Raw genomic sequence first — 288,358 nt, 5'->3', positions numbered from 1 at the left:
AGGTTTTGTGTTGCACTCCTGCTTACAGCCTTTACTTTGCCATCGCGCATCACGCAAAGGTTTTGCGTTGCACTTCTGCTTACAGTCCTTTACTTTGCCGTCGCGCTTTGCACCTATGCTTTTGCTTTTGCATATGTGTTACTGCCTTGCTATTGCAGATGACGCTCAGGTTTTCGCTTATTGCATACGTGTTTGAGGCATCCTCGTGGAGGATGCAAGAGGCATCTACCACTCTCCCTCTTGCGACAAGAGTTGATTCAGGAGCTAGTGATACATCCTCGTCTAAGGAGAGGGATACCTCGCAAGGATCCTGGCTCTTTGTGTACGTAGTCCTGCAGAGTCGACTTGAGATTTTAGGAAGCTGCGCAAAAGCATTAAAGACTTCCCAAACCAAAGCATTTGGAAGGAGGTGATTGGCTGGTTCTGTTGAAAAACCTGTATCCCGTCTATCAAGGTTGGTATCGAGTCATGCGAGGCATGTAGATACCCCGATAGCGGATGAGATTCGAGATAATCATATGCCAAATGTTGGCACAAGCTACTGACTATTTCAAAAGATAAAGAATGTCAAAAGTAAAGCTTGAGAAACATTACATCTTTGTAAAACATTTATGTTGAGGTTCTTATTGAGGAACTATACCCCTTTCATCCGAGAGTACTTGTAGTCGTGCACTACATGCTAGTACTGCGATGATCGGATGAGATGGTCGTGCGACCTTGAATAGTGCTAAATGCACAATGTTGTAATCACATAAAATGACCTCACATTCGCCTTCACAGGCAAGATGCTCGAGTGATTTAAAGACCATAGCATAGAATGGGTCGTTAGTTAAGCAACCCCTAATGCACTCATTTGCTTCTTGTTGTCTGTCAAGAGAGAGAACTGCGCGGTACAAAACTCCAATGGACAGGTTGTTAACAACCACCCTACGAACAGATGATCCAGCCTCCCCAGTCATTGGAGTTAGGGGAAAGGGGCTACAATAGTTAGCTCAATACTTCTGCAGAAGTTGGATGCATCCGTGGCACTACTTATCAGCCTCTGGAGAATCCTCTCTCGGCTAAAGTTGTCCCCTTTGGAGCGGACTCAACTAGCTATTCGGGTTATTGAAAATACATAGAATAATAGACGCCCGAACTAGTCTCAGTTGTTTCTACGTTTTGCTTGTGCATACCTGCAGGCCAGTAATATCAAAACATAAAGTCTGTTCACGCTGGTTGATTGCTCGCTTGCTCGATAGTTCAGTATGCTACTCGTTGAGCTATGCACGCCTGTCAAGGCGTTACTCTATTTGGTTAAACTGCTTACGCAGTTATTTGCTGAGTAATAACTAGCTTCTCATACTAGTTAAGTGCTTATAATAATAGCATTATACCAGTTGCTACATATTAGCATGTGACTTTCTTTACCCTTTGGTCGAACTGCTTGGTGTTTGTTATAACGTAGCACTTATTGGCTTGTATCTCTTATAATTGATGTGATTGCAAACAACTCGTAATCTACGAACTGGTGGCAACTAGGATTGATATGGTCGCTTGTCTTATAAGCTGCTTACATATTGTGATATAACTATTGTCGTATGATTGCTTATCGTGTTTAGCTTATGAATGGCTTGCGATGCAATGGTTTATGCCTTACGATTAATTTAATTACTTGTTGATGGACTGAGCCATATGATGGTAATTGTATGTATTACAAGCATTGCTATGAGTGCTTGTCTTATTTAGTCATTTTGTTTGGTTGTCAGATAGAGTTAGTTACTCTTCGCCTATAGAATCAACTAGATTGCCATATTTGTGTGTTCTCATATGTCGTTTACGCATGCTTTGAGGTCCTATTTGAGGATTGTAATATTTCTTGTGGCAATAATACGATGCGTAGGATTATATGCTTCTGTGTGATGTGATTGTTATGCCACTTGATAAGAAATGTTGGAAGTAAGCTATAATATGTTCATGGTTCATGGAACCTTATTAGAGGAATGGGTGATCGTGTGTTTTGTTTTACTATGTGAAGTGATACGTTGCATATTGCTGATATACATGCTTGTGCCCATATTGGTGGCTACTGACCCCAAGAGCGGTCAATTGTTCAGAGCAGTCGATTGTATTGATGCATATATCACTGAGTAGGGTGTCTGTTGAGGACCTGATCTCCAAAGGATTATCTGCGAGGGAGTTGATCTTGTTGATTATTATAGTGGCTATCGACCCTGAGAGCGATCATTTGTGTTGATGCGTGTATTACAATGATTTTTATTGTATATGACATTTGTTGGGGACCAGCTTCCCAAAGGTTTCACTGTGAGGGTATGTATGATCAAGACCAGGTAATCCGGCTAGAGCGGTAGATTCTTTGTGAGGATGTACACTGTCCACGAACAACTACCCGCAAAGACGGTGAACTCCTGTGAGGAAGTGTATGGTCCAAGACCAGGTATACCCTCTAGGGCGGTAATTCCTTGTCAGGTCGTATATCTCCCGGACTGAGCAATCTGACGTGTACCTTGTGTTTTTGCTTACCATAAAAAGTTATAGTGAGCTATGATGATCTTCTGAGATTGATTGGGATAGCCATTTATGAATCCACAGTTTTGGCTTTCTGCTTTAGCATGATTACATGCTGATCCCTGATGTGAGAATCAGATCTTTTGCGATTTTAGATCATGATCATGTTTTGGACCTTCTACGGAAGGGTGAGCTTTTCTGAGAAAGTATGACGCCTTAGTGAGTCATAACCAGTGACAGTTGGCCGCGTAAGGCCTTGAGAGATGGGAATAGTTTAAGGTTGTTCAGGACAAAGCGTTTGTTCGAAGTTATGAGAGCGATAAATGATGACCTAGATTAGATGCAGAGACCCGTTTAAGGAACGAGAACAAGCTTGTTGTGTGGTAGTTCATAGCTTACGATCAAATGAATCGTCTTGTTACGCTTTGCCATTTGCACTGCTTACTTACTCGCTTGCACTACTTACGCGTTTGCACTACTTACGCATTTGCACTGCTTACTTGCTTTGAACTGCTTACTGTTTGCACTACTTACTTGCTTTGAACTACTTACACCGCTCATCTGCTTGCACTACTTACACATTTGCACTACTTATACTGTTTGCACTGCTTACTTGCTTGCACTACTTGCCCATTTGCAGTGCTTACCTGTTTAACTGCATATCTGCTTTAAACTGCTTAGCAAACTGAATTAAATGTACTTAATTTAGTTTCTCTCTTGCCTGTTTTCTGAAAAGTTTGCAAGTTTGAAATTTTGGGGCGTTACAATAAGTCTCCACAAATAGATTGTTTGCAGACCTAGTGAAACCTTGCACCAATTAAACTTGTTCCTAAACAAATTCAAGATACTAGGGCGTGACTGGACAATCCATGACTTGGTGTCTCAGGCTAGCACACAAAGCACACACCTGTTGTGTTGGGTTAGTGCATGAAAGTAACTGATCCAATTTTTGCGTCTGTGTATCCACTTTCTGGTGCAACTCTGGGGAGGCCCCTACCTCATATATCCCCCTTTCTTGGGTCCCACAGATGTTCTATCAATCTGCAAGGCTATGGCATGATGCATTGAGTTTTCATTCAATGTTTCAAATAAAGCCCATGCTTCATCCTCACTCTTTAACATAAACGTGACCCCCACAAGATGAATCAATCATTTGCCTATCTTTGTCAGATAGGCTATCATAAAAATACTACACCAACTACCACTTAGGGACTTGGTGGTGAGGGCATTTCTTGAGTAGGTCTTTTAACCTATCTAATGTCTCATGGAACTGTTCTCTCTCTCTATTTGCAAAAAGTTGGTTAAGGCTTTTCGATACTGATTCGTCTTGCCAATGGGAAAGTGTGATCATCGCAAAATTTTTCCTCTTGGTTTCTCTCTCTTCCTTTTCTTTTCCTTTCTAGCCTCTATTTCCCTTTTTGAAGGGGAAATAATAGATAGAAAAGAAGAGAGAAGAGAAAAGAGAAAAGAAAGAAGAGAGAGAGAAACTCTTCTACGAATGTCTCACTTGACCCTAATTTTAAAAAGATTTTGAAAGATTACTCGCCTCCGTTTTGAAATATTTGCGAAAAAAAGGGAGAGACGAGATTCGCTCGTCGGTACGAGGTTCGACCATTCCTGGCGCCTTTACCAGGGGTAATCGAACCAAGGATTGAATTTATGCCTTTTGCTTTGCTAAAATATTATCTAAGAATTTATTCTAAGTCTAAGGATGCACAAAGAATCATGCTTGTACTAATGCAAATGCAGAAATGTATGCTTTCGAGAAGAATGATTTAGAAATTTTGGGGTTTTCTAAATGATCTTGAGATAATTTTGAGAATTTGATGAAGAAATGGTTTTTGAAAATTGAAAAATGGACTTGGAAAAATTAGATTTTCTAACTTAAAATTTAGAATAGATCTTGAGTTTTGAAATAATCAAAGATTGAGATGAACTTGAATTTGAAGAAGGAATTGAAAGTTGAATATGGATTTTTAGAATTTGAAAGTCAAGATGAAATTTAAAAATAGAGTGGAATTCTAGATTTCAAGTTTGAAATCAGAATGAGAGGTGGATGATATTTAAGAAATCTAGATAGGATTTGGAATTGGAATTGGGTGTGAAATCTAGAATCCAAGATGAAATTGGATCCGAAATCCAGAATCTGAGATGGAATTGGATCTAGAATCCAAGATGGAATTGGATTTGAAAAACCCAGAATTTAAGGTGAAACTTTGAAAATGGGAATTGAATTCAAGAAATCCAGATAAATCTTTGAAGATGGATTTGGGATTTGAGAATCCAGATTGAATTTTGATTTTTAATTTTTGAATTTAAGAGAAAATCAATTTTTAGAGCCAACCTCAAAAGCTTTGATTCTTGATTTCCAAAATGAATTGAATTTTTGAAGATCTAAACTCAGACAATTACAAAAAGAATTTGAGGATTTGAAGAGCGGATAAACTTAATTTAAAATTTAAAATTTTGGAATCAGATGATGAGTCTGGGATTTCAAAGTTGCATTGAACTTTGAAATTTGATCTGGAATATTGAGTTGAATTTGAATTTGAACTCTGAAAAATGAATTTGGAAATTCAAAGTTTGAAATGAACTTTGGAATTTGATTTGAATTGGGAATTGAATTCTGAACCTAGAAATGAATTTAAAATTTCAAAGTCGAATTGGACTTTTAAATTGAAGTTTGAATTTTGAAATAAAATAGGATTTGAAAGGAGAATTTTGAATTTATAAATAAGAATTGAAGATTGATCTGAAAAGTGGAGAAGCTATTTGAAGAATTATTTCAAAATCACTTGATTTTTGAAGAAAATTTGAAATAATTTAAAAGAATGATATAATTTTATCCTAAATGATGAAATGAATTAAAAAGAATGTTTGAAAATTGAATTTGAAAAATCATATTTCATTCTTTAAATGAATTGAAATAAGATTGAAGATATAATACATTTCTGACTATGGTCATAAAATGTATTATATAGTAATCGTATTTAAATTCAAGTGAAGAATAAAATACATTTTGGTGCCTTTATAGAGTTTAAAATGAAATTAACTCTCAATATATCCTGACTATGGCCATTGATATATATTTTGAGTTAATTTCAAGTTAAATTCTGATAAAGGAAGAAAATATTTAGAAAAAAAATATGATGATTTTTGAAAAAGATCCAGTGTGGATCCAATGTTTTTCCATAAAAGATGAAAACCACAAGTTTTGTTTACACCTTGACTATGGTTATTGATGCAAATCGTCAACTTAGGATTTAATCACCTTTTAATAGAATGGTCCACGTGCCATTCGTGTTCCCATTCATGAATTTTTAAAAGGAAAATCATATGAAACGGATAATTCATGATATTTGCATGCTCATGCTTTCTAATCTAAGTTAGGCATATAAAATCCTCATTGATGTCTAACTATTTTAACATTGACTTGAATTAAGATCAAAAGTCCCTAAACTAAGAAAGAAAAGCAATATTTTCCATGGATTCCAGCAAAACAGGTTTAGTTTAACGCAAAACACAAAGTATGAAGAGAAGTTCAAAGGCTACATTACAACTAGAATGTATATGACGATGTTTGAATGCTAATGAGAAATCGTTCATGAAAATGCATATGTAATGTCTTATGATAATGAGAAAGCATACGTAGGAATGCATATGTAATATATCAAACTACTGAGAAATAAATACCAACATATGTACATAATACCCTAAGCTAATGATGAGAAGGGATATTAAGTGGCATTTAATGAAAAGAACGAATGTGTGATGCAGATATCACAGTGAGAGGAAGATGGTAAGATATATCCCTAACCTGCAAAACATGAAGTATCCAGTAACTAACAAATATGAATGCATTGCTTAATATATGAGCTGGGAGATATTCAGGGATTTAGCACATGTAAATGCATTACAAATGGTGAAGGATTCAGTGTTTAGATGCTATAGATATATTGTTAATATACGAGCTGGAGGTATTTGGTGATTTTAGCAAAAACACCTAAAACAGGAAGATATTCAATCAGCAAAATATACTAAATGACCAAAAAAATGTGCAGCAGTGGGTATGTGCTGAAGAGTTGCTACAGTGTTGTGAATAATGCCTATTTGCAGGTGGGTGTTGTGACTATGGCAGATAAGTGGTGAAGATGCACACTTATAAAGGTGCAGGTGCCATGGGTAGTGTACAACAGTGGCATGTATATGGTGGAAGTGGTGAAGGTAAAGTACATGCATGCAAAAGGTAAGAGAGATATGCTGCAAGAGTCTCAGAGCATTGTTGGCATTACTATTTTGAGCATGACCGCCAATCATGGTGGTCCATATAACCACATTCCTGTCCAATGAAGAGTTAGAAATCCCTATTGAGGCGAACAAAATTTCTGCAGGCTTTATATGTTCACACTTGGCATACATGTCGATAAGCACATTGTTCAACATGGCATTTTCTTGTTGGCTGCCATTAGTTGGATAACATTTGACAATGTGACCGTACACTTCCTTCCCTTGAATCAAAGCTCCAACATAAACACATGCTGAGAGAAGTGATATGAGTGTGATAGCATTGGCCTTCAATTCTGAAAGTTGCATGTTCCAGAAAACCACCAAGGCCTCATTCCTTTATCCTCTTTGTGCATAACCAGCAATTACTGCACTCCAAGTTACAACGTTGAGTTTATCTGCCTGTATTTCATTGAATAGCTCAAGTGCACTCTCACAATCTCCATTTTGGAAATAACCAGTGACTATCGCATTCCAAGAAACCACGTCCCCTGTTGGAATCCTATTGAAAACCTTGACAGCTTCTTGGATCCACTCATGCTTGTGATACATATCAATAATTGCATTGTTCACAAAAGATCAGAAGAGAGCCCCCTAACTACAGCATAGCCATACATCTGTTTCCCACCTAGAGCAAACACATGCAGGAAGAACATTGACAAAACTTACCTTACCTGGCATAATTTTGTTACTGCCCATACCTTTTTTATCACTCTCTTGCATCCTCGAGAATATCAACATACCATCTTGAACATAAGCTGCTACAATCGTGTTTGATTAGACAACATCCCTCTGATCAGCCGGTATTTCACTGAACACATCATAAGCATCCTTGATGCATCCACACCTTGCGTACATGGCAATCAAAGCATTATAGACAAATACATTTGCCACAAAGCCATCACTAGAAATGCCACGGTGAATGTCTTTTCTATCATCTAAGGGGGATAATTCACCACATGCTTTATCCCAACCTTTAGCATAAGTTCGTAAAGGTTGTGAGCTAGGCAAGGGAATGAGGGACATATGAGTGCAGCTAATGTGCGGGTGCAGCAGATGCTCTGGAGCGTCAATACAGGAAACAATGCGAAAGTGTACAGGAGACAACGCGATGTTGGATGCTAATTTACAAAGGCTACAACAATGATGCAAGATAAGCAGAGTAAATGAATGAAAAACTCTTGAAAGTGTTTATAGGGTGGAAAGATCTAAAATATGATAAGCTCAGATAAAATAAAATAAAAATGTGTTATAGAATGTAAATGACCTACACAGTTCAAAACATAACTTAGATGATATGATGTAGAATCTTAAAAACGTAAATGATATGTGATGCTAAAAGAAATTAGATATAATACAGGGTGTAGAGGAGCAAGTTGCTGTGAGAGAGAGCTTCACGGTGGTGACTAGCTGTATCTTACCCATATCGCAGCAGCGGTCTTGTGGAGAACCCCGGTAGAAATTCAGATTTTCCTTTCACTACAGATCATGCGAAGCACATACTAGATTTGTGCCCGTGAGGAACTTTGGAAATCTTACCATTACTATACTGAAAAGAGGCAGAATCCACAGATGATATGAAATGTAGTGATGACTTTCAACTTACAACAAACTTAAAGATGAAGGGATGTCATTATAGAGAAATATAACAGGGGAAATATAGATTCTAACCATGAAATCAAAGAAATTGCTGAGAAAAGTAAATAAAATAAATAAAAAAATACAAGAAACGAGTCATTCAGAATCACAGAGGCAACCCCTGATGTTTATGGGTAGAGAATATATGTAGGCAGCATCCTCTGATCAATGAAACTGAGTTGCGAAATCTTTCCAACGGTACCATGACAAGGTTGAATGCGCCTAGGTGGATAGATCTGTATCAACACATAACATCTCTAACTATGCATAATATAAAGACAGAAACACAGGAAGTGTTGGCATCTGAAATGCTTTGACACGATGGGGATATAAACTCACAAATCTAAGCACTTTGGGCGATAATTATGATGATCTGAACAGATGTGATGATTTGAATGATCAAATGTTCAAAAGAGCTACATATAACAAAAAAAAATCAAAGGGGAACGAGGAATCCAAAGTTATTTGGAAAACAAAATTAGAAAACCAAAATGCAGATAAGAATACATATAAACGTATAATAGAAATGGAAGCAAGATTGAAAAAAAAATGAATCGATGGTGATGCTATACACAAGATGAAACGAGGAATCAAAATGTGCATTATAAACAGAATGAGCCTAAGAAATTAGAAACGCTATTAATCGATATTAGGAAAAAGAGATGCTGAAGACTTAAGCAAACTGAAGAAAAACAAAATCGCAACGAGAAGAAGAGGATGTTGGAATCTGGAGATTCCTATCAATGTTGCACAGGGGTGGGTTGATGTTGCACAGGCAACTCAACACCACCGGCAGTGCATTAGCAGGGGTCTAAACAGGGAAAACAAGAACAAATTAGAAATGACCGAAGGGAGAGAGAACTACTTACTGGATTGCTTCACGCAAAGGGGATCGGAGGAAGCGAGGCTTTTGGTTCGCTTGTGTTCCTGGAGCTGAAAACCCTTCGATTGAAAAGAGAAAATGCTAAGAGGAAAAGGGGAAGAAGGAGATCGAGAAGAAGAAGAAGAACGTGGCAAAGCAGAATCAGAAAGGTGGTGGGGTGAAAAGCGAGGAAGGGGAAGGACCCCTGCAGTTGTTTTTTTATAAGCCGAGAAGAAGGATCGAGAGGGTGGAGGGCCGTTAGAAAAATTTTAAAACGGGTCCCTCTCTCTTTTAAAGATTTTCAAAAGGAGGGCTCTTGAAGTTTTGGGAAATTCAAAAAGAGGTTTTTCCTTTATAAGGCTCTTTCAAGAAAAGGTTTAAACTAATATTTTATTTTTATTGTTTATTTTTCTTGAAATATATTTTTGAGAGAGATTTTCAAAATTAATAGGAAAATATAAGGAATTTTTAGGAAATGCGGTCCAGAAACGGGGTTTTGAAGTATTTTTACCAAAATTTTGCTTTAAACTTTAAGATTTTTCTAAAACAAGGTTTTTATGAAAAATGTGGGGTTTATTTTAGAAAATGAACCTCATAATGGATCTGAATCCAAGATTTTTGAGAAAATATGAATTTTGGATCTTGAATTGAGATTGGATTCAAATAAAATATCTGAGAAAACACCACGAATTGATTTTTTTTGAGTTTTTGAAGAATAGCAGATTCGGGATCAGAATTGGATCCGGATATCCAATTTGGATCCAAGATTAGATTAGATAAGGAAATTGAATCTGGATTCCAGCGAATCCGAGAAATGAATAGAAATTTTGATTAAAAATTGACCCGATTATTCAGAAGATGGGCCCAAGGGCAAAAGGAGAATTTTTTAGATTTTTCAAAAAATTTGGGGTGTTCACAAGAAGTATTTAGAAATTCCTTTTATAATTGTTTCCATATAAAAATATGAACTGTGTTTAAAGACTTAAGCCAGTAATTTGCTTTGCCTTTTAGGGAGAAGGGAAACAGAGTTAACCTCAAAGCGTCATCCCCAAAGTTGTGGATCCACACAGTGAAGCATATTTCTAAAAATTTATCAAGGTGATGATATGGGTCCTCGTTATTAAGGCCATAGAACGAAGGTAGCATATGTATCACACTGGCCTTAATCTCAAATTGGTTTGCTCCCACATCCGGTCTCGTGATGCAGGAAGTAGGGGTATAGACATTGGGATTAAGATATTTTTGAAGTTGATAGGTAAGTGTAAACACCCCAAATTTTCCTCATTCATTCTCAAACACACCCCTCGTGCAGTGCCAACCCTGGTAGGGCAGTGTAGGAGTCAAACCTCAAGTCTGTTTCAGAGAATCACCACTTTACCCATTTTCATTAGAAAAATTACCAATTTACCCTTATCCCAGACCCAGTCAGTCGGAGTCAACCAAGTTCATTGGTCAGTTCAGAACAGTTAGAATATCAGTCATTTCAAGCTCATCTGAGCTCAAATGAATAGATCATTTTCATTTCTGACCATTCCTGCCAAAATGGGATCATTTCTTCAGAAATGAGCTCATTTCTCACTCAAATCCAAGCCAGTTGTCTCTGAGTCAGTCATTCCCAGTCAATCCTATTCCCCAGAGTCTAGCTTAAGCTCACCAGTTGTTCAAGCGCTCCAGTTTCAGTTCAAAACCACTTCCAAGTGTCTAGTAGCACAATTTAGCCCATTTCAGCTCATTTAACTAAAACTGAGCTAAGTCCACTCGATTAAGCTAGTGTTCGAGCTTCAATTTTAGTTCATGTCAGTATTACTGATCTTTTTTTTAGCTCAAACCCAGCTCAGATTTGTAATTCACTTCACTTCAATGACCGTTCCGTACCATTTCTCTAAAAATGGCAGTTTTTCTTGAAAATTTAGTCGGAAATGTCATTTGAGCCAGTGTCTTGTCAGTCCAGCCGAGTTCTGAAACTCTAAAACCCAGTTTAATCCAATTCATTTTAGTTCAATCCAGCTCAAACCCCAATTTTCAATGTCACTCTGACCCGGTAGAGCCCGAAAACCATTTCTTGAACCATTTTGCAATTTTTATCAATTTTGACACTTTTTGAACTGGTACAAGTGCCAATCGGGGCCCAATATCCAAAATTCTTCATTCAGGGTCGGCATTTCGCATAGCATTTCATGTCATTTCTCATCATTTCATATCATTTCATAACATTTCATCACATTCCATTTCATTTTCAAAATCCAGAACTCCAATTTTGAAAATTCCAATCCAGATTGAGTTTTAAAACTTTTCATAAATCAATTTAAAACCCTGGGTTTCCAAAATTGACATTTTTACCCCCAGGATTCTAAATTTGGAAATATTTTCTCGAGAAAAATAATTTGGATTTATTTCAAACTCAAATTTTCAAATTCTAAACTGGATTTGCTTCGCAACGGGGTATTGAACTTCAAATTCCGAGCTTATTTCAAAAACTGCCAAAAATAGCTCGGTTCGTTTAAAAATTTTCTAAAAAAGACTATTCTACCCCTATGATCCTCAAAATGAATTTCAAATTTGGAAAGTGAGCCCACTCTGAGATGGTTCCTCCATGTACATCTGCATTTTTTTTAAAAACAAAAAATATATATATATAATAATGTATCTTTTAATTCTTTATTTTCTTTTGTTTTCTTTTCTTTATTTTCTATTTTTTATTTTATTTTATTTTGAGAAGAGGTGGGACCCACAAGAGGGGTCGACCAGCCCCCTCTCCCTTCCTATTCTTTCCTTTTTTTCTTCCTCTCCTTTCCTTCTCCTCTTTCTTTTCTTTCCTTTCTTTTTTTTTCTTTCTTTTCTTTCTTTTCTTCCTTTTCTTCTTCTTCTTTCTTCCCTTTCTTTCCCTCTTTCTCATTCACATACAACCTTTCCTCTTCTTTTCTTCTTTACTTCCTCCTCTTTCTTCTTCTTCCTTCTTTCCTTTCCATTCTTCCCCTTTTCCTTCCCTTCCTTCTTTTCCTTTTCTTCTTTTTTTTTCCCTCTTACTATTCCCCATAAGGACATACGGCTGGACAGATTCACGCTGGCTGGTTTTCTCCTTTTCATTATCCTTTAAAAAACCTAAGTTCTCATTATTGAGCCCTAACTTTCCAATTCTCTCATCTCTCAATACACGGCTGAGGCATTGGCCTCTCTCCCAATATCATTCACTTTCATTCATTCACTCTCTATTCATTATTCTCTCTCAACCCTAATTCTCATTTTTTTGATACATCATACAACAACTACTTTCATTGCACCCTCACTCCTTCAGCAAGATCTCCATCTCATCAACTCTTGGGTCCAGCCCATCAACAAGGTACAAATCTTCTTCACATTGGCATCCTTTGTAACGACCCCAACTCATCCCATTTGAAAATGCAAATTTTTTTTTCAGTGCGGAAAACTTCCCAGAGACCCGGTGTCCTCACAGTTTCAACTCCAGACGGATAGCTAAACACTACAAACGAACTTGCAATCATTATCCATAAAACCAAACCAAATTTCTTTATTCAAGAGTTAAGGATTAATCTCAAAGACAATGTTATACTCGATAGAAAGTAACATAACCACTGATGGAAATAAATAAATAAAAAAGACACTAGACTGAAGGACAAAACAAAGAAAGAGCAACTCTGTCCACCAATAAAGCTGTCAAAAACTCTGTGTGACTCTCACGCCCTTCCAGTAGCTGTCGATTTCGTTGATCACCTGTTCCTGCAAAAAACCAATAAAATAGGGTGTCAGAATCGAAATCCTGAGCACAACCACTTCTTAATGAAACAAGTGAGATAAAGGGTTAAGATAAGATATCATGCAACAATTAAGGAAAATACATACAAGACAGTTTATACCATTTAGGAATTTATTCAGGCAATAATCATAATTGCTAAGCATACGAAGACCATAAAGCAGTAGCAAGTAATAAAACTTCAACATACAACAAGAATTAAACATTCCACACTCACCATCATGTATTGATTGAGGGAACCATTAAAGTATGCATGATCTAATGTATAACAGGAAAATGCTTGACTTTTGTGCAATGCATGAATTCTTTTATTATCTTTCATTTAAGCATTTTTGTTTCCATATACATGCCCTATTAAACGCACACACTTTAAGTTTCTCTTTTTTTTTAATTACCGTGGCCCGCGGATACACCCAACGGGTACAATCCCCGAGGTCAAGTAGGTTCACAGGGTAGCTTAACATACAATTTGTATTTTATTACTGGGTTCCAACTTAGCCCTCGACCGAATCACCTTCGGAACATTAGACCTCCACATCTAATGTCGGGGACACAAGGGACACCCCACACACACAAGTGTCACTTCCTTGGTACCAAAACAACAATTGTGTCAAAACACACCACCCCCAGGTAAAGTGGCAGACTCTCCCTAAAACTGTGGCCAGAAGAAGGAACCTCAATATCGGGTTCAAGGGACAAAGGTAAAGCCACAGAGTTTTTGTATCCTCACAGTCTCCAAAAGACTGGATCTCTAAGAATCCCCATTCTCTAGATGGGTGATCCCAGAAGGTATATTACACTATTTTTTAGTTATTGTCTGTTATTAAAAGCCGTTATTTGAAGTTTGCAATCCAGCATGCAAAAGCAAGGGCAAAAGCTCGCATCCACCCCTGCGAGAACCATCACGGGATTTCCGCCCGTGAGGACAACCAAAACAGTGCAGTAGTGTGCAGTACCAACAAGTGTGATTTAAGCAATGCAATTAAATATTTAAGAAAAGCAACCAAACCCACGGCTCTCTAGGCCGATGATGGTTCATTTAGGCCATCGATGCATCGCATGCCAAAACCAAGCATTGTGTCATTTATCATACAAGACTCATGTTCCAAATGTGCCCTCAAAGCAAAATTGTTCGTAAGCATGAAAGTGCTTAATTAATAGGCATCTTTGCCCTGTGAAATCTTGCATCAACCTACATATATCCATGCCAATGCATACGGCCTTGAGTGTGTGTGTGCACATGCAAGTACGTATTTCCATCAAGTGCGCATCCTCGTATTAAATATACAACATCAATGACCTTGCAATGCATGACAGCACAACATCCACACGTTTTAAGTGCACCACTACAATAATGTACGTAGAATAAAATTTTGCATGTATCAGATTCATATTTCCTTCTGTCAAAACATACAATCCAGCACATGTTGGAGTTGCTGGTTGGGTATGTCAGCCCCAGACCGGACAGCCTACTGGCCGGCTAGTCAAACCAGTCCAGCCGACCCTGTCGGCTGGCCCTATCAGCACATACACAGGTCAGCCACGGTGGTTGTATCTGTGTATGACTGATAACAGATGAAAAACCCAGTCATTAAGTCATAAAACCCAAATTCAAAACCCTTGGGAGTATTATACAATCATATATATATATATATATATATATATATATATATATATATATATATATATATATTCTCAATAAAGGATAACAGCATGATATCCTTATACTTCAATGAAATTTTCAGAATTACAGAGGATATTTACATCTGACAACAGGGTATGATGGTACAATGCATGCACATTCCCATGACTGTTAATACTTTAACAAAATCAGAGGTGAATGTATATATAGAAAACATAACCGTCCAAGTTCAGGCATATTCATGGATATATAAACAGAAAAAAAAAACAAATGTTTGTGGGCCAGTATTATACTTTTTTTCTTTTACCTGTATCACAGGCCAGCACCCAGCCGACTGGGTCGGCTGGGCCTGCCTCGGTCCTGCCCAAACCAGCACCATAGCCAGCCAATCACTTGGCTGGGCCTGTCGACTCGGCCAGCAGCTGGCAGTCAGCCGAGTGCCACTCGACTGGCTGCCAGCCAGCCAACAGCCGAACCTAGAAAAAAGAAAACATATTTTTTTCTTAAAGCCATGCCCAGTCCATCCGACCCTGTCGGCTGGGTTCAACAGCATATACACAAGCCCAGTTTGGGCTTGCGTATGCTATAAAAAACCACAGCATAAGTGTTTACGCAAAAACAATTTAATATTTATTATTATATACCCCTTTTTTTTGTTAAGAAACAATAAAAATATAGAATATACGAGTGGGTAACGGTGGAAAGCGTGGGTCCACTGTTCCTCCATGGATTTCCATCAAAAGATGCATGGAAATCCAATCTCCACCCGATGCCTCATCCGAATCCAGAAGAAGTACCCGTACCTCTTTTCGCAATATTTCTGGTGATCGGAGACAGCCTTTACAAGAGAGAGAGATCGGCTGAGGTCGAACTCCTCACTGTCGAACTCAGGTTGAAGGGAAACAACGAGGAGGAAGAAGAAGAAACGCCGCTTGACAAGGGTGGCGTGTATGCCTGCCGCAGTTGGGAAGCTGCCGGCGATGGAGGCTCCAGCAATGCACGAAAACGAGAGGGAGCGAGATGAGGTTTAAGGCAAAATAGAGAGGTAAGGGGAAGGATATACCAGCCTGCCATTTTGAAGGAGGAAGCCCTCTGAATCTGGCGGAGACCGTTACCCTCTCGCCGGAGGCTGCGGCCCACCTTTCCCCCTCTTTTCCCTCACACGATAGGGGTTAGGGTTTTCTCTCAGCACCCTAACCCCCCCCCCCCCCCTTCTTTCTTTCCCCCTTTTTAGAAATATCGGGCAACCCTTATCGGGTTGCCCCCCCCCCCTTATTTGCTCGTTACACAAGGGGCGACCCGGGTCCGAACCCGGGACCCGGTAACCGACCCCAAGTTGGGTCCACGCCTTACCCCCATCAATATGGATCCAGAAGTTGGATCCAAGTGGATCCAACTGTGGATCCTCGAGTTCGCTCTCTCTCTCTCTCTCTATATATATATATATATATATATAGCGTTTTATTACAAATATCAATATTATTTTAGTATAATGCAATTATTTATGCATAAATACCCATTTGTGGGTCCTAGATCCGAAATATGGATCTTAGGTCCAAATTGCATATTTCCAACCATTTTAAAAAAACAAATTAATGGCAAAAACTTACGGTTTTTACATCCTTACCCTCTTAAAAGAATTTCGTCCTCGAAATTAGCATGTACCAAATAAATGAGGGTAATGATGACTCATGTCTGCCTCAGGCTCCCAAGTGCATTCATCTAGCCCATGATGCTGCCAACGCACCTTCACGAACGGAATCGTCCTACTGCGTAGCACCCTTTCCTGGCATTCCACAATCTCTATCGGCTTCTCGTTCGTAGTTAAGTCAGGTTGTACCTCGATCGCCTCATAGTGAATCACGTGTGAGGGGTCAGGTACGTACTTTCTCAACATCGAGACATGAAAAACATCGTGAATCTGCGAAAAGTGAGGATGAAGTGCTACCCGATATGCAGTCTCTCTGACACGTCCAAGGACTTCGAAGGGTCCAACATACCTTGGACTCAACTTTCCTTTCTTTCCAAACCGAAAGATACTTTTCGTAGGCGAGATTCGAACAAACACGTGATTGCCTACCTCAAAACTGAGCTCTCTACGCCGCTGATCGGCATAATTCTTTTGCCTACTTTGAGCTGCAATCAACCTTTGCCGGATTAAACGCACCTAATCCGCATAGTGCTGGATGATTCCCGGAGACTCCACTGCTCTCACTCCAACCTCATCCCAACAAACCGGAGATCTACATGGTCGGCCATACAGTGCTTCATACGGGGCCATACCAATACTAACATGAAAGCTATTGTTATAAGAAAACTCTGCAAGCTTCACATGTTTGTCCCAATCACCTGCCCAATCCAAAGCACACGCTCTCAACATATCCTCGAGCGTTTGAATCGTTCGTTCTGACTGCCCATCTGCCTGAGGATGAAAAGCAGTACTAAACTTCAAGGTGGTGTCAAGGGCTTTCTGAAGCTGGCGCCAAAATCAAGATGTGAACCTCGGACCCGATCTGACACTATCGAACGAGGCACTCCGTGAAGCCTAACAATCTCCTCTACGTAGAGATCGACCAAGCTTTCCAAGCTTTGACTAATCCTGATCGGAAGAAAATGAGCACTCTTTGTCAAACAATCCACAATCACCCATATGGCATCTCACTGTCATCGGGTCTTAGGCAGCCCTACGATGAAGTCCATTGAGATATCATCCCACTTCCATTCTGGAATCTCAAGAGGCTGCAAGAGTCCACCAGGTCTCTGGTGCTCAATCTTCACTTGCTGGCAGGTAAGACAGTGAGATACGAACTCCGCGATGTCCCGTTTCATCCCATTCCACAAGTAAGTCCTTTGAAGATCTTTGAACATCTTGGTGGAACCAGGGTGAACGGAATATCTCGACCTGTGAGCTTCACTCATCAACTCTTCCCGTAACGCTTTTGGAACCCACCATCGGTCTCTGAACATGATGGTTTTGTCCTCCTCTCGGCTAAACTGTGCTTCTGGCTTCTGGGCACTTTCGCACAACTTTTCAAATTCCGGATCTTCTGATTGGAGTTCCTCAATTTGATCTATGATCTTTGGTCGTGCCTGCATCCCAGCACAAAGGATGTGTTCGGAGCCATCAACAAAAGGCTACCATCGTACAATTCCTCGACCAGATTCCAACTGCGTCCAATCAAGCTAGCTGTTGTGACTGACGCCTTTCTACTAAGTGCATCTGCCACCACATTCACCTTACCCAGATGGTAAGCGATAGAGAAGTCGTAATCTTTTAGGAACTCCAACTACTTACATTGTCTCAAATTCAAGTCCCTCTGGGTGAAGATATATTTGAGGCTCTTGTGGTCGGACATGACCTCAAATGTTTCCCCATAAAGGTAGTGGCACCAAATCTTCAATGCGAAGACCACTGTCGCCAACTCCAAGTCATGTGTGGGGTAAATCTTCTCATGCACCTTTAGCTGTCGGGAAGCGTATGCTATGACCTTTCCATGCTGCATAAGAACACAACCCAGTCCAGTCCCCGACGCATCACTATATACCATAAAACCACCTGTACCGGATGGCAATGTCAAAACTGGCGCCGTGGTCAACCTCTTCTTTAACTCTTGAAAACTGCCTTCGCAGCAAGAGGACCACTCGAACTTCATTCCTTTTTGCAACAACCGAGTCATCGGGGCAGCTATACGTGAGAAATCTTGAATGAATCGACGGTAGTAACCTGCCAATCCCAAGAAACTTCTAATGTCTGTCACCGTCTTTGGTTGCTCCCATGACAAAACAGCCTCCACCTTGGCAGGATCAACCTCAACTCCCCTCTCGGATATTACGTGACCGAGAAACATCACTCTATCAATCCAAAACTCGCACTTTGAGAACTTAGCGTAAAGTTGATGTTCTCTTAGTGTCTGCAGCACAACTCGTAGATGCTCTTGGTGATCTTCCACACTCTCCGAATATATCAAGATGTCATCTATGAACACGATGACAAAAGAATCCAACCACAACTTGAAAACCTGATTCATCAGATCCATAAATGCCGCAGGGGCATTTGTAAGTCCAAAGGACATCACTAGAAATTCATAATGCCCGTATATGGACCTGAACGTTGTCTTAGGAATATCCTCAGTTTTAATCCTCAACTGATGATATCCTAAACGAAGATCGATTTTCGAGAACACCTTTGCCTTTCTCAGCTGATCGAACAAATCATCGATCCTAGCCAAAGGGTACTTGTTCTTCACCGTCACTTGATTCAACATGCGGTAGTCAATACAAAGTTGCATTGAACCATCCTTCTTCTTAACAAAGAGGACTGAGGCACCCCAAGGGGACACACTCAGTCTAATAAATCCTTTGTCAAGAAGCTCCTGCAACTACTTCTTCAATTTCCCTAACTCTGCAGGTGTCATGCGATACGGAGCGCGAGAGACTGATGTCGTACCAGGCACTAGCTCGATCGAGAACTCAATCTCTCGATGCGGCGGCAAACCCGGCAAATCCTCGGGAAAAGCATCCAGGAATTTGTGGACAACATCTAACTGGTCCAAGGGTGTCGCTTGATTGTCTTGAGCAGAAACACTGGCCAAGAATACCATGCAACCCTTCTTGTGGTATTTGGAGACCTTCAAAGCTGACACGATCCTCACCCCATCGGTCGGTCTCCTCGAATGACATAACAATGCAGACAGTTTGGGATGCTCCAAGATTACCTTCTTGCCCCGACACTGGAGGGTTGCATTATGCTTGGACAACCAGTCCATACCCAAAATGACATCATAAAATGTCATATCCAGAATGACCAAATCAACGAACAACTCATGGCCTTCTATCACCACGCATACTGCTGGGAAATACTTCCCGCAGGAAAAGGATGCACCCATAGGTGACATCACATCAAGAGCCCTCTCGAGGCTAGATGGAACCAAATCAAGCAACTTTGCAAACGAAGAAGAAATAAAGTTGTGTGTTGCACCTGAATCAAACATTACACGTGCAAAGTGTTCAGCAACTAAGAATATACCTTCGATCAGATCAAACTGATGGCCCTGAGTAGCTGTTGTAGCCGCATAGACTCGGCCATTAGTCATGCGCTGACCTTGTTGTTGCTGAGGCCTCTGTTGTTGTTGTGGTGGTGGTTGATGTCCTCCCGGAACCGCAGGCTTGTTCGGACAGTAAGGAGCGATATGCTCAGGTTGTTGACACTGAAAACAGATCCCCTTAAACATAGGGCAAAAGCCAGGTTGATGGCTCTTGCCGCACTTGCGACACACTGGCAGGGTCCTTCCCTGCTGACTTTGCTGCTGAAATCGATTGTGTTGTCGCCCATCATGGGTTCGTTGTTTTTTGCCACCTTGAACCCTTCCGCCTGCTAGTGGATTCTTCCTCGTCGTGCCCGAAGAACCATCTCCATTGACACCCCCTTTCTTAATTGTAGCCTTGAACTTCTCCCAATCTTTAGTCAGAACAGTAGCCGACTCAATCGCATCGGCCAAAGTAGTAGGCTGACTCGTCAGGATGCAAGTCTGCAACCCATCCTTCAATTCGTGCACATACTTCCCCACCCTTGCCTTCTCACTCTTGAAGAGGTTCGGACAGTACCTCTCGAGGTTCCGAAACCTTGTAGTGTAGTCCACTAGACTCATGGTCCCCTGAGTCAAATCGAGGAACTCTCGTTGCATATGTTCCTCGGCATAGGAGGGAAAGTATGTATCCAGAAACTCCTCTCTGAACGTCTCCCAGGGAATCTTGTCCCAGTCAGCAAACTTCACCCTTCGCAGGGTGTCCCACCATATCTTGGCATCGCCCTTCAAACGGTACATGCCAAAAGATGTCTTTCTGTCCTCAGAGACAGATAGGATGGCGAACGCCTGCTCCATCTCCTCAACCCAGTTCTTCGCTGCCTTTGGGTCTGCCTTTTTTGAAAAAGTTGGCGGATCCAACTTCAGAAACCTTTCGAAGGAAGCACTGCCTGCGTTTGGAACAACATTGACAGGTGGGTCACGAGCTGCTGCATGTGCGGCTGCCTGCGCAGCTGCCTGGGCAGCCTGTGTCGCTTGCGCAGCCTGTGCCGCTTGCGCAGCCTGTGCCACCTGTATAGCCTGAGCCGCTTGCACCGCCTGTGTTGTCTGAGCCGTCATGGTTTCGGTCAGGGTGTGGATGGCTTCCATCATAAAATCCCTTTGCTCCTGCCAGTTTGTAGGGGCAGCAGTAGAAGATGAAGCACCTCTGCGTGAGTACGACATCTACAACACACATATTTTTCACAAATTTAGACCCTCTCTGATCCTACCCCTCTTGGGTTGCTCCCGTACAACTACCTTTTTAAAGATCACATATGATTTCTAGTGTATTCTATAATGAAGTTTACTCCTACATACAATCAAGCATACTAAATGTCAATGCTTAGATAAAAGTATTTAAATAACCTTACCAGTGAAGAGGACTGCTCTAGAGGACGAGTCACACTTGTCGACACTTCAGAACAGGGCTCCCATACCAAAATAAAAATTTAATACCCAAAAGATGATAAAATTGCAAGTCTTTGTGGTGGGCTCTGATACCAAACCTGTAATGACCCCAACTCATCCCCTTTGAAAATGCAATTTTTTTTTCAGTGCGGAAAACTTCTCAGAGACCCGGGGTCCTCACAGTTCCAACTCCAGATGGATAGCTAAACACCACAAACAAACTTGCAATCATTATCCATAAAACCAAACCAAATTTCTTTATTCAAGAGTTAAGGATTAATCTCAAAGACAATGTTCTACTCGATAGAAAGTAACATAACCACTGACAGAAATAAATAAATGAAAAGGACACTAGACTGAAGGACAAAACAAAGAAAGAGTCACTCTGTCCACCAATGAAGCTGTCAAAAACTCAGTGTGACTCTCGCGCCCTTCCAGTAGCTATTGACTTCACTGATCACTTGTTCCTGCGAAAAACCAATAAAGTAGGGTATCAGAATCGAAATCCTGAGCACGGTTACTTCTTAATGAAACAAGAGAGATAAAGGGTTAAGATAAGATATCATGCAACAATTGAGGAAAATACATACAAGACAGTTTATAGCATTTAGGAATTTATTCAGGCAATAATCATAATTGCTAAGCATACGAAGACCGTAAAGCAGTAGCAAGTAATAAAACTTCAGCATACAACAAGCATTAAACATTACACACTCACCATCATGTATTGATTGAGGGAACCATTAAAGTATGCATGATCTAATGTATAACAGGAAAATGCTTGACTTTTGTGCAATGCATGAATTCTTTTATTATCTTTCATTTAAGTCTTTTTGTTTCCATTTGCATGCCCTATTAAATGCACACACTTTAAGTTTCTCTATTTTTTTAATTACTGTGGCCCGCGGATACACCCAACGGGTACAATCCCCGAGGTCAAGTAGGTTCACAGGGTAGCTTAACATACAATTTGTATTTTATTACTGGGTTCCAACTTAGCCCTCGACCGAATCACCTTCGGAACATTAGACCTCCACATCTAATGTCGGGGACACAAGGGACACCCCACACACACATGTGTCACTTCCTTGGTACCAAAACAACAACTATGTCAAAACACACCACCCCCAGGTAAAGTGGTGGACTCTTCCTAAAACCGTGGCTAGGAGAAGGAACCTCAATATCGGGTTCAGGGGACAAAGGTAAAGCCACGAAGTTTTTGTATCCTCACAGTCTTCCCAAGACTGGATCTCTAAGAATCCCCATTCTCCAGATGGGTGATCCCAAAAGGTATATTACACTGTTTTTTAGTTATTGTCTATTATTAAAAGCCGTTATTTGAAGTTTGCAATCCAGCATGCAAAAGCAAGGGCAAAAGCTTACATCCACCCCTGCGAGAACCATTACGGGATTTTCGCCCGTGAGGACAACCAAAACAGTGCAGTAGTGTGCAGTACCAACAAGTGTGATTTAAGCAATGCAATTAAATATTTAAGAAAAGCAACCAAGCCCACGGCTCTCCAGGCCGGTGATGGTTCATTTAGGCCATCGATGCATCGCATGCCAAAACCAAGCATTGTGTCATTTATCATACAAGACTCATGTTCCAAATGTGCCCTCAAAGCAAAATTGTTCATAAGCATGAAAGTGCTTAATTAATAGGCATCTTTGCCCTGTGAAATCTTGTATCAACCTACATATATCCATGCCAATGCATACTGCCTTGAGTGTGTGTGTGCACATGCAAGTACGTATTCCCATCAAGTGTGCATCCTCGTATTAAATATACAACATCAATGACCTTGCAATGCATGACAGCACAACATCCACATGTTTTAAGTGCACCACTACAATAATGTACGTAGAATAAAATTCTGCATGTATCAGATTCATATTTCCTTCTGTCAAAACATATAATCCAGCACATGTTGGAGTTGCTGGTTGGGTATGTTAGCCCCGGACCGGACAGCCTACTGGCCGGCTAGTCAAACCAATCCAGCCGACCCTGTCGGCTGGCCCTATGAGCACATACACAGGTCAGCCACTATGGTTGTATCTGTGTATGACTGATAACAGATGAAAAACCCAGTCATTAAGTGATAAAACCCAAATTCAAAACCCTTGGGAGTATTATACAATCATATATATATATATATATATATATATATATATATATATATATATCAATAAAGGATAAGAGCATGATATCCTTATACTTTAATGAAATTTTCATAATTACAGAGGATATTTACATCTAACAACAGGGTATGATGGTACGATGCATGTACATTCCCATGACTGTTAATACTTCAACGAAATTAGAGGTGAATGTATATATAGGAAACATAACCGTCCAAGTTCAGGCATATTCATGGATATATAAACAGAAAAAAAACAAATGTTTGTGGGCCAGTATTATACTTTTTTTCTTTTACCTGTATCACAGGCCAGCACGCAGCCGACTGGGTCGGCTGGGCCTGCCTCGGTCCTGCCAAAACCAGCACCGTAACCAGCCAATCACTTGGCTGGGCCTATCGGCTTGGCCAGCATCTGGCAGTCAGCCGAGTGCCACTCGGCTGGCTGCCAGCCAACCAACAGCCGAACCTAGAAAAAAGAAAACTGATTTTTTTCTTAAAGCCATGCCCAGTCCAGCCGACCCTGTCGGCTGGGTTCAACAGCATATACACAGGCCCAGTTTGGGCCTGCGTATGCTGTCAAAAAACGACAACATAAGTGTTTACGCAAAAATTGTTTAATATTTATTATTATATACCACTTTTTTTTGTTAAGAAACAATAAAAATACAGAATATACGAGTGGGTAACGGTGGAAATCGTGGGTCCCCTGTTCCTCCATGGATTTCCATCAAAAGATGCATGAAAATCAAATCTCCACCAGATGCCTCATCCGAATCAAGAAGAAGTACTCGTACCTCTTTTCGCAATATTTCTGGTGATCAGAGACAGCCTTTACGAGAGAGAGAGATCGGCTGAGGTCGAACTCCCCACTGTCGAACTCAGGTTGAAGGGAAACAACGAGGAGGAAGAAGAAGAAACGTCGTTGTTATCAGCGCAAAATTTTCCCCCTCCCTTGCGAGAGAGAAACAAATTTTGCGAGTCAAACTCGACCAAAGTTTTGAAAATTAACTCGCCTCCATTTTGAAAATTTGCGAGAAAATTTCGTGGATTGGGATCTGCCTGTCGGTACAAGGTTCAACCGTTTCTGGCGCCTTTACCAGGGGTAATTGAACCAAGGATCAATTACGTGCTTTAACTTGACTCAAATATCTAAATTATGCTCTATTTTTCCTAGAATGCACAAAGAATCAGGCTTGTGCTATGAAATTTTGAAAATAATGCAAGTTTGAGAAACATGATGTTTGCTTTGGAAAATTGGAATATGCTGGAAAAATGATTGGAAAAGTGCTTGAAATTGGAATTCCTGGGAAAATCATTGAATTTCATTGGAAATCAGAAATTTGCATTGGAAAGTGATTTCTCAGGAAAATTTGAACTTTAGAAAATCGATTTTGAAATTTGGAATTGCTTTTCTGAGAAAAATGGATTTGAGAATTCTGAGAAAATCTAAGAAATTCATTGGAAAATGACTTTTGAATTGAAAAATGGATTCTCAGGAAGCTGGGTTTTCAGGAAAATGGGAAATCTGAGAAAATCGATTTTTTTGAAAACTTGAAACTTTGAAATTTGAGAATTCTAAAACATTGGAAAAGCTTGATTTAAACTTGGGAAATGCTTTGAAATCTCATTTGAAAGTTTAGAGTTATGAGAAAATCAAATCTTGAGAAAACTTGGTTTATCCTTGAGAAAATTGATTTTTCTGAAATTAAAGTTGGAAAATGAATTTGAAAACAATGCAATTTGAATAATATGAATGAATGAATGTGAATTTGAAAGAGAATTTCAATTAAGGAATTAGGAAATTCTTTTAAAACTTTGAGAAATGCAGTGCATTTTTGAAGTTAGCCTAAGTGTGTAGGTTGAATGTGGCTAATATGAAGATCATAAATCTAGGTTTCATTCGTATTCTGACTATGGCCAAAAATACAAATTTCACCAAGTTTATAAACTCCATAAGAGCTTGTGCACGTGCCATTCGTGTCAACCATAGTGAATTTGAAATAAATATGCATGAATCATACATCAAATATTGAAATTTGTATAAATTAAACTATATGCAATGCAGCCCTATTCTAAGCAGAAATGTAACTCTTATTCCAAATATTACATTGTTTTTTACATTGAATTGAATAAAATAAAGAAATAAAATAACTAAGTCTTCTTCTTGAATGTTCTTGCAAAACTGAAAAACAAGGTTAGCACAAAAATATAGGTTTTTTTGAATTTATCCGAAAATATGGGAAATTATCAGATATTATTCAGATATAAACCCAAATTCATACCCTCTTTGATATAAACATGATAAATAATAAAAAAATTTCAAAAATAAACTTGAAGATTCGAAATTGGGGTCAAAATGACCGAAATGCCCCTGATGACCTTGAAATCAGGGTTTTCTGAAAGAAATTTTATAAATTTTGGAATTTTGAAAATCAAATGAAATAAATCAAACACAATATGATGAAATATGATGATATGCATGAAATTTTATAGAATTAGGAATTGAAATTTCGAAATTATGGTCAAAATGACCAAAATACCCCTGATAACAAGACTATGGCCTTGAAACCAGGGTTTTCTGAAATAAATTTTGTAAAAATTGAAAATGTAAAATGCAAATGAGATTGAAATTAACCCTAATATAATATGACATGCTTATTTAAATGAATGAAACCCTAAAATGGCAAAAATATCCTAAAATATCAATTTTAACTTGATTTTCGCCTGATTTTCGCTTCTGATATTAAAGATAAACCAACATATAAAGCAAATGAACTTGGAATTGATCCAAATTTGGCATGGACACTTAAACTAACCCTAGAAACAGAATGGAGCTCGAAAATCTATTTTTTTTGTATTTTTAAATATAGAAATTCAAATAAAAACCCTAAATTTTGGGATTTTTGCCTAAAATGTTGATTCTAAAGGGGATTTCAGATATCAAACTTCCATAAAAATTTCTCAAATTTTATGGGGTGATAGAGGACCGTAAGTCAAGGATTTGTGCATTTTATACTTTCTGGTTTTGACCTATGGTCGGAGCTGTACCACTCTGGCAAGTCAGATCGGAATCCGGCGACTCTAGGATTTGGGGGAAACAGATAGGTTTTGGTAGAAAATGTGGGGAAAATAGTAAACAGATGGGAAAATAGTTGAAATTGTGGGAAAAGTTTTCTGACAAATAGATAAAAAATTTATATTTTTAAATCATTGGGATTTGGGTCACAATTTGGAAAAGAGAACACTATTATCAGAGACCCAAATCTCTGAAATTTTGGGATAGTGGAATCTGTCAGACAGAAAATAAATTTTCGAGAAAAATGCTGGAACAGTTCCAAAAATCTCCAAATTTTGAGAAACGATAGGAAAATATGTTGAGAAGAACTTTTGTGTTAAAAGTTTTTGCAGACAGGCTACAGATTGAACGGACTTGATGCATTAGGTTTTGTCTATACCCTGACGAAAGAAAATCAAGATTTTCCCAGAGGTCTGAGAAATCTGATTTTTGAAAGAGGACAAAATGGCTTGGAAAAACCTCAAAATTTTTAGATCATTAGTAGATTCAATTATGAATCCACTGTAATTTTTGGAAGATGATTTGAATCCCCCGCAAGGGTGAATCCGAAGGTTTTTGTCTGCTAAAACTGGACTTGAAATTTCGGGAAATATGAAATCTTAGTTTGGGATTTGATTTGTTTGAGGGGGTTCCAAAACCCAAATTGATTCGAGTTTTTGTAGAGAAATGAATATTAAACCCATACATCTATCATAAAAATTTCAAAATTTATAAATGAACAATTAAACACGAAACGAAGGCTGGACTGACGCTTAAAATCAAAACCTATAAACTAATAAGCAAATGTTAAAGAAACTAATCAAAAAACCTATAAAGCATTAAAATAATCTAAATATAAGGTCTATAATACGAAATTTACATGAATTTAATGATAAAATCAAAATGATCAGGGGGGTACAATCTAAACTTAATTTTGGCTATGGTGATAGGGGATCCGATCCATCCATCGGAGGGATCCCATACTCCATGTAGCCTTAAGCATGAAAATAAGGGAAATAAAAGAGTAAAAAGATGAAGCTCTTACCTTAGGTTTGCTGGGATTGTCTGAAGCTGTGTTGAAGGTGGAGATGCTGGCTACCCAAGAAGGTTGCAGCAACTTGGAGGCGACTCTTTGCTGCAAAGGAGGCACCAACCGAAGGTGCTGCTGAAGGCTTGTATGGGCTGGAGTGGTGCTGCTGGGGGTGGATGTGAGATGTTAGAGCTGGAACTGTGGTGTGGCTGTAGCCACAAAAGGAAAGCAAGGAGGAGAGAGAGAGGCTAAGGGAGAGGGAAGATATGAGAGAGAGAGATGGAGAGTTGGAGAGAAAAGGCTGAAAAAGGGGCAGCTGTGAGAGACCCACCTTCACTTTTTTTTTTTGGTTTTTTCAACTTAGGAAAGAATTCATCTTTTCCTAAGTTTTTAGGTTAAATTAAAAAGGAAGGAGAGGGAGAGCCCAGTTTTTACGTGAATGGCTGGGCAAGAGGGAAAGGAAGGGAGGAAGGAAGGGAAGAAGGAAAGAAAGGGAAGAAAAGAAAGGAAAGAAAGAAGAAAAAGAAAAGGAAAGAAAGGAAGAAGAAAGAGAAAGAGAAAGGGAAAAAGAAAAAGAAAAGAAAGGAAAGGAGAGGGGGCTGGAGGTTTGGGTGACCACTTTGTGGGTCCCACCTCCTCTCTAAAATAAAATAAATAAATAAAAATCAATAAAAACAAAAACAAACAAATAATAAGAAACATTTTTTTTAAGTAGAAATGTAAATGAATGGGCCATCTCAGAGAGTGTCCTAATTCTACTTTTGAAATTCACTTTGACGATTAGAGGGGTAAAATAGTCTTTTTAGAAAATTTCCAGACGAAACGAGCTATTTTTGGCAGTTTTTGAAACTAGCTCGGATTTTGAAGTTCAATACCTCGTTGCGAAGCAAATCCAGTGTAGAATTTGAAAATTTAATTTTGAAAGAAATCCAGATTCTTTTTCTTGAGAAAATATTTCCAAATTTAGACTCTCAGGGGTAAAAATGTCAATTTTGAAAACCTAGGGTTTGAAATTGATTTCTGAAAACTTTTAAAACTCAATCTGGATTGGAATTTATAAAATTGGAGTTCTGGACTTCGAAAATGAAATGAAATATGGTGAAATGTTATGAAATGCTGAGAAGTGATATGAAATGATATGCGAAATGCTAACCCTGAATGAAGAAATTTGGATATTTGACCCCGACTGGCACTTGTATTAGTTCAAAAAGTGTTAAAATTGATAAAATTTGCAAAATAGTTCAAGAAATGATTTTCGGGCTCTACCGGGTTAGAATGACACTGAAAATTAGGGTTCGAGCTGGATTGAACTGAGATAAGCTGGGTTCTAGAGTTTCAGAACTCAAATGAATTGACCAGGCACTGACTCAACTGACCTTTTCGACTGAATTTTCAAGAAAAGTTGTCATTTTTAGAGAAATGGTACGGAATGATCACTGGAATGAAGTGAATTACGAACCTGAATTGGGTTTGAGCTAAAACAAAGGTCAATAATACTGAGATGAACTAAAATCGAGGCTCAAACACTAGCTCAACTGATTGAACTCAGCTCAATTTCAGCTGAAAGAGCTGAAATGAACTAAAATGGGCTCCTAGACACTTAGAAATGGTTTTGAACTGAAATGGGAGCACCCAAACTTCTGGTGAGCTCAAGTTAGACTCTGGGGAATATGACTGACTATGAATGACTGACTTGGAGACAATTGACTTGGATTTGAGTGAGAAATGAGCTTATTTCTGAAGAAATGATCCTATTTTGGCAGGAATGGTCAGAAATAAAAATGGTCTTGTTCATTATGAGCTCAGATGAGCTTGAAATGACTGATATTCTAACTGTTCTAAACTGACCAATGAGCTTGGTTGACTTCGACTGACTGGGGTCTGAGATGTGCTAGGGGTAAAATGGTAATTTTTCTAATGAAAATGGGTAAATTGGTGATTTTCTGCAACTAACTCGGGGTCTGACTCCTATACTGACCTAACAGGGTTGGTACTGCACGAGGAGGGTTATTTGAGAATGGATGAGGAAAATTTGGGGTGTTTACAGATGCCTCTCTTTGCTACTAAGCTGGCTTGAAGACGAGCTTAGTAGCAAAGAAAAACACCCCAAATTTGGGGTATAAAAATGCCCCAGTTAGAAGGATCTGACTGGATATGAAGAAATTAGCCCTGATGAAAATGGTAGATATGAAGTGAAAAATGAAGAAGAAAATTTTACTTGAAAAAGAAGTGAGATTCAGGTTTTGCCTTTAACCTGGATGGGACGGGAAATACCTCGTGTAGAAACGAAGCTCAGGTTTGACCCTTAACCTGACCGGGGAATGAAATACCTCATCAAAATGAGGCTCAGGTTTAACCCTTAACCTGACCGGGAATGAAAATGATGAGATTCTCGAAAGAAGAACTCATGATGTAACCTTCGGACTTCCACACAATGAATCCGATAGAGGTTTTGCAAAAGGATGAAATTGGGGTCCCTAAAGCTTGAAAAGGGGTTTGATTTTGGGCGCCTCATTGCTGAGACTAAATAACTTTTGAAATTGATGACCTTTTGCAAGAAAATGATTGGTGGCTTAACCTCAAGCCGAAATTGGACTGTCTATGGTGGGACAGTGGGGACACAAAGAAGTGTGTGAATTTGAGAGCTCATGCGCTCAGATTATACCAACAGAAGGGAAGGAACCTTGAAAACTCTCGTTATCAAGTCTTTAAAAGGGATAACAACTGATGTCAAGATGCACCAAAGATGAACCTCAAGCTCTTGCTTCACGCCAGGATGACTAGAAAATATTGTCAAAATGTTGAAAATTATTGTTGATTCAAAATAATTGAAAATGATGCACATTGTTTTAAAAATATTCCCTTTTTTCTACCTGAAGTATTACCTTCGACTGGGCTTAACTCCGTAGAATCAAGATTCAAATTCAAATTGCTTGCGATTGACTTTCTTTCAAGGAAGCTATCAATTTCCTTGATATGAGCAGAAAAGAAAGAATTCTTGATATTGTGAAAGCAATTCGTGAAAGAATATTGATAATAGAATTTCACAAAATTTAAAGAGGATTCTTGACAGATTTGTCAGTCTGATATCCTGGGATTCTTTTCTCATGATGATCTTTCTGCCCACTCTTTTTTCTTTTCTTTTCTTTGTAGAATTGAAGCTCTCTTGGATTTTTGAGGATTACATCATCCTTCATTTTGGAGATGTCCTGACTTTTCTCTCTCTTTTTTTTTGGAAGGGTACATCACAAACTCCTTCATCTCAGAGATGTTCCGATCCTTTCTTTTCTTTTCTTTTTTCCAGGGATTATATTGACGGTTATTGACTTTTCGGTTGAAACTCTCTTGATGATAGCAGAAATGAAATATCCTTTAGGGTTTGTCGGGAGGCTCATCGCAGTCGCCTTCATCTTGACGGTGCTCTGAACTTTCCCTAGAAGGATTCGTCACAAACTCCTTCATCTTGGAGATGATCCAAATTTTCTTTGGCCCCAGGGATCTAACTCGCATAATTCGTCTTCATCTTGACGACAATTGAGAGATCCCTTTTGCAGATATTTAATTGCAGCTTAGGTGATTGAGGAGATATAGGGATTGAATGGATTTTTCTGTATCACCCAGGATATTTCGACTGCTTTATTTTCCAAGAATGATCTTTAAAAAATGTGCCATTGACTGCGATCAATATCGATCACTTATGGCTTTGCGACAACATTGAATTTCCTTTGTTGGTCATATTGAGGATTTATTCTTCATCCTTTTGGTTGGCCAATAGAAAGAATTTGAATTTTGAATCCTTTTCGCGAAAGCTTTGTCCTTTCAGAAGTAATACTGAAGGTATTCTGAGGTAATGTTTTTGTGCAATAAAAGTTTTGAAATCAACAAATATTTAATGACAAATTGGCAAGATTTTCTTGAAATCCTTTGTGAAAGTGAGCATTTGAAGCACAACGCATCCATGACAAAAATTTTCTTCTCCTTTCCCCAAAGGAGAAGATTCAAAAATTGGAAATAGGAATTACTCCTCTCTTCCCTGAAGAGGAGGTGTTTGCAAAATGAACTTTCGAAGAGAAATTAAGCTTTCGTCAAAACTTCCTAATCTTAGGCTTCTCTTATGGAAAGGGGGGCGGTAATGGTGAGGTCGATGAATTGGTCATGAAGGAGCGAGTCCATCACACTCTCCCTGAAAAGAGGGTCCTTCATGATGAAATGGCCTAGTATGAAATTATGATTACAAGGAAAGCGAACTTCCGTCGAAGCTCTCCTTGAACTAAGGGTTCCTTGTATGAAATTGGAATTTTGTTTTGCAAACGTTTCACAAAGACACGAGTCCCTTCAAACTCTCCCTGAAAAGGGGCTAGGTGAACAAAGGATAGCATGCAAAAAGAACGAGCTCCCTTGAACTCTCTCTGTACAAAGGGTCTCTCGCAAGAGGAAATAATTGAAATTGGTATTGGGTGACCAAAAGGGTCGAAATTGGAAGTTGAAATTTTGAAATCTGATATTTGAAATTGTAAATTGGAAGTTTGGAATTTGGAAATTGATATTTGGAAATTGGAAATTGATTGACCCGAAGGTTGAAATTGGAATTGATTGACCCAAAGGTCGAAATTAGAATTGATTAACCCAAAGGTCAAAGTTGGAAATTGGAAATTGAATGACCCGAAGGTCGAAATTGGAATTAGTTTAATGGGAACAACATGGGTTCAATAGGAATTCAGCCTGGGAATGACATGGGTTCAATAGGGATTCAACCTAAGAACGTGGATCAGGAGGACTTCCATAAAAAATTCCCAAATTTTATGGGGTGACAGAGGACCGTAAGGCAAGGATTTTTTCATTTTACACTTTCTGGTTTTGACCTATGGTCAGAGCTGTATCACTCTGGCAAGTCGGATCGGAATTCGGCGACTCTAGGATTTGGGGAAAACAGACAAGTTTCGGTAGAAAATGTGGGAAAAATAATAAACAGATGGTAAAATGGCTGAAATTGTGGAAAAATGTCTATGACAAATAGATAAAAAATTTATCTTTTTGAATCATTGGGATTCAGGTCACAATTTGGAAAAAGGCACACTGTTATCAGAGACCCGAATCTCTGAAATTTTGGGATAGTGGAATCTGTCATACAGAAAATAAATTTTCGGGAAAAATGTTGAAACAGTTCCAAAAATCCCTAAATTTTAAAAAATGATAGGAAAACATGTTGGAAACAACTTTTGTGTTGAAAGTTTTTGCAGACGGGCTACGGATTGAACGGACTTGATGCATTAGGTTCTGTCTATACCCTGACGAAAGAAAATCAAGATTTTCCTAGGGGTCTGAGAAATCCGATTTTTGACAGAGGACAAAACTGCTTAGAAAAATCTCAAAATTTTCAGATCATTAGTAGATTCAATTATGAATCCACTGTGATTTTTGAAAGATGATTTGAATCCCCCTCAAGGGTTAATCCGAAGGGTTTTGTCTGCTAAAACTGGACTTGAAATTTCGGGAAATATGAAATCTCAGTTTGGGATTTGATTTGTTTGAGGGGGTTCCAAAACCCAAATTGATCCGGGTTTTTGTAGAGAAATGAATATTAAACTCATACATCTATCATAAAAATTTCGAAATTTATAGATGAACAATTAAACACGAAACGAAGGCTGGACTGACGCTTAAAATCAAAACCTATAAACTAATAAGCAAATGTTAAAGAAACTAATCAAAAAACCTATAAATCATTAAAATAATCTAAATATAAGATCTATAATACGAAATTTACATGAATTTAATGATAAAATCAAAATGATCAGGGGGGTATAATCTAAACTTAATTTTGGCTATGGTGATAGGGGATCCGATCCATTCATCGGAGGGATCCGATCCATCCATCGGAGGGATCCCATACTCCACGTAGCCTTAAGCATGAAAATAAGGGAAATAAAAGAGTAAAAAGATGAAGCTCTTACCTTGGGTTTGCTGGGATTGGCTGAAGCTGTGTTGAAGGTGGAGATGTTGGCTACCCAATAAGGTTGCAGTGACTTGGAGGCAACTCTTTGCTGCAAAGGAGGCAGCAACCGAAGGTGCTGCTGATGGCTTGTATGGGCTAGAGTGGTGCTGCGGCTGGGGGTGGATGTGAGATGTTGGTGTTGGAACTGTGGTGTGGCTGTAGCCACAAAGGGGAAGCAAGGAGGGGAGAGAGAAGCTAAGGGAGAGGGAAGATATGAGAGAGAGAGATGGAGAGTTGGAGAGAAAAGGCTGAAAAAGGGGCAGCCGTGAGAGACCCACCTTCTCTTTCTTTTTTTTTTGGTTTTTTCAACTTAGGGAAGAATTCCTCTTTTCCTAAGTTTTTAGGTTAAATTAGAGAGGAAGGAGAGGGAGATCCTAGTTTTTACGTGAATGGCTGGGCAAGAGGGAAAGGAAGGGAGGAAGGAAGGGAAAAAGGAAAGAAAGGGAAGAAAAGAAAGGAAAGAAAGAAGAAAAAGAAAAGGAAAGAAAGGAAGAAGAAAGGGAAAAAGAAAGGGAAAAAGAAAAAGGAAAGAAAGGAAAGGAGAGGGGGCTGGAGGTTTGGGTGATCACCTTGTGGGTCCCACCTCCTCTCTAAAATAAAATAAATAAATAAAAATCAATAAAAACAAAAACAAACAAATAATAAGAAACATTTTTTTTTTAAGTAGAAATGTAAATGAATGGGCCATCTCAGAGCGGGTCCTAATTCCACTTTGAAATTCATTTCGATGATTAGAGGGGTAAAATAGTCTTTTTAGAAAATTTCCAGATGAAACGAGCTATTTTTGGCAGTTTTTGAAATGAGCTCGAATTTTGAAGTTCAATATCTCGTTGCGAAGCAAATCCAGTGTAGAATTTGAAAATTTAATTTTGAAAGAAATCCAGATTGTTTTTCTCCAGAAAATATTTCCAAATTTAGACTCTCAGGGGTAAAAATGTCAATTTTGAAAACCCAGGGTTTGAAATTGATTTCTGAAAAATTTTAAAACTCAAACTGGATTGGAATTTATAAAACTGGAGTTCTGGACTTCGAAAATGAAATGAAATATGGTGAAATGTTATGAAATGCTATGCGAAATGCTAACCCTGAATGAAGAAATTTGGATATTTGACCCCAATTGGCACTTGTACCAGTTCAAAAAGTGTTAAAATTGATAAAATTTGCAAAATAGTTCAAGAAATGGTTTTCGGGCTCTACCGGTTAGAATGACACTGAAAATTAGGGTTCGAGCTGGATTGAACTGAGATAAGCTGGATTGAGCTGGGTTCTAGAGTTTCAGAACTCAAATGAACTGACCAGGCACTGACTCAACTAACCTTTTCGACTGAATTTTCAAGAAAAGCTGCCATTTTTAGAGAAATGGTAAAGAATGATCATTGGAATGAAGTGAATTACGAACCTGAACTGGGTTTGAGCTGAAACAAAGGTCAGTAATACTGAGATGAACTAAAATCAAGGCTCAAATACTAGCTCAACTGACTGAACTCAGCTCAATTTCAGCTGAAAGAGCTGAAATGGACTAAAATGGGCTCCTGGACACTTAGAAATGGTTTTGAACTGAAACAGGAGCACTCGAACTCCTGGTGAGCTCAAGTTAGACTCTAGGGAATATGATTGACTATGAATGACTGACTCGGAGACAATTGGCTTGGATTTGAGTGAGAAATGAGCTTATTTCTGAAAAAATGATTCTATTTTGGCAGGAATAGTCAGAAATGAAAATGGTCTTGTTCATTATGAGCTAAGATGAGCTTGAAATGACTGATATTCTAACTATTCTGAACTAACCAATGAGCTTGGTTGACTCCGACTGACTAGGGTTCGAGATGTCCTAGGGGTAAAATGGTAATTTTCCTAATAAAAATGGGTAAATTGGTGATTTTCTGAAACTGACTCGGAGTCTGACTCCTATACTTACCTAACAGGGTTGGTACTGCACGAGGAGGGTTATTTGAGAATGGATGAGGAAAATTTGGGGTGTTTACAACCACTTGAGAAAGGTGGCGCGTATGCCTGCCGCGGTTGGGAAGCTGCCAGCGATGGAGGCTCCAGCAATGCACGAAAATGAGAGGGAGAGAGATGAGGTTTGGGGCAAAACAGAGAGGTAAGGGGAAGGAGATACCAGCCTGCCATTTTGAAGGAGGAAGCCTTCTGAATCTGGCGGAGACCGTTACTCTCTCGCCGGAGGCTGCGGCCCACATTTCCCCCTCTTTTCTCTCACACGATAGGGGTTAGGGTTTTCTCTCAGCACCCTAACCCCCCCCCTTCTTTCTTTCCCCCTTTTCAGAAATATCGGGCAACCCTTATCGGGTTCCCCCCCCCCCCCTTATTTGCTCGTTACACAGGGGGCGACCCGGGTCTGAACCCGGTAACCGACCCCGAGTTGGGTCCACGCTTTGCTCCCATCAATATGGATCCGCAAGTTGGATCCAAGTGGATCCAACTGTGGATCCTCGAGTTCGCTCTCTCTCTCTCTCTCTCTCTCTCTCTCTATATATATATATATATATATATATATATATATATATATATATATATTTCTCATTTTATTACAAATATCATTATTATTTTAGTATAATGCAATTATTTATGCATAAATACCCATTTATGGGTCCTAGATCCGAAATATGGATCTTAGGTCCAAATTGCATGTTTCCAACCATTTTAAAAGAACAAATTAATGGAAAAAACTTACATTTTTTACATCCTTCCTCCCTTTGCTACCTCCATTTCTAACAAAAGCTTCAAACTCCATCCAGTTACTGGTACAAGCTCCTGCAACGTGGCCTCACTGCAGCAACCCCTTTCCAATCGGCGCTTCAGCAGTAATAAGGGAGCAGACCTCCAGCAAAGCGCTGTCGTCTCCAACAAAAGTTGCACCCTCCTTTAGCAGCATGATAGCTCCTCTCCTTTAACATTGAAGCAGCTACCACATCAAGGTCTAGACTCTCCAGCATTCCATCAGCTTCAGCCCCATCGTCTTCAACACCTCCTTCAGCCATTGGTGACCACCATCTCCAGCTGCAGCATAACCGGTCCCTACTTGACGCCATCTTCCAAAGGTTCCACCAGCCGACATCACCCCTTTCAAGTTTCCTTCAACTGGTCCAGCCATCTTATACCAACCCTCTTTACCTTCAACCCATTTGTCGTCATCCCTTTCAACTATTACAACCCACCTACTTTTGAATCCCCTCCATCAGCTGTGGTAGATCCATTTGTTGCAAAAGAGAACCTAAGGTCCATCTTAGTTGTAAAACCCTTCCATCGATCCCAGCCTTCTTTTCCAAGGTGCACTTTTTTCTTTCCCTTTGTTTGATAAAATGTTATCTTTGCTTCTTTGATTATATATATGTTTTTTTTTTCTTTTTTCTTTATTTATTTATTTATTTGTTATACATTGATATGATATTTTCAAATCTTATGATGTGTATCCATTTCAAAACCAAATACATAAGGATTTGAAAAGTCTCTTTCCATGGTTTTGAATGGTGAAAACAATGAAACACATACGTATTACGTGTGTGGGCTAAAAGAATGAAAGACCCATTCACTCGGTGGATTGGATCTTTCATTTCATAAGCCAAAATAAAAATGAATCATACCGTCATTGAATTTTATTTTGATTTTGTGTTTCATGTAGTTTCATGTTTAAAATATGCATCTAGATTAGTTTGTGGTTCATTTCATTCATTTTATGTAGGTTTCATTATTATTCACTTTAGAACTTGTAAATTATCGTTTAGGTGCAAGGTCTATACGTTATTTCATGTGAGTTATTTCATCAATAAATTCTGTAAATTTTATGGTGATTAGGTATGTATGCCTTTAAATTCCTTCAAAAAAAATGGATTAATTTGAAATTTAGAACTCCATTAAAAAAATAAAAACCTAAATCGGGTTTTGGACCCTCTAGAAACTCTAATTTCAGTTTTAGCAGACAAACACCTCCGAGATCTCCTAGATTGACGATTCACTTTTTTCTCAAAAAAATATAATGAGTCTTTATTAGAGTCTACTATTTCCCAGTAAATTTTTAGATTTTTCCAGTGAGATTTAGGTTCTGCTAAAAATCTATTTTCCTAGACTCTTGGGAAAATCTCACTTTTTTCTTGTTAGGGTCTAGTCTGACCCTAACTTTCTGTGATGCCTCAACCTGTAGTTCTAATGCTAAAACTTCCAACATATAAGTTGTTCCCAACTCTTCCCTCTGTCGTTTTCCAAAATTTGGGAATTTTTAGAATAATCTAAGTATTTTTCTTGAAATTAATCTTCCCATCTGTGAGATTCCCATATCTGAGAATTTCAGAGATTTAGGTCTCTCATAATCCTCTTTTCTCTCACAAACCGTAACCTAAATTCCAATACTATAAAAAGAGGAAATCCTCCTTTGTTTGTCAGGGACATTTTCCCAGAGTTTCAGCTATTTTATCATCTATCTGCTATTTTCCCCATAATTTTTCCCGAAACTTGTCAGTCTACCCTAAATCCTAGAGTCGCCAGATTTCGATCCGACTTGCCGGAGCTGTCAAGCTTCAAACATAGGTAAAAACCAGAATCTATAAAAGTCACAAATCTTTGTCTTACTGTCCTATGTCACCCCAAAAAATTTGGGAAATTTTTATGGAAGTTTAGTATCTGAAATCCAATTTAGAATCAACATTTTAGGCAAAATCTTGATTTTTTAGGATTTTTAGTTATTTTCTACATTAAAAAATAGTAAAAAAATAGATTTTTGAGCTTTGTTATGTTTTAAGGGTTGATCTAGGTGTTCATGTCAAATTTGGCTCAATTCCAAGTTCATTTGCTTTGCATGTTAGTTTACTTTGAAATTTAGAAGCGAAAATCAAGTCAAATTTGATATTTTGTGATATTTTTGTCATTTTAGGGTTTTTATCATGTAAATAAGCATGTCATGTCATATTAAGGTTAATTTCAATGTCATTTGCATTTCAATTTCTCATTTTTGCAAAATTTATTTCAGAAAATCCTGGTTTCAAGGCCATGATCTTGTTATTAGGGGCATTTTGGTTATTTTGATCTCAATTTTGAAATTCAAAACTTCAATTTTCCAAATTTTCATGCATATCATCATATTTCATCATATTATGTTTGATTTTATTTCATTTGATCTTCAAATCTCTAAATTTTACAAAAATTCTTTTAAAAAATCCTGATTTCAAGGTCATCAGGGGTATTTTGGTTATTTTGACCCCAATTTCGAATTTCCAAGTTTATTTTTAAAATTTATTACTTATTTCTCATGTTTATATCAAAGGGGGTATAATTTTGGGTTTATATCTAAATAATATCTGATAAATTTCTAATATTTTTAGATAAATTCAGAAAAACCTACATTTTTGTGCTAACATATTTTCTAGTTTTGCAGGAATATCCAGGAAGAAGACTTTTATTTTCTTTTATTTCAATTCAATGTAATATCAGATGTAATAATTTGGAATAAGAGTTACTTTTCAGCTTCGAATAGGACTGCATTGCATATAGTTTAATTTCTATAATTTTCAATATCTGATGTATGATGCATATGCACATTTTCTAAAATCACTATGGTTGACACGAATGGCACGTGCACAAGCTCTTAGGGAGTTCACGAATTTGGTGAGATTCATATTTATGGCCATAGTCAGAATACGAAGAAAACCAAGATTTGTGATCTTCATATTAGCCACATTCAGCCTATACTCTTAGGCTAACTTCAAAAATGCACTGCATTTCTCAAAATTTTAGAAGGATTTCTCAATTCCTCAATGAATTCTCTTTCAAATTCATATTCATTCTTTCAATTTGAATTATTTTCAAACTCATTTCCCAATTCCATTTCAGAAAAACCGATTTTCCCAAAAATTTCCAAGTCTTTCTTAGGATTTGATTTTCTCAGGATTCTGGATTTTCAAATGAGATTTCAAAGTATTTCCCAAGTTCAAATTATGATTTCCCCAGATTTCCACAATCTCAATTTCATTTCCAAATCCCAAAATCAATTTTTCCAAAGTTCCTTGAATTATTTCAGAAGTTGTTTTCTCTGAATTTTCAAATCCTATTCAGAAATCGATTTTCTTAGAAAAATCTATTCCAATATCAAAAATCGATTTTCTCAGATTTTCCAATTTTTTCTGAGAATCCATTTTCTATTTCAAAAACCATTTTCCAATGAACTTTCTGATTTTCTCAGAATTCTCAAATCGATTTCCTCAGAAAAGCAATCCACATCTCAAAATCGATTTTCCCAAAGTTCAAGTTTTCCTGAGAATTTATTTTCTAATACAAATTTCTGATTTCCAATGAAATTCAATGATTTTCCCAAGAATTCCATTTTCAAGCACTTTTCCAGTCTTTTTCAAGTATATCTCAATTTTCCAAGGCAAACATCATATTTCTCAAACTTGCATCTTTTAAAAATTCCATAGCACATGCCTGATTCTCTGTGCATTCTAGGAAAATATAACATGATTTAGATATTTGAGTTAAGTTAAAGCGCACATTTGATCCTTGGTTCGATTACCTCTGGTAAAGGCACCAGGAACTGTCAAACCTCGTACCGACAGACAGATCCCATTCCACAGAATTTTCCTACAAATTTTCAAAACGGAGGCGAGTAATTTTTAAAACCATTTTCAAAACTTTGGTCGAGTTTGACTCGCAGAATCGTTTCTCTCTCTCGCAAAGGGAGCTGAAAAAAATTTTGCGATGATAACAGGTTTGGCGACCGTGATGGGACCTGTCTTCGTCCGATCAATTGTGTGCTTTGACTTAGCTCAATTATCAAAATTGTGTTCTATGGAATGTCAGCTTTTAATTTCTGATATCATGTGAACTTAAGAGCCTAGGCTTGAACCCAGCTGACATGAATTGCATGTAGACTAGGCATGGTTTGATAGGACCAATTAAGGAGAATTATGCATGCTTACGTAGACTTAGGTCTGAAATACAACACTCCTCAATCTAGGATTTGTATGAAAACAATGTTTGCGTCTTCTAAATTTTCAAAATTCTATCTCTTTAGGTTTTAGAGCCATCTGTTTGTCTGCATGTGATCATTTTCAAAAACCACCCCACCTATGTCTACCCGGTCTTCACATTGCTGGGCTCTCTTCTAGAACCATAGTTCGGGATAGAGCCTCACAACTGGGCTACTTATTTGAGCTAACGCCCCCTGCCACGTACCAAGAGCCATAGTCCAACGTATATCGACAGGTGCTCAAGAATGTTGGGAAAACACAAGCCTAGAACCAGAGATGAATTTTTATGCCACGTACATCGAGACTCGGCTTGAGTATATTAGCATAGCATGATTGAACACAATTGATCTGAGCCTAGAGTCAGGATTAGGATCCTAAAGCTCTTTCAAAATTGATGCATTTAGAGTCAGCTTCTTAGGGAATGTTGTATGTGCATAATTGTTTGTTCAGAATGTGATTGAGTGTATTATATTCATTTTTCCCTTTATTTGCTCATATTTTTCCAAAATATTGGATAATTTTCCAAATTATCTCATTTTCCATCTCTTGTGAAATATTTTCTTTTTCTCAAAAACCTTGGACGATTTTTTTTCAAATTATCCACTTTTTCTTCAAAACTCCAGGTGATTTTTCATTCTTTCGTTCCTCTGGACTTCAAATTTCCAGCTTTTCCACTTTATCATGCCTGCAATTTTCAAAATTATTGTATTTTTCCTAAGTCTAATTCCAATCTTCCTGTCTCTCAGTCCAATGGCATCCAGTCAGCTCGACTCTGTCTTTCATGAGGGTCACATCTCCTACGAGGTGCAACAAAGTCTTCTCAAGCATCGAGCTCTCAGCACGAGACCTTTCTTTCCCCGGTGGTACTATACTTGGTTCAAGAACTTATCTCGTATGTTTCTGGACCACTTGAGGGATTGAGGGTTGGAACTGGCATCCGCAGTGGGAAAGTTGACAGTCAACGACAATCTGATCCATGCACTGGCAGAGAGGTGGAATCCGCGCACTCACGCATTCTGGTTCCCATGGGGCGAGATGACCCTACTGATGGATGAGTTTTCAGAGATCATGGGATTGCCCGAGCCAGCCAGTCAGCCTGGAGATCCATTGGAGCAGCAATTTTTTATCAATGTCAAGGGTCTGGACCCCAAAGATGTTGTAGCTTGCATGACAGGGCGTAAGTCTTGGCCACTGATTGAAGAAAACATGAATGAATATGTGAGCCTGATCGAGATCTACAGACAGTATGGGGCATTCGCAGAAGTCAGCTCATTATCCAGAACAACTCGAGAGAGAATTCAACATGCAATGGTTCTGTGTTCTGTGGGACTCGCTTTCTTTCCAGACGGACAGAATTATGTGGATGTCAGAATAGTACAACTTCTGAGAATATGAGAAAGTCGACAGACCAGCCGTCTCTCAATAGCCATGGTCGCACTTGCTTCTTTATACAGAGGGTTGACTCGCTTCACGCTTGAAAAATCCATTTTAGTCGAGGGATGTATCTATGCACTTCAGTCTTAGTTCCTTCAGCATGTGCCGATCAGAGCTAGTTCGTTCAGATACAACGACAAGGAGTTCCTTCCAGTTGCACGATACTGATTCCTGATTGATCATCTGCAAGAAGAAGAAGTGGTATGGGACTATTTTGATTGAGAGCTATCACCTCCCAAATACACCTATTCATACGACAAGAGATTCAAGCTACTTGGTCCTTTCTTCTACGCTTACTATCATCCAGAGCGGTGTGTCCGACAGTTTTTCCAGAGACAGAAGTGCGTGGAGATGCGATTGTTATCAGGAGTTGTGCCAGAATTCGACCTTACATCGGCACAGTGGTCCGAAACATACCATTCTACCAGATATGGCTGGGACTCTTTTGTTACTCTTCCACTTTTTCCCGGTCCTCATGTCTCTACTAATTATAAAGAGTGGTGGCAAACTGTCTGTTCGCCCCCTCTTTCTTAAGTTTATTATTAATGCAATCATGTTTTCCTTCAATAAATAAAAAAATCTTTCAAATTTTTTTATTCTTAGTTTGACGACCTCGCCTAGGTAACAAGGCATAATTTTCAGTTGTTTATTTTCTTTGCAAAAGAATGGCAACGTAATTGTCGTAATCCTAGCGATGACTCAATCCCTAGTAATGGGATATTCTTTCAATTGTCTACCAAAAATTTTCAATAAATATTTTTCTTCCAATCAAAATCTCTCTCAAAAGCCTAACTATCGACTTTGCCCTGCAAAGAGCGTTCACGATATTTAATGGTTCAGACAAGGTCAGGAAAAAAAATTGCACCAGTAGAAGGCATCATGTATTCAGCGACCTCAGAAGAAGAAATGGACTCCCCTCGATCAGGCAGAAATCAAGGGCAGCAGGTTGAGGATGACATTGATCCCCAAATGTATGCCATGTTCAAAAAGATTATGAGCAAGATGTTGGCAGAGCAAGCTGAAGCCAGTACAGAGCAGACCCAGATCAAGAAAAAGGCAAAAGGTTGGGCAATCAAGATGGTTTTGAAGGTATCTAAGAAGCCTACTCAGAATGCTGACACAACTGATGAAGAAGAATCAATAGGAAGATACAGATGAGGAATTTGAGACTCAGCAGGCATGCCGCAAATCTACTCAAGGCAAGGGTCGGCCCACAAGTTCAAAGAACAGTCCATCAATGATTCTGACCAACCGCAATTTAGAGATGTGGTCAGGATGGTTCGAGATCTGCAAGCCCGCGATAAGGGCAAGAAAGTCTTCACCAGCGAGGACTTCTACGATGGTTTGGATGGGGACTACAATCAGGACAATCTCCTCAGAAAGTTTATCAAATTTAATGGTTATGGCGACCCTAAGGCACATCTTGCCATGTTCTTCGCTGAATGTGCCAAATTCAAGCAAGATAATCGGGCCCTTTTCCTTTGTTTCCCTCGCAGTCTGGAGGGAACCACAACTAAGTGGTATTCAGAACATGTGAATCCGATTGAGTTGAAAGAATTTGACAAAGTGGTAAATATGTTCATTGAAAGATTTTTGTTTAATGCTGAGGCACTTTCCACCCTCAGTCATCTCTGCGGCCTCAAACAGAAGGAAAATAAGAAGACAAGAGATTTTATTCACCGCTGGAAGTCAGTCTGCAATAAGATGAGAGACCCCATATCAGAGGGGCATGCTTTGTCGCTAATTTTAAGTAACTTCTCACAGCCTCTAAGAGGCCTCATCTCTACTGCACCATCAAGAACATTTATTGAACTAACAGAGCGAGCCGAATGGCTCGAGTTAAGCATGGAAAATGGAGTCTATGAAGGATTCACCTTCACTAGAAGCAGTAGCCAGAATGAGCAGAAAAAGAAGGCTCACTTCACCCACTCTGTCAGAAATGACAAATGGAACCATCACAAGGGACATCATAGAGATTTATGTTATGGTGCAGGGGGTTCAAATCCCCACAAGAATGATCAGAAAAGAAAATTGATCCCTCAATTCAACAAGCCACTACAATTAGAGCAGGGACCGAAATCCCAAGAAAAAGTGAAGCACGAAGGGTGGAGCTATGACAGAAAATTCACCCCGCTTGATCAATCACTCAAAACCGTGCTCGAGTATATGTTGACCAAGGAGATGGTCAAATTGCCGAGGTTGGTCGATCCCCCTATTCCCATGGGGAAGTTCAAAGATCAATTCTGCAAATTTCATAGAATAGTGGGGCACAATACTGAGAACTGCTTTGTTCTCAAGAATATTGTTCAGGATCTTATTGACAAAAATCTTCTAGTAGAGGGTGCCGAAGATGAGAATATGGAAATTCTGAAGAAACCATTTCCCCAACATTCCACAGTGGTCATCTCTGAGCAGCCTTTTCAGCCGCAGGAGCATATCAGGTCGTGCTCTGAAAAGATATGCAAGTCCAACATCAGGTCCTAGTGCTACAACAGGCTCAGTCCAAAACTCAGAAGATGGACCTTATCTCGGCCTTCGGCAAGATGAAGGTATCTGTCAAACCTGCCAAGGCATCCTCTGAGGCTACCAAAGGAATTCCTGAATTCCTCAAACACTTCATCAAGCCCGCTCCAGAGAAAAGTGAAACATTTGCGCCAAAGCCGATAACTGCATTGTCCAATGTTTCAATTTTGGATCTAACTCAAGCTTCCGCCAAACATCAGCAAGTGTTGGATGATCTGTTGTGAAATATCAAGGTGAAGCCAAGCATAACTCCCGAAGACATGGCCCAGATAGTCAATCAGACAATGACAAATGCTCCAATTACTTTTTCAGATGAGGATCTTCCGAAACCTTATGTATTTCACAACAATGCTTTGTACGTTGTGATTCGAACCAGAGGAATGATTGTTCCTTATGTGCTGATAGATGGAGGCAGCAACCTCAACATATGCCCAGAAATAATAGCCAAAGCTTTAGGCATCAAAGAAGATGAATACATCCTGGACCCAATCACCATTTATGGGTTCGATAATCATGGCCAGACTGCAAAAGGAAAAATCTTCTTGGAAATTTTCATTGACTACTCAGTCCATTCAGTTTTCTTCCATGTGGTCAATGTGTCGCCAACGTATAATCTATTGTTGGGACGACCATGGATCCATAACATGAACGCAGTGCCATCTACTTTGCATCAGTGTGTCAAATGGTCAAAAGGTGGGATGATCACAACAGTCCTGGGCGAGGATCCAGAGCAGAGGTTAGCACAACCCATGGTTCCCAGACCCACTTTCACTACTGATATCCCTAGTATTAGGGGCATTGAAGAGGTCAGTTTCGAAGAGAATTTGGAAATACTGCAGATGGCAGAACAACCAAAGCATACAATGGCCATGACTTGATGGAGAGGCCCACAGTTCTTCAAGATTGGAGGACGGATTGATTACAGCACATTCAAGGATCATCCCCTAAGGAGATGATCCCCTTTTCTCTCAAGCTGGATTTTCAGTGCACTCACAATATGGCCAAGTATGAAGCTTTGATACAAGGTCTGAGAATTCCGCAGGACTTCAATGTCAAAAGAGTGCATGCTTATGGCGACTCTTTGCTCGTCGTCAATCAAGTCCTAGCCAAATGGCAAGTGAAGGATAAAAAATTACTTCCCTATCAAAAGATCATCTCAGCTCTTGCTGGCAATTTCGAAGAATTCCAACTCTTTTATATCAAGAGAGACTTCAATCAAGTTGCAGATAGTTTGGCCAATCTGGGATCCATCATGTCTTTCAAGAACAAAGAATCTTGTCGCTCCTTTAAAATTGGCAGACTTGATCAACCTGCTTTCGTTCCAATAGAGCAGATAAACCAGGGCTGAACAAAAGAAGAAGCCCTGATATCATGACATCAAAAATTTCATTGAAACTGGCAAATTTCCTCCAGAACTCTCAAAGAAAGAGCAGCGAGCAATTCAACGCATGTCGGCTCGATATTTTATTCTTGTTGATGTTCTCTATCGTCGTGGATTCAGTTCTGAGTATTCCAGATGTTTGGACAAAGAAGAAGCCGAAGAAGTTGTGCGAGAGGCACACGAAGGCATTTGCGATGGTCATGTTGGCTACCAAACTCTTGTCAAACAAATCATCCGGGCAAGGTATTACTGGAATACTATGCAGCAAGACTGCTATCATTTTGTGAAGAAGTGTGTTCAATGCCAGATGCATGCACCTTCCATCCATGCACCATCGACATATCTGCAATTTGTCGTCTCTCCTTGATCGTTTTCTATGTGGGCCTTTGATGTCGTGGGCCCCATCACTCCTTCTGCTTTAAATGACCATAAATATTTTCTTGCCGCAACAAAATATTTCACTAAATGGGTAGAAGCTTTCACTCTACGCACAGTAGAAGGCCGACATGTGGTCTCATTCATCCACAAGAATATTCTTTGTCGTTTCAGCATACCACACGATATTGTGTCGGACAATGGCAGTCATTTCAAGAACAAGAAAATGAGGACTTTCTGCTCAAAATTTGGAATCCATCATCATTTCTCCGCTCCTTATTATCCTCAAGAGAATGGTCAGGCAGAGGCCACCAATAAAATTTTGATTCAAATCCTGGAGCGAACTTTGGAAACAGGCTGTGACTGACATGAAAAGATCCATGATGCATTATGGGCATACAGAACCACCATTCGAACTCCAACTAATGCTACTTCGTCAGAACTTGTCTACAGAACTGAAGTAGTATTGCCTTTACATGTTCAGAAACCTGCTCTGAAATTTGCATCACTTCTAGAATTACCTCTTGATCAGTATCAGCAATAACGGCTAGTACAACTTTATTTGGTCGATGAAAGAAGACTGAGAGCAGCAGAACACGCTCAATCATATCGTTAGAGGATAGCCAGACAATATGCAAAATCTGTCATTGAAAAAAAAAATTGAGTCAACGATCTAGTGCTCAGATCAACAGTTTATCTCAAGCACCGCCCGGGTGGCAAGTGGTCACCAAATTGGGAAGGTCCCTATGTTGTCAAAGAGGCATTACCTTGCAATTCATATTGGCTCATCAATGCCGACGGAGTGCAATTACCAGATCCCATCAATGCTTGACATTTAAAAAAATTCTATACTTAAATCATGTATTATTCTTTGTAATTCCTTAAATTTTCTTCAATAATGATCAAATTCTCTTTTCCCAGTTACACTGGGGCATTTTTTTTTTTAAAAAAAAAATCATTTTATCTATAAATGTTTTGTATGCATGCAGGATAAACAAATCTCTCTTTTTGCATGCATGAGCATCCATTTACATCATTTTGCATTCATATTTGCATACATCTGCATTCATTTGCATTGACATCCATTTGCATCAAATTCACTACCCATTTAGGATAAGGGATAATCTTGAGACCCCGACAATCATTCTCGTCACAATTCCCAAATATTTTGAGAGTGTCGGTCTCTTTCAAAAAATTCAAAGACTCAATTTAAGAACAAGGTATATTTTTCAAAATCTAGTGCTTGAACTGGTACATTTTAAAAATCCAGTGCTCGAACTGGTACATTTTCAAAATCCAATGCTTGAACTGGTATGTTTCCAAAACCCAGTGCTCAAACTGGTACATTATCAAAATCCAATGTCTATGTTGACATATTTTCAAAACCCGGTATTCATGCCGATGTTCCTTTCAAAATTGAGCACTCGTGTTAGTGTCTCACCGGTTGGTCGTGTCAGTCGACCTCTTGGGTTCAGTCATCGTGCTGATCATCCATCAGAATTCAAGTTCTGTACCAATTTCAGCTCCCAGGCCACCCAATTTTCAATTCCGACCTTCGAGTCACCCAATTTCCAAATTCTCAATTTTGACCTTCAGGTCATCCAATTTCTAATTTCCAATTTCCAATTTCCAATTTCCAATTTCCAATTTTCAATTCCAATTTCGACCTTCAGGTCAATCAATTTCCAATTTCGACCTTTGGGTCAATCAACTTCCAAATTCAATCTTTGGGTCATTCAAATTCCAAATTCTAATTTCGACCTTCGGGTCAATCAATTTCCAATTTCGACCTTCAGGTCAATCAATTTCCAATTTCTAATTTCTAATTTCTAATTTCTAAATTCCAATTTCCAAATTTCCAATCTTCAATTTCTAATTTCGACCTTTTTGGTCACTCAATACCAATTTCAATCATTTTTTCTTACGAGAGACCCTTTTTACAGGGAGAGTTCGAGGGAGCTTGTTTTTTTTGCATGCTATCCTTTGTTCACTTAGTCCCTTTTCAGGGAGAGTTTAAAGGGACTCGTGGCTTTGTGAACCTTTTGCAAAACAAATTTGCAAATTCATACAAGGAACATTTAGTTCAGGGAGAGCTTCGACAGAAGCTCGCTTTCCTTGTTACCCCAATTTCATACTAGGTCATTTCATCATGAAGGACCCTCTTTTCAGGGAGAGTGTGATGGACTCGTTCCTTCATGACCAATTCACCGACCTCACCATTACCGGCCCCCTTTACATAAGAGAAGCCTAACGTTAGGAAGTTTTGACGAAAACTTAATTTCTCTTCGAAAGTTCATTTTGCAAACACCTCCTCTTCAGGGAAAAGAGGAGTAATTTCTATTTCCCATTTCTGAATCTTCTCCTTTGGGGAAAGGATAAGAGCATTTTTGTCATGGATGCGTTGAGTCGTGCGGCAAATGCTCACCTTTACAAAGGATTTCAAGAACATTTTGTCAATTTGTCATTAAATATTTGTTGATTTCTAAATCTTTATTGTACAAAACTCTACCTCAGAGTACCTTCAGTATTACTTCCGAAAGGACAAAGATTTCGTGAAGAAGGATTCAAAATTCAAAATCTTAATATTTGCCAACCAAAAGGATGAAGAATAAATCCTCGATATGGCCAGCAAAAGAAATTCAATGTTGCTGCAAAGCCATAAGTGATCGATATTGATCGTAGTCAATGGCACATTTTTACAGATCATTCTTGAAAAATAAGGCAGTCGAAATATCCTGGGTGATATAGAAAAAAATCATTCAATTTTCATATCTCTTTAATCATTTAAGCTGTAATTAAATATCTGCAAAAGGGATCTCTCAATTGTCGTCAAGTTGAAGACGAATTATGTGAGTTAGACCCCCGGGGCCAAAGAAGATTTGGATCATCTCCAAGATGAAGGAGTTTGTGACGGATCCTTCCAGTAAAAGTTCAGATCACTGTCAAGATGAAGGCGACTGTGATGAGCCTCTCGACAAACCCTAAAAGATATTTAATTTTTGCTATCATCAAGAGATTTTCAACCAAAGAGTCAATACCGTCAAGATAATCCCTGAGGCAAAGAAGGATCAGAACATCTCTGAGTTGAAGGAGTTTGTAACGTACCCTTCCAAAAAAAAAGAGAGAAAAGTCAGGACATCTCCAAAATGAAGGATGATGTAATCCCCAAAAACCCAAGAGAGCTCCAATTGTGCCAAAAAAAAAAGAGTGCAGAAAGATCATCAGAGAAAAGAACCCCAGGATATCAGACTGCCAAATATGCCAAGAATCTTCTTTAAATTTTGTGAAATTCTGTTATCAATATTCTTTCACCAATTGCTTTCACAAAATCAAGTATACTCTCTTTTTTGTTCATATCAAGGAAATTGATAGCTTCCTTGAAAGAAAGTCAATTGCAAGCAATTTGAATTCGAATCTTGATTCTACGGAGTCAAGCCCAATCATAGGTAATACCTCAGATAGAAAAGAGGGAATATTTTCAAAACAATGTGCATCACTTTCAACCATTTTGAATCAACAACAATTTTCAACATTTTGACAATATTTTCTGGTTATCCTGGCGTGAAGCGAGAGCTTGAAGTTCATCTTTAGCGTATTCTGACACCATTTGTTATCCCTTTTAGGACTTGATAACGAGAGTTTTCAAGATTCCTTCCCTTCCTTTGGTATAATCTGAGCGCCTAGGCTCTCAGATTTGCACACTTCCTTGTGTCCCCACTGTCCCACCATAGACAGTCCAATTTCGGCTTAAGGTTAAGCCACCAATCATTTTCTCGCAAAAGGTCATCAATTTCAAAAGTTATTTAGTCTCAGCAATGAGGCGCCTAAAATCAAACCTCTTTTCAAGTTTTAGGGATCCCCAATTTCATCCTTTTGCAAAACCCCTATCGGATTTATTGTGCGGAAGTCCGAAGGTTCTATCATGGGTTCTTCTTTCGAGAATTCCATCATTTTCATCCTGGTCAGGTTAAGGGTTAAACTTGAGCCTCATTCTGATGAGGTATTTCATTTTTCGGTCAGGTTAAGGGTTAAACCTGAGCCTCATTTTGATGAGGTATTTCATTTTCCGGTCAGGTTAAGGGTCAAACCTGAGCCTCATTTTGATGAAGTATTTCATTTTCCGATCAGGTTAAGGGTCAAACCTGAGCCTCATTTTTACACGAGGTATTTCTGTGAACACCCCAAAATTTTCAAAATGTAGCAAATATCTTTTTTTTTTCCCTAATTCCATTTTTTGAGTAATTGAGTCACTTTTTCCAGTTCATTTCTCAAGTTTTACTGAAATTAAATTCATTTTATATATCTGACTCGATTTCGGATCCAAATCCAGCTAAAAGGTCCAAATCTGAGCATTGTTGTTTAATTTTTGAAACAAATTCTCAAAATTTCTTTTTGAAAAGCTTAGACCAGTTCATCCGGTGCCCGTTTGGATCCATCGCGTTATATTCCTCGGTTCGAGGTTTAAAACTCGAATATTTTCTAAAAACTTGGGTCTAAACCCATTTTTTTCAAATAGCTCAGAAAACCCTTCATGTGTAAATATTTTTAAGAAATTTTGCAAAATTATTTTAAACTCCTTAGTTTTTAGAACTTTATTCCAAAAAAATACAAAAAAATATAAAAAATGAAGAAAAAAACAAAAAAATAAAAGTATAGATATAGTTTTTGAAAGCCTCTTTCTGAAGAACCACTTTTTAGAAAATCGGGTAAGGACACCCCCCCCCCCCCCCGCTTTGTTAAAATCTTGAAACTAAGGGCCCCTTTTGCGAAAAGATTCTTTTAGGGTTTCTCAAAGAAACCCTTTGCAAGAAGAGGTCGGAGGTCCAAAGCGGCACCGCTCTCTCTCCATCAGCCGCAGGCTACCCTCCAGAGGCTTCATTCGAGCCGTCCATCGCTAACCTCTGCATCCTCTATGGGCTCCCCCCATGTGCGACCTCTCCATCTCCCTCCAGAACGATCTTCTCCAACGGCCTCGCAGGCCTTACCCCATCACCAGCCCTTCGATCATGCTCATTCGCCCCAGTCCGTCGATGCCAAACCACCATTCCTCTTCTAGACCTTTCCTACCTTTTCATAAAAGGGGCATGGGGTGAGCAATGGAGGCATCCCTTGCTTTTTCATCAAGTCTTCTAATCACCCTGGAATTCTCTTCCCTTCTCGGTTAGCAGAAAGGCCCCGCAGTAAAAAAAAAGGGGGGAAGAAAACTCGATCCCTCCATCCAGAATTTCTGCGGTATCAAGATCCCGATAGAGCCAGGAAACCCGGTAGCAGAAGTTTTCAATCACATTGTCCTCCCCATTTGGAAGAATAGGGTTGATTTGCTTGGACCTTCTGCGATAAAAGACTGAAGATCGCCCTCTCTTAAAGGGGCTTCTTCAATAATTGTTGGAAGAAGATCAACTCCATTATAGCCAGAGGTAGATAATCCTTCCCCTCCCCATCAGAACCCTTGCAAACTACGTTAAGTGATCTCCATCTTACCTATTACCTTTTGCACTTCTATTTTCCTTTTTATTTTCAGGGCATCCCCGACAGCATCGAGTTGCATATAGCAACATCGATCTGCCGATATGCAATACTAATGGAGAGATTTAACTCCGACATTTGCCTCGTTTTCCTTTCAATCTAATTTCCGTATGTCAAATATTAACTGTTTCGATATTCTCATGCACTTTGATTTAATCTCGTTTCATGATTAATTCCTTTTTTTATTTACTTATTTTGATTTCCCCATGGATTTTCGATTTCTCGTCTATATCATCATGGCTTCCTTTACGTTTGATGTTTTGCTGTTATCGGCCATTGTGTTTCAACTTTCGTTGGCATTAGGATTTCAGGTATTTGATTGTCTGAGTTACTGCCTCATATTTACTTAATCACCATCATCAGTTGAGCAAATTGCTGATCTCTAAGTCTCTCAACTTCATATTTACATTAAAATCACAGATGTAGGTCATTGTTTAATTCAGTGTTCCTTAGGCGTTTGCATTGGATCTCTAATTTCCTAGTTTTTCCCTTCTTCTTTTTTCCTTCTTGCTGTTTCGTGATCCTTTGCCATGTGTGGAGCCTTTGTTAATTCCCTCTTTAGCATATAGACCTCTTGTGATAATAATATCGAACTGCATTTTGCTAGTTGTTGCTCACTGCATTACATTCACTAGTAATCACGTTGCCATTCCATTATTGTTATATTGTGCCTATGATTTTCAGATTTTCCATTTTCATTTCTTTTTTTTTATCATTTATTTTCTTGTCTCATTGTGAAATTATCCCTAGGACTGTTAGGGAGGTTCTTGAATCATCACCCGTTGGCAATTTGGAACCCTTTTCACCATCGAACTGCCCCATTCAAATCACCATCACAATAACTCGGCTTTATTTAACTTCCAGCACTCTGCTGTGAAGCAGTCCCATTGTGAAATAGGTAGTTGGTAGGTCTGGCTTGGGAATCTCCAGTGATTCCACTTTGAAGATAGTATCAATTATCTATTTACAGAAAGATTATTAAGGCTATGTGAACAGATTCCTCGCTGGCCTTCCAAGGCAATACCAATTTTTTTTTTAGCTAGTTTTGTCCCTCAGAGCATTGCCTGCTAATAACATTCCCTTTCTTTTTCTGGCTCATGCCCATTTTTTTTTTTACCAGCATTAAATCTCTCAACTCACCTATAGATGTGATAGTATACCTTGCGTAGCTTTTACATGCATTCCAACATATATGATCTTAGATGTTTAAACAGTTATACCACCTATTCAGTCCATAACCTCAAGAACTCCATTCTAGGTAGCCCTCATCAAGCTTGAAATACATAGAATTCTCAATAAAAAAAAAGGACCCTGTACAGGAAGACCTTCTATGAATATTTCCCATGATAATCTCTATTTTTGCCCCTGTTTTATATAACCTTTTGCTTATGGCTTGGCTATAACATCATTGTATATTACCTACATCACATTGAACTGTTTTGAGCCGACACAAGTTCACAGTAAAATCGGCTAGGATAATTTCTGTGGTTATGGAATTTCATATGTTAACAACCCACCATTCCCTTATTGAGACCTCTCACGCTACGAGACATCACCTGAAGGAAACTTGAACAATTATTGTCTGAAGATTGGAGATGCTCTCGTGGTGCAGTGATATCCTCTAACAAGGTCGCATCAATATACCTTGTGAAGGCCTTTTTCTTGTGTTCGATAGCCCTTTTTCCTCTTCACTCGGGAAATTGCTTTGTGTTGGCTCAGCCATATGCCATCTGGGCCTGTGTGCACTCTGTGGCACCACATTAAGAAGTGTGCACATTGATGTTCTTCCTGGACTTTTGTCGGATGGCAATAACATGTTTTGTCATGGTAATGATGGGAGTTAAATTGTTTGAATATGATTTGTTTGGCTCATTTTCATGTGCTAGGTCAAATTAGCAAGCTTCTGCTATTTCAAGTCAAATCCTCGCAAAGTGAAGTTGGAGCTGATGTACATTATCATGATGTGATTGTTCGTTGTAATTATTACCTATTGCCTTATTATACAGTAGTTCATCTCCTGTGTTACCACTTTTATATTATCTGCACATTTCACGGTAATTGACCCCTTGTTCATAGGGCAGCATCTATATATTTTCAAAGTTCATTAGGTAATAAGCATCTGAATATCCACAATTTTCTTTACAGCAACGCATATATGTATATTCCAGTTTTTTTTTTCCATGTTTTGAAAGTATTTGCTCTAGGTACATATTTAAGAGTCTGTACACTACTTGTGTTTTTTTTTTCTCTCTCCAGTTGTTAAATTCTCACGTGTCAGGTGATGTTGTTGTACATCATGCTGGTGGGTTACATTAGAACTAAACTCTCCAGATTAGTTTATAATGGATAGTTAGAGTAGTTCATTCCCTAATTTATTCATCAGCATTTCAGATCTTATTGTTTATGTTAACACTGGGTCCTTGGATGGTAACAAGTCGATTGGCACATTTCTTGTAGAGGCAGGCCCCTTTCTTTTTTTTCTTTCCTTGCTTTGCAGATCACTACAATCCCCTGGATTACTGTTTTTCATATGGCAGTCCAGTGGACTGTTGTAAAAACCGCTCCCCTCCACCTGTCACATCTGCTACACAGTAGTATGACAGGTTCCATATCCTGTCACCTTATCTTGACCTTCCTATTATATGCATTCGGTCCCTGCATATACAGGCAACATAGTTTCTGTACCTAGTAGCATGCTGATAGTGTCGTGTCTACCCTTCATCACTACGCTCTGGCTGTAGGTTACAGCAACATCCAACTTTCTTCGCAACAGCGTCCCTCACCCACTACAACAACAATAGGATAGATCCAGGACTATCATTTTGACAAGGTACACAGTTTTGGGATCGATATATCTGTATTATGGTAGATATGTCAAATGGCCACAACTCATTATACTTGGTTAGTGACTTAGTCTGTATGAGAAATCAATAAACTCTACCGGTGTCAGCATTATGTTCATGTGCATGAGGTGTCCAAGAATCCACTTCAGCCCTAGGTTGGGTCGACTGGATTCTTGTGTATCGGTTTAGCAGAAAACATGTTTTGGGATCATGTTATTATAACATGTAAGTGGGGGTTTTCTTTTTCTTTTTTTCTTTTTTTCCTTTTTTTTCAAAAGTCTGAAAAGCATTGATGTGAGAAGATATTGTTTTGAACATTTTTACATAATGATACCCAGCCCCTTTTCTCTAGGTTGTATATATCTGTCTTGTCTCATTCTCCATTGCTGCCTTCCCTTCATTGCCCATCACTTTTAAGTCAAAATCCAAAATATTACTACAACTTTTTCCTTGTTCTTCTGTCAACACCACTGCAACATAAACCTCATCACAACCCTCACAGCATCTTCTTATTTCAACTTCCACTCTCACTTCATATCCAGCCATTCCATATATATGTTGCCACCTCTCATAGCAACATAACCACATTTATATAATATTTTCAGCTTCAATACAGAACCACCATTCGAACGCCAACTAATGCTACTTCGTCAGAACTTGTCTACAGAACTGAAGTAGTATTGCCTTTACATGTTCAGAAACCTGCTCTGAAATTTGCATCACTTCTAGAATTACCTCTTGATCAGTATCAGCAATAACGGCTAGTACAACTTTATTTGCTCGATGAAAGAAGACTGAAAGCAGCAGAGCACGCTCAATCATATCGTCAGAGGATAGCCAGACAATATGCAAAATCTGTCATTGAAAAAAAAATTGAGTCAACGATCTAGTGCTCAGATCAACAGCTTATCTCAAGCACCGCCCGGGTGGCAAGTGGTCACCAAATTGGGAAGGTCCCTATGTTGTCAAAGAGGCATTACCTTGCAATTCATATTGGCTCATCAATGCCGACGGAGTACAATTACCAGATCCCATCAATGCTTGACATTTGAAAAAATTCTATACTTAAATCATGTATTATTCTTTGTAATTCCTTAAATTTTCTTCAATAATGATCAAATTCTCTTTTCCCAGTTACACTGCGGCATTTTTTTTTTTAAAAAAAAATCATTTTATCTATAAATGTTCTGTATGCATGCAGGATAAACAAATCTCTTTTTTTGCATGCATGTGCATCCATTTACATCATTTTGCATTCATATTTGCATACATCTGCATTCATTTGCATTGGCATCCATTTGCATCAAATTCACTACCCATTTAGGATAAGGGATAATCTTGAGACCCCGACAATCATTCTCATCACAATTCCCAAATATTTTGAGAGTGTCGGTCTCTTTCAAAAAATTCAAAGACTCAATTTAAGAACAAGGTATATTTTTCAAAATCTAGTGCTTGAACTGGTACATTTTAAAAATTCAGTGCTCGAACTGGTACATTTTCAAAATCCAATGCTCGAACTGGTATGTTTCCAAAACCCAGTGCTCAAACTGGTACATTATCAAAATCCAATGTCTATGTTGACATATTTTCAAAACCCGGTATTCATGCCGATGTTCCTTTCAAAATTGAGCACTCGTGTTAGTGTCTCACCGGTTGGCCGTGTCAGTCGACCTCTTGGGTTCAGTCATCGTGCTGATCATCCATCAGAATTTAAGTTTTGTACCAATTTCAGCCCCCAGGCCACCCAATTTTCAATTCCGACCTTCGAGTCACCCAATTTCCAAATTCTCAATTTTGACCTTCAGGTCTTCCAATTTCCAATTTCCAATTTCCAATTTCCAATTTCCAATTTCCAATTTCCAATTTCCAATTTCCAATTTCCAATTTCCAATTTCCAATTTCCAATTTTCAATTCCAATTTCGACCTTCAGGTCAATCAATTTCCAATTTTGACCTTTGGGTCAATCAACTTCCAAATTCAATCTTTGGGTCATTTAAATTCCAAATTCTAATTTCGACCTTCGGGTCAATCAATTTCCAATTTTGACCTTCAGGTCAATCAATTTCCAATTTCTAATTTCTAATTTCTAATTTCTAAATTCTAAATTCCAATTTCCAAATTTCCAATCTTCAATTTCTAATTTCGACCTTTTTGGTCACTCAATACCAATTTCAATCATTTTCTCTTGCGAGAGACCCTTTTTACAGGGAGAGTTCGAGGGAGCTTGTTTTTTTTGCATGCTATCCTTTGTTCACTTAGTCCCTTTTCAGGGAGAGTTTAAAGGGACTCGTGGCTTTGTGAACCTTTTGCAAAACAAATTTGAAAATTCATACAAGGAACCTTTAGTTCAGGGAGAGCTTCGACAGAAGCTCGCTTTCCTTGTTACCCCAATTTCATACTAGGTCATTTCATCATGAAGGACCCTCTTTTCAGGGAGAGTGTGATGGACTCGTTCCTTCATGACCAATTCACCGACCTCACCATTACCGGCCCCCTTTCCATAAGAGAAGCCTAACGTTAGGAAGTTTTGATGAAAACTTAATTTCTCTTCGAAAGTTCGTTTTGCAAACACCTTCTCTTCAGGGAAAAGAGGAGTAATTTCTATTTCCCATTTCTGAATCTTCTCCTTTGGGGAAAGGATAAGAGCATTTTTGTCATGGATGCGTTGAGTCGTGTGGCAAATGCTCACCTTTACAAAGGATTTCAAGAACATTTTGTCAATTTGTCATTAAATATTTGTTGATTTCTAAATCTTTATTGTACAAAACTCTACCTCAGAGTACCTTCAGTATTACTTCCGAAAGGACAAAGATTTCGTGAAGAAGGATTCAAAATTCAAAATCTTAATATTTGCCAACCAAAAGGATGAAGAATAAATCCTCGATATGGCCAGCAAAAGAAATTCAATGTTGCTGCAAAGCCATAAGTGATCGATATTCATCGTAGTCAATGGCACATTTTTACAGATCATTCTTGAAAAATAAGGCAGTCGAAATATCCTGGGTGATATAGAAAAAAATCATTCAATTTTCATATCTCTTTAATCATTTAAGCTGTAATTAAATATCTGCAAAAGGGATCTCTCAATTGTCGTCAAGTTGAAGACGAATTATGTGAGTTAGACCCCCGGGGCCAAAGAAGATTTGGATCATCTCCAAGATGAAGGAGTTTGTGACGGATCCTTCCAGTAAAAGTTCAGATCACTATCAAGATGAAGGCGACTGTGATGAGCCTCCCGACAAACCCTAAAAGATATTTAATTTTTGCTATCATCAAGAGATTTTCAACCAAAGAGTCAATACCGTCAAGATAATCCCTGACGCAAAGAAGGATCAGAACATCTCTGAGTTGAAGGAGTTTGTGACGTACCCTTCCAAAAAAAAAAGAGAGAAAAGTCAGGACATCTCCAAAATGAAGGATGATGTAATCCCCAAAAACCCAAGAGAGCTCCAATTCTGCCAAAAAAAAAAAGAGTGCAGAAAGATCATCAGAGAAAAGAACCCCAGGATATCAGACTGCCAAATATGCCAAGAATCTTCTTTAAATTTTGTGAAATTCTGTTATCAATATTCTTTCACCAATTGCTTTCACAAAATCAAGAATACTCTCTTTTTTGTTCATATCAAGGAAATTGATAGCTTCCTTGAAAGAAAGTCAATTGCAAGCAATTTGAATTCGAATCTTGATTCTACGGAGTCAAGCCCAATCAGAGGTAATACCTCAGATAGAAAGGAGGGAATATTTTCAAAACAATGTGCATCACTTTCAACCATTTTGAATCAACAACAATTTTCAACATTTTGACAATATTTTCTGGTTATCCTGGCGTGAAGCGAGAGCTTGAAGTTCATCTTTAGCGTATTCTGACACCATTTGTTATCCCTTTTAGGACTTGATAACGAGAGTTTTCAAGATTCCTTCCCTTCCTTTGGTATAATCTGAGCGCCTAGGCTCTCAGATTTGCACACTTCCTTGTGTCCCCACTGTCCCACCATAGACAGTCCAATTTCGGCTTAAGGTTAAGCCACCAATCATTTTCTCGCAAAAGGTCATCAATTTCAAAAGTTATTTAGTCTCAGCAATGAGGCGCCTAAAATCAAACCTCTTTTCAAGTTTTAGGGATCCCCAATTTCATCCTTTTGCAAAACCCCTATCGGATTTATTGTGCGGAAGTCCGAAGGTTCTATTATGGGTTCTTCTTTCGAGAATTCCATCATTTTCATCCTGGTCAGGTTAAGGGTTAAACCTGAGCCTCATTCTGATGAGGTATTTCATTTTTCGGTCAGGTTAAGGGTTAAACCTGAGCCTCATTTTGATGAGGTATTTCATTTCCCGGTCAGGTTAAGGGTCAAACCTGAGCCTCATTTTGATGAAGTATTTCATTTTCCGATCAGGTTAAGGGTCAAACCTGAGCCTCATTTTTATACGAGGTATTTCTGTGAACACCCCAAAATTTTCAAAATGTAGCAAATATCCCCTTTTTGCCTCTGATTCCATTTTTTGAGTAATTGAGTCACTTTTTCCAGTTTATTTCTCAAGTTTTACTGAAATTAAATTCATTTTATATATCTGACTCGATTTCGGATCTAGATCCAGATAAAAGGTCCAAATCTGAGCATTGTTGTTTAATTTTTGAAACAAATTCTCAAAATTTCCTTTTGAAAAGCTTAGACCAGCTCATCTGGTGCCCGTTTGGATCCATCGCGTTATATTACTCGGTTCGAGGTTTAAAACTCGAATATTTTCTAAAAACTTGGGTCCAAACCGATTTTTTTCAAATAGCTCAGAAAACCCTTCATGTGTAAATATTTTTAAGAAATTTTGCAAAATTATTTTAAACTCCTTAGTTTTTAGAACTTTATTCCAAAAAAATACAAAAAAATATAAAAAATAAAGAAAAAAACAAAAAAATAAAAGTATAGATATAGTTTTTGAAAGCCTCTTTCTGAAGAACCACTTTTTAGAAAATCGGGTAAGGACACCCCCCCCCCCCCGCTTTGTTAAAATCTTGAAACTAAGGGCCCCATTTGCGAAAAGATTCTTTTAGGGTTTCTCAAAGAAACCCTTTGCAAGAAGAGGTCGGAGGTCCAAAGCGGCACCGCTCTCTCTCCATCAGCCGCAGGCTACCCTCCAGAGGCTTCATTCGAGCCGTCCATCGCTAACCTCCGCATCCTCTATGGGCTCCCCCCATGTGCGACCTCTCCATCTCCCTCCAGAACGATCTTCTCCAACGGCCTCGCAGGCCTTACCCCATCACCAGCCCTTCGATCATGCTCATTCGCCCCAGTCCGTCGATGCCAAACCACCATTCCTCTTCTAGACCTTTCCTACCTTTTCATAAAAGGGGCATGGGGTGAGCAATGGAGGCATCCCTTGCTTTTTCATCAAGTCTTCTAATCACCCTGGAATTCTCTTCCCTTCTCGGTTAGAAGAAAGGCCCCGCAGTAAAAAAAAAGGGGGGAAGAAAACTCGATCCCTCCATCCAGAATTTCTGCGGTATCAAGATCCCGATAGAGCCAGGAAACCCGGTAGCAGAAGTTTTCAATCACATTGTCCTCCCCATTTGGAAGAATAGGGTTGATTTCCTTGGACCTCCTGCGATAAAAGACTGAAGATCGCCCTCTCTTAAAGGGGCTTCTTCAATAATTGTTGGAAGAAGATCAACTCCATTATAGCCAGAGGTAGATAATCCTTCCCCTCCCCATCAGAACCCTTGCAAACTACGTTAAGTGATCTCCATCTTACCTATTACCTTTTGCACTTCTATTTTCCTTTTTATTTTCAGGGCATCCCCGACAGCATCGAGTTGCATATAGCAACATCGATCTGCCGATATGCAATACTAATGGAGAGATTTAACTCCTACATTTGCCTCGTTTTCCTTTCAATCTAATTTCCGTATGTCAAATATTAACTGTTTTGATATTCTCCTGCACTTTGATTTAATCTCGTTTCATGATTAATTCCTTTTTTTATTTACTTATTTTGATTTCCCCATGGATTTTCGATTTCTCGTCTATATCATCATGGCTTCCTTTACGTTTGATGTTTTGCTGTTATCGGCCATTGTGTTTCAACTTTCGTTGGCATTAGGATTTCAGGTATTTGATTGTCTGAGTTACTGCCTCATATTTACTTAATCAGCATCATCAGTTGAGCAAATTGCAGATATCTAAGTCTCTCAACTTCATATTTACATTAAAATCACAGATGTAGGTCATTGTTTAATTCAGTGTTCCTTAGGCGTTTGCATTGGATCTCTAATTTCCTAGTTTTTCCCTTCTTTTTTTTTCCTTCTTGCTGTTTCGTGATCCTTTGCCATGTGTGGAGCCTTTGTTAATTCCCTCTTTAGCATATAGACCTCTTGTGATAATAATATCGAACTGCATTTTGCTAGTCTTTGCTCACTGCATTACATTCACTAGTAATCACGTTGTCATTCCATTATTGTTATATTGTGCCTATGATTTTCAGATTTTCCATTTTCATTTCTTTTTTTTTATCATTTATTTTCTTGTCTCATTGTGAAATTATCCCTAGGACTGTTAGGGAGGTTCTTGAATCATCACCCGTTGGCAATTTGGAAACCTTTTCACCATCGAACTGCCCCATTCAAATCACCATCACAATAACTCGGCTTTATTTAACTTCCAGCACTCTGCTGTGAAGCAGTCCCATTGTGAAATAGGTAGTTGGTAGGTCTGGCTTGGGAATCTCCAGTGATTCCACTTTGAAGATAGTATCAATTATCTATTTACAGAAAGATTATTAAGGCTATGTGAACAGATTCCTCGCTGGCCTTCCAAGGCAATACCAATTTTTTTTTAGCTAGTTTTGTCCCTCAGAGCATTGCCTGCTAATAACATTCCCTTTCTTTTTCTGGCTCATGCCCATTTTTTTTTTACCAACATTAAATCTCTCAACTCACCTATAGATGTGATAGTATACCTTGCGTAGCTTTTACATGCATTCCAACATATATGATCTTAGATGTTTAAACAATTATACCACCTATTAAGTCCATAACCACAAGAACTCCATTCTAGGTAGCCCTCATCAAGCTTGAAATACATAGAATTCTCAATAAAAAAAAAGGACCCTGTACAGGAAGACCTTCTATGAATATTTCCCATGATAATCTCTATTTTTGCCCCTGTTTTATATAACCTTTTGCTTATGGCTTGGCTACAACAGCATTGTATATTACCTACATCACATTGAACTGTTTTGAGCCGACACAAGTTCACAGTAAAATCGGCTAGGATAATTTCTGTGGTTATGGAATTTCATATGTTAACAACCCACCATTCCCTTATTGAGACCTCTCACGCTACAAGATATCACCTAAAGGAAACTTGAACAATTATTGTCTGAAGATTGGAGATGCTCTCGTGGTGCAGTGATATCCTCTAACAAGGTCGCATCAATATACCTTGTGAAGGCCTTTTTCTTGTGTTCGATAGCCCTTTTTCCTCTTCACTCGGGAAATTGCTTTGTGTTGGCTCAGCCATATGCCATCTGGGCCTGTGTGCACTCTGTGGCACCACATTAAGAAGTGTGCACATTGATGTTCTTCCTGGACTTTTGTCGGATGGCAATAACATGTTTTGTCATGGTAATGATGGGAGTTAAATTGTTTGAATATCATTTGCTTGGCTCATTTTCATGTGCTGGGTCAAATTAGCAAGCTTCTGCTATTTCAAGTTAAATCCTCGCAAAGTGAAGTTGGAGCTGATGTACATTATCATGATGTGATTGTTCATTGTAATTATTACCTATTGCCTTATTATACAGTAGTTCATCTCCTGTGTTACCACTTTTATATTATTTGCACATTTCATGGTAATTGACCCCTTGTTCATAGGGCAGCATCTATATATTTTCAAAGTTCATTAGGTAATAAGCATCTGAATATCCACAATTTTCTTTACAGCAACGCATATATGTATATTCCAGTTTTTTTTTTCATGTTTTGAAAGTATTTGCTCTAGGTACATATTTAAGAGTCTGTACACTACTTGTGTTTTTTTTTTCTCTCTCCAGTTGTTAAATTCTCACGTGTCAGGTGATGTTGTTGTACATCATGCTGGTGGGTTACATTAGAACTAAACTCTCCAGATTAGTTTATAATGGATAGTTAGAGTAGTTCATTCCCTAATTTATTCATCAGCATTTTAGATCTTATTGTTTATGTTAACACTGGGTCCTTGGATGGTAACAAGTTGATTGGCACATTTCCTGTAGAGGCAGCCCCTTTCTTTTTTTTCTTTCCTTGCTTTGCAGATCACTACAATCCCCTGAATTACTGTTTTTCATATGGCAGTCCAGTGGACTGTGTTAAAAACCGCTCCCCTCCACCTGTCACATCTGCTACACAGCAGTATGACAGGTTCCATATCCTGTCACCTTATCTTGACCTTCCTATTATATGCATTCGGTCCCTGCATATACAGGCAACATAGTTTCTGTACCTAGTAGCATGCTAATAGTGTCGTGTCTACCCTTCATCACTACCCTCTGGCTGTAGGTTACAGCAACATCCAACCTTCTTCGCAACAGCGTCCCTCACCCACTACAACAACAATAGGATAGATCCAGGACTATCATTTTGACAAGGTACACAGTTTTGGGATCGATATATCTGTATTATGGTAGATATGGTCAAATGGCCACAACTCAATATACTTGGTTAGTGACTTAGTCTGTATGAGAAATCAATAAACTCTACCGGTGTCAGCATTATGTTCATGTGCATGAGGTGTCCAAGAATCCACTTCAGCCCTAGGTTGGGTCGACTGGATCCTTGTGTATCGGTTTAGCAGAAAACATGTTTTGGGATCATGTTATTATAATATGTAAGTGGGGGTTTTCTTTTTCTTTTTTTCTTTTTTTTTTTTTTTGCTTTTTTTTCAAAAGTCTGAAAAGCATTGATGTGAGAAGATATTGTTTTGAACATTTTTACATAATGATACCCAGCCCCTTTTCTCTAGGTTGTATATATCTGTCTTGTCTCATTCTCCATTGCTGCCTTCCCTTCATTGCCCATCACTTTTAAGTCAAAATCCACAATATTACTACAACTTTTTCCTTGTTCTTCTGTCAACACCACTGCAACATAAACCTCATCACAACCCTCACAGCATCTTCTTATTTCAACTTCCACTCTCACTTTCATATCCAACCATTCCATATATATGTTGCCACCTCTCATAGCAACATAACCACATTTATATAATATTTTCAGCTTCAATACAGCCACCACATAACATCCGCACTTCCACTTCACTGTGGCACACTATCACCCAACGCATATCAATGCATTGTCATTGCACATCATATATCACAAGTATACCCTAAGTTGTCACCATGCATTACCCAATCCCCTAGCATCTACCTCCATTACTGTACCATAGTTTCTTAAAACATTTTCAGCATGAGTAATAAATGGTTGCAGCTCCATAAGCATGCAGTGCATCCCATTTGTCATATCACATTGCATTTTCATATCATCCTATCCTCTTTCCTTTTATCAGGTAGCATACTCTCTTTTTTTTTTAGATATATGAATGAATATTCCATCAAGTATATTCTAGGTTCAAAATAATATCCTATAAATGGCTTCCTATATATATCTTGTGCTAACATGAATCTTGAAGGAAACAGGTGGAAAATGTTATTCTCTTAACTTAAGAATGTTAATTTCAATTTCAAGTTCTATTCAAAGATTGTAATAGCTAGATGCTAAATAAGAATCTTTATATTTCCAGTTCTAGATAGAATGAATGAGCACATAAATATCATAAATCACTTGTTCTCGTCATTTTCATTTTACTTCTTAAAATTTTCACAAATGAGACCACGAATGGCACGTGCACCATTTCGTAAGAGGTAATTAATCCTAAGTTGATGATTTACATCAATGGCCATAGAACGGATGTAAACAAAACTTAGGTTTTTTACCTTTTATAAAATAACCCTGGGTCCACACTGGATCCTTTTCAAAATTCATCATATTTTCCTAAATATTTTCCTCTTTTATCAGAGCTTAGTCTAAAATTGATTCAACACATATATCAATGGCCATAGTCAGAATATATTGAGAATTAATTTCCTTCTCCACTCTATAAAAGCACCAAAATGTATTTTATTCTTCATTTGAATTTAGATATAATTATTGTATAATACATTCAATGACCATAGTCATGGATGTATTATATCTTCAATCTCATTTTAATTCATTTAAAGAATGAAATAGCTTTTCAAAATCCAATTTCAAATTCTTTGAATTCATTCATCATTAAGGATAGAATTGCATCATATTCTTTTCAAAAACCCAAGTGATTTTGAGCATCTTTTCTTCAAATTTCTATTTCAAATTTCCAATTCTCAAAGTCCAATTCGACTTTGGAATTTCAAAATCATTTTATATTCAAACTCCAAAAATTTCAATTCAATTCAAATCAAATTTCAAAGTTCAATTTAACTTTGAAATTTCGGATTCATCTTCTGATTCCCAATTCAAACTTTGAATTCAAAGTCCAATTTGACTTTGAAATTCATTTGTATACTCAAAATTCAATTTTCAAATCAAATTCCAAATTCATTGTCAAGATTCAAATTCAAATTCAAATTCAATTTAATATCTCAAAATTCTATTTTCAAAGTTCGATTTAACTTTGAAACCTCTGATTCATTTTCTGATTTCAAACTCAAAATCAAGTTTATTTTCTTATCTTCAAAATCCAAGTTTTGAGATTGATTCCAAATTCAAGTCTTTTTCTAAGTTTTAAATTTGATCTGGGTTTTTAAAACCCAAATCCATCTTCAAAGGTCCCATTCAGACTTTCAAAGTCCAAATCCAAAGTTAGATCAACTTGGATCAAGATTTATAACTACAATCTCCACTTTTTTTTTGGATCTCCGATTTCAAATTCAAATTCCATTTTAGGATCCAGGGTTCAACTTCCACTTTGGATCTCAGATTTCAGATCCAATTCCATTTTAGGATCCAGAATCCAAATTCCATTTTTTGGGTCTCAGATTTCATATCCAAATTCCATTTTAGGATCCAGAACCCAGTTCCACTTTGGATCTCAGACTTCAGATCCAAAATCCATCTTAGGGTCCAGAATCCAACTCTATCTTGGATCTCAGATTTCATATCCTAAATCCATTTTTAGATCCAAAATCCATTCTAGGATTCAGAATCCAAATTCCATCTTGGATTCCAGATCTTGGATTCTAGATCTTGGATCCAATTCTATTTAGGACCCAGAATCTAATTCCATTCCCAATTCTAGATTTCAAATCCAATTCCATTTTCAAAACTCATCTGAACTCCCTAAATCTATTTCTATTTCTAAATACCATTTGGATTTCTCAAATCCATCCTGATTTCAAACTTCAAATCTAGAATTCAATATCACTTCAAATTTCATCTCTTTCTCTTAAAACCAGGTTCGAAATTCAAATTCAAAGTCAATTTTTGACTTTGAAAATTCATTCCTTTTGCTTTTACCTCAGCTTTAAATCATTCTTTTTAAATTCAAAGATTTATTCTTCCAAAAATCTGATTATTTCAAAAGACTTAGAACTTCTCTGATCTATCTCAAGTTCTAAATTAGATTCAAATCATTTCTTTACTTCATTATCAAGTTCATCTTAGAAATACTTGGAAATTTTTTCAAAATATGTTTCTCAAAAGAGCATACATTTTGCATTTACACAAGCATGATTCTTTGTGCATTCTTATAGACTTAGAATAAATTCTTAGGTAATATTAAGACAAACAAAAGGCATAAATTTGATCCTTGGTTTGATTACCCCTGGTAAAGACGTCAGGAACGGTCGAACCTCGTACCGACGAGAGAATCCCGTCTCTCCATTTTTCCCGCAATATATTTCAAAATGGAGGCGAGTAATTTTTCTAAATACTTTCAAATCAAGGTCAAGTGAGACCCCGCAAAAGAGTTCCTCTTCTCTCTACTTTTCTTTTTTCTTCTCTCTTCTTTTCTTTCTTTTATTTTCTCCCTTCAAAAAGGAGGAAATAGAGGTCAGAAAGGAAAAAGAGAAGGAAGAAAGAGAAAAACACAAGAGAGGAAAAATTTTGCGATGACCACAATTTTCCGTCCCATCCAGGTTAAGGGCAAAAACCTGAGTCTCACTTCTTTAAAGTAAATCTCTTCTTCTTTATTCTTCATTTCATATCTATCATTTTCATCAAGGCTAATTTCTTTGTATCCAGTCAGATCCTTCTAACTGGGCCATTTTTATAGCCCAAATTTGGTGTGTTTTCTTTGCCACTAAGCTCGTCTTCAAGTCGGCTTAGTAGCAAAGAGGGGCATCTCTGTAAACACCCCAAATTCTTTTTATCCATTCTCGAACACATACCTCGTGCAATGTCAACCTTGGTAGGTCAGTGTAGGAGTCAAACCTCGAGTCTGTTTCAGAGAATCACCACTTTACCCATTTTCATTAGAAAAATTACATTTTTACCTCTAGGTCATCCCAGACACAGTCAATCGGAGTCAACCAAGTTCGTTGGTCAGTTCAGAACAGTTAGAATATCAGTCATTTCAAGCTCATCTGAGCTCATAATGAACATGTCATTTTCATTTCTGACCATTCCTGCCAAAATGAAATCATTTCTTAAGAAATGAACTCATTTCTCACTCAAATCTAAGCCAATTGTCTCTGAGTCAGTCATTCCCAGTCAATCTTATTCCCCAGAGTCTAGCTTAAGCTCACCAGGAGTTCAAGCGCTCCAGTTTCAGTTCAAAACCACTTCCAAGTGTCCAGTAGCCCATTTCAGCTCATTTAACTGAAACTGAGCTAAGTCCAGTCGATTGAGCTAGTGTTCGAGCTTCGATTTTAGTTCATGTCAGTATTACTGATCTTTTTTTTAGCTCAGATTTGTAATTTACTTCAGTGACCATTCTGTACCATTTCTCTAAAAATTACAGTTTTCTTGAAAATTTAGTCAGAAAGATCAGACGAGTCAGTGTCTTGTCAGTCCAGTCGAGTTCTGAAACTCTAAAACCCAGCTCAATCCAGTTCATTTTAGTTCAATCCAGCTCAAACCCCAATTTTCAATGTCACTCTAGCCCGATAGAGCCCGAAAACCATTTCTTGAACCATTTTGTGATTTTTATCAATTTTGACACTTTTTGAACTGGTATAAGTGCCAATCGGGGCCCAATATCTAAAATTCTTCATTTAGAGTTGGCATTTTGCGTAGCATTTCATGTCATTTCATAACATTTCATAATATTTTATCACATTCCATTTCATTTTCGAAATCTAGAACTCTAGTTTTGAATATTCCAATCCAGATTAAGTTTTAAAAGTTTTCATAAATCAATTTCAAACCTTGGGTCTCCAAAATTAACATTTTTACCCCCAAGATTCTAAATTTGGAAATATTTTTCTGAGAAAAACAAAATGGATTTATTTCAAACTCAAATTTTCAAATTCTAAACTGGATTTGCTTCGCAACGGGGTATTGAACTTCAAATTTCGAGCTCATTTCAAAAACTGCCAAAAATAGCTCGTTTCATTCATAAATTTTCTAAAAAAGACTATTCTACCCCTATGATACTCAAAATGAATTTCAAATTTAGAAAGTGAGCCCACTTTGAGATGGTTCCTCCATGTACATCTGCATTTTTTAAAAAAACAAAAAAATTAATATATAATAATGTATCTTTTTCTTCTTTATTTTCTTTTGTTTTCTTTTCTTTATTTTCTATTTTTTATTTTTTATTTTGAGAAGAGGTGGGACCCACAAGAGGGGTCGACCAGCCCCCTCTTCCTTCCTCTTCTTTCCTTCTTCTCTTTCTTTTCTTTCCTTTCTTTTTTTTTCCTTCCTTTTTTCCTTTTCTTCTTCTTCTTTCTTCCCTTTCTTTCCCTCTTTCTCATTCACGTACAGCCTTTCCTCTTCTTTTCTTCTTTCCTTCCTCCTCTTTCTTCTTATTCCTTCTTTCCTTTCCCTTCTTCCCCTTTTCTTTCCTTTTCCTTCCCTTTCTTCTTTCCATTTTCTTCTTTTTTTTTCCCTCTTACTATTCCCCATAAGTCCATACGACTGGACAGATTCACGCTGGCTGGTTTTCTCCTTTTCATTATCCCCTAAAAAACCTAAGTTCTTCTCATTATTTAGCCCTAACTTTCCAATTCTCTCATCTCCCAATACACAGCTGAGGCATTTGCCTCTCTCCCAATATCATTCACGCTCATTCATTCACTCTCTATTCATTATTCTCTCTCAACCCTAACTCTCATTTTTCTGGATACATCATACAACAACTCCTTTCATTGCACCCTCCCTTCTTCAGCTAGATCTCTATCTCATCAACTCTTGGCTCCAGCCCATCAACAAGGTACAGATCTTCTTCACCTTGGCATCCTTCCTCCCTTTGCTACCTCCATTTCCATCACAAGCTTCAAACTCCATCCAGTCACTGGTACAAGATCCTCCAAGGTGGCCTCACTGCAGCAACCCCTTTCCAATCGGCGCTTCAGCTCTAATAAGGGAGCAGACCTCCAGCAAAGCACCGTCGTCAACAACAAAAGTTGCAGCCTCCTGCAGCAGCATGATAGCTCCTCTCCTTCAACGTTGAAGCAGCTACCGCATCAAGGTCTAGACTCTCCAGCATTCCATCCGCTTCAGCCCCATCGTCTTCAACACCTCCTTCACCAGTCTCTACTTGATGCCATCTTCCAAAGGTTCCACCAGCCGACATCACCCCTTTCAAGTTTCCTTCAACTGGTCCAGCCATCTTATAGCAACCCTCTTTACCTTCAACCCATTTGTCGTCATCCCTTTCAACTAGTACAACCCACCTACTTGCGAATCCCCTCCATCAGTTGCGGTAGATCCATTTGTTGCAAAAGAGAACCTAAGGTCCATCTTAGTTGTAAAACCCTTCCATCAATCCAAGGCCTTCTTTTCCAAGGTGCACTTTTTTCTTTCCCTTTGTTTGATAAAATGTTATCTTTGCTTCTTTGGTTATATATATGATTTTTTCTTCTTTTTTCTTTTTTTATTTATTTATTTGTTATACATTGATATGATATTTTCAAATCTTATAATGTGTATCCATTTCAAAATCAAATACATAAGGATTTGAAAAGGCTTTTTTCATGGTTTTGAATGGTGAAAACAATAAAACACATACGTATTACGTGTGTGGGCTAAAAGAACGAAAGACCCATCCACTCGGTGGATTGGATCTTTCATTTCATAAGCCAAAATAAAAATGAATCATACCCTCATTGACTTTTATTTTGATTTTGTGTTTCATGTAGTTTCATGTTTAAAATATGCATCTAGATTAGTTTGTGGTTTATTTCATTCATTTTATGTAGGTTTCATTATTATTCACTTTAGAACTTGTAAATTATCATTTAGGTGCAAGGTCTATACGTTATTTCATGTGAGTTATTTCATCAATAAACTCTGTAAATTTTACGGTGATTAGGTCTATATGCCTTTAAATTCCTTCAAAAAAATTGGATTCATTTGAAAATCGAAACTTCATTAAAAAAATAAAAACCTAAATCGGGTTTTGGACCCTCCAGAAACTCCAATTTCTGTTTTAGCTGACAAACACCTCCGAGATCTCCTAGATGAATGATCCGAATTTCCCTCAAGAAAATACAGTGAGTCATTATTAGAGTCTACTATTTCTCAGTAAATTTTTAAAATTTTCTAGTGAGATTAGGTTCTGCTAAAAATCAATTTTCTCAGACTCTTGAGAAAATCTCACTTTTTCCTTGTCAGGGTTTAGACCGACCTTAACTTGCTGTGATGCCTCAACCTGTAGTATTAATGCTAAAACTTCCAACATAAAAGTTGTTTTTAACCCTTCCCTCTATCGTTATTCAAAATTTGGGAATTTTTAGAATAACCTAAGTATTTTTCTCAAAATTAATTTTCCCGTCTGTCAGATTCCCATGTCTGAGAATTTTAGAGATCTAGGTCTCTGATAATCCTCTTCTCTCTCAAAATGTAACCCGAATCTTAATACTGTAAAAAAAGGAAATCCTCCTCTATTTGTCAGAGACATTTTCCCAGAATTTCAGCCATTTTTTCATCTGTCTTCTATTTTTCTCATAATTTTTCCCAAAACTTGTCAGTCTACCCTAAATCCTAGAGTCGTCGGATTCCGATCCGACTTGTCAGAGCTGTCAAGCTCTGACCATAGGTCAAAAAAAGAAATTGTAAAAAGAAAAAATCTTTGCCTTACTGTCCTATGTCACCCCATAAAATTTGGGATTTTTTTATGGAACTTTAGTATCCGAAATCTATATTAGAATCAGCATTTTAGGCAAAATCTTGATTTTTTAGGATTTTTAGTTATTTTCTACAGTAAAAAATAACAAAAAAATAGATTTTTGAGATTCATTCTGTTTTTAGGGTTGGTCTAGGTGTCCATGCCAAATTTGGATCAATTTCAAGTTCATTTGCTTTGCATGTTAGTTTACTTTTAAATTCAGAAGCGAAAATCAAGTCAAATTTGATATTTTGTGATATTTTTGCCATTTTAGGATTTTTAGCATGTAAATAAGCATGTCATGTCATATTAGGGTTAATTTCAATGTCATTTGCATTTTAATTTCTCATTTTTGCAAAATTTATTTCAGAAAACCCTGCTTTCAAGGCCATAGTCTTGTTATTAGGGGTATTTTGGTCATTTTGACCTCAATTTCGAAATTCCAAGCTTCAATTTTCCAAATTCTCATGCATATCATAATATTTAATCATATTGTGTTTGATTTTATTTCATTTGATCTTCAAATCTTCAAATTTTATAAAAATTCTTTTAGAAAACCCTGATTTCAAGGTCATCAGGGGTATTTTGGTTATTTTGACCCCAATTTCGAATTTCCAAGTTTATTTTAGAAATTTTATTACTTATTTCTCATATTTATATCAAAGGAGATATGGATTTGGGTTTATATCTGAATAATATCAGATAAATTTCCAATATTTTAGGATAAATTCAGAAAAACGTACATTTTTGTGCTAACATATTTTCTAGTTTTGTAGGAATATCCAGGAAGAATACTTTTATTTTCTTTTATTTAAATTTAATGTAATATCATATATAATAATTTGGAATAAGAGTTACTTTTCAGCTTAGAATAGGACTGCATTGCATATAGTTTAATTTCTGCAATTTTCAATATCTGACGTATGATGCATATGCACATTTTTCAAAATCACTATGGTTGACACGAATGGCACGTGCACAATCTCTTAGGGAATTTACGAATTTGGTGGGATTCATATTTATGGCCATAGTCAGAATACAAAGAAAACCAAGATTTGTGATCTTCGTATTAGCCACATTCAGCCTATACTCTTAGGCTAACTTCAAAAATACACTATATTTCTCAAAATTTTAGAAGGATTTCCCAATTCCTCAATGAATTCTCTTTCAAATTCATATTCATTCTTTCAATTTGCATTATTTTCAAACTCATTTCCCAATTCCATCTTAGAAAAACCGATTTTCCCAAAAAATTTCAAGTCTTTCTCAAGATTTGATTTTCTCAGGATTCTGGATTTTCAAATGAGATTTCAAAGTATTTCCCAAGTTCAAATTATGATTTCCCAAGATTTCCACATTCTCAATTTCATTTCCAATCCCAAAATTGATTTTTTCAAAGTTCTTGTAATTATTTCAGAAGTTGTTTTCTCAGAATTTTCAAATCCTATTTAGAAATTGATTTTCTTAGAAAAAGCTATTCCAATATCAGAAATCGATTTTCTCAGATTTCCCAGTTTTTCCTGAGAATCCATTTTCCATTTCAAAAACCATTTTCCAATGAACTTCCCGATTTTCTCAGAATTCTCAAATCCATTTTCTCAGAAAAGCAATCCACATCTCAAAATCGATTTTCCCAAAGTTCAAGTTTTCCTGAGAATTTATTTTTCAATGCAAATTTTTAATTTCCAATGAAATTCAATGATTTTCCCAGAAATTCCATTTTCAAGCACTTTTCTAGTCATTTTCCAAGTACATCTCAATTTTCCAAGGCAAACATGATATTTCTCAAACTTGCATCTTTTCAAAATTCCATAGCACATGTCTGATTCTCTATGCATTCTAGGAAAATAAAACATGATTTAGATATTTGAGTCAAGTTAAAGCGCATATTTGATCCTTGGTTCAATTACTCCTGGTAAAGGCGTCTGGAACGGTCGAACCTCGTACCGACAGGCGGATCCCATTCCACGGAAATTTCCCACAAATTTTCAAAACGAAGGCGAGTAATTTTTAAAACTTTGGTCGAGTTTGACTTGCAGAATCGTTTCTCTCTCTTTCGTAGAGGGAGCGGGGAAAAATTTTGCGATGATAACAGTAAGCCTTTGATTTTCCTTCATGGAGATAGATCGTTTAGATTTTCTAACTCAGGACTCGGGGGCCTCGAATGGCAATACAAGCTCGGGCTCTTTTGACCTACGCCCTTGCATACACCTAACGCAAGACTGGTGTAAGCAAACGTCCTAGATTTGGGTTTTCTACCTAACTAAAGTGCACTCGCGATCAAACCACGTAAACCATGAAGCAACAGTTATTTTGAAAACTAAATAAAGCAAGTAAACAATCAAACAAACAACACACACTTGGAATTGATGCAATTAATTTTTCAAAAAATAAACTAAGTACAAAGTACCAATCAAGCACAAGTCGTCACCTATGATAGGGTTTTCCTATTTGGGTGAGTCGTGCAAAAAAAGTAAACTTGACACTGTGGCTTTGCAAGCAACGTGGATCAAATCCTAATTTGCAAAACAAACTATCAATCCTAATTTAAGTGCAAGAATTTAAACTAACAATCCTAATTATTTTGCAAAAATCAAATCTAACAGTCCTATTTATACTTAAACAAGCAAGAAGGCAATAAATGAATACTTGTTTTTTAATCGTCGTTCCCCGGCAACGGCGCCAAAATTTAGCATACCTTTTGGAAGTATATTGTTAAAGGTTGTTTTTATGAAAAGAGTTTATGAAAGTTGGTGAGCAAATTTAAAATTCCAACTCTCACAAGTAGTGAGAACCGGGATCGAACACGGGAAACGGGTTGATATAACTTCGTATTTCATAAATGCTAATTATTTATTGCCTCAAAAAAAGAAAACTAACTAATTAAGAGTACTTACAAAATGATAGTTAAAGGATTATTACAAACCCCAAATGGTGCTGGAATTGAAATTAATTACAAAATTCAAGTGTGGCCAAGAAGGCCCTAATTAACTAAGAATTGAAAATGCTAAACAAAAGTAAAAATGCAACTCTTTCACCTTTGCTTTTTTGCTTTAACTTCAAATCCACTTCAATTGTATAATGTGGAATCAGCAAATAACAATACCTCTTGCAAAAAAACAAGAACAAGAACACATGAAATGCAAAATCTACTATAATTTGAACTTCTACTTGAAATTATAATTCTGCCATTAGCTATTGCAAAAATTCTTATTAGAACAGGTTTCTGTAATTTGACAGAATTAGATAACAATTAGATTCTAATCCTTGTCAATTTTTGGAGATATGTTCTTAAAACATGAATAAAGAGAATCCAATTTACAGAATTGAAAAATTCAAAGTAGAACTTGATTTATTAACGAATGAACAACAATTTGAAAACTCTAGAAATTAATATCAAAACTTCTGACAGCTTCTAGAATTTAGCAGATTTAGTCTAGCAAAACAGATTGAAAATGAATGAAAAATTCACAACAGAAATTAGATTCATTCATGAATCCAATTCAATTTAAATAATTGGATTTGGATTTTGGAAGCTCCAGATAACCTAAAAACAAAAACTAGAAAAAAATGCAAGAAATGAAAGTTGTAGAAAATAGAGATGCCAAAATATGTGGCCGAAAAAGCTCATAACTGCCCATCAATCTGACTCCGATCGTGCTGAATTTTTTTAGAGAGCAACTAGACTCAAGAACAAATCATATCCATTTTACGGATCATAATTTGGATTATGAAATCTCCAGATAACCTAAAAACAAAGTCTGACACAAATTGAATTTAAAACAGAAACTAAGAATTATGGATTTTTCCTCTTTGATTCATTAGATTGAATCAAACCATGAATTAATCCAAACTCTAACAACTAATCTAATAACTAACTAATCTAATTATGTAATTGAATAAAAAAATAACAACTAACTTGTTGGAATTTAAATCTATACTATGAGAATGATTGATATAAAGCTATAATTGAACGAAAGTCAATTAAGCATAGATCACTTCTCTTTTTTTTATGTTTTTCACAAGAACAAAAAGAAAACTCAAATTAGATTTAGATCCATTGCTTGGATATAATCTAATCTAATCTAATCTAATTGCAATTAAGAAACAGAAATAAAATCGAAATTCAAAAGAACAACCACTAAGCTATTTCAATGAAGCCAATCGATCTCTTGAATTGCGCAAGAGACTATTCAAGCAGATCGGTTGGTCTTTTTTGAATGGAAAATGCTCTAAATGAAAAATTATAGCAGACAAAGGAATTTCAGATATAAAAAAATTGCAGAATGATCAATTGAGACAAAGAAAGCAAATAACTAAAGATGCAATACTTCACAAAGAAAGAAGGTAAGGAAAACTCACTAGATCGTTACGTCTAATGAGTTTGAGGAATGGGGTGAGTTTGAGGAATGGGGATAAAGAAGAATGGCCTTCAATGATTTTGATGTGTCCAACACTCTTCCGAATTGACTCCCAAAGAGATCGCCATTGCTGGAATATAAATAAGAAAAGAAGAAGAGGAAAAGAGGAGGCAAAGGAAAAAAAATGGAATGAAAAGATGAGAAGAAGAAGAGGAGAAGAGGCTGGCGTGAAATGAGCTGAAGACCATTTCACGCCAACCCTAAAGTGGATATTTATAGTGGTTTTGACCAAATTACAATTAAGCCCTATTTTTTACAAGATTCCAAAACAATGCTTAAAATAAAAATAATTGCTATGCGCCATTTTCAAAAAGAGTTTTGCTAAATCTTTGAAATGGATTTGGTTTAAAATGTTTTCTAAACACTTTAGAATTGGATTCAAGATCAAATTAAGGTGTTTTGGATTGGATCATGGTCCAAATTAGCTTGGGATCCGATCCAGAACCGTAAAACGGTTGTAACTTCTTCGTTTTAACTCCAAATTCTACAAGATTCGAACCATGATTTCTTTAACCCTAAAACATCATAAGAATGAAATGAAAACAAAAAAAATACACTTAAATGCATGATTTATGTAATAAAATGAATGCATATTCATGCATTATCACTAGCCATAGTTAAATACGTTTCAACTTGACTTTTATGAAACTCAAAAATATAACTAAATAAGAAATACAACTTACTATATCTTGTATGACCAAAACATCTTATTTAGTAATCATGATGGCTGATAGCCATGTTATATACTACATGATCAAAGATCCCAACATGTTGCATGTATGCCACTCATTAAAAAGAAAGATTGCATATGCAAACCAAAACAAACAAGGAATAATACAAGCATAGTTGGCATTCTTAATTTTTGGAAAGAAGGTGGACTACATGGGTCGACCAGCCCATGTAGACCATACTATATAGAATACATAATATACATAACAAAATATACAACATAGGTTATTAACTAAGCTAAGTGAATTAAATGAAATACAAAAAAAAAATATGAAATAAAAGGAAAGAAAGAAGGTAAGTGAATTTTGAAAATAGAAAGGGAGGTCAACCACGGGGGTCGACCGCCCTTCCTCACTTTCCCTTATTATATCTATATAATATATTATACTATATAATGTAGGTAATATATACTATGTAGTATGCATAGATTTAAAAAAAGGAAAAGAAAAAGAGAGTTTAGAATAAAAAGGGGAAAGTTTGGGTTTAAGATTTAAAAATAAAACCCATGAACTAGATCAAGGGGTAGAATTTAATCCAGCCCTTTACCACCCCTAAAAAAACTATAAAAATATAGAGGGGCTTACACACACACCCATTTGGACCCCCTTTGATTTTTTTTAAGAGCCTTCCCTTCTCTCCCAAATCTCGTTCTCTTTTCCCCCTTTTTTCTCTCTTTTTCACACCCTCAACCTAGTGCTTTCTCTTTTGGGTTTCAAGACAGGCTTCCACCTGGTTTAAGGAGGCTTGAAAGGCCATTACCAAGCTTGTAGTGTACATGGAATGGCCAAAGCGTGCGAAAAGACCCACCGGATTTCGTAGGAATGAATTGTTCAACAAAACGTAGGTGGATTTATACTTCTCTTGCGAAAGAGAATTCGTAGCATGAATTCTATTGATTTTTCATAAGAATAGATCTTAAACAAACCCTCCCATATGTGGGTTTGGCTTAGGGCTATCAAAAGATGAAAAAAAAAGCTTTTTTGAGAGAAAACCCCTTTTTAAAACATGTTTTACACAAAAATCGGTTTCTTAGAAAAGAAATCTGTAAATTTTAAAAATATGCAAATTATGCTATGATTTTCTTGAAAGTATTGATTTGTATTAGTAGAGTAGGTTGTTATAGACATTCTATAAAAATTTGGTAAATTTTTATGATCAAAATTTTGAGATATCGCAATTTTAGTCAAATTGGGTTTTTCAGAAAAGATTTTGGTAATTTAGGGAAATCATGAATTTAGTGACATAGATCATGTAATTTTTTATTGTATTTGGTAAAATATTTGCGTGAAGATATTATGTGATTTTTGTATATTTTTTTTAATTTTATTTGTATGTAAATTCCATGATTTATTGTATTTATGTATTTTCCTGAATTAATTTTTGAGAAATACGATTTGTCTCATTTAGAGTAGATCAAATTTAATTGTATAGTTTTATTTTAGTTTTTAATTAAAATTATGTCAAAAATTATAGGCGTACGGATTCGGATAACCCGCTTTTTGCCTACCCGAATGCATAGACCTGAAATCACAGTTTTTCAGTCAAACATTCGACTAGTAAACCGCTCATAACTTTTTCGTTCAAAGGAGTTTTGATGAGAAATTTGTTGTGTTGGAAAGCTAACAAAATTTTCTAGATTTTGTAAATTTTTTAGCTCTATTCATGGTTTAAGTATGGTTCTGCAATAGTTGAAACACAGTCTAACATATCTATAGTAAAACATTTGTAACTCCCTCATACAACAAAATTTTTATGAACAATTTACGCTTACTGAAAGGCAACGGAATTCCTCATGATCTGTGAAAATTTTAGCTTTGTTCACTGACTATAAAATTTTCTGTGAACTCTATAACAGTTCGACAATGTTGAGAGTTTTGTAATTTGGAGTTGGTCTAAGGGTCCAACCCCGATTTATGTGAAGTTATCTATGTTTTATAAAATATGATTTGCATGCATAATGTGTTTGTATATACATGTCTAATTTATACATTGTAGGATGTGTCTACCTTATGTCATGAATAAAAATTTCAATAACTCAACATGTTGCGTAAAAGGGAGCTAAGCGTTAATTAATGGACCAAAGGGTCTAATATGCAAAGTGTGATGTTAAATCCCAAATGTTAGTTGTGGCTGCATATTTGAACATGTTATGATGACGATGATGATATTGATAAGGATAATGTTGATGTTACAATTATGTGGATGCATACACGACATGTTTATTTATCATATTATTCATGTACATGCATACGTGTTAACCAAAGCATGAAATGTATGAAATTTTCATTTATGCATATGTACGTGTTTATGTTTAAAAGCATAAATGAATTAATTTTTCACTGCTTTGAAAGTGCATCTATTGCCCTATACGAGGTCAAATCCTTTTGATGGATTCAAGTATGATTTTATGTAAAACATCAAGTAATTAACTAAAATAATGCAACATCGCAAGTAAAAGATACTTGCTGGAAGAGTGACAAATAGTACAAAACTTTGTGGGTCAAGTAAGTTTCGTGCACGGAAGATTGATCCTCCCCTTCTATGATTTTATGGGAAAACCTCTGCATTAGACTGCGGTGTAGAGGGCTCAGTTACTCATGAGAAAATTTGATGCATCGGGATAATATGTGTTAGAAATCTATCTCGAATTATCGTCCCTTACCCTGTCACTGGTGAAAGGTGTTTGGCCAAGTCAAAGTCACCCTACAATAATCCGATGATAAGATTATCGTCAGATTCTAATCAGATGATCCAGATTATCATCGGAACAGATTATAATCGATCGGCTATATTTACTTGATTCTTCACACAAACTGGCTTTGTTGCTAGAAAATACATAATCGATTACCGAAAAGAGACAATACTCGATCAGATGATCGATTAACCTTCACACAAACTGCTATTGATTGTCGGAAAAAATAGTAAATGCTGATGCTAATTAATCAATCGATCGATCACGATGATTTATCCTCTGATGATGCTAATGAATTCCGATCAAATGTAACTGATGCAATGAAACATGGTGGATGCTGATGCTGAAACAGAACCAAAGATGATGAATGCGGTAAATGATAGATGATGCAACAAAAACGTAAAAACAAAAACCAGAACATACAGGATTGATACCAGATTATGTTGAGAAGAGAAAGATTGATAAGAAGAAGAAGCAAGAAAGAGAAGAGAAGACATTACCGTGGATGAGGTTGAGAAGAGAGGTGGACTCCACTCTTTGCGCTGCCTCCGGTGTGTAGATTCTCTACCGAAAAGAAAGAAGAGGGAAAGGAGAAGAAGCAAGAAAGAGAAAAGAGAGGGAAGAAGAAGGGGAAGAATTTCCATCAAGGGAGGAAAGGAGAGAGGAGAAGGAGGCATGCCTAGAAGAAAGACCCCTCTTGCTTCCTCACATGGGGTTTTTAAAGATATAAAATTTCAAACTTGCTTCCCCTTTTTTCACCTAAATTCCATAAAAAGACCTCCTACTACTTCCCTTTTCTAAAAAAAACTATTTTCTACGCTATTTAACCTAAATTGCTTTTACCAAACTTTCTAGACGCTTTTTCCTCTTTATATATTTTTTCTCTTTTTTAATACATTCTAAAAATTATTAAATCACCAAATAAAACTTGTAATTCATGTTTTTTTTATTTTAAACTTTTTCGTGCGATTTCTCGAAACTAACGATAAATGTGGAAATTTAATACAATTTTTCATCGAATCATGCATGAATTAATATGATAAAATGCTAAAATAACTGCATGATCAAATACCCCCATGCTTATCATTTGCTAGTCCTTGAGCAAAATGAAGCAAAACTGCAAGAAACACGAACTAAACTCACTTTTGTAGGAATCACGGTTGCATTTAGCACATGCAGCAAGGCCTTTCAATCCCTGGGTTACCTCAATGGACAAGTGAGGTCTCGTGAGGGTTTGCAGCGATGCTACCCACAAACATCTCTGTCAAGTATGCATAATATTACACATCTTCATAAGTGGTAGGTAATTAAAGATTTTGTTTTCACAAATATTTCATGTTATTGCAAAATCAAAACATAATTAGAGTCTTTTATATACCACCACAGAATAAAAAGATTTCTTTCACTTTTCTAAATATCACAATTATTTATGTTTTAGTCTTGGAAAATCAAATAAAAACAGGTTATTATTTACTTATCCTCACTCATATGTTTAATGCACAAGTTTTCTCGATCACACTTCTAAGCAGTGAACTTTTTCTTTTGAAGCTCTTTTCTTTTCTTGATTTTCAATTTTTCATGCTTTTTCTTTTTATGCACTTATTTTTTTATTTTATGGCTTGCGTATGGTCTACTTTTATGCCCTGTGCAATATCAACATCTTTTATACTTTTTTTTAATGTATACCAAAAGATATCGATTAAGACAAAAAAGGTGACTTCCTTCATTTACCTTTTCGACATGAGATTCAAATACTTCAACTTGTGTCTGTTCTCAGCTACTAAGGATTGTGAAGTTTTTCACTCTTCTTTTCAAAATAGAACTCAAACTCTTCTACTTGTGTCTAAGGCCCATCTACTAGGGATTGTGAAATTATCCAAACAACCTAACGCATGCTCTTTTTACTTTTGAGCTCATTTTTGTGCTTTTGCTCATTTGCTTAGTTTTTCGAAAATAAAATTATGCATATTCATATTTGTGATTCAAAATAAACTCTAACATGTATCTATTGTCATTTCTTTGAAATCCGCATAAACAACCATAATTTCTAGATCCATGTCAGAAAAAAATTTTGTGGAGCTTAAAAATCCTCTAAAAACATTAGATTTTTAATAACATTCATATAAGTTCAAACTCTTTCTTTAAAAACCTATTTTTTGTGAAAAAAATATATAAACATGTGCAAGAACATAGACATAAATATCAGGGTGTGCAAATTACACCCTCCCTCATGCTTGAATGACATTGTCCCAGTGGCACTCTCCCATGTTTATATGAAACTAAGTGAATACACATGAGACACAATAAATGAGGGAAAAGAGTAGAAACAACCTAACATGTAATATAATTGCATGTTCTATGACTGCAATGAATGTAATGTATACATGACATAACATGAAAACTCATGAATGATACGAAAAAGGAAAAATAAAACCTAATAAAATCTACAAATCCTAAAGGCAAATCTACTAATATACAAACATATGGGCTGCCTCCCATAAAGCGCTAAGTTTCACATCCCCAGCCAAACGGATCCCTAGAAAAACTCTTCATCATCCATGAGATCAATGGACATAAAGTCATGCTCAATCGGGCTCTCTGAGAAAAATAGTGTCATCTGTGACACTGCGCATAATGTTTCTGCCAACTCTACCCCTATAGGTGATACCATGACTCTTGACACTAGATGGCAGGAGGTTAGTCTCTTCGTGGAGACTATGCTCGAAAGGAGAGTCATAACCCGAGCGACTTGCAAGACACACATTCAACTGCGGATCAGACTGCTTCCCTATGATATCTGCCACCTGGAAGCAATCGTCATGTCTTGTCACTCTATTGGCAACATCAAAGATATGCAACTGCACACGCTTGTTGCCAAACAAAATCTCCATCTCCCCAGCAAAACAATCTATACGAGCATGGGCAGTGGCCAAGAATGGTCTGCCCAAAATAATGGAGATCTGGTGAGTGACATCTGTGTCTTCCATGTCTAGAACAAGAAAATCAACAGGGAAGTAGAAGTCCTCGACCTTGACTAACACATCTTCCAAGATTTCTCACGGACGCTTGGTCGATCTATCAGCCAACTGCAACACAATGGTTGTGGGCTTTCAATCCCCGATCCCAAAAGTGTCATATAGGGAACCCGGTAAAATATTCACACTTGCTCTAAGATCGAGCAGTGCACGCTTGATAGTTGTGTTCCCGATAACATAACAGATAATTGGTTCCCCAAGGTCCTTGAGCTTAGGTGGTGCTTGGTGCCGAAACACGGAGCTCACCTGTGCAGTCAATAAGATTGTCTTGGGCAACGACCTCACTTTTTTCTTCTGCATACAAAGTTCTTTGAGGAACTTTGCATATGCAGGCACTTGCTGGATGGCCTCGAGCAGGAGGATATTTATATGAACTTGCTTGAACAGGTCAAGCATCTCACACATACGTGTCCCCTGCTTGCTAAGATCGTGGGGGTTGGTGAAGGCCTAAGGAAAAGGGGCTCTAGGGATATACGATAGAGTGGTCACAGGTCGTGGACCCTGCCTAATTTCCTTGGGACTGGTGGAAGGGGTTGATTGGTCAATAGGTATAGAAGTGAGCTTAGAAGTCAACTTTTGTGTGAGGTGGTATGCCTTCTCATTCCAAAGGGATATAACAGAGTTGGCCTACTCTTGGTGGGAATCTGTGAGGTGCAGGCCAAAAGACATGGATTCCTTACTCTTCGGGTTGACTACAGACTGACTAGGGAGGCTCCCCTCACTGCGCCTGCTCAAGGTATCCACCAATTGTCCCATTTGAGTCTCTAGCTTTGCTATTGACTGTGTGTGGGAATAAAGAGTGACTTTAATGTCAAAAAAAACCTCTAACATCTTCTCCTGAAATGATGTGCTCGAAGAGGGCTCCTCAAGAGAAGGCAAGCTAAACTGAGGGTGGACCTGTGGAATTGTGGGACGTGAGTAACCTTGTGGAAAGTTACTCTGTCTGTGTTGTGTCTAGGAGGGCTAATGGGGTGGATCTTGTGGATTTCTCTATGCAAAGTTGGGGTGATTTTGCCAGCCCAGGTTATATGTGTTGGCATATGGATTGGGTGCGGGCCTAGCGAAATTTTGCACCATATGAGCTTGTTGTTGGATAAACTCAGGGTAATGCGGCTCGACTGGGCATTTGACCACATGGTGTGCAGGGCTAGCATACAACGCACACACCTGCATGGCGAGAGAGGGACTCAATAGAAACTGATCCAATTTCTGGGACAACTGATCAACCTTATTACTCAACTCAAAGTGCATCCCTATCTCAAAAATGCTTGCCTTCTTTGCGACATCTTGCACAGGTATGGTCCTATCAAATCGTGAAGCATGGTGTATAGAATTTTTGCTCAAGGTCTCAAAGAGAGTCCATGCTTCATCTTCACTTTTCAACATAAAAGTGCCCATATAGGTAGCATCAACCATTTGGCAGTTATTCTCAGTAAGACTGTCATAAAAATATTGCACCAGTTGCCAGCGAGGCACCTGGTGGTGGGGACACTTGCGAAGAAGATCTTTTATCCTCTCCCAAGTCTCGTAGAATTGTTCTCCCTCAATCTGCAAAAAACTGGTTATGACTTTACGAAACTGATTCGTCTTACCAATTGGGAAGTACTTTTTGAGGAACTCGTGTTACATTCCTTCCCAAGTGATAATCTGAATTGTATCTAGAGCCTTTAGCCAGTGCTTAGCTTTATCTTTGAGGGAGAACGGAAATAGCGTCATCTCCAAAGTTATTGATCCGCACTATCGAGCAGATCTCTAGAAAATCATCGAGATGACTATATGGGTCTTCATTGCTAAGGCCATGAAAGGATAGTAACATTTGAATGACACTGGCCTTTATTTTAAATTGATTTGCTCCTACATTAGGTCTCGTGATGCAAGAGGCGGGAGTGTATATGTTGGGCATGAAGTACTCCCTAAGGGTATGGAACAATGACTGATTTTCAATCATGATGATGGGATGAGAGGCTCTCCTAACGAGAGACTTGGGATCCTTAATAGACTCAACTAGCTCGGGGTCGAGTGATCGTCGCCCGTGCATGCACCAATGGAGTAGACTGGTGCGGCAAATGTCCTAACTTTGGGTTTTCTACCTAACTAACGCACTAAGCGGCCAAACCACGCAAACCACAAAGCGAGTAAACAAAAGCAAATACTGAAAAATGGAAATAAACAAAACACCATGCAGTTCACACAGCAGGGATTAAAAAAATGAAATATATGTGCACGGTACCAATTCATACACAGTCACCTCTAAAGGAATCCTATAGGTGGGTTGTGCAGAAAAAGTAAATTGTTCTCTATGTTGTGCAAACATGTGGTTCTAATCCTAAGTACAAAAAGCAAACTAAACAAGCTTAATTAATCAACTAAACAATCTTAATTAAAGAACTGAATTAAAACAACAACCTAAAATACGAGAACAAACATAAGGCAATAAAGTGAATACTCGTATTTCGCCATTCGCTGGCAACGACGCCAAAAATTTGGTCTCGTTTTGATAAAATGATTTTTGAAAAGATTTTTTTAAATGAAAAGTAATGTGAAAACCAGACACCAAATATAAAAACCGATTTTCACTAGTGGTAGAGACCGGGTCGAACTCAAGGAATGGGGAATACTTTGTATTCAAACAAGCAATTAACTATTCTTTATTTCCAAAATGAGAAAGTATGAGGAAAGTACAGCTAATTAACTATTACAACAAATGAATACCCTACGCAGAGGGTTTAAAATGGTTTTATTACAACCCAAGAATTAAATAGAAATTAAAAATCCTAATCTAAAAAAAACAAAAGTCTTTTATGCTTGTGCTTCCATGTCACGTGTCGAATGCGTTCGCAACAAGTATCACTCTGTAAACACCCCAAATTTTCATTCACCTCTCCAACATTTCCACTAAGCATCAGCATCCAGCCTCTGAAAGCGCCAAAAGGCAAAATGGTCATTTTCTGAGCCCGGACCTTGCAAAAGTCTAAATTTCATCTGCAACTCTCAAAATTTCTCTATTTTTAGCTCAGATGTTCAAAATTTTATTCCTGACAGAAGACAGAAATCTCCAAGTCTTGGTTCAAGATTATATTGCATAAGACATGGCATTGCATATCATTGCATGAGCATCTCATATCACTGCACTGCACAGCATGTCATTTCGAGGTCCAGAACTCTTGATTTCAAAATTTTCAATCCAGATTAGAATTTCAACTCTTTTCAAAATTGATTTTAAACCCTGGGTCTTCAAAATTATCAATTTTTCCCATTCTACCCCCAGGACTCTGAATTTCAAAATATTTCCTCAGGAAAATGATCTGGATAGTTTTCAATATGGATTTCAATCACTTCACCTCAGATTTTGCTCTTTTGTCAAACTATTTCAACTATCATTCTTTTACAAAATCGCCCTACAGGGGCCAACTCTTTTCAAAAATTTCTGTTTTACCAATTAGTCCAATTTTTGTGAAAATTTCAAAAAGAGGTTTTGTTGTTTTGTCCGTATTTCAATAAAGAAGCAATGTGGGACCCACACTGAGGTGGTGTCACATAGGCTTTTCTTTTGAAAAACCTGAACTTTGAAAAACCCAAAAATATAGGAGCCTTGTCCCCTGGATTGGCGCCACTTGTCTTTTCTCTCTCCTCCTATTTACCTGCCATGTGTCAGCATAGGGTTCACCTAGAGGTGGTGCCACATGTCACCTTCTCTCTTCTGCCATCCTTTGACACGTGTCAGTGTGGGGCTACCTTAAGAAGCCGCCACATGTCATTAGACATCCTTTTCATTTCATGCCACGTGTCAATGCCCACCATCTTCACTTTGTGTCATGTGTCATTCCAAAGTCACCATGAGATGCCAAGTGTCATATGTTGTCCTGTTCAGAAAAAGTAAAGTTTGTCTCCCCTGAGGTGGCGCCATTTGAAGTGTGTCTTTTGCAGAGGACACATGTCAATCTCTCATTTCCTCAGAAAAAGCAAATGACACATGTCATTTCCTGCTCTCCTCAGAAAAGCTAGAATTCAAACATTCAAATCCTTCCTCAGGTGGTGCAAATCCTGAACTTCACCTTTTTTACTTTGTCTGAGATGGCGCCACATGTACTTGGCCCTCCTTCTCTTCCCTCTGCCACGTGTCAATCTCTGCTCCTTTCAGAAAAAGTAGAATGACACATGTCTCCCTCTACTTTTCTCAGAAAAGTAGGTGACACATGTCATTTCCAGCTTCCTTCAGAAAAAGTAGAGGACACATGTCACTCTTGGCCTTCTCCAGAAAAAGCTACAATTTAAACAAGGTCTAGGTGGCGCAAATCCTGAATTCTGCCTTTTCCATCTGGTCTATGAAGGCGCCACGTGTCCCTTTCCCTCCTCCCTCTTGCCACATGGCACTGTAGGAGCCACCTTGAGGTGGCGCCACATGTCCACCCTCCATTCCTCCAAAGCCAACCCCATTTGAATTTCAAATCTCTCTTTGAGGTGGCGCCATTTGAGAAGACTCCTTCAGCCAGTTGACACTTGTCAAAAGCAGAATCATCTTGAACTGCCACATGTCCAGACCTCCCTACATCAGAAAAAGTAGAAACAACTCCCCTCTGATGTGGCGCATTCTACTTCTTCCATTCCTGTTCTCTTGCCACATGGCAGTGTGGAGCCACTCTGAGGTGGCGCCACATGGCATGCTCCTACTGATTCCAACTTTAAACCTCAAACTCCCTTTTGAGGTGGCGCCATTCCAGAACCCCACTTGGCTTCATTTTGTATTTATTTTATTTCTTTTATAAAAGTAGCCCTCTGAGGTGGCGCCATAGGAGAATCTTCAGAAAAGTAGAAGTTTGAATTTCAAACTCCAAGAGAACACCCCCTGAGGTGGCGCAATTTGGGAGACTCCTGCAGAGAAAATCAAGCTACATTTTGAAAATTTCCAAAAAAAAACCCTGTTGAGGTGTCTCACCCACAAAATTCTCATTTTTATTTTCTCAAAAAATCCAAGTGGCATGCCTTGAGATGGCGCCACATGGAGGGCTCAGATTAAGCCTCTTTGAATTTCAAAATTTTCCAAAAATTTCTATAAATACAAGGCCCCACGCCCAGCCTAGGGGAGATCCCTTTGGATTTAGCATTTTCACTCTGAGTGCCCTACTACACGGTTTTGATTTATGGAATTCACGCCCCCTTTGGGCTCAGTTGAGATGGTGCATTGAAGCCCTAACCTTGTTCGTATCAATTCCAACTCAACCTAGGCGTGTGGATCGAATTTCGTGAACCCTCGGAGGCTCGGATCGAAGAACGAGAGAAGCCATTCATACTCACTCATTTCGGGAGTTCCAAAGCTGCAGGAAAACACAAGGGACATTCAAAAGAAGGGGCCGAAGTCTGCAATTTCCCTTTCTTTCATTTATTTAGTGATGTAATAATATAAATTTTGGAATAAGAGATTTAATTTTCTGCTTAGACTAGGATGCATATCATATAGTTTGAATTCATGCAATATCCTGTTTAAATGATTCATGCATTTTATTTCAAAAGCACTATGGATGTACACAAATGGCACATGCACCAACTCTTAGGGAGTTGATGAACTCGGTGGAGTCCATATTTATGGCCCTAGTCGGAATATGGACGAGACCCAAATCCATCATCTCTCTACCAGTCACATTGAGCCTACACTCTTAGGCTATCTTAAAATGCACATCATATTTCTAATATTTTCAAAGTATTGTGCATTAAATCAATTAAGCTCTGAACATATTCATGGCCACAGTCAGAATATGTGAAGGATTTATTTTGACTTAATACACATTTTTCCAACAAATTTCTTAGAAAATCTTTCAAAGTGCATTCATTCACTCATATCATTTGCATCATGAAATCATTGGTTTTCTCATGATTTTCTCAAGAAAACTTCATTCTCAAGAAATCGATTTCTCAAGAAACTCTGAAAATTTTTCAAAATCGGTTTTCCCAAGTCAAGTTTTTCCACAGTTTTCCATGGAAAAAGGTTATTTTCTCAAGATTTTAAAAGAAGTCTCTCACCTTTCTCAAAGATCAAAATCAATTTCCAAGGGTTTCGAGGCTAAGATTTCCAGAATTTCAATTTCCCAAGTTTCGATTTTCCTTCCCCAAAGAATTTTCCAATGAATCTCAACCATTTTCTAAAGAAAGCTTTCAAAACTTGAAGCTTTTTCTTACAAGCATTTTCCCTTCCAGTGTTCACCTTTTCTCAAGAATTCTTTCCATTTTCCCAGGATTTTCATCCATTCATGATTTTCCCACACCTTTATGAACTTTCTCGTGATTTCAAAACCCCTTTCATCTGAGTTTCTTGAGAAATTGACTTTCACCTTTTCCCTGAGAAATATCTTTCAACTCCAAATATTTTCCAAGCATACATCATGTTTTTCCTACTTCCATTTCCAAAATCTCATAGCACATGCATGAATTCTCTGTGCATTTAGGATAGAACATGATTTCAATGATGTAACTAAGTCAAGCACAATTTTGGTCCTTGGTTCAATTACCCCTGTTAAAGGCGGCAGGAACGGTCGAACCTCGTACCGACAGGTCGAGCCCCATCCCATGGATTTTCCCGCAATTTTCAAAATGGAGGCGAGTATTTCAAAACAATTTCCAAAATCCGGTCAAGTTTGAATCACGAAAGCATTTCCCTCTCTCTTCCGCAGGGAAGGGAAGACGGGAAAAATTTTGCGACGATAACACACTCGCCTGCTTGCGCCTGCTCTATGCCTTCCTGCACACTTCAAAAGCACACGAGCAGCACAAGAAAAGAACAAAAACTATACTATGCAAAATATATCAAATAAATGTTAAAATCTAAATTGAAACAAGGAAAGATAATGTGAAAGAAATGCACTGACAAGTTTGAATGAAATTTATTACATGAGTGCTAAATTCTAAATGACAAGTAAAGAAATATGCTAAACATATAATGCTAATGTATGCAAGCTAACTACTAACTACTAATGTAAATGATTTCGCAGTAATACTACTAAAAACCTAAGTACATACTATTAACTATTTTGGACCACTAATAATTAACATCAACACTACTAAGTAATACTACTAACTATTTTAAACCTAATGGCAAATCACTAAGTAAACCTAAGCACTAAGTGTAATATCAAAGCAATTAATAGCATTTTTTTAACTAAGTAAATCTAATGATAAAGCACTAAGTAAATGTGATATTAAAGCAGCTAACAACAAATTTTTTTATGAAATATCAATCAATAACAACACTTCACTGGAAAATTGATTAATCAATAAACTAAGTAACCTAAACACTAGGTAATATCAAAGAAATCAGCAAATCAGTGCCATCCGATCCAGACATCAGTAAATCAGTGATTTGATTCAAGAACTCTGTAAACAACACTTCACCTAACCGATCTAGTAAACAGTAAACAATCCAGACATTAGTAACTCCAACCGGATCTAGTAGACAATCAGTATTTCAGCACTCCAAACAGATCCAGTCATTCGATCAAACCGATCCAAAAATCCTAAGATCAGTAATAGCACACTCATTGGAGAACAGTAAAAAAACACGACAATCAGAACTTCTGAATTTTGATCGATATTCAGATAGTCAATATTCAGATACTCAATTTCAGTCGATCAAAACTCGTGTATTCGATTGCTGGACCGCAATCGATCAAAATTCCAAACCGAATATCAGCTTTGGAAATCGATATTCGGAAATCACTTATCATCTTTGGAAACAATAATCGTCGAGAATCAGAATTAGCAACAGTGATTAATAAGATTCTGATAGAACTCAAAAACAACAACAACACTAATTACTACAGAATAGAATTAATCCAGACGTCCGATCAAACCGAAGATCAGTAGATCACGATGCTCCTTCACACAAACAAACAATAATCTGATGATCAGATTATCGTCGGATTCTAATAAGATGATCCAAATTATCGTCGGAATAGATTATAATCGATCAACTACATTTACTTGATCCTTCACATAAACTGGCTTTCGTTGCTGGAAAATACATAATCGATTACCGAAAAGACACAATACTCAATCAGATGATCGATTAACCTTCACACAAACAACTATTGATTGTCGAAAAAATTAGTAAATGCTAATGCTAATAAATCAATCGATCGATCATGATGATTTATCCTCTGATGATGCTAATGAATTCCAATTAGATGCAACTGATGTAATGAAACATGGTGGATGTTGATGCTGAAACAGAAGCAAAGATGATGAATGTGGTGAATGACAAATGATGCAAAAAAAAATGCAAAAACGAAAACCGGAACATACAGGATTGATACCAGATTATGCTGAGAAGAGAAAGATTGATAAGAAGAAGAAGAAGAAAGAAAGAGGAGAGAAGACATTACCGTGGATGAGGTTGAGAAGAGAGGTGAACTCCACCCTTTGCGCCGCCTCCGGTGTGTAGATTCTCCGCCGAAAAGAAAGAAGAGAGAAAGGAGAAGAAGAGAGGAAGAGAAAAGAGTGGGAAGAAGAAGGGGAAGAATTTCCAGCAAGGGAGGAGTGGAGGAGGCATGCATAGGAGAAATACCCCTCTTGCTTCTTCACATGGGGTTTTTAAAGATATAAAATTTCAAACTTGCTTCCCCTTTTTTCACCTAAATTCCATAAAAAGACCTCCTACTACTTCCCTTTTCTAAAAAAACTATTTTCTACCTTATTTAACCTAAATTGCTTTTACCAAACTTTCTAGACGCTTTTTCCTCTTTATATATTTTTTTCTCTTTTTAAATACATTCTAAAAATTATTAAATCGCCAAATAAAACTTGCAATTCATGCTTTTTTTTATTTTAACCTTTTTTGCGTGATTTCTTGAAACTAACGATAAATGTGGGAATTTAATACAATTATTCATCGGATCATGCATGAATTAATATGCTAAAATGCTAAAATAATTGCATGATCAATGTGCAAAGAAGTCATGGTTCAAATTTCACTTGAATCTAAGCTAAAACGAAGGAATTGGAGCATTTTTAGAGTAATTGGAGTGAACTGCATGGTAAATTGGATCCAATCTGATCCAAAGGTGAAATATTGGATCATGAACTAGATCCAAACCCAAAATATCTATAAACCCACGTGATCCAAGATGCACTCCATGATCTTTTACCAAAACCCCCCTCTTTATCAAGCATTTAGGTAGTTAGTTGTAAATAGTAAATAGTATTGATTTTTAGTTAGAATTAAATTTTGTTAAGGTAGGTTTTAGAATTAGGAATGATTTTTAGTGACTTAAATAGATTAGAAACCCTAGAGTTTGACATTTTTATCTTGGAGAAGCTGCCACTCTCTCTCTCTCCCACTCTCTCCCCCTTTCTACTACTCTTCTTCTTCCCTCTTTTCTAAAAATCGTGTTTTCAATCTTCCTCCTTTTATTTTATTTTGTTTGTTTCTTCTTGTGTGTGTGCTGCCATTTATTTTGCAGGTGCTGCAGATTTTTTCAGAGAGCTTCCAACTCGGATACGGCGTGCCGTTTACCACCACCGAGGATCAACCTTGTTCTCTCTTCAACTGATCCTCTTGCTTCTCTTCTACCATCAACCTTCCCCTTCGTCACTCGGCTTTCGGATGTTTGCAGCAATGGAAGATATTTTGCAGACCGCCAAGACCTTAAAATGTGCTTCTCCATATACATTAACCTCTCTTTCTCCCCCAACTCATCGGATGAGCCGATAGGTAAGTCTCTGTAACCTTTTCTTCTAGTTAGTAGTGTGTCAAGAGTCGTGTTTTGGTCCGGGCATGGGTCTGTCTTTCGGTTGTCTGCGTGAGTTCAAAATTTAAACTTTATTTACAATATTGAATTAAATTAGTTCGTGTTTTTTCTGGAGCAAGAGCCGATTTCTTTTGTTTAGCCGGTTGTATCAAACAATATCGATTTCAATCTTAAAAGATGCAGCCGGTTGAATCATGCACATAGAATTATTTTTTCAAAAAATTATTTTGTTTTCAGATTAATCAAATCAAGATTTTTTTAAAAATTTTGAGGTCTGGTCAGGATCTAGCTGCAGCTAGATCCGACTATTAACCATTGGTTTCATAGAATTAGTCTATTAGGTTAATTGGTCAGACTTAGGTTAGATTAGGGTTAGTCATCAGGTTAGTATTAATTCAGTAGGTTTCAACCTTAATTTCATTAACTTTAATTTTAATTCTTAAAAATATTTTAACAGTAAGTAACCATAGTTTCATTAGGTCTTACTTTATTATTCATTTAAGTTAATGGTAGATAGTTGATGTAATATCTCATATTAGGTTAGATTAGGGTTAGTCGAGTAGAGTAATTTTCTTTACATTGCTTTTTGTCATTAATTTTTATTCAATCAAATTAGAGTAGATTAAGTTAAGTTAATTAGATTTAGGATAGTTTATTTTAATCAAGTAATTAACATATAGGTTTTGCATTTTGTTTTAGTAAGATTTGACTTTTAATTAAGGTTTCTAGAAAATCACCAATTAGGGTAATTTAGGCAAGTAAGTTGGTTGATTTTTTTTAGCATTAGGGAGTTTCTTATTTTGAATTCGTTAGTATAGTTGCTATATTTTATTTGATTTGTTTTGATTAGGGTAAGTGCTCCTTTTGGTAACTCATTTAGAAATCCTTACTATAAGTAAACATTTTTATCCTTGCCTTTCAAATCTTGCCTTTCATGTTCATTGAATTAATTTTAGTAATTTATTTAATTTCTTTCTTTAATTAATAGTCCAAGTTAATCTTTTACTTTTAGTAATTTGAATTAAGTCCTAGTGGGGTCCACTAAGGGGTGTGAGCATCCAATTCTAATGCAATTCAATAATCGCCCCCTATGCCCTAATTTGGTTTAGTTAACTTAATTTTGTTTTAAATTGCCTTAAGTAAGTTAGCTTAGTTTTATATTCAATTTTTAATTTCAAGTTAATTTAAGATAGTTTACATTAAATGAATTAGGTTAGTTTACTTTTATTTGCTTAAGTTACATTAGTTGTTTGCTTAGTATACATGTTAGTTAGTCTATGCTTGGCTTAGTTAGTTAGTCGTGTAACCATTGTATATTTACTTAAGTTAATTTAGCTCCACATATTGTAGTTAGGCTTTGTTTTTATGCCTTTTATATTCCTTTCATGGTTAGTTTAGTCGTGTTTAATTTTTTTCAGTTAATTTGTTTAGTTTAATTAAGTAAATTAGTTTATTTAGAATTTATTGATTAAGGATTAGATTTGTTAGTGTAATGGTAGCATAGTTAGGAAGTAATTGTTGTTGCTTTATTTCTTAATTATTTTATTTAATTCTTTTTTTAGATTAGGTTTAAATTCATGAATTTTTTGTTCTTTGTAGCAGTAATTAAGTTTTAATTAATTAGTTCTTTGGTTTTTATATTTCTAGTTAGTTAATTAGTCAAGCAAAGTCAAAATAGTAAACTCTGTAAAATTCAAATTTTTAGCCAATTTAAGGTCATTATTTCATGTATGTTTTCAACGTGTTTTAACCTAAAAATTTTACACTGATTTCATCAGCATGTCTATTGTATCTCTGCAAAATTTCATAATTTTTCATGTTGATTTGGTTAGGTAATTAATCTGATTTCAAAAACTGGTTCTGCAGAAATTACTGTTTTGATTCATTGCTCTCAAACGGGCAATTCTGTAAATTGAAAAAAAAAATCTTAGGATTTTAGAAGAATTTTTAAAATCTGTAAATTGGGTGTCTCCATAAAAATTCATTCCCATCTGACCCCGTTTACCTTTTCAAAATCCCAATTTCCCAAAACCTATCCTGAATTTTCTTGTTTGACTAGTAGTTCAGGTAGTTCAGTAATTTCATTTAGAATTAGGTTTTAATTTTAATTCTGCTATTTTTTTATTATTTTCAATAAGAGTAGGTCTTGTTATTTTATCAGAAGTTAATAAATTAGTTTAGAATAATTTTGTTAATTATTTAGTCAATTGCTTGATTGTTTGATTCATTCTCTTTTATAGAGTAGTTGTCCTTAGTATTACCATTAGTTTAATTGTGTTCTATTAATTGCTTTCTTTTTTTTCTATTTTCTTAGTTAGATAATTAGTTGTTGATTATTTGATTAAGTTGTTTATTGCTTACTTAATCTTGTTTAGTGTTAAGTAGATTAGGTACTAACCTTGTTATTTTAGTCTACATAGCTTAGGTTATTTTGCATATTCGAATGTATAAGGAGGAGGGCGGGTAGTGAAGGTTGATTCTGTGGCTTCTTCAGCTTACATCGGAGTCCCAGAGTTTAGATTAGGATTTTATTATCTATTATTTGTGAACTTGTAGTCATTGTAATTCTTTTATTTTTTAGACATTAATAAAGTGAATAATTCAAGTGAATTGTGCTTTGCCTTATTCAGTTCCTTGAGTTCGATCTGGTCTTACCACTAGTGTAAGCTGGTTTATTTTTATTATTTGGTGTACAGTTTACATGAGAGTTTTATTAAAAATTATTGTTTTGAAAATTATTTTTTATAAAAGATACACCAAATTTTTAGCGTTGTTGCTGGGGAACGGCGGTTGATATCTATCATTTCTAATATTTCATTTTATTAATATTTATATTTCTTTTAATTAGTAGGATTAGTAAGTAAATATAGGATTTAACCTAGTTAGTACATATAGGATTCACTTATTGTTTTTCTAGAATTCACGTATTTGCATGAACAAAGGAGCGAATAGACTGGTATGTTTTAGAGAACTTAGTTTGTGATTTCTTGTATTTATGCTAATTGTGTGAATTACATTAAAATTTTATTATTTGAATTTCATAGAATAGTTTAAATTAGTCTGAAGTTGTTTGGATTATTGTTATTTGCATTTTAGTGTGTATTTTGTGAATTTTGTTATGCGTTTAGATTAGATAGTATAGAGTAATTAGGTATAGTCAGTGTATACAAGGGCGGAGAGCTTTGAGAGCTCCTCTTCAACTGTTTGATCCTAAACCAGAGCATATTTTGAGAAGATCTAGAAGTCCAGATTGAATGGCAGAGCAGATAGAGGAGCAACGTAATGAATATCGTCCGTTGAGGGATTTCTTTATCTCCAATCAGTACACCTAGGTGTTTGCCATTAGGATACCTGAGATAGGAGTGCCTCAATATGAGATCAAGACCAACATTATTCAAATGCTACCGTCATTCTATGGCCTTGCTCATGAGGACCCATATCGGCATCTTGATGAGTTTCTCGAGATATGTTCAATGGTCAGGATCAATAACTTCAAAGACGATCTATGAAGCTGATACTTTTTTCATTCTCTTTGAAGGACAGGGCGAAGCATTGGTTCAAGACCTTGAACCCAGGACAAATTGAGACATGGATTCAATTGCAACAGAAGTTCCTGAGAAAGTATTTTCTCATTAGTTGCACAAACCAATTTCGGTGAGCCAGCACCAGCTTTTTGGAGATGGATGGTGAGCAATTTCATGAGACATAGGAACGTATGAAGGACCTGCTTAGGAAATACCCACATCATCAGGTACCTAGGTGGCAAGTAGTGCGGAGTTTTTATGATGGTCTGTCCAAAAGAAACAGATAAATGATAGATTCATCCTGTGGTGGTACATTCATGTTGAAGACCAAAGATGAAGCATGGGGATTATTTGAGACATTAGCTGAGAACTCCCTTCACCATATGACTTCATCTTCAGCATCTAGGTTCGAGAAGATTGCATCAAGTGGTCCCAAGAAGGGTGGGCTACTAGAGGCAGGGCCTACTGATGTGATTCGGAGTAAGGTTGACATGCTTGTGCATAAGTTGGACTAACTTCTAGTTGGACCATCCTATCAGCAAATAGTGTGTACCCTATGCTCTAGTCCAACACATCATGTCATTCAGTGCCCTTCGACAACTCAGTATCCTAAATTTATCCAGGAACAAGTTTAGGTCACTCAAGGATTTGCCAGACCCATGCATAATCCATTTTCATCTACATATAATCCAGGGTGGCAAAATCATCCTAATTTTTCATGGAAGAATGCACAAATTTCAGTCTCTCCTACTCAGCAGGTTAGGCCTAGCATTCCCATGCAGACATATCAGAGGCCTAGTTACCCTCAGTCATCCCCTATTGAGCCATCAGTTATTTCTCAGAAATTCCCACAGCTGTCATCTTTTGAGGAGAGACTTCTCCAAGCATTTCAGGAGGTGAAAATCTTCAATCAAAATGCCTTCAAGAAGTGCAATCAAGTGTTAAATACCCATACACAATCTATTTCCAAACTCGAGACACAAATGGGTAAGTTAGCAGAGGCTTTGAGTAGGAGAATCGATGGTAGCTTGCCTGACCAACCTGTCATGAATTATAAACATCCCAAATTTTTCACATTTGTTTTCGGAAACCCCCCCTTTCACAGATGTCAACCCTGTATTATAGTGTAGGAGTCTAACCCTTGGTCCATTCCAGTTTAGATGTCATTTCACCTTTTTTTTTAAATTACTATTTTACCCCTAGGTCACCTTAGACCCTTGTCAGTTAGACCCAACCAAGCTCATTTTAAGTTCAGAAGAGTTAGGATGTCAGTCATTTCTAGCTCCCTTGAGCTCACAATGAGTAGTGTCATTTCATTTCAACTAAATTTGGTTCATTTCACGTGAAATGAGCTCATTTCTAGCTCAGATTCCATCCAATTGTCTTTGAGTCAGTCAATTCCAGTTGGTCTTATTCCTCTGAGTTTAACTTGAGCTCATCAGAAGTTCAAGTGGTCCAGTTCTAGTTCAAAGTTGCTTCCCACATTCTTGAAATCCATTTTAGCTCAATTCAGCTTATTTCAACTAGAATTGGGCTAACCCCAGTCAGCATAGCTAGGATTTAGCTTTGAATTTAGTTCATCTTAGTTTAGGTGACCTTCACTTTAGCTCACACTCATCACATTCTTGTCACTCACTTCACTCTATAGTGAAATTCTCATCATTTCACTAAGAATTGTTTCTGTTTTCGATCACCTGGTGTAGGAGTCCAGTTAAGTCAGTGTCTTTTTAGTTTACCTGAGTTCAGAAACCTTAGAACCCAGTTCAACCTTATTCAAACTAGTCTTCCAAGTGTCACTCTTTGCCCTACAGGGCAAAATCATTTCTGATCTTGGTCATTTCTACTCAGAGTGGCCATTCAATCAATTTCTAGTCCAAACTCAGATCAATCCTTTTTCTGAAATTATATCTATATCCGAGATCCAACCCATATTTCAATTTGGACATTAGATCCAATATTGGATCTGATATCCAATATCCATTCTCTATTTCAGACCTAGATTCTATTATCCAATTCTGCTTTATTATCAATATCTAGAGTACAATTTGTTTTCTGAACCTAGATTTTCTCACCAGATATCCATGATCCAATCATTTATTATCCGAGATCCGTTCTTCAATTCTTATTCAATATCCTGAATCCACTTTCTATCTTTGATTCAGGATCTGTTCTTCAACTCTTATTCAATATCCAGGATTCACCTGTTAATTCTATCTTTAATCCGGGATTCATTTTCCAATCTTATCTTTGATCCAGGATCTTTCATCATTTTCAAACATGGATCAAACTCATGGTCCGAGACCCAGATCCATTTGTCATTTTAAAACTTTGGATCTAGATCCAAATTCAAACCTTCTTCTAATTTCAAACCTGGGTTCAAAATTGATCTCTATATTTTAAATCTAAAACCCAGTGCTTTACATTTGATATTTTGAAATGCCCTTTTCAGAAAAATGTCTTTTTCAATGGGTCAGATCTGGATCTGGATCGGAATTTGATTTCTATCAAACTCAAATTTCAAAATAGATCCTAGATCCAATCCATTTCACCTTAGATGGGACCCACCTAGGTGGCGTCACCCCTTGATTACTCCTTTTCATTTGGTTTTCTATCTTTGTCATTTCAGAAGTTTAGTTGACTTAGGACTTTGTTCTTCGCTTTTTATCTTTTGATTTTATCTTTTTGTTTTTAACCTTTATTTTTAAATTAAATGTGAGGACCACCTAGGTGGCACCATATTTGGGTTTATTTGTTTAGAATTCCAATTAGGTTAGAGTCAATTAAGAAAAGTCAAAACCAAAATTTGAATTAGAACTCTAGAGAAAATCGCCCCTCCCTTAAGATTTCCTAATTAATTCCTAATTCGGTTAATTAGAATCCCTATCTTTAGCTCTAAAAACATATTATAAATAGAGTACAAGGAGGGGACATCCAGCCATCTAACTCCTCTCCCTCTTTTGATGCTTTCTCTCTTCCTTGGCTCCTCCTCCAGCCCAAGGTAAAATCCTTCTCTCTCTTGTTTATTTTTCTTTCTTTCTTTTTCCATGGTGCCGCCCTCCCTCTCTTTTCTTTCTTTCTTCCTCTTTGATTTGCTTTTTATGTGGTATCATCAATGATCCATCCATCTGATCCCATCAAGCCTCTCTCCCCCTTCTTTCTCTTTTCCTTTTCCCTTTCTCCTTCTTCCCCTAGTTGTCACGCTTCCCTTTTCTCTTTTCTTCTTCATTTTCTTTCTTCCTTTTGCAGTTGCAGCCAAGGAGAATCTCAAGTATACTCTTCCCTTTCTTTTATGCTCTTTACTGATTATTAACATAGCTTCTGCATTTTATTTTTCTTTTATAGCCACCATGAAAAAGGGATTTGACCTCTCATAGGTCGAACCTCTCTTCCAATCGGCTATATCAAAGTGAATCCCATGCAGTTTTTATTTTCTTTATTTTATTTTATTTATGAGAATATTAGATTTAGATTTATACTATTTTATATATACAAAAATAAAAAACATTGCATTTGTATTTCTTTTTTTCCATTTTATGCATGTTAGATCAAGTTCTTTAATCTTGTTTGACAGTCCTGCATAAATCTTGATTCTGGCCTCGCATTAGCAGTGTTATTTTATGTGATTATTTTTGTTGTTTTGATCTGATTTTTTTATGAGGATTATGTCCATGTGTTTTCATGAATCTGGAAAAATTTCATGATTTTTTGGGATCTGATAACCCATTTTTAAAATAAAAAACCGAAACCTATTTTCTGCACCATCAAAACGATGTGCAAAATTTGAGTCAACTTGCTGGAGTCATATCTCTCTAACCGGAGATCGTTTTTCAAATCTGTAATAAATGGATTCTTTGTCTATGTATCTAGTTTTTGCCGTGTGATTTTGGTGATATTTGACGATCATTTACTATTTTATTTTAGCCTAAAATCAGAGCCTACTTTTCTTGAATCGTCAGGCGTTGCTAAGATCCATGATCATCTTGTCGGAGTGATATCTCCCTAACCAAAGATGATCTCTCTGATCTGTAAAAAGTGAACGATCCGTATGCATGTCTAGTTTTTGTGGTGTGATTTTAAAAATTTTTGCTAACCATGTGCTATTTTATTTTAGCCAAAAACCAGAATTTACTTTTCTTGAATTGTCAGGCGTTGGTCAGAATCAAGTGCATCTTGCCAGAATCATATCTCCCTAACCAGAGATGATTTTTTCAATCCGTAAAAAGGGATCTCTATGTCATCATGTCTAGTTTATTTATGAAAAAAATCATGAATTTTTATTTCTATTTGATATTTTATTCTGATCTGAAACCATGATAGGTACAAAATAGCTTGTTCAACAACCTCTTTTCATTTTTTAATTTAATATTTATTTCTAGCATATTTATTAAATTTATTTTTTTATTATATGGTGTTTTTAGGGTTGTCAACAGTGTCCATGTCGATTTTCATGATTTTTAGAGGTTATTTGATATGTTATCTTACTGTTTTGCAAAAATTGGTTCCCATAAGAGCCCTGTTCTACAAAAATACAGGCAAAATAGATCTTTTTCTCATTTATTTTATCTTTTTCATAAAAAGTTTTTATATTTTTATATTCTGATTATTTTCTTGATCATGTCAGGGTGCTCTCCACCCAATTTGAACTCATTTGGTCTTCAGATTAGGCATATTTCAAAACCATTTTATGAAAAACCCTGATTTTTAATATTGTTTTGCAATTAATATCAATTTTTTAGGTATTTTGGTATTTTTGCCTTCAATTCTGAATTTTTTATTTTATAATCAGTTTAGTTTTATATTTTATTAAATCATGCAGCATTCTTTATTTTTTTTAGAATTTTTATTTTATGAATGCAGGAGAAAAGGGTTATTTCAGGATAAATATCCATCAATTTCCAGATATTATTGGATAAATCTTGAAAAGCTGACATATTTCTACTAACATGTTTGCTAATTTTGCAGAAAAGCTCAAGATCTTATTTTCTTTATTTTCTCTTTTCTTTCTTTATTTTATTTTAATTGTTCAATATAAATTATAATCAAATACCAAAAATAATAAAAATTTACTTTTCTGCATAGATAGATTGCATAAGCATATAGTTTATTTCTTAATATTAATTGTTATGGTTTGATATTCATATGCACTTTTCAAATTCTACAATGGTGAAACACGAATGGCACATGCACCTTCTTTTAAGAAGTTTATAAACTTAGTGGAATTCATATTTGTGGCCACAAATAGAATACGAATGAAATTTAGATTTATTAATTTCTTTTAAGTTACAAAAGGCCTACACTCTTAGGCTATTTTCTAAAATTATTTTATATTTTTAAAAGATTTTCAAGTATTTTTCTAAAACCCTCCCTTTTAAGAATTAAATGAGATATATTCAAAATATATTTGTGGTCATAGTCATGGATATATGGCAGATTTATTTCATCTGAATTCTATAAGGCACAAAAACCCCTTTTCATCAAAAGAATTTCATAAAACAAAAGGGATTTATCAATGATTTTTCTCAAAGCCTTTTAAAAGATTTTTTTTTTAAAACTACATCCATGCATCATTTAGACTTAGGTTGCATCATAGGGCCACACGCCCAAACATTTGGTCCTTTCTTTTAGAAATTCGATTTCTTAAAATATCTCATTTTCAAAGCATTTTCAAAGTAATTTCAGGCATGTATCATGTTTTCCATGAACTTTTTTTTCAAATCATGTCATGTGTTTTTTATTTCTTCTGCATTCTAGGACTTAGAATAATCTCTTAGACATTTAAATAAAACAAGGCATATTGTTCAATCTTTGGTTTGATTGTCCCTGGTTAAGGCGCTAGGAATGGTTGAACCTCGTACCGACAGGCGGATCTCAATTTCTCAACTTTTTCCATATTTTTTAAAATGAATGCGAGTTTTCTAAAAATCTTTTCAAAAGGTCAGTTGACTTGCAAAAGTAAAATTTTGCATGATAACAAGTTTGGCAACCGTGAAGGGACATGTCTTCAAATTGATTGAATTTATGCCTTGCCTCGTTTAACTGTCTAAATTATTATTCTACAATGTCAGCCTTTATTTGTGAACCTAGGAGCCTAGAATCTGACCTAGCTGACATGATGCATGTAGGCTTAGGCATGGTTTGGTAAGACTGATTGAGGAGGTCTATTCATGTTCACTTAGACCTAGGTCAAATACAATCCTCCTCAATCTAGGTATTGAATGAAAACCTTGTACAGAAGTGTATGCTCTCATGCTTTTCAAAACTCTATCTTCTTAGGCCTTAGAGCCTCTGATTTCTGGCATGCTTGACTTATATTTCTAAAAGATCTCCTACCTATGTTGTCCTAGCCACCACGTTGCTGGACTTTCTTCCTGAATCGTAGTTTGAGACAAAGCCTCACAACTGGGCCACTTATCTGAGTTAATACCCCCATGTCACGTACTGAGGGCCATAGTCCAAAGTATATTGGCCGACGCTCAAGGATGTTGAAGAGCCATACCCTTAGAACCCTGAAGATATTTTATGCCACGTACATTGAGTCTCGGCTCGAGTATATAGGTATATCATGATTGGACTGAGATGATCTGAACCCTTAGAATTAGTAAATACTTGGAGTGTGACAATCTGCATCACAATGGTATGTACCTCGGGTGCAAAAACCTTTAAAATTGAGTTTGGGTGGGTGAAACCACCGAAACTAAAAAAAGAACACAAACACGATCAATATATGAACATTAGGATAAAACTAATCTTATAGAATGTATACAAAATAAGCAAAAACTAACAAAGTAAAGCATTGATTCCTATCTCAGGCTACGGGTAGCCCTCCTAGTTGATGAGTGTGGGAACAAACGGCATGCGGGAGTGGGTTCCAAGGTAGGTTGTAAAAGATGGGGGAATTCAAATACCTAAGCTAAGTTTGGTGTAGCCTTGCACTAGGCTCAACCAGCTAGTCCAAATGGTCTAGGGGTCAGCTAGAGTGGGCTTGATCTGTTAGAATTTCGTTAGGGTGACGATGCTTAGGAATGGGGTCCAAATCTCCTCTTCCAGTCCCAACTCCGATTCGACTAACACAAACCCCAACAATCCGGAGGGTACAACAGTTTCACATATTAAGGGCAAGGGATGACTCACAACGAAGGTTCAAGAGGTAAGGAATCCCCTTTAATTTGATTGTTCGTAAAGGGTGGTGAAAACATTAGAAAGACCCTTATGCACATGTTGAGAAGTGTCAAATACGCTGAGAATTGAACCACATTTGTCAATATTTCTGGTGAGTGCTTGCCAGTATCAAATCAATACTATGAACATTGATAACTTCTGAGGTTGTGAGTCAAACTTTGGGGCCAGAGCAGTTCTCCATCTTTAAGGCTTAGAAATGTGAACATATGCATCAATATCGTAATATCTCAAGCGGCCACATTTAATGTCCAATCATTACTGTAAAAAATGGTTTAAATTGGCAAAATTTCTTCATATTTCACAGGTGGAAATTTGTGTTCATTGAAATGAAAAAAAATAGAATTAGTTCTTAATGTTTTTTAAAGTCGCAAACCTACTCAAATATTTGGACCTCTTAGACCGTAAGTAATTTATTTTGTAAATCATATCTTTCTGATTTTGACGCCAAAATTGAGATATTTGCAAGACGTATTGGACTGTAAGATTTCCAGTGTCAGTTTACATGACCCGCTTGAACTTTCAATGGATGGGATTCCTGGGCAAAATTAAATTGAGGCGTTTGAATCTTTTGGACTTCAAACTCAGACCAGAGATCCATGGAGCTGGGATCCAAGCTTATCTAATCCGAACCTCGCGCCAATCAGGCGGCAGGATTCACACCTTGACCCACAGAAGGATCAACTAGAAAATCCCCAGCACTCGAACAGTAAATTTGACCTACCCCTTAAGGTGAAGTTTTAGGGGCGTGCTGGCCCAAAAAATAGACACGGGAAACCGTAAATTTGTCAGGCAACTATGAATTGAAAAAAAAATGAAAAAGGAGGCTTAATGTAAGAGTGTCAATGGATCAGGAATGACCCGATTCTGACACACAACAGATCCTATAGGGTCAGGGTTTGGTTACAAAGAAGGGGGTCCAATTAACTATCCGTGTTGAATAGAAATTTTATAGCAAACCTGAGTCCACCCCGAGTTCCAATTAGGATTCACAATTTTTCAATATAAAAAACTTAAAAAATATCATTTTACTGGGTATAGACAACGTCTGGTTTATGTAATTCTTATCCGATCCGAGCAAGTTTTTTCTTATGAAAATCTGTTCAGACCCGAATCCACCCACATGACTTAGCTGGATCCAGGTTTGGACCCACCCATTTTAGCGGGTGTCCGCCCCGTTGACATCCGTACTTGAATGCTTTTGCTCTGAGATAAAGGTAAATAATGATTTGAAATGAACATCACGTATCGAATCACATTGGTGGGTTTTGGGACTTCCCAAAAAATCATCTAAATAAAACAAGATGAAAACGTGCGATCTGCATCAGAGTTCTGAAGTCGGTGCTAGTCAACACTTTCATCCTTACCATAAGCAAAAGATCAACTAAGGAAATCCATGGGCAAAATGCATTACCTTCTATCCTATATGAGGGGAAATTAAGAGGTCTAAATCCCAGGACTTCATCCGAAGCATGAAAAAGATGCGTCAAGGTGCCAAGGACTTCATCCTAAGCTCATGTATATATAATATACCACGCTTTTTTTTCCGTCACAACATAACCATATAATCAATGAAAATCAACGTGCATATGTACTTACACAATCAAGCACACCAATCAAGAAGATGCCGCCGATCAGTTCCTTCTACTTGATCTTGGCGTCCGTTTTGTGCTGTTTTGAGAAGATGACTCTGAAGGTACCGTTAGAATAGTCCCTTCCTGGATACTACCAGAATTCGGAGGTTGCTCCAACGTTTTCTGTGCTTCAATGTACATCATCAAATCTCTAAGCTGCCAAGATAAAACATTAATTTGTACTTGGTGCTACACATGAACAGAAAGAATAATTAGAAAATACATAAATAAAAAATAGACTACTACAAGGGTGACTAGTGAACAGAATTTGTGCCAGCAGAAGAAAGAAGCATATATTTTTACATCAGTCAAGTTTTTTGGTTGACTGATTCATATGATAGCATGGTATTACCTGTTCTTCCAAGTCCCGTACCTTATCATCTCTCGACCACAATGCCATCCTCTCCCTACAGGGAGTTTACAAGCACAAGTTATACATGCCAAGATTCGACGGATTTGGAATCCAAAAATTATAACACAATTTTACAAACTACAGAAGATTGTTCAATGCCAAGATCTACAAACTGCAGAAACAAATCTCTTGCTTGGATGTCGTTCCACTAGTCAGTGGTATTTGCTTCATTCAAATGGTTTCACACAATTGAACTCTCATTTCTAGACTTCAACATTGCTTGTAGTGTTATCACTATTCAGAATTGTGGCAGTAGTTGGGAACAACTTAAACAAGTTCCAAAATACTTGTCAACAGCTAGCAAAAAAATTGAGCTTAAAACAAGTGAGACTGTTGATTATCAAACAAGCAACCTTTCTTCTTTATTTTATTTATTTCTTTTATTTATATTTTTTTGACAACATTGAGCAAAAAAATTGGTTTTTATTGATTTGGAGAAGGCTTACGATAGAGTACCTAGGGACGTTCTCTGGTGGACAATGATGAAGAAAGGTGTTTCTCTCAAGTACATTAGTATAATTAAAGATATGTATGAAGGAGTAGTAACCAATGTCTGCACTTGTGGAGGGTTGACAACCAATTTTCCTATAACGGTTGGGTTACATCAAGGATCTGCTTTAAGCCCTTTCTTATTTGCTATAGTGATGGATGAGCTTACGAGATCAATTCAAGAAAATGTGTCGTGGTGTATGTTGTTTGCTGATGATATTGTTTTGATTGATGAGTCTAGAGCTGGGGTTAATGCTAAGTTAGAATTGTGGAGACAGACATTGGAAGCAAGAGGTTTTAAGTTGAGTAAGAGTAAGACAGAATACATGGAATGTCGATTTAGTAAGCAACGAAGTAGTGATGGGAGTGTAGTGAAGCTTGGTGAGCAAGAAATACCGGTGGATGATTCTTTCAAATATTTGGGATCTATCATTCAAAAGTATGGAGAAATTGATGGAGATGTAAATCATAGGATAAAGGTTGGGTGGATGAAATGGAAGAGTGCAACTGGAGTGTTGTGCGATCGTAGAATGCCATTGCGGTTGAAGGGAAAGTTTTATAAGACGACTATTAGGCCCACTTCACTATATAGTATGGAATGTTGGGCTGCCAAGAGACATCATATTAAAAAAATGAGTGTAGCTGAGATGCGTATGCTGAGATGGATGTGTGGAAATACAATAAAAGATAAGATTCGGAACAAGAAGATACGTAAGAAGGTAGGCGTTGCACCCATTGAAAATAAGATGAGAGAGAATCGTTTACGGTGGTTTGGACATATTCGACGAAGGCCTAATGATGCTCCAGTTAGAAGGATGGAGAAATGGGAAAATATATTAGTTAAAAGAGGTCGGGGTAGGCCTAAGAAGACATGGATGGAGGTGATAGGAAAGGATATGAATGCTTTGAACCTCACCGAGGACATGGCATTAGATAGAAATGAATGGAGGAGAAGGATTCATGTGGAAGACCTAGAATGATTTTATTTGTTGGTTCATATCGCCGACCCCAATTGTTTTGGGATGAAGGCGTAGTTGTTGTTGGTGTATATATATTTTTTTGACAGGCAAGCTGGGGGAACCCTGTGGGATTCCAAGCCGAGACTACTCGGTTAAATTAATGCAACCTAAACATCCAGCCATCTCATTCCACCCCTACCCAGCAACCAATATAAAGTAGATAAATACTGCAACACCCACTTTAATCAAGTAAATTTTACATCCACAAACAAAAAAATATTGAGAGACATGTTCACATGGAATTAACACAAAAAAGATTAAACATAAGAGGAAAGGCTGGACTCCAACTTAGATATTCAAGAAAAATAAAGCTGAAGCATACCGTTCTTCAATGTCCATGAGCTTTTTTCTCCATATTTCTTGGTTTTTAAGAAGGTTCTCATTGATCTAGAAGGAAACAATACACAAAAATCATGCATCAAAATAGTGACATTCACCAGATATAGACATCTATTCCAATTAAACCAACTGGAAAGCTTTCTGCTATCAGGAAGATTACTTGATCAAGAAATCTTTTTTCCTCGGAATATTTCTGAAGCTTCCCTTGCATCTTCTGCACCTTTAAGCTCACAGCCTTCTCAACCACTTCCAAAATTGCTCTGTCAGTTTCCTCCTTAGCTTCAAGTAGAAGTGATGCATAATGCTGCAGAATTGCAAAAATTAAGTGGTTTACTAAGAGCAACTCAAAGTGGATTTAAATGAAAACTCAACCTTTCTTTGGTTCTCCAGTTGAGATGTAAGGAGGTCATTGTATTCATCAACTATCTGCCATAATTACACATATTAGATGGACACAAAGACACAAGCCCCATAAATAAGATGTCGAATTAACACAAGGAAAATTATCATTAATCAACCATTTGAGAACAATATAATTACCGCTTCAACTTTACTATTGAAGAGAGCTTCACTCATTCCTGAATCTCCACTACATTCACAGCTTCCACAACTATCATAATTTCTGCAATGGAAATTTAACTCGACCAATTTTCCATCAGTTTTAGACTGAATTAGCCTGTGAACATAGTTGTCTCCAACATAATCCCACACTCGCTGAGTTTCCAGTTCAAGAGAATAGCAATGTTGTGTTTCTTTCCAGTGTCTGATAGAATGGCCCTCTTTATACCTAAAAAAGATGTTTTATCAGTAAGCAACAAAATGAACATAAAGAAAGAGACATACCAGTGTGACAGTGTTAAAGTATGCATGTATATAATGTTTGTATGTATAGTTAAGTAGGGTCAAAATTAGCTTTGGCTATGATGGGCAAAACTGTCCAGATCTGTATGTTCTAAGTATTGTTGTAACTATTTACGTAATCAGGGGTAATTTGGTCAGAGAAAAAACTGCAATGAAGGTGTTGACCCATATATGTTGTATCTTTACCCTAATGCAATAACACAAATCTTCTCTCATCTCTTCTTGCTTCTCCTTTGTGCTAATATGGTATCAGAGCCATATTTGCATCAGGGAGAAGATTGTTTTCTGCATCAAGAGAGGGAAAATCGTCGATCAGCAGAAATCTGGGTCTGCAATTGTGTCACTAGTTGTGCAAGGAGGTACTGACATCGGCTAGAGTTCCAACGACTCCAGCATCTGCTAGATATTGATTTTAGAAGAGTTTAGAATAAGATTCTGCATTATTTGGGTGTGTTTGAATTTCTGGGATTTTCCCAAGAATTTCTGGATTTGGGCGAGTTTCAAGAGCAGAACTAAGAAATCTGTCAACTGTGACCAGATTCCTGGTTTTTGATGGGTGAAATAACTTCCATTCAGGTTGTTTTTCATTTTGGGAGTGAATGAATCTTATTTTATGTAAAAATTTGGGATATTTTGAGAGATCTGTCATCATTTTAGGTGTGTAGCAGCAGACGGTAAAGCTATTTTTAGAAGTTTTTGTCAGTTTTGATCTCAGTTTCCATCTGACTTTGTTGAGTGCTTGGAATTTTGGTTGTGGCTATGAAATTACTCTATTGCTACTGTTATTGTGGTTCTGTTTAGCATGTTGGTGGTAAAATTTTAGGGTTCTTGAATATCGGCAGTCTAGTTTTGACTGATTTCTGTTAGAATTTGTTTGAGATACTTGTGCTGAGCTGTAGTTTGGTGTGTCTACCTGGATTCAGCCTCTTATTGCAGTGCTTTGCTGTGTTTTGGTCTATTGTGCAGTGCTTTAGTGTGTTTTGCAGCCTTGAGTTTTTGAAGTTGAGGGTTGAAGCATGGAGAAGGGTGAGCCCAAACAGCTGATTCCTGTCAAGCTTGATGGGTCTAACCATGCATACTGGGCTGAGTTTATGGTGGCAGTTATAGAAGGGGGCTCATAGGGTATCTTGATGCGACTGGTGAAAAACCCAAGATGGGGTTAATAGATTATGACAAACTATTTAAGGAATGGAGGATGAACAACGAAGGAGAAATCGTGGAATTTTTGTTCTGTGGAGCAAAATATTTCTAAAAATTTGGCCAAATTTCAAGAAGCTAAAGATACATGGGCATACCTAGAGCAAATTTATAAACAAGAAAACTGGGCAAGAGAATATTAATTGATGCAAGAGTTGAGAGCACTGAGGCAAGAAAACAAAACAATCCAGGGATTCTTTTATGAAATTCAGCAGTTATGGGATTCTTTGACACTAATTGAATCCAATGAAGGTGTGTACTAAATGCAAGGATTGGAAGACTTGTATAGAACTAGACAACAAAGCAAAGGAAATGACACAGGTAATTGAGTTGCTTATGAACTTGACGCTGGAGTATGATAACGTTAGAAGTGCAATTCTACACTAGGCCACTCTTCCTACACTTAGGATTTTTCTAAGCTCATAACTGAAGAGACAAAGATGAAGTCTCTTGGGACTCGTGTAATGACTCCAACTGATCTTCAAGAGACCAAATGGGTAGGTGAGAAAGCAAAAGTGATAGAACCTTGGGGATATAAGATTTGGTATTCAGGAATAAATAGGAATAGGAATGGAGTAGGGATTGTTATTAGTCGTGAGTTTATAGATAATGTAGTTGACATCCGTAGGAAGGGATATAGGATTTTACTTATTAAATTAGTATTAAGTACGGATATTATTAATATTATTAGTGTTTATGCACCTCAAGTAGGTTTAGATGATTCCATTAAGCGTCAGTTTTGAGAAGATTTAGATGGAGTAGTACAAGGAATATCTTATGGAGAAAAGTTTTTCATCGGCGGTGACCTTAATGGACATGTAGGCATTAGTAGGGATGAATTTGAGAGTATCCATGGAGGCTATGTTATAGGAGAAAGAAACGAAAGTGGAGAAAGGATTTTAGATTTTGGTTTGTCCTATGATATGATCTTAGCAAACACTTGGTTTAGGAAGAGGGAGTCTCACCTAGTAACATTTAAAAGTGGGGTTAATACGAGTCAGATAGATTTTTTATTACTTGAAAGAGAGATAAGGATTGTTGCATCGATTGTAAGGTTATACCGGGAGAAAGTGTAGTTACACAACATAGAGTCTTAATTTTAGATCTTAGAATTAGAAAATGCCGCAAAAGGGATAGACATAGGACAGATCCTAGAATTAAGTGGTGGGCACTGAAAGAAGCTAAACAAGGAATGTTTGTAGAGCAGGTAGTTAAGGAAGTTGATTGGCGTCTCGAGGAGGATTCATAATCAATGTGGAATAAGATAGCGGGTGGCATGAGAACGATGGCTAAGGAGGTATTGGATGAGTCTAAAGGCGGCGCACCGCTAGGTAAAGATACATCACGGTGGAACGAGGATGTCAAATTAGTTATTAAGGTTAAAATAGAGTGTTATAAAAATATAAGTAAGAGTCGTGATAATGAGAATTTGGAGAAGTATATGATAGCAAAGAAAGAAGCTAAAAAAGTAGTTTAAAACGCGAGGGATAAGGTATATAAGGAGATTTATGACAAGTTGGATACCAAAGAGAGCGAGAAGGATATTTATAGGCTTGAAAGATGAGAGAGGAAATTGAGGGATCTGGGTATGGTTAGATGTATCAAAGATGAAACGCAAAGGATTTTAGTCAAAGATGAGGAGATTAAGGAGAGATAGAAAGATTATTTTGATAAGCTATTTAATGGAAGTCATGCTCAGGATCTTGGAGACTTTTCCATTCCTTTTTATGAGATGAATCGTAATTTCATGCGCAAGATTTAAAAGAAAGAAATTGCAGAGGCTTTGAAGAAAATGAAATCAAGAAGGGCAGTTGGCCCAGATGGTATACCTATCGAGGCTTGGAAATGCTTGGGTGAGAAAAGTTTAGAATGGTTACCGGTGAATGATTATTTCAAATATTTGGGATCCATCATTCAAAAGTATGGAGAAATTGATGGAGATGTAAATCATAGGATAAAGGTTGGGTGGATGAAATGGAAAAGTGCAACTTGAGTGTTGTGCGATCGTAGAATGCCATTGCGGTTGAAGGGAAAGTTTTATAGGATGACTATTAGACCCGCTTTACTATATGGTACGGAATGTTGGGCTGCCAAGAGACATCATATTCAAAAAATGAGTGTAGCTGAGATGCGGATGCTTAGATGGATGTGTGGAAATACAATAAAAGATAAGATTCGGAACGAGGAGATACGTAAGAAGGTAGGTGTTGCACCCATTAAAAATAAGATGCGAGAGAATCGTTTACGGTGGTTTGGACATATTCGGCGAAGGCCTAATGATGCTCCAGTTAGAAGGTTGGAGAAATGGGAAAATATATTAGTTAAAAGAGGTCGGGGTAGGCCTAGGAAGACTTGGATGGAGATGATAGGAAAGGATATGAATGCTTTGAACCTCACCGAGGACATGACATTGGATATAAATGATTGGAGGAAAAGGATTCATGTGGAAGACCCAAAATGAATTTCTTTTTTGGTTCATATCGCTGACCCCAATTGTTTTGGGATGAAGGCGTAGTTGTTGTTGTTGTTGTTGTTGTTGTTGATGGATGAGCTTACGAGATCAATTCAAGAAAATGGTGGTGTATGTTGTTTGTTGATGATATTGTTTTGATTGATGAGTCTAGAGTTGGGGTTAATGCTAAGTTAAAATTATGGAGACAGACATTGGAAGCAAGAGGTTTTAAGTTGAGTAAGAGTAAGACAAAATATATGGAATGTCGGTTTAGTAAACAACGAAGTAGTGATGGAAGTGTAGTGAAGCTTGGTGAGCAAGAAATACCGGTGGATGACTGTTTCAAATATTTGGGATCTATCATTCAAAAGTATGGAGAAATTGATGAAGATGTAAATCATAGGATAAAGGTTGGGTGAATGAAATGAAAAAGTGCAACTGGAGTGTTGTGCGATCGTGGAATGCCATTGCAATTGAAGGGAAAGTTTTATAGGACAACAATTAGGCCCGCTTTACTATATGGTACGAAATGTTGGGCTGCCAAGAGACATCATATTCAAAAAAATGTGTAGCTGAGATGTGTATGCTTAGATGGATGTGTGAAAATACAATAAAAGATAAGATTTGAAACGAGGAAATACGTAAGAAGGTAGGTGTTGCATCCATTGAAAATAAGATGAGAGAGAATCGTTTACGGTGGTTTGGACATATATTCGGCGAAGGCCTAATGAGGTTTCAGTTAGAAGGATGGAGAAATGGGAAAATATATTTGTTAAAAGAGGTCGGGGTAGGCCTAAGAAGACTTGGATGGAGATGATAGGAAAGGATATGAATGCTTTGAACCTCACCGAGGACATGACATTGGATAGAAATGATTGGAGGAGAAGGATTCATGTGGAAGACCCAAAATGATTTTCTTTTTTGGTTCATATCGCCGACCCCAATTGTTTTGGGATGAAGGCGTAGTTGTTGTTGTATTTGCGAAAACTCTCACAAAGATCTAGGGAACACAGATTTAATATATCAAACCACAAACCATTTCATGCATTGAATCAACTTAAAGTAATAAAATTATCCTCATTAATTCATCAAAAAGTCGAAAAGTCTAAGAATATCAAAATCATCTATATCAAATGCATGTCATCCTTTCAAAACTCAAACACCAATCACAAGTCTCGCAGTCTCCAACTAGCCAGTCCAAGACATCATTGAGCATATGTGCCTATAAAACAGTTTTAAGAAAACAGATAAGAACCGAAGCCCTCATACGAATTCCTCTAAAAATCCAAACAGTAAAAGAAATAGCATAAACAATTTCATGCATAAATTTCAAAGGAATATCACAAGTAATAACTTACCACAAATATCTTACTATTCAAGCATTCAACCAAATATCATGGAGAATCAAAGATCATGCAAAGCCAAATATGCATAAATGCATGAACTAATGTTGAACAATAAAATATGCATGATTCATTGCACATACATGAATAACTTATTAAGTTATTTATCAGAGTTGTTTTTGCATGCATGTCCTTATTTAATGCACACAAATTTAATTTTCACTTTTCCTTAAATCTGCGAATACCAAAAATGTAACGCCCCAAAATTTCAAACTTGTGAATCTTTCAGAAAACAGGCAAGAGACTAGAAGAAAATCTCTTTCCTTTCAGAGTTTATTTATGTAATCAGCGGAAGATAATTCTTTTGTTGAATTTAGAAAGGCAAACTGACAACTTTGGGCACGTTAGCTAAAAGAACCAAAACTCACTACACATGTTACTTGCAAAACACTTGGAAAAGCCACTTCCATTTAAATAAGTTTTCAAATAGTACAAAATTCGGATATCCAAAGGAAAATCTGTGACAAAACCCACAAACATCCAGGACGCGAGCTAAAAGCGGGAAAAAAAATCTTTAAGGCATCTTCCCATCGCGCCATCGCCCGTGGTGTACATAATCATCACTTGTACCCATAGAATGGGTTAGTTTTGCGAAAAACTAGTAGGTGCACAAGAAAGACTACAGAAAACTGAATTAAGTACATTTAATTCAGCATGCTTAGCAGTTTAAAGCAGATATGCAATTAAACATGTAACTCATTCAAAACAGGTAAGCAGTGCAACTGTCAAAACGCAGCATGACAATTCATTTGATCGTAAGCTGTGAACTACCACGCAGCAAGCAAGTCTCATGACCCATCAACCAGTGTAAACAGACTTTATGTTTCGATATTACTGGCCTGCAGGTACGTGAAGACAAATAGTAGAAAAAACTGAAACTAGTTTGGGCGTTTGTTATTCTATGTATTTTCAATAACCCGAATAGCTAGTTGAGTACGCTCTTAAGGAGACGACTTTAACCGATAAAGGATTCCTCAAAGACAGGTACTTAGCAACGGATGCATCCAACTTCTGCAGAAGTCCATGGGATCTACCACCTAGGATAATGTTTGGTAGTCTCTTCCCCTAACTTCAATGTCTGGGGAGGCCAGATCTTTGCCCGTGGGGTGGTTATTAACTTGTCCATTGGAGTGTGTACTGATCTGTCATCTCCCTTGACAGACTACAAGTGAATGTGTGTGTCAGGGGTAAATTAACTAACGACTCATTCTACAAGCTCTGGTCTTTTGACCAAATGAGCATCTTATCTGTGAAGGCGATCTCATTTTTATGTGTTTACAACATTGTGCATTTAGCACTGTTCGAGGTCGCACAACTATCTCATCTGATCATCGCAGTACTAGCGTGTAGTGCATGACTACAAGTACCTGCTGAACGCGAAAGAAACAGGGGTAGGGGCCGCAAGCCCCTGCTGACAGCAAACAACGGGGAGGCAGGGGACTGCACCTCTGCCTGTCGGCGGTTCAGGCAGAGGCAGGGGTTGCGCCCCTACCTTCCGAAAAATCGGACAGAAGCAGGAGTTGTGCCCCTGCCTGAAATGAAATGGGGATCTTCGAAACACGAGCTTAGATTAACAAGAGCAAGTGTCAAGAATGACACTAAAGCATAACCCTTAAAAAGGGTATAATTGGAAACAAAATAAAAATAAAAATGTATTCTTTATTGATATGAAAAACCAATTGCTTAAGAAGCATTGGAGTAAAATACAAGAGGGGCTGCACCCCTTTATATACACAGCTGAAAGAGGACTCAATAGAGCTGTTGGGCACAGTCCAACAGCTCTATTTAGAGCTGTTGGAATGTGTCAGTCCAACAGCTCTATTAAGAGTTGTTGGACTGTGTCAGTCCAACAGCTCTATTGCTAGTCAAGTCTGGACAGGACTTGACTAGCAACAGTCATTCTAGTTCAAACTGAACTAGATGACATAAAGACAAAAAATAAAAATAAAGGAAAAAAATTACAGAAAAAAAAGAAATGAAAAATGTATTTATATATATATAATAATATAATATTATTATATATACATATATGTACAGTTTTACATTTTAACACTCCCCCTCAAACTTACGGTACAATGAGCGAAAGTTTGTCTAAGAGAAAGTGAAATCGGGGAGCAGCGAGAGGCTTTGTAAAGAAGTCTGCTAACTGATATTCTGAAGTGACATATGGCAGATCAATTATCCCGTGTAGATATTCCTCTCTGACGTAGTGACAATCCATTTCGATGTGTTTGGTGCGTTCGTGGAATGTTCTGTTACTGGCAATGTAGATCGCACTTTTGTTGTCACAACACATTTGTGAAGCTTTTGTTGCTTCAACTCCCATGTCAGCAAGCAGTCGTCGGAGCCAAACTACTTCCATGGTCGTGGTTGCCATGGCTCTGTATTCAGCTTCGGTGGATGAGAGAGATACCTTCTGCTGCTTTTTACACCTCCACGAGATTAATGATTCTCCTAAAAAGACACAAAAGCCAGTGGTTGAGTGTCTGTTATTGGGATCACCTCCCCAATCAGCATCAGTATATGCAATTAAATCAAGAGAAGAGGAGGAAGATAAGAAAAGTCCTCGTGAAAGAGAGGACTTGATGTATCTGATAATACGCATGACTGCTCCCATATGAACAGAAGTAGGAGCATGTTGAAATTGACTTGTTGTATGAACAGCATGTGCTATATCTGGTCTGGTAATGGATAGATAGGAAAGTGCCCCGACAAGCTGTCTGTAAGGAGTAGGATCTGCAAGAAGTTCTCCATCATCAATCTGTTAAATATGTATATGTAAATGAATATATTTCTGTACTGTATTGTACCACTTGTACAACATACTGTACTGTATTGTACTACTGTACTGTATTGTACAGCATACTGTACTGTATTGTACTATTGTACTGTATTGTACTGTATTGTATAGCATACTGTACTGTATTGTTCTATTGTACTGTATTGTACCACTCGTACAACATATAAATATCAATGGAAAGGGGAGAAGACATGATTGCCGCCCAACATTTTTTTTTCTCTCTTCCCTCTTACCTCTCTCTCTATCTCTTGCTACGATAGTAAGGTGACTCCCACATCTGATTTCTCACATGGTATCAGAGCCAAGGGCGTGGTAATCACAATCATCTGGAAGGCCCCTAAGGACCTTGACGTGCGTTTTTGGGCGTTCTCAAGGAAAGATTTTTTTTTTTCATCTTTTCTCTGTTGTTTCTCCGTTGAATCACTATATTTCGACGTCGTTTCTTCATTTCCTCATATCGTGCATCTTTTCCTTCTTACATATTCTGTTTTCCCCAAATTTGGGAACCCTCATTTCTCAAAAGTGTCTCTTTTCTCAAACTTCTTGTGATTTCTTATCTATTTCTTGCAATATAGTTGATAAATCGTACATTCTGCACGATTAACTAAAAAATCGTGATTTCCAAAACTCAAAAATTTCTGTCCGTACGGTTCTGTCCGTACAACCTACGAATTTCTGTCGTGCTGTTTGATTCATCTTTGATCTTCTTCCTTATGGATTCTAAAATCAGCCCCGGATTTCTTTCTCAACTTGTTTCTCACAAATTAACTCATGATAACTACTTACTTTGGAAACGCCAAATTCTGCCGTTTATCCAAAGTCATGGTCTTTCCGGGCATCTGGATGGGGGATCACCCGCCCCACCTATGACTATTACGCAAGAGGTAACTGGTAATGATGGGAAGGTGAGTTGCATTGCTATTCCAAATCCTGCGTATGATGTTTGGTTTCAGAAGGACCAATCTGTGGTTGCCTATTTGACTGCCACGTTATCTGATCGTATATTACAAACTATCTCTGACCATTTTACTGTTGCAGAACTATGGAGACATCTTGCTCACTCTTATTCACAGGTTTCTGAATCACGTGCACTTCAACTGAAATGGCAGTTCCAATCTATGCGAAAGGGAACTAAGACCATTACTGAATTTCTAGGGGATATCAAAATTATCATTGATCAGTTGGCCGCTATTGGATATCCTGTTTCTGACAGAGATGTTGTTCAGCAGGTATTGGGAAGCCTTGGGCCCCAATATCGTATGTTTTGCACTGCATTACAGGTTGCCTCTACACTTCCATGCTTTGAGGATTTACAGGCCAAACTCCTACAGTATGAAGTTAGTTTGACTCAAGATCATCTTATTGATGATCCTCATCCTGTCATGTTTACATCTGGGTCTACCTCATTTCGTCCACCTGCTGCTCATATGGGCCGTGGAGGACTCCTTCCTACTCCTACTGCTCTACCTGCCACTAGAGGTACCCGTGTCCCTACTTGCTTCCATTGCAACAAGCGTGGCCATGTGAAAGCAGATTGTTGGCACAACCCACAGAATCGCAACAAGGCAGGGAGGCCAGGACCAAGAACTGGACAGATGAATGTTAGACAGTTTCAGGGGCAGCCGCAGGGAAATTTTCGAGCACATCAGGGTACTGATCAGGGACAGAGTGCAGGGTTGCCACATGATGTGCAACAAATTCTGATGACTGCATTTAACAACATGAATTTGCGTCAGAATGATGATGGAGTTTGGTATATTGATTCTGGAGCAGCCGCACATGTTACTTCTGATGCAGGTAAACTTTCCAACATGGTTCCTTATATTGGCACTGGCACTATTGTCACGGGAGATGGTTCCCACCACCCTATTTCTCATACTGGAAATGCATCTCTCTCTTTGTCACAATCTACACTACCATTGAAAAATGTCTTACTCACTCCTGCCATTGAGAAAAACATTTTATCTGTTTCTAAATTGGTTGATGAAACAAATTCATCCATGGAATTTACTCCGTCTTCTGTTTGTCTTAAGGACCTTCGAACCAAGAAGATGCTCGCTAAGGGTGAACGACGCGGAAACATGTACGTCTTCGAAGCAGCCCCCGGGACTTTGAAGACGTCATCTACCGTGTCTCCATCTTTTCCTGCTTATTTGAGTCAGTCTTCTTCTGTTATGCAATGTAATAAGCCAGTTTCTTGGCATCGTCGGTTAGGTCATTGTAGTCAAGGGTTCCTTGACAAATTGTCTTCTCAGGGTTTTATTCCCAAAGTCAAATTAGATCATAAGTGTCCTAGTTGTAATGTCTGCAAGAGTCATGTACTTCCCTTTCAAAGTATCAATAAAAGAGCTTCCAAGCCATTTGAAATTATTCACTCTGATGTTTGGGGCCCAGCTCCTGTTTCATCTCTATCTGGCTCTCGTTATTATGTGTTATTTCTTGACTCTTTCACTCGTTACACTTGGATTTACTTTATGAAATCTAAATCTGAAGTGTTCAAACTTTTCAAACAATTCCATGCTCTTGTTCAGAACCTTTTCAATTCAAATATCACTTATTTCCAGTGTGATGGTGGTGGAGAATACATATCTCATGATTTTAGTGAATATTTAAAGGACCATGGCATCACACGTAACTCCTCTTGTCCTTACACTCCACAACAGAATGGAGTAGCAGAACGTAAGCATCGACATATTGTTGAAACCGCGTTAAGTATGATGCACAATATTGATATTTCTTTCTCTCTTTGGACTGAGGCCTTTCACACTGCAGTGCATATCATTAACAGGTTGCCTATGGAATTATTAGGAGATCAGTCTCCTTATTATTTGCTTCACGGTTCTCACCCTTCTTATGATGATTTGCATGCTTTCGGATGCATTTGTTATGTCCATGTGGATCATTCTTTACGTAACAAGTTTCAGGACAGAGCAGTTCAGTGCAGATTTCTGGGATATGCCGATGGGTATAAAGGATATAGATGTTATGATCCTATTTTGGGTAAGATTAAGGTGTCTAGAAATGTTGTTTTTGATGATGACCATTTCAGCACTTGTGATACTTCTCAGGTATATGAGCAAACTACTTATGATCCATGGCTTTGTGATACTTTGCTATATGACTCTATCAGAGATCCTGTTGTTGATGAACCAATTCAGTTTGAAGCAGACAACTCCATCATCCAGGATGCACCTTCACGGTTTTCAAGTTTGGTTTATGCCCGTCGAGGAGCCCCTTCAACTCCATCTCACGAGGCTCCCCCTCTTCGACGATCCACACGTGAAAGGCATCCTATCCATCGTTGGGTTAGTTACAACAATTTTTCTCTTGACTTTCAGTTGTTTCTAACCAATGTGGCCAAAGAGAAAGAGCCGTCTACTTTCCATCAGGCAGCCCATTCTCGAGCTTGGGTTGAAGCTATGAACGAAGAAATGGCAGCACTTCATGAATGTCATACATGGGATATTGTTCCTCGACCTGTTGATAGAAATGTTGTTGGTTCCAAATGGGTTTACAAGATCAAGCGTAAACCAGATGGTAGCATTGAAAGATATAAAGCTCGCCTTGTTGCACGCGGATTCACACAACAATATGGGCAAGATTATGAGGAAACTTTTAGCCCTGTTGTCAAAATTGGCACCATTCGTGTGATCCTCACTTTGGCACTTCAGCATGGTTGGTCTCTTAGCCAGTTGGATGTCAAGAATGCGTTCCTACATGGGGACTTGAAGGAAGAGGTGTATATGGAGCAACCTCCTGGATATAGTGAACATGATGCGGCTACATGGGTTTGTAAATTGAGAAGGTCTCTTTATGGTTTAAAACAGGCATCTCGGTCTTGGTTTGAGAGTTTCTCCATGGAAATTCAGCAGCATGGCTTTTCTAAGAGTATACTTGATCATTCTTTATTTATGTATAAGAATGATCATGTTACTACTTGGGTTCTTATATATGTTGATGACATCATTATCACTGGGAGTGATGATGCACATATTGCCTTGGTCAAGTCTTTACTCATGGCCAAATTCAAGATGAAGGACTTAGGCCCATTGCGATACTTCTTGGGAGTTGAAGTCGATAGACAAGATGATCGACTCACTCTAAGTCAACACAAGTATACTCTTGACATTCTTCACACCACTGGTATGATTAATTGTAAACCTCTCAGCACCCCATCTGTCTTAAATCATAAGTTTAGTGCAAAAGAAGGCCAATTATATCATGATTCCACTTTATATCGCCGCATTGTTGGTATGTTGCAATATCTTACATTTACAAGACCTGACATTGCTTATGCTGTAAATCAAGCATCTCAGTTTATGCATGCTCCCACTGATTGTCATATGGAATGTATTAAGTGTATTCTCAGATATCTGAAAGGGACTATTGGAGATGGATTGCTCTATCACAAAGATGAAAGCTTCACTACAGGACACCGTTTACTTACATATTGTGATGCAGATTGGGGTGGGGACCCTGATGAGCGTAGGTCGGTTTCAGGATATTGTGTTTTTATTGGCCCAAATATTGTCACTTGGAGTAGTAAGAAACAAAAGGCCATTGCTAAATCCAGCACTGAGGCAGAGTACAGGGCAATGGCAGCAGGGACAGCTGATGTCACTTGGGTACGGCATCTTCTTCAAGAGTTGAATGAACCTATCTCTTCCTCTCTGCTTTTATGTGATAATCAAAGTGCCATTAATATTTCTTTTAACCCTATTCATCATTGTCGCACGAAAAACATTGAGATTGATCAGCATTTTGTTAGACAAAAGATTGAAACAGAAGAAATTGAGGCTTCGTATGTCAGATCAGAAGACCAAGTAGCAGACATCTTCACCCAAGGATTGGTTAGTCATCAATTTTGGTTACTTAAGGGCAAGTTGAGCATGATTGAAGATCATCCTCAACTTGAGGGAGGCTGTTAAATATGTATATGTAAATGAATATATTTCTGTACTGTATTGTACCACTTGTACAGCATACTGTACTGTATTGTACTACTGTACTGTATTGTACTGTATTGTACAACATACTGTACTGTATTGTACTATTGTACTGTATTGTACTGTATTGTACAGCATACTGTACTGTATTGTACTATTGTACTGTATTGTACCACTCGTACAACATATAAATATCAATGGAAAGGGGAGAAGACATGATTGCCGCCCAACATTTTTTTTTCTCTCTTCCCTCTTACCTCTCTCTCTATCTCTTGCTACGATAGTAAGGTGACTCCCACATCTGATTTCTCACACAATCTTCATTTTAACATTAACAACTTCTGGAGTGTCGACTTTCTTATCATCAGTAATACCAGACCTGAAAACAATATCAAAAGCAAATTTAGTCCGAGATAATAAATATCCTCTAGGAGAATAAGCAACTTCAATGCCTAAAAAATATCTCAACAAGCCCAAATCAGTCATTTCAAAATGAGATTTAAGAAGTGTTTTGATTGTTTCAACTCCCTGTTTATCGCTTCCGGTGATGATCATATCATCCACATAGAGAAGAAGCACAATGATCCCTGCATCAGAATTCTTAATAAACAAAGCAGTGTCAGTTAAACAGAATTGAAAACCAATATCAATCATAACACGACTAAACCTATCATACCAAGCTTTTGGTGCTTGTTTAAGTCCATAAAGAGCTTTTTCTAAGCGAAGGACTTTACCCTTAGGAATACTTAGACCAGGAGGGGGTTCCATATATACTTCTTCAACTAGCTTTCCATTTAAAAAAGCATTTTTGACATCCATTTGAAAAATAGACCATTTTTTGATAGAAGCTAAGGCAATTAAGGTTCGGACAGTAGTCATACGAGCCACCGGAGCAAAGGTTTCTTCATAATCAATCCCATATTCTTGGGCATAACCTTTGGCTACTAAACGGGCTTTATATCTTTCAAGAGTACCATCACTCTTGGTTTTAATTTTATAAACCCATCGACATCCTATAGTTTTCTTCCCTGGAGGAAGATCTTGAATATTCCATGTAGAAGCCTTTTCAAGTGCATCTAATTCAGCTTTCATGGCTTCTATCCATTTGATATCATTTTTTGCTTGAAAATATGTGGATGGTTCTTCATATGAGTGAATTAATGCAATAACTGCCCAATATGTGGGTGAGAAAGACTCGTATGATACAAACTTTCCTGGAGGCCTCGAGATTCGGGTTGATTGTCTAGTTGGAATGTTAGAATATTTCTCAAGTGCACATGGAGGATTAGACTCTTGTCGCCTGGAATATTGAATACTAGTATCTCTATGAACTTCTTCATTTTCAACATTAAGATCAATAATTCTTTGATCATCATCAAAGTTACAGTCAAGGTTATATTCATCAGATGTTGATGTTAGATCTAGCAAAAAGGAGTACTCAGTGACGTCTTTTAATTTTCTAAAATCAAAGAAGCTCTCCTTTTCAAGAAAGGAAACATTTCTAGACACATATAGTTTATTATTTTTGAAGTCAAAACATCTATAACCTTTCTGGTTTTCAGCATATCCTAAAAAGGCACAGGGAATCGCACGAGGGGAAAGTTTATCATTTTTGTCAGTAAATATGAAACATTTGCACCCAAATATTCTTAGTCTAGAGTAGTCTGGAGAAATGTTCATAAGTTTTTCAATGGGAGTGATATTTTGTAACAAAGAAGATGGCATCCTATTAATGAGATAGGTGGCAGTTAAGGCAACTTCTGCCCAAAAGTCTTTCGGGACTTGATTTGCTATTAATAAAGTCCTAGTGGTTTCTATAATATGGCGATGTTTTCGTTCTGCCAGTCCATTTTGTTGAGGTGTATAAGGACAAGATCTTTGATGTGTGATGCCATGCAATTTAAGATAATTTTGAAAATCTGTGGATAAAAACTCTCCCCCTGAATCTGTGCGAAAAATAGTAATATCATTTTGAAACTTGTTTTTAACCATATTATGAAAAGTTTGAAAGTATGAAAATACTTCAGACTTATGTTTGAGAAAGTAAATCCACGTATGTCGGGAGAAATCATCGACAAAAATAACATAGTAAACAAATCCTCCTTTAGAAATTACTGGTGCAGGACCCCAAACATCCGAGTGTATTAATTCAAGTGGTCTTGAAGAGAAAAAGGTTCTGTTCTGAAATGGTAATCTTTTCATTTTGCCGAGAATACAATCTTTACAATCAAATGATTCAGAGTTACAAAATTTCCCTAGATTTGGAAAATGTTGGATTTTGGCTATATGTGGGTGACCAAGTCTCTTATGCCACAGTTCCAACTCTATTTTTTGAATATTATAACAAAAAGCTTTCTTCGGCATTTCCAAAAAATCCATGTAATAAAGTCCTCCTTCTCTATGGCCTTCCCCAATCAGCTTGACTGACTAGCGATCCTGTACCCAACAACCATGAGAAGAAAAAGAAATATTACACCCATAATCAGAAATTTGAGATACAGATAAAAGATTTAAATTTAATTTGGGAACATGTCTAATTTCTGGAATAAAAAAAAAATTGTTTTATAAATTTTTTCAAAATTTCCTATTCCTTCTATTTCAAGAGAAGTCCCATCAGCAGTAAAGACCTTTGACACACTTGTTTTATTTTTAACACATTTGGATAGACTTTGATTATTTGGGGTCATATGAAAAGATGCACCAGAGTCAAGAAGCCAAGAAATTTTACCTAGATCAGAAAAAGATGAGGCTGCTGCGCCGGTTGAAGCTTCAGATGAGGAAGAGGCACCTTTGATGAGAGGCTGAAGAATCTCCATTAGTTGGGCCAGGGAAACTGGTGCATCCTGATCTTTAGGCTCCGATCCAACAATTGCAGCTCTTTTTTCTCTCAGCTCCTTAAGTTTGGGACATTGTGGCCTGTAGTGTCCCGAATCATGACAGTGATGACAAATAACTTTCTTCTTATCATAGTCACCATTTTGTCGGTTAAAGTGAGGAGGCCTATATGATCGAACATGATTCCCTGGTGTAGACACGGCTAAAACGGAATCATCTTCAATTTTTAAAGAACCTTTCCGGAGACGATTTTCTTCCATTGTTAACTCTTCAATAGTTTCAACAATAGAAGGAATTTTTCCCCGGTGAAGTAGGGCCGATTTAGTGGTTTCAAATTCCAGCCTTAATCCAGTGATAAACTGGTAAAAATGTTCAGCATCGAGTTGTTTCTGACGAAGCTCGATGTCTTCGGCACAATGCCACTTTGGTTCTAAAAGGGAAAGTTCTTCCCAAAGTTCGGACAACCCATTGTAATATTCACGAATAGTTTTGTCTCCTTGTGTCATCATTCGAACTTTTTCTTGGAGGTTGCACACGTGTGCAATATCTTTAAGGGAATACATATTCTTAAGGTATTCCCATGCCTTATCGGCATGATCAAATTTGGCAAGACTTGAGCATTTTTTAATGTCAACGCTATTGATAAGCCATGACATTATCTTCGCATGAGATATTCTCCATTCTTTCCATTTCTTCTCGTATGAGGCAATAGCCTTGATTTTCTCTTCTTCCGATAGAGGGACCTCTTTATCTCCCTCCTTTTTAGTAAGAGATAGCTTAGGTTCCGAATCGGAACCATCCACAATCCCCCATAAGCCTTTTCCCCATATATGGTGCTTCATGATTGAAGCCCATGTTACATAGTTCGTATCGCTTAGTTTCATAGGCATGATGGTGACTTTATCATTGTCATCCATCGATTACAAGGAGAGAAAGAATAGGGATAGAAGAGAAACAAGAAGGAAAATTAAAAAGAAAAAAAAAAACAATACAACAAGATGTGAAATCTTCTCCAATGAAGTGATAAAACACTTCTCTTCAAGTGGCTAACACTTTTGCAAACGGGCACGGAAACCGATGCAGCTTTTCCTCAAGATTTAGTACTTCCGCGGCTCTGATACCATGAAATGAAATGGGGATCTTCGAAACACGAGCTTAGATTAACAAGAGCAAGTGTCAAGAATGACACTAAAGCATAACCCTTAAAAAGGGTATAATTGGAAACAAAATAAAAATAAAAATGTATTCTTTATTGATATGAAAAACCAATTGCTTAAGAAGCATTGGAGTAAAATACAAGAGGGGCTGCACCCCTTTATATACACAGCTGAAAGAGGACTCAATAGAGCTGTTGGGCACAGTCCAACAGCTCTATTTAGAGCTGTTGGAATGTGTCAGTCCAACAGCTCTATTAAGAGTTGTTGGACTGTGTCAGTCCAACAGCTCTATTGCTAGTCAAGTCTGGACAGGACTTGACTAGCAACAGTCATTCTAGTTCAAACTGAACTAGATGACATAAAGACAAAAAATAAAAATAAAGGAAAAAAATTACAGAAAAAAAAAGAAATGAAAAATGTATTTATATATATATATATAATAATATAATATTATTATATATACATATATGTACAATTTTACATTTTAACACTGCCTTCCAAAAATGAGAGTAGGCAGGGGTTGTGCCCCTGCCTGACAAGGTGGAAGAGAGGCAGGAGTAAAGCCCCTGCCTAACAAAAACAAGAGAGGCAGAGGGCCTGCCTGCCGAAGGAGCAAGGAGGTAGGGGCGAGGCCCCTACCCGTTGATCAAAAAGGGGGAGGCAAGGGGCTTCACCCCCTGCCTGCCGAAATTAGCGGAAGCAGGGGCGATGCCCCTGCCTACTAGAAGGAGAAGGCGCAGGAAGGGGGATTGGCCCCTCCCCTGCCAAACTGAGGGTGCAGGGAGGGACTTGACCCCTCCTCTACAAAACGAGTGTACAGGGAGGGGCTTGGCCCCATCCCTGCCAAAGGGTACGCAAGGAAGGGGCTCAGCCCCTCCTTTGTGAAAAGAAGTCATCATTCACGAACTGGGTTTGGATCTTATCCAAACCCAATTCATGTTTATCTAATTACAGATTTCAGCACATGTTCCTATAACGGTTGGGTTACATCAAGGATCTTCTTTAAGCCCTTTCCTATTTGCTATAGTGATGGATAAGCTTACGAGATCAATTCAAGAAAATGTGTCGTGGTGTATGTTGTTTGCTGATGATATTATTTTGATTGATGAGTCTAGAGTTGGTGTTAATGCTAAGTTAGAATTATGGAGACAGACATTGGAAGCAAGAAGTTATAAGTTGAGTAAGAGTAAGACAGAATATATGGAATGTCGGTTTAGTAAGCAACAAAGTAGTGATGGGAGTGTAGTGAAGCTTAGTGAGCAAGAAATACCGGTGGATGATTGTTTCAAATATTTGGGATCTATCATTCAAAAGTATGGAGAAATTGATAGAGATGTAAATCTTAGGATAAAGGTTGGGTGGATGAAATGGAAAAGTGCAACTGGAGTGTTGTGCGATCGTAGAATGCCATTGCGGTTGAAGGAAAAGTTTTATAGGATGACTATTAGGCCCGCTTTAGTATATGGTACGGAATGTTGGGCTGCCAAGAGACATCATATTCAAAAAATGAGTGTAGCTGAGATGCGTATGCTTAGATGGATGTGTGGAAATACAATAAAAGATAAGATTCGGAACGAGGAGATACATAAGAAGGTATGCGTTGCACCCATTGAAAATAAGATGAGAGAGAATCATTTACGGTGGTTTGGACATATTCGGCAAAGGCCTAATGATGCTCCAGTTAGAAGGATGGAGAAATGGGAAAATATATTAGTTAAAAGAGATCGGGTAGGCCTAGGAAGACATGGATGGAGATGATAGGAAAGGATATGAATGCTTTGAACCTCACCGAGGACATGGCATTGGATAGAAATGATTGGAGGAGAAGGATTCATGTGGAAGACCCAGAATGATTTTCTTTTTTGGTTCATATCGCCGACCCCAATTGTTTTGGGATAAAGACGTAGTTGTTGTTGTTGTTGTAGCGAATGTTCATTAATAGCATTAATGGCATATTGTAATTTACCTTTGTTGTATGATGGGTATTTTTGTACCCTAGTAATTATAACAGTGTGTATTTAATGGGAAGCCTAATACCACAGCCTCTGAATAAGGATTCTATAGCCCTTACGTGTTTTCCCTTCAACCTGTGCTGAGTCTTTGTTAAAATATGTGTACTCGTACATATATTTTTTGAAATATAATCCTTAAATGTACATATATATATTTATATATATATATAAAGATACGTATACATATATATATGTATACGTATCTCTATTTTTATATATATATATATAAATATATATATATATATTTTATCTTCCTCAAATACCCTCAAGGGTATTCTTGTAATTTGACATTTTACGCATATTCCAATTGGAATATGCATTGTAATTTTTCCCTTAATTTTCTATTTTTTTATTTTCTTAAATTTCATTTTTTGTACCACATTGGGGGCCTCCCAATAGAGATGTTGGGGGCTCTCCAACGTCTCCCTTGGGAGCCCCCAAGGTGGTCCCTTTTATGCTTATAAATAGGGGCTTGCCCCTTTGTATTCTTTAAGATTTGGAGGAGCTCTTGCTCCATTGTAAGGGGTTTTTACCCTCTTCTTCCTCTTCTTCAATAATATTCAACTTATGACTTTATGTCATATTTTTGCCCCTTGTGTGGGTTAATGTGTTAGCACATTATGTGCTTGTGTTGTTCCGTTTAATGGGTTTATTCGCACTTCATGTGCATGTGTATGGGTTCATTATTGAACCTAATATATTCAAAGTCACTTTCTAACATGGTATCAGAGCCCGGTTACGATGGGGTTGTCTCTTGGCACAACGGAAAGCGTGGTGCTCAAGAAATGGTGAAGTATTCGTTGTTCCTCTCTTTTTTTAGAAGTTTTCAGTATGTATCTCTTTTCTTAACATATTATGCATTATGAAACTTTTTTATTGCACATTTAGTGCTTTTGATAGTTGAATCATTTTCTTTCACATTTCGCGTGCTCGTATATTTTAAAATATCTACTTTTAAATTTGGTAAATTTGTTTATTGTTCAAATATATAATTCTTGGTTATATAGTTATCGATTTCTCATCACATATAATAGTAATTTATGTTTTGCAAAATTGTTTTTCAATTATGTAAGATTTATGATTTTTCATAAGAATTTCGTGATTAACCTATAAGTTAACTTTTTAAATACGATTTCGTGCTAGATTAATGATCTTTGTTTAAAAACTCTTTAATCGCATATAAAGTCTAATTTGTTTTGAGTTCCTCTCTTGTTTATGGATTTTAGTGCATTTTTTGGAAAAATCTTGATATAATTCTTGTATAAGAATCTCTCACATCTAAATCCTTGTTATGAATCATAAGTAGTTCTCGTTAATGATAACTATTTATGAGAACTCCTAAAGATGTTTCAATGATTTTGGTTTATTTAAATGTTTTTTAAAAAAAAAAAATGTTTGTGATAAATAGGTTGTTCGAACCGTTGTAAAAGATTTTTTAAAAGAATTTCTCACACTATATAGAATGCATAGTGTATCTATTACATCTTTTTGGTATAAAAGATTGCATTAAATTTATTGAAGCAACTTTACAAACTTGTTAGTTTGTATTTTTCACATAAGATTTCAAAACCTCTTGATTGTATGCCTAAATTGGCCATAATATGGTCTTCTTTTAAATTGCATTTATCAAACATAAAATTGCATAATTGAAACTTGAGAGTCTCAAGCATTTGCATCTTTTATGAAATACATGCATGTTTGATTTTATTACGCTTTTTGCGTATTCTTTGTTCAAGTGTTGTGAGAGTGCCTTCGTGCACATCTTTTTTAAAAGTATTTGTACTCATATACGTATTGTCTCTTCGTAGACATTTTTACATTGTGGAGCTTTTGTGCACATTTCTTTTGGTGAAAGTGTAATGCATTTAGATATTGATTCTTTTGTTGATTCATTATAAAACATTGTAAGTGCTTATAGCACTTTGTACGTTTCCGCATATCTCAATCAAAGAATATTAAAACTTGTTGTATGGGATTTAATCCCAATTCTATAAATTTTCAAGTATTTTTGAATATCTTTTCTTGGGTATTGTGTTAAAGCTCTCCTTGAGAATCATTACGGTTCTTGTGATTTCTTTGTTAAAAGCTTGATTTTCTTCTCTTGATTATCCCAAGATGATTTCTTTATGTCATTATGTTCTTTGAAAAAGTTTTTTTATGGTACTTATCTTATCCATCACAAGTTATATGATGCATCAATTCTTTTATGGCCCTATTGTTATATTAGAGATATTTGAGGTGAGTTATGGGCACCTTGTGTTATATCATTTTAGATTGTCCACTTGTCATATTATAGATGGTGGTTGAGGTGAGTTATGGGCACCTTGGGACTCTAGAATGATTTGGTATATGATCTCTAATTATGAGTGTGTCACTCGTTATGTCATTTTAGATTGCCCACTTACCATATTATAGATGGTGGTTGAGGTGAGTTATGGGCACCTTGGGACTCTAGAATGATTTGGTATATGAGTGTGTCACTAGTTTGATGTTGGTCATTGATCTTATGGATGCTCTTTTTTATATATAAATGTGATGGATATATGATGTTTTAAACCTTAAAATGTTTTAAGGTATATTAATATCAAGGGTTTTGGGATTATAGCCCAACCTTTTAGTGGTTTATGAATCTTATGAGTGCATTTGCACATTTGTGATTCCGTGTGTTATGCTTGTTATGCACAAGTGCACAAGTGTTCTTGGTGTGTGTATATTCACATATTTATTCCAAATTATTGTTGTTATGGGTATTCTTTTTGAAGAATATTGTTCTATTGATTCAAGGTTTTATATATATGTTTGTCATTACAAAGTTTCATTACCTTAAAAGTCTTCTCCTTTTATAACTTTTATCTAAGTGTCATCATATGTAGACAAGAATTTTATTACACCTTTGTTGGCTTTGTATTCTCTTGTTCTAGTAGCTAAACACACTTGTCTTGAGTGTTATCATATGTAGACAAGGCACGTTGATTCACACCATGGTGTGTGATCTTTAATCCATGTTGGCATTTGTGTCCTTGTTCTAGTCGCTGAATTATATGCCCATGGTTAGCTTCTTTCACTCAATTCAAGTGTCATTTTATGTAGACAAGAGATGTATTGTGTTTTTAGCCCATGGTTGACTTAATACTCTTGTTCTAGTAGCTGAACATACTTGATCTTGAGTTATTTTTACGTAGATAAGAGATGCTTTTTGTACATGTTGGCGTGTAATCTCTTGTTCTTGTCGTTGATGCACTCATTTCAAGTATTATTATATGTAGACAAGAGGTATTTTTACACACATTTGTGTGTGTCACTTGGTCTTTAATGGCATTATATTTATATTCTTGATCTAGTAGCTTATACACTTGATTTACGGGTTTTGGAGGACTAATGAGGTAGTTGCTTGTAGTGGATAAACTAGTTTTGAAAATTACAAAATTTATTGTGTTTTTTGATACAAGTGAATCATATCTATGATATGTTTTTAAAATTGATATTTTAACATTTAATCTATATATTAAGTGCTTACAGTTCTTCGACGACTTTTGTATTTGATATGCAAAATAAGTCTTTTGTCTCAAATGATATTCTTTTTTGAATCTTGGGTGGATGTTGTAACATATTTAGTTAAATCATGCTTCATATTTATGACATTTGTTTGACATAGATTTTCTTCCTAAAGATGTGAAAAACTCTATTGTTGATTTATGCATGTTAAATATACCTTTATAAAGCCTCTCTTATTGAAGAAATTATTCGACATACCTTTGGACATTAGTATTCATGTTCATTTAAAACTTTTTGGACTCTTGTGTTCATTTTGACTAAAGTATGTTTGGAGCATGTTCATTGATGTTTTCTTAAGCGTTAATTCATTTTGATAGTATATGCATATGCTCATTATGGCCTTTTGGGCCCTCATTCAATAAAGCATATGTAGCTTATGCCTCTTCGTAGGCTTATTGTGGTGTCCCTTAGTGGACCATTTTGTTATTACTCATTATGGGGTTGTGTTTGTCCAATATTGGACCTTATGAATGCATTATGCATTTTTACAATTCGTTTTCGCTCACTATTTAACATGATATATGATTTTAAAACCATTGCTTTTCTAAATTTTCTTTTCTAGAGTAATTATCCTATTATGCATAAATTTTGCACCTTGTTAGGAATGTTCCATTTCAGTAAAGTGCAAAGATATTTTTTACTTGTTCTTTGTTGTTATTCTACAGAATCTTGGAGATAGGACAAAGAGAAGTACCCTGGATGGTTCGGGAAATGTGTTCCCTTTAGAAGACAATTAGAGGAAGACATTTTCAAGTTTCAATTGCATCATTGCCGAAGCCTCTTGGAGTCTTCCCCTTTTTTCAATCTTTTCGTTTCCCCGCAAAGATTGAGGGGGGGGGTGTTAAAATATGTGTACTCGTACACATATTTTTTGAAATATAATCCTTAAATATACATATATATATTTATATATATATATATAAAGATACGTATACATATATATATATATATACGTATCTCTATTTATATATATATAAATATATATATTTTATCTTCCTAAAATACCCTCAAGGGTATTCTTGTAATTTGACATTTTACGCATATTCCAATTGGAATATGCATTGTAATTTTTCCCTTAATTTTCTGCTTTTTTATTTTCTTAAATTTTGTTTTTTGTACCACATTGGGGGCCTCCCAATAGAGACGTTGGGAGCCCCCAACGGTCACAAATGTGACCGTTAGGGGCTCTCCAACGTCTCCCTTGGGAGCCCCCAAGGTGGTCCCTTTTATGCTTATAAATAGGGGTTTGCCCCTTTGTATTCTTTAAGATTTGGAGGAGCTCTTGCTCCATTGTAAGGGGTTTTTACCCTCTTCTTCCTCTTCTTCAATAATATTCAACTTATGACTTTATGTCATATTTTTGCCCCTTGTGTGGGTTCATGTGTTAGCACATTATGTGCTTGTATTGTTCCCTTTAATGGGTTTATTCGCACTTCATGTGCATGTGTATGGGTTCATTATTGAAACTAATGTATTCAAAGCCACTTTCTAACAGTCTTGTGTATGGCAGGGAGGAATCCATGAGTTCTAACATGGTATCAGAGCCTCAGATCCAACCTTAAGGATCGTGATCTTCTTAAGAACGGTAAAACTTCCTCATCTCCTAGATCTTCTTCTTTCTTCTACAGATCTCTTTCTTTCTTCTACCTTCTCTCTTACTGATTTCCGCTTTACGGTTCCTCCTTCATACCAAGCCCAACATATTTCTCCTATACAAAACCCAGATTCTCTGTTTGTTGTGAAAGTGCACTAGGATCTAGGCAACGAGAACTAGAGGGGGGGTGAATAGTGCTTTTAAAAATTGTCTGAGGAATATTTAATGATTTTGCAAATCTCAAAGCAAACACACAAAGAACACAAGATTTTATCCTAGTTCGGTCTAACCCGACCTACATTCAGTCCCCAAGCAAAACCCACTTGAAATTTCCACTATCAACCTTGTAAACTATAATATCACACAGACCAAAACCGGTCCCACTTTCAGTAACAACCCTACTGAAAGCAAACAACTCCTTTACACCAAGGAGTCCTTTTTACAGAAAATAAGTAACAACTTACAAAACAACCTATGAGCCTTCTTTTTGAATGCAAATGAGATGCAATTGGATTTTGAGGTTGTTGAAATACTCTTACTCACGAATTCACTATCTCTCAAAGTGATTTGAGTGAAAAACTGAAGTGAAAATATCACGTGAGTGAGAAAACAAATACTTGAATGAATAGGAGTGAAAAGCAATAAGTAAATGATTCAAATCGATTGAATTCTTGTTGTTTTTTTAGTGTACAATGCACTCATATTTATAGTTAAAGTTTTCCATACGTTGAGGGTATGAAAGGGTATCAAAACTGTTCATTTCGAACGATCAAAACGTTTGAAAAATGAAAAGATACGCCTTTTTGAAGTTTCAGGAAAACGACAAAATTAGTCGACTGAAACATCAGTTAGTCGACTAATAGTTAGTTATTAGTATACTGACAGTTATCATCAGTCGACTGATCTGTTAATCGAGCCGTTTGAAAATCTGAACGTTTGAAACTTAGTCGACTTGAAAAAAGTTAGTCGACTGATAATATCATCAGTAGACTGAAAAACCTTTTAGTCGACTGCTGCTAAAATCTTCTGAAAAACAAACATTTTGTTCGGTCGACTGATAAAAAGCATTAGTCGACTGCTGCTAAATTTTCAGAAAACACAGGTTCTGTTCAGTCGACTGATAAAACCATTAGTCGACTGCTGCTAATTTTTCAGAAAACAGACATTTTGTCCAGTCGACTGATAAAACCTTCGGTCGACTAATTTGACAAAAATGACTTTTTAGAAAATATGGCGTGAAAGGATTAGTCGACTGGTAAGTCTATTGGTCGACTAATAAACATGAAAAATTAAGAAAAGAGTTTTCTAAAAAGATTTTCATGAGGGTTCTTTTTAGAAAAGTTTTCTAAAGACTTTTAAGGTGAAATGCAACCTAAATATGCACTCTAAGTAAGGCTCTTACAAGAATCTAAGACTTTTAATGAATTAAACATTTGCACACTAGTCTTCAAAGATTCTTCACTGAATTCTTCAATTTCTTCATAGCCTTAGCTGAAATGCAGTTGATTCCACTTGCTCATCATCAAAACCTTGTACTTGAAGTATCATGTATGGCTTCATTGTCGTAACAATCTCCCTCTTTTTGATGATGACAAACTTAATCAAAGATGAAGCATTTGGATGCATAGATGGAGATTTTACTCCCCCTATTAATATGCTGCAAAACATTAAAAGTTAGCACATTTAAAGCACATATATCACATATTGATTGGTTTGCATTTTCATTCATCATTTCTTCATGCATTTAGAAATACATTCATTCAAAGCTTTCTTTTTCTCTTAATTTTGCATTTCTCATACAAGATCTCCTGCAATGTAATTGCTATCATCTTTTTCTCCCCCTTTGTCAGAATCAAAAAGAGTAAGGGCAGAAATAGCATAAGCAAAATAGAGATACAAGTTAATAAGAAACGGATAGTGAAGGGTATCTGCACAAGCATAAAAAAGATGTGAAATTCCAGGAAATAATTCTCTTATATTGTAACGAGAAAATAAGTGAAATAGAACATTTCGGCCTGGTAAAATAGGTAGTGCAGAAATTGATCCAAAAGTATCATAGAGAAGAGGATTGCGAAGTAATCTTAGTGAAAAACCATGTCTTGAAGAAGGTGTAGGAGGAGGAGAACCTAAACCTTTTGCAGATGCAGACTTCGTACGAGGCATGGTTAAAAAAAATAGAGTTACCAAAAACAATAACGGCTTCCAAATGATTTCCGGCAGAAGTAGAACGCTGTCTTGCGATGTGAAACAGAACCAGAGGAGGATACAATGGCTGACGGTGAGTGAGAAGTCGGCCACAAGGGGATTCCGGCAATGCACTGTCACACAAGAGGGTTCCGGCGTGTTTTGAAGATGCGCCAGTTACTGCAGGAGGATTCCGGCGTTTCAAGATCACAACCAGAAGACTCCGGCGTCTCCTTGTCACGGCAAGAAAATCCCTGCGAAAATGGGATCGAACGACACTCCGAGGGTTTTTCGGAAGAGAGAGAGGAAAGAGACCAAAAGGGGTTTTCGTTTTTAAGGGTTTCGTTTTTAAGAAAAACGAAAAAATACGAAAACGAAGTGAAACGATGCTTATTTTAAAAAGAACGGGTGTTTTAAAAATCCAAGGGGTATCGGGTCCCTTCATTTACAAATTTAAAAAAAATTTAGTTGACTAAATCTTTATCGGTCGACTAAGAATGTGCGACTCATTCTAAAAATATCATCAGTCGACTAGAAATATATCGGTCGACTAATATGGTGCGATACATTCCAAAATTTAAAACACCAGTCGACTAGAATTTTATCGGTCGACTAATATAGTGTGATTCTGAGATTTTGTTCAAAAATCAGCATTTTTATAAATCCAAAAACGAGCAAATACCTAGTTCTCTCCTAATTCTCAGAAAATCTTCATTTTTAAGAGGTTTAGTGAAGATATCGGCATGTTGTTCTTTAGTGGAAATAAAATTTAACGAAATATCTCCTTTTAACACATGATCTCTTAAAAAATGATGTCTAACTTCAATATGCTTAGTTCTTGAGTGATGAATAGGATTTTTCGAAAGATTTATAACACTAGTGTTATCACAATAAATAGTTGTTGTGGAGTAATTCAAACCAAAATCTTTTAAGGTTTGTTTCATCCAAAGTACTTGTGAACATGCTAAACTAGCCGTTATATATTCTGCTTCAGTTGTTGAGAGTGATACTGAATTTTGCTTTTTACTAAACCAAGAGACTAAGAAATTTCCTAAGAAATGACAAGTTCCACTAGTACTCTTGCGATCAGATTTACTTTCTGCAAAATCTACATCACTATATGAAACCAAATCAAAGGAAGATGATTTTGGGTAAAACAAACTGAAATCTGAAGTATCTTTCAAATAACGAAGAATTTGTTTTACTGTAGTTAAATGAGATTCCTTTGGATTAACTTGAAATCTTGCACACATACAAACACTAAACATAATATCAGGTCGACTAGCAGTTAAGTATAATAGAGATCCGATCATACCTCTGTAGAGCTTAGTATCTACACTTTTACCATTTTCATCTTTATCAAGAGAAGTAGTTGTACTCATAGGATTCCTTCTTGATTTCGATGAGTCCATCCCAAATCTCTTGAGAAGTTCTTTTGTATACTTAGCCTGATTGATGAAGATTCCTTCTTGATTTCGATGAGTCCATCCCAAATCTCTTGAGAAGTTCTTTTGTATACTTAGCCTGATTGATGAAGATTCCTTCTTCAGTTTGCTTTATTTGAAGTCCAAGGAAGTAGTTTAATTCGCCCATCAAACTCATTTCAAACTCTTCCTACATAGCTTTAGCAAATTCTTTACAGAGAGAATCATTAGTAGAACCAAATATTATGTCATCAACATAAATTTGCATAATAAGAATATCTGAATTAAGATTTTTAATAAATAAAGTGGAGTCTACCCGACCAATGGAAAAACCAGATTGTTCTAGAAAATTTCGTAGTCTTTCATACCACGCTTTAGGTGCTTGTTTGAGTCCATACAAAGCTCTTTTCAATTTGTAGACTTTTTCTGGATATTTCTCATTTTCAAAGCCTGGAGGTTGCTCTACATAAACTTCTTCATTGATGTGTCCATTTAAGAATGCACTCTTAACATCAATTTGATATAACTTGAAGTTAATGTAAATAGCAAAAGCAAGCATCATTCGAATTGACTCTAATCGAGCCACTGGTGCATAGGTTTCATCAAAATCTATGCCTTCTTCTTGATTATAGCCTTGTGCCACTAGCCTTGCTTTGTTACGAATGACTTCACCATTTTCATCCAGCTTATTTCGGAAGACCCATCTTGTTCCAATTACCAGATGATCCTTTGGTCTATCAACTAGATCCCAAACCTCATTCCTAGTAAATTGGTTAAGTTCTTCAGTCATGGCCAAAAGCCAAAATTCATCAACACAAGCCTTATTCATATTCTTTGGTTCTAATTTAGATATGAAAGCAACATTTGCAATATATTTTTCTAATTGCCTTCTAGTTTGGACACCACTCTTTATTTCACCAATAACTTGTTCATGTGGATGATTAGGAACTTCTTTCCAAACCGGTTGAAGAGGAATATTTTCTTGAGAAGTACTCTCTATCAAGGGTTCTTCTTGAAGTATTACTTCTTCTCCTTCGCTTAAAGGTATAACCTGCTCATAATTCTCATCAAATGCAACATGTAAAGATTCTTCAATACAAGATGTTCTTTTATTGAAAATACGATATGCTTTACTTCTAGAAGAATATCCAAGAAATATTGATTCATCTGATTTTGAATCAAACTTATCAAGATTATCTTTGGTATTTAACAAGAAACATTTACTACCAAAAATTTTGAAATATGAGATCTTTGGTATACGATCATAATACAATTCAAAACATGTTTTATGTAAAATTGGTCGAATAAGAACACGATTTAAGACATAACATGCTGTATTAATTGCTTCAGCGCAAAAGTATTTTGGTAAATTTTTATCTTGAAGCATGGTTCTAGCACATTCTTGCAAAGTTCTATTCTTTCTTTCAACAACTCCATTTTGTGGAGCCACTCTAGGAAAAGCAAAGTTGTGAGATATACCATGTAAATCACAAAACTTTAGAAAAGATTCATTTTCAAATTCACCACCATGATCACTACGAATTTTAATAATAGATGTAGATTTTTCATTTGTAATTCTTCTACAAAGTTTAGAAAATTCTGAAAAAGCATCATTTTTGCTTTTTAGAAAAATCACCCATGTAAACCGAGAATAATCATCTACTATAACAAAAGCATACTTGCTACCATTCAAACTTTGAATTCTAGATGGTCCAAATAGATCTAAATGTAAAAGTTCAAGAGGACGTTTTGTTGAAACTATATCTTTTGCTTTAAAAGAACTCTTGATTTGTTTACCCCTTTGACAATCATCACATAAGTGATCCTTTTTATATGGTATTCTAGGTAGGCCTCTTACAAGATCATTCTTGGATAACTTTGAAATAATTTTAAAGTTAACATGTCCAAGTCTCTTGTGCCATAACCATTGAATTTCATTTGAAACAATAAGACATTTTTCATTAAAAAAGGGTAATTTATCTAGATATAGTTCATACACATTGTTTCTTCTTTTACCTTTAAAAATGATCTTTTTAGATTGAAAATCAGAAATTAAGCATAAATCATTTTCAAAAGAAACATGAAAACCTTTATCACATAATTGACTGATAGATATTAAATTATGCATTAAACCATCTACTAAAAGAACATTTTCTATCAAGGGAAATTTTGGATTACCAATATTACCAATACCTATCACTTTTCCCTTGTTATTGTCACCAAAAGTGACGGTTCCTCCATCCTTATTTTGGAGGGTGGAAAATAACTCCGGCCTTCCAGTCATATGTTTGGAACAGCCGTTGTCCAATATCCATTTGCTCCTTATGTTGTGTACCTACAACAAAATCAGAAAACAGAGCATTTGACCCCTTTCTATTTTCGGGTCCATGAGAGTTAGTCTTAGGAACCCATATCCATTTGGATTTTGGTTTCCTTTGATAATAAATATTCTTTTTATAAAAGGATTTAGAATAAACATGTCTAGAATAATCATATCTAGATGCATTTCTATTAGAACTAGAAAGTTTAGTTTTATGAACAAAAGGTTGAGAATAAGGTCTTTGATTTTTCACCACATAGTTTGGTCTATTTTGAGTATCAAAGAAGCTATATCCCAATCCGGTTTTATTAACCGAGCATCTTTGAGAACCAAGAAGTTTTTGTAGATTCTCTTGACCATTTGTGAATTTGGTCACTATAGAAAGAAGATCATTTGACTTTTCTTTAAGACTAGATATTTCTTTTTGTAAGAGATTGGTTCTAACTCCAATTTCTTTTATCTCAAGTGCTTGGCAAGAATTTTCCTTCTTGAGATCTTCTATTTCTTGAAGTAACACTTTATTTTGAGAGTCAAGAGTTAAATTTTCAGTTTTTAACTCTTTATTTTTAGAACTAAGACTCTTAAATTTAGCATATAAATCATTAAATGCTTCAAATAACTCATCATAGTCAAATTGACTTACCGAATCTTCTTGTGCTATAAAACACATGTTGGCAACTTTTTCATTTGATTCTTCATCAGAAGAGGAGTCACTATCATCCCAACATGCTTGAAATGCCTTTTTCTTCTTGAATTGGTCCTTGGGCTTGATTTTGAGAAGAGGACAATCTTTCTTGATATGTCCTGCCTTTTTGCAGTTAAAGCACTTGACTTCATTGAGAATGGAAGAATCTGCTTTCTTTACCTTTCTTTGAAATCTTCCTTTTTTTATTAATCTTCTGAATTGCCTTGTGATGAGGGCAATATCTTCATCTTCTTCTGAATTTTCTGAGTCAGAAGTAGCCTTAAAAGCAAGAGATTTCTTCTTAGGCTCTTCTTCTTGTCTGTCTTGAAGTTGGACCTCATATGCCATTAGGTTACCAACTAAGTCTTCAAGAGTGAGAGTATTGAGATCATTTGCTTCTTCAATAGCAGTGGTTTTTCTCTCTCATTCAGGAGTTAAACACCTTAGAATCTTTCTGACTAAATCCACTTGTGAATATTCTTTTCCAAGGGATTTCAAAGTGTTAGTTATATCGGTCATTCTAGTTGCCATGTCCGATATAGATTCATTTTGCTTCATTTTGAACAATTCAAATTTATGAAATAAAGAAGCAATTTTAGATTCATTTACCTTTGACGTACCTTCGTGAGTTACTAGAAGAGTATGCCAAATTTCATTTGCTGTAGAGCATTGAGAGATGCGATTGAATTCTACCTTGTCAACGCCACAATATAATGCATTCATGGCTTTGGCATTCAGTGAAGCAGACTTCTTTTCATCATCGGTCCATCGGCTGAAATCAGTTGATGGAGTTTGGTACTTTTCTGAAACAACTCTCCAGATATCGAGATCCATGGATTGCAAGAATATTGTCATTCTTACTTTCCAGTATCCATAGTTTGTTCCGTCGAAGAGAGAAGGACGAACAGAGTGTTAAATATGTATATGTAAATGAATATATTTCTGTACTGTATTGTACCACTTGTACAGCATACTGTACTGTATTGTACTACTGTACTGTATTGTACTGTATTGTACAGCATACTGTACTGTATTATATTATTGTACTGTATTGTACAGCATACTGTACTGTATTGTACTATTGTACTGTATTGTACCACTCGTACAACATATAAATATCAATAGAAAGGGGAGAAGACATCATTGCCGCCCAACATTTTTTTTTCTCTCTTCCCTCTTACCTCTCTCTCTATCTCTTGCTACGATAGTAAGGTGACTCCCACATCTGATTTCTCACATGGTATCAAAGCCAAGGGCGTGGTAATCACGATCATCTGGAAGGCCCCTAAGGACCTTGACGTGCGTTTTTGGGCGTTCTCAAGGAAAGTGTTTTTTTTTTCATCTTTTCTCTGTTGTTTCTCCGTTGAATCACTATATTTCGAAGTCGTTTCTTCATTTCCTCATATCGTGCATCTTTTCCTTCTTACATATTCTGTTATCCCCAATTTTATCAACCCTAATTTCTGTTTTCCCCAAATTTGGGAACCCTCATTTCTCAAAAGTGCCTCTTTTCTCAAACTTCTTGTGATTTCTTATCTATTTCTTGCAATATAGTTGATAAATCGTACATTCTGCACGATTAACTAAAAAATCGTGATTTCCAAAACTCAAAAATTTCTGTCCGTACGGTTCTGTCCGTACAACCTACGAATTTCTGTCGTGCTGTTTGATTCATCTTTGATCTTCTTCCTTATGGATTCTAAAATCAGCCCCGGATTTCTTTCTCAACTTGTTTCTCACAAATTAACTCATGATAACTACTTACTTTGGAAACGCCAAATTCTGCCGTTTATCCAAAATCATGGTCTTTCCGGGCATCTGGATGGGGGATCACCCGCCCCACCTATGACTATTACGCAAGAGGTAACTGGTAATGATGGGAAGGTGAGTTGCATTGCTATTCCAAATCCTGCGTATGATGTTTGGTTTCAGAAGGACCAATCTGTGGTTGCCTATTTGACTGCCACGTTATCTGATCGTATATTACAAACTATCTCTGACCATTTTACTGCTGCAGAACTATGGAGACATCTTGCTCACTCTTATTCACAGGTTTCTGAATCACGTGCACTTCAACTGAAATGGCAGTTTCAATCTATGCGAAAGGGAACTAAGACCATTACTGAATTTCTAGGGGATATCAAAATTATCATTGATCAGTTGGCCGCTATTGGATATCCTGTTTCTGACAGAGATGTTGTTCAGCAGGTATTGGGAAGCCTTGGGCCCCAATATCGTATGTTTTGCACTGCATTACAGGTTGCCTCTACACTTCCATGCTTTGAGGATTTACAGGCCAAACTCCTACAGTATGAAGTTAGTTTGACTCAAGATCATCTTATTGATGATCCTCATCCTGTCATGTTTACATCTGGGTCTACCTCATTTCGTCCACCTGCTGCTCATATGGGCCGTGGAGGACTCCTTCCTACTCCTACTGCTCTACCTGCCACTAGAGGTACCCGTGTCCCTACTTGCTTCCATTGCAACAAGCGTGGCCATGTGAAAGCAGATTGTTGGCACAACCCACAGAATCGCAACAAGGCAGGGAGGCCAGGACCAAGAACTGGACAGATGAATGTTAGACAGTTTCAGGGGCAGCCGCAGGGAAATTTTCGAGCACATCAGGGTACTGATCAGGGACAGAGTGCAGGGTTGCCACATGATGTGCAACAAATTCTGATGACTGCATTTAACAACATGAATTTGCGTCAGAATGATGATGGAGTTTGGTATATTGATTCTGGAGCAGCCGCACATGTTACTTCTGATGCAGGTAAACTTTCCAACATGGTTCCTTATATTGGCACTGGCACTATTGTCACGGGAGATGGTTCCCACCACCCTATTTCTCATACTGGAAATGCATCTCTCTCTTTGTCACAATCTACACTACCATTGAAAAATGTCTTACTCACTCCTGCCATTGAGAAAAACATTTTATCTGTTTCTAAATTGGTTGATGAAACAAATTCATCCATGGAATTTACTCCGTCTTCTGTTTGTCTTAAGGACCTTCGAACCAAGAAGATGCTCGCTAAGGGTGAACGACGCGGAAACATGTACGTCTTCGAAGCAGCCCCCGGGACTTTGAAGACGTCATCTACCGTGTCTCCATCTTTTCCTGCTTATTTGAGTCAGTCTTCTTCTGTTATGCAATGTAATAAGCCAGTTTCTTGGCATCGTCGGTTAGGTCATTGTAGTCAAGGGTTCCTTGACAAATTGTCTTCTCAGGGTTTTATTCCCAAAGTCAAATTAGATCATAAGTGTCCTAGTTGTAATGTCTGCAAGAGTCATGTACTTCCCTTTCAAAGTATCAATAAAAGAGCTTCCAAGCCATTTGAAATTATTCACTCTGATGTTTGGGGCCCAGCTCCTGTTTCATCTCTATCTGGCTCTCGTTATTATGTGTTATTTCTTGACTCTTTCACTCGTTACACTTGGATTTACTTTATGAAATCTAAATCTGAAGTGTTCAAACTTTTCAAACAATTCCATGCTCTTGTTCAGAACCTTTTCAATTCAAATATCACTTATTTCCAGTGTGATGGTGGTGGAGAATACATATCTCATGATTTTAGTGAATATTTAAAGGACCATGGCATCACACGTAACTCCTCTTGTCCTTACACTCCACAACAGAATGGAGTAGCAGAACGTAAGCATCGACATATTGTTGAAACCGCGTTAAGTATGATGCACAATATTGATATTTCTTTCTCTCTTTGGACTGAGGCCTTTCACACTGCAGTGCATATCATTAACAGGTTGCCTATGGAATTATTAGGAGATCAGTCTCCTTATTATTTGCTTCACGGTTCTCACCCTTCTTATGATGATTTGCATGCTTTCGGATGCATTTGTTATGTCCATGTGGATCATTCTTTACGTAACAAGTTTCAGGACAGAGCAGTTCAGTGCAGATTTCTGGGATATGCCGATGGGTATAAAGGATATAGATGTTATGATCCTATTTTGGGTAAGATTAAGGTGTCTAGAAATGTTGTTTTTGATGATGACCATTTCAGCACTTGTGATACTTCTCAGGTATATGAGCAAACTACTTATGATCCATGGCTTTGTGATACTTTGCTATATGACTCTATCAGAGATCCTGTTGTTGATGAACCAATTCAGTTTGAAGCAGACAACTCCATCATCCAGGATGCACCTTCACGGTTTTCAAGTTTGGTTTATGCCCGTCGAGGAGCCCCTTCAACTCCATCTCACGAGGCTCCCCCTCTTCGACGATCCACACGTGAAAGGCATCCTATCCATCGTTGGGTTAGTTACAACAATTTTTCTCTTGACTTTCAGTTGTTTCTAACCAATGTGGCCAAAGAGAAAGAGCCGTCTACTTTCCATCAGGCAGCCCATTCTCGAGCTTGGGTTGAAGCTATGAACGAAGAAATGGCAGCACTTCATGAATGTCATACATGGGATATTGTTCCTCGACCTGTTGATAGAAATGTTGTTGGTTCCAAATGGGTTTACAAGATCAAGCGTAAACCAGATGGTAGCATTGAAAGATATAAAGCTCGCCTTGTTGCACGCGGATTCACACAACAATATGGGCAAGATTATGAGGAAACTTTTAGCCCTGTTGTCAAAATTGGCACCATTCGTGTGATCCTCACTTTGGCACTTCAGCATGGTTGGTCTCTTAGCCAGTTGGATGTCAAGAATGCGTTCCTACATGGGGACTTGAAGGAAGAGGTGTATATGGAGCAACCTCCTGGATATAGTGAACATGATGCGGCTACATGGGTTTGTAAATTGAGAAGGTCTCTTTATGGTTTAAAACAGGCATCTCGGTCTTGGTTTGAGAGTTTCTCCATGGAAATTCAGCAGCATGGCTTTTCTAAGAGTATACTTGATCATTCTTTATTTATGTATAAGAATGATCATGTTACTACTTGGGTTCTTATATATGTTGATGACATCATTATCACTGGGAGTGATGATGCACATATTGCCTTGGTCAAGTCTTTACTCATGGCCAAATTCAAGATGAAGGACTTAGGCCCATTGCGATACTTCTTGGGAGTTGAAGTCGATAGACAAGATGATCGACTCACTCTAAGTCAACACAAGTATACTCTTGACATTCTTCACACCACTGGTATGATTAATTGTAAACCTCTCAGCACCCCATCTGTCTTAAATCATAAGTTTAGTGCAAAAGAAGGCCAATTATATCATGATTCCACTTTATATCGCCGCATTGTTGGTATGTTGCAATATCTTACATTTACAAGACCTGACATTGCTTATGCTGTAAATCAAGCATCTCAGTTTATGCATGCTCCCACTGATTGTCATATGGAATGTATTAAGTGTATTCTCAGATATCTGAAAGGGACTATTGGAGATGGATTGCTCTATCACAAAGATGAAAGCTTCACTACAGGACACCGTTTACTTACATATTGTGATGCAGATTGGGGTGGGGACCCTGATGAGCGTAGGTCGGTTTCAGGATATTGTGTTTTTATTGGCCCAAATATTGTCACTTGGAGTAGTAAGAAACAAAAGGCCATTGCTAAATCCAGCACTGAGGCAGAGTACAGGGCAATGGCAGCAGGGACAGCTGATGTCACTTGGGTACGGCATCTTCTTCAAGAGTTGAATGAACCTATCTCTTCCTCTCTGCTTTTATGTGATAATCAAAGTGCCATTAATATTTCTTTTAACCCTATTCATCATTGTCGCACGAAAAACATTGAGATTGATCAGCATTTTGTTAGACAAAAGATTGAAACAGAAGAAATTGAGGCTTCGTATGTCAGATCAGAAGACCAAGTAGCAGACATCTTCACCCAAGGATTGGTTAGTCATCAATTTTGGTTACTTAAGGGCAAGTTGAGCATGATTGAAGATCATCCTCAACTTGAGGGAGGCTGTTAAATATGTATATGTAAATGAATATATTTCTGTACTGTATTGTACCACTTGTACAGCATACTGTACTGTATTGTACTACTGTACTGTATTGTACTGTATTGTACAGCATACTGTACTGTATTGTACTATTGTACTGTATTGTACTGTATTGTACAGCATACTGTACTGTATTGTACTATTGTACTGTATTGTACCACTCGTACAACATATAAATATCAATGGAAAGGGGAGAAGACATCATTGCCGCCCAACATTTTTTTTTCTCTCTTCCCTCTTACCTCTCTCTCTATCTCTTGCTACGATAGTAAGGTGACTCCCACATCTGATTTCTCACACAGAGGAGCTTCCTTCTTTGTGCTGAGATGTTGTAGTTGTCATGCTAGATGATGGTCAAATCAAAGTAATAGCAAACCTGTGCTGTGATACCAAATGAAAGTGCACTAGGATCTAGGCAACGAGCACTAGAAGGGGGGTGAATAGTGCTTTTAAAAATTGTCTGCGGAATATTTAATGATTTTGCAAATCTCAAAGCAAACACACAAAGAACACAAGATTTTATCCTGGTTCGGTCTAACCCGACCTACATCCAGTCCCCAAGCAAAACCCGCTTGAGATTTCCACTATCAACCTTGTAAACTACAAGATCACACAGACCAAAACCGGTCTCACTTTCAGTAACAACCCTTCTGAAAGCAAACAACTCTTTTACACCAAGGAGTCCTTTTTTTTACAGAAAATAAGTAACAACTTACAAAACAACCTATGAGCCTTCCTTTTGAATGCAATTGGATTTTGAGGTTGTTGAAATACTCTTACTCACGAATTCACTATCTCTCAAAGTGATTTGAGTGAAAAACTGAAGTGAAAATATCACGTGAGTGAGAAAACAAATACTTGAATGAATAGGAGTGAAAAGCAATAAGTAAATGATTCAAATCGATTGAATTCTTGTTGTTTTTTTAGTGTACAATGCACTCATATTTATAGTTAAAGTTTTCCATACGTTGAGGGTACGAAAGGGTATCAAAACTGTTCATTTCGAACGATCAAAACGTTTGAAAAATGAAAAGATACGCCTTTTTGAAGTTTCAGGAAAACGACAAAATTAGTCGACTGAAACATCAGTTAGTCGACTAATAGTTAGTTATTAGTATACTGACAGTTATCGTCGGTCGACTGATCTGTTAATCGAGCCGTTTGAAAATCTGAACGTTTGAAACTTAGTCGACTTGAGAAAAGTTAGTCGACTGATAATATCATCAGTAGACTGAAAAACCTTTTAGTCGACTGCTGCTAAAATCTTCTGAAAAACAAACATTCTGTTCGGTCGACTGATAAAAAGCATTAGTCGACTGCTGCTAAATTTTCAGAAAACACAGGTTCTGTTCAGTCGACTCATAAAACCATTAGTCGACTGTTGCTAATTTTCCAGAAAACAGACATTCTGTCCAGTCGACTGATAAAACCTCTGGTCGACTAATTTGACAAAAATGACTTTTTAGAAAATATGGCGTGAAAGGATTAGTCGACTGGTAAGTCTATTGGTCGACTAATAAACATGAAAATTTAAGAAAAGAGTTTTCTAAAAAGATTTTCATGAGGGTTCTTTTTAGAAAAGTTTTTCTAAAGACTTTTAAGGTGAAATGCAACCTAAATATGCACTCTAAGTAAGGCTCTTACAAGAATCTAAGACTTTTAATGAATTAAACATTTGTACACTAGTCTTCAAAGATTCTTCACTGAATTCTTCAATTTCTTCATAGCCTTAGCTGAAATGCAGTTGATTCCGCTTGCTCATCATCAAAACTTGTACTTGAAGTATCATGTATGGCTTCATTGTCGTAACATATTTTGTTGATTTCCCTCTCCTATACAAAGCCCAGATTTTCTGTTTGCTAACATATTCTCTATTTGTTGTTTTGTTGATTTCCTTCTCCTATACAAAACCCAGATTTTCTGTTTGTTGTTTTGCTGATTTCTTGCTCACGTGCATTTCCTGCTCATATCTCCATACTCTCTCATTGTCGCACGTGTTCTTATATATCAGCAGTTTCAGAAAATCACACAAGATCAGATTTGAATCATTTGGTCTTTGCGTGATTGCAAAGCTTCAATTAGATCACGTCATATTCTTTTGCACCTTGAGGGCACATCCCATTCAGATCCGGAAGTGATCCCAGATCTGACTTGTTTTCTATTTGTGCAATTTGTTTTTGCACTAGATTTGTCTCCTTTTCTACCTGCACAATCTGTTTTTGCACTGTCTATCTATATTTTCTCATTTTCTCAAAGAAAATACGTTATTTTCAAGGTAACATGCCCCTCTGATTGAGTTTTAATTCAGAATAGATTCTCACTGCATAGTTCTGGCTTCCTGTCTCGGGTAAAAACAAAAAGGACGGAGGGTGCAAAATTTTCTGATATCAAGTTTCTGTTCTGAATTTTATTACAATTCAATCATCTTCTTATTCCCTATTCTTTCTTATTTCTTTTGGTTTTGATAGAATATGGATTCCTTTCCTCACTCTCAGCCTGGTCTTTCCTCAAACTTTCTTAGTCAACTGGTGTCTGAGAAACTAACCAATTCCAATTTCCTAACCTGAAAGCGACAAATCATACTATTCATAAGAAGTCAGGATCTTTATGGACATTTGGATGGTTTTGTTCCTGTTCCTCCAGAGTTCATACCGCAAGAAAAGAATGGTGAGGGAGACCTTTCTATTACTTATGTTAGAAATCCAGAGTATGTGTCCTGGATGAAGCGAGATCAGGCGTTGGTCGCCTATATTACTTCTACATTGTCACAGAAAGTGCTTGTGGCAATTCCAGATGACTGCTCCGCAGTGCAATTATGGCACCGATTGGTTCAAACATACTCTCAAGTTTCTCAGGCCAGGAACAAAAAAGAGTTAGCGACTATCATGGAAGGACTCCATGAGTATTATTTTTAAAAAAAGAGTTTCAAATGCTGAGGAAGGACTCCATGACTATCATGGAGTACTTGAACAAAATGAAGACCATTACAGATCAGTTGGTCATCGTAGGATGCACAGTTAGCGACAAAGATATGGTTCAGCAAACTTTGAGTGGACTGGGATCAGATTATCATATGATGGTTACTTCTTTATTGTGTCTGTCAGATTTACCTATATTTGAAGATCTGCGTGCCAAGCTTTTACAGTATAAGATGACCTTGAAGGGATTTTCTAAAGATACTCATGCCCAAGTTGGAGCACATGATGTTCTTGCCACAGGAGTTGTCTATGGACGAGGTCGTGGTAGGTTTGATTTTCGAGAAAGAGAGGGTCAAGAAAGAAATGGACAAGGAAGTCGTGGCATCCTACCTACACCCAATATTCCACCCAATGGACAGAGGCAAAGATCAATACCAACATGTTTTCTATGCAATAAAAGGGGGCATATCAAAGCTAATTGTTGGTTTAACCCTCAAAATAAAGGCAAACAACCAGGAACCAGCAAAGTGCCAAACAAATTGAAAAATAGTAGCGAAGTCAAGGAGTTATTACTATCTGCTCTAGCTGAATTGAATTTGAAACAAAATGATCAGGGCACCTGGTATGTTGATTCTGGTGCAGCTACTCGTCACTGGTGATGCTGGTAAGCTCCTAACTCTTATTCCTTATGCTGGTAGAAATAGTATAGTCACTGGAGATGAGTCTCACCATCGTATTTCTCACATTGGAAACTCTGTCATCCCTATGTCTACCTCTTATCTTGCTCTTTCAAATGTCATTTATGCTTCAAATATCAAGAAAAATATTGTTTCTGTCTCTAAGCTTGTACATGACATCAATGCTTCAGTTGAGTTTACTCTTTTTTCTGTTCGTGTCAAGGACTTTCATACCAAGGAAACGTTCGCTGAAGGAAAACGACAAGGAAATATGTACGTGTTTCAAGAGAATCCTTCTACCTTGAAGCTCACATCATCTTCTTCTTCAGTTCCTCCTAAGAATGTTTTTAGTCTTTCTGAGTGTAATAAGCCAGATCTTTGACATGGTCGTCTAGGTCATTGTAGCAATGGTTTCATTGAAAAGTTTGATTCAAGCAGCCTTATTCCCAAGTCAAGTTTAAGTTTCAATGTCAATGATAATAAGTGTTCTAGTTGTCTTCAATGTAAGAGTCATGTTCTTCAATTTCATTCTAATAATAAAAGAGCTTCAAGACCTTTTGAAATTATTTGTTCTGATGTTTGGGGTCCAGCCCCAGTTTCTTCCATGTCTGGCATTAGATATTATCTCATTTTTGTTGATAGTTATTCTCGGTATACATGGATTTTCTTTATGAAATGCAAATCTAAAACATTCAAGTTATTTCAAAATTTTCATTCTTTTGTTCAAAATCAATTCTCTGATAATATCCTTTGTTTCCAATGTGATTGAGGGGGTGAATTCTCCTCAAATGACTTTATTAATTTTCTCCAGACAAATGGAATACGTAGACAGGTGTCTTGCCCTCATATACCTCAACAAAATGGAATTGTTGAACGAAAGCATCGTCATATTGTTAAGAGTGCAATGAGCATGATGCATGACAGTAACCTTCCGGTTACCTTCTGGGCAGAGGCTTTTCATTCAGCCGTTTATATCATCAACCGGTTGCCCATGAATATCCTGGAAAGCAAATCACCCTACTTTTCTTTGCATGGTGTTCATCCAAATTGTCATGATTTGCGAGTATTTGGATGTGTATGTTATGTTCATGTTGACAGTTCAATGCGACACAAGTTTCAGGATAAGGCCTTGAAGTGCAAATTTGTTGGGTATACTGATGATCATAAAGGGTACAGATGCTATGATCCCGTGAGCAAGCGTATCAAAATATCCAGGAATGTTGTATTTGATGAATTGAATTTTGACCACAATGTTAACACTCTCCCTGAAATTGAAGTTTATCACGCCTGGTTGAACTCTGATCTCTTTTCTAGTGTTGGTGATGTTTGCCCTTCAAAATGTAATCAAAGAGTTGAGGGTCACATGTCCGATGTGGTACAAAGGACTCAGGAAAGTGTCATTTTGGATCCAGTCTTGCCTCCCGAAAGGTATAAAGGCATTGTTTACTCTCGACGTGAGAAGGGAACTCTCCCCAATTCTGATCAGGAGATGCATTCTTCTTTCGATTTTACTCTATCATCTGTTCCCAGAAGATCCACTCGACCGCGACATCCTATTGATCGATGGGTAAGTTATGAGAATTTCACTATGGATTTTCAACTCTTCTTAACTTCTTTAGGTAAGGAAGATCAGCCCACTACATTTTATCAAGCAGCAAATTCTAAATGATGGATTGAAGCTATGAATGAAGAAATGGAGGCTCTTCATGAATGTAGCACTTGAGAGATTGTTCCCAGACCACATGATCGAAATGTGGTTGGGTCCAAATGGGTGTATAAAGTAAAGTATAAGCTGAATGGTACTATTGAGCACTATAAGGCTAGACTAGTCGCCAAGGGATTCACTCGGGAGCAAGAACAAGATTATGATGAAACCTTCAGTCGGGTTGTGAAAATGGACACTATTCGAATCATACTATCATTAGTAGATTATCAGTCAATTCGATGTAAAAAATGCATTCTTACATGGAACTCTAAAGGAGAAAGTGTACATGGAGCAACCCACCGGGTATGCAGAAGGAAACTCCAAAGAATATGTGTAGATTAAAGAGAGCTATATATGGTCTGAAGCAAGCCTCTCGATCTTGGTTTGACAGTTTTTCTCTTAAAATAGAGAAATATGGTTTTAGTGGATCTCTTCTTGATCATTCTCTTTTCATATTCAAATGTAAAGACACAATTACCTTGTTACTGATATATGTAGACGACATTATCATTACAGGTAACTCTAATGAACATATTGAACAGGTCAAAAAACTCCTGAATCACAGGTTCAAGATGAAGGACCTTGGTAAGCTGCGATATTTTCTTGGAATAGAAGTTGACAGAACTATTGAAGGCATGACACTTACCCAACATAAATATACTATTGATGTTCTAAGCAAGGCAGGTATGAAAGATTGCAAGCCTCTAAGCACGCCCAGTGTACTTCATCAAAAACTCAGTTCCCAAGATGGAGATTTGTATGAGGATCCTACAGGATAGTAGGGGTGCTTCAATATCTCACACTTACTCGTCCTGATATTGTCTATTCAGTCAATCAAGTATCACAGTTCATGCATGAACCACGTATTGGACATATGGAAGTTGTTAAACGTATTCTCTGATATTTGAAGGGAACTATTGGGGATGGTCTTTTATACAGAAAGAGTGAATGAACGTCCCAGGCATGAACTTCTTGTTTACACAAATGCAGACTGGGCAGGAGATCTAGATGAGCGTAGGTCAGTCTTAGGATATTGTGTTTTCGTCGGCCTAAATCTTGTCTCGTGGAGCAGTAGGAAACAAAGAGCTATTGTCAGGTCAAGCACAGAAGTTGAATATAGATCAATGGCAGCTGCTACAGCTGAAGTAACATGGATCAGACATCTATTGACAGAAGTAGGAGAATCAATATCTAAATGTATTCTCTTATGTGACAATCAAAGTGCCATCAACATGTCATTCAATCCTATCTACCACAGTCGTGCCAAGCATATTGAAATTGATCAACATTTTGTAAGCCAGAAAGTCGAAGAGAAGGAAATTAAACCAGAATTTGTTCGGACTATTGATCAAGTTGCTAACTTGTTTACCAAAGGGCTTATCAAAGACAGATTCTAGATGTTGAAAGGCAAGTTGTTCATGGTTCAAAACCATGTACAACTTGAGGGAGGATGAAAAGAAGTCATCATTCACGAACTAGGGTTGGATCTTATCCAAACCCAATTCGTGTTTATCTAATTACAGATTTCAGCACATGTTCATTAATAGCATTAATGGCATATTGTAATATACCTTTGTTGTATGATGGGTATTTTTGTACCCTAGTAATTGTAACAGTGTGTATTTAATAAGAAGCCTAATACCACAGCCTTTGAATGAGGATTCTGCAGTCCTTATGTGTTTTCCATTCAACCTGTGTTGAGTCTTGTGTATGGCAGGGAGGAATCCATGATTTCTAACACCTTGCATACAGGGGGTACAAAGAGGGGGCTCCGCCCCTTCCCTGTCGCCGGAAGGTGCAGGGAGGGTCGCAGCCCCTCCCCTGAATGAGGGTGCAGGGAGGGGGCTCGACCCCCTCCCCTGACCAATAGAGGGAGCAGGGAGGGGCTCGACCCCTCCCCTGCTATCAAAGGGAGCAGGGAGGAGGTTGGGGCCCTCCCCTGCTAAAGGTTGTAGGGGGCTCAGCCCCTCCCTCGCTAAAAGGGGTCGCAGGGAGGTGGTTCTGCCCCTTCTGGAAATCCTAGCTATTCTTAGCATGATATTGGGGAATCTCATTGCTATTACTCAAACGAGCATGAAACATATGCTTGCATATTCGTCTATAGGTCAAATTGGATATGTAATTATTGGAATAATTGTTGGAGACTTAAATGATGGATATGCAAGCATGATAACTTATATGTTGTTCTATATCTCCATGAATCTAGAAACTTTTGCTTGTATTGTATTATTTGGTCTACGTACTGGAACTGATAACATTCGAGATTATGCAGGATTATACACGAAAGATCCTTTTTCGGCTCTCTTCAGCCCTATGTCTCCTATCCCTACGGGGTATTCCTCCATTAGCAGGCTTTTTCGGAAAACTCTATCTATTCTGGTGTGGATGGTAAGCAGGCCTATATTTCTTGGTTTCAATAGGACCCCCTACGATTTAGGGTAGCAGGGAGGCGGCTCAGCCCCCCTCCCTGCGCAACAGAGAGGTGAGGGAGAGAAAACAGGAGGAGGAGGAGCGTAACTGGAGGTCATCGGCGTCGCCGTCGGCGTTGGCAGACGAGCAAGAGAAAAACAGATAGGGGAAAGAGGCGGTGGTGAGGTTGTCACCGCGAGGTCTCCGGCGAGCAGACACGAGAGGGGGTCGGAAGCAGAGAGAGAACTGAAAAGCAGAGGGGAAGGAGATTTCGAGAAACCTCCCCCCTTTGCCTCGCTGCCTTTAATAGGCAGAGAGAGAGGCGGTGGCCTCGGGTCAGGTCCGGATCCGAACCTTATCCGAGTTTTTTTTCTTTTTCTTTTTTTTTTTTTTTTGGGGGGGGGGGGTTACATCCTACCCTCCTTAAAATAATTTCGCCCGCGAAATTTCTATTACATTTATTGATCAAAATACAAGTCAAAGTACTTTTCCCTGATATCTGACTCAGGCTCCCATGGACATTCAGTTATTCCATGGTGTTGCCAACGTACTTTTACAAGAGAAATCATTTTTTATCTGAGCACTTGGTCTCGACGATCAACGATTGCCACAGATCTTTCCACGAACATAAAGTCTTTTTAGATGTCCACATCATCGTAATGAATGATGTGCGGTGGGTCATGAATGTATCTTTTCAACATAGATACGTGGAAGACGTTGTGGATCTGAGCGTACTGAGGAGGCAGCGCAACACGGTAAGCCGCCTCACCGATCCAAGATCTCAAATGGTCTGACGAATCGGGGACTCAGTTTTCCCTTCTTCCCGAACTGGAAAACGCTCTTTGTAGGAGATACCTTAACAAAAACCATATCTCCCATTGAGAAAACGAGCTCTCGACGTCGACGATCGGCGTAACACTTCTGCCGACTTTGCGCGGAACGCAGACGTTCTCTGATCATTTGCACTTGATGAGTATAGTGTTGTAGCACTATTGGTGAATCCTGCATCTATTCGCCGACCTCGTCCTAGTAAACAGGTGATCGACAAGGCTTCTCATACAAGGCTTCGTACGGAGTCATTCTGATGTTAGCATGATAACTATTATTGTACGTGAATTCTACCAATCCGATATGAGAGTCTCATTCTCCCTTCCAGTCCATCATGCAAGCTCGCAGCATTTCCTCCAAAGTCTAAATCATATGCTCAGATTGTTCGTCTGTCTGAGAGTGGAAGGCAGTGCTAAAATTCAGTTTCGTGCCTAAGGCCAACTGCAGCTGCCCCCAAAACATGGAGGTGAATCTCGGGTCACGATTGGAGATGATTGACACAGGAACACCATGCAATCTCACAATCTCCCGGACATAAAGGTCTACCAAGCTAGCCAGAGACTGACTGAGGTGGATAGAGAGGAAATATGCCGATTTAGTGAGTCGATCTATGATCACCCAAATCGCATTGTGTTTCATCCACGTCCTCGGCAAACCGACGATGAAGTCCATTGTGATGTCCTCCCACTTCCATTGTGGAATCTCCATCTGTTGCATCACTCTGCCTGATCACTGGTGCTCGATCTTAATCTGTTGGCAAGTCAAACACTTTGAGACATACTCGGCTACGTCTCGCTTCATTCCTCTCCACCAATATATGCGCTGCAAATCCTTGAACATCTTCGTGCCACCAGGGTGAATCGTGTGTTTGGACTTGTGGGCTTCTGCGAGAATCTCATCTCTCAAAATAGGATCTTCTGGCACCCAGAGACGATCCTTATGCCATACACTTCCTTCCTCACTCAAACGGAAGGGGGTATCGGCCTGCTGCGCTAGAACCTTCAGCTTTTCGTACTACTCATCAATCTTCTGTCGGACAAAGATCTTAGCCAATAGCTCAGGTTGAGCTACCATGCTGGATAGACTGATCGAATTTTGAGTGACCACAAACGGTTTCCACGATACCAAATCCTCGATCAGTTTCCACCCAGTGAATAACAAGCTAATGGAAACACTGGGAGGCTTGCGGCTCAGGGCATCGGCCACGACGTTCACCTTTCCTGGGTGGTAGGACAGGGTAAAGTCGTAATCCTTGAGGAATTCCATCCAACGCCGCTGCCTCATATTTAGCTCCTTCTGCGAGAACAAGTATTTTAGGCTCTTGTGATCTGTAAAAGCCTCGAACCATTCTCCGTAAAAATAGTATTGTCATATCTTCAATGCGAAGACCACCGCTGCTAACTCCAAAACATGAGTCGGATAATTCTTCTCATGAATTTTAAGTTGGCGCGATGTATAGGCGAGCACTCTATCATTTTGCATTAGGACACAACCCAAGCCTGTCCCGAAAGCGTCGGTGTAGATCACGAAGCCACTTTGACCCGAAGGTAAGGCCAAAATAGGAGCAGTCGTAAGACGTTTCTTCAACATCTGAAAACTGCTTTCGCACTTGTCGTCCCACACGAACTTAGCTTCTTTCTTTAGGAGCTTCATCATGGGTAGAGAGATCTTAGAAAAGTCCTGAATAAATCTTCGGTAATACCCAGCTAATCCAAGCAAACTCCTGATGTCACGAACATTCATCGACTGCTACCAACTCAGTACAGCCTCCACCTTCGCTGGATCCACTGACACTCCTTCCTTGTAGATGACATGCCCCAAAAACATGATCTCCTCAAACCAAAACTCGCACTTGGAGTACTTAGCAAACAAACGCTCCTTTCGCAAGGTTTCGAGAATTACTCTCAAGTGCTCCCGATGTTGCTCCCAGCTGTCTGAATACACCACGATGTCGTCGATGAACATGATCACGAAGGTGTCCAAGAAGGGTTTGAACACCCTGTTCATGAAGTCCATGAAGGTTGCAGGAGCGTTAGTAAGTCCGAAAGGCATGATCGTAAATTCGTAATGCCCGTATCTGGTCTGAAAGGTCGTCTTGGAGATATCATCTCCCTTAATTCTGAGTTGATGGTACTCAGATTTAAGGTCGATCTTTGAAAAGATCTTGGCCCTTTGCAACTGGTCGAACAGATCCTCGATGTGTGGCAACGGGTACTTAATCTTTATTGTTGCCTGGTTGAGCATCTGATATTCGATGCACAACAGCAATGATCCGTCCTTTTTCACGAACAAGACAGGAGCTACCCAAAGCGAGATGCTGGGGCGAATGAATCCCTGATCCATCAACTCCTGCAACTGCTTCTTGAGCTCTTCGAGCTCTGCTGGCACCATCCGATATGGAGCCTTTGAAATTGGCGCAGTACCCGGCAGCAACTCGATGCTGAACTGCACCTCACGAGGCGGAGGAAGTCTTGGCAGCTCCTCTGGGAAGACGTCTGAAAAATCTCGAACCACTTCCAAGTCTCTGATTGAGACTCGCATCGGCTCAGACTGGATGACACTGACAAAGAAGGCAATGCATCCCTTCCTTAGGTGGTTTTGCGCCCTTAACAACGAAATCAACTTGCTCGCCCGAACGGGTTTCACAATCTTGAATTCCACCTTGGCCATTCCTAGTGAAAATAAGACAATCCTGCTATTTTGGCATGATACTTGTGCAGCCAATCCATGCCTAGGATGACGTCAAATTCCGTCATATCTAGCAGGATAGCACAAGCTGGTAAATACTGATCTGCCAAGACTACGTCCAACTCTGGTACGTAGGCCGCACAAAGTGTGTTTTTCCCAATCGAGTTATATACTTAAAGGGTACTATGCAAGGGTTTTATAGGTATGTGTAAAAACTCGGCAAAATTTACCAAAATAAAAGAATGTGTGGCACCATAATCAAAAAGCACAAAGGTCGCTTGGTTAGTGACAAAAATGGTACCTTGCACTAGGTCGCCCTTGGTCAACTGCTCAACCTTGGCGGTATAGACGCGTCCTGGCGCCTTCTTCTGACCGCTCGACTGCGGTTGCGGCGACTGATGCTGCTGCTGCGGTGGCCAAGGGAGCAGAGGTGTTCCGCTGTTCTGCCTGAGGTCATCAACCACCTTTTTGCGATATTCGCGAAGGTAGTGGCCCACCTTGCCACAATACAGGCATCCGCCTGTCTCGAGCGAGCACGCCTGCCCAAGGTGAGATCGTCGGCATCTGGGACATACATTGCTAGCCTGCTGCCTGGCTTGAGGGTTGCCCTGAGGCCGCTGACGCTTCGAAGGAGGAAATCTTTATGAGAAAGAACATTGTTTGCCTAGGCCACTGGATGGTGTCTTCGGCTCACCACCCGCAGCGGGTGGCTTCTTGCTTTGAGTACTCTTAGAGTGCTCCCAGGCTTCACTAAGGAGGGTGGCAGCAGCAACTGTCGCAGAGAAGGTCGAGGGCATACTAATTAGGACCCGATACATGAGCCCCTCCTTCAGCCCCCGAATAAACTTTTCTGCCCACTCACGATCATCCGCGAACAAGTTGGGGCAGTAGGGTTCTGAACTCTGGAATTTGGCGATGTAATCCGTCAAACTCGAATTGCCTTGGCTGAGCTCCAAGAACTCCACCTTCTTCTTCTCCCTCGCATGAGGAGGGAAGTAGTTCTCCAAGAAAGCTTTTCTGAATGCTTCCCAAGGAATTGGTGAAATTCCCAGAAACTGCACACCCCGTGTAAGAAGATATGCGAAAATACAAAGAGTGATATAAGCACTTACAATGTCCACCAATGGACAAACAAAAGAGATAATAGCCAAGTCCACAAAGGGACAATATAACTCAAAAAATAAATGTCTCTTTATTGAAAGAGAGGGAGCTCTCAAGAATGAAAATATACAAAGGAGTTCACCCCTATTTATACAAATAAAATGAGAGAAGGGGGAGGCCACATGGCCTCAAAAGGAGAGCCATAAAGGGGGCTCCCATGGAGTCGTTGGGAGCCCCCAACGATCACAATTGTGACCGTTGGGGGCCTCCAACGGTCACAGGGCCCCTTAAGTGGGTAAAAAAAGAAAGAAATAAAAAAATAAAGACAAAAATAAAAAGAGGAGAAAAACAAGTACCACTATTGGGTACATGTGAAATGACTAAAATACCCCTATCAGGTATGATTGAATATATATATTTATATGTATATATATATATATTGATTACATGTATTTTAACACCCTCCTTCAAGCTTTGCGGGGATATAACCAAAAGCTTGCTGAGAAGGAACATAAAACGAGGAGTTGCAAGGAATTTAGTGAAGAAGTCTGCCAACTGGTACTCGGATGTAACGTAAGGCAATGCTATGGTTCCTCTTAGGTATTCATCACGAACATAGTGGCAGTCTATCTCGATGCGTTTAGTATGCTCATGGAATATGATTGCTTGCGATATAAATTGCGCTTTTGTTGTCACAACATATCTTCGAAGGAGTAGAGATGATTATGCCCATATCACTGAGGAGACGTGTTAGCCACACAAGTTTCATGGTTGTAGTAGCCATGGCACGATAAGTTGCTTCTGTTGAGGACAATGATAATTTGTGCTGCTTCTTGCATCTCCAGGAAATCATAGTCACCTAAGAAAACACAAAACCAGTAATTGAGACTCTATCATTGGGATTTCCTCCCCAATCAGGATCAGTATAAGCAATTAAATCAAGTGACGACAAAGAGGAAAGAAAAACTTCTTTAGTTATGTTGTTTTTTATGTATCTGACTATCCTTAAGACTGCACTCATGTGCACGGTTGTAGGTGCATGTTGAAATTGACTGACTGAGTGAACTGCATGAGCTATGTCTGGACGAGTGATGGATAAGTAGGTCAGAGACCCAACAAGTTGGCGATAGAGAGCAGGATCCTCGATGAGTGTTCCATCTTCCAACCTTAACTTTGCATTGATAATTGTTTAAGAAGAGAAGAGATGCCCCGAACCCTAGGTAGAGAGAGAGAGAAAGGGAGAGAGAGAGAGATGGCTGCAAAGAATAGAACACGTTAACTTGGTATTAGGGATTCTCTCTATATTAAATAGAGAGAGGATAAAAAGAATAATTACATTTAAGCCTACTATAAAATCAAAAATTCAAATAGCCTCTAATATAAAAAGACTTAACTTAAAACCACCTATTCTCAACACTCCCCCTCAAGCTGGAGCATAGATATCAATCATGCTCAGCTTGTCACAACATTTTGAGAAATTTGGTCTAGCAAGAGGTTTTGTAAACATATCTGTAACTTGGTCTTCAGACTTTAGGTATTTGGTAGTGATATGACCAGCTTGAACCATATCTCTTATATAGTGGCAATCAACCTCAATGTGCTTTGTTCTCTCATGAAATACAGGATTGTTCGCTATATATGTTGCCGCTTTATTATCGCACATCATGGTCATGGGAGAGGAAACTTTCACCTGAAGATCATTAAGAATAGTACAAACCCATATCAATTCAGCAGCTGTTTGGGCCATAGCCCGATATTCTGATTCTGCACTCGACCTAGAAACAACATTTTGTTTCTTACTTCTCCAAGAAATCAAGTTGTCTCCCAGAAACACACAGAATCTTGTGGTAGATTTTCTATCCACTACAGATCCTGCATAGTCAGCATCAGAATAGGCCACTATCTCCAGAGTTCCACCTTTTTTTAACAATAACCCCTTTCCAGGAGAAGATTTTAGGTATCTAAGAATCATAATAGTTGCATTCCAGTGTACCTCAGTTGGTTTATCCATAAACTGACTACCTTTGCTTACTGCTAAAGCAATATCTAGCCTGGTCACAGTTACATACAGTAGCTTTCCTACTAGGGAGCGATAGCTTTTGCTATCAACCGGTTTTGACCCTTCTTCAAACAACTGAACTTTATGGTCCATGGGAATATTTGTTGGTTTAGCTCCAAACATTCCCGTTTCTTTTAATAAGTCAAGAACATACTTCTGTTGAGATAAAACCATCCCTTCACGGCTCCTGGCAACTTCTATACCCAGAAAATACCTGAGTGAACCAAGGTCTTTTGTAACAAAGTGTTTTTGAAGATGAGCCTTTGTGGCTTCAATAGCTTTCACATCATCTCCTGTAAGAATTATGTCATCCACATATACCACCATAACAACTATGTCAGAGCTAGTTTTCTTGATAAATAGTGTATGATATGTTGCTGACCTGTTAAAGCCAAAGCATGACATTACTTCAAACAACTTGTGAAACCATGCTCGAGGACTCTGTTTCAAGCCCTAAATCGCCTTTCTCAATCTACACACCTTCTGACACTCCCCCTCAACCTCGAAACCAGGAGGTTGGTGCATGTAAACGGTCTCAGATAGATCCCCATATAGAAAGGCATTTTTCACATCTAACTGACACAAGTTCCAACCATGTTGAACAGCTATTGAGAGAACAAGACGAATGGTACCCATCCGTGCAACAGGAGAAAAAGTTTCAAAGAAATCAATACCATATGTCTGAGTATACCCTTTCGCGACTAATCTGACCTTGTACCTTTCAATAGAACCATCAGATTTGTACTTTATTGTATATACCCATTTACATCCAACAATGTCGGCATCTGCTGGGGAATCAACTAGATCCCATATATGCTGAGATACTAAAGCATCAATTTCTTCTTGCATAGCCAACTTCCAGCAATTATCAAGCGTTGCTTGTTGATAGTTCAGAGGAATGGTTTCAGCAGATAAGGCTGAAATAAAAGACTTCATCTGATTTCCAATTCTGGCATCGGAGACAAAATGAGATATGGGATATAAGGTACATTGTCTTGTCCCCTTTCGTAGAGCAATAGGCCTGTTATCATCATCTTGAAGATCACGAGTGTCAGTAGAACTTACCTCAGGAGAAGAAGAAGATGAAGGCTCTTGCGACGGTGGAGCTCTACGCACATATATCAAAGGAGGATTATTAAATCTGGAAGCGGATGAAGTTTGGTTCGGTAATGAGGGCATAGATTCCAAAGGAAAAGGAGGTATAGGTAATGGAAAAGACTCAGCTGGATCAATCTGCAGCGGGGAACCGGTACTAGAGTAATATGGAGTGGATTCCAAGAAAGATAAATCCGCACTGACATACTCTCGGCAAGAAATAGGATCATAACATCGATATCCTTTTTTATTTTTGGGATAACCTATAAATATGCATTTTGTAGCTTGAGCAGCTAATTTATCACGGTCAGGGCCAAGTTTGTGTACAAAACAAACACATCCAAATATTTTTGGTGAGACAGAAAAGAGCGGGGCATTAGGGTTTAGGATATGTAATGGAATTTGATCACCCACAGAAGACGAAGGCATACGTTTGATCAAATAGCAAGCAGTGGTAATCGCATCTCCCCAATATAACGCAGGAACGTTGGATTGAATCATAAGAGTCCTGGCAATATCAAGCAGGTGCCGATGTTTTCGCTCAGCCACCCCATTTTGTTGAGATGAATAGGAACAGGAAGTTTGGGATTGGATGTCATTATCTTGGTAAAATTGTAACAGACCTTTTGATTTAAACTCGAGAGCATTATCAGTGCGAACAATCTTGACAATAGATTCAAACTGAGTTTTTATTTCAAGAATTAAGGATTTGATAATACTTGGAAGTTCAGATTGTTCCTTTTTTAAAAACACCCATGACAATTTAGAGAAATCATCAACAATAACAAGATAGTAACGACACTGAATCCTAGTAGGAATCTTACTAGGACCTCATACATCTGCATGAAGAAGTTCAAAAACTTTATTACTAGACTGACTCTGACTCGAAGGGAACGAACTTCGATGATGCTTTCCCAACTGACAGACTTCACACTGATATGATGTGGTGGAAGGAATTTGAGGAAAAACCGAACGAAGCTTTGACAATGAAGGATGACCAAAACGACGATGCCACTGAACAGGACTGAATGAGTGTTCTACTGCAGCATGAACATTACCCATTGGATAATGTAAGTAGTAAACTCCATTTTCTTCATAGCCTCCACCAATCTTCTTCCCCGTCAGCAAATCCTGAAAATGACAACCCATCGGATCAAATATTACTCTACAGTTTTGTTCTCTTATAAGGCAACTAACAGAGAGTAAACTTTGAGGAAAGTTTGGAGCATGAAGAACATTTTTTAACTGTAATGAGGAGGATATAGAAATATTTCCCTGACCAACAACCGAGGAGGAACTCCCATCGGCTAATGAGACTCCTCGATGAGCATTAATATCCTTTATATCTGAAAAAACAAGTGAATTTTCACACAAATGTCTGGATGCACCAGAGTCAATAATCCACTTACTGGCAGTCGGATGAAGTTGATTTCCAGTAGAATAGGCAACACCAGCTACAGGAGGAGTGGAACTCAAAGGACGAAGAGCTATCAACTCATCATATTCAGCACGACTGAGGGTGATACTACTGTTACTTGCAGAGATATTATCGTGTACACTGGTGGCCTCGATAGTAGTAACATTTGCTTTAGGAGCATATGACTTTGATGAAGAAGAGGTTGGCCGACCATGCTTATCCCAGCAACGATCTTCTAAGTGTCCAGATTTTCCACAGAATGTACATTGAAGCTTTCCTCTGCCTCCCATACCACGTCCACGACCTCGTCCTCTGATATTCTGAGTATTTCCACGCCCATAACCAGATGAGACAACAAGGGCAGATGACTGAGTCACAGGCTGAGATTGTGGAAGAGAGATCGCTAGTCTACTCAGACGATTGTATGCATCAGCAAGAGTAGGAACATTTGATCCAGTCAACATTTGAACTTTTGCAACAGAAAGATCTGAAGAGAGACCTGTAAGAAAACGAGCAACCATGGTTTGTTCTTGATGATCCTTCTGCTTCGAGCAACACAGAGGCCTCTGAGCATTAAGTCGTTCAAACGCAACTTTGACAGAGGCATAGTACTGGGCTAAGGTCTGTTCTCCCTGTTGCAAATTATATATCTCTTGTTCGACTTGCAGGACACGACTCACATTCGTTTCTTGTGAGTATGTATCACGAAGATTGTCCCACATCAGTTTGGCTGTATTATAGTAGATCAATTCATCTGTAATATGGGGTTCGACACTATTCATGATCCATGACATAACTATGTCATTATCTTCATCCCAAGTAACATATTTTCCCAATTTTTCAGTGGGTCCATCTTCCAACAAAATATGTTTTCGACGATGTCCATATACCGACATCATAAACGTTCTGGACCATCTGGCATAGTTGGTTTCATTCAACCTTACAGAAGAGCCGTACGAAAAAGGATTGGCAAATGCTTTATATTCTTCAATATGTTCCAATTTGGAATCACATTTTGAAGTTTCATCCATACTAAATATATATTTCTGTTTCAGCAGAGATAAAAAGTCTGGACAAATTTCAAGCAACCCAGCAGCTGTTCACAAAAAGAAACCACGACAGTAAGGAACAGCAGGCCACAAAAAGAGTATTTTCCCAACACCGCAGGTAATCAAGCCTGCAATTTCCACGACAGTAGTGGACAGCAGCCCACACACATGAATCTTGAACAGCAGCCCACACACATGACAATCACGCATCAGCCAGAACCAACGACCAACATCTATACTCAACACAGACTCCCTCGACAAAAAAACTTTCACATAAACATGATAATTTTCAACACAGCAGAGAAAACAAGCTTGTTGTTTCCACTACAGAACTTTTGATGCTGAAACTAATCACGACAGCATGAAAAACCAATAACGACAGCATGAAGAATCACAGCAGATACTAGTTCGAGTACTTATGTTTGGTGTAGATCACGCTCCTGAGATCGTTGCAGATCGATCACGCTCCTGAGATCGTTGCAGATCGATCACGCTCCTGAGATCGCTGGCTCTGATACCATGTTCAAGAAGAGAAGAGATGCCCCGAACCCTAGGTAGAGAGAGAGAAAGGGAGAGAGAGAGAGAGAAAAAGAGAGAGAGAGAGAGCTGCAAAGAATAGAACACGTTAACTTGGTATTAGGGCTTCTCTCTATATTAAATAGAGAGAGGCTAAAAAGAATATTACATTTAAGCCTACTATAAAATCAAAAATTCAAATAGCCTCTAATATAAAAAGACTTAACTTAAAACCACATATTCTCAACAATAACTTCAGGGGTTTCTGTCTTCTTATCATCGAAGATACCAGACTTTGAACAAATGTCAGCAGCAAGTTTCATATGAGAGAGAATGTACCCTCAAGGAGAGTACGCTACTTCAATTTCTTAAAAATATCTTAAGAAACAAAGGTCAGACATATCAAAATTTTCTTTTAAAACTTTCTTAATATCATTGATTCCTTCCTCATCACTTCCAGTGATGATCATATCATCAACATAAAGTAGTAGAGTAACTACTGGAGACCCCTGCACTTTTCACAAACAAAGCAGTGTCAGTATAGCATGAACGAAAATTCAAACTTGTCATTACATTGCTAAATCTATCATGCTAAGCCTTTGGAGCTTATTTTAAACCATATAATGCCTTTTTAAGTTTGAGAATTTTATTTTCACCAATACATACTCCTGGTGGAGGATCCATGTAAACCTCTTCATTTAATTCACCATTTATGAATGCATTCTTAACATCTAATTGATAAATAAGTTATTTTTTAACTGACGCAACCGCAATAAGAGTCCTAACACTAGTCATCCTAGCTACGGGCACGAAGGTTTCTTCATAATCTATATTGTATTCTTGAGTGTATCCTTTTGCTACCAACCGGGCTTTATAGCGTTCTAATGATCCATCACTTTTTGTTTTAATTTTGAAGACCCATCCACATTCAATCGATCTCTTTCCAGTGGGTAATGAAGTTATTTCCCAAGTTTTTGACTTTTCAAGGGCACTAAGTTCTAAGTTCATGGCTTCAACCCATTGGAGAATGTTTTTGGCTTCATTATAATGTGAAAGTTCATGAAAAGAGTGTAACGCAATTAGACACGCTCTATACCTTGGGGTTAGAGACTCATAGGAAACAAACCTATTAGAAGGATTGGAGATTCAGACGGATCTCCTTAAAGAGGTTTCTTCTATGTTGGAACCTTTAAAGTATTTTTCTAAGGCACTCACGGGAACTTGTTGACCATGCCTAACATAGGTTTGGATGGGTCTATCACTTTCATTTTCAACATTGTTAAGAGGAATATCCTCCAGATCATTCAACAAATCATTCGAGATTTCCTCTTCTTGAGGAGTCCCATCTTCTTGAGAGAGAAGATCAAATAAAAAAGCATATTCGCTTTCGTCAATATCTTTAGTTTTCTCAAAACCATTTTCATTTTCTAAAAAGGTTACATCTTTGGATACATATAGTTTGTTATTTTTAAGGTCGAAGCATCTAAAACCCTTTTGATTTTCACCATATCCTAAGAAAACACATTCAATAATTTTAGGAGATAATTTCTCTTTTATGTGTAAGGACAAAACATTTACACCCAAAAATTCTTAATCTATTGAAATCGGGTGTTCTTTCAAATAGTTTTTCATATGAAGATGTATAAGGATGAAGATATCATTCTATTTATCAAGTAAGTTGAAGTTAAAGCGGCTTCGGCCCAAAAACTTTTTGGAATTTCTTTGGATATAAGAAGTGTCCTACTGGTTTCCAAAATGTAGCTATGCTTTCTTTTGGCTAGACCATTTTGTTGAGAAGTCCTAGGACAAGATCTTTAATGACAAATGCCATGTGCTTCCAAATAATCTTGAAATTCATTTGATAGATACTCTCCACCCGAATCAGATCTAAGAGTAGAGATATTACAAGAAAATTTATTTTTGACAATCATATGAAATTTCTTGAAGAAGTCAAAGGCTTCGGATTTTAAATTGAGAAAATAGATCCACACATATCTAGTGTAGTCATCAATGAAAGTAACATAATAGGAGTATCCTCCTTTCGATATGACCGGAGAAGGGCCCCAAACATCTGAATGGATTAATTAACTCAAAAGGTCTTTTGGACACAAAAGTTCGTTTTGAAAAAGAAGTGGATTTCATTTTTCCAAAAATATAATTCCTGCAAACAAAATGTTTCTAATTACAAAATTTCTTTCTAAAAGAAAAGCAGTATAGTTTTGAGAAACTTGGATGTCCAAGTCTTTGATGCCAAGTTTCAATATTTTTATCTTGGACATGATTACAAAAAGAGTTAGTAGAAAGTTTCAAGTTGCTCATGTAATAGATATCTTCCCTCCTATGGCCTTGCCCAATCTGCTTCCCGGACCAGAGATCCTATATAGAGCAATCCTTAGTTGAGAATGAGATTTCACATCCATGATCACATATTTGAGAAACAGAGAGGAGATTTAAATTAAGTTGAGGTACCACTCTTACGTTTGGCACAAAGAAATCTTAAAGTTCCAAAACTTTGTACTTGTAAAGATGTACCATCGGCGGTTGAAACATAAGAGTTTTTAGAGTTATTACACAAATCGGAAAGCCCATTTTCAAGAGGGGTCATATGAAAGGAAGCTCCATAATCAAGAATCCAAGAAGACGTACCTAGAGGAGAAGGATAAGCTATGGCGGCACCCAATGTTGATGGCGATTTGAGTAGAATTTGAAGTGCTTCCGATAGTTGAGCAAGAGAGAAGAACTCCTTCCCTTTGATAGTTTCCTCCTTTTGAGTAATTTCTTCAATGGAGGCAACCTTATTCTTTGGTGCTTCATTTAGCTTAGGGCAATTAGGTCTTATATGACCCCGTTCTTGGCAATGATGGCAAATGGATTTTCTATAGTTGCCATTATAGTTATTTTGCCTCCCAAAGTTTGGAGGCTTATAGGCTTTCACATGATTGTCAGGTTTAGACACGGCCAAAACTCTATCTCCTCCCTTAATCATGCCAAGACGAGTTTCTTCTTGGCATATTTCAGCTATGGCATCTTCCAAAAGAAGAGACTTAGATCTATGAAGTAGGGAAGATCTAACTTGTTCATATTCGGGCCTAAGCCCATGTAGAAATTGGAAAAAGTGTTCTTTTTCCATTTGTTCTCTTCTTAGTTCCACATCTTCACTAGAAACCCACTTTGGTTCTAGTAAAGATAGCTCATCCCATAAGGGTCCAAGAGTGCTAAAGTAATCTCTTACACTCATTTCCTCTTGCTTAGTAGGCCAGATTTTTTCTTGGAGGAAGAATTGACGAGCAAGATCTTTTTGAATATACATACCTTTCAAAAAGAACCACGCTTCATTTTCCATCCAAAATTTAGCAATGTTGGCGCAAATTTTGAGCTCCACATTGTTCATGAACCAAGCAAGAATCTTTGCATGCTTGCTTTCCCAATCTTCTACTTTAGATTAGTGATCTTCAATGGCCTTCATGCGGGCATTTCCTTCAAGAGCTTTTTCTTGATCACCATCCATCTTGGTGAGTTGGAGTTACGGTTCCGGAATGGTGCCCATAACGTATCCCCAAAGCTTTTTACCCTTGAGGTTGTTCTCTATGGCGGCGGCCCACATCATTTAGTTGGAAGCATTAAGTTTGAAGGAGAGATCAATCTTTTGTTCTACTTTCATTTAACCTCTCTCAAGAAGACAAACCAAGAAAGAAAGATACAAAATAAAAAATATAACTAGTCAACTAACTATATCAAGAATCAATAGCATACACAAGGCTCTGATACCATGTAAGGAGATGTGCGAAAATACAAAGAGTGCTATAAGTACTTACAATGTCCACCAATGGACAAATACAACAACAACAACAACAACTACGCCTTCATCCCAAAACAATTGGGGTCAGCGATATGAACCAAAAAAGAAATTCATTTTGGGTCTTCCACATGAATCCTTTTCCTCCAATCATTTCTATCCAACGCCATGTCCTCGGTGAGGTTCAAAGCATTCATATCCTTTCCTATCATCTCCATCCAAGTCTTCCTAGGCCTACCCCGACCTCTTTTAACTAATATATTTTCCCATTTCTCCAACCTTCTAACTGGAGCATCATTAGGCCTTCGCCGAATATGACCAAACCACCGTAAACGATTCTCTCGCATCTTATTTTCAATGGGTGCAACACCTACCTTCTTACGTATCTCTTCGTTCCGAATCTTATCTTTTATTGTATTTCCACACATCCATCTAAGCATCCGCATCTCAGCTACACTCATTTTTTGAATATGATGTCTCTTGGCAGCCCAACATTCCGTACCATATAGTAAAGCGGGTCTAATAGTCGTCCTATAAAACTTTTCCTTCAACCGCAATGGCATTCTACGATCGCACAGCACTCCAGTAGCACTTTTCCATTTCATCCACCCAACCTTTATCCTATGATTTACATCTCCATCAATTTCTCCATACTTTTGAATGATGGATCCCAAATATTTGAAATAATCATTCACCGGTATATCTTGCTCACCAAGCTTCACTACACTCCCATCCCTACTTCGTTGCTTACTAAACCGACATTCCATATATTCAGTCTTACTCTTACTCAACTTAAAACCTCTAGCTTCCAATGTCTGTCTCCATAATTCTAACTTAGCATTAACCCCAGCTCTAGACTCATCAATCAAAACAATATCATCAGTAAACAACATACACCACGGTACATTTTCTTGAATTGATCTCGTAAGCTCATCCATCACTATCGCAAATAGGAAAGGGCTTAAAGCAGATCCTTGATGTAACCCAGCTCTAGACTCATCCACCAATGGACAAATAAAAGAGATAATAGCCAAGTCCACAAAGGGACAACACAACACAACACAAAAAATAAATGTCTCTTTATTGAAAGAGAGGGAGCTCTCAAGAATGAAAATATATAAAGGGGTTCACCCCTATTTATACAAATAAAATGAGAGAAGGGGGAGGCCACATGGCCTCAAAAGGAGAGCCACAAAGGGGGCTCCCATGGAGTCGTTGGGGGCCCCAACGACTCAATGGTGGGGCCCCTTAAGTGGGTAAAAAAGAAGGAAATAAAAAAAAATATACAAAAATAAAAAGGGGAGAAAAACAAGTACCCCTATTGGGTACATGTGAAATAACTAAAATACCCCTATCGGGTATAATTGAATATATATATTTATATGTATATATATATATTGATTACATGTATTTTAACACCTCGGGCCATGTCCCACCAGCTGCGGGCATTGTCCTTCAGCCTAAAGGTCTCGTATAACGTCTTCTTGTGGTCGAGGACTTACAAGACCTCAAACACTCGGTCCACCTCCTTCACCCAGTTCTCGGCCATATCTGGGTCGGGCTTACCAACGAAGGTCGGGGGGTCAAGCTTCAAAAATTTCTCATATATCAGTGCGGTATGCTGGCTCGGTTTAGGAAAGGGCACTTGATCCCTTTGGGAACGAACCTGGTCTCGCATAACCTCTGCCAGGGTACTTAGGGAATCCATCACGAATCCCTGCTATTCTAACCATTCGTCAGTAAAATCTTCGTTCGAGTTCCTTACTATCCTTGAAGTAAACAAGGGATACTAAAGATCAGAAATTACAGGAAGCTCGAGATAGAAGCCAAAAACATTTGTACTATTCATGCGTAACATGAGTAGTTTACAAAAACCCAACAATGTTGGTACATAAGCAGAACGTGTCAAGACACTTAGCTTAACAATGCAAAATACAGTTACAAAGCAAGAGAAATTGTACACTCACCGCACGCGATGCGAATGCTCAATAGTCAAGAATCCTTGATTCCCTTAGCTCTGATATCAATCTGTAACGCCCCAAAATTTCAAACTTGTGAATCATTCCAAAAACAGGCAAGAGACTAGAAGAAAATATCTTTTCTTTCAGAATTTGTTTATGTAATCAGCGGAAGAAAATTCTTTTATTGAATTTAGAAAGGCAAGCTGACAACTTTGGGCACGTTAGCTAAAAGAACCAAAACTCACTACACATGTTACTTGCAAAACACTTGAAAAAGCCACTTTCATTTAAAGAAGTTTTCAAATAGTACAAAATTCGAATATCCAAAGGAAAATCCGTGACAAAACCCACAAACGTCCAGAATGTGAGCTAAGAGCAGAAAAAGGAAATCTTGAAGCCATCTTGTCATCGCGCCATCGCCCGTGGTGTACCTAATCATCACTTGTACCTATAGATAGGATTACTTTCGCAAAAAACTAGTAGGTGCACAAGAGAGACTACAAAAAACTGAATTAAGTACATTTGATTCAGCATGCTAAGCAGTTTAAAACAGATATGCAGTTAAACATGTAAGTCATTCAAAACAGGTAAGCAATGCAACTGTCAAAACGCAGCATGACGATTCATTTGATCGTAAGTTATGAACTACCACGTAACAAGCAAGTCTCATGACCCATCAACCAGTGTGAACAAACTTTATGTTTTGATATTACTGGCCTGCGGGTACGCGCAGACAAATCGTAGAAACAACTGACACTAGTTCGGACGTCTGTTATTCTATGTATTTTCAATAACCCGAATAGCTAGTTGAGTCCGCTCCTAAGAGGACGGCTTTAGCCGAGAGAGGATTCTCCAAAGGCAGGTACTTGGCAACGGATGCATCCAACTTCTGCAGAAGTCCATGAGATCTACCACCTACGATAATATCTGGTAGTCCCTTCCCCTAACTCCAATGACTGGGGAGGCTAGATCTTTGCCCGTGAGGTGGTTATTAACAACCTGTCCATTAGAGTTTGTATTGATCGGTCCTCTCCCTTGACAGACTATAAGAAGTGAATGAGTGCATCAGGGGTAAATTAACTGACGACTCATTCTATATGCTCTGGTCTTTTGACCAAATGAGCCTCTTACCAGTGAAGGCGATCTCATTTTTATGTGTTTACAGCATTGTGTATTTAACACGGTTCGAGGTCGAACGACCGTCTCATCCTATCATCGCAGTACTAGCGTGTAGTGTACGACTACAAGTACTCTAGGATGAAAGGGGTATAGTTCATCAATAGAAGCCTCAACAAAAGTGTTTCACAAAGATGTAATGTTTCTCAAACTTTACTTTTGACATTATTTATCTTTTGAAACAGCCAATAGTTTGTGCCAACATTTGGCATGCAATTTTTTAGAATCTCATCTGCTATCGTGGTATCTACATGCCTCGCATGACTCAATACCGGTCTCGATGAACGGGATGCGGGTTTCTCAACAGAACCCCCGCTAAAAAGTTCGCTCAAGCCCCAATTCGAGGTTACCCGAGATATGTCGAATAGCCGAACAGAACCAGTCAATCACATCCTTCCAAATATTTCGATTTGGGCAGTATTTGATGCTTTTGCGCAGCTCCCAAAATTCTAAAGTCTACTTTACAGGACTGCTCACTCGAAAAAACAGGATCCCTGTTAGGGATCTGTAAAAACCGTAAGTTTTGCCATTTATTTGTTTTGTTTGGAAACATGCAATTTGGACCTAAGATCCATATTTCGGATCTCGGACCCATAAATGGGTATTTATGCATAACTAATTGCGTTATACTAAAATAATATTAACATTTGTAATAAAACGAGAAATATATATATATATATATGTGTGTGTGTGTGTATAAAGCGAACTCGAGGATCCACAGTTGGATCCATTTGGATCCAACTTGCGGATCCATTTTTGATGGGGAAAAGGCGTGGACCCAACTCGGGGTTGGTTACCGGGTCCCGGGTTCGGACCCGGGTCGCCCCTGTGTAACGAGCAAATAAGGGAGGGGCAACCCGATAAGGGTTGCCCGATATTGCTGGAAAAGGGGAAAGAAAGAAGGGGGGAGGGTTAGGGTGCTGAGAGAAAACCCTAACCCCTATCGTGTGAGGGAAAAAGGGGGGAAAGGTGGGCCGCAGCCTCCGGCGATAGGGTAACAATCTCCGCCAGATTCGGAGGGCTTTCTCCTTCAAAATGGTAGGCTGGTATCCCCTTCCCCTTACCTCTCTGTTTTGCCCAAATCTCTCTCACTCTCCCTCTCGTTTTCGTGCACGTTGCTGGAGCCCCCATCGTCGGCAACTTCCCAACCGCGGCAGGCATACGCACCACCCGTGTCAAGCGGCATTCCTTCCTCCTCGTTGTTTCCCTTCAATCGGAATTCGACAGTGGAGGGGGTTCGACCTCAGCCGATCTCTCTCTCGTAAAGGCTGTCTTCGATCACCAGAATTTGCGAAACGAGGTACGGGTACCTCTTCTTGATTCGAATGAGGCATCGGTGGAGATTGGATCTCCATGCAACACTTGATGGAAATCCATGGAGAACAGTGGACCCACGGTTTCCACTGTTACCCACTCACACCTTTTGTATTCTTATTGTTTTGAAAAAAAAAAGAGACAATGTAACAAATAAACAGTTTTTATGTGAACCCTTATACTATCGTTTTTGACAGCATACACAGGCCCAAACTGGACCTGTGTATATGCGGTTGGACCCAGCCGACAGGGTCGGCTGGGCTAGACTTACTCTTTTCAATATATATATATGTATTAACAAATAGTTCTGGCATGTGTTAGATGCATTACAAAAAAAAAATAATGTTAATATGCTGTTTTGTGTGTTGTGCTCTTTTGGGTCGGGCCACGGCAAGCCCAGCTGACCCAGTCAGCTGGGTGTTGGCCTGTGGTCTTGGGCATTGAAGAAAATTTTATTTGTCTGTATTATGCTGTGGTTTTCTGACAGCATACACAGGCCCAAACTGGGCCTGTGGATATGCTGTCAGACACAGCCGACAGGGTCGGCTGGGCTGGGTGACTTAAAAAAAAAAAGGGGTAAATAAAAAGATATATATATATAAGGTGAGATAGGTATAGGGTTTAAACATTTCTGTTAAACTCCTATGCTGCTGTTATGTTGTCCATCTTCGACAGGCTACACAGGCCGGACTAGGGACTGTGTACATGTATGCTGTCCAGCTTCGACTCCTATGCCGCTGGGACTGTGTACACGCTGTCATAACCATTCGGGTGTTGGCTGGACATGGAATGGATGTTGAAGTACTGACAAACATAAATTTTTCCTTAAGGCATGCATGTTAGAGTTAATGATAGACACTTACAGACATGCATTGATTGAATCAAATCATGTGACAGCAAGCATGCACTTACTTAAAAATTTTGCATTTGACTGTCACGTAGAACGGTAGTAGTTGTGTTGGTGTGCCTATGACTATTGTAAACAAACTCATTTCCTTGTTGGCTGCATACACGTGAAAATACATATATGTTGATGTTTCTTTTAACGTAACAATGCATTTACCAGTGGGCATGCACATGATATGAACATATAGTGACATGCATATGTGACTCTTGTTAAGGTTTGCAACCAACACAGTTGGAAAATAGGTATGCACATAAGGAAGCTCACTTAAAAGAAAACATGCATCCACTTGAGTTTGCATATAGGGAAATTCTGAAAATTTCTATGGTTATGCTTATGGGTTGTGAGCTTGTAACTAACTTGAAAAATGTGCAAATTGAAAGTACATGATTTACTTCACATACAATATGTTATGGTTTATACATAATGTACATCGGTGAACAAAGTGAATTACCGAGGGCTTGGTAAGCCCGAGTTGAGGGTTGTTTTTCCTTATTCCTGTCAATGCATTGCAAAAATCATCTTTTTCTAATATTTCATTTTATTGCACTGTTCTACATGTTTCCACGAGCCGGAGTCCTGTGATGGCTCTCGCGAAATAGACGCGAGCTCTTATCTTTCTTTTTGCATACGGTGTTGCAAAACTTATGGAATTAATTTTTAATAAAAGATAATAATAAAGCACAGTGTAAAATACCTTCTGAGATCACCCATCTGAAGAATGGGGATCTTAGAGATCCGGTTTTGGGGAGACTATGAGGATACAAAACTTTGTGTGCTTAATTTGGTCCCCTGAACCCGATATTGAAGTTCCTTCTCCTGGCCACGGTTTTAGGGAGAGTCCGCCACTTTACCTGGGGGTGGTGTGTTTTGAGTCACAGCTGTTGTTTTTGGTACCAAGGAAGTGGCACTTGTGGGCATGGGGTGTCCCTTGTATCCCCGACATTAGATGTGGAGGTCTAATGTGCCGAAGGTGATTCGGTCGATGGCTAAGTTTGAAACCCAGTAATAAAATACAAATTGTGTGCTAAGCTACCCAGGGAACCTAACTTGACCTCGGGGTTTGTACCCGTTTGGCAGGCAACGGTAATTAAAAAGAGAAACTTAAAGTTGTATGCATTTAATAGGGCATGCATAGGGAAACAAAGATTTAAATGAAAGATAATAAAATGATTCATGCATTGCACAAAAGTCATGCATTTTCCTGTTATGCATTAGATCATGCAAAATTTAATGGTTCCCTTAATCAATACATGATGGTAAGTGTTGAATGTTTATTTCTTGTTGCATGCTGAAGTTTTATTACATGTTACTGCTTTACTGTCTTTGCATGCTTAGCATTTATGATTGTTGCATGAATAAATTCTCAAATGCTATAAACTGTCTTATATGTATCTCCCTCAATTGTTGCATGATATCTTATCTTAACCCTTTATCTCACTTGTTTCATTAAGAAGTAATTGTGCTCAGGATTTCGATTCTGACACCCTACTTCATTGGTTTTTCGCATGAACAGGTGATCAGTGAAGTCGACAGCTACTGTGAGGGCGCGGAAGTCACAATGAGTTTTCGACAGTTTCATTTGTGGACAGAGTGGCTCTTTATTTTGGTCTTTCAGTCTAGTGTTCTTTTCATTTACTTATTTTTCATCAGTGGTTACGTTACTTTCTGTTGAGTGAAACACTGTTTTTGAGATTAGTTCTTAACTCATGAATAAAGGTATTGGTTTAGTTTTATGGATGATAATTGCAAGTTCGTTTGTGGTATCTGACTATCCAGTTGGAATTGGAACTGTGGGGACCCCGGGTCTCTCGGAAGTTTTCCGCACTGTTTAAAAAAAAAAAAATTTACCGCATTTTCAAAGGGGATGAGTTGGGGTTGTTACAGGTTTGGTATCAGAGCCACCACAAAGACTTGCAACTTTATCGTCTTTGAGTGTTTAAATTTTTATTATTGGTATGTGAGCCCTGTCCTAAAGCGTCAACAAGTTGTGACTCGTCCTCTAGAGCAGTCTTCTTCACTGGTAAGGGTATTTAATATTGTTGTTGTAAGCATATGAACTCTACATGATTGATTACATGCATAGTTCAATTTTTATTAGTATGAAAATAAAAGTCTTAGTGTGATTGTATGAACGATTAGTGGTTGTGACAAACCCCAAGGGGGTAGTATCAATAAGAGTTTAATTTGTAAAAGGATGTGCATTGTAGATGTCGCATTATACCCATAGAGGTGCTTCGTCTTCTACTGCTGCTCCCACGAACTGGCAGGAGCAAAGAGATTTCATGATGGAGGTCATTCATACGCTGACGGAGACCATGACGGCTCAGGCGACACAAAAAGCGCAGGCGCTGCAAGGGGCTCAAACCCTACAGGCGGCACAGGCTGCACAAATGGCCCAAGCGGCACAGGCTGCACAGGCAGTTGCACAGGCAGCGGCTCGTGACCCTCCTGTCAATATTGTTCCAAACGCGGGTGGTGTTTCCTTCGAAAGGTTTCTGAAGTTGGACCTGCCTTCCTTTTCAGGAAAAGCAGACCCAGAGGCTGCCGAGAGCTGGGTCGAGGAGATTGAGAGGGTGTTCGACATCTTACTTGTCCCTGAGGCGAGAAAGACACCTTTTGGCACGTACCGCTTGAAGGGCGATGCCAAGAATTGGTGGGACACCCTCGAAGGGTGAAGTTCGCCGATTGGGATGAGATTCCTTGGGAGACGTTCAGAGAGGAGTTTCTGGACGCATACTTTCCCTCTTACGCCGAGGAGCAGATGCAACAAAAGTTCATCGATTTGACGCAGGGGACCATGAGTCTCATGGACTACACTACCAGGTTTCGGAGCCTTGAGAAGTACAGCACAAACCTCTTGAAGAATGAGAAGGCAAGGGCGGCCAAATTCGTGCGTGGACTGAAGGATGGGTTACGGACTCATGTGCTCGGGGGTCGTCCTTCTACCCTGGCCGAGGCGATAGAGTCAGCTACCGTACTGACCGAGGACTGGGAACGATCCAAAGGTGGCTTTTAGAAGAAAGGTGGCAACGGAGGGGGTTCTTTAGGCAGGACCAGGAAGAACCCACCAACAGGAGGGGGGTGCAGAACGGGAAGAAGCAGCGGACCCGTGACGAGCGACAGCAGGGCGTGCAACAGGGCCGACCTCAGCCGCGGAAACAACAGGGGAAGGCCCAACCGGCATGTCGCAAATGCGGCAAGAATCATCCACTAGGTTTTTGCCCATCGTTCAAGGGGGTCTGCTATCAGTGTCAGCGGCCAGGGCACATTGCCCCCTTCTGTCCGAACAATCGTGCGGTTCCGGGTGGACAGCAGCAGCAGCAGAGGCTTCAACAGCAACAGGGTCAGCGCAAGACCAATGGGCGGGTCTACGCAGCGACAGCAGCCTCCCAGGATGATCAGGCTGATCTGATCGAAGGTATATTCCTAGTTGTCGAACACTTTGCATGTGTGATGTTTGATTCAGGTGCAACCCACAGCTTTATTTCTTCTTTGTTTGCAAAGTTGCTTGATTTGGTTTCATCTAGCCTCGAGAGGGCTCTTGATGTGATGTCACCTATGGGTGCATCCTCTTCCTGCGGGAAGTATTTCCCATCAGTATGCGTGGTGATAGAAGGCCATGAGTTGTCCGCCGATTTGGTCATTTTGGATATGACATTTTATGATGTCATCTTGGGTATGGATTGGTTGTCCAAGCATAATGCGACCCTCCAGTGTCGGAGCAAGAAGGTAATCTTGGAGCACCCTAATTTGTCTGCATTGTTGTGTCATTCGACGAGACCAGTGTTGTTAAAAGCGCGCCTCAAGGCGCAAAAAGCGCGCCTCGCCTCGAGGCGAGGCCCTTTTCGCCTTGAGGCGCACGTAAAAAGCGCAACAGCCTCAAGGCGTACGCCTCATGCGCCTTGAGGCGTACGCCTTGAGGTGAGGCGCGCCTCAAAGTGAGGCGCGCATTAAACATCGGATGGCCCGGACCCGAGTTCGACCCGGATCCGGGCCCGTATTCTCGAAAGATCGAGAACCTGTGTCTTTAAAAAAGACACAGGCGCTTCGGGGCGAGGGAAATCCCTCGCCCCTTCTCTCTCCACTCCGTCCCCTTTCGTCCACCGCCACTGCTCGCCGCCGGCCACTGCTCGCCGCCGGCCACCACTCGCCGCCGGCCACCACTCGCCGATCACCGCCTCTGCTGAGAAGGGATCACTCGCAGTGCGACCACTCGCCGCCGCCACTGCTGTCGCCGGCCACCACTCGCCGCCGGCCACCACTCGCCGCCGGCCACCACCCGTCGCCGATCATCGTTTTCCTTCAGGTATGGCTTTTTCGTTTTTTTTTTATTAACCAGGGGCGTAGCTAGGGGGGGCAGGACTGGGCTGTAGCCCAGTCCTGCCTCCCGAAACAGTTAAATTTTTTTTTTTTTAAAAGCCCAGTCTTACCCCAACCCTGATTCCATATGAAATAGATTTTTATCCATTTTTGTAGCTCAGCCCAGTCCTAGCCCAGCCCTGACTGCAGCAAATAGTTTGATTTGTCCATATGAAATAGATTTTTGTTAATAATTGTAGCCATTTTTTGTCCATATGACTGCGATCCCTTGTTTTCCTTTTTTGTCCATATAACTGTCGCGATGATGATTTCTTGGTGTGCAATCAAATATGTGATGTCCTGAATTGTTTAAGCATGCATTGATTTGGTTTTTCGTCAATAATGCTTGCTTACTTGAGGCATATGAGAGAGAGAGAGAGAGCCTGGACATCTTGGAAATAAATTTGTTGAATGAAACAATAAAAAGCAACTTTTTCTTCAAACTGACTATTTAAGGATCTCTCAAGATGCTATTAGGTCTATCTAGATGTTGATCCATAGGATATTTTACACTATAACCCATTTTAATTGAATTAATTTGTGATTTTTATTGGCTCACATCTTTGAGTATGAAAACAGTCTCAGTTTTGAGTGCTTTTACAATAGGATAATGAAGCAAACTAAAACAGATTGTGGGGTTGTAGGTTTCTTTTCACTACTGTGTAAACTGAGATAGAACACACAATTGAAATATTCAAACATAATGGTGACCTCTGTTTAGCATATTCAAACATAATGGTGATCAAGTTGTTGCATTAATGCTACTTTTACATGTTAATCTCATATTTTTTTGTATTTATTTGAGATTTTTTATTTCGTGTTGGTTGGCGCTTCATCAATAAAGCATTTCTTATTTATTTATAATTTTAGATCATTTTTATAGTTTTTTTTAAGTTTAAAAAAAAAAATTTTTTGAGGCTTACGCTTTGCGCCTCGAGGCTTACGCCTCGCCTCAGATTTTGGTGGAGCGCCTCGCTACGCCTCAACGCTTTTAACAACACTGGACGAGACCGACCGATGGGGTGAGGATCGTGTCAGCTTTGAAGGTCTCCAAGTACCATAAGAAGGGTTGCATGGTATTCTTGGCCAGTGTTTCTGCTCAAGACAGTCAGGCGACACCCTTTGATCAGTTAGATGTCCGCGAATTCCCGGATGTTTTTCCCGAGGATTTGTCGGGTTTGCCTCTGCATCGAGAAATTGAGTTCTCGATCGAGCTAGTGACTGGTACGGCACCAGTCTCTCGCGCTCCGTATCGCATGGCACCTGCCGAGTTAGGGGAACTGAAGAAGCAGTTGCAGGAGCTTCTTGACAAAGGATTTATTAGACCGAGTGTGTCCCCTTGGGGTGCCCCGGTCCTCTTTGTTAAGAAGAATGATGGTTCAATGCGACTTTGTATTGACTACCGCATGTTGAATCAAGTGACGGTGAAGAATAAGTACCCTTTGCCTAGGATCGATGATTTGTTTGATCAGTTGAGAAAAGCCAAGGTGTTTTCGAAAATCGATCTTCGTTCAGGATATCTTCAACTGAGGATTAAAACTGAAGATATTCCTAAGACAGCGTTCATGTCCGGATATGGGCATTATGAATTTCTAGAGATGTCCTTTGGACTTACAAATGCCCCAACGGCATTTATGGACCTGATGAATCGGGTTTTCAAGTTATGGCTGGATTCTTTTGTCATCGTGTTCATAGATGACATCCTGATATATTCGGAGAGTGTGGAAGATCACCGAGAGCACTTGCGACTCGTGTTGCAGACACTGAGAGAACATCAGCTTTACGCTAAATTCTCAAAGTGTGAGTTTTGGATCAATAGGGTGATGTTTCTCGGTCACGTGATATCCGAGAGAGGTGTAGAGGTTGATCCAGTCAAGGTGGAAGCCGTTTTGTCATGGGACCAACCGAAGACGGTGACAGACATTAGAAGTTTCTTGGGATTGGCGGGTTACTATCATCGATTCATTCAAGATCTCTCGCGTATAGCTGCCCCGATGACTCGGTTGTTGCAGAAAGGAATGAAGTTCGAGTGGTTCTCTCGCTGCGAAGACAGTTTTCAAGAGTTAAAGAAGAGGTTGACCACAACGTCGATTTTGACATTGCCATCCAGTACGGGTGGTTTTGTGGTACATAGTGATGCATTGGGGACTAGACTGGGTTGTGTTCTTATGCAACATGGAAAGGTTATAGCATACGCTTCCCGACAGCTAAAGGTGCATGAGAAGAATTATCCCACACATGACTTGGAGTTAGCGGCAGTAGTTTACGCGCTGAAGATTTGGCGCCACTACCTTTATGGGGAAACGTTTGAGGTCATGTCCGACCACGAGAGTCTCAAATATATCTTCACCCAAAGGGACTTGAATTTGAGGCAACGTAGGTGGTTGGAGTTCCTAAAGGATTACAACTTCTCCATCGCTTACCATCCGGGTAAGGCGAATGTGGTGGCTGATGCACTTAGTAGAAAGGCGTTAGTCACAGCAGCTAGCTTGATTGGACACAGTTGGAATTTGGTCGAGGAGTTCGTACGATGGCAACCTTTTTCTGATGACTCTGAACGCATCCTTTGTGACGGGATGCAGGCACGACCATAGATCATAGATCGAATTGAGGAACTCCAATCAGAAGATCCGGACTTTGAAAAGTTGCGCGAAAGTGCTCAGAAGCCAGAAGGGCAGTTTCGGCGAGAGGGGGACGGAACCATCATGTTCGGAGACCGATGGTGGGTTCCAAAAGCGTTACGGGAAGAGTTGATGAGTGAAGCTCACAAGTCGAAGTATTCCGTTCACCCTGGTTCCACTTCCAGAATGGAAGTGGGATGATATCTCAATGGACTTCATCGTAAGGCTGCCTAAGACCCGACAACAACGAGATGCCATATGGATGATTGTGGATCGTTTGACAAAGAGTATTCATTTTCTTCCGATCAGGATTAGTCAAAGCTTGGAAAGCTTGGCCGATCTCTACGTAGAGGAGATTGTTAGGCTTCACAGAGTGCCTCGTTCGATAGTGTCAGATCGGGATCCGAGGTTCACATCTCGATTTTGGCGCCAGCTTCAGAAAGCCCTTGGCACTACCTTGAAGTTTAGTACTGCTTTCCATCCGCAGACAGATGGGCAATCAGAACGAACGATTCAAACGCTCGAAGATATGTTGAGAGCGTGCGCTTTGGATTGGGCAGGTGATTGGGACAAACATGTGAAGCTTGCAGAGTTTTCTTATAACAATAGCTTTCATGCTAGTATTGGTATGGCCCCGTATGAAGCACTGTATGGCCGACCGTGTAGATCCCCGATTTGTTGGGATGAGGTTGGAGTGAGAGCAGTGGAGTCTCCGGGAATCGTCCAGCACTATGCGGATCAGGTGCGTTTAATTCGGCAAAGGTTGATTGCAGCTCAAAGTAGGCAAAAGAGTTATGTCGATCAGCGGCGTAGAGAGCTCAGTTTTGAGGTAGGCGATCACGTGTTTGTTCGAATCTCGCCTACGAAAAATATCTTCCAGTTTGGAAATAAAAGAAAGCTGAGTCCAAGGTATATTGGACCCTTCGAAGTCCTTGGACGTGTCAGAGAGACTGCATATCGGGTAGCACTTCCTCCTCAGTTTTCGCAGATTCACGATGTTTTTCATGTCTCGATGTTGAGAAAGTACGTACCTGACTCCTCACACGTAATTCACTATGAGGCGATCGAGGTACAACCTGACTTAACTACGAACGAGAAGCCGATAGAGATTGTGGAACGCCAGGAAAGGGTGCTACGCAGTAGGACGATTCCGTTCGTGAAGGTGCGTTGGCAGCATCATGGGCTAGACGAATGCACTTGGGAGCCTAAGACAGACATGCGTCATCATTACACTCTTTTATTTGGTACGTGCTAATTTCGAGGACGAAATTCTTTTAAGGGGGTAAGGATGTAAAAACCGTAAGTTTTGCCATTTATTTGTTTTGTTTGGAAACATACAATTTGGACCTAAGATCCATATTTTGGATCTCGGACCCATAAATGGGTATTTATGCATAACTAATTGCGTTATACTAAAATAATATTTACATTTGTAATAAAACGAGAAATATATATATATATGTATAAAGCGAACTCGAGGATCCACAGTTGGATCCATTTGGATCCAACTTGCGGATCCATTTTTGATGGGGGAAAGGCGTGGACCCAACTCGGGGTCGGTTACCGGATCCCGGGTTCGGACCCGGGTCGCCCCTGTGTAACGAGCAAATAAGGGTGGGGAAACCCGATAAGGGTTGCCCGATATTGCTGGAAAAGGGGAAAGAAAGAAGGGGGGAGGGTTAGGGTGCTGAGAGAAAACCCTAACCCCTATCGTGTGAGGGAAAAAGGGGGGAAAGGTGGGCCGCAGCCTCTGACGATAGGGTAACGATCTCCGCCAGATTCGGAGGGCTTCCTCCTTCAAAATGGTAGGTTGGTATCCCCTTCCCCTTACCTCTCTGGTTTGCCCAAATCTCTCTCACTCTCACTCTCGTTTTCGTGCACGTTGCTGGAGCCCCCATCGCCGGCAACTTCCCAACCGCAGCAGGCATACGCACCACCCGTGTCAAGCGACATTCCTTCCTCCACCTCGTTGTTTCCCTTCAACCGGAGTTCGACAGTGGGGGGGGTTTCGACCTCAGACGATCTCTCTCTCGTAAAGGCTGTCTTCGATCACCAGAATTTGCGAAACGAGGTACGGGTACCTCTTCTTGATTCGAATGAGGCATCGGTGGAGATTGGATCTCCATGCAACACTGGATGGAAATCCATGGAGAACAGTGGACCCACGGTTTCCACTGTTACCCACTCACACCTTTTGTATTCTTATTGTTTTGAAAAAAAAAAGACATATAATGTAACAAATAAACAGTTTTTATGTGAACCCTTATACTATCGTTTTTGACAGCATACACAGGCCCAAACTGGACTGGACTTGTGTATATGCGGTTGGACCCAGCCGACAGGGTCGACTGGGCTGGACTTACTCTTTTCAATATATATATGTATTAACAAATAGTTCTGGCATGTGTTAGATGCATTACAAAAAAAAATTAATGTTAATATGTTGTTTTGTGTGTTGTGCTCTTTTGGGCCGGGCCACGGCAAGCCCAGCTGACCCAGTCAGCTGGGTGTTGGCCTGTGGTCTTGGGCATTGAAGAAAATTTTATTTGTCTGTATTATGCTGTGGTTTTCTGACAGCATACACAGGCCCAAACTGGGCCTGTGGATATGCTGTCAGACCCAGCCGACAGGGTCGGCTGGTCTGGGTGATTTAGAAAAAAAAAAGGGGGTAAATAAGAGGATATATATATAAGGTGAGATAGGTATAGGGTTTAAACATTTATGTTAAACTCCTATGTTGCTGTTATGTTGTCCATCTTCGACAGTAGGGGTGGCAATCGGGTCGGGTTGGCGGGTCAGCATACCTCAACCCGAACCCGACCCGTTTATTAAACGGGTCGACTGTGGCAAACACGAACCCGACCCGTTTAATAAATGGGTAACCCGACACGACCCGCCAACCCATTTAATAAAAGGGTTGGGTCGGGTAAACGGGTTTTCAGGTTCGCGGGTCGGGTTGGCGGGTTGACGGATCGGGTAGGCAGGTTGGCGGGTCGGGTTGGCGGGTTGACGGGTCGGGCAGACGGGTTGGCGGGTTGGCATACCCCCAACCCGAACCCGACTTGTTTAATAAACGGGTTACGCGGGTCGACCCGTTTATTAAACGGGTTGGCTAAAGCCCAACCCGAACCCGCCTAAGAGGCGGGTTGGCGGGTCGTGTCAGAAATTGCCACCCCTATTCGACAGGCTACACAGGCCGGACTGGGGACTGTGTACATGTTGTATGCTGTCCAGCTTCGACTCCTATGCTGCTGGGACTGTGTACACGCTATCATAACCATTCGGGTGTTGGCTGGACATGGAATGGATGTTGAAGTACTGACAAACATAAATTTTTCCTTAAGGCATGCATGTTAGAGTTAATGATAGACACTTACAGACATGCATTGATTGAATCAAATCATGTGACAGCAAGCATGCACTTACTTAAAAATTTTGCATTTGACTGTCACGTAGAACGGTAGTAGTTGTGTTGGTGTGCCTATGACTATTGTAAACAAACTCATTTCCTTGTTGGCTGCATACACGTGAAAATACATATATGTTGATGTTTCTTTTAACGTAACAATGCATTTAGCAGTGGGCATGCACATGATATGAACATATAGTGACATGCATATGTGACTCTTGTTAAGGTTTGCAACCAACATGAGTAGATACACAGTTGGAAAATAGGTATGCACATAAGGAAGCTCACTTAAAAGAAAATATGCATCCACTTGAGTTTGCATATAGGGAAATTCTGAAAATTTCTATGGTTATGCTTATGGGTTGTGAGCTTGTAACTAACTTGAAAAAAGTGCAAATTGAAAGTACATGATTTACTTCACATACAATATGTTATGGTTTATGCATAATGTACATCGGTGAACAAAGTGAATTACCGAGGGCTTGGTAAGCCCGAGTTGAGGGTTGTTTTTCCTTATTCCTGTCAATGCATTGCAAAAATCATGTTTTTCTAATATTTCATTTTATTGCACTGTTCTACATGTTTCCACGGGCCGGAGTCCTGTGATGGCTCCCGCGAGATAGACGCGAGCTCTTATCTTTCTTTTTACATATGGTGTTGCAAAACTTATGGAATTAATTTTTAATAAAAGATAATAATAAAGCACAGTGTAAAATACCTTCTGAGATCACCCATCTGGAGAATGGGGATCTTAGAGATCCGGTTTTGGGGAGACTATGAGGATACAAAACTCTGTGTGCTTAATTTGGTCCTCTGAACCCGATATTGAGGTTCCTTCTCCTGGCCACGGTTTTAGGGAGAGTCCGTCAATTTACCTATGGGTGGTGTGTTTTGACACAGCTGTTGTTTTTTGTACCAAGGAAGTGGCACTTGTGGGCATGGGGTGTCCTTTGTGTCCCCGACATTAGATGTGGAGGTCTAATGTGCCGAAGGTGATTCGGTCGATGGCTAAGTTTGAAACCCAGTAATAAAATACAAATTGTGTGCTAAGCTACCCAGGGAACCTAACTTGACCTCGGGGTTTGTACCCGTTTGGCAGGCAACGGTAATTAAAAAGAGAAACTTAAAGTTGTATGCATTTAATAGGGCATGCACAGGGAAACAAAGATTTAAATGAAAGATAATAAAATGATTCATGCATTGCACAAAAGTCATGCATTTTCCTGTTATGCATTAGATCATGCAAAATTTAATGGTTCCCTTAATCAATACATGATGGTAAGTGTTGAATGTTTATTTCTTGTTGCATGCTGAAGTTTTATTACATGTTACTGCTTTACTGTCTTTGCATGCTTAGCATTTATGATTGTTGCATGAATAAATTCTACAATGTTATAAACTGTCTTATATGTATCTCCCTCAATTGTTGCATGATATCTTATCTTAACCCTTTATCTCACTTGTTTCATTAAGAAGTAATTGTGCTCAGGATTTCGATTCTGACACCCTACTTCATTGGTTTTTCGCATGAACAGGTGATCAGTGAAGTCGACAGCTACTGTGAGGGCGCGGAAGTCACAATGAGTTTTCGACAGTTTCATTTGTGGACAGAGTGGCTCTTTATTTTGGTCTTTCAGTCTAGTGTTCTTTTCATTTACTTATTTTTCATCAGTGGTTACGTTACTTTCTGTTGAGTGAAACACTGTTTTTTAGATTAGTTCTTAACTCATGAATAAAGGTATTGGTTTAGTTTTATGGATGATAATTGCAAGTTCGTTTGTGGTATCTGACTATCCAGTTGGAATTGGAACTGTGGGGACCCCGGGTCTCTCGGAAGTTTTCCGCACTGTTTAAAAAAAAAAAAAAATTTACCGCATTTTCAAAGGGGATGAGTTGGGGTTGTTACAGGTTTGGTATCAGAGCCACCACAAAGACTTGCAACTTTATCGTCTTTGAGTGTTTAAATTTTTATTATTGGTATGTGAGCCCTGTCCTAAAGCGTCAACAAGTTGTGACTCGTCCTCTAGAGCAGTCTTCTTCACTGGTAAGGGTATTTAATATTGTTGCTGTAAGCATATGAACTCTACATGATTGATTACATGCATAGTTCAATTTTTATTAGTATGAAAATAAGTCTTAGTGTGATTGTATGAACGATTAGTGGTTGTGACCAACCCCAAGGGGGTAGTATCAATAAGAGTCTAATTTGTAGAAGGATGTGCATTGTATATGTCGCATTATACCCATAGAGGTGCTTCGTCTTCTACTGTTGCTCCCACGAACTGGCAGGAGCAAAGAGATTTCATGATGGAGGTCATTCATACGCTGACGGAGACCATGACGGCTCAGGCGACACAAAAAGCGCAGGCGCTGCAAGGGGCTCAAACCCTACAGGCGGCACAGGCTGCACAAATGGCCCAAGCGGCACAGGCTGCACAGGCAGTTGCACAGGCAGCGGCTCGTGACCCTCCTGTCAATATTGTTCCAAACGCGGGTGGTGTTTCCTTCGAAAGGTTTCTGAAGTTGGACCTACCTTCCTTTTTAGGAAAAGCAGACCCAGAGGCTGCCGAGAGCTGGGTCGAGGAGATTGAGAGGGTGTTCGACGTCTTACTTGTCCCTTAGAAGAGAAAGACACCTTTTGGCACGTACCGCTTGAAGGGCGATGCCAACAATTGGTGAGACACCCTACGAAGGGTGAAGTTCGCCGATTGGGATGAGATTCCTTGGGAGACGTTCAGAGAGGAGTTTCTGGACGCATACTTTCCCTCTTACGCCGAGGGGCAGATGCAACAAAAGTTCATCGATTTGACGCAGGGGACCATGAGTCTCATGGACTACACTACCAGGTTTCGGAGCCTTGAGAAGTACAGCACAAACCTCTTGAAGAATGAGAAGGCAAGGGCGGCCAAATTCGTGCGTGGACTGAAGGATGGGTTACGGACTCATGTGCTCGGGGGTCGTCCTTCTACCCTGGCCGAGGCGATAGAGTCAGCTACCGTACTGACCGAGGACTGGGAACGATCCAAAGGTGGCTTTTAGAAGAAAGGTGGCAACGGAGGGGGTTCTTTAGGCAGGACCAGGAAGAACCCACCAACAGGAGGGGGGGTGCAGAACGGGAAGAAGCAGCGGACCCGTGACGAGCGACAGCAGGGCGTGCAATAGGGCCGACCTCAGCCGCAGAAACAACAGGGGAAGGCCCAACCGGCATGTCGCAAATGCGGCAAGAATCATCCACTAGGTTTTTGCCCATCGTTCAAGGGGGTCTGCTATCAGTGTCAGCGGCCAGGGCACATTGCCCCCTTTATGATATGTACAATTAAAAACTGATCAATTTAGGAATCAAATTTACGTATCAACTCATAAAATACATATTTCAATCATAATCATGTACATGACCATCTTCATGTACTTAAATCGGCTATGCAAAAAAAATTCAAGTGTCGATTTGTAATATCGCATATTTTCACACTTAGTATTTTGTGATTTTTTCAAAAATTTGGCTAAGTATAGAAGAAAAATCGGTAAAATCTCGATTTTAGGTCGATGCTTTTAAGTCTGGGCTTGGCCCAGGTCTCATTGTCAAGGTCGAAACGAGCCACTCAAAATGTGAGAAAAAAATTTATTTTTGACCTTCAAATTCTAGCAAAATTCGAGTGAAATTCTGGTTATTTTTGGACAAATTTCGAAAGTGAAATTCGAGATATATATCGTTGGATGGGTCTCAAAATTCTAAGCATAAAGATATTTTATTTTCCTTGATTCAGGCTACGGTTGACCCGAAAATTGTATTTTTTAAAAATTAAGCAGTTTAGCGGTTCGGATCCGGATTTGGATCAGACCGGATCTGATGGATTTGATCCAAATTAATATGGATTTGGTCTCTATCCAAGACCCATATTAATCTGGATTGGATCCAGCTCAAGACCCATTTAGATTTTTGAGATGGATTTGGATATTGGATCCAGATCTGGATCCAAATCCATGCTAACGATGTTTCTAACTTTAAATTTAGTAGAAACCTTTAAATCAGAGTTAATTAATATTAAGAAGCCTCCCAAATTAATATGATAATCTTTATAAGCTTATGGAAATTTATTTATTATTTAATATAAAATAATTAATTAATTTAATTCCGAAAATATAATGTCATTTGTTTAAGAATCTTAGTTGAGACCTTAAACACACCTAGAAGCATCTAAGAAGGTTTAAGAAACATAGAGTTTTAAATAAAATTAAAACTTTGAAAAAAGTTAACTTGGAGAGTTCCAAAATTTTCGGAACTCTAAGAGAGAAGAGAGTTTCAGCTGGGGCTACACTCACTTCTTCGGCCCATCTAGAAGAGGCTGAAGAAGGGGGGCGTCACCCCTTAGAACTCAATAAATGAGTCAAGGAAAGAGAAAGAGAAGAAAAAAGAGAGAAAAGGAGAGAAAAAGAGAGGAAGAGGGCTACCTTATTCTCCGACCATCTGTCATTCCCAACCATCCATAAGTGTTTCTTTTCGATCTTTGCATAAGGTACATATTTTTCTCTTGTTTCGAATGAGAAAAAGAGCACGGATTCGATTTTCATGCAATGTTTTAGTGAAAACCCGATGAGAGAAGAGTAAATCTGAATATTTACTATAAAATCATGGTTAAGATTAATGTTTTTCTCCCTTGCGAAATTTGTACATGTATATATATATATATATATATATATATATGTGTGTGTGTGTGTGTGTGTGTTTACGTATGTATATATCTAATTTTAATGTGCCATGAAGCTACGAAGCTGGACCGATCTGCCATGTATTTAACATGCGCAGATCTGGTCCAAATCTTGTGTCTAAAGTTTTGAAAAAAAAAGAAAAATGATTCAATGCAATTTGTATAGTAAGAAAAAAAAATTGGTTTACATTATGGTTATGTAAAACAGAAATTTTGTTTTGATTACTGTTTATGATTTGATTAGCATGTATAGATGCATGCAGGCTTGTAAGTGATGTTGTCCGTGCATGCATACCTAACTGGAAATCTATAAAACATGTTTGCTTGTGGTAAATCATGCATAATGCATATTCGTGCATATGTGAGATATAAAACTTTTCCTATACATGCAACCTGAAAATGCATATGCACATACATGTATACCTCTCTGATAAGCTTGCACACGCATGCATATCAGAAAGCATACTTTTTTTTATGTTGTTTTGCCGGGCTTTCGGGCAGGCCCAGTACGCTGCCAGGCCTAGCAGTCGGCTGGTAGGTGTAGGCTTGACAGCCCCTGCCAGGCCTGCCAAGCCTTCTAGGCCCAGCCGAGTGGGGCTCGGCTGGGCAGACTCTGAAAAAAAAATGTATTTAAACTTTTCAGTGGGCTGGCTGGCAGCCCAGCCGGACCAGTTTCGGCTGGGCTGATACAGGGTCTGTCATGCCCCAGCCGAACCAGGTTCGGTAGGGCAAGACAGGCCTGTCAAGCGCAGCTGAACCTTGTTCGGCTGGGGCTGGGGCTGGGTCTGGGCAAGGAGCAGCATTAACCAGACAAAAAAAAGATAATAATAATAATAAGTAATAATATTTGGGCAGGATTGAGGGTTGTTCAGTCCCAGTCGATTGGTTCGGCTGGGCTGAGTCGCAGTCAGGAAAATAAGGAGACAATCTCAGCAATTGAGTCAAGTACAGTTTCAGGCACTTAATACCTTTCTGTTTTTGCATGGAAAACATAAGTTGGTTACAGCCAAAGGTGTCCATTTTCATGTTTATTCTTTCTGTGAAACGCAAAAAAAAATCTATATATTCTTTTTGTGCTAAGAATTTGGTGACTCATTTGGTCCCCAATAAATGTTGATCATGTCATGGCGGGCTTATGGTTCTTTGCCAAAGCAGTCTTTAGAAATTATATTGTCAAGCTTTCATCACCATCATCATCATCAACAACATTATTACTATATCTAAGAGCATCTAATGTTAGGGAGCCTCATGCCTTGCGTGTATAGTGTAACCCACTCTCATTGCATCATTATAGTAAATTTCATTGGCTATATGCAGATTCTCATATGAAAAGTGTTCATGTTATTCTATAGTTTACATGTGTTAAAGATTTAGTTTTTTTTTTGTTACGCATATGAATGTATGAACATGTGCATGTATTGAAAATATGAATCATGAAAATTTTATTGTTATTGCACTCGCATGATTATATACTTGTATGCATATTGTGCCAGAGGTGAATCAAGAAAATAATGATATTTCTCTTATACTTAGAAGAAACATGTTTAAGACATTAATGCAATGTTGCTTGCATATGCATACATGGAATTGTTGTATTTTGGCACATACATTATGGCATGAATGTTCACATGTTTTAATTTTAACTGGTTCATGAATGAAAGTATGCATTTGGCATGGTGATGTGAATACATGCATTAGAATGATGAATACATGTATATGGATATTGTTGTTTCATGCACAGCTCTAAATTGGCATACATGATTGTGCATCAAAAGGCATGTGATATGAAAAGAATGCATTTGCATGTTCCTTGAGATTTCTGCATATGAATGTATAAATGATCAAGATGGATCATTGCAAGTTATGGAAGCCTTGAGCCGGTGGTGCTCTTTGTGTTACCTGTTTATGCATTGCAAAAATCAAATGTGATATTATGGTTCTAATTGCAATGTTCGATGTTGCCATGGGTTGTGGTCCCTTGAAGAGTTTCGCATGTGGATGTGCGAACTTATGTTACTAATTCTGCATGTTAAATTGCATATTGAAATAGATGAATTAATAACAATATTAAAATAAATTAAAGAACAGTGTAATCTACGTTTCCTTAATGTCCCTTTTATAGTATGAGAATCTTAGACATTGCGGTTTTGGGGAACCGTGAGGATACTAAAACTTCGTGTGAGTTGTTATTGCCCCTGAACCTGATATTGAGGTTTCTCTCATGGTCACAGTTTTAGGAAGAATTTGTCACTATGCCTAGGGGTGGTGTGTAGACACAACTATTGTTGTAACGCCCCAAAATTTCAAACTTATAAACCTTTTCAAAATGGTCAAAAGGCTAGAGAATTCTCTTTTCTTTTCAGAGTTTTTAACAAATCAGCAGAAACGCTTTTTCTTTGAATAAGAAAGGCAAGTTGAGAACCTTGGGCGCGTTAGCGTAAAAATCCACATTTCCAACTCATATAACTTGCAAATGTTTTAATAAGCCATTTATATTAGAAATAACTTCAAGTAGTACAAAATTAGGATTCCTGACGAAACCCTTGCCAAAAACCCAAAAGTCTAGAATGCGAGTTGCTAAAAGAAACAGTGGGATCCTCAGATCATCTTACAATCACGTCATCGCTTGTCTCACAACCTATTCATCACCTGTGCCCATAAAATGGGTCAGTTTCGCGAAAAGCTGGTAGGTGCACAAGTGAGACGATAGGAAACTGAATTAAGTACATTTGATTCAGCATGCTAAGCAATTTAAAGCAGATAAGCAGTTAAAGCAGATAAGCAGTTAAAGCAGATAACCAGTTAAAGCAAATAAGCAGTGTAACTGTCAAAAACAACATAACAATTCATTCAATCGTAGGTTGTGAACTACCAATCAACTGGCAAGTTTTATGACTCATCAACTAGTGTGAACAGACTTATGTTTCGATATTAACTGGCCTACGGGTACGCATAGACACGAATCGTAGAAACAACTGAGACTAGTTCGAGCGTTTGTTATTCTATGTATTTTCAATAACCCGAATAGCTAATTGAGTCCGCTCTTAAGGGGACAGCTTTTGGCCGAGAGAGGATTCACCAAAGGTAGTTACTTGGCAACTGATGCATCCAACTTCTGCAGAAGTCCATGAGATCTACCACCTAGGATAATGTCTGGTAGTCCCTTCCCCTAAATCCAATGATTGAGGAGGCCGGATCTTTGCCCGTGGGGTGGTTGTTAACAACCTGTCCATTGGAGATTTTGTACTGATCCATCCTCTCCCTTGACAGAAACAAAAAGCGAATGGGTGCGCCAGGCGTTGCTTAACTGACGACCTATTCTACATGCTCTGGTCTTTCAACCATTCGAACATCTTGCATGTGAAGGCGATCCATCACCATTTTATGTGATTACAGCATCCTGCATTTAGCATTATTCGAGGTCACATGACTATCTCAGCCGATCATCATAGTACTAACGAGCAGTGCACGTCTACAAGTACTCTATGATGAAAGGGATATAGTTCCTCAACAGAAGTGCTTCGCAAAGATGTAATGTTTCTCAAACTTTACTTTTGACATTTTTTATCTTTTGAAACAGTCGACAACTTGTGTCAACATATCGCATGCGATTTGCTAGAATCTCCCATCCGTTATCGTAGTATTTGCATGCCTCGTAGGGCTCGATACTGGCCTTGATGACAGGATACGGGTTTCTCAACGGAACCCCCACCAAGAAGTTCATTCGAGCCCCAATTTGGGGTTACCCGATATGTGTCGGATGCACAAACTGAAATAGACAAACATTCCCTTTCCAAATACGTAGATTTGGGTAGTCTTTGATGTTTTAGCGTAACTCTCAAAAATCCTTAAGTCTACTTTGAAGGACTGCTCACTCGAAAAGTCGGAATCCTTGCTAGGGATCCCTCTCCTTAGTCGAGGATGTATCGTTTAAGCCCCTGACTCATCTCTTATCGTAAGAGGGAGAGTGGTAAATGTTGCATTGTTTGTGTTCCCATCCTCCTAAGGCAAATGCATATTGCTACTATATGTTAATGATATGCTTATTACAAGAGATTATGTGCAAAAAGTGGAGGATACCAAGAAGAGGCTAGCTAATATTTTTGAGATAAAAGATATAGGAAATTTGAAGTATTTCCTTGGTTTAGAGATTGCATACTCTAGAAGAGGAGAGAGATGGCTCAAGTTCCCGCAAAGATCATTTGGATAAAGTGGTTGTTAGGAGAGCTTGGTATTTTTGTATGTGAGAAAACCTCCTTGTATTGTGACAATATGAGTGTTATTCACATAGCAAAGAACAAACACATTCAAATTGTCTGTCACTTTAGCAAGAGCACATATGAAAATGGCATTATATCTTTAGAGCATGTGAGCTCAAATGAGAAAATTGCAAATATTTTCACTAAGAGTCTTGCTCCATTACACTTTTAATCATTGTTTTCCAAACTTGGGATGATTCCTCTTACATCATCTCAGGTTTGAAGGGTAGTGTTGACAAGTGTAATATATGTTTTTATTTTTCAACATGCTATCCCTCTACTTGTATACTTTTGTACATAGCATTATTTACAAGGGTACTTTTGTATTGTACCCATGTTAGTTGTGGGTCAACTGTTTTTTTCTTCTTGTACAACCAACGGGGGCCGACCCCTATATGTTGTATCTCTTTCTCATTATGGGGTAATCAAGTATTCATTGACATAGCCCCTTACTTTGCTCTTGTCTTCCATTTTGTATCTTCTTGCTCTTTGATATGCTTTGATAGTTCCCACCACTGACAAGCCCTCTCTCTCTCTCTCTCTCTCTCTCTCTCTCTCTCTCTCTCTCTCTCTCTCTCTCTATCTATCTATCTATATATAGAGAGAGATAGAGAGAGAGAGAGAGAGGAATGAAAAGCTCCCCAATGAAAATGGTCCCAAACCTACCTAATGGAAAAAATTTGTATTTGTTTTCAAAATTCTGACCATACAGATGTGTTCAGCATGATTGATTTACTAGAAATTGACACTTGGATCATGAATTTTGGATAAAAAAAATGCTATTTGAAGCCTCAAAAATTTATGAAAATTGTATGCCATTGATTTTTGAAACTTATAAAAACCTATCCAAGCATCAGAATCAAATGCTCCAAGAACTGATTCCTATAAAAACAAACATATATATCAAATCTATAGGGTCAGAATTTTGAAAAAAAAAACACCAAAAATCCAATAAAACGTCCATTTGGTAGGTTTGGGAGGGTTTCCATTGGAAGGTTTTCAAAATCCTATATATATATATATATATATATATATATATATATATATATATATATATATATATATATATATATACCGGCCATTTGGAAATGGCCTTTTTGGCCCTCATCCTACTTTTATTTCAACATTTATTCAGCAAAGGGAAGAGAAGAAAGAACAAAATATAGTGCATGGGCCCTATCATATCCCTACAATTCCATGGTTGAAGGGTAGCTGAAAAACAAATTGCACGTTTTCCAATACTTTTCCAACCATTGGATGGATAGAAATTAGTGAGGAAGACATCTTCCTTCTATTCTCTGGCCAGTCCATGGCGAGATTGGAGAATTATCATGAAATAAAAATGGTGCAGGAAGCCAAAGTGATTCCATGTCATGGGAATCATGATTCCCAATTTTCGGAGTCCAGATTCTCATTAGATGAGAATTCCAATTCTCAATTTTGGAAATCCTGATTCCAAGTCATGGGAATTTCAATTCCCATGATTGGGAGTCTCGATTCTTCAAGAGTCCTGATTCACATAATGTAACGACCCCAACTCATACCCCTTAAAAACGCAGAATCTTTTTTCAACTATTGCGGAAATCTTCCTAGAGTCCCGGGGTCTTACAGTTCTACTTACCGTTGGATAACCAAACACACCATCAGAAATCTTACATTTATCATCAACACCATAGCAAGTCAATTTTTTATTAAATAAGAATAGTCTCGAGACAATTGCATAAGAAAAATCATAGTGCTTAGACAATTAAATGTAAAGAAAAAGTAAAGAAAAATAGAGTCGTTGCTCATCTGTGAAGTTGTCTAGCAAACGTGTAGCACTCGTAGCTCTCCCAGAAGAGTATCGCTTCACTGATCCCCTGCGGTTACGAAAATCATAAAAGTAGAGGTGTCAGAAATCCAAGAAATTTTGTGTATGAATCCCTCTAATGAAACAAACATAAAAAATACAGATAAGAATTCATGCAATAACTTAGAGAAATATTATTGCAATAAGAATGTAGTTCAGATAAGCATTTAGAACATTCAGCATGCAACAGAATATAACATTATGCATTCAATCATACTGGAGAAAGCAAATAAATATGCATGATTTAATGCATGATGTCCTGACACATGCATAAATATTTTATTATCTTTAATCAAGTTCTCTTATTATATGCATGCCCCTATTAAATGCACACAATTTAAGTTCTCTCTTTATTATCGTTGCCCGCGGATACACCAAACGGGTAAAATTTTTCGAGGTCAAGTAGAGTTCTTAATGTAACTTAGCACACAAGTTGTATTTTATTACTGGGTTCCAAACTTAGCCTTTGACCGAATCACCTTCAAAACATTAGACCTTCACATCTAGGGTCACTAAGGACCTCTACATCCAATAGTGTCACTTTCTTGATATACCAAAAAAACAGTTATGTCTACACACCACCCCCAGGTAAAGTGGCGGACTCTCCCTAAAACTGTGGTCAGGAGAAAGAACATCAATATCGGGTTCAAGAATAATCAATAATGCACACAGAGTTTTTTGTATCCTCGTAGTCCCCCAAAAACCGAAACTCTAAGATTCTCATTCTAACGACAGGAGATCTCAGAACGTATATCACACTGTTCTTTTATCTTTATCTTGTTATTAAAGGTCAATTATTTAATTTACAATTCAGCATGCAAAAGGAAAGGCACAAGCTCGCATATTCCCCTGCGAGAACCACCACGAGACCACCGCCCGTGGAAAAAAAGAGAATAGTGCAATATAGCACAATAACATTAATGTGATTTTTGCAATGCATTTAAAGTAAATGAAGAATGAGCAAACCAAAGCTCGAGGCCCATCAAGCCCACGATAATTCACTTCGATCATCGATGCACCGCATACAAAAACCACAACAATAAGCCATTTCTGAAATAAATCATGTACCTTCTAAGTGCACATTCATATATGCCATTAAGGATGTGCATAAAAACCAGAATATGCATATGCATGTGCATGAGTTCATAACTTTATATTCATTGCATGCTTTTATTAAATCCATATACTTATGACAAGTGCACGCTTTCATTTAATGCACATATTCATGTCAATTGCACTTGCCCAATCACAAATCACAAATGTGAATAGTCATGCCGTTGCATATATGCAAACCCACATAAACTTCATGTATGCACATGCCTAGAGACAAACTTGAAATAATACTTTGCATAAGGATGTCATAATCAGCCAGTGCCTAAGAACAATTTCGATCCTAACATGTGACAAGTACATTCACAAAAACTCTGGAAGTTCACATGTATGCACTGTATGCTGTTTTTTTTAAGAAATTACACCCAGCCGACCCAGCCGGCTGGGTCAGGTCTAGTCAACCCCGGGATGGGCCTGGTAGTGGACTGACAAGCGTGTTCCAAGTCCTGCCCAAGGGCCGGACTGGGCCTGGCAGATCCCTGCCATCCCGGGCTAGCCGAGCCAGCCCAGCCGGCCCTATCAGTTGGGCCTGACAAACCAGCCCGAGCCTGTGTGTGTGCTATCAAGGCATGGCTGACAGCCCCACAAGCTTTAAAAAAACAAGCTTTTAAAAGAAATTTTATTTTTAAAATCCCCCTCTTTTCTTTTCTTTTCTTTTCTTTTGCTGTTGAACCTGGGCCGGCTCAGCCGAGTCACTCGACTGAGCCCTGTGGCTCGGCAGGCCCCACCAGGTCGGCTGGACTCAGTCCAGCCGAGCCTGGCAGACCTGTTAAAACATTGACAGGTCTGGCCAGACCTGTCCAACCAAGCCATGCTTGGCTGGTCTGTTTGGCCAGACTGTGAGACCAAAAAAAAGTCTCCTGCACTACCCAGCAAAAATAAAAATTTCTTTTCTTCAAAACATGTATGGACAATGCATAGCTCATGAATAAAAACATATTGAAAACATAATCAGACTTGCAAAGTCATGTATCAACAAGATTCATAGCTTAGCTATACATGATAAAGCATGATCACATCCGCATATGCTTACAAAACAATTTGGAGCATGGGCATCTTCAGAAATATAACATGAACATTAAGCTTACTTGTGAATACTTACTCAACAATGCATGCATATTCATTTTTCAATAAGCACACCATTGCACACACTTTTTCTGGAAAATACATGCATACAATATGATTCCAACATATATTTTCATGCATCTATCCAATCCATATCATAATCCATCCATAGGAATCGATATCCATCAAAGAGGGTTCTAAAAGAACCCCTCCTACATCAATAAAAATTCTGTTATAACATGTACAGAACTTTTTTTCATGAAAAAGATGAAAGAAAAACAAGAATTCAGCCATGGAGGAAGATCCATGGATCATCCCTCCATGCGTTTTTTGAGAAATCAACCATATAGACGTTTTCCCATGGATTTTCATCCAAGATATTGCATAAAATCGAACTGGCACTTGATTTCTCACTTATATTCAAAAGAGGAGACCCGTAGCTTTGCGAAAATTGAAAGAAAAATGAGAAACAATGGTGGAAAAGATCGGATGAGCTGGAGAAGAGGGCTCCTCCTTCTTCCTCCTTCCTCCTCCTTCGTCCTCTCTTTTCCTCTCTTCCTTCCTCTCTTTCTCATTTCTTTCTTTCCTTTCCCCTCTTTTTTTTATATAAAGAGAGTGAGAGGGGATGACGCCCCCCCCCCTTTCTCCATCCCTCTCTAAAAGGGCTTGAGAAGGAGAGTTTCTAAAAATTTGAAACTCTCTCTCTTGTTTCCAAAATTTTCAAAATTCCTCTTGTTGAGTTTTTTTTTCAAAACTTTCCAAATTTCTAAAATCCTTTTAATCCTTCTTGAGTCTTCTTAGGTAAGTATGAGGACTTTTTTAAGAAGTCCTAATCAGCCCTAAATCAAATTTTCGGAATTAATATAATTTAATTCAAAAATTATTAATTATTTAATAATTAATTAAATAATTTTGAATTTTCAAAGTTGGTTTAATTACCTTAGAAGTCTTTCTAACTCCAGTTAGCTATAATTTAAAGCTTTAAACTGAATTTACAACTATATTTTTATTGGACATGGATTTTGGTCCGAATCTGAATCCAAACCCATACCCAAAACAAAATTGGATCAAGATCTTGATTAAATCCAGATTGAAATGGGTCTTAAATAAGATCCAAATTCATGATAATTTGGATCATATGCATTGGATCCAATCCGATCCACTTCGGATCCAGTTCGACAAACTGCTCAATTTTTGAAAAAATGTGATTTCCAAGCCAACCGAAACTCAAATTCGAAAAAGTAAAATATCGTTTTGCTCAGAATTCCGAGACGCATCCAACGACATATTACATGAATATCGAATTCTGAATTTCGCCTGAAAATAACCTAAATTTAGCTTGCATTTAAAAGACGAAAATACAACTTCCTTACCCTTCGATTGGCCCGCCTCGACCTTGTCGATGAGACCTGGGTCGAGCCCAAACTCAAAAATATCGGTCTAAAATCGAGGCACAACCGATTTTTCTCCCAGACTTAGCCAAATTTTCGACATAATATGGGAATCCCAATTCCCATGACTAGGAATCTTGGTTCCCTTAAGAACCACAATGTCTATGTCAAGAAATCATGAATCCTTAGGAATCTTGATTCTTTTAAGAATCCCGATTCTTATGCTTATACAATTTTACATATCGCTTCCTAAACGATTTCCGATATCGCTTCCTACTTGCTTTCTTGTTTCCCGAATCCTCTAGAATTTGAAACGCCTTTTTTCCGATTCTCATTCTCGTACTGTTTCGTATCTCAATTCCTACTCTAGCAACTATAGGTAGCTCAATAATCAAAACTTAGAAATTTTGGGTTTTTGAAAAAAAAATCAAAAATGATTTTGACCCTCATTAGAACTTTTTTTACCATAATTCCAGGCACACACCTTTTAACTATTTTAAGTCTAAAATAAATTTTAGGCCATCATTCAAATGGCTCCTAAATTAAATGAAAAGTTTAAAAAAACAGACTATCATAATCAAGCGTTAAAAATTACTGAAATCTTTCTGGCCAAGAAAAGGAAAATACTCAGTTACCTTCCACACCCAACAAAGCCACAGACAACACACATCCATAAGTTTTCAGATGTTTCACAAATAGAACATGTTGACTTTTCAGGCTGCTGCTGGCAATATCTGCAGACCTGAAATAATAAACCCATTTCACAACTCCACACATTTTAACTGTTACGACCTATTGGATGATCTTTGAATACAAACATAAAAATATGACAAATTAAACGAGCATTTATCAACACCAAGCAACTCCTTCACCGCTCCGGTTAAATGATTAGAGGCAACATGTGCTGTGTTGAAAAATAAATAAAACACTTAAATCATCACAAAATATCTCAATGTTGTAAAGGCAACATGAGGACAACAAAACTATGTATCAAATCTGTTACATGCTTTTGTGCCTAGTTCAAATCTGGTCGGTTAACCAACTGAACCATCCAAGTCAACCCACACACCCCTAATGGATCAGCACATAGTGCTCTCTCTCTCTCTCTCTCTCTCTCTCTCTCTCTCTCTCTCTCTCTCTCTCTCTCTCTCTCTCTCTCTATATATATATATATATATATATATATATATATATATATAGAGAGAGAGAGAGAGAGAGAGGGTGGGGGCAACCAAATCTAGGGGTGTAACCAGGTCAGGTATACCCAAACCGACACAATTTCCTTGGTTCAGAGGTAGGGGTGCAGAGACAGCCAAGAGGTTTGCCTAGAAGTAGCCATCCTTGAAAGAGTGTGTAACCATTTCATTGTTCATTGATACCTTCCATTTATAAATCAAGTCTAATTCGATTCTTGAGAACTTTGTACTACAATTCGAGCAAGAGATGATAGACGCACAGGTTTGAATTGGGTATAAAATCCAAAGCCATTTCAAAAATGCATGGGCTCTAGGTGTGAAAAATATAAACCCGAAACTGATTAGTCCTGATACTGAGTTTATACCAGACCCTAATGGTTCCATGTAATTTATACCCAAACCTGAACCCCATATGTACCCAAAATCATTTCATACCCAACCTGTTTTCATACCTGACCCAAACAGTTATATAAAATATATACCCCTACCTGTATTGAACCTGACACTCAAACCAATTCTAACCCAAACCTAATGTACACCAATAAGGAGAAATTTAAAATTAATTGTGATCAACCCAATAGGTCGCTTTTATGATAACTTTATTAACTCTAAAAAAGTTAAAAATCCTAATAGAAGTTGTTTTAAAACAAACCCACCCATTTATACTCAACCTAAGACCTAAATCGTTCAACCCATACAAGCCAACAACCTTAGCAATATTTAGACCTAACTCAAATATGAACCAAATGAAGACCCAACTCATTTAGAACTGACCCATTTTTTTTCTTGAAGCCGTTAATCCATATGTGTTTCATCCATACCCAAACCTGAACCCAGACTTCAGCCAAATTGGGACAGGTCTGAGTCTAGATGTTAGACCCGATTAAAGAATGGGGTCTACTTAAGACCCAAACATTTGGACCTGATCCAATTTGCACCCAAACCATTAACCTATATGGGTCTTCAACTTTAGCCATAACCAAACCCAAACCAGACTTGAATCAAATGGCATTGGGTCAGATTTAACTTTTAAACCCAATCTGAACCTGAACCAAATCCAACCTGGTTATACTCCTAATCAAATCTTAAGTCCCCATGTTGGTGATCCGATCTCTCTCTCTCTCTCTCTCTCTCTCTCTCTCTCTCTCTCTCTCTCTCATAGGATTCCAAAAAGTAGCTTTCCTCTCTACTAAATTACATTAAGACCACAACTAATTTAGTAAATAACAATAAAACCACAACTCACCTTGTCATTTTGCAAAATGTTATGTGACATGGGTATTTTTCCTAAAAAAAACTGAAGAATTTAGATGACATTCAACCCAAAATACTTTTTGTCAATTTTTAAATGTTATAATACAACTAATTTTTGGCTCCCTAATACCCCTTATTGATCCTTTACAAATGTGTTTAGCATGGTTTGTTTACTATATTAGACGGTTTCATCTAAAATGAGATCAACAAGAATCAAAAGCAATGCCTACTAGGGAAAGAACACAATACAACCCACAAAAGGGGGGCGCTCAAGAGGCACAAACTCTATATAAAATAAATAACTTTATTGATATAAAATGCATAACATATGCATATTTGAATGGGAACCAAATGTCCCATGTATATACAAGAGAGCTAGAGAAGACATGGACCTACTAGCGGTTGGAGGGCTCCCAATGTAGCTGTTGGGAGGCCCCAACGGCTAGTTGATCAAAAAGACCAATTTGCCCATGGTCAAAACAAAAATACAAAAATAAATCCTAAATATATTCTATAAACAGAAAAATAAATATATATACTAAATACAAAATACATATATATATATATATATATATATATATATATATATATATATATATATATATATGTAATCATATACATATGTGTGTATACATATTCATGTACATATATGTACACAAGTAGACCTCTTAACATTAACACTCCCCCTCAAACTTACAGTGAGATCACCGAAAGTTTGTCAAGGAGAAAACAGAATCTAAGAGAAGTGCCTTGGTGAAGAAGTCCACCAATGGAAATGTTACGTAAGACAATGATATGATCCTCTTCAAGTACTCTTCTAGCACTTGGTAATCCATCTCAATGTGCTTAGTACTCTCATGAAATGTATGGTTGCCAACAATGTAAATTATGTTCTTATTGTTACAGCAAAGCTTTGAATACTTCATGAGATGTACCCCCATATCTTCGAACTGTCGTCTCAACCATACAACTTCAGATGTGGCGGTGGTCATGGCTTGGTACTCAGCTTCTATTGATGAAAGATAAACTTTTTGTTGCTTTTTGCACTTCAATGATACAAGTGAGTCACCTAAAAATACAAAAAACTAGTAGTTGAGCGACGATCATTAGGATCGCCTCCCCAATCTGAATCAGAGTACGCAATTAAATCAAGAGAAGATGAAGACGATAAAAAAAGGCCTTTAGAAGCAGTTTTTTGAATGTATCTAATTATTATCATAACAAGACTCATATGCACAGTAGTTAGTGAGTGTTGAAATTGACTTAAGGTATGGACTGCATGAGATCGGGTGATAGATAAGTATATGAGAGCTCCAATCATCTGTCGGTATGGTGTGGGATCCTCTAGAGGCATTCCATAATCAATTTTCATTTTGCATTAGACACTTCTAGAGTGTCGACCCTTTTCTCGCCAGTAATTCCAAACTATCTCAGTTGCAAATTTAGTTTGGGTCAATAAATACCCACGAGGTGAATATGCAACCTCAATACCAAGAAAAGATGTAAGAAATCCAAGGTTAGTCATTTCAAAATTATTTTTAAAAACACTTTTAATATAACAAACTCTTTGTTTGTCTCCACCAATGATGATCATGTCATCTACATGCAAAAGTAGAAAGTCGATAACTGTATCAGATGTCTTAACAAATAAACCATTATCAGTATAGCACAATCTATATCCAAGATCTAACATGACAATACTGAATCTATCATACCAGGCTTCAGGAGCAGGTTTTAAATCATACAAAGCCTTCTTTAAATAGAGAATATAACCAGGTGGAACCTCAAGACCTAGAGGTGGATCAATATAGACCTTTTCTTTCAAATCTCCAATAAAAAAAATCACATCCATTTGATATATAGGCCAATCTCTAATGGAAGCCATAACTATGAGTCCTAATAATGGTCATTCTTCTACGAGGGCAAAGGTTTCATCATAGCCTATTTTGTATTCTTAAGCATATCCCCTAGTAACTAATTTGGCTTTGTGTCTTTTTAATGTCCCATCACTTTTGGTTTTGACTTTATATGCCCATTTACATCCTATTGGCTTTTTCCCATTTGGTAATTTCAAAATGTCCCAAGTCTTAAATCTTTCTAAGGCTCCGAGCTCAATCTTAATGGCTTTAACCCACTTCGAAAGATCTTTAGTTTGAATATAAGCCTCGGGTTCAAAGTAGGAATATATGTGGAATAAACATGTCCTATATCGAGGAGAAAAAGACTCATAGGATATAAATTTATCGGGAGTTCACGAAATGCTAGTAGATCTAAGGTTGGAAGATTTATCTTGTTCTAAGAGTAGATCTTTCTAAAGCACTAGGTTGGTTCTTAATGGTTCTTCTAGAATAAGTGAGGATAGGTGGTTTACCTTCAAAAATAACATTGTCATTATGGTCGTTATTGACATTTACTGGAGGTTCGAAATTGGTGACATTCTCTATTTGATCAAGCACATCAATATCATTATCAACATTTTCTTTAGGCAAAAAATCCAAAAAAATGAATATTCAGTATCTTTCTTAAGCATACTAGAGTCAAAATATCTTTCCTTTTCAACAAAATAAACATTTCGAGACAAATAATTTATTATTTTGAGCATCATAACATCTAAGTCCTTTTTATTCTCTTCATAAGAATGTCTGTGACATTCTTCGGATGCTTTCAACTTTAATACCCCTTCCACCTAAATGGCAATTCTTTTACTAAAATCTAATGTACATTTCCAAGATTTCAAAAATTATAAAAACTTGTTAAAAATTTGCTTACCTTAACCGGATCCACCAATATTCCATCCTTTGGGATCACGTGACCCAAAAAAATCACTTGCTCCTAGCCAAAATTCACATTTCGAGAATTTGGCGTATAACTGGTGCTCTCAAAGAATTTTCAAAACCATCTGAAGGTGGGTTCAATACTCCTCACTCTCTAAATAAATCAAGATGTCATCAATAAAAACAATCACAAAGAGGTCTAAGAGGGGCCGAAATATCTGGTTCATTAAGTCCATAAAGGTCGTTGGTGCATTGGTCAAACTGAATGGCATCACTAAGAACTCGTAGTGACCGTAACGAGTCCGAAAGGTCGTCTTTTGTACATCTGACTCCTTGATTCTTAATTGGTAATAGCCAGATCGAAGGTCGATCTTTGAAAATACCTTAAACACAATTAATAAATTTTGTTATAATTCACACTAAATCAGGATTTATCCAATGAATTAAAAGATTAATTCCAAAAACTTTTATGAGCACAATCAACTTAGCATCTTTCAGCTAATCAAATAAGTCATCCATGAGTGGAAGGGGGTATTTGCTCTTTATGGTCACCTTATTCAGCATCTTGTAGTCGATGCTCAGGCGCATCGATCTATCCTTCTTCTTCACAAATAGAACAGGTGCACCCCACGGTGAAACACAAAATACCTTCTTACCTACAAAAGCTAACATTAGAGCCTTGTCAGTTGTGGTTCTATTGATCAATCATCCTCCCAGATTTATCTCAGGTATTTATACACTCCCTGAACCCTTATCATACCTTAAGACCAGTCTCTAATATTTCCTAAATCCCCCTAGAACGTCTAGACTAAGGCCGCACCTGAAGGAGCAATGCAGTCTTGCTCTGCGGGTTGTTTTGCCTTTTCTAATATCTTGCACATACCCTTACCATACTTGAACGTGTAGACCCCTTTAAGATCTCCCTAGACCTGCTACACAACTGGAATTGATCCCAACCTTAAATAAGACACTACCCACGTTCGGGACCCGAAGTACCAAAACCACACCCTCCCGATTCTGCAGAACGTGCAGTTTCACCTGTTTGACCTCATCAACCTCCACAACGATCCAGCCTGACCTCTCTAACCCCTAACACCTATATCAGACCCCAACACACGTCCTTAGGTCCCTCTAGATGCCCTGGACTAGTACCTTTTAGATTGGACCAGAATCCCTTCCTGATTCACATATCAGACCTAGTTTTGACCTACCCAATTTAGTCGTTGGACTCTATTTTCCATGCAACTCCCAAACCACTGAGATGTACTGCGACATAAGTCTTGGGGTTGCGGGTAGCAACTGCAATAAGTGGCATCAAAGCAGGGTGTCGCCAAAGCGTGTCGCAACCCCGAATACGACGGTTGATATGCTGTTAAAATCGCACACGAATCTAACTGCAATTGCATACTGAATACACACAACAAACTGTGGTCCAAATTTAAAGATGTGTTTGGAGTTGGAAGTACTTGTAGCAAGATTCTTGCGATGTGTGAAAGACTGTGATGCAATAGGAGCCAAGAATGTCGATGAATGGTACATACATGACATCGTCAGTCCTTAGAATGCTTGTAGTGAAAATTGTGAGAAGAAATCCCTTAAATGAGTTTTAAATCGCATATGTGTGTGTGTTCGAATGATACAAATCTAAATGAAGGTGAGTGATCGCAGATCTTCGCACTCCTTCCTATGGCACAGTACCCTTGCAGGAATCAACTGATGCAATGACTGGGTATATATGCATGAACAACGCGAAATAAGCATATTGTGTGTCCACAATTCTAGCACACGCAGCTCCACCATAGGCCACCTGTTGCTGCAGCGTTTGGAGGCCTTGGTCCCTATATCAATGTGTTCAGGAGTCGACTATCCCACCGGCAAAAAACCTATCAAAGGTGATTCCTTTCTTGACGTCGTCGTCGCTAATGCCCCAACGCACCATGGACCAGGTGCAGGTCCAGCCAGGCTGGCAGCTCCACCCGCCCACATCACATGGCTACCACCCTAAGGACAACATCCAAAATTCTCACAGTACCGTGTCTGCAGATCAGGATGCCCCTGTGCCCATTGACGAAGCATTGTTATGCGTAGTAGAGGAGCCAAGCTCTCTATCGATCAAGTGCATCCCTGAACGCGGCAAGGATATGACCCAGTGCACAACAGAGAACCATAGGAGCCTCGCAAAGGGCTGTGTAGATCTTGAGGCACAGGTTGAGCCTCTCCTTGTCCGTGCTCATTATCAACCTAGTAAGACAAGCAGTGACAAGATACAACTCACACCTAGAGTCGATAACGCAGTGCAGTTGGTGAACAACACAGCCGAACAGGTGGAAGAGTTCTCACCTGAGGCGACTGACCAGTAGGGTCACCATGAAGGATGTGAATGTTGCCAATTGATTTTGGTTGTTTTCATGCAATCGCAACATCTTGATAGTTCCCTAAAAGTGCACCTCTATCGCCATTACGAGCTCAGTTGCATGCTCCTCACCAACGCATGCACTCACAAAGTCATGCCCCCAACTCCTTCACTGAGACTCGATTTAGTTTGGGAGTTCAACAATGGGTATGAAACCGAGATTGAGCAACCGTGAAATCGTACCAATGCATGTGGACGATCAAAACCTCATGTTTGAACCTGGATGCTCAAAAAATCATAGGGTTGTGGTCTCTACTTTAGGGGAAAAGTGGTGTGGAGCGTAGTGGTCTGTTACGACCTGAATTTCAGAAGATAGTACAGATCCGAGCTCCAGGACCCACACGCCTTTCCCTGCGGGCAATGAGGGTCGTTCAAACATAGATGGGACCCAGGAGAGTGATGTGGCAACTGATGTGTCCTCCTCACATGTGAAAAAGTCAAGACACATGTTCATATCAGAAGGAAGGAGAGCTCACAAAAAATGGCTTTTGGTGAGAGTTTGTCTCTTCTTTCATTTAAAACAAAACATTTGCAACAAAAAACGTTTAACCTACTATAGTTTGGTTGAACACTACAAAGTTTTTCAATAGGGTGATGTTTTTTAAAGTAGAGGATGACATTCAGTTTATGAGATAAACACTTGTGATATCAGCCTCAACCCACAAATATTTTGGAATATTGTTTGAAATCATCAAAAGGGTTCTAGTACTTTCGATAATGTGCCTATATTCGCATTTTGCTAAACTATTTTGTTGAGGTGTATTAGGACAAGGCCCTTGATGAGAAATACCTTTTAAATCAAGATAATTTTTTAAATCACTAGAAACATACTCTCCCCCTTAATCAATTCAAAAAATAGATATGTTAGAATTAAATTGATTTTTTATTATAGCATGAAAAAAAAATTAAAAAGCTTCTTACCTGTGTCTAAAATAATAAATCCAAGTATACCTAGAAAAAGCATCTTGCATATGATCTAAACCATGCATCACATTGTAATCATGAGTTTTTGCCTCTAAAGAAGAAGCCCATTGGGGAAGGTCATAGGAGAGGTGATCTCTACTACATGGACTCTTTGTAAATGCCCAAAGAATCTTTTTGTAATTTTGTCAAGGAAAAAGGCATTGTTTTATGGCATGAAAGATTGGGTCACTCAAATGTAATTAAAATGTCATTTTTTCCTTTTTTTAAAAGACTCTTGTACCGAAAATTTTGTTTGTAATGAATGTATTATGGGTAAAATGAAGAAATTACCTTTTGAATCTAGAAATTTTGTTCCAACTAAAGTTTTCCAATTAGTGTATTCAGATGTATGAGGACCGGCTTCGATCATGTCTAAAGGAGGATTTTTCTATTATATAGTGTTTGTTGATGACTATTCTAGATATATCCGGATATATTTTCTTAGACAGAAGTTTGAGGTTTTATCTTACTTTAGAGAATTCCATAATATTGTGTAAAATCAATTTAAATCAAATATTGGGATATTTCGTTCAGACTCCGAAGGGAAATTTTTAACCAATGATTTTGAAAACTATTTAAAAGAAAATAGTATTACCCATTAAAGATCCTACCAAAATACATCTCAAAATGGTTTAGTTGAACGAAAACATAGACATATCATTGAAACTACAAGAACCCTTTTGATTTCTAAAAATGTTCTTAAAAATTTTTGGGTTGAGGCTGCTTTGGTCGTTGTTTATCTTATCAACAAAATGCCCTCATCATCATTGAAAAATATATCTCCTGTTGAAAGACTTTATCAAGTTACCTATGATTTTAAAAGACTAGAAGTTTTTGGATACAAATGTTTTGTACTCAATGACAAAAGAGAAACTTTCCCAAAAGGCCATTGAATGTGTATCTCTTGGGTATGCCAATAATAAAAAAGGATACAGGTGTTATGATCCTAAGAATGATAAACTTCATATTTCAAGAAATGTGAATTTTATTGAAAATGAAAATGGATTGCAATTTCAGAAAATTAATGAATCTGAATATTCATTTTTATTTGATTTTTTGCCTAAAGAAAGTACAAATGAAGTAGTTAATATAGATGATCATGATAATGGATTTCCTAAGGATAGTCACCATTATGCTCAAACCTATTCCTGAAGAACCAGTAAAAATCCTTCATGTGCACTTATAGATTCTTACAAAACCAAAATATAGAAAGTAGTTTTAGAAGACCTGGTAGAATCCCCAAACATCCTTAAATATTTGTTTCTTATGATTCTTTTTCTCCTAGATATAGAGTCTCTCTCATGTCCATTCTATCCTTTTATGAACCATCAAAATATTTTGAAGCCAAATATATTCCTAAATGGATAGAAGACATGAAATTAGAATTAGAAGCACTAGAAAAGTCCAAAACATGGGAAGTTGCATCTTTACCTGAAGAAAAAAAAGTCTATAGGTTATAGATGGGTCTACAAGGTTAAAACCAAAGCAGATGGATCGTTAGAAAGATATAAGGCTAGTTTAGTAGCTAAGGGATATTCTCAGAAATATGGCATAGATTATGAGAAGACATTTGCCTCAATAGCTCCTATGACTACTGTTAGAACCCTTACGGCTTTAACCTCAATTAGAAAGTGGCATATATACCAACTTGATGTCAAAATGCATTTCTAATTGGTAATCCTAATGAGAAAGTGTACATTGAACCCCCTCCTGACTTTGAAATTGAGCAAAGAAAGGTTCTTCGACTGAAGAAAGCTTTATATGGGCTTAAACAAGCCCCCAAAGCATGGTATGATAAATTCAGTAGTGTAATGTTGAATCTTGGTTATAAATCCTGTTATTCTGATAGTGCGCTTTTCGTTAAAAAAATTGTTAATGAAATTGTTATATTGTTGTTATATGTTGATGACATGATTATTACAGGTACTGACAAGAAAGGAATCGGTGAGATTAAGAATATTCTTAAAGATCATTTTGATATGATTGACCTTGGATATCAGAGATATTTTTTAGGTATTGAAGTTGTTTTTCGCCAAGGGGATTTATCTTGTCGCGGGTAAGTTTGTTTGTTGAAATCATTAGAAGGTTTGGAATAATTGATAAAAAATTGTTGATACACCAGAAGTTATAAATTTCAAACTGAGGTTGGATGGTGGAGTGCCCCTTGAGGATCCAACTCCCTGTTAAAATGTATTTCCTATGTACATATATATATATATATATATATATATATATATATATAATTGTGAAGAATCCTTGCAAATAACTTGATACTTCAAATACTCAATACACAAAATAAATATACATTGTTTATAAGCTTTACACCACAAAAGAAGTGCAATAAATGCACAGTGTTTATAAGCTTTACACCAAAGAAAGTGCAATAAATGCACAGTGTTTATAAGCTTAAGGAGACAACTCCTTACTGTAATACATGCATACAATGGGCTCACATAGCCCTTATTTATAAGCATACTTAAAAGACGTTGGGCTATTCCCAACGGCTCTTATTAGAGACGTTGGGAATCAGCCCAACGTCTATCTTTTTAAACTGTGTACACAGTCAGTGGCTGATTGTTGTACACTGTACACAGTCAGCCACTGACGGTGTACAAAAACATTATATAAAAAAAACAAAAATAAGAAATGAAAAAAATTACAAAAATAAGAAAAAATAAAAAGGAGGAATTACAATCATATTTAAAAACATGAATATGCGTAAAATGTAAAAATGACTAAAATACCCCTACAGCCAATACAAGAAAGAAATATATATTTTATATATACAAGTAGAGGGATACATGTACATATATATGAAATATATATATATATATATATGTATATGTATCTTCTTTTATATATATAAAATATATATAGAAAATACATTGTCTTATAAATTATAATCTAACACACCCCCTCAAACTTAGAGCAAGATGACCGAAAGTTTGTCAAGGAGGAAATTGAACCGCAGAGCACACAAAGCTTTGGTGAAGAAATCTGCCAACTGATATTCTGAAGTTACATATGGAAGATTTATAACTCCTTTCAGATATGCTTCCCAAACATAGTGACAGTTCATCTCAATGTGTTTAGTCCGCTCATGAAAAGTATGATTTTTGGCAATGTATATTGCATTTTTGTTATCACAACATAGCTTGGTGGGCCCTTCTATTGAGATCTGCATGTCTTCTAATAGTTGATGAATTCATACAATTTCCATGGTAGTAGTCGCCATGGCACGATATTCAACTCTTGTTGAGGATAGAGACATTTTTTGTTGCTTCTTACATCTCCATGAAATCAGCGAGTCTCCTAAAAACACACAAAAACTAGTGGTGGAGTGACGGTTATTTGGGTCACATCCCTAGTCAGAGTGAGTATAAGCAATTAATTTTAATTCAGAAGAAGAGGATAAGAATACTCCCTTGTTTAGTGTGCCTTTTATGTATCTCACAATCCGCAATATGGCACTCATGTGAACTGATGTTTGTGCATGTTGAAACTGACTTGCAGTATGAACTGCATGAGAGATATATGGTCTAGTAATACTCAGATACATCAAAGGTCCCACAAGTTGTCTATAGGGGGTAGGATCGGAGAGAGGAATAGCATCATCAATCTTCATTTTGTCTCCTACTATAACAGAAGTTTCACAAACCTTATCATCTGTAATACCTGACCGGTCAATAAAATTAGAGGCAAGCTTAGTTTGAGATAAAAAATACCCTCTATGAGAGTATGCTACTTTAATACCTAAAAAAATAAGTTAGAAATCCCAAATCAGACATTTCAAACCTATCCTTCAAAATTGATTTTATGCTTTTAACCCCTTTAGAATCACTTCCGGTTATAAGCATATCATCCACATATAAGAGCAGAATGACAATCCCTGCATTGGTTTTTCTAACAAATAAGGCAGTGCCAGTAAAACAGGAAGAAAAATCATTTTCTAACATTACGGAGTTAAATCTATTATACCAAGCCTTGGGGGCTTGTTTTAAGTCATAAAGTGTTTTTCGAAGACAAAGCACTTTCTCTTTGGGAGTCTCCATTCCTGGTGGAGCATCCATATTGTTAAAATATTATGTCTCTTTTAACTGTAAACTGAAATACCCATCAGGGGTATTTCAGTCCTTTTACTCAATAGGTGTCAGCCACCCTAATGAGCTAACATTTTTACTTTTTCTTTTTTATTTACTTTTGCTTTTTACACTTTTTTTTCTTTTTGACTGTTGTGAAAGGGACAGCTCCATATAGCCGTTGGAGCTGCCCCAACAGTCACAAATGTGATCGTTGGGTGCAGCTCCAACAGTCATATTGAGCTGCACCTGTGGCTTCTTTTTGCATTATAAATAGGCCTTAGTGGCCCTTGTAAACACATTCTTTTTTGTGAGTGCATATGCAATATTGTAAAGCCCCTCTTGGGAACTTATGAATTGAAGTTCATTTTGTTTCATGTTGTTGTGCATGTGTATCCGTGCCTTCGTGCACTTGTGAGTGTTCTCCTTTGTGCCTTTGTGCACTCTTTGTATTTCTTGTATTATGGTGTTACACACAATCTCTTTTTGTAGAGATTTTCACATGGTATCAGAGCAAGGTTGTTTGGAGAAAGAAATTGGTGTGATTCTTCTCAATATCAAGTGTCTCGAAAAACGTGCCTTCAACTTTTTGGTGATTGGAGTGGAGGCTCTTCTTCATTCAATATTTTAGAAGATTACTACAACAAAAAAGATTTAAAATCTTATTGTGGTACGTATTCTTTTCTTTCTTCTTTCCTCTCTAATGGGTGAGAAAGACTCCCATTTTTCTCTTGGTTTCAAGCTAAATGGCTCAAATTATCATGTGTGGGCCGAAAATATGGAAGCTCACATCAAAGGGAAAGGGCTTTGGGGTTACATTCAAGGCTCGATTCCGGAACCCGAGCCTAAAATTACTTTGGTTAAAGAAGGAGAAATCAAAATCCTTGAGGGAGATGAAAGAACTAATGCTCTTGAGGAATATAGTAGGAAATATGAGCAATGGGAAATGAAGAATTTTAAGATCTTGTCTTGGATTTTCTCTTCCGTTGAGACAAGGATTAATGTCAACATTATAAAGTTTAAAAAAGCTTCTCAAGCGTGGGAGTATCTTGAGAAGATGTATACTTCTAGGGACTTGTCCCATAAGTATTATCTTCAAAAGAGAGCGTTAACTCTTGTTCAAGATGATATGTCTATAAGAGAGTATTTTGCGGAACTCTCTTCAATTTGGGATGAGCTTGCCATGCTTGAACCCAAGTGGAGTGGAGAAGCCATAGAGCTTCGTCATAAGCAATTAGAAGAAGACCGATTCTTCAATTTTTTGAATGGGCTAAGGCCCGAGTTTGAGCAAATAAGATCTTCTCTCCTATCCTCTTTTACCTCTCCTTCTCTTGAAGATGTCTTAACTAAATTAAGTGGAGAGGAAACCCGTATGGGCATTAGCAAGCTAAATCCTAGTGTGCTTGCAATGTCCACAAATCAAGAAGAATGTGATGGTGTTAATGTCGTTTCTAGACCCGGTAACAATTTAAGAACATATAGACCTCCTCATTTTAAGAATCAAAATCAAGGAGGAAGAAGAGATTATAGCAAAATCTCGTGTCACTTTTGCAAAGAACCGGGTCATATCAAACCGGTTTGCCCAAAATGGAAGAAACTTCTAGCAATGGCAACTACATCTCAACCATCCAAAGAGGAATCTTCAAAAGAAGCTCTATCTCTCAATCAAATTGTGGAGGCTCTTCAACCTCGTCTAAAGGGAGCTATTTCCGGTGCCGCCGTATCCACCTCTTCTCCTCCAGGTAAAACTTCTTGGCGCTTAGATTCGGGTGCATCCTTTCATATGACCCCAAACATTTCATCTATTATTACGGAGTTAAATCTATTATACCAAGCCTTGGGGGCTTGTTTTAAGTCATAAAGTGTTTTTCAAAGACAAAGCACTTTCTCTTTGGGAGTCTCCATTCCTGGTGGAGCATCCATATATACCTCTTTATTCAGATCACCATTTAGAAAGGCATTTTTAACATCCATTTGATAGATGTTTCATTTGTTGATTGAGGCAATGGTAATGAGACATCGGACAATGACCATTCGGGCCACAGAGGCAAAAGTTTCTTAATAGTCAATCTCGTATTCTTGACTATATCCCTTTGCAACTGATCGAGCCTTATATCTCTCAAGATATCCATCGCTCTTAGTTTTTACCTTAAATACCCATCTACACCCTATTGCTTTCTTACCCTTAGAAAGATCTTGGAACTCCCAAGTTTTTGCCCTGTTGACAGCTGAAAGCTCACATTCCATTGCTTTCAGTCATTCATCATTATTTTTGGCTTCTTCGAAGTTTTTGGGTTCTAAATAGGAATGAATGGCGCTAAGGCAGGCTCTATGTTTAGGAGTAAACGAATCATATGAAATAAACCTAGAAGGCATCTTTCTACTTCTCTTAGTTCTTCGTAGGTTTTCATCATTTGTTGAATTAGACCCACTAGGTTTACTGAATTTTTCAATTGCACTCCTAAAACTATTTCTATCTCTATGGGTATATGTTATAGGATCTCTCAATGCTCCTTTATTTCTATGTTAGGAGATAGGTGGATGGGAAGAGCGATCTTCTTTATCATTTATGTCATTATGAATGAAATCATCATCACTATCATCACCATGTGCTAACATTTCAAATAAAAGAGTAATCCATGTTTTCTTCAAAGGGTTCACTCCTTTCAAAACCATTAACATTTTCCAAAAAGCTCACATTTCTGGAAACATATAGCTTGTCATTCTTAATATCATAACAACGAAGCCCTTTTTGGGTTTCAGAATATCCAAGAAAAGGGCAGGCAATGGCTTTTGGTGAAAGCTTGTCGTTCTTGTCAGTAAGAACGAAACATTTGCAACCAAAAATTCTCAATAGACTATAGTCGGGCTCTTTGGTATACAATTTTTCAAAAGGCGAGATATTGTTCAAGTTTTTAGAAGGTAGCCGATTGATCAGATAGACAGATGCTAAAGTCGCTTCAGCCCAAAAACCTTTTGGGATATTTTGAGAAACAAGCAATGTTCGAGTTATCTCTATTATATGTCTATGCTTCCTTTTGGCTAATCCATTTTGTTGAGGGGTTTTGGGACAAGATCTTTGGTGAAGAATACCATGACTTTCACGATAATTGTTGAGATTAAGACGTTTTTAGTTTAAGTTTTCCTAGATGAGAGGTTATTTGATATTTAATGTTTAATGAGGGACTTGTGTGTAATTTCTTTCTTTGGCCTCTCTCTATTTAACATAGAGATTAGCCCTAATCCACCTTAACGAGTTCTCTCACTCTTACTGCCGTCTCTCTCTCTCTCTCTCTCTCTCTCTCTCTCTCTCTCTCTCTCTCTCTCTCTGTTTCTGTGTTATTGTTCAGAACTTCTACATGGTATCAGAGCACTTGGGAACGTGATCGATCCAGAAAACAGGCGTGCTCATTTTTTTTATATATAGATCTGATAACAGATCTGGTGTCTGACTGAGGTCACGACACAGATCTGTCATCAGATCTAAAGGACACGATGTTTGTGTGTCATCAAGATCGGGATATGACAGTTTTTTAATGGTGCCCTGAAAAAACGAAATCTTTTTTTGGCTGTCGTGATTTATATGTCTGGGAACAGCAGCTATCGTGATTTTTTTTTCTGCGTGCGCATATTATCGTTGGTCGTGAATCTGGGTGCCAAGTTCTTCTCAGATCTGTCGTGATTTCTATTTTCGGCGTGTGCATATTATCGTTGGTCGTAAATCTGGGTGTCGAGTTCTTCTCAGATCTTATTTGGTTGTTCGATTTCAGAATATGAATATCAGCAGTCGTGATTCCCTGTTGTGTCGTGTTTTTTTTTTACATGTGTGCTGTGAAAGCAGCATGTTAATATCTATTGTTTTTCTGTCATGGAAGCAGCAGACGTGATACCCTGCTGTGTGGAAAAATATTCTGTTTGTGGGAAGATTTTATCTACTGTCGTGGGATTTCTGTGTTGAGTACAGTTGTTGGTCGTAGTATTGGCTGATGAGTGATTGTAAAACACGCTAATTTTGTGTCACTTGTAGCCTATCAAGATCTTATTTCTGGTGTGGCAAACTGTGTAGTCGTGGACTTGCCTGACGTGTGATTATAAAACACGTTCAAGTGTGTGAACCTGATTTGTTTTTCAGCTGAAATAGAATTAAATATTCAGTATGGGTGAAACTTCGAAATGTGATTCCAAAATTGAACATATTGGGGAATATAAGGCTTTGGCTAATCCCTTCTCATATGGCTCTTCGGTAAGGTTGAATGAAACTAACTATGCCAGGTGGTCCAGAACTTTTATGATGTCAGTATCTGGACATCGTAGAAAACATATTTTGTTGGAAGACGAACCCAATGAAAAGGTGGGAAAATACGTTACTTGGGAAGAAGATAATGACATAATTATGTCATGGATCATGAATAGTATCGAACCCCATATTGCAGATGGTTTAATTTACTATAATACAGCCAAACAGATGTGGGACAATCTTCGAGATACGTACTCACAAGAGACTAATGTGAGTCGTATCCTGAAAGTCGAACAGGAGATATATAATTTACAGCAATGAGATCAGACCATGGCTCAGTACTATGCCTCCGTCAAAGCTGCGTTTGAAAGACTCAATGCTCACAGGCCTCTTTGTTGTTCGAAGCAAAAGGATCATCAAGAACGGACTATGGTTGATCGGTTTCTTATAGGTTTATCTTCAGAATTCTTTGTTGCAAAAGTCTAAATGTTGACTGGATCAGATGTACCTACTCTTGCTGATGCATACAACCATCTGAGTAGACTTGCGATCTCTCTTCCACAATCTCAGCCTGTGAACCAGTCATCTGCTCTAGTTGTCTCATCTGGTTATGGGTGTGGAAATATTCAGAATATAAGAGGACGAGGTCGTGGGCGAGGTATGGGAGGCAAAGGAAAACTTCAATGTACATTATGTGGAAAATCTGGACATTTAGAAGATCGTTGATGGGATAAGCATGGTCGGCCAACCTCTTCTTCATCAAAGTCATATGCTCCAAAAGCAAATGTTACTACACTAGAGGCAACAAATGTACATGATCATGTCTCTGCAAGTGACAGTATCACCCTCAGTCGAGCTGAATATGATGAGCTGATAGCTCTTCGCCCTTTGAGTTCCACCCCTCCTGTAGCCGGTGTTGCCTACTCAACAAGGAATCATCTTCATCTGAATGACAGTAAGTGGATTATTGACTCTGGTGCATCCAGACACTTGTGTGGAAATTCGCTTGTCTTTTCAGATCTAAAAGATATTATTGTTCATCGAGGAGTCTCATTAGCTGATGGGAGTTCCTCACCGGTTGTTGGTCAGGGAAATATTTCTATATCATCCTCCTTACAGTTGAAAAATGTTCTTCATGCTCCCAACTTTGCTCAAAGTTTACTCTTTGTTAGTTGTCTTACAAAAGAACTAAACTGTAGAGTAATATTTGATCCGATTGGTTGTCATTTTCAGGATTTGCTGACGGGGAAGAAGATTGGTGGAGGCTATGAATAAAATAAAGTCTACTACCTACATCATCACGTGGGTAATGTTTATGCTGCAGTGGAACACTCATCCAATCATGTTCAGTGGCATCGTCGTCTTGGTCATCCTTCATTGTCAAAGCTTCGTTCTGTCTTTCCTCAAATTCCTTCTACTACATCATTTCAGTGTGAAGCATGTCAGTTGGGCAATCATCATCGAAGTTCGTTCCCTTCGAGTCAGAGTCAGTCTAGTCATAAAGTTTTTGAACTTTTTCATGCAGATGTATGGGGTCCTAGTAAGATTCCTACTATGACTCAGTGTCGATATTATCTTGTTATTGTTGATGATTTCTCTAAGTTGTCATGGGTGTTTTTAATAAAAGAACGATCTGAAGTTCCAAGTATTATCAAATCCTTAATTCTTGAAATAAAAACTCAGTTTGAATCTATTGTCAAGATTGTTCGCACTAATAATGCTCTAGAGTTTAAATCAAAAGTTCTGTTACAATTTTACCAAGATCATGGCATTCAACCCCAAACTACCTGTGCCTATTCATTTCAACAAAATGGGGTGGCAGAGCGAAAACACCGGCACCTGTTTGATGTTGCCCGGACCATTATGATTTAATCCAATGTTCCTGCGTTATATTGGGGTGATGCGATTACCACTGCTTGTTATCTGATCAACCGCATGCCTTCATCTTCTGTGGGTGATCAAATTCCATTACATATCCTAAAACCTAATGCCCCACTCTTCTCTTTCTCACCAAAAATATTTGAATGTGTTTGTTTTGTACACAAACTTGGTCATGACCGTGATAAATTAGTTGCTCAAGCTACAAAATGCATATTTATAGGTTATCCAAAAAATCAAAAGGGATATCGATGTTATGATCCTATTTCTTGCCGAGAGTATGTCAGTGTGGATGTACTTTCTTAGAATCCACTCCATATTACTCTAGTACCGGTTCCCCGCTGCAGGTTGATCCAGCTGACTTTTTTCCATTACCTATACCTTTGTTTCCTTTAGAATATGTGCCCTCATTTCCAAACCAAACTTCATCCTCTTCACGATTTAATAATCCTCCATTGATATATGTGCGTAGAGCTCCACCTCCGCAAGTGCCTCCATCATCTTCTTCTCCTGAAGTAAGTACTACTGACAATAGTGATCTTCATGATGATGATAACAGACCTATTGCTCTACGCAAGGGGACACGACAATGTACCTTATATCCCATATCTCACTTTGTCTCCGATGTCAGAACTGGAAATCAGATGAAAACTTTTATTTCAACCTTATCTGCTGAAACGATTCCTTTGAACTATCAACAGGCAGAGCTAGATAACCGCTGGAAGCTATGTCACATGGGTGCGGGTGCGGGTGCGGGTGCGGGTGCGGGGATTCGGCACTTCCAAAAAACCCGGGTGTGGGGTTGCGGCAGGGGCAAAAATGTAAAATATATACAAAGGGGGTCGGCAGAACACGCGGGTTTTTTCAAATTTCGCAGTTGTCAGCTGCTAACAGAACAGTTGCTGACAGCAGCTGACAGAGAGCTGCTCTCAGCATAATTTTTTTTTTAAAAAAAATCGCAGCCCATTTGGGCAAATTTAAAAAAAAAAAAATCCAAAAAAAAAATGGACCTAAATGATCCTGGGTGCAGTCAACGCACCCGCACCCGCGTCAAGTCGCATCGACGCGCGTGCGGAACCCTGCTAGCCGAATCCCTGTGATATAAGCTAGAAGCTGGCTATGCAAGAAGAAATGGATGCTTTAGTGTCTCAGCATACATGGGATCTAGTTAATTCCCCAATCGATGCTGACATTGTTGGATGCAAATGGGTATATACAATAAATTACAAATCGTATGGTTCTATTGAAAGGTACAAGGCCAGATTAGTAGCAAAAGGGTATACTCAGACATATGGTATTGATTTCTTTGAAACCTTTTCTCCTGTTGCACGGATGGGCACCATTCGTCTTGTTCTCTCAGTAGTTGTTCATCATGGTTGGAGCTTATGTTAATTAGATGTGAAAAATGCATTTCTATATGGGGATCTATCTGATACAGTTTACATGCAACAACCTCCAGGATTCGAGGTTGAGGGGGAGTGTCATAAGGTGTGTAGATTGAGAAAGGCGATTTATGGCTTGAAACAAAGTCCGCGTGCATGGTTTCAAAAGTTGTTTGAAGTGATGTCACACTTTGGCTTCAACAGGTCAGCGGCAGATCATACACTATTTATCAAGAAAACTAACTCAGGCATAGTTGTTATAGTGGTATATGTGGGTGGCATCATTCTTACAGGAGACGATGTGAAAGATATTGAAGCCACAAAGGCTCATCTTCAAAAACACTTTATTACAAAAGACCTTGTTTCACTTAGATATTTTCTGAGTATAAAAGTTGTCAGGAGCCGTGAAGAGATGGTTTTGTCTCAACGAAAGTATGTTCTTGACTTATTAAAGGAAACGGGAATGTTGGGAGCTAAACCAGCAAATATTCTCATGGACCATAAAGTTCAGTTGTTTGAAGAAGGGTCAAAATCGGTTGATAGCAAAAGCTATCGCTCACTAGTAGGGAAGCTATTGTATGTAACTGTGACCAGGCCGGATATTGCTTTAGCAGTAAGCAAAGTTAGCCAGTTCATGAACAAACTAACTGAGATACACTGGTGTCACGGGCTGGGAAGCGAAGGCCCCCGTGACGTAGCTTCGGGCAATCACACACACCGAAGGCAGGCCTTTTAAGCGCACAAGCAACGCACAATACACGCGCACGAGCGGAAGCAAGAGTACGCGTATGCACAAGCACAAAGAGAGAGAGAGAGATGCAAAAAGCTTCTTTATAGATACTTGAAAGCAAAGTACATCAAGAGGGGAAGAGAGGGTCCGAATACAAGGTGTCCTTAGGCCGTAAGGCCTTGTGGGGCACTCTAGAGTGCCAAAGAGGTATAACATCAGAGCAAAAAGGGAAAAAACATGGCGGTCCGGAACACGCTCCCCCGCCTAAGTTGGCGCCGTCCTCGACGCCAATTGTTCATGGTAGCCTTCTACAAGCTGTCGATGTTGAAACATGCTGCTGGCTTTCTCCCAGGTGGCTTCACATTCTGGCAACCCTTTTCACTGCACTAAGTATTTTTTGACTTCCCCTAGATAGTTGTTGGAATGGTTGAGGATGATATCTGGATCTCTGCCTTGTACACTAACTGTTGAAGGAGCTCGCTGCGGGATCGGAGCACGTTGAGGCATGCCCCGTTGAGGATCTCCTTCATCTTCGTGGAATGGCTTCAGGTTACATATATGGAATACCGGGTGCACTTGAAAGTTTGATAGCAAGTCCAGCCGGTACGCCAAGTTTCCCACACGTTTGATAATGGTGAATGGGTCATCATACTTGCGAATAAGGCCTCGGTGGTGGCCCCGAAAGATAGTTGTGCGGTCAGGAAAGAGCTTGGCCAACACTTTGTCTCCAACTCGAAATTCTGCTAGGCGACGCTTCTCATCTGCCCATTTCTTCATGTGCTCGGTTGCCTTGTTTAGATATGCCTTCGCCAACTCTGTCTGATCTTGCCAGTTCCTGACAAACTGGTATGCATAAGGTGCTTTTCCACGTCCTCGCGCAGCAAGCGAGTGTGGAGCCTGCGGCTGTTGTCCAGTTGCGACTTCAAATGGACTATGGCCGGATGACTCGCTCTTTTGAAGGTTGTAGCAGAATTGAGCCGCATCAAGTAAATCAACCCAATCCCTTTGGTTGGCACTGACAAACTGCCGCAGGTATTCCTCCAGCATGCCATTTATTCTTTCTGTCTGTCCGTCGGTTTGGGGGTGGAAACTTGTGCTGAAATGCAAGTTCGTCCCCATTAAGCGAAACACTTCTCGCCAAAACTTGCCAGTGAAGCATGCATCACGATCACTGACGATGCTCTCTGGAATTCCCCAATGCTTAATTATGTTTCGCACGAATAACTTTGCAGTATCAGCGGCTGAGCAGGTGGCAGGGACAGGCACGAAGACAGCATACTTCGAGAACCTATCCACAACCACATAAATCGAACTGCAACCTTGTGCTTTCGGCAAGCTTACAATGAAGTCCATGGTTATGCACTCCCACGGGCGACTAGGCACAGGTAGGGGCTCCAGCAGTCCACCAGGTCTCTGATTGATGGGCTTGTCTTGTTGGCAAATCAAACAAGTCCGCACATAGGCATCTACGTCATCGCGCATCTGCGGCCAGTAGAATGCACGTTCCAACAATGCCAAGGTCCTCTGTTGTCCCAAGTGACCCGCCCAAGTAGTATCATGGCACTCGTGCATCAAGCGCCTCCTCAAGGTATCATGTCGCGGAATATATAGACGATCACCCGCGGCACGGAGCAAACCATCCTTTAGCCAGAATCTCCGCGTCTTTCCTTCCTTCACCAATGTGATCAATTGTTGAGCTATTGGGTCACTTTTTGAAGCTTCACGCACTTGTTCAAGAAGATCGCTCGTCGGTTGGCTCACACTGTCATCCCAGGTGAGCAAAGCTGCAAGTTTCGCCTTTCGACTTAAGGCGTCGGCCACAACATTGGTCTTGCCTGGTTTATACTCAAGGACCATATCGAATTCTGCCAAGAAATCCTGCCAACGTGCTTGTCTTGGACTCAGCTTCTTCTGAGTTAGGAAGTAACTTGTCGCAACATTGTCAGTGCGCACAACGAATTGTGATCCCAAGAGATAGTGTCTCCATGTGCGGAGACAATGCACGACCGCCAACATCTCGCGCTCGTGCACCGTGTATCGACGTTCAGCGTCGTTCAACTTCCTGCTTTCAAATGCAATGGGATGTCCTTCTTGGAGCAACACCCCACCAATAGCAAAGTCAGACGCATCAGTCTGCACTTCAAAGGGTTGCCGACAGTCAGGCAACTTCAGCAATGGCTCCTCTGTCAAGGCATGTTTTAACCCATCAAAAGCCTTATGGCATGCATCAGACCATAGCCATGGTCTGTCTTTCTTCAACAGATCTGTGAGCGCAGCCGCAATCTGCGAGTATCCCTTGATGAAACGTCAGTAATAATTTGCAAGCACCAAGAAAGAGCGCAACTCAGGAACCTTAGAGGGCGGCTCCCACGCTTGAATAGCTTCAATCTTCTTGTGGTCCATTTTGAGAGTGTCGCCTCCCACAATATGCCCCAGAAAATGGACTTCCTTCTGGCCGAATAGGCACTTCTCTCGCTTGACATACAATTCGTGGTCCTTCAAAGTCTGAAACACAATCTGAAGGTGTTGAGCATGTTGCTCCATCGAGTCGCTATACACCATTATGTCATCCAAATAGACGACGACAAACTTGTCGAGGTGCGGGTAGAAGATCTTATTCATTAGGGTCGAAAGGTAGCAAGCGCGTTCGTCAAGCCAAAGGGTATGACAAGGAATTCGAACGCCCCATATCGCGTTACACAAGTAGTCTTTGCCTCATCTCCTTCTGCAACTCTCACTTGCCAGTAGCCTGATCTCAAATCCAACTTAGAGAAGACCTTCGCCTTTCCAAGTTGATCAAGCAAGTCTCCAATCAAAGGAAGCGGGTACTTGTTCTTCACCGTCATTTTGTTCAGTGCCCTATAATCGACGCACAACCGCTTCGACCCATCGTGCTTTGCTTGAAAGAGCACGGGCGCTCCAAAAGGAGCTTTGGATGGTTGGATGATTTCTGCTTCGAGCATACTATCCAATTGTCTGCGTAATTCCTGCAACTCAGGAATTGTCATGCGATAAGGAGCCATTGCGGGTGGTCGTGCACCCGGTATTAATTCAATCTGATGATCTACCTCACGCCTCGGAGGTAGCTTCTTCGGCATCTCGGTGGGCATAACATCACCGAACTCCTTTAATACTGGCGCTAAGGCCTCTGAGATATCCGCGACTTTTTCTACCTCATCTGTAGCACGGATTGTGACAAGAAAAGTTTTGTCACCACTTTTCATGCCTCTCTTCAACTGGAGCGCAGACACCAAACGCTCACAAGGCTTTCCTGTCATCGCAGTAACCATGCAGGGCTGAATCTCACTCTCAAAGCTGACAACGTTGAGGTGGGGCATCGGCACTGCCCTGTTGCTCCTCAAGAATTCCATCCCGAGGATGACCTTAAAATCATCCATGGGTACGACTGATAACGCAATCCTTCCTGACCAGTTGTGGATCCAAACTGGTACATCCCGAGCAACGCCATAGATGGCTTTAGCCTCTGAATTAACCGCTTTCATGCGGCTCTCTTTTTGTTCCCACTGTAATCCCAACCGTTCTGCTTCTTCACGCGAGATGAAATTGTACGTGGCACCCGTGTCTACCAATGCCTTGTTAAGTCTTTCGTTGAGCAAAAGTTCCAAATACATCAGTTCTTTGCATACCGTCGGTTCCACACTGGTTGTGACCTTTACTGCATTCATCATCTGCATTGCGCCAACTGTTGGCGTCTCTGCAAGTTGATCATCTTCCTCACCCTGAACAGCATTCGCAACTCGGGGTGCGCGGTTATCTCCATTCCCTTGACCGCGGTTTCTATTGGGACATGTATCCTGCCAATGATCCCCATGGCAGATGCGGCAGTCACGGCGACGATAATTACCACCTTGAAAGTTATTCCAATTCTGATTATTATTTTGGCGATCTTGACGGCCATGATTCTGCTGGTTTCCCCGACCAGTATTTTGTCCTTGGTCGTTTCTTCGATTGTCCCTTCGGTTGTTGCGATCATTTCCCTGTTGTCTGCCTTGAAATGCAGGGTCATTCCTATCCAGCTCGGCAAGTTTCTCTGCAACCGCAAGCGCCTCAGCTAGTGTTGTGGGGTCATGCCGGATAAGTTCTTGGTTTGCCCATCCTTGCAACCCGTTGCTAAAGTAAAACAACCGATCCTCATCATCCATTCTCTCCACTTCCAACATTATCGAAGAGAATGCCTTGACATAGTCATGTACTGACCCTGTCTGTTTCAATGTCAATAATCTTTTGCGGGCCATTTTCTCTTGATTTTTAGGTAGAAAGTAGTCTCGCATTTCCTTCTGGAGGTCTTCCCATGAGACTATAGCAACCAATCCCCATCGAACATCACCTAAGCGACGTCTCCACCAAAGAGTCGCTTCATCCGCAAAGTACATTGTTGCGGTGCGCAGCCTATCTGCGTCCTCTTCTATCCTCGCAGCTTCTAGAAATTGGTCCATCTCGTAGATAAAATTCTCGAGATCCTTTGAGTCCTGCGTGCCTTTATACTTTGCGGGCTCAGGTAGCCTGTAACGTGGTCTCTCCACAAATGTCGCAACACCGCCAGCCGGGGCAGTCCTCAACTGCCGCTCTAACTGTTCATTCTTTCGTCGAACAACATCCAATTCAGCAGCCATGATGTTGAACCGACCCAACAAATCGTCAAATCTGGTGGAAAAGTCCTCCACCGAGTAGTTAAGTTTAGTGGCAAGACTTTCCACTGAGTCTTCCACTCCCTCTACCGCTGTCTTGATCTCTGCATTGAGATCTCTAAAAGCGACACAAGTTCCATTAACCAACTTCTCCATGTTGGTCACTGACCCAGTCAGCTCTGCCACATCGCGCGAGATGGCTGACACCCGATCATCGGCCATGAAGTCCTCTTCAGCAGGAACCATACTGCTCGAAGGAGTCATGGCAATCTTCTTCGGCGCCATTGTCACTCCCAATGTCGACAAGGCTCTTGTACCAACTTGTCACGGGCTGGGAAGCAAAGGCCCCCGTGACGTAGCTTCGGGCAATCACACACACCGAAGGCAAGCCTTTTAAGCGCACAAGCAACGCACAACACACACGCACGAGCGGAAGCAAGAGTACGCGTATGCACAAGCACAAAGAGAGAGAGAGATGCAAAAAGCTTCTTTATAGATACTTGAAAGCAAAGTACATCAAGAAGGGAAGAGAGGGTCTGAATACACGGGGTCCTTAGGCCGTAAGGCCTTGTGGGGCACTCTAGAGTGCCAAAGAGGTATAACATCAGAGCAAAAAGGGAAAAAACATGGCGGTCCGGAACAACTGGAATGCAGCTATAATAATTCTCAGGTATTTAAATTCTTCCGCTGGAAAAGGGTTATTGTTCAGGAAATGTGGAACTCTGGAGATAGTGGTCTATTCTGATGCTGACTATGCAGGATCTGTAGTAGATAGAAAATCTACCACAGGATTCTGTGTGTTTCTGGGAGACAACTTGATTTCATGGAGAAGTAAGAAGCAAAATGTGGTTTCTAGATCGAGTGCAAAATCAGAATATAGGGCTATAGCCCAAACAGCTACTGAATTTATGTGGGTTTGTATTGTTCTTCATGATCTTCAGGTGAAGGTTTCCTCTCCTATGACCATGATGTGTGATAACAAGGCTGCCACATATATAGCGAACAATCATGTTTTTCATGAGAGAACAAAGCACATTGAGGTTGATTGCCACTATGTAAGAGATATGGTTCAAGCTGGTCATATCACTACCAAATATCTAAAGTCGAAATACCAAGTTGCAGATATGTTTACAAAGCCTCTTGCTAGACCAAATTTCTCAAAATGTTGTGACAAGCTGAGCATGATTGATATCTATGCTCCAGCTTGAGGGGGAGTGTTGAGATTAAGAGGTTTTTAGTTTAAGTTTTCCTAGACGAGAGGTTATTTGATATTTAATGTTTAATGAGGGACTTGTATGTAATTTCTTTCTTTGGCCCCTCTCTATTTAACATAGAGATTAGCCCTAATCCAACTTAACGAGTTCTCTCACTCTTACTGTTCTCTCTCTCTCTCTCTCTCTCTCTCTCTCTCTCTCTCTCTCTCTCTCTCTCTCTCTCTCTCTCTCTCTCTCTCTGCTTCCGTGTTATTGTTCAGAACTTCTGCAATAATTTTTTAATTCACTTGAAAGGTATTCTCCACCAGAGTCAGTTCTAAAAATTTTTAGATTCTCATTAAAATGATTTTTAATCATCATATGATAGGTTTTAAAAATCGAGAAAACTTCATATTTGTGTTTAAGAAAATAAATCCAACAATATTTCGTGTGGTCGTCAACAAAAATGACATAATATGTAAAGCCTCTTTTTTATAGGATGGGTGTCTGTCCCCATACATCCGAATGGATAATTTCAAATGGTCTTGTTGTAAACATAGATCTTTGACAAAAAGGCAATTTTTTCATTTTCCCAAGAATACAGTCATTACAAGTGAAATCACTTTTACATAGACTTTTAACAAAAGGTAAATGAGAAATTTTTGCAATATTTGGATGTCCAAGTCTCTTGTGCCACACATTAATATCCTTTTGTTGAACAACATTACAAAACGGGTTGTTTGGAATTTGAAGGGAATCGACATAGTATAGATCGCCCTTCCTAGAGCCTTCCCCAATAAATCTCCCGGACCGGCGATCCTGTATCCAAAATTTGTTATATGAGAACTTTATACCACACCCATGATCCGAGAGTTGAGCAACAGAAAGCAAATTTAAGTTTACTTTGGGTATAAATCTAATTTTTGGAATAAAGAAACATTGTTTTTTAAAATTTCATATTCCTTTTACTTCAAGAGATGTTCGATCTGCGGTTGAAACAAAAGATGGAGAGAGATTTTTTGAGTATTCGGAAAAAGAATTAGAACTTAGGGTCATGTGAAAAGAAGCACCCGAATCTAAAAGCCAAGAGGTCTTACCGGGAGGAGAAGAGGCTGAAATGACGGCTCCAAAAATAGCCCCTTTTAGAAGAGGTTGAAGTGCATCCACAATTTGTTGCAATGAAAGAGCTCCATTTGAAGATGACGAGCAATCTTCCTTTTAAGGTTGGGATGTAGTAGCCATGGCAAGTAACTTTTTTCACTTTGAGCAAAGAGGCTTGATATGCCCCGATTCCTTACAAAAATGGCATAAAAGCTTGCTATAATCCTTCTTCCCTCCTTGACCACTTGAGTTTTGATTCTTGAAGTGAGGAGGCTTGTAGGTCCTTAAGTTGCTCCGCGGTCTTGAGACGGTATTAACTCCTTCATTTTCTTCATTATAGGAAGGTGTAGCTAGAACACTTGGGTTGTTCTTGCTTATACTCATACGAGTCTCTTCCCCACTTAGTTTAGTAATTACATCTTCAAGAGAGGGGGAAGTAAAGGCGGATAAAAGAGAAGATCGGATTTGATTGATATCAAGCCTAAGCCCATTCAAAAAATTAAAAAATCTATCTTCTTCCAATTGTTTATGATGAAGCTTTATGGCTTCTCCACTCTACTTGGGTTCGAGCATAGCAAGCTCATCCCAAATAAAGAAGAGTTTGGCAAAATACTCCCTTATAGTCTCTCTCATTGATGAAGAGTTAGAACTCTCTTTTGGAGGTAATATTTATGAGACAAGTCCCTAGAGGTGTACATCTTCTCAAGGTACTCCCACGCTTGAGAAGCCTTCTTAAACTTAATAATATTGGCGTTAATTCTTGTTTCTACGGATGAAAAAATCCATTAGATGATTTTAAAATTCCTCATCTCTCATTCTTCATGCTTTTTGGTGTAGTCTTCAAGAGCCTTGGCTCTTTCTTCGCCTTCAAGGATTTTTATTTCTCCTTTCTCCATCAAAGTTATCTTTACCTTCGATTCGGGAATCGAGCCTTGAACATAACCTCAAAACCCTTTTCCTTTAATATGAGCATCTATGTTTCCGGCCCAGACGTGATAATTGGCTCCATTGAGTTTGAAGCCGAGAGAAAAATGAGTCTTTTTCACCTATTAGAGAAGAGAGATTATGAAAAAGAATACGTACCACAGGATTTTTAGACCTTTCTTGATAGAATAGTCTTCTAAAACATTGGATTAACAAGCAAATCCATTTCAATCACCAAAAAATTTGAGGGCACGCTTTTCGAGGCACCCAAAAAAGTGAGAATCCACACAATCTTTTTTTTTCTCCAACCTTGCTCTGATACCATGTGAAGAATCCTTGCAAATAATCAAGTTTTCAAATAACTTGATACTTCAAGTACTCAATACACAAAATAAATGTACGTGTTTATAAGCTTTACTCCACAAAAGAAGTGCAATAAATGCAGTGTTTATAAGCTTTACACCAAAGAAAGTGCAATAAATGCACAGTGTTTATAAGCTTAAGGAGACAACTCCTTACTGTAATACATGCATACAATGGGCTCACATAACCCTTATTTATAAGCATACTTAAGAGATGTTGGGCTATTCACAACGGCTCTTATTAGAGATGTTGGGAATCAGCCCAACGTCTATCTTTTTAAAACTGTGTACAGTGTTCACAGTCAGCCACTGACTGTGTACAAAAACATTATATAAAAAAAACAAAAAATAAGAAACGGAAAAAATTACAAAAATAAGAAAAAATAAAAAGGAGGAATTACAATCATATTCAAAAACATGAATATGCGTAAAATGTAGAAATAACTAAAATACCCCTACAACCAATACAAGAAAGAAATATATATTTTATACATACAAGTAGATGGATACATGTACCATATATATGAAATATATATATATATATATGTATCTTCTTTTATATATAGAAAATACATTGTCTTATAAATTACAATTTAACATATATATAACGAGAGATACATATACATATATGTATATGTATCTATTGTTATATATATATAAAAATATATACTTTTCCTTTATGTAACCCCCAGGGGTATTTTTGTCTTTTGCTCTATTTTACGCATATTTATATTTGTAAATATGATTGTAATTTATTTTCTATTTTTCTTTTCTTTTCTTTCTTTTTCTTCTTTTTCTTTTTCTCTTTTCTTTTTTTCTTTTTATTATGTTGACTAAGTCAACCTTGGAGGCTATGTCACAGGGATTCGGCTAGCAGGGTGCCGCACCCACGTCGACGGGACTCGACGCGGGTGCAGGTGTGGGTGTGGCACCGGGTGCGTTCAACCTGATCCTGGGTGCATTGACCGCACCCAGTTTGATTTAGGTCCATTTTTTTTTGGATTTTTTTTTTAAAAAAAATTGCCCTATGAAATGGGCTGCGAAATTTTTTTTAAAAAAAAATCTGCTGACACCAGCTGCTGCTCCTAATCCTTCTTTTTCGTAAAGGATTTTCTCTCTCCATAATAAATGATAGACAGTTGCTGCTCCTAATCCTTCTTTTTCGTAAAGGATTTTCTCTCTCCATAATAAATGATAATGATGGTGCCAGGGAGAGAGAAAATCCTTTTTCGTAAAGGATTTTCTCTCGCCATAATAAATGATAATGATGGTGGTAGCCTTGTTGGCTATTAGTATTCACTGTTCTCCTGACGAGATTGGTGTGTGCAGCTGTATATAAAATGAAATTTGAAAAAACCCGCGTCGGGGGAACCCCCCGACCCCCTTTTATATATATATATATATATATATATATATATATATATATATATATATATATATATATATATATATATATATATATATATATATATATAGATATAGATATAGATATATATATATATATATATTTTTTACATTTTTGCCCCTATCGCACCCCCGCACCCGGGTTTTTTGGAAGTGCCGAATCCCCGCACCCGCACCCATGTGACATAGCTTGGAGAGGGGTCCAACACTAGTCGTTGTACCCCTCCAACGGTTAGATTTCTAACCGTTGAAGAGGCTCCAACGACTAGTGGGAGCCCGTCCAAGGCTTCCCTTCTAAATAAAGGGGTGAACCCCCATTGTAAATGTAGTCCATTGCTTGGAGCATTGTTCTCCAATTTATTTAATCAAGCTCTTTATATTTTTGCATTCGAGTTCTCTTTTGTACCTTTGTGTATATTGTTCTAAGTGTTCTTGTGCCTTTATGCACCTTTCCCTTTGTGGTGGTTGTACATATTTAGCACCTTATCTCTCTTGAGATATTTTCACATGGTATCAGAGCGAGGTTGGAGATTAAAGATCATGTGATTCTTTGTTCTTTTCGAGTGCCTCGAAAAGCGTGCCTTCGACTTTCTCGCATTTAAAGTAGGGACTTCTCTTCCATTAATATTTTGGAAGATTCTTGCAACAAGGAAAACTCAAGCACCCTTTGTGGTACGTATTTATTCTACCTTCTTCTCTCTTTAATGGGTGAGAAAGAGTTTCATTTCTCTCTTGGTTTCAAATTAAATGGTTTCAACTACCATGTGTGGGCGGGCAATATGGAGGCTCACATTAAGGGAAAGGCCTTTGGGGATATGTTAAAGGAACCATTCCCGAACCCGAACCTAAGATCACAATTATTGATAAGGGTGAAATAAAGGTTCTTGATGGCGAAGAAAGAGAAAAAACTTTTGAAGATTATAACAAAAGACATAAAGAATGGGAGATGAAAAATTATAAAATTCTCTCATGGTTCTTTTCTTCCGTTGAAACGAAAATAAATGCCAATATTTTGAAGTTCAAGAAAGCCTTTCAAGTATGGAAATATCTCGAAAGAATTATACTTCGAGAGATTTGTCTCATAAATATTACCTCCAAAAGAAGGCATTAACCCTTCAACAAGGGGAAATGTCCATTAGAGAATATTTTGCCGAGCTATCTGCCATTTGGGATGAACTTGCTCTTCAAGAACCTAAATGGAGTGGAGAGGCTATTGAATTAAGGACCAAACAACTTGAAGAAAATCACTTCTTCAACTTTTTAAACGGGCTTAGACCCAAATTCGAGCACGCTAGGTCCTCTCTCTTGTCTTCTTTCTGTTCTCTTCCGTTGGAAGATGTTCTTACCAAGCTAAGTGGAGAAGAAACTAGATTGAGGATGAATAAAACCAATCAAAATGTGTTGTCCGCTCCCTCTAAAGATGAAGATGAGGGTGCAGATGTCGTCTCTAGACCGTGGAATAATGTCAAAACATATAAACCCCCTCACTTCAACAAAAATTGAGGAAGAGAAAATGGTGGACAATATGGAAGAAGAGATTATAACAAAATCGTATGTCACTTTTGCAAAGAACCGGGTCATATTAAACTGGTTTGTCCTAAATGGAAAAAGATGATGGCTATGTCTACAACTTTCCAACAATTCAAGGAGGGACCATCAACTTCCAACAATGCTACATTGTCTCTAAATCAAATAATGGAAGCTCTTCAACCTCTCCTCAAGGGATCCGTTTCCGGAGCTGCCATGTCCACCATCTCTCCTCCCGGTAAGATTTTTTGGCTCTTAGACTCGGGCGCATCCTTCCATATGACTCCAAATGTTTTGCCCTTTCTAAATACTAAAAAAAATTGTCACACTCTTTTGTCTCTACGGCGGATGGGGCTTGTCTGGAAATAAATGGAATTGGAGATTTTAAAAGTCAAGGTTTTTTTGTTCTTAAAGTTAGATTTATTCCAAAACTAAATTTAAATTTGCTTTCCGTCCCTCAACTATCGGATCATGGGTGTGATCAAATTCTCATCAAATAAATGTTGGATATAGGATCGTCGGTCCGGGAAGTTGATTGGGGAAGGCGCTAGGAAGAGAGATCTAGACTTTATGGAATTTCTTCAAGTTCCAAAACACTATTTTTGTAATGTTGCCCAACATAAGGATATAAATGTTTGGCATAAACGCATTGGGCATCCAAATATTGTCAAGCTTTCTTATTTGCATTTTACCAAAACTTTATGTAAAGACAACTTCAATTGTAATGATTGTATTCTTGGTAAAATGAGAAGCTTACCTTTTGGTCAAAGAACTATTTTTTCAACTAAGCCTTTTGAAATTATGCATTCGGATGTATAGGGATTGGTACCCGTTGTGTCTAAGGGAGGGTTTTCATATTATGTTATCTATGTTGATTTTTCAAGATATAGTTGGATCTACTTTCTCAAGCATAAACATGAGGTGTTCGCTACCTTTAAGGTTTTCCATATGATGATACAAAACCAATTTAATAGTAAATTACAAATTTTTAGAACCGATTCCGGGGGAGAATATCTCTCAAATGATTTTAAAAGTTATATTGAAAATAATGGAATTATTCATCAAAGGTCTTGTCTTAAAACTCCGCAACAAAATGGATTAGACGAACGAAAACATAGACATATAATAAAAACTATAAGAACCTTACTCATTTCTTAAAAAAATCCAAAAAGATTTTGGGCCGAAGCGGCTCTTGCTTCGATTTACCTCATAAATCGACTTCCATCCAAAAATTTGAACTAAATAACCCCTTTTGAAACCTTATATAAAAAGGAACCTGACTACAATAGACTAAGAATTTTTTGTTGTAAATGTTTTGTCCTCACCGACAAAAATGATAAATTATCTCCTAAAGCTATTCCTTGTGTTTTTTTAGGATATTCGGAAACACAAAAAGGATTTAGGTGTTATGATATTAAAAATGACAAACTGTATGTTTCAAGAAACGTGACCTTTTTGGAAAACATAAGTGGCTTTGAAGAACACAAAACTCATGAAGATAATGTTGACTATTTTTTATTTGAACTATTATCTAAAAATGAAGATTTTTTTTAGTGATGATGAAGTAAATGAAGGATAGAAGTGAAAGTACTCCACAACCCGTCCACCATGAAGAAGAAATGATAAATGAACCAATCACCTATGCACATAGAGATAAAAGTACCTTTAGAAGTGCAATAGAAAAATATAGTGATCCTAGTGAATTTTCTAATCAATCTCAAAGAACCGAAAGATCTAGGAAAAACCCTTCTAAATTTATTTCTTATGAGTCTTTTTCTCCAAAGTATAGGGCATGTCTTAGTGCCATTCACTCCTACCAAGAACCTAGAAATTTAGGAGAAGCTAAGGAAAGAATAGAGTGGAGGGATGCCATAGACAACGAGCTTAGATCTCTAAACAAAGCAAAAACTTGGGTTTTTCAAGATCTCCCAAAAGGAAAGAAATCAATAGGATGTAGATGGGTTTATAAAGTCAAAACCAAGAGTGATAGCACTCTTGAGAGATATAAAGCTCGCCTTGTCGCTAAAGGATATAGTCAAGAATACGAGATTGATTACGAAGAAACCCTTGCCCCTGTTGCACGAATGGTCACTATTAGGTGTTTGATCACCATTGCCTCTATTAAAAACTGAAACATTTATCAAATGGATGTCAAAAATGTTTTTTTAAACGGGGACCTTAATGAAGAAGTATATATGGATGCTCCTCCTGGCTTGGATGTTCCAAAGGGAAAGGTCCTTTGTTTACAAAAGGCTCTCTATGGTTTAAAACAAGCTCGTAAGGCTTGGTATGATCAATTTAATGAAATAATGGTTCAAAATGATTTTGTTTCATGCTACACTGACACTGCTTTGTTTGTTAAAAAGTTTGATGCAGGTATTGTGATTTTACTGCTATATGTTGATGATATGTTGATAACAGGTAGTGACACAAAAAGCATCAAAGGTATTAAAAACACTTTGAAAGAAAGGTTTGAAATGTCAGATTTGGGGTATCTAACTTATTTTCTTGGTATTAAGGTAGCCTACTCTCATAGAGGCTAGTTTTTGTCTCAAACTAAACTTGCATGTGAGATTCTTAACAGATCTGGCATAACAGATGATAAAACTTGTGAAACTCCTGAAGTTGTGGGATCAAAGATGAAAATCGATGATGGGATTCTCTTGAAAGAACCTACTCCCTACTGGTAACTTGTGGGGTCTCTAATGTATCTTAGCATCACAAGGCCAGACATCTCACATGTCGTGCACACTGCAAGCCAGTTCCAACATGCTCCTACATCTGTTCATATGGGGGTTGTTCTCCGAGTTGTCAGATACATAAGGGGAATTATCAACAAGGGAGTTTTTCTTTCCTCATCTTCTGAATTAAATTTGATTGCATATACTGACTCTGATTGGGGAGGTGACCCAAATAATCGTCACTCAACTACAGGCATTTATATTTTTTTAGGTGAATCCCTAATCTCATGGAGATGCAAGAAACAGCAGAATGTGTCTTTGTCATTCATAGAAGCAGAATATCGAGCCATGGCTTCCACAATAATGAAAATTGTGTGGATTCATCAACTGTTACAGGAGATGGGGATTCAGGTTCAAGGACCCACTAAGTTATGTTGTGATAATAAGAGTGCAATCTGCATTGCCAAAAATCACACATTTCATGAACGCAAAAAACATATCGAGATGGACCGCCACTACGTTAGAGAAGCATACTTGCAAAGAATTATAGATCTTCCATACGTGACCTCCGAATATCCGTTGGCAAACTTCTTCACCAAGGCTTTATGCTCTCCCAGATTCAACTTTCTTCTTGGCAAACTCTCGGTCATTTCGCCCTAAGTTTGAGGGAGGGTGTTAAAATATATCTCCTATGTACATATATTTTTATATGTATATAACGAGAGATACATATACATATATGTATCTATTGTTATATATATATATATAAAATATATATATTTTTCCTTTATGTAGCCCTGAGGGGTATTTTTGTCTTTTGCTCTATTTTACGCATATTTACATTTGTAAATATGTTTGTAATTTATTTTCTCTTTCTTTTTTCTTTTCTTTCTTTTTCTTGTTTTTCTTTTTCTCTTTTCTTTTTTTCTTTTTATTATATTGACTAAGTCAACCTTGGAGGGGGGTCCAACACTAGTCGTTGGAAGGTTAGATTTTTAACCGTTGGAGGGGCTCCAACGACTAGTGGGAGCCCCTCCAAGGCTTCCCTTCTTCTATATAAAGGGCTGAACCCACATTATAAATGTAGTCCATTGCTTGGAGCATTGTTCTCCAATTTATTCAATAAAGCTCTTTATATTTTTGCATTCGAGTTCTCTTTTATACCTTTGTGTACATTGTTCTAAGTGTTTTTGTGCACCTTTCCCTTTGTGGTGGTTGTGCGTATTTAGCACCTTATCTCTCTTGAGATATTTTCACACTCTTGATTGACAATTAATTGGTTTCTTTACATACTTATCAATTACTATACCAGATATTGCTCATGTGGTTCATTCTATAAGCTAGTTTCAGCATGCTCCTACAATAGTACATATGTAACGACCCCAACTCATACCTTTGAAAAATGCGGAAATTTTTTTTTTCTAAGAGTTGCGGAAAACTTCTCAAGGACCTAGGGTCCCTACAATTCCAATTTCAGTTGGATAACCACACACCACAAACCAACTTACATTTATCATTCGTAACCCACCAACTGAACTCTTTTATTAATGAATCAATAAGAGTCATACGCAATGTCAAAAGTGAAATAACAAATTGCAGGAAATAAGAAGAACTAAAAGAAAACACAAGTAGAGCCACTTTGTCCATAAGTGAAGTCGTCTGAAGTAAACGTGACCCTCGTATCCCCTCAGAAGCGAGTCGATTTCACTGATCACCTTCGTCTGGAAAAAACCAATAAAATGAGAGGGTCAGAAATCCGAAGAATTATGCGTACAGGTTTCCCTAATGAGTCAAATAAGAAAAAGAGCATAAATAAGATCCATGTAATATTTTGAGGAATACGGTTATAATCAATTCATAAGACAATTAACCATTCATGCAGAATTGAACATAAGGGAACACGAAGTAATTAACATTGATCACAACTTAAACAATAAGGAAATTAAATGCAACAGAGATCAACATATAATAACCAAGTGAACAGGTAAACATGCATGAACTAATGCATAGCAAGAATATGTATGATTTATGTGTGATGCATGAACCCTTATTATCTTTCATTTAAGCTCCCCCTCTTTCCATATGCATGTCCTATTAAATGCACACAATCTTTAAATTCCTCTTTTTAATTTATCATTGCTCGCGGATACACCAAACGGGTACAATCCCCGAGGTCAAGTAGGGTTCCCGGGGTAGCTTAACACACAATTTGTATTTTATTACCGGGTTCCACACTTAGCCCTCGACCGATATCAAGAAACAGCACCATCTATCGGAACCTTGGAAAACAGCATCCAAAGTCGGGGACACCAGGGAAAACAGCATCCACTGGCGCCACTTTCTTGGTATACCAAAACAAACTCACAACTGTGACTAACACACCACTCCCGGGTAAAGTGGCGGATTCTCCCTAAAACCGTGGTCAGGAGAAGAACCTCAATATCGGGTTCAGGGGCAACAACACGCACACGGAGTTTTTGTATCCTCACGGTTTCCCCTAAACCGCAATATCCAAGATTCTCACGCTAAAACAGGGACATCAAGGAGAAAGTGAATTACACTGTTCTTTACTTTCTTTTATTTGGTTATTAATTCACTTCTTTTACTTTTGCAAATTTACATGCAGAATTAATAACATAAGCTTGCACATCAGCATGCTAAGTTTTTCACGGAACCACAGCCCATGACAACATAGAACAGTGCGGTAAAACATTAATATCACATTTGATTTGTTGTAATGCATCAAAATAACTAAATCAGAGAACGACTGGTTCTCGAGGCTCACCCAGCCCCTGATGATCCCATGCTTTCCAATGCGCATTCGTATAGGCAAATTGTGCATGAAACAATAATTCCATAAGCATAAGCATACATTCACACACCCACATTAAATGCAAGCTTTTTCTCAATACAGGTATTCATGTCATACATGATTTCATTTTATGCATCTATTCATGTCATATGCACGCTTTCAATTACGTGAACACTCATGCAATGTTCTACATATAATCACATTAATTCCATGCAAACTCATGCATAAAAAAAAAACAATCTTATCTCAAAACTTTAACTTAACATGAAACATTCAGTTAAAACATTAGAAACAGCTTATACCATGGCAAACAGACAACAGTTACATAACTAACTAAATCATGGCAGCACCCATAAACGTTTTTGTTCAACTAATTACGTAGGGTATACCTAATAAGCTTTGCATGACCATGTGTTTTATCACCTTATAAACTATGTCACATAGGTGCGGGTGCGGGTGCGGGTGCGGGTGCGGGTGCGACACGGGTGCGGCGCAATTCCAAAAAATTTGGACACGGGGACTCGGCTATATATATATATTAAAAAATATATATTATAAATATATATATTTTAAATATTATAATTATATATATATAACAATAAATTAACACATAAAGATTGTAAATTTTAAAGCAAAAAAAAAGCAATTCTTAACAACACAAACTTACCAAAATATAACACATAAAGAAGCTTGTGAGTGTGATAAACAACAAAACTTATCATAAATCTGCCTCATCGTCTGAATTAGAAGGAAGAACAGGATCGATGTAGTCCATGTTGAGAGTATGTAAATTATGTTCTCCCTCCAAGTCAAAATCTTCTGGATTTACATCCCAATTCTTGGATGGTCCACAACTGCATCAAAAAATCACTATATTAGTATCTAACTTAAAACTTTGAATACAAATATGAAATATTTAAATACAAACTTTGAATACAAAGAAAAAAAAGCACTTATACTCTTCTTTGGTGCGGCGAGAAATTAATCGTAGATTTGAGTGAACATATACCAAATCCTCTGCTCTTTTACTAGTGAGTTTGTTTCTTTTAATGTTGTGAATTTGAGCATATGTACTCCAATTTCTTTCACAACAAGATGATGTAGCAGGTTGAGATAACAACTTCATTGCAAGACGTTGCAGATTTGGTGTCTCTGATCCATATGTTGCCCACCAATTAAGGGGATCTTCCTCGTCCCTTGCCACAAGTGCGGCTAAAGAATCAAATCTTCCAGTAGAAAACTTGCCAAACTCACTATTTACAACCTTAAACATGTGAGGATCATTAAAAACTCTTCCCAAATATATCATTCTATTTCTTGATATCTCAAGATCTTCATTTGGAGAAACACGACCAACACGTGCTGTCAACCATTTTTTTGCATAGTATTTTGGATTGAGAGAGTGTGCCATGCAATGCAAAGGTGTATTGCTTTTATCCCATCTTCTCACTAAAACTGAATGTACATGATTGTAAAATTCTGAATCATCAAGTGCAATATCTTTCTTCTCATGTTTAAAAATGATACTTTGAACTTTTTCAATCATATTGTCCCACATTTCATAAATTCTATGAAGCATAGGTACATCTCTGTCAACTTCTCTCAGCATTTCCCAAATAGGCTCTGTAAATTCAACAAAATATGTAATTTTATCCCACCAAAAATCTTCACAGATGCATTTTTTGATAGCTTGAGCCTTGACATCATCTTCAGTACGGTAAAAATCCCAATCTTGATCAGCCACCATCATCATCAATGCATTCTTGAGTTGCTTAATTCTTTTTATCATAACAATTAGAGAAGCAAAACGAGTTTCAGCAACTTTCAGTAACTTGAGATCAGAATGCCTATTAAATATAGAAAGGGCATGATGATGGTTTACAACAAAATTTCTAATATTTCGAACATCATGCTCTATTTCCTCAATCCATAAGCACATTTCATGTGCATGTGCATCATCTTTTGATGGATTGCATATACTCTTAAGTGCCAAATTTAAACTGTGTGCTGCACAAGGAGTCCAAAAAATATGTGAATATGTATCTTCACTTGCCAAATTCATTCCTGCACGACTGCAAACTGGAGCATTGTCAGTAATGATTTGCACCACACTTTCTTCACCCACTTCTTTTATCACTTCAACAAATAATCTCTTTAAATATTCAGCATCTTTATACTCTCCAGATGCATCAACAGTCTTCAAAAAGATTGGCCCATTTAGTGAGTAAGCAATGAAGTTTATCAGTGGTCGCCTTTGTATATCAGTCCACCCATCAGAAACAATCGACACTCCATGTCGTTTCCATGCAAATTTTTGGGTCTCTAGCAAGTCTTCAATTCTATTTTTTTCCTCTGCAAGAATGACTGTTCTTAGTTTTTCTGAACTAGGAGGCACATAACCACTCAAATTGCAATTAGCCAAAGATGTAATCATATCTTTCCAGTATGGACTTCTAGCTACATTAAAAGGAATTGAGCTTGAGTAAAAGAATCGACCAATCTTTTTATCAATTTCTGCTCTTGCCATGTTTTTGAATGACGCTTGTATTGTTTTATTGCTTTCCATCTTTCTTTTCTTTAAAAGCTCTTCTTGTGTATCACTAGCAGTAGGAAAAGACAAATTAATCGAATCGCTTTTCATCTCTGCAATTTTCTTCTTTTCAACTTCCTCTTGTTCTTTTTTTAATTGCTTTAACATGTCTTTGTCAACCCCAGAACATGCCCTAATTCCTTGACCACGAATATGCAAAAGATGTGCTTTCACACGCGTATAAGAACCTGTGAAAACAGTCTTACATAGATTACAATGAAACTGCACATTCCCACCACCACCACTACTAGCTTTTATCCCTTTTGTCACAAGCCTCCAAAGTGGTTGAGAAACATCTAATTCAGGGTTAGAACTTGAACCAAATGTATTGACACTACCGCTAGAACTCGCCATTATATCTGAAAAGTGAAAACTGAAAAGAAAATAATTAAATAAGTAAATAAAATAAAGTTAATAAAACAGGGAATATTGGAGGGGCCGAGCCCCTCTTCTGCGAGCAGAGGGTGCAGGGAGGGGGGCCGAGCCCCTCCTCTGTGAGCAGAGGGTGCAGGGAGGGGCCGAGCCCCTCCCCTGCGAGCAGAGGGTGCAGGGAGGGGGGCCGAGCCCCTCCCCTGCGAACCGAGGGTGCAGGGAGGGGGGCCGAGCCCCTCCTCTGCGAGCAGAGGGTGCAAGGAGGGGCCGAGCCCCTCCCCTGCGAGCAGAGGGTGCAGGAAGGGGGGCCGAGCCCCTCTTCTGCGTGCAAAGGGTGCAGGGAGGGGGGCCGAGCCCCTCTTCTGCGTGCAAAGGGTGCAGGGAGGGGGGCCGAGCCCCTCCTCTGCCAGCAGAGGGTGCAGGGAGGGGCCGAGCCCCTCCCCTGCGAGCAGAGGGTGCAGGGAGGGGGGGCGAGCCCCTCCTCTGCGAGCAGAGGGTGCAGGGAGGGGGGTCGAGCCCCTCCTCTGCGAGCAGAGGGTGCAGGGAGGGGCCGAGCCCCTCCTCTGCCAGCAGAGGGTGCAAGGAGGGGACGAGCCCCTCCCCTGCGAGCAGAGGGTGCAGGAAGGGGGGCCGAGCCCCTCTTCTGCGTGCAAAGGGTGCAGGGAGGGGGGCCGAGCCCCGCTTCTGCGTGCAAAGGGTGCAGGGAGGGGGGCCGAGCCCCTCCTCTGCCAGCAGAGGGTGCAGGGAGGGGCCGAGCCCCTCCCCTGCGAGCAGAGGGTGCAGGAAGGGGGCCGAGCCCCTCTTCTGCGTGCAAAGGGTGCAGGGAGGGGGGCCGAGCCCCTCCTCTGCCAGCAGAGGGTGCAGGGAGGGGCCGAGCCCCTCCCCTGCGAGCAGAGGGTGCAGGAAGGGGGGCCGAGCCCCTCTTCTGCGTGCAAAGGTTGCAGGGAGGGGGGCCGAGCCCCTCCTCTGCCAGCAGAGGGTGCAGGGAGGGGCCGAGCCCCTCCCCTGCGAGCAGAGGGTGCAGGGAGGGGACGAGCCCCTCCCCTGCGAGCAGAGGGTGCAGGGAGGGGGGCCGAGCCCCTCCCCTGCGAGCAGAGGGTGCAGGGAGGGGGGCCGAGCCCCTCCTCTGCGAGCAGAGGGTGCAGGGAGGGAGGCTACGAGCAGGGTCGACATACCTGACGAAGGGGGAGACGGTGGCTGCCTGTCGCCGGAGTTCGGATCGCCGGCGTGGTTGCAGGAGAAAGCTGCAGGGGCTGAGGGGGAGAGGCAAAATCGAGAGGGTAAGCCCCTCTCCCTGTCGATAAACCCCTTTTATGGTTCGGCTGCCAAAAAAAATTTGGATCTGGGTCGGGTTTGGACCCGACCCGACCCGGATCCAAAACAAAATTTAAAACTCGAACTGGACAATTTTGGACTCGGTCAAAGTTGACCGAGTCCAAAATGTGGTCGGACTCGGCCCGGACTCGTTGACCGAGTCCGACTCGGAGTTGACCGAGTCCGGGCCGAGTCCAAAGCCGCACCCGAGTCCGCACCCGAGTCCGTGCGTGTCGACGCGGGTGCGGCAACCCTTTAGCCGAGTCCGTGTGACATAGCTTATAAACAGGTGTGGCTAAAAAAAATCAATATAGGAGAATTTAAATCAGTAATGTCAAAAGCATTTTCTAAACCTAACAAGTTTTTTTTCTTTGTATTCTTCCAACAATTTCTTTAGAGAAAACTATTAATGCCTGCCTATGCAAATAGCAGATATGCACCGCATTTTAGAAGCATTTACGGTTTATATATATATATATATATATATATATATATATATATATATATATATATATATATATATATATATATATATATATATATTTATATATATATTTATATTTATATATATATATATATTAAAAACAGAAAACAGCCCTGCCGAGCCCACTTGCTGGGATCAGGATGACCTTGCCAACCGACCCCTGGCAGGCCCCATCTACACTACATACCGGGCTGTTGTGCCAGCCTATAACTGATCCGTTAGCATACAGAAACACAAGGTATGCCCCTTGACATTAAAATTTCCTAGGGGTCCTAAAAGGATGAATTGACCCAAACCTGCACCAGTACATGTTCTAATATAACAAAAAGAAAAACTCAAAAAGAAAATTCTGGTTTAACAGTAATAGCACAAAAGAAGAGTTGGGGCCTGTTATCAGCAGGTCAGCGCATGTTTATGAACTTATGCGAAATACTAGAAGTTGAAACACGCTGCAACCTCACATAGTATGCATATTCTGCATGCATGAACCTAAAGTTTTGATTTCTTTCCTAGATGGGTATGCTTTCTGCATGAGTATTATTCATATGCTTAGAACAAGAACACAAGCAAAACCAAAGTTTCATCCATGATTCATGCTTAAACAAACAAAGCAACATAATTCAAGTGTCCTTGAACATGATATTTCTGAAAACCCAAAATAATCAAGAACAAACACCTAATAACTTATATTTTCTATGTAATAGAATTCTGTTTGGAGTAGAAATGATCTACACAGAAAATCTTTGTTGCTAGGCTCATAAAATCTAAAATACCACCGTGAACCCAAGCCTTACAAAAACCCCAGTACTATGTATGGCAGAAACAAACTTGTCACCAAGACTTACGATGATATACAGTTGGCGCACATGATGCCTAGTTAAGTTATGAGAAGATCACATTCTTGACATGCATTGAAATACAAACAGTTTATGAAATCTGGAATCTAGGAAACACACCACATGTATCTCAAAAATTTCGAACAAGTGGCCCAGTCAAAACTGGGTCTAGCACACAGCCAGACCCACCCAGCCGACCCAGTGGGCTGGGTCAGGTACTCAGCCCAGCCGACTGAGTGCCTGGGCCCTAAGCATGAAAAAATTTTGTTAACTCTGTTTTTTTTTTCAAAAGATTACATTTATATCTAATTTATTACACAGCAACCTTCAAGAGGATGGAAATACATGGATTTCATCCATGGATCTTAGAGTAAATGTCTAGATTTACTCATCCCTATGCTTTTACACCAAAATACTTACATGGAAATGGAACCCATGTTCGTTTTCGTCACTTAACCGAAAGGAAAAACCCGTACCTCTAAAATCCAACGTTTGGGCTGCTACTATGAGGAGGCGGTCTGATTGCTCTCGCTGCTCCTACCGCCGTGAAGGCACGATCGGGAAAGCACGGAAGTCACCGGCGTGGCTGCGGATGTTGCGAGGAGAGTGCTTCCACCGGAGATGAAACTGGCGGCACCTCCTTGCCGACGAGAGAGAGAGAGAAACGAGGGAAGGGAGAAAGAGAAAGATGAGGGAAGAGGGTGAGACCCCCTCTTCCACCTCCCTTTTTATTGCCGACCCCCCCCCTCCATGCCGAGATGGGTGGGGATCGGTTACGCCAGCCGACCCCCCCCCCCCTTCCTTCCTTTCTGGAAATAGCAAGAATCGTGCCTAGCACGATTCTTGCTTTTCCCCCTTTTTTAAAACCCTGCAGCCCGATATAGGGTTTTAAAAACCCTATCGGGTTATGGATCTGGGTCGGGTCCGACCCGGGTCCAAGAGTTTTCTTGCTTTTAAATTAAATTTTTTTTTTTTAACTAGAGGGCCGGGTCCGGGTCTGCGACCTGCGGCTCGGGATCCAAACCCGACCGGACCCTTGCCTCCCACTTGGTATGGATCCACGGATTGGATCCAAATGGATCCAATCGTGGATCCCCTAAAAATACTCATATAATATATATTTTTATATATATTTAATCATGTATACGAATATATAGGGTATTTTACCTATATCCATATGGATCCTATCTGGGTATTGGATCCGAAATGTGGATCCCAAGCCCATATATACATTATATACGTAGTTATCTCTTGAAAAATTCGCCTAATTAAAAATTTTGCACTTATGTAAGTACATATATGTTTTACGAAATAAATATATATATAAAGACCCCTTTATGGGTCCCGGATCCGCGACTTGGATCCCAGGCCCAAATCACTTAAGTTTTAAAAAAACAATCGTGGTTATTACAACATATGAGTGTTGTTCTTAGTATTGTTAGATATATCAAGAGTTCTATAACTAAAGTGTTATTTCTATCTTCTACCTGCTCCTTAAATTTAACTGCTTATACTAATGTTGATTGGGGTGGTAACCCTAATGACAAAATCGCAACTACTGGTTTTTGTGTGTTTTTAGGACATTCTCTCATTTCATGAAGGTGCAAAAAGCAACAGAAGATCTCCCTATCGTCTAATGAAGCTGAATATAGAGCAATGGTTGTCACCAACATGGAGATCATCTGGTTAAAGAGCTTTCTCAAAGATATGTGATTAATCATTTTTGGACCTACAAAGATGTACTGCGACAACAAGAGTTCTATTTATATTGCTAACAATCACACATTCCACGAGCGTACCAAGCATATAGAGATGAATTGTCACTACATGAGAGAAGAATATCTGCGTATAACTATTGAGCTACTCTATGAGACTTCTGAATGTCAGTTGGCAGATTTCTTCACCAAAGCCCTTCTCGCACCTCGGTTTATGTTTCTTCTTAGCAAACTTTCGGTGTATCACCATTAGTTTGAGGGGCATGTTAAATATATATATTTTTGTATATGTAAACTAATCTACCCAATAGGGGTATTTTGGTTATTTCACTCATTTAATAGTTTGCCCAGTAGAGGCACAACAATCTTTTTATCATGTTGTAATAGACACAGTCTATTACAAACTGCAGGTGCCTTTTTTGTCTTTTCTATTTTACATTTTGTATTTTGTTTTTATTAATGTTTTGTCTTTAGGGCACGTTTGGAAGCAACAAAAAACTCTCATAGGAAAAGAAAGTTTGACTATGAAAAAAGTTTTGATGTGAGAAGTTTTCCAAAAGAAAAGTTTTTGCTTGTTTGTGTAGCATGAGAAAATGGGGCTGGAAACTAAAGAGGAAAATTTTGCTTGTTTGTTTGTGCAAGGAAACATTTTCTCAAACTACACAAAAAAGTTGGTTATTCGACAGTTGGGGTTCAATAACAACAATTGAACAAAACAGCTCGTCGACCCAAACCTGAGTTGTATACAGGCGAACGTGATATCAACCGTGAATGGGAATGGCCTGGATAGATTACAGAGTTAATTCCTCACCAAACTATAGTTCATGGGACAACACTTATTTAATTTAGATGAAATTTTAGAAACATTAAATGGAAATTCTTCTTAATATTAAAACCCCATCTCTTTAATATGGAAATTTATATGCCTTATCATATTCATATCAAATTCGTGTTCGTGTGGTTGAAGATAGCCGCATCATCATATTTTGACTCTTCAATTCCAAGTACTAAATGTCAAAATGTCATCACAAGGGCACGGTCAAGCAAATCCATGTATAAAGCTTTGTGTTTTACAACACCACAACCGACCTCATCAATCCTCTTCCTTGTTCTTTCCTTCCCCCTTCTCCCTTGCTTCTTCATTCCCAATCCTATAGAAGGCCTTCTCTGGAATTCTAGGCCTCATTCTTCTATTTTCCTTCCCCGAGAATCCATCAAACTTCCCCAAATGATATGGATCCACAAGTTGGATCCAAATGGATCCAACTGTGGATCCTCGGATTAATTTTAAAAAATTAAAATTTTATTCATTTATTACTATTATTATTATTAAATCGTGGTTGATATCATGTATACCTAATTACCCCTTTATGGGTCCTAGATCCGAAATGTGGATCTAGGCCGAATTTGCATATTTTGAAATATTTTGTAACATAAACAAAATTTTGGTAGAGAAAAATTTCGGTCTTTACATCCCTACCCCCTTAAAAGAATTTCATCCGCGAAATTAAAGCGTACTAAATGTGAGTAGTATCAAAATCAATTATCACCCGAGTCCTAATGATTGGCAACTAAGAAGATACCTTAGACCAAATCAGTCTGATCGTCCTGGGTGGTTGTCGTAACGGCATAAACCCTCCCGTTAGTCCTCCGCTGGCCTTGTTGCGGCTGAGGTATCTGTTGTGGCTGCTGTGGTGGTGGTTGTTGCCCTTCCTGAGCCACTGGCTTGTTCGGACAAAAAGGAGCAATGTGCCCTGGCTGTCGGCACTAATAGCAAATTCCCTTGAACAACAGGCAAAAACCTAGTGGATGGTTCTTGCCGCACTTACGACATGTTGGTGGGGTCATTCCTTGTTGTTGCCCCCCATGGGTTCGCTGCTTCTTGTCACCCTGAGTCTTTCCGCGTGTAGGTGGGTCCTTCCTCTTTCCGCCTGAAGCATCCCCTCCATTTGTGCCTCCCTTTTGTGATACATTCTTAGACCTCTCCCAGTCCTTGGTCAAAAAGTGGCTGACTCAATCGCATCGGCCAAAGTAGGAGGCCGACCTGTCAGGACACGGGTTCGTAACCCATCCTTTAGTCCGTGCACATACTTTGACGCCCTAGCCTTCTCATTCTTGAAGATGTTCGGGCAGTACCTCTCGAGACTCCGAAACTTGGTAGTGTAATCTACCAGACTCATGGTTCCCTGAGTCAGATCAAGGAACTCCCGTTGTATCTGTTCTTCGGCGTAAGAAGGAAAGTATGCGTCCAGAAACTCCTCCCTGAACGTCTCCCAAAGGATCTCGTCTCAATCAGCGAACTTCACCCTTCGCAGGGTGTCCCACCACTTCTTCGCATCGCCCTTCAGACGGTACGTGCCAAAAGGTGACTTTTTGTCCTCAGGGACAGATAGGACGTCGAACGCCTGCTCTATCTCCTCAACCCAGTTCTCCGCTGCCTCTGGGTCTGCCTTTCCTGAAAAAGTTGGCGGATCCAATTTTAGGAACCTTTCAAAGGAAACGTCGTCCGTGTTTGAACCAACGTCGACAGGAGGATCACGCGCAGCTGCCTGCGCTGCTTGTGCTGCATGAGCAACCTGTGCCGCCTGCATAACTTGTGCAGTCTGTAGAGCCTGAGCAGTTTGAGTTGCCTGAGCTGTCATAATCTCGGTCAAGGTGTGAATGGCCTCCATCATAAAGTCCCTTTGTTCCTGCTAGTTCGCGGGAGCAGCAGTAGAGGACGAAACACCTCTGCGGGTATAATGCGACATCTACAACGCACATCCTTTCTACAAATTAGACTCTTACTGATCCTATCCCCTTAGGGTTGATCACGAACAATAATCGTTCATGTAATCACACCAAGACTTTTAAATCCACACCAAAGAATATTGAACTATAATTGCAATCAATCACACAGAATTTACACAATTTAAGTAAAAGTATTAAATAGCCATACCAGTGAAGAAGACTGCTCTAGAGGATGAGTCACGCTTGTCGACGCTTCAGAACAGGGCTCATATACCAAAAAATAAAAATTTAATACTCAAAAGATGATCAAATTGCAAGCCTTTGTGGTGTGCTCTGATATCAAACCTGTAACGACCCCAAATTATACCCTTTAAAAATGCGGAATATTTTTTTTCCAATGCGGAAACCTTCCCAGAGATCCGGGGTCCTCACAGTTCCAATTTCCATTGGATAGCCCAATCACCACAAACGAACTTGCAACCATCATCCATAAGAACCAAAACAATTTCTTTATTTATGAGTAAAAGAAATTTCAGAGACAATGTTTTATTTAACTGAAAGTAAAGTAACAACTGAAAAACAAGAAGGATTGAAGAAAGAGCCACGCTATCCCCTACTGAAGCTGTCAAGCTCAAGTATGACTCTCATCCACTCCCAGTAGTCAGTTCAACCTCACTGTTCACCATATCCTGTGAAAAACCAACAAAGTAGGGTGTCAGAATCGAAATTCTAAACACAGCTACTTCTAAAGAAACCAGGTGAGACAAAGAACATGAATAAGATTTCATGCAATGATTTGAGTGAGTGCAGATATAAAATTTGCAGCATTCAAATATTCATACCTACCAACAATTACATATGCTCACCAGTCACGAACAGTAAAGCAGTACCATATATCAAGAACTAAATAACCAAACCTTGCAGCATGATTTCAAGAAGTAAATCATATGCTACCACCAAATCATGTCATAATATAGAGAACGATTCAAACATGCATGATCTAATGCATAACAGAAAAATGCATGATTATGTGCAATGCATGATTTCTTCTGTTATCTTTCATTTAAGTTTCATCTTTCCATATGCATGCCCTATTAAATGCACGCAGCTTTAAGTTTCTCTTTTTAATTACTGTTGCCCGCGGATACACCAAACGGGTACAATCACCGAGGTCAAGTAAATTTCCAGGGTAGCTTAACACACAATTTGTATTTTATTACTGGGTTACAACTTAGCCCTCGACCGAATCACCTTCGGAACATTAGACCTCCACATCTAATGTCGGGGACACAAGGGACACCCCACGCCCACAAGTGTCACTTCCTTGGTACCATAAACAACAGTTGTGTCAAACACCACTCCCGGGTAAAGTGGCGGACTCTCCCTAAAACCGTGGCCAGGAGAAAGAACCTCAATATCGGGTTCAGGGGACAAAATTACAGCACACGGAGTTTTTGTATCCTCATAGTCTCCCCAAGACCGGATATCTAAGATTCTCATACTCCAGATGAGATATCCCAGAACGTATATTACACTGTTCTTATTCATTATATTTTTATTAAAGTTAATTCTTTAAGTTTGCAACACCATATGCAAAAGTAAAGTGAAAACCCGCATCCTCCCTTGCGGGGACCCTTACGGAACTCCAGCCCGTATAATCAACTAGAACAGTGTAGTAATGTGCCAAACCATCTTATGTGGTTTTAGTGATGCATTTAAAAACATATGTGAAAGGAAACCAAACCCACGGCTCTCCAGGCCGATGATGGTCCAATTAGGCCACATAATAAAACCAAAGTAGTGGTTCATTCATAACACTAGACCAAAGTGCCAAAAGCATGTGCACTCATGCCATCATAAACCCAAACATATGCATGTCATTATTCATTCATATGCATTTTCACTATGTGTGTGTTACCTACATCACATACGTGTATTAACCAATCCATGGTTTCTTTGAGTGTGTGAGTGTACATGTGCAATTTCACATATTAATCAAGCGTACATGTTCAAGAAGCAACATTAACTGAGTCATGCTCACATTCATGATTTCACAACCAGTATCGTGAAATGCAAAAACAATATTTACAAAATTACCAGGCAGTGTAAGCTTTGACATATGCTAGGTAAGATGGTCGGGCTTACCTATCTCGGACCCCCATCTTCCTAACTAAACAGTCCATTCAATTCAGCCGACTACATATCCACCAATCATATTGAAATTACATGGATTTACAGGAAAGAAGAATACAGTTTGCATAATGGCTGGAGCCAGTGCCACGAAAAGTATTCACATTTGAAATCACAAGGATCGACTGATCATGACCCAGGGCCTACGATTTCAGGTAGCCTTCATATAAGGCTTGTGCATAATTTATATGATAAACCTGTCTAACAGAAGCAGTAATATACATGCTACAGAGTAACAATAATAACCCTCAAGCTATAGGATATTAGGTTGATGTGCAACATTCTGTAAATGTGAAAGTGAAAAGTATAGTGAAGGAATTTCAACTTCTATCAATAGACCGCCGGCCGAAAAACACCAATGAACCCATGCAAGATTCTGTCAATGAACAACCTGAAATATCAGTGAGTATATCCAGTATTTTGGTAATTGGGTAACTTAGAACACATTAATGAAAACAGTCAAACTCTCAATAAAATTTTGAAAACCAACAAAAATTCAGTGATCTAATAATAACAAACATGCCCAGTTTACATGTTATACCAAATATGAATGGGACTGAAAAATATAGAGTTCAATTCATGTATATTTTCTGAAACACCCTCTTCACTCTATTGTTCTAAGACCAACGACAGATCAACCAATCTTAGGCAAAGTTGGTGACCACCCAAATTAGGTGTCCAGAACCTCATACTGTATCATTTTCGGACTTCACCCGGTTCTGTTTACATACTGCACACAGAAATATGCTTGTGCACCTAATACACCGGCCTTCATAGTTGATATATCATAGTATGAAACTTCAAAATAATTAAGACAGGTTTCTAAGTCTTGATAACCCAGTCCAATCATGATCATCACATGGCCCCTTTTTATCAATTTCCAGACATAGATATCTCCTTTGAGAATATGATATCCGAATGGAGACAGTGAACATAAAAATCTAAATTTTCTGGAATCATGTATTCAGTCATGAATACGATACCCAAATCTGGAAATAGCCATTTTCATGCAAGTCCAAAAAGAAAACCAAGATTTCCAACAACCAAAAAGAATCCATTGGGTTTATTGACTTACACAGTGTTTTCCTTTCAACCAAAAGGAAAGAAAAGAAATATGATGATTCAACCTAAATATCCCCATTTATGCTCAATTTATAGCTATGACATTTAATAATAAAAATCTCAAAAGCAAGATGAATAAGAAGACTGTCTATTGGCTTAACAGACTTTAGAAGAAGGGAATGACGAACCGAATTGAAGCAACACCCCAGAACTTTGTAAATTACATGCTCAAGAACATTGCACAAACGTATTAAAGCATGCAGTGGAACACAGTTTCCAAAAAAAATTGTCATAGCCCTATCTTCAACATGTCGGTTTAGCCAGCAAGAGAAAACAAGTTCTTTCACAAGACCTTGTTTAATCCTATTGTACAAAACAGAAAAAAAAACATTTATGACTGATCTTTCTTTCTTTCTTTCTTTCTTTTTTTCTTATTTAAATCCCAGCCCAAAGAACCATCAAAGAAAAGGGGGATTTCTCAAGAACTCATCTCAAATCAAAGTATGGAATCGAACCCAGGTTCGAAGAAGAACTATACCTTTATTTCGCTGGTTTTCCGGCGATTGGAAACTATAATCGCGTGGGTAGGGACGGCTGGTGTTGCTCCACTCACTGCCGTGACAGAGGGTTGTTCGAGGAGCCCTTGAAGGTTGCGGATGGCCGGAGCTTTGCCGGCGATAAAAACCCTCACCCAGGCGTGCCCTTTTTCTCCGATGCGCACCCAACTCGACAAAGAGAGAGAGAGACAGAGAGACGGGAAGAAAGAGAGAGAGAGAGACTGAGTGAAGAGGGCAAGACCCCCTCTCCACTCCCCCTTTATTGGCCCAAACCCTCTCCTCTGTCGAGAGGCGCGGGGTCGGTTACGCCCTGCGTAACCCCCCCCCCCCCCTGCCCCTTTCTTGTTTTCGGTTACAGCTTTATCGGGCAACCCTTATCGGGTTGCCCCTTTTCTTTTAAAAAGTTGTTTACACACGGCGCGGCTCGGGTCCGGACCCGAGACCCGTAACCCGACCCCAAACGATATGGAGCCACAAGTTGGATCCAAATGGATCCAACTGTGGATCCTCGGATTAATTTTAAAAAATTAAAATTTTATTCATTTATTACTATTATTATTATTAAATCGTGGTTGATATCATGTATACCTAATTACCCCTTTATGGGTCCTAGATCCAAAATGTGGATCTAGGCCGAATTTGCATAATATTTTGTAACATAAACAAAATTTTGGTAGCGAAAAATTTCGGTCTTTACATCAAATCTTCTTCCTCTTTTGCTTGTTTCTTCATCTATGCATCTCCTATGAATCCATGGAGAATATTTGACATCACCCCAACATGCCTTATGCAGAGTAGTTAATTGGCAGATTCTAGATGCATGATGTCCTGGTTTAGTCATTCACAAATATGACCAACTTATAATATATATATAGATAGATAGATAGATAGATATAGAATCAATAAAACCACTTTATTCAATTATAACTATACTAAATCTATAGTAGTATAAAATTTCCATTTAAATTTTTCATAAACATTTTTACCCTTATGTATAAAAATGTATTCGTTCTTACTGTTTTCATTACACAATTCAAAAGCTAAACAAACCTGGCCAAGGCACTGGATGGACTGGACCATGTCTTGATTTGAGTCACCAGTCACATGGTTCTCAAACTATGATTTTGAGTACCATGCATTGTTTATGCAACAATCATTGAAGTTCTCAATGAAGGCGTGAAAATGAATGTAGAAGTCATAGATTTTCACTTTCTTAACCATAGGAGAACCAACTAGAACTTTCTCCTAGCTAGCAATCAAAAGGAGAGAGAAAAAAGGGAAAAAACATAACTTCAAGGGCATGTTTGCAATGCCCTGTGATTTTTTGATCCTGTGATTTTTAAATCACAATCACCATACTTCCTCAAGGTCAGTGGAACATGAAAAAGTAAAAGTTGTGATTGCCAGTTATAAGCCTGAGACTGCTTTTGCCTCTTTTTGTCTTGAAACTTGTGAAAGTAGATAACAAGGTTGAACTTGTGATCTACTTTCTCAGCTTCTACTTTTTCACCCGTGACCAAAACAAACATGCCCCAAAAGTACCAAGCATTCTTAACAATTCTCAAAGAGAGAGAGAGAGAGAGAGAGAGAACCATGTTCATTTGCTTCCCACAAATGAAATTTAACCATTTACGAAACCAAACATTTCTTGCATACTACAGTGAATGAGTATCTTGATGGGACAGAAAATATCGCAGAGTTAACCCACTTTAATAATATAAAGTAAGAACAATTGCACATAGTATTTCATAGTCAAGCAAGGAGTACAAATAAAGAATAGTTTTATAGAGGTGATGACGAACAACAGTTCTGTGACTGTAATGATTTTCAATTTGCTACGTTGTACTTTTTGTATTTGATTTTTTGGAAATGAATAGTTACTTCCATATGTGTTGCTAATTTGTAGGATATCCATTTCAGTGATTGAAAATAAAAACCATTCATTTTCTTTTCAAATAGGCCGAAAAAGTTTTCAAATTTCATCTCATATCCAAGCAGTTGTTTTCTTTCCTTCAAGTTCGCAAGCTTTAATCATTTGGCCAATTTGACAGGCCCATCCACATTGAATCATGATCTACAAAATTCCTACTACAATTCCCCGATGATTCCAGACTAACAGCTTCAATACCAACAATTAAAATGAATGATCGTAATTCATAAACGATATTAAATGAAAATGTAAGAATGATTTTACCGGGCATGAAGAATCAGTCCATTTTGATATGCAAGAACAATGAAAAGAATGATTGCAAATTGTCATAAGGATACCGCTCACATCTTGGTCTAGTCTCTCTGCATAAATGCAGAAAATAACAAATTTTGTGGTCAATAAACTAAAGGAAAGAAGCACGGAATGATCAGAAAAATACTAAGGATGCTCCTGATCAGCCAAAAGTTCATAACTGGGAAGCAACCAAGTGTAATGCATAAAGATAGGTGATACCAAAGAGGACAGTTACATATTTTAGTTATTTGGCATCACTGTATATGTTAAATTATGTAATCAAATCATATAATGTTATATATATATATATATATATATATATTTTATATATATAAGGTAATACATATACATATATTAATATATATGTATATGTATCTACTTATTATATATAAAAAATATATATTTCTATTATTTAGCCATAGGGGTAGTTTAGTCATTTCTCAAATCTTGCGCATATTCATTTTACGAATATACTTGTATTTTTGCTTTTTGTTTTTTCCTTTTCTTCTTTTTTATTTTTCTTTTCTTTTGACCAAAGTCAAATGTACCTTGGGGGGCCCACTCTCATAGACGTTGGGCCCTTTCCAACGGTCACAATTGTGACCGTTGGAGGGGCTCCAACGTCTATGAGTTGGCCCCTCGAAGGTCCTCCTCATTTTGTATAAATAGGGGCAATCCCCCCTTTGTATTCTTAAGGCTTTGGGATTTTAGCCCAAGCTTGTGTTAGTGGAACTTATGACTTTTGGGTTCGTATTTGTGTTGTGCATTGTGTGCACAAAGTGTTTCAAGTGTTCTTGTTGGGCGTTTGTATACGCATTTATTTTCAAGAATATTGTAATATTGTTCGTAGTATCTTGTTGGAGATACTTTCACATGGTATCAAAACCTCGTTTGAAGAAGGAGGATCGTGTGTTTCTTCTCTTTTGAAGTACCTCGAAAAACGTGCCTTCAAGCTATTTGAGTTTGGAGTGGATCATATCCTTCGGGCAATATTTTAAAAGCCTCTTTTGTCAAGAAAGAGTTGAAAAGCCTTTATATAAAACCCGAAAATTTTGATTATAAAATATTCCAATTTATGCAATTTGGGCCTAGATCCACATTACGGATCTAGGACCCATAAAGGGGGTAATTAGGATTAATTGATTTAAACCTCGATTTAATAAATAAATAAGTAAAATTTTTAAGTTTTTAAAATTTAATCCGAGGATCCACAGTTGGATCCATTCGGATCCAACTTGTGGATCCATTTTGACTTGGGGCCGGGTTGCGGGTCTCGGGTTCGGACCCAAGCCCCACCCCATATGTTTTGCCCTGTTAAATGAAAAGGGCAACCCGATAAGGGTTGGCCGATAAAACCCTAGCAGAAACAGAAAGGGGGGCGCAGGGGGGTTACGCAGAGCGTAACGACCCCGCGCCCATCTCGGCAAAGAAGGGGGGGCCTAGGGCCGATAAAGGAGGGGAGTGGAGAGGGGGTCTCGCCCTCTTCACTCAGCCTCGTCTCTCTCCCATCTCTCTCTCTCTCTCGGTGTGTGTGCGTGCGCCGGAGGCAGGGAGGTCGCCGGCGAATTTCGGCCACCAACAATCACGACAAGCACCCTCTGTCACGGCCGCAGCAAGGAGTAACCCCAGCCGACCGTTCCTGCACGTCTCCAGCCTCCGATCGCCGGAAAATCAGAGAAATAAGGTACGGTTCTTCTTTAGAGTCTGAGTGAGGAATCAAAGATGGGTTCGATTCCGTGTATGGATTCGAGATGAGGATCCCAAGAGGCTCCGCATGGTCGGTAGGATTGTGGTGATTTTTTTGTTGGGTGTATCGCGTGATTAAGCTTGTAGGATGGGTACGGTAAAGCCCTATTGAGAAAGGGGGAAGAAAGGGGTTTCAGCTGCTATGAATTCTCGTTTTTCAAAGATATATATATATATATATATATATATATATATATATATATATATATATATATATATATATGTGCGGAGTTTTGGTTTGTTGTGAACCCCCAAAATTTTGGTTTGTTGAAACTCGGGGTGGTAACCACGATGCTTGGCGCATGGGCATAAACCCCACGATTCCTATTGAATTTATGCAGAAAACCTCAAATCTTCAATTTGGGGATTTCAGTTTCAGGTAAGGGAATGTAGAGGCCTTTTAGATTTCAGATTTCTATATTGAAAAGGGGATTTCTCCTGGTTTCATATTCCTGACAGGGGGGTTCGATTGACTTAACACCTGCCAGTTTGAACAACCTGTTTAAGTTAATAAGATGTTAGAAAAAAAAAGTATGTTAAATCGATGTTGAGTTAGATGCATCGTAGGTTCCATTCTGTTTTAAATTCAGAATTTGCATGTTCAAAGAAACTCTGTGTTCTGTCATTAAACCAAAATTTATGCTATAATAAAAGACTACATTAAGTGCTGGTTATATCAAATCTATTCTTGTGTGATTATTAATGGATATTTAATCTGAATACATATGTCTTAGTTACCTGTTATCAGACTTGATTTCTATTCATTTTCTTAATTATCAGAATTTAGTTCATCCGATTTCATGTGATTATGTATGGTCTTACACAGTTTTATATCATTAAAGCATGTATATTTTAAGAATTTCCTGTAAACATATAAATAGTCCAGGTCTGAAACCTTAGGGTGTTCGGTAGATGCTTGATTTGGGTTTTCCCTGAACAATTTGATTTTGGGGAATCTGTATAGTGATTAACTTAATGCTGATTGGAAAAATACTTGTTAAGTACCCACCTTCTGTGGGCTATTCCAGTGTTGAACAGAAAATGATATTCTTGTTATAAAACTGCATATGTGTGGGTTGTTTCAGTGTTGAACAGAAAATGATATTCCTCTCATAAAACTGCATATGTGTGGGTTGTTTTTGGTGCCAAACAGAAAATAAACTTCCTGTTATGAAACTATGGGGGTGTGTTGGTTGGATCGATGCTGTAACAGGCATAACAGCAGCTCGATGCGTGTTGGAACACGCTCAATAGCATACCTATGTTCGTCATGGCTAATGCTGCTCATAATACGGTTCATTTCATGATAGGTTAATATATGTGCTCATAAGTTCTGCCCAGTGATATGTATATGTGATTGTCCTTGTGCAAGACGGTATAAACGACAAGTTCCTTGTTGCTTGGTGTAGGGCTCACATTTTGTTTTCATTTCATAGCACAAAGAGCTTTACTATGTATATACCGAATATAGGTTTAATATGAAAAACATTGAATCTGCACATTTGAACTTTGTACTATCTGTTTATGCAATTACTCAATGGGTTGGAAACTCTTAATGCAAAGGTATGACCATCTGGGACCTCATCATGTATAGTGTTAGGTTCAAAAATTTAGTAATCATTAGAAGTATATTTTGCTAAGATAAATATCGGTTAGTGTTAATTGACTACACTATTAGGTGTTGAACAATTATTGTTAATTGAATACTCTTGTAATGTTAATAAGCATGCCTCTAAACAGGTTATGTCAATTGAATACCTTGGTGTATGCTGAAGAGTTAATAGAAATTGTATACTCTGTGATATTCTTATTATCATACCCTATTATACTAGCATACCCGGCTATCCTCTGATTTGATACAGTTGAACTGTATTGCAACAGTATGACCTGCTTTCGCCATACTGATTTTTTTTATTGCACCATTATGAATTTCTTTCACAACTTTGATTTTCTTGAAACAGTAGCAATTGACTTCACTTGATTCAAATAACATTGACTATTGGATTTTGTATTAGGTTACGCCAGATCGTTTACTTTTCCTTACTTATGAATGATTGATATAGCTTCTCTTGAATGTCGTGTACTATTAATATGATTACAAAGTTTGTTGATTACAAAGTTTTAGGAAAGTGTCCTTCCTAGTTGCCGCCCCTTAGGTGTTTTGGTTATTTAGATAGTTTCTTTTTTTCGTAGTTAGTTTGATCATTTAGCAAGTTTCCTAATTGTTAGTTGAATTAGATTATTTACCTTATATTTAATTAGTAAATCATAGTTGTAGTTTCCTTCTTATCTAAGTCTATAGATTAGGAAAGTTAGTTAGCATAGAATTAGGAAGATTAGTATTTGGATAGTTCTAGATAATTTCCTTTGTTTTAGGCTTTATCTTTTCTATTTACTAATTAGATTAGAATTCCTATTTCTACTTAGAATAGGATTATTAATTAGTAAGTTAGAATATCTTAGGTGGGACCCAATAGGGATAGACGTGTGGACCAGGTCTAGTTGCCCATTTGAGTTAGGTGTCCTCCTAGGTGGGTCAAAGTTAGGTAGTTTCCTTTCTTCATTTTAAAGTTAGTTAAAGTTTAAGTTAAATTAGTTAATTTAAAGCTTTAAGTTAAAGTTGAATTAGAAGTTAAGTTACCTTTATTTTATGTTAATTACAACAAGTTAGAGTTAAATAGCTTTGATTAGTTAAGCTAGTTAGACGTTTCATAGTGTAGTTAGTCTATACGTTAGCTAATTTAATTAATTAAGCTAATTTAGTAGTTATCGTGTTTAGCTATTTTGGTAGTTGAATTAGTTAATTAGTAATTAACTTAAGTGGTTAGTTCCAGTTAAGCTACAGTAGGTTAAATTAATTTAAGTTGAGTTAGATAGCTTAAGTTAGTTTTAAGTTAACTAGGTTAGTTGGTTAAATGATAGTTAAGTTAGTTAACTAGTATAGTCGTGGGTTTCTTAGACATTGGTTAGCTTTAGTTAGACAGATTAAATTAGATAGTTTACTTTATTTGTTTCAATTGCTACGCATTATTCTTATTTCTTTGCTTGCTTCAATTGCTGGATTAATTAGTTCTTTATTTGCTTTAAGTAGTTTAGTTCATAACTTTTAATTATTAGTTTATTTGGTTATTGTTGATATTGTAATTAGTATAGATAATTCAGTTTTACTTGTTTTCAGTGGTATAATTGATTTTCTTTGATTATTTCGTGTTTTAGAATAAATTATCAATAGTTAATCTTTTGTTCTTATTAGCAATTTAGCTTAATTTAGTTGTGTTTAGTCAGTTTTTAATTATAGTTATGTTGTAGTTAATAGTGTTAGTTGCAGAAAATTGACAGTGTTTTGTCATACTTGGGGTTGTCATTTTATGTAGTTTTCTATGAAGTTTTGACCCAGGGTAAGTTTTGTTAGCTTCATCAGCGTGTTGACTTAAATTCTGAAAAATTTCATCCCATTCGGCGTCGATTTGACTGTGTCTCCACTCTATTTTCGAAAATCGGTTTTCTGTCAAACTGCAGTGTTTATTTTATAACGGTAGAGGTATTCCCGTCTTGTTTGTTGCTGTTTGACTTAGTTTCTGATAGAATTTAGTCAAAAGACAAAATGAGAACGTAAGTTTAAAGTTTAAGCCAGGTCTCGGCCGAATTTGGTGTCAGTCCATTCTGTTTTGACCTTGCCCATAGTCGGTCCAACCCAAAGAGACATTGCCTTTGCAATAGTTAGATAGTTTTACATAGTTTAGGGTAATTTAATCATTTCCTTTATTTTTCGTGTTTTCTTTAAAGTTGTTATTTTTTTTAGTATTGGAGGGTAGTTTTTTAGTTGTTTTAGTCATCTTAGTTGTCTTAATTGCTTTAGAAGTAACTTAGTTTATTTGTTTGATTAGTTATGTTATTTTCTGCTAGTTTTAATTTAGATAGCATAATTTAGTAACTTTTATGTTGATTACTTATCATATTTAGGATTTAGTTTTTTTGTTTTAGAGGTGGTTCTCTAGAGGTGGTTCTCTAGAGTGTGTTATTGAACAAGGAGGCGGGTGGGCTGAGGTGGATATATATATATATATATTGAAGCTTTTTGGTCTTGCACGCGTGGACTTGAGCTCAGGATAGATTTTACTTTTATTTTGTGTGTTTATTTTTATTTGCATTGTAATTCAAAGGATAGTGTAATTTTATTTCTTTTGGAGGTAATAATAAAGTGAGTTTTTAAGTGAAATTGTGTGTCTTAATCTCGTTCCCTGAGGAGACGATCTGACTTGTCACTCCATACGAGTGCAAGAACTGGTTTGAAAATTATTATTTGGTGCGCAGTTCTTCATTTAAAATTATTGTTTTCAAAATTGCATCATTGTCCATCGGAGTTTTTTTACCATCCCCTCTCTTTTGATGGAACCAAAGAGACGAATGGTTGTGTCAAGTTTTATTTTAACTGACGACTCATTCTATATGCTCTTGTCTTTTAAACAAAATCGAGCATCATGCCTATGAAGACGATCATTTTCATTTATGTGATTTTTTTTTAATCATGATGCATTGTCGCACTACGAGGTTACCATAAACCTTTAGTCCAATCACCATAATACTAACATGTCATGCATGTCCGATAGTATCACTACAATGAGAAAGATATTAATTTCTCATAAAGAAACTCAGATATTATTTGGAAATCTTAATTTTTCGTGCTTTAGGCCAAAAAATATCCAAGTCATTCCAGATACAGAAAATGACCTAATGTACATACCACCGAGGGCTACATAGTCGATGCCTTTTTGATATGTTGGTTCGAAGAGAAAACTCAGTTGTTGAAATGAAGTGAAGATCTTCCACAAAAGTACTTAGATCCGCAAGAGAGAGTGTCTAGAGAGACACTTGAACATAACCCTTAAAAAGGGTATAACGAGAACAAAAAGAAATAGAAATAATCTTTATTGAAAATGCTAAAATACTTAAAAAACATTAAGTAAATTACAAGAAGGGTTGCACCCCTATATATACAAGTGGGAAGAGGAGAGCTCTTAAAGAGCGCCCCTTGTAGTCGTTGGACTAGTCCAACGGTTACCTTTCTAATTAAGTTCCAAGTGAAACTTAACTAGATAAGGTATGTCTAGTTATATTAGAACTAGACACTAAAAGAACTAAAGAAAGAAAAAAGAAAATTACAGAAAAATAAAAGATAAAAAATACATAAATATATATAATAATAAGATGAATATTATTATATATATATATATGTATTTTTTTTTTTACATTTTAACACCCCCTCAAACTTACAGTACAATGAGCGAAAGTTTGTCTAAGAGAAAGTGAAATATGGGAGCAGCGAGAGGCTTTATAAAGAAGTCTGCTAACTGATATTCTGAAGTAACATATGGCAGATCAATTGTCCCATGTAGATATTCCTCTCTGACGTAGAGACAATCCATTTTGATGTGTTTGATGCGTTTGTGAAATATTGTTTTGCTTGCAATGTAGATCACACTCTTGTTGTCACAGCACATTCGTGGAACTTTTGTTGCTTCAGCTCCCATGTCGGCAAGCAGACGTCGAAGCCAAACTACTTTCATGGTCGTGGTTGTCATGGCTCGGTATTCAGCTTCGGTGGATGAAAGAGTGACCATCTGCTGCTTTTTGCACCTCCACGAGATTAAAGATTTACCTAAAAAGACACAAAAAACAGTGATTGAGTGTCTGTTATTGGGATCACCTCCCCATTCAGCATTAGTATATGCAATTAAATCAAGGGAGGAAGAGGAAGACAAGAAAAGTCCTCGTGAAAGAGAAGACTGAATGTATTTGATAATACGCATGATTGCTCTCATGTGAACAGAGGTGGGAGCATGTTGAAACTGGCTTACTGAGTGAACAGCATGTACTATCTCTGATTTGGTAATGGATATATAGGAAAGTGCTCCGACAAGTTGTATGTAAGAAGTAGGGCCTTCAAGAAGTTCTCCATCATCAATCTTCATTTTAACATTGACAACTTCTGGAGTGTCTACTTTCTTATCATCTGTAATTTCAGACCTGAAAACAATGTCAAGAGCAAATTAGATAATAAATATCTCCTAGGAGAATAGGCGACTTCAATGCCTAACAAATATTTTAATAAACCTAAATCAGTCATTTCAAAGTGAGATTTGAGAAGTCTTTTATGTTTTCAACTCCCTTTTTATCGCTTATGGTGATGATCATATCATCCACATATAGAAGAAGCACAATAATTTCTGTCTCAGAATTCTTAATAAATAAAGCAGTGTCAATCAAACAGAATTAAAAACCAATATCAAGCATAACACGACTAAACCTATCATACCAAACTTTTGGTGTTTGTTTAAGGTCATAAAGAGCTTTTTCTAAGCGAAAGATTTTACCCTTAGAAATACTAAGACCTGGAGGGGCTTCCATGTACACTTCTTCAACTAACTTTCCATTTAGAAATGCATTTTTAACATCCATCTGAACTATGGACCATTTCTTGATGAAAGTTAAGGCAATTAAGGTTTTGACTGTTGTCATACGAGCAACAGGGGCAAAGGTTTCTTCATAATCAATGTCATATTCTTGGGCATAACCTTTAGCTACTAATCGTGCTTTATATCTTTCAAGGGTACCATCACTCTTGGTTTTAACCTTATAAACCCATCGACATCCTATAGGTTTCTTGCCTAGAGAAAGGTCTTGAATAGTCGATATAGAAGTCTTTTCAAGTGCATTTAACTCAGCTTTCATAGCTTCTATCTATTTGACATCATTTTTTGCTTGAAAGTATGTAGATGGTTCCTCGTATGAGTGAATTAATGCAATAATTGCCCTATATGTAGGTAAGAAGGATTCGTATGACACAAATTTTCCCGGATGCCCCGAGACTCGGGATGACCGTCTGGTTGGAATGTCAAAATATCTTTCAAGTGCACATGGAAGATTAGGCTCTCGTCGTCTGGAATATTATATACTAGTGTCTCTATGAACTTCTTCATTGTCAACATTATGATCAAGATTAATAATACCTTGATCATTATCAAAGTTATAGTCAAGATCATATTCATCAGATTTTGATGTCAGATCTAACAAAAAAGAGTACTCAGTGACGTCCTTTGGTTTTTCAAAATCAAAGAAGCTCTCTTTTTCTAAAAAGAAAACATTTCTTAATATATATAATCTATCATTCTTTAAGTCAAAACACATATAACTTTTTTTATTTTCAACGTATCCTAAAAAGGCACAGGAAATCGCACGAGGAGAAAGTTTAGCATTTTTGTCCGTAAATATAAAACACGTGCATCCAAATATTCTTAGTCTAGAGTAATATGGAGAAAGGTTGACAAGTTTTTCAATTGGAGTTATATTTTACAAAGAAGAGGATGGCATCCTATTAATCAGATAGGTGACAGTTAAGGTAGCTTCCGCCCAAAAATCTTTTGGGACTTGATTTGCTATTAATAAAATCCTAGTGGTTTCCATAATATGGCGATGTTTACGTTCTGGCAGCCCATTTTGTTGAGGTGTGTATGGACAGGACTTTTGATGTGTGATGCCATGTAAGTTAAGATAATTTTTAAAATTTGTGAACAAAAAATCTCCCTCTGAATCTGTGGGGAAAATGAAAATATCATTTTGAAACTTGTTTTTAACCATATTATGAAATGTCTGAAAGTATGAAAATACTTCAGACTTTTGTTTAAGAAAGTAAATCCATGTATGCCTGAAAAAATCATCGACAAAGATAACATAATAGGCAAATTCACCCTTAGAATTTATTGGTGCAAGACCTCAAACATCCAAGTGTACTAATTCAAGTGGTCTTGAAGAAATAAAAGCTTTGTTCTGAAATGGTAATCTTTTCATTTTGCCAAGAATACAATCTTTACAAGTAAATGTTTCAGAGTTGCAAAATTTCTCTAGATTTGAAAAATTTTGGATTTTGGCTATATGTGGATGACCAAGTCTTTTGGGCCACAACTCCAACTCATTTTTCTGAATGTTATAACAAAAGACATTTCTGAATGAAGCTAAGAACCACCAAGAATTGATTGATGCTATGAATAATAAATTAAAGGTTGTCACATGGGTGCAGGTACGGGGGTGCGCCACTTTCAAAAAACTTGGATGAGAGGGAGGCAAATATATATAAAGTCCAAAAGTTGGACATAAATGACCCTAGGTGCGTTGACCGCACCGGGTGCCGCACCCGCATCGCGTTGACGTGGGTGCGGCATCCAATTGGTCGAGTCCCTGTGACATAGATTAAAGGCAAGTTAATGGCTAAAAGACATTGTCAATAATATGGCAGAGACTATGAAGAAAACTTTGACTCGGTAGCTAGGATGATTATTGTTAGAACTCTTATAGTTATAGCATCAATTAGGAAGTGGTATATTTATCAAATGGATATAAAAAATGTTTTTCTTAATAGGAATCTTAATGAAGAAATTTATATGGAACCTCCTCCAAGATTAGAGTTGGTACATGGAATGGTCCTTCACTTGCGTAAAGTCTTGTATAGCTTAAAGCAAGCACCTAAGGCATGGTATAATCAATTTAGTAGCGTAATGGCTCAATTGGGATTTAAGTTGTGTTATACTGACACGACATTGTTTGTTAAGTCTTTTGATGCAAGTATGGTGATTCTACTACTTTATATTGATGATATGATCATCACAGGTAGTAATAAGCAGGGAGTTAGTCACATTAAAAATATCCTTAAGGCTAATTTTGAAATAACAAATCTCGGTTTTCTTTGTTAATTTCTTGATATAGAGTTTGCATACTCACCTCGTGGTTATCTCTTGTCACAGACTAAGCTAAGTAACATAGACACGCCTAAAAGGGTATCATACTCGTGTCGACGGGGCGCAGTGCGGGTACGTCGGGTCCCGCACTGCGCTGAGTTGGGTCAAAAGAAGACCCGACCTGTTCATGTTTTCTTAACCTAGCCCGATGAAAACCCTCTCTCTCCCCGTTCAAGTTTTTTAGCCTCACTCCCCCTTTTTGTCTCCCTCTCTCGTGCTCTCATCTTCCCCATCACATTTCCTCCTTTCTCTCTCTATCTCGTCGAGAGAGAAGTAGAAGAGGAGGAAAGAGAAAGAAAGAAGGTGAGAGAGAGAGAAGAAGAGGAGGAAAGAGAAAGAAAGAAGGAAGAAGAAGGTGAGAGCGAAGAAGAAGAAGATGAGAAGGAGGAGGAAAGAGAAAGAAAGAAGAAGGTGAGAAAGAGATTTATTACTCTTCTACTTTTTTCTTCTTCTCCTCCTTCAGACTTCTCTCTTCCTCTTTGATTTTCAGACCCGCAGAGAGAGACACAGGCGGTGGGACAAATGCCCCCCTCTCCCTTGTTCTTTTTTTATACCCACTTTCTTTTTAATTTGTTAATATTATACTTTTTTATTGAAAATATCAGTTAACCCTTTTCTTTATCAAAAACATCAGTTTGCACCTCACATTTATTAAAAACGTCAAAAAATTTGATCTTTTACTAAAAACTACATTGGATGGATAAACTATTATATGGATCTTACATTGGACCCACACTATATATATTTGTCTCCCTGTACCCACATTTTTTGAAAATGTCATATTGTACCCGCACATGTACCCATACCCATGTGATATAGAGACTTAAGTACGCAGTCAAGATAATAGCTCAATTTGGAATTACTGATGAAAAGAGAGTTGATACTCCTGAGGTTATACAACAACAACAATTACGCCTTCATCCCAAAACAATTGGAGTCGGCGATATGAACCAAAAAAAGAAAATCATTTTGGGTCTTCCACATGAATCCTTCTCCTCCAATCATTTCTATCCAATGCCATGTCCTCGGTGAGGTTCAAAGCATTCATATCATTTCCTATCATCTCCATCCAAGTCTTCCTAGGCCTACCCCGACCTCTTTTAACTAATATATTTTCTCATTTCTCCATCCTTTTAACTGGAGCATCATTAGGCCTTCGCCGAATATGTCAAAACCACCGTAAACGATTCTCTTTCATCTTATTTTCAATGGGTGCAACGCCTACCTTCTTACGTATCTCCTCGTTCTGAATCCTATCTTTTATTGTATTTCCATACATCCATCTAAGCATACGCATCTCAGCTACACTCATTTTTTGAATATGATGTCTCTTAGCAGCCCAACATTCCGTACCATATAGTAAAGCGGGTCTAATAGTCGTCCTATAAAAGTTTCCTTCAACCGCAATGGCATTCTACGATCGCACAACACTTCAGTTGCACTTTTTCATTTCATCCACCCAACCTTTATCATATGATTTACATCTCCATCAATTTCTCCATACTTTTGAATGATAGATCCCAAATATTTGAAACAGTCATCCACCGGTATTTCTTGCTCACCAAGCTTCACTACACTCCCATCACTACTTTGTTGCTTACTAAACCGACATTCCATATATTCTGTCTTACTCTTACTCAACTTAAAACCTCTTGCTTTCAATGTTTGTCTCCATAAGTCTAACTTAGCATTAACCCCAGCTCTAAACTCATCAATCAAAACAATATCATCAGCAAACAACATACACCACGGCACATTTTCTTGAATTGATCTCGTAAGCTCATCCATCACTATAGCAAATAGGAAAGGACTTAAAGCAGATCCTTGATGTAACCCAACCGTTATAGGAAAATTGGTTGTCACCCCTCCACAAGTACGGACATTGGTGATTGCTCCTTCATACATATCTTTAATTATACTAATGTACTTGAGAAAAACACCTTTCTTCATCATTGTCCACCAGAGAACGTCCCTAGGTACTCTATCGTATGCCTTCTCCAAATCAATAAAAAAACATATGCAAATCTTTGTTCCTCTCTCTATATCTCTCAATAAGTTGTCTAAGAAGATATATAGCTTCCATAGTTGATCTTCCAGGCATAAAACCAAATTGATTCTCCGATATCATGACAACATTCCTCAACCTAGACTCAATCACCCTCTCCCAAAGTTTCATAGTATGACTCATGAGTTTTATACCACGATAGTTTGTGCAATCTTGTATATCACCCTTATTCTTATATAGAGGCACCAAAGTACTCTTCCTCCACTCATTAGGCATCTTATTTGTCCGTCAAATCTTGTTAAAAAGATTTGTCAATCATTCTAAATCTTTCTCTCCCAGGCATTTTCAAGCCTCGATAGGTATACCATCTGGGCCAACTGCCCTTCTTGATTTCATTTTCTTCAAAGCCTCTGTAATTTCTTTCTTTTTAATCTTGCACATGAAGTCACAATTCATCTCATGAAAAGGAATGGAGAAGTCTCCAAGATCATGAGCATGACTTCTATTAAATAGCTTATCAAAATAATCTTTCCATATCTCCTTAATCTCCTCATCTTTGACTAAAACCCTTTGTGTTTTATCTTTGATACATCTAACCATACCTAGATCCCTCGATTTCTTATCTCTCATCTTTGCAAGCCTATAAATATCCTTCTCGCCCTCTCCGGTATCCAACTTGTCATAAATCTCCTTATATACCTTATCTCTCGTGTTTCGAACTACTTTTTTAGCTTCCTTCTTTGCTATCATATACTTCTTCAAATTCTCATTATCACAACTCTTACTTAGATTTCTATAACACTCTCCAAATTCTCATTATCACGACTCAAACTACTTTTTTAGCTTCTTTCTTTGCTATCATATACTCCTGAGGTTATAAATGTTAAAATAAAGAAAGACAATAGAACCTGTGGATGATCCAACTCCATATAAATAGATGATTAGAACACTAACTTATCTCTTTCTTATTAGACTTAATGTTGCACATGTCATTCATTTTGTCAATCAATTTCAGCATTCTCCACATATAGTACATATGAGTGCTATAATGAGGATTATTAGATATATTAAGAATACTATTAATCATAGATTATTTTTATCATCTTCCTCTACATTTGAAGTAATTGCTTATTTAAATTCTGATTGGGGAGGGGATGTAAACGACCGTCGTTCAACCATTGGTTTTTGTGCCTTTATAGTTGACTTATTAATATCATGGAAATGCAAGAAACAACAAAAGGTGTCTAAGTATCTGTAACTTTAACAGAAGCAGAGTACCAGGCTATGGTGACTACTACTCTAAACCGGTGTAGTTGAGACAATTGTTAAAAAAGTTGGGAGACCCTCAAGATTATATTGTAATAACAAAAGTGCAATTTATATCATGGGTAATTATATGTTTCATGAGAGAACCAAGCATATAGAAATGGATTGCCGCTATATTCATGAGAAATTTTTAAAGATCATTTCATTGTCTCTTCACCAAGGCCCTTTCCTCTTCTATATTTCACATTCTTCTTGACAAACTCTCAGTTGTGATATTGTGAGTTTGAGGGAGGGTGATAATATATATATATATAGTAGAATGTACTTAAGATAAAAAAAAAAATCTTTATTTTTGTTATTTATTTTTAGTATTTTTCATGCCCTTTATAGGGCATTTTTGTCTTTTGGTTGGGTCAGCCAGCTAGCCCTTAGAGATACCTAACCGCTAATAATTCTAGCCGTCAGGATGGCTGGCTCTTCTCCTTCTATTAATAAAATATTATTTTTAAGAGTTTGTGTGCTCTCTTTGGCCCTTGGTGGCTCTTGTGCTTGTGCCCTTAGTGGCTTGTATTTGTGCCTCTTGTGAGGTGTGTGAGCTTTTTTCTTATTCCATTACACTACTTTATGAAAATTTTAAAAAATTCAAGCAAAGGGATAGAGACACTGACCAAGGCAGACGGGACAATTAGGTAGCTCCGTCGATCCTACGGCAGAAGTTTGTGCATGTTCTGTAGAGCCTGTGTACTGCACGTCTACTGTAAAGAGCACATTGCATACTTCTACCTGAACCCCAACGGAAAGAAAAACATCTTGAAACTCGAGGGATTGAAAACCCCCTTACAATCCCCCGGGAGGAGAATATCGAAAAGCACAACAAAAAACACACAATCAATTCTGATCAAAGAAGACGAGAAAATTTATTTCACGAAAAATATATGAATGGTAGGTTTTGTAGGCGAACCTCCAGAGATGAGAAACACCTCTGATTGAAATGGCAATAGAAAGCATCAGCTGAATTCTGATCGTCAAACCTGATCAGAACACTATAGCGATCGCCCATACCGTCATTTCTAAACCCCAAAAATAACAAATGCATCAGCAGATCACATTCCATGTAGTAAAGTGTCGAAAAAGAAAAGAAAAGAAATAAACCCCGAAAAGCAAAGAGCCAAAAACACAGAGACCATAAAAAATGTCACCTAACGATTCGCATTTCCAGAATGTGTTGAACGAAGGAGCCACAGAACTGGCAGAAATCCGCGTAATTCATGTGGTTGGGAACGTCGAGTATGCAAACAAGAGGACTCCTGCCAACCTGCAAAACCCCAATGCTCAAAAAAAAAAACTGAGAAAATCGAGCGAACAAACTAACGCCAAAGAAAGAGGTGGGAAAAGAGGGGAAGGGGCAATTCAGAAGGAACACGAGAGAGAGAGAGAGAGGACGCACGGGAAGGTGGTGGACGAGGGAATCCGTGGGATCGGAAGGGTTGCGGAAGAGGCGCATGACTCCCCTCGTCACCTCAATCCGAGGGTTTCCTGAGGAGAAGGCCACGGTCTGCATCAGGTCGGAGCACGAAGGCTGGCTAGGCTCCTCGGGATTCTCCGCCGGCCTCTGCGACGCGTCATCCTCTCGGCCGTAGCCGCTGGTCGAGATGGTGGACATCCTTGAAGCTACGCCCTCCGCCTTTTCTCTCTTCTCTCCTTCCTTTTTTTATTCGGAAGAAGCAGGAAGAGTTTCCGGAAGAAGCCAACCAGGATGCGAAATCGCCTTCTGCAGAGAGAGAGAGAGAGAGAGTGAGAGAGAAGTTTTCGCGCACACAGATTGAGTGCACCCGGGGTCGAATGAGACGGCTGGTTCCCAATGGAGTTTCGGATTTTTCGGATCAGAATATGAAAGAGACCGAACCGGTTGACTACGGCCGCAAAAAGGGTGCTTTTACCATCACAAAGCTCGGTTCGAACTCGTTCGTGTAGATAAATGAGCCAAGCTGAAGCTCGATACACATAAACAAGCCGAGCTTGACCAGGCAATCGAGCTCAGTTGTGCTTGATTAGATCAATTATACTCGATTTGCAGAGTTATATAATGGACATTTATAGTCTATGTATAATTTATGTTTGTAAATTTAGCATAGCAAATGGCTTTTCTCAGCCGTTAAGGTGTTGCCTTTTTTAAGAAGAGCTGGCTAGTTCAAACCCATTGTTTTCAATGCAATTCAAAAATAAATAAATGCTCTCCCCTAGCCGAGCCAAACTCGAATTTGGGCAGAAGTTGTTCTACCAAGCCGAGTTTAGACAGAAGTTGTTCAACCGAAGCTGAGCTTGAACAACTTTTTTTTTATTCAAGCCGAGTCGGGCCATCCTAAGCTCGACTCTTGTGCATCACTATCCGTAGGCAACGAGAAATATATTTGCCCACTGTGTTTTCTTTCTTCTTTCATTTTTAAAGAAAAAACATCAATTTTGTGAATTGCCGAGAAAAAAACATGGTTGATGTTTCTTTTATTTTTGTTACTCTTTGCTATAAAATCCTCCATAAATTCTTCAACCCAAATGGTAGAGAAGTTCTAATGTTTCTACCTTTGATCGTTGGAGGGGCAACCGTTCGTTGAACTAACAAAAGATAAAAAGCATAAACCAATGTGGTCACGAGATTGTACGCGCTTATGATGGGACAAATGCAGCTTCCATCATGAGTAATTGTAACACTGTGAATTTTGTTTATTTGAACTATTAAATTCAACTTGAAATTAGTTTAAATTCGGGCAGAAATCAAGAGTTTTAATTTAAATAGAACTCTAATTATATCTATTATGAGTCTTAGATCTCATAGGATATCCAATTTTGCGATTTTGAATTTGGATTGTATTATAAAATGAGATTTTCAAATTGGACTGACCTCTATTTTGGGTTTTTTTATTTGGATTGTATCAAAAAATAGATTTTTCAAAATTGATCGATCTATATTTTGAGCCCAACCTAAAGTCTTAATAGAATGCCACAGCAGCATATGGGGCTCAGAGTGTCATGCCCAGCCCAGTGAAGCACCATGTGTTAATGCGAGGCCCACAGGGAGCATGGACGTGGCGAGAGGTGTAATGGTCATTTGCATGCTCTCTATGCTAAGTAGTGATTCTAGAATGCGTAGAGATCTTCTAGGTGGATCCCAAGTCATTTGGTATTTTGTTAAAAATAATGGATTTTGTATAGGTCATATATGGATCTAAATATTAGTATTTAGATCCAATACGAATTTAGATTAATTAATGGATTTTGAATATATTGGATGTGAATCTAAACCATATTAACTGGATTCAATGTTGATTTGGATTAGATTTTGGGTTTGGGCTCTTAATTAAGTTGTTTAGACCGGATTCGATTTGGTATTTTGATCCAATATCAATTAGATTAGACGCATAGGGTGTGACGCTTCTCAAATATCATTTTGATATGACTGACCTTGGCTATCAGAGATATTTTTTAGGTAGTAAAGTTTCTTTTTTACCAAGGGGATATATCATGTCACAGTTAAAGTTATTTGTTGAAATCATTGCAAGGTTTGGAATAATTGATGAAAAGATTGTTGATACACCAAAAGTTATAAATGTCAAACTAAGGTTGAAAGATGAAGTGCTCCTTGAGGATCCAACTCCATATCAACAATTAATTGGTTGCTTGACATACTTATCAATTATTATACCAGATATTGTTTATGTGGTTCAGTTTGTAAGCCAGTTTTAGCTTGCTCTTACAACAGTACATATGAGTGTTGTTCTTTGTGTTGTAAGATATATGAAGAGTTCTATAACCAAAGGACTATTTTTATCCTCTACCTCCTTGAATTTAACTGCTTATACTAATGTTGATTGAAGTGGTAACCCTAATAACAAATTTTCAACTATTGGCTTTTGTGTGTTTTTAAGAGATTCTCTCATTTCATGAAGGTGTAAAAAGCAACATAAGATCTCTCTATCGTCTACATAAGATTGATATAAAGCAATGGTTGTCACCACTATGGAGATCATCTGGTTGAAGAGCTTTCTCAAATATATATGATTAATCATCTCTGAACCTACGAAGATGTGTTGTGACAACAATAGTTCTATTTATATTGCTAGAAATCACACCTTCCACGAGCGTACCAAACATATAGAGATGGATTGTCACTACGTGATGGAAGAATATTTGTGTAGAAATCTTGAGCTACCTTATGTAACTTTTGGATATAAGTTATTAGATTTCTTGACCAAAGTTCTTCTCGCATATCGGTTTATGTTTCTTCTTAGCAAACTTTCAGTGTATCACCGTTAGTTTGAGGTGGACATTAAAATATATATTTTTTGTATATGTAAACTAATCTACCCAGTAAGGGTATTTGGGTTATTTTACTCATATAATAGGTTGTGCCCAGTAGAAGCACAACAATCTTTTTATCATGTTGTAATAAGCATATTTTGTCTTTTCTGTTTTACATTTTGTATTTTGTCTTTATTAATGTTGTGTCTTTAGGGCATGTTTGGAAGCAAGAAAAACTCTCATAGGAAAAAAGTTTTGATATGAGAAGTTTTCCAAAAGAAAAGTTTTTGCTTGTTTGTGTAGCATAAGAATTTGGGGCTGAAAACTATGGAGAAAATATTCGCTTTTTTGTTTGTGCATGGAAACATTTTCTCATGCTACATAAAAAAGTTGGTTATTCGACGGCTGGGGCTCAGTAACAACAACTAAACAAAACAGTTGGTCGACCCAAACCTGAGTTGTATACAAAGCGTGAACGTGATATCAATCGTGAATGGGAATGGTCTGGATAGATTCCTTACCAAACTATAGTTCAAGGGACAACACTTATTTAAATTAGATGAAAATTCAGAAACATTACATGGAAATTGTTCTTAATATTAAAACCCTATCTCTTTAATATGGAAATTTATATGCCTCATCATATTCATATCGAATCCGTGTTCGTGTGGTTCAAGAAGGCTGCATCATCATATTTTGACTCTTCAATTCCAAGTACTAAATGTCAAAATGCCGCCACATGGTCATGGTCAAGCAAATCCATGTGCAAAGCTTTGTGTTTTACAACACCATATCCGACCTCATCAATCATGTTCCTTCTTCTTTCCTCCCCCCTTCTCCCTTGCTTCTTCCTTCCCAATCCTATAGATGGCCTTCTATAGAATTCTAGGCCTCATTCTTCTATTTTCCTTCCCTAAGAATCCATCGAACTTCCTTTCTTTCTCTTGACCTCTCTCCGATGGCCAATTACAGTGGATACCCATCTCAATACTATGGCTCATCTGGGCCCTGCGAGGCGCCACTGATCATTCAGGGTGGGTATGGTCGGGTTTACTCCTATGAACAAGCTTACCATTTGCTCATTATGTGGGCTATGGTAGTGGGTATTTTCCTTCGGGGATGTCTCTGGAGATAGTGAGGTGCTTCTAAATGGTGGACATGGATTTCATCGGCTTCATGGATGAGAGGGAGTTGCAGGCAGCGCTCTCCTTTGACTACCACCCTTCCAGCAACCGAACCATACACCTCCTCATGTTCCACTTCAACACCATACACCACCTTTGTGTTTTGATAAGAGAGGTCAAAAATAAAAGAGAGAGAGGTGACAGAGGGGACTACCTCTTGATAGATGCATGGGGAGAATGAGAGATGGAATAGAGGTCCACAACGAAAGGGGGAGGGGTGAGAGAGGGGGTAGGAAACAATTTGATAGGAAAGACTCCTCCACCCCTACCAGCCTGGAGGAGTCTTTCCTATAAAAAATTGTATGGTTTTCAAAACGTTTCTCAGTTAAAATGTTTTGCTTGTTTGGAAACATCGAAAAAATGTTATGATTTTCCTACTTCGGTTCACCTTTCCTAGATGATTCCCGCTTCCAAACGTGCCCTTAGTCAATTAATGTTGGGATAGTCCAACTAGTTCTTGCACTGCTTCTAACGGTCATAAATATGACCATTGAAGGCAGACCCACAAGTAGCTGGACCGCCTCCTATATGTACAATTTTGGCTCTTGAAATAGAGCTCTCACATATGTTGTAAAACAAGATTCTCTTAAGAATTTTGCTCTCAATAAAATTATATTTTTTTTACTCTTTGTGTTGGCCCTTGGTGGCCTCTTGTGTATGCACTTCAAGTGCTTTGGTTCCATAGTGAACCTTGATATATTGTGTATTGGAACGCCATTGTTGTGACTTGTATGATTCCGCCCGTTGGTTAGCGACAAATAATATGTTTTTTGCCATCGCTATCTTGCTTGAATTTGTTGAAGTGTAGAAGTTTGTAGGTTTTAATATTGGAACCAAGCTTAGATATGATCAACACAATTTCCTCTTTTGGCTCCATAAAAGACTTGAGTCTCGTTTCCTCCATAGACACTTCTGCCAAAAATTCATGAAGTGAGAGTCTCATGAGTCTGTCTATGTCACGAACCAGGTTTAGATACCACCAACACAATTTCCACTTTTGGCTCCATAAAACACTTGAGTCTTGTTTCCTCCATAGACACTTCTGGCAAAAATTCATGAAGTGAGAGAGTCTCATGAGTTTGTCTATGTATAATAGCTATATGCACTTGTTCATATTCGGGTCCCAACCCTTTCATAAACTGAAATAATATTTCTTCCTATAGGATCATGCCTAGCCATCTATTTTAAATATATATATATATATAGTAATGTACCAGGCAATCCCCATCAAGGGTTTTTTTTGAAATTCCACTAGAGGGTGGGTGAATAGTGAAATACGATAAAGATCGATAAAATAAAATAAAATGCAATAAGGCACAACACATAAAACACAGAATTTATACTGGTTCGGTCAATTTCCAGACCTACATCCAGTCCCCAAGCAAACCACTTGAGCTTTCCATTATAACATCCGAGTTACCGGATAAATAGTACAACACCCTCTTCCTCAGAGGTCTTCTTCTCTCAATAGAGAATGGGCACACCCTCTTCCACATAGGTCTTCTTCTCTCAACAGAGAAGGGGAGCACCCTCTTTCACAGAGGTCTTCTTCTCTCAACAAAGAAGGACAACACCCTCTTTCTCAGAGGTCTACTTCTTTCAACAAAGAAGGAAAACAGTGAACAACAGAAAGTTACAATACTTCCTATAGAACCTTCAGAATGATATGAATGCACGAATGAAGGATTCTCAGAATGTTCTGTTCTTTTCACTCAGAACATACTCTTTATCAAAGAGCTTTTCTTGACTTTTTCTCTTTCTTTTCTTTTTCTTTTTCAAGGCTCTCTTTCAAATATCGAATAAGATTTTTTCTCTTTGTAAGCTCACATGTCCATGTGAAATAAGTAATTTGTTTGTGTTTATATAGCCTTAGAAAAATAGTCGTTGCCTTTTTGAAATGATAGTTTTTTTGGGATGTGAGATGTGAAGTCATTTCAAAAAACATCTTTATGGATTTTCGAAAAAGTCTTCTTTCCATAAAAGTAGTATATGAGGTATACTAGTCGTTGTAAAATTTTTGGTATTATATAGTTTATGTAAAAAGTCTTTTTCTTACAATAGTACATTGGACGTTGGATGTGTAAGTCATTATGTAGTTTTATCTCTATTCTAATTAATGATTTGTAGTACTTAAGTATTTTATTTAGAGATTGTCACTTCTTTACTTAAATGAGTGTAAGTACAATAAATGCTTTGAGATCTTTATTTATAAATAGTCATATCAAGAATTTGCTTTATGATGTGCTTTTCAATGTCTACAGAGAGAATGAAGACTCTAAGCAAGTCGACATTCTTGAGTAGGATTAAACTAGTTATTTAAAAAGATCTTTAGAGGAGGTATTTAATGTTTTACAAAGAGAATGATGACTTCAAGTAAGTCGACATTCTTGAGTTGTAAAAAGGTAACTAAAGTCTTTTCAAAACATATTATATTTGTTTTTCTTTGTTTAGCCGATTTCTATGTTTTGTCTTTTTCTTACTTATTACTTTTCAAGTTGTCTTGTATATGATAGAAGGTACAATTATTACTTTTTGAAATCATGAGCTAATATGTCATGTCAAAATACCTTTTTCATAAAGGGTTGTAAGAAGGTACAATTATTGGTTTTCAAAAAGGACCTTTTTGAAACTATCGTATACTTTTATGAAATATAGCTTTTGAGAATAAGTGACTTTTATGTAATATGCAATATGCATGCTTCTGAAGGTTCTGTTACATATGAATCTAAAGAAGAAAAAAAGTCTTCATCTTGAGGAAGTCGATCTCTTTAGATGATCTTTAAAAACGCATGACTCAACAAGCTTTTTCTCCAAGAAGTATGATTGCACCACGGTTGTACTTGAACATGAGGTCTCCATCCCTTTATGATGAGATATCCTTGCATCAAATACTCGTTAGATACTTGGCAACGCATATTCAATCATAATATAACATTTTTCAAGAAGACATATTATCATATCAGATTAAATCAAATATGACAGTGTGTCATATTGTGTGTCATCAAAATATAGTTTCTGAACATTTTTGTTTTTTTCTTTGTTGTAATTGGGCCAGCCTATTAGGGGTTGTTTTGTATTTTTCTATTTTTTCTTTTTCTTTTTCTTTTTTATATTTTATATTTTTAAATTCATATGACTGTTGTTGGGCTGCTCCCAACGGTCATAAATATGACCTTTGGGGGATAGTCCAATGACTAGTTGGGCTGCCCCCTTCCACTATCATTTGTGCATATATATAGGGGATTTCCCCTTTGTAATTCTCATGCTTTTCTAAGCATTGTTTGAATATAAATTTTATACTTTTTACTTTGTATTCTCTTGTTGTGCTATTGTGTCCCTTGTTTGCACTCTTGTGCAATTGTATTTGATTTGGTTCTGGTGTTGTCTCTTAGTAGAATTGTATTTGTGCTTGTTCTGTAAAACCCATGAATTTTAAAGAATTTTCAATGAAATAAAAACATGTGTTTATGTGAAATAATATGGTTTATGAAATATTCAATGTGATTATGAGGCTTGCGGGCCAGTAGAGTGAACCCGGTAACGAATACTAGGAAGGGTACTTGGATACGGACTTTAGCGAGATCCGATTATCTGACCCGGTTCACGAGGCCAAGTGGGGAAATCCGATGGTTCCGGGATAATAGCGTGAGATCCGGAGCACATTTAAGGTGAGAGAGTGCAAGGTTGAAACAAATGGGAGAAAAATCCATGAAGTAACGTGAGAGATCCACCAACGGGGGTAAACGTCTCAATAAGACATAAAGGCAATTTCTTTGCAAAAAGTAAACAACAAGCAGTGGTGTGGTGTAGTGGTAGGGCACACAGTTGTTTGGAGCCATAAGCCAAGTTCAAAACGCACGGTGCGCCTACGTAGGGAGGAAAAATGTTTTTTTTTTCATGAAATCCGGAATTGAACCAAAAGGGTTAAATACAATAAAATCTACACACTTTGCAACGAAAAACAACATAGCACAAGTGGTGGGGCTCATTACCCCTTAGGTTGAAGACCCCGGGTTCAAAATCCCTTGTGCATTGATTTTTTCTTTTTGCACAAGAAGAGGATGATGGGGATTTAAATAATAATAATAAATAAATAAATAAATAATATATGAATGGTAAAAATGCGAGAGTGGGTTAAGCCTACATTTTTGGCTACTTTTTCTCCTTTTCCAAAAAGCAAGGGGAATCCCATGCATCATGGGATGAGGGGTACCCATAAAGTAAACTGGAAATGAAAGTTAGAGAAATTCTAGTCATGGGAGAAAAAGGGCAATTATGGAAGCATGACCACCCACAAAAAAATCGTTGATACTGGTGGGGATTGAAGGTTTGAAAAAAATTGTAACTCCCCTAATTAAGAGGAGTTAAAGGAGGAGCTCAAGAGAGGAACGGGTAACCATTGTTGGATGTCCCATATTCTCTCTCTCTCTCTCTTTCTCTCTCTCTCTCTCTCTCAACGTTTCACCTTCTTCCTCCTCTCACATCGTGAGGGTCGATCCCATTGCTAGTCGTGTGGACCATCTTTGTTGGACGGGTGGACTCCATTGTCGAAGAGTGTGCCGCTCCGACGAAGAAGAAATAGAGCAGTCGTGCCATCGTGAAACGCTTAAGAGGTAAGGGGTATTGCTTTTATATGTGAGTGTTTAATGCCCTGGGATATGGGTATGTTGCATCCCACTTTCTGCACTCTAGTGGGAAAAAATTGTCTACTACGGTGGTCACGAGCCGGGGTCACGGCCATTAATAGCGTTGGGTCAAATCCCCATTATGTGGCTTATTTGGAACCTTTCGTAAATGGGTTTTCGGTTTGAACCTACAGATGTTAATATGAATCCAGCCAACCACCCAGAATTTTCCCACCACACGCAGTGGATGGTGCCTACCCGTAGGTGTAAAATATGGTAGGTTGGAGTCATTGTTTTAGTGTTTAGCATGAGGTTAAGACACATTTCAAGTATTTGTACATTGAGTGAAGCATAGGAAAATTTTGGTGAATGACGTTACATGGTGCATGCACGGATGGGTTGCTTACATTAAGATTGCAAGTTTAAAATTTCTGTTCATGTAGTATTGTTAGCTTGCTAACTACACATACGTGTTCAGCTGTCTTCTCAAATCACTGTGAAAAAAATCTAGAAGAATGAAACCAAAATCGGGATTGACGGGTTCAGTTTGAACTGAACCTCAAACCGATAGGGGTTCTTATTATTATTAGGTGTATATCCTAGATGTTAAAGAAATTAGATTTGTTTTTTCTACCTTTGCATGTGTTGTTAAACATGGAGTTACACCTACATAGGTTGAACATTACACTGCAGAATGAACTAATACATTGGTTGCCTTGCATAGGTACATGCTATTAATCGTGAACCTACATCTTAGTGGTAATTAAAAAAAAAGGGGACCTTGAATTTACGTTCTAATGGAAGTGTAAACCTTATTGACATGTTTAGATTATTCCAGAATTAATATTGGAATTATGTTGACTGATATAAACTGCTACTTGTTGTGTTTCTTTACAAACTTTGAAAATAGATGTATGCTAGAAACCTTGAGTTTACGTTCTAATGGAAGTTTAAACCTTAATGACAGGTTTAGATTATTCCAGAATTAATATTGGAATTACGTTGTGACTGATATAAACTGCTACTTGCTGTAATTTCATTGTGTATTCTAAAATGAGGATACAAAATTTGAAAAAAATGGGAACCGTGTATTGCGTGTCTCATGTTCTTGTAAGATATAATAAATGTTGATCATTGTACTCAACCTAGTACCCATTTAGGTGAGTATGCAAACCATGAACAACAGGTAGTGGAGTTTGAAACGGAAATTCACAACGGCTTGTACTGTGACAAAAATATATATATATATTAATTAAGAAAAAGGGAAAACTAATGGGGCTCTGCTGGGCCAATTTGTTGCTTAGTAGCCATTCACAAGGTCTATGCAGACCTTGTTATCAACTAGTCTTAACCCGATCTGGTGGGTTCGGGTGTCGGATATCAGATCCAGGATTGTAACCTTTTTTGCTGGGCATCATATACTGTTCCCAGTGGTGCTGTAGACACCACGCGTGCCAGGGGCACCATGGCTATGTTAGGCTGGAGTTGTGGTGCATAGCGTGTTTGCCGGCAGGGCTTGCTAATTGATCGAGTGACCATCGCAGTTTCGACAACATGCTAGTGGTGTGGGCGCTGACGTTTTTATGTTGTTGAAGGTAACGAAGACCAAGCAAACTGGGTTACCAACCTTCACGTGCAAAGGCATGGGCAAGGGTTGGCTGGACCCCAACTTGATTTTTCTGTTATGATAAACTCCTATTGGATCGATCACACCTAAACTGCGTGTCACGGGTTATTGGTGATGTTGCAGCGGTGGTGCAAGCCACTGTTTGGGTCAGATGGTGGACCCATAGGGTCTGTCATGACCTGAAGGACCCGATGGTGACTGTGTACCACTGACTCGGGTTCAGCAACGATAGGAAAAATAAAAACCCTTTTCAGGTGCTAGTGGGTCCCTGTTCACATGGATGTTGCAGGCAGGACCAGTGACCTGACTCTAATTGTCAAGTCCGGTGACAAGACAATAACTACATTAATGGCCTGACTCAATATAGGGAACAAAGGGGTCATGATTGCGTAAGGACTCGGGAAGTCGTCATGATGTGATAGGTCACTGTGATTGTAGACGAAGATATGCGAGAAATATACATATACATATGTATATATAAATATACATATATATAATAATAAGTCAATTAAGCCACAAGACTGGCATAGCTCGTGGGTTGCGGAGGTGTGCACCCTAGCTAGAGTTTGGAATATTGATTATGGCTCTAGGGTTGAGCCGAGTCCCGTGAAATATAAATTTTTGGTGGTGCCACGGCACCTTGACTTGAAAGTGCATACAAGTCGCGTGAATCCAATGTTGGGTTCGGGATTTTGGGAAATCTCTGTGATGTGATGGCTCACACGGGAAAAAAAAAAGAAAAAAAGAAAAGAAAATGTATGCAACATCATAAAGTTTCGAGGCTCTGGGTACACTTGAAAGACGGTGTATGTTACCGGACCACTCGTTGTGCGATGACTCGCACCTGGTTTTAAAGAAATGTTAAATGTATACATAAATATAAAAACCTTTGAGATTCTGGGTACACCTGGAAGAAGGTGTATGTTACTGGATTCTTCGGGCTATGGGTACACCTGAGAGAACGATGTATGTTACCGGACCCGTGGTCTACCTTGGAGAGGGCCAGATACGATGTTGAATGCCTATGCATAACCATAGGGTAATAGAAAGATAAACATAAAAAGTTTACATTGTTCTCGTAGATGTTTGTGAATAAATGTTGTAATCCTTGTAGTGGATCGTGTAAATGGTAAAAGCACATAGTGCGTGTAAGAATGAACACACACCTAGTATTTTCTTGTTTCAATAGCAAAGTAGAAGTCATGTCTATTTGAGTAGAATTTTCCTTCTTAGCAAGTTATATTGCCTGAAACTTTACAATTATGATATCTGCAAATGTTGCACATATTTGTACACCGGACACTGAGCACAACATACAGATATAATGCTTCTTACGCAGACAGGAGAGTCTGACCCTTTTGCTTTAAATATTTTCCAGGAAGCAACTAAATCCGAGCATCGTGGGCGTCGCGTATGAAAGTAGTCAAGAGATCTCATTTTTTCAGTGTTTTCTGTTTGAACTCTGATTAATAGATTACATTTTTGTTATGGGATGTAGTTAATGACATTAATGCTTTAATTAATGAATGATATGCTTTTACTACTTATCTGTTTTACCCTGTAATGCGCCCAACTCTTGTTTTTACACTTCGCTATTTCAAAAAAAAAAAATTTTACTCCAAAATTTTTACTATAAAAAGTTGGGGCGTTACATGTTCACATTGTTTTTGCATTTTCACTTGTTTCATTACATGGTATTAGAGTCTCTTGGGTACTTGGACATCGAAACATGTTGCTTGTGGGGAACAAAGTGTATGTGTGCTCACAATTGTTGTATTTTTTGTCATCTCTCTCTCTCTCTCTTCATGGAGTAAGAAGTAAAGATTGAACTCTCCTTCAAGCTCAATGTAACTAACTATACATCGCCGTAATGGAGAACCACCACAAAGAGAATAGGTTTTGGGGGTAGGCGATGGGCATTATTCTTGAGTCTCTACTATAGCTCACCAAATTTGAAGGAAGCATTGAAAATGCTCTTAAAGGAGAAGATCAAACCAAAGGTATTTATGAACATCAAATGAAGGTAGAATATTGAAAAAGCAACCATTTTAGAATTCTAGCATGGATCATGAATAATGTGGATATTAAGATATATGTTAACATTGCCAAGTTTAGAAAGGCAAACGAGACATGTTTTTTTATGAAGGGTATGTATACTCAAAAAGATCTTGCAGAACAATATTTCTTGCAAGAGAAAATAAAACTTGCTAAACAATGGGACATGAGTGTTCGATACTGCTTTAGTGTCTTGTATCCTTTGTGGGATGAGTTAGCACTCCTTAAGCCTTAGTAGGAAGCCGCCGCGGCCGTTGAACTTAGTCGTGAGCAAATGAAAAAAGAACACTTTCTAATTTTTGCAAGGTCTATGCCCAGAGTTTAAGCAAGTTAGTTCTTCCCTTCTCCACAAATCCTCTACAATGCCTCTTGAAGATGCTCTTGCCAAAATATACCAAAAAGAAACTCATCTTGGGATGACTAAAAAAGGAGATGAAGCATTGGTCATGGCTAGACCTGATAACAATATGAGGACATACAAGCCTGTATATTTTTTTATGCAAAATAACAATGGAGGATCAAGAAATATTTATTGCCACTATTGCAATTGTTCCCTTGCGACTTACAGTGTACATTTGCGCTAGAGTCTGTTTTGCTTTTGTTGAGTCTGATGTAAGCTGCCCGGTTCAGGTGAATCAATACCCCGAAGGGGCAGCCCGTATACTTGAACTGTAATAGTCTGCGGGCAAAATTGTGAATGAATTAAATGCGTTGAGCTTTCTTTTGTTCACCCTCGTTGTGATTGCTTCTTGTGATTACAACTTCTCTCCCTCTATTCTCTCTTGCTCTCTTGCACTCTGATCATAAGCTTCCGCGATCGGCAAGCGAGCTGACGAGTAGGCTTGCGGCGGTAAGGAAGGACCGTCGCGCCGCGCTGGCCCATTGAAGGAAATAGGTCCGTGACAAGTGGTACCAGAGCCCGTTCTCGTGCTGGGGAAGGGACTCCGGAGTCGGTGTCGACAGACACGCCGACAGGCTGCGATTTGTGAGCAAGACATCGTGGCACCTTATCAACACTTGCGCAACACCAGAGGCAAGGCAGTTGCCCAAGCTGAGGAGATGGGTTCACCTCGGGGCCAAGAAGAGTTGGCTGCAACTGTTAACAAGTTGGTGGAAGATGTGACTTCGCATGATGAAGCGATTTCACGCGCATGTGAATCATTCAATGGATTGAATGATGTGGTGGCGAGCCTGCAAGAGCAGGTGAACTTACTAATGGGGCAGGTCACTTCGTTGACGACTACAGTGACCGATCTTGAGTTGAGGAACCGTACGTTGCAGCGGACGGTGACCCTGAATGGCGGAAATGGTGAGAGACCATCAAGGATTGATGTACCTAGACCCGCAAAATTCAATGGTTCTCGCGACAGCAAGGCCATTGAGAACTTCTTGTTCCAAGTAGAAGACTACTTGGATATCCAAAATGTGACCCTTGAAGATCTGAGGATCAAGGCTGCAGCGGCCTTACTTGATGGTGATGCTATCGCTTGGTGGAGGCGGAAGCGCAATGACATGGAGAGGGGTCAATGTGTGATAGACACCTTTGACGACTTCAAAGTAGAGTTGCGCAACTACTTTATGCCAAGAAATGCGCAGAGACAGGCTTACCGAATGGTTCGTGAACTCAAACATACTGGTTCGTTGCAGGACTATGTCCGAACGTTCCAGAAGCTTATGCTGGAGATACCTAACATGCCAGAAGACGACATGCTCAACTGGTTCATTGTGGGACTTCAACCATGGGCACAGTCCGAAGTGGAAAGGAGCAACCCCCGTATTTTGGAAGATGCATATGTGGCGGCTGAGCGCTTAGTTGATACTCAGCGCAAACCTTTCACCCCATCAACCAAAGTTGGGAAGAAGCCTGACCACGGAGGCAAGAAGGATGAGCAGCGCAACGATAAAGGTGAGGCGTCGACACGCCATCAATCCGAAAAGAAACAGAACTACACAAAGCACAACAATAGCAACAAGGGTGCGGTTGTGACATGTTGGTTCTGTGGTGATAGACATATCGCCCGGCAATGCCCAAAGCGCCTTGTAAAGGACGACGGGCAAGCCAATGCTGCACAGGAAGAATGCAGCGATACTGAAGGCAGTGACACTGAGACCATGCAACCGAGGATGGGCGTCATGCGATCGATTAACGCAGCTAGAAGTTGCGCAGCTAAGAACATGCAGGTCAGTAAGGAACTTATGTACGTAGAAGTCATTATGAATGGAAAGTCTACTTCGGTAATGGTAGACTCCGGGGCCACACACAACTTTGTCTCGCGGGAAGAGGCAGAGCGGTTGGGCTTGAAAACTGGGCCAAAGCAGAGGACTATCAAAACAGTAAACTCTGAGGCCAAGCCCATTCTTGGTGAAGCAAGAGATGTGGCTACTCAAGTGGGGAGTTGGGTCGGCAAAGCCAACTTCTCTGTGGTGCCCCTGGACGATTTCAAGGTGATTCTGGGTATAGAGTTTCTGCGAAGCCAGAATGTGATGATGCTGCCAAAGTTTAACACGTTAACGATCATGGGATCAGACCTGTCCCACACAGTGCAGTGCCTTACGCAGAAAGGCAAGTCTTCAGTGTTATCAGCAATGCAACTGAAGAAGGGTGTCAAGCATGGGGAGCAGACATTCTTAGTTGCAGTGCGTGCAGATGAAGGGAAGGTAGAAGCAGCAGTGCCGCCGACCCTAGCCCCTCTATTGGAGGAGTTTCGGGGGGTGATGCCTCCGGAATTGCCAAAGCGTCTTCCGCCAAGACGCGAGGTCGACCACAAGATTGAGTTGACTCCGGGAGCAAAGCCTCCCGCAATGGTTCCATACCGTATGGGGCCAGCAGAGTTGAAGGAGCTGCGCAGGCAGCTAGACGAGATGTTGGACGCAGGCATTGTTCGTCCATCAAAAGCCCCATTTGGTGCCCCGGTCCTTTTTCAGATGAAACATGATGGCTCTAAACGGTTATGTGTGGATTATCGGGCCTTGAACAAGGTCACGGTGAAGAACAAGTACCCATTGCCATTGATAGCAGACTTGTTCGATCAGCTAGGCAGTGCCCGTATCTTTTCCAAGCTAGATCTGCGATCGGGTTACTGGCAGGTGAGGATTGCCGAAGGTGATGAGCCGAAAACAACTTGTGTCACCCGCTATGGTGCTTACGAATTTCTAGTAATGCCATTCGGGTTGACAAATGCTCCAGCCACGTTCACGACTTTAATGAACCAGATTTTCTACCCTTACTTAGACAAGTTTGTGGTAGTCTATCTGGATGATATCGTGATCTACAACAGTAACATGGAGGAACATGTCGGGCACTTGCCAACAGTGTTTCAGGTGCTGAAGGAGAATGACCTCTGTGTTAAACAAGAGAAGTGTCTCTTCGGGCAGGAGGAGATCAGCTTCTTTGGCCACGTTGTGGGGCGTGGTGTGCTGCGTATGGATGGGCAGAAGATAAGGGCAATCCAGGAATGGGTTCCGCCAAGCAAAGTGCTAGAATTGCGGTCATTCCTCGGCTTGGCAAATTATTATCGGCGTTTCATCGAAGGTTATTCCCTCATTGCTGCGCCCCTCACAGATTTGTTGAAGAAGAATCGGGTATGGCTCTGGACAGAAGCGTGCCAAGATGCCTTCGAGGGCTTGAAGAAAGCCTTAGTGAGAGAGCCAGTGCTGCGACTGCCTGATCATTCGAGACCCTTCGAAGTCCACACTGATGCCTCAGACTTTTCCATTGGCGGAGTTATTATGCAAGACGGGCATCCGATCGCATATGAGAGTCGTAAGCTGAAGGATGCAGAGAGGCGGTACACAGTGCACGAACGTGAGATGACCGCCATTGTGCATTGCCTCAGGACCTGGCGGCACTACCTTTTGGGTGTCGAGTTCGTCGTCAAGACGGACAATGTGGCCACGAGCTATTTTCAGACGCAAAAGAAGCTGACGCCCAAGCAAGCTCGATGGCAGATGTTTTTGGCTGAGTTCGACTTTGCCTTAGAGTACAAAGTTGGAAAAACCAATGTTGTGGCGGATGCCCTGAGCCGTAGGGCTGAATTAGCTGCTGCGCGCGCAGAGCCTTCTGAAGTGCATTTGGAGGGTGCATTGCTGAGCCGCATCCGCGAGGGTACACAGCAGGATCCGACCGCACAACACCTTGTTTCTCTGGCGCAGGCAGGGAAGACTCGGCGATTTTGGCTACAAGATGGCCTCCTTGTAACAAAAGGGGGACGCATCTTTGTACCACGGTGGGGAAGCCTTCGCCGAGAGCTACTCAAGGAGTGCCATGATACACTATGGGCCGGCCATCCTGGTCAGGAGCGGACCTTAGCACTCCTTGAGCGCGGCTACTATTGGCCGCAGATGAGAGACGATGTTGAGGGGTATGTGCGGACATGCCTCATCTGCCAGCATGATAAGGGGACAAACCAGAAGGCTGCCGGTCTCCTTGAGCCTCTACCAATTCCAGAACGTCCTTGGGAAAGCATCTCTATGAACTTCATTGTTAGTCTGCCAAAGGTAGAGGGCCTCAGTTCTATTTTAGTCGTGGTGGATCGTTTCTCAAAGTATGCCACCTTCATCTCAGCTTCCAAGGAGTGCCCTGCAGAGAAGACTGCAGAGTTGTTCGTAAAGCATGTGGTGAAGCACTGGAGCATACCAAAGAGCATTGTGAGCGATCGCGATGCTCGCTTCACGGGCAAGTTCTGGCGTGAAGTATTTCGGTTACTTGGCTCTGATTTGCTGTTTTTCACAAGCTTCCATCCGCAGACAGATGGGCAGACAGAGCGCATCAACGGGATACTGGAGCAGTACCTTAGGCACTTTGTTAGTGCCAATCAGAAAAATTGGGTGAAGCTCCTTGATTTGGCACAGTTTTGTTATAATCTGCAGAAGAGCGAATCTTCAGGCCACAGCCCGTTTGAGATAGCCACGGGGCAGCAGCCACTGACCATGCACACTCTTGCCGCACAAGAAAAGGGAAGGCCATCCTTCGCCTATCAGTTTGTTCGCGACTGGCACGAGCAGAATGAGTTGGCGAAGGCATTCTTACACAAAGCGGCGAAGAGAATGAAGAAGTGGGCGGACAAACACCGTCGGCCCGCAGGGTTCCATGTTGGGGACCAAGTGTTGGTGAAGTTATATCCTGGTCGCACAGGCATCTTCCGCGGGCGACACCGCGGATTGCTCAGAAAGTATGACGGACCCTTCACCATCACAAAGAAGGTGGGGCAAGCTGACATATAAGCTGGAGTTGCCCCCAGACTTCAAGGTGCACCCGGTGTTCCACGTGTGCAACCTCAAGCAGTTCCATCCAGATGATGGAGACCCGGAACGCAATATGCCGCAACGCGCTCCCATCATGCAGAGGGCCCCGGCAGCACAACGGGCCGAGAAGCACCTCAGTCAGATCCTTCGCCACAAGGTCAACTACTTGGGGCAAGCAAAGAAATACTTGGTGCAGTGGGAGGAAACAGCGGAACCAACGTGGGAGCCTGCATTTCGAATGAACAGTCGCTACCCGACTGAAGTAAGGGCTTACCACGAAATAGATGGCGCCGAGGACGGCGCATGATTTGAAGGGGGGAGCATGTTCCCTTGCGACTTACAGTGTACAGTTGTGCTAGAGTCTATTTTGCTTTTGTTGAGTCTGATGTAAGCTGCCCGGTTCAGGTGAATCAATACCCCGAAGGGGCAGCCCGTATACTTGAACTGTAATAGCCTGCGGGCAAAATTGTGAATGAATTAAATGCGTTGAGCTTTCTTTTGTTCACCCTCGTTGTGATTGCTTCTTGTGATTGCAACTTCTCTCCCTCTATTCTCTTTTGCTCTCTTGCACTCTGATCATAAGCTTCCGCGACCGGCAAGCGAGCTGACGAGTAGGCTTGCGGCGGTAAGGAAGGACTGTCGCGCCGCGCTGGCCCATTGAAGGAAATAGGCCCGTGACAGCAATGAACCAGGGCATATCAAATAGGCATGCCCAAAAGTCAAATACAAGTTGACTTTTGTTGGAGAATACATATCCAAGAAAGGTGAGGAGACAAATAGAGAAGATCTTAAAGATACCATTAGTCAATTAACACAAGCACTCCAACAATTTCTCAAGACATCATCTTCTACTTCGGGTGTTATTATTGCTTCATCATCTCCTCCAGGTATGTGTTCTTGAATTTTGGGCTCACCATATGAGAATATATATTTTTTTATGTATGCACCAACTCAAATTTACCATGTGTTTTAACCACCAATGAGACATCTTTAAAAATCAAAGTATTGAAACTTTAGATTTTAAAATTTTTTAAAAAATCTTTGTTAAAAAATGAGAGTTGTTATAAATTAAATTTAAATCATTTTTCTATTTTCCAAAATTTTGACTATTGATACAAAATTTCTTTCTCATCTAAAGGTTGCTTTGTGCAAGATATCGAGTCAGAGAAGCTGATTAGGCAAGGACATAGGAGAGATCTCCAATTTATGAATTTTCTATATCTTTCATCCAAATCATTTTTAAATTATGTCCAAGATAAAGTATTGTAACTTAGCATAAAAAACTTAGACACCCAAGTTTATCAAAGATGTAATTTTTTTTTTGCGGAAAAATTTTGGAATTAAAAAGACATTATTTGCAAAGATTTCATTTTTAAAAAAATGAAATCAATTCCTTTTTCAAATACAACCTTTATTTCTAAAAAACTATTTGAGTTAGTGAATTTAGATGTGTGGGGCCCATCTCTGGTTATGTCTAAAGGTGGTTATTTGTATTCTGTTATATTTATTGATAACTTCACTAGATATGTCTGGATCTATTTCTTTAACTTTAGATTGTATGTTTTCTAATATTTTAAAGAATTTCATATGATTGTTAGAAATCAATTTCAAATCAATATTTCTATTCTTAGGTCTGATTCAGGTGGAGAATATATGCCAACTGATTTTCAAAATTATTTAAAACAAAATAGAAGTTGTTATTAAAGATCTTACTCTAGAACTCCTCAACCAAATGGGTTGGCGGAAAGAAAATATAAATATATCATAGAAACTGCTAGAACCCTACCTATCTCTAAAGATATTCCTAAAAATTTTAGGGTCGAAGATGTCTTGACATCATCAACTTATTTGATAAATAGAATACCTTCGTCATCTTTACAAAATTTTTCTTCATTCAAATTTTTTTTTAACATGACACCCAATTTCAAGAGATTATGTATTTTTGCATGCAAATGTTTTATTCTCTTATAAAATTGTCTCTACAAGCCATTGAATGTGTACTTGTTGGATAGTAAGAAAATAAAAAAGGTTATAGGTGTTTTCACTTTAAAAACAATAAACTATATGTTTCTAAGGATGTAACCTTTTTTAGAAAATGAGAATGGTTTTGATAGAAAGGGTAAGAAAGAGGAAGTAACCATATTTTTTTGTTTGATCCTTTACCAAAGGAAGAACTCGATTCCTATAAACCAAATGATTGTGAGATAAATCATTATGGTAATTCAATTTATGTGGACTCTTTAGATAATTATGCAAATAATGGACATCATAATGTTAATGATAATTTAGAATATCTCATAATGATGATAATGTGGATAAGAATTCTTCTAATGATATACAAGTCTATACCTCGTATGAGCAAATAGATCAACCATGTGCTTTTGAAAAGTATTCACAAGGTTTACCCACAGAAGAATCAACTTGTAGGAGATCCAACTGAGTCTTCATTACACCAAATAGGTTTATGTCCTATGACTTCTTTTCTTCAAACTATAGAGCTTGTTTAATGTTACTTTATTCCTATAATGAGCTATCACATTATAATGAAGCAAAAAAATGTCATCATTGGATTGAATCCATGACTGTTAAATTATAAGACTTTCGGAAGGCCAACACTTGGCAAGTAATCAGTCTACCATTAGGGGAAAAGCTCATAAGATGTAGATTGGTATTTAAAGTCAAAACTAAAGGTGATAGTACTCTTGAAAAATACAAAGCTAAGTTAGTTGTTAAAGGGTATGCTCAAGAATATATAATTGATTATGAAGATACTCTTGCACCGGTAGTGAGAATGACTAGTATTAGAACCCTAATAGTTGTTGTCTCCATCCAAAAGTGACTTATTTACCAGTTAGATATAAAAAATGTTTTTTTCAATAGAAGTCATAATAAAGTACACATGAATCCTCCGTTGGTGTTTGACATTGATAGAGGTAAAATTCTTAAATTAAAAAAGGCTTTGTATGGACGTAAGCAAACCCTTAAGGCTTGCTATGATAGATTTACTATTCTTATGACCAGTTTGGATAATTGTTCTTGTTATATTGATATTGCTCTTTTTATCAAGAATACAAGTACTAACATTTTTATTCTTCTGTTTTTATAGATGATATGATAATCACAAAAAATAACAAAAAAAGAGTTGGTGAAATGAAAATTATTTAAAAAAAATTTGATATGTCTGATCTGGGTTTTTTGAGATATTTTCTAAGTATTGAAATTTCATACTAACCCAAAGGGTATATCTTGTAACAAGTAAAGTTTGTTGCTAATATTTGCGCTAAGTCAAGTATTTCAAATGATAAGAATATGGAGACTCATAAGGTTGTCAACGCAAAACTAAGGCTAGAAGATGGAACATTGTTGAACATCCTACACCTTATAGAAGACTGATTAGATCTCTCACCTACTTGTTTATCACCAAACTAGATATAACTCATGTTTTTCATGCAGCTAGTCAATTTTAGCATGCTACAACCACAATTACATATTGTTATATACATTAAAAAATTCATAACTAAAGGGCTTTTTTATCTTCATCTTCTTTAGATTTAATTGCTTATACTGATGCTGATTGAGGAGAAAACCCAAATGATATATTCTCAACAATTGTTATTTGTATCTTTTAAAGGATTATTTAATTTCTTAAAGATGCAAGAAGCAACAAAAAGTCTCGTTATCCTCTATGTTGAAGTTGAATATTGTGCAATAACTGTGACAACTATGGAGCTTGTATGGCTAGCGAATCTTATCAGATATATGGGTGTAATCATCTTCAACTCAAAAAAGATGTGTTGTGACAATAAAAGCACAATTTGCATTACAAGCAATCACACCTTCCATGATCCAACAACGCACATTAAGATGAACTGTCAATGTGCACAAGATGAATATATAAGAGGGGCTATTGAGTTGCCGCATGTTACTTTTGAATATTAGCTTGTAGATTTTTTCACTAATGCTCTACCTCCAACTCGGTTTAATTTCCTCAATAAACTTTTGGTGATCACACCTTAAGTTTAAGGGAAGGTGATTTTTAAAGGCTTGAATATTTATGAAGATTATGAGCCATTAATTTTAAAGCCTTAAAAAATCTTATTTATTCATCAAAATCAGATGATTCAAGAGTTGATTCTTATAAACCAAGCATGTAGATCACATCCATACGGTTAGATTCAAGAGAAAACAACAAGAAATCCATGAAAATTGCAGTTCACACATTAGTTCTTATATTTTTAGTTTTTATATTCTAGTGGCTCATATGAAATTCCCATCAGGGGAATTTTCGTCTTTTTTATATTATAATTGGGTCAACCTAGAAGGGTTATTTTGTATTTTTGGTTTTATGTTTTATATTTTTAAATTTATGACTATTTGAGCAGCCCAACTAGTCGTTGGAGTACTCTCAATGGTCATAAATATGACCATTGGGGGCTGGTCTAATGACTAATTGGACTGCCCACTTTGTCTCTCTTGTGTGCTTATATAGAGGGGACTTCCCCCTTCATCTCTCTTGTGTGCTTATATAGTCGATATTAACGTTCTTCATTTTAAGAGCATTAAAAAAGACTATCTATTCACCCAAATTGGTGCAAATTTGAGCATTTTATTGTCGATAGAAGTTCATGCACAATTATAGTCGTAAATCAATATTTTTTTATAATGACTAAAATTTATGACTGATCCGTACAAGTATGTTTAAATCTAGGACCACCATGATAATTTATGTTTCAATAGATATAGAATGAACTATTTAAATGTCAAATTTAGTTGAGTTTTTATATCTATAAGTCTCCATAAATGATATAATTCTTATAGAAGTAGGAGTATCTTTGAGAAAGGGGCTCTAGGAAAATTTATAAAAGGAGATGAGGAGATCTCTCACTCAATTTCGTCCCTCCCTCTCTTTCTACCTTCTTCCTCCTCAAACCCTAGGATCAAACCTCCATTAAAGATTAGAGGTGTGTTGTATATCCATTGGTGGTGAAGTTACACACCTACATCTAACGTTCGACAATTTTTTTTTTGTTTACGCGATTTTTAATAGAGAACCTTCAACATGTTCTTATGTATATAGCACCAAAGGTATATCCATATGCTGGAATATAGTTTCAGACACGTATTAGAGGTGATACCAGTCCTAGTCATGTGCTTAGATTGATATCCACTATTTTTGGGGTGTACGAAACCCCAAAACACATTTTTAATAAAAACAATTTTGAAAACTCTATGTCTTGATCATAGTTTATAAAATGCATGATTAATATTTCCAAATTATATTGGACGTATATTTTGTGTCATCATCATGTTGAAATCATATTAAAACTGATATTTATGGTGTTTAATTAAATATAATTAGAAAAGAGAAAAAAAATCCTAAATATAGAAAATCGATTTTGGGTATTTCGAGTTTCTTGGTTGTTTCAAATTCAATTATATGTATTGAATGATTTCATATGCATTATGAAAAATTGTTGACACATGTTCATACTAAGATTGAATATATTATGATAAATCAAATCATAAAAATTATGTTTATATGGTTTATTTTGTAAAAATATGAAATATACATGATTTTTCATGAAAAGGCACATTGTCTTGATTTTCACAGTCTCAGACACTTTTCAAGAACTTTATTATATGCTCAAATGACTTATTTCAAAATTTTCAAATTTTAGGGGGATGTTCTATACTTATTGAGGAAGTCCTAGGAGAAATTTTAGCTCCATTCAAGTTCTGGATAAAGAAGATATAGCCTTTGAAAGTCAAAAGAGAAAGAGAATTTCGGTCTTGACTGACATCTTGTATTTCTACTATACTATGTTGATGATTTTATCTCTTAATATATAGTGTGGTTATGTCTAAAAAATTTATGTGTATTATATATTAAAAAAGTTTCAATAAATTTTTGGTATACAAATTCATTATGTTATGTGAGTTAAAAATCACGAAAGTTGGCTCAAAAAACTGAAAATTTATGTAGTTCTGCCTGTCCAAGAGCCTGAATAGGCTGCAGTATGTGAATTTTTAATTCACAGATCCAATAGAGTTTGCACCCGATCTTAATGAGAAATTGTTATGGACATATTTCTCTATTTACAATAATTTTTATAGAATTTTTCTGGTTTTGTAAAGATGTTGAATCAATGCTCCTTTGGAGGGGTAGAATCAAATATGTCCGTCTAGAAGCAGAA

The 288,358-nt window shown here is 38.3% G+C and overlaps 2 protein-coding genes across 3 annotated transcripts; both read right to left on the bottom strand.

The window, feature by feature from the left end:
* Positions 1–19,085: 19,085 nt before the first annotated feature.
* On the bottom strand, positions 19,086–20,954 carry LOC149849240 (uncharacterized). Its single transcript, XM_090007771.1, has 2 exons — positions 20,530–20,954; positions 19,086–20,436 (listed from the first exon to the last, which is right to left on the bottom strand). Exons 1-2 carry the CDS (start codon positions 20,952–20,954, stop codon positions 19,086–19,088), a joined length of 1,776 nt encoding a protein of 591 aa, XP_089863897.1.
* An 82,422-nt stretch (positions 20,955–103,376) lies between these two features.
* Positions 103,377–264,920, bottom strand: BRIZ2 (zinc finger (C3HC4-type RING finger) family protein). 2 transcript variants are annotated; one of them, XM_089999100.1, is made up of 12 exons: positions 264,581–264,918; positions 264,333–264,448; positions 264,095–264,203; positions 263,802–263,916; positions 249,295–249,392; positions 196,327–196,433; positions 106,482–106,728; positions 106,314–106,367; positions 106,102–106,245; positions 105,925–105,989; positions 104,035–104,089; positions 103,377–103,838 (listed from the first exon to the last, which is right to left on the bottom strand). In XM_089999100.1, exons 1-12 carry the CDS (start codon positions 264,794–264,796, stop codon positions 103,683–103,685), a joined length of 1,482 nt encoding a protein of 493 aa, XP_089855226.1. In that variant the 5' UTR covers positions 264,797–264,918; the 3' UTR covers positions 103,377–103,682. The 2 variants fall into 2 exon arrangements, with proteins under 2 accessions (XP_089855226.1, XP_089855235.1); XM_089999109.1 differs by lacking the exon at positions 104,035–104,089 and having other exon boundaries at positions 103,692–103,838; positions 264,581–264,920.
* Positions 264,921–288,358: the final 23,438 nt, after the last annotated feature.

Source organism: Nuphar pumila, chromosome 1 (genome assembly GCF_984573655.1).
Source record: "Nuphar pumila chromosome 1, dmNupPumi1.hap1.1, whole genome shotgun sequence".
NCBI classification, from domain to species: Eukaryota; Viridiplantae; Streptophyta; class Magnoliopsida; order Nymphaeales; family Nymphaeaceae; genus Nuphar; species Nuphar pumila.
This window is presented reverse-complemented; position numbering and strand designations above follow the sequence as displayed.

Bases quoted from the DNA above. Each gene is read 5' to 3' on its own strand.
- LOC149849240 (XM_090007771.1), bottom strand. From the start codon at position 20,954: ATGTCGTACTCACGCAGAGGTGCTTCATCTTCTACTGCTGCCCCTACA. The intron at 20,437-20,529 runs GTACCGTTTGAA...GGAGACGTTCAG, and splicing joins AGAAAGACATCTTTTGGCAT to AGAGGAGTTTCTGGATACAT.
- BRIZ2 (XM_089999100.1), bottom strand. From the start codon at position 264,796: ATGTCCACCATCTCGACCAGCGGCTACGGCCGAGAGGATGACGCGTCG. The intron at 196,434-249,294 runs GTAAAATCATTC...TTATTATTTCAG, and splicing joins GGACTGATTCTTCATGCCCG to GTCTGCAGATATTGCCAGCA. The intron at 103,839-104,034 runs GTAATACCATGC...TTATCTTGGCAG, and splicing joins TACGGGACTTGGAAGAACAG to CTTAGAGATTTGATGATGTA.